The sequence below is a fragment of the Cetorhinus maximus genome, chromosome 4 (assembly GCF_964194155.1).
Source record: "Cetorhinus maximus chromosome 4, sCetMax3.hap1.1, whole genome shotgun sequence".
Classification (NCBI taxonomy): Eukaryota; Metazoa; Chordata; class Chondrichthyes; order Lamniformes; family Cetorhinidae; genus Cetorhinus; species Cetorhinus maximus.
In genome coordinates, this window is record NC_135882.1 from 171,119,522 (window position 1) to 171,407,879 (window position 288,358).

General features: G+C 46.4%; 2 protein-coding genes across 6 annotated transcripts; both read right to left on the bottom strand.

Moving 5' to 3' along the window:
- Window positions 1–36,608: 36,608 nt before the first annotated feature.
- LOC144680035 (desmoglein-2-like) lies at window positions 36,609–114,926 on the bottom strand. Of its 5 annotated transcripts, none has more exons than XM_078541137.1 (17): window positions 114,737–114,926; window positions 98,194–98,299; window positions 95,838–96,043; window positions 94,317–94,448; window positions 79,953–80,114; window positions 73,823–73,967; window positions 71,476–71,627; window positions 67,771–67,905; window positions 61,542–61,727; window positions 60,301–60,569; window positions 60,060–60,205; window positions 55,417–55,629; window positions 53,649–53,879; window positions 48,792–48,922; window positions 46,612–46,730; window positions 46,245–46,521; window positions 36,609–38,613 (listed from the first exon to the last, which is right to left on the bottom strand). In XM_078541137.1, exons 1-17 carry the CDS (start codon window positions 114,794–114,796, stop codon window positions 37,663–37,665), a joined length of 3,621 nt encoding a protein of 1,206 aa, XP_078397263.1. In that variant the 5' UTR covers window positions 114,797–114,926; the 3' UTR covers window positions 36,609–37,662. The 5 variants fall into 5 exon arrangements, with proteins under 5 accessions (XP_078397263.1, XP_078397262.1, XP_078397261.1 ...); XM_078541136.1 differs by having other exon boundaries at window positions 46,245–46,485; window positions 46,576–46,730; XM_078541135.1 differs by having other exon boundaries at window positions 46,576–46,730.
- An 8,585-nt stretch (window positions 114,927–123,511) lies between these two features.
- On the bottom strand, window positions 123,512–184,178 carry LOC144680034 (desmoglein-2-like). The gene is made up of 16 exons (XM_078541131.1): window positions 183,906–184,178; window positions 175,594–175,696; window positions 170,759–170,982; window positions 166,442–166,573; window positions 161,299–161,454; window positions 157,819–157,963; window positions 156,114–156,265; window positions 154,452–154,586; window positions 149,952–150,137; window positions 146,586–146,947; window positions 140,469–140,614; window positions 139,155–139,379; window positions 137,446–137,685; window positions 133,998–134,140; window positions 130,638–130,961; window positions 123,512–127,777 (listed from the first exon to the last, which is right to left on the bottom strand). Exons 1-16 carry the CDS (start codon window positions 183,951–183,953, stop codon window positions 126,695–126,697), a joined length of 3,804 nt encoding a protein of 1,267 aa, XP_078397257.1. The 5' UTR covers window positions 183,954–184,178; the 3' UTR covers window positions 123,512–126,694.
- Window positions 184,179–288,358: the final 104,180 nt, after the last annotated feature.

Genomic DNA, 288,358 nt, shown 5'->3' on the forward strand with positions numbered 1-288,358 from the left:
GCTGGAGTGGAGACAGTGCAATGGTTGGCCCTATTGCCTCTGATGACTTTGGCATTGATCCTCTGGAGAGCCGAGGCCTTGGGGGCACCAACTTGCTTTGGCTGTCCTCCTGTGGGCCAGCTGCTCCCTCTGTGGTGACAGGGGGTGAAGTTGAGGGGGGTCACAGGCAAAGGGGACTTGGAGGGAGTGAACAGCCTCTGAGATTTCTGAGTGAATGACCAAGGGATGTCCAGCTGCTGCTCCTCCTCCCTTCAGGTGCCCGAGGACCCCGGCCTGACTCCTGAAGAGATTGGATAGGCTGGAGTTGTTGTCCTTTGAACAGAGAAAGCTGAGGGGGGATCTGTTGAGGTGTACAAAATTATGAGGGGCATGGATAGGGTGGATAGGAAGAAGCTTTTTCCCTTAGTAGAGGGGTCAATAACCGTGGGGCATAGGTTTAAGGTAAGGGGCAGGAGGTTTAGAACGGATTTGAGGAAAAATATTTTCACCCAGAGAGCTGGGCGACAGTATCTGGAACTCACTGCCTTAAAGGGTGGTAGAGGCGGGAACCCTCACAATATTTAAGAAGCATTTGGATGAACATTTGAAATGCCATTGCATACAGGGCTATGGGGCAAGTGCTGGGAAATGGGATTAGAGTAGATGGGCTGAAGGACCTCTTTCTGTGCTGGAAACTCTATGACTATGACACACCACCATTTCTGCCATTTCTGTCCAACCTTATTAATTTAATTAGTCAATTAGTTAATAACTTACACAGATAAAGGAATAGAAAGTTGCACTCATCTAGCCTGGAGACAAGGAAGGAAACTCACCAACCATTGGAGGCTGAAAAAAAATTGAAACAGGAACACCTCTTTCCCTCTCTGCACCGAATTCTCACCTGAACCAAATTCTCAACCCCTCACTCAATCTATGTCTCACTCAGCTTATTGACAGCTAACCACCACTTCAGTGTTTAACTAGGCATTCAACCAACAATGTTTGAGAGTAGGAACCTAACTCTTAATCAAAATTTTAAGTTAAGAAAAGCTTACCGGAAATTCCCAACTGAACCGAATTCCCAACCCCTCACTCAATCCACCCCTCGCTCAGGCGTCGTCTGGTGTCCGCACCTCCCTTTCTGCAGGGGCATCTTCAAGGAAGAGAAAGACGCAGAGAGATAGAGACGTGTAGGGAGGGAATTCTAGAGTCTGGGGCCCAGGCAGCTGAAGGCTCGGCCACCAATGGTGGAGAGATTAAAATCGGGATGCTCAAGGGGATAGAATTAGAGGAGCGCAGAGATCTCGGAGGGCTGGACGGCTGGAGGAGATTATAAGATAGGGAGGGGCGAAATCCTGGAGGGAGTTGGAAACAGGGATGAAGGTTTTAAAAAGGAGGCGTTGCTTAACTGGGTGCCAGACGGTGATGGGTGAACAGGACTTGGCACAAATTAAGATACGGGCAGCAGACCCCTCTCCATAACACAGGTAACATAGAGCGATTTAGAATCTCATTGCTGTGCTGTAAGTGGGGTCTGATTGCATTCTCTGGCAAAGACAGAAGTGTGTTCCCTAAGATGAGTTTTATTCAAAAAGAACTGTAGTAATTATACCATTTATTATACACAATGCCCAGAGGAGATGAAAGATTTCTACATTATTGCACACTGCTTCTTTCTATTAAAGACAGGTGTATGGAGTGAGGATGCAGACCAGCCACAGTCTCATTGTACGGTGGAACAGGCTTGAGGGCTGTTTGGCCCCCTCTTGTCCCTATACATATTTACTCCTGACCTGTTAGAGATTTTAAAATATTATCAAAAGTTTGTTGTGTTGAAGACCTTTCCGCTTGTGGGGGAGACCAGGATTAGGAGTCATGGTTAACAGATAGTCGCTAATAAATCCCACAGAAAATCCAGGAAAAACTCCTTTACCCAGAGATTGGTGAGAATGTGGAATTTGCCACCACAAGTCAAACTGAGCTCAGCTTAGAATAGCTCTCTCTGGAGAGGCACAATCCTCAGTGACACTGATGGTAAACCGTCTCCGGAGGATAGCGTCTTCAGTGCACTTGAGGCTGGTTGTGTGCCCCTCTGTGCCCTCCTTGTCCATGCCCTCATGCACCTCTGTGTGCTGCAGCCCCACTGACAGTGATTCTCTGATGTTCCTCCTCGCTGGAGGTCCCAAGACCGCAGTGCAGTGCATGAGCCCGTGCTCGATTGCAGCACGAGGCCGCTCAGTCCTCTTACTCTGTATCCATAAGCTACACGTCACAAAGGACACTCAATCTGAATACCTCCAACGTGCTCACCAAGTTAGGCTAACATCCAGATTGCCACAGCAGCTATTTGCTCTCTCTCTGACCCTCCATACAACACAATTCTGCCTATCACAATGGCTGGACTGCAGCCGAAGCAGACGCTCTGCCTCCTTGTAGCAGGTGAGGCTCTGAAACTCCGTTGTTCTTACGCTGTCCCTTGCAGAATTATGATTCCCTCGTAAAATTGCCTGTTTAACAAACTCCGTGCCCGGCGTAAAACGCAGCCTCAACCCGGCCGCCTTTGGAAATATTCGCCAGCAGTGTAAGGTTTCTGTGCTGACACTTTCTCCTGGCGCTTTTGTCACCCCCCAGCCCATAGTCACTGTAGTGACAAAATTATTCCCTGAGTTTCTCATTAGATTCAACAATAATATTGCTGCCAATGCTAATTCTGCGGCAACTCGCTTAACACTTACCTCAAAAAGTCGGTATCAAAACAAAAAAGGTCAAACATCCTGGCCAAACCAATGAATGAATAAAAAAAAACACATTGCAGATTTTTAAAAAAATAATTCCACATTTTCTCTTTTGCTTTGGGAAATTTTTAAGATTTTGAAACTTTATCTTTGTGCTGTTAAAATGCTGACTGTTGGGATTAGACCACAAAACATAGGAGCAGAAATTAGGCCATTCGGCCCATCGAGTCTGCCCCACCATTCAATCATGGCTGATAAGTTTCTCAACCCCATTCTCCCACCTTCTCCCCGTAACCTTTGATCCCCTTACCAATCAAGAATCTATCTATCTCGGTCTTAAATACACTCAATGACCTGGCCTCCACAGCCTTCTGTGGCAATGAATTCCATAGATTCACCGCTCTCTGGCTAAAGAAGTTTCTCCTCATCTCTGTTCTAAAAGGTCTTCCCTTTACTCTGAGGCTGTGCCCTCGGGTCCTAGTCTCTCCTACTAATGGAAACATCTTCCCCACATCCACTCTATCCAGGCCTTTCAGTATTCTGTAAGTTTCAATCAGATCCCCCCTCATCCTTCTAAACTCCATTGAGTATAGACCCAGAGTCCTTAAACATTCCTCATATGTTAAGCCTTTCATTCCTGGGATCATTCTCGTGAACCTCCTCTGGACCCTCTCCAGGGCCAGCACATCCTTCCTGAGATACGGGGCCCAAAATTGCTCACAATATTCTAAATGTGGTCTGACCAGAGCCTTATAAAGCCTCAGCAGCACATCCCTGCTTTTATATTCTAGTCCTGTCAAAATAAATGCCAACATTGCATTTGCCTTCCTAACTACCGACTCAACCTGCAAGTTAACCTTAAGAGAATCCTGGACTAGGACTCCCAAGTCCCTTTGCACTGCAGATTTCTGAATTCTCTCCCCTTTTAGAAAATAGTCTATGCCTCTATTCTTCCTACCAAAGTGCATGACCTCACACATTTGGATTGAATTCCAAATATTAACTATTTTGTTTTAAAAATGAACCAGAGACAAACAGATTGTGTAAGTGAGATGTGGGTTACGAAGGGAATAACCTTGTCCTGACTGATTAAGGTAACCCTGTCCAAAATTGTTGTTTTTTAAAGATCTTGGAATTAAGATAGAGTGATAGATCATTAATGCACACTGGACTCTAACCCAGTCAGGGCCTATCGTACTGGAGAATAATCCAGCAATCAAGCCGGACTGAAAGTCAACCAGTTGAACTGAAGGCATAGGAGGATGAAGCAACTCACCAAGGGTCCTTTGATAGCACTTTCCAAATCTGTGACCTAGAAGGACAAGGGCAGCAGGAGCACAGGAACACAACCACCTGGAAGTTCCCCTCCAAGTCGCTCACCCCCCTGATGTCGAACTTAATCGCGAATCCTTCACTGTCGCTTGGTCAAAATACTAGAACTCCTTCCCTAAAAGCACTGTGGGTGTACCTACACCACATGGACTGCAGCGGTTCAAGAAGGCACCTCACCACCACCTTCTCAAGGACAACTAGGAATGGGCAACAAATCCCAGTGATGCTCACATCCCAGGAATGAATATCAAAAAAAGAGGAGAACCTATCCCGACTTCATCTCGATCTATCTTCAGGAGAGATGGAGAAGTGTGAGAGGTAGGTTCGTGTGGACTATAAATACTAACATGGAACCATTGGGTCCAATGACCTGTATAATACTATATCATTCATAGCTGTAATAAAAGATGTAGGGCTTGATATTAGACCTTGAGGGTTTTAAGATGAGTTTCAAGTGCACTCAGTTTGAGGTCCGAGATAGTTTAACTTAAGGGGATTGTCTATCTACTGCCAATCTCCTGCCAGCACAAAATGTGCCAGCTGGCTAGCTAATGGTAGAGAAAGTTCAGACAGCCAGCCAGCAGCTGCCAACACTAAAGGCAAAGCTCAACAGTAAGTCTTGGAAAGGGTGTTTGGCATGCGAGGGATCAGAGGAAACTAGGAGAACAAGAACACAAAAAAGGAGGAGTAGATACCGCCCCTCGAGCCTGCTCCGCCATTCAATACAATCATGGCTGATTTTGGGCTTCAACTCCACTTATCTGCTTGTTCCCCGTATCCCTTGATTCGTTGAGAGACAAAAAACTTCTCTATCATCCCATTCTTAAATTTTAAAAAATTATTCATTCATAGGATGAGGGCTGGGCCAGCATTTATTGCCCATCCCTAATTGCTGTTGAAAAGGTGGTGGTGAGCTGCCTTCTTGAACCGCTGCAGTCCATGTGGTGTAGGTACACCCACAGTGCTGTTGGGAAGGGAGTTCCAGGATTTTGACCAAGTGACAGTGAAGGAACGGTGATATATTTCCAAAGCAGGATGGTGAGCGACTTGGAGGGGAACTTGCAGGTGGTGGTGTTCCCATGTATCTGCTGACCTTGTCCTTCTAGGTGGTAGTGGTTGAGGGTTTGGATTGTGATGTCGAAGGAACCTTGATGAATTCCTGCAGTTTAACTTGTAGATGGTACACACTGCTGCTGCTGTGCGTCAGTGGTGGAGGGAGTGAATGTTTGTGAATGTTGTGCCAATCAATTGGGCTGCTTTGTCCTGGACAGTGTCCAGCTGCAATAGTGTTGTGGGAGCTGCACTCATCCAGGCAACTGGGAAGTATTCCATCACATTCCTGTCTTGTGCCTTGTACATAGTGGACAGGATTTGGGGAGTCAGGAGGTGAGTTACTCATCACAGGATTCCTAGCCCCTGACCTGCTCTTGTAAATACAGTATTTATATGGCTAGTCCAGTTCAGTTCCTGGTCAATGGTAACTTCCAGGATGTTGATAGTGGGGAATCAGTGGTAGTAATGCCATTGAACATCAAGGCGATGGTTGGATTCTCTCTTGCTGGAGATGGTCATTGTCTGACACTTGTATGGCGCGAATGTTACTTACCACTTGTCAGCCTAAGCCTGGATATTGTCCAGGTCTTGCTGCATTTGGACATGGACTGCTTCAGTACCTGGGGAGTCGTGAATGGTGCTGAACATTGTGCAGTCATCAGTGAACATACCACTTCTGATCTTATGATGGAAGGAAGGTCATTGATGAAGCAACTGAAGTTGGTTGGGCCAAGGTCACTACCCTGAGGAACTCCTGCAGTGATGTCCTGGAGCTGAGATGACTGACCACCAACAACCACAACCATTTTCCTTTGTGCTATTGTGCTAGGTATGACTCTGACCAGCAGAGAGTTTATCCTCCTGATTCCTGTGGACTCCAGTTTTGCTAGGGCTCCTTGATGCCACTCTCAATCAAATGCTGCCTTGATGTCAAGGGCAGTCACTCTCACCTTACCTCAGGAGTTCAGCTCTTTTGTCCATGTTTGAACCAAGGCTGTAATGAGGTCATGAGCTGCGTGACCCTCGTGGAACTCAAACTGGGCACCAGTGCTAAGCAAGTGCCGCTTGATGACCCCTTCCATTACTTTACTGATGATCGAGGGTAGACTGGGTTGGATTTGTCCTGTTTTTTGTGTAAAGGACATACCTGGGCAATTTCCATGTAGCTGGGTAGATGCCAGTGTTGTATCTGTACTGGAACAGCTTGGCTAGGGGCGCAGCAAGATCTGGAGCTCAAGTCTTTAGTACTATTGCTGGAATATTGTCAGGGCCCATAGCCTTTGCAGTATCCAGTGTCTTCAGCCATTTCTTGATATCATGTGGAGTGAATTGAATTTGGGGACCTCTGGAGGAGGCCGAAATGGATCATCCAGTCAGCACTTCTGGCTGAAGATTGTTGCGAGTGCTTCAGCCTTATCTTTACACTGATGAGCTGGGTTCCTCCATCATTAAGGATGGGGATATTTGTGGAGCCTCCTCCTCCAGTGAATTGTTTAATTGTCCACCACTATTCATGACTCGGTGTGGCAGGATTGCAGAGCTTAGATCTGATCCGTTGGTTGCGGGATTGCTTAGCTCTGTCTATCACTTGCTGCTTATGCTGTTTGGTGCGCAAGTAGTCCTGTGTTATAGCTTCACTAGGTTGACACCTCATTTTAAGGTATGCCTGGTGCTGCTCCTGGCATGCCCTCCTGCACTCTTCATTGAACCAGGGTTGATCCCCTGGCTTAATGATAATGGTAGAGTGGGGGATATGCCAGGCCATGAGGTTACAGATTGTATTTGAGTACAGTTCTGCTGCTGCTGATGGCCCACAGCGCCTCATGGATGTCCAGTCTTGAGTTGCTAGATCTGTTAGAAACCTGTCCCATTTGGCACGGTGGTAGTGCCACACAACATGATGGAGGGTATCCTCAATGTGAAGGCGGCACTTTGTCTCCACAATGATTGTGTGTAACTTCTGCCGATACTGCCATGGACAGATGCATCTGTGGCAGGCAGGTTGGTGGGGATGAGATCAAGTACGTGTTTCCTTTTTGTTGGTTCCCTCACCACCTGCCGCAGACCCAGTCTAGCAGCTATATCATTTAGGACTTGACCAGCTTGGTCAGTAGTGATGCTACCAAGCCACTCTTGCTGATGTACATTGAAGTTCCCCATCCAGAGTACCTTCTGCATCTTTTCCACCCTCAGTGCTTCCTCCAAGTAACGTTCAACATGGAGGAGCACTGATTCATTAGCTGAGGGAGGGCGGTACGTGGTAATCAGCTGGAGGTGCCCTTGCCCATGTGTGACCTGATGCCATGAGACTTCATGGGATCCGGAGTTGATGTTGAAGATTCCCAGAGCAACTCCCTCCCGACTGTATACCACTGTGCCGCCACATCTGCTGGGTCTGTCCTGCTGGTGAGACAGGACATAACCAGGGATGGTGATGGTGGTGTCTGGCACATTATCTGTAAGGTATGATTCCGTGAGGATGACTATGCCAGGCTGTTGCTTGACTAGACTTTGAGACAGTTCTCCCAATTTTGGTACCAGCCCCCAGATGTTAGTAAGAAGGACTTTGCAGGGTCGACAGAGTTGAGATTGCCGTTGTCGTTTCCGGTGCCTAGGTTGATGCCGGGTGGTCCGTCCGGTTTCAGTGATGGAGCATCCACATACCCTGGAGCCGAGAATTCCAAAGATTCACAACCCTTTGAGTGAAGAATTCTCTTTTCAACTTTGCACTTACATAATCTATTTGCCTCTAGTTCATTTTTAATGCAAAATAGTTAACATTTGGAAGTCAATCCCAACAGTCAGCATTTTAAAAGCAGAATTTTTTTTTCAAGGAGAGGCCAGGATTTTCCTTGTTGGACCCAGCGAAATGATCTTACTTCCTCTGGCCCCAGGTTCACAATTCCCTGGGAGGTTGGCATTTCCAAGGCCAGGGAATGCAGAGTCAGAATAGGGAAATGAAACCATCTCCTCGAACCCTACAACCCACCAAGATCCCTGCACTCCTCCACTTCTGAAATCTTGCCTATCCCTGCTTTTAATTACAACACTATTGGCAGCCATGTCTTCAGCTGTTTAGACCCTAAGCTCTGGAATGCCCCCTCCCCTAAACCTCTCCAGATGTGGTCTCATCAATGCACTGTACAGCAACATCCCTATTTTTATATTCCATTCTCCTTGCAATAAACTCCACATAACATTTGCCTTCCTAATCACTCATTGTACCTGCAGGCTAACTTCTGTGATTCATGTACCAGGATATCCAGACCCCTCTGTACCTCAGTGTTCCGCAATCTCTCTCCATTTAAATAGTATACTGCTTTTCCATTCTTTCTGGCAAAGTGGACAAGTTCACATTTTCCCACATTATACTCCATCTGCCAACTTTTTGCCCAAAATTTAATCTGTCTATATCCTTTTGTAGCCTCTTCACCTCCTTTTGACAACTTACCTTCCAACCTATCTCAGTGTTATTGGTAAATATAGCTACCATACATTCAGTCCCTTCGTTGAAGTCATTGCTATACATTGTAAAGAGTTGAGGCCCCAGCACTGAACCCTTTGGCACACCACTGCAGTGTGCCAACATGAAAAAGACCCATTTATCCCTACTCCCCACTTCATGTTAGTCAACAAATTCGCTATCCATGGTAGTATGTTACCCTCTACACGATGGTCTCTTATCTTGTGTAGTAACCTTTGATGTGGCACCTTATCAAATGCCTTTTGAAAATCCAAGTACACCACATCTACAGGTTCCCCTATATCCACTTTGCTTATTACTTCGTCAAAATCTCTAATAAATTAGTTAAACATGATTTCCCTTTCATAAAGCCATTGTGGTTTTTTAAATATCCTGCTATAACTTTCTTAATCATGGATTCTAGGAATTTCCCTATAAGAGATGTTAGGCTAACAGGCCCATAGTTTCCCACTTTCTATCTCCCATCTTTCTTGAATAAAGATGTTACATTTGCTATTTTCCATTCTGCTGGGACCCTTCCAGAATCTAAGGATTTTTGGACGATTATAACCAATGCATTTACTATTTCTGCAGCCACTTCTTCTAAGGCCCTCTGGTCCTGAGGAGCCAATTTGCTCGTGGCTCAGGTAATAATACAGAGATTACTACCTTTGAGGTTCTGCTTTTTGGTTTAGACCCTAGCTGCTCATGCTCCTAAGCAGAACTGTACCCTATTCCTATCTATGTCGTAGATACCCATGTGGACCATGACAATTAGATCCTTCCCCTCCCCTTGCAAGCTCCTGTCCAGCCCAGAGCCGTCGTCGTGAACCCAGGCACCAGGCAGGCAACACATCTCCCCTTGACGTTCAGTGGCATTACCATTGCTGAACCCCCAATATCAACATCCTGGGGTTACTATTGACTAGAAACTGAAGTGGACCAGCCATATAAATACTGTGGCTACAAGAGCAGGTCAGGGGTTGGGGATCCTGTGGTGAGTAACTGTAGGCCTGAGGCCTGCAGGCTGGCAGCCACTGACTTTTGCAAATTTTTTTTTGCATTTTTATTTCTGCTTTGCTCTCAATTTTAAACTTAGATTGAATATTTAAATTCGTTTTGTATTAAATCTTACTTGGTAGACATTGATTTTAACCCAGCTTTGATTGTGCTTTGATTAATTAATCAGTAATAATCAGTAGTGGTCCCAGGCCTTTTTCTCATACCGGCCATGCACAGCTGGTATTTAGACCACATCCTTGTTTTCCGTTTTTCAAGATAGAATACTAAAATAAGTTGTCTTTTGTTTATCCTTTTTCTTATTGCACTCAGTGACCTTTGCACTACAGGCCAGGGCGATGGGTAACCTTATGGTGGTCACCTAATGTGGTCATCAGGAGATGACGTTTGATTGATGGGCATAACACTTGATGGATGGCAGATGGGAAGAGACCATCAAAAGATGTGTAAACAACTAGGATACTGCGAATTCTGTCTGGCCTTGCAGTGCCTGTGAGGAGAATTGATAAGAACTGAGACTCCTTTTGGGAAAGGACTGTACCAGGCCTCGGAAGGCTGGAATGGAGCCAGAAATTTGGCTTAAAGGGACACTGCTTCGAGGGTCTGCTGCTGCAGCCTTAGTGGAATAGTCACCACTGAGGATGGGGTGAAGGGCTAGGAATGGAGGGAATGACCCTGGTGTCCACCCATAAGATAATTCAGCGACTCGGTGATGTCTGTACCAAGGAGATGGTAACGTATGTACCGATTTAGGGTGCTGTCGTGGAACAGACTAAGTTGGGATTATTGTTCGTGCTTTAGAAAAATCTCTGTCTTTATTCTTTTCTTCTCATATATATAAAGTGCTTTCACCTTTCAATAAAATTATCTCTCTTTTTACTTAAATTTCTCTCTTTTTATATATATTATCAAATATAATTGTCATGTCATTATTATTGTTATTATTATTATAATCAGAATTAAATATTCAATAAAATTATTGTTTTAACACATTACTTGTCATGCTCATCCCTGTTAGGGCTCCGAAGCTAAGTGAGACTCCGAAAGGGACTCTCAAGCCCGACCCCGTACAGATTATTGGTGAGCTACCAGGAGCCTGAAGATGAACATGGGTGAGGCTATAAAGACGTATTTTAAAGCTGAGTTACCCCTGAAGGAGAGATGGAATCAACTCACTGGGCAGTTGGATGATCAGTCTTTGAGGTGGAATACTGGACGGTGGGAGGGACGGGGGGATCTGTGTGTAAACCAGGGCTATTCAAGGCAATATGTTGTTGGCCCTACGGGAGAAATGCATGAGGTTAGAGAGCCAGATGATGGGAGTAAAAATGAGGTGTAAAACCATCAGGAGCAGGAGCTGGCGGGGGGGGTGGGAGGTGGGGGTGGGGGCATAAAACTAAATTAGCTGATAAAGAAGCTAAAACAAGAAGACGAATTTGTGAACCTTTTCAGAGAAAAGAAAGAGCAGAGTGGAGCTGCACAACATATTGTGGGTCAACTCCCAGAGGAGAGGGAAGGGAGAAAGAAGGACTGGGAAAAATATGCCACAGGAGCTGACTGATGGGCAGGAGGGGTGGAATATATTGAAAGTCATTGAAGCTATGAATAGAGGAGAGCCCATAGATGGACAGTTTTAGGGCAGGGTTGGGGGGGGTATAAAACAGGGGATGTTATTTAATGGTGATTCGTGGATAGTACCAGAGAGATGTCACCAGGAAATGATGGAATTAGTCCACGGAGGTCTGGGAGCAGGCCACCCACTTGGGGTGGGACAGGAACCACTTGGGAAAGGTTATGGTGGGTCGGATGGTGGCCTGAGATGAGAAAGGATGTGGAGGATGTATCAGCGATGTTTGACCTGTGCTGCTTATAAGCCTGATCCACAGAAGAGGAAGGCACCCATGGGATAGATTAGGAGAGTTGAGGGACCGTGGCGAGGGATCCAAATTGATTTTGTAGGACCTTCACCTCGAACAAAGAGGGAGGACAAGTATTGTCTGGTACTGGTGGATAGCTTCACCAAATGGGTAGATGCATTCCATTGTAAATCTGCAATGGCGCTGTGGGCAGCTAAGAGACTGGTACCAGGAGTCTTTTCAAAGTGGGGTTCACCTCCAATTGTGGAATCTGATCGAGGAAGTCAGTTCACCGGGTCACACGCTGCAGCTGCCAGGAATTGAGGGCAAGTGGCACGTGCCTTCCAATCCACAATCATCCAGTAAAGGGGAGCGCATGAATCGCAGGATTAAACCAGCACTAAGGAAAGAGTTAATGGCCCAAGGGGGAAAATGGGATGAAGTTCTAGCACTGGTATTTAGGAAAGTCCAAGGGAACTAGATACTCTCCCCATGAGTTGGTTACAGGAAGACCTATGGGAACCCGTGTACACCTGTGGGTGCCCACTTTAGCTGAGAGACAGGTCAGAGAAGTTACTAAGGAAGGGTTTGTAGCAAACCCACTACTGACCTTGCAGACCTCCACTATGAGGCTGCAGGAAACATAGGGAGTGCTGATCGTGCTAATAAATTGCTTCTGGAACCAGCCAAACCACAGAGTGGGATCTAGGTCCACAGGTCATGGTGTGAAATTATGCAAATTATGTCTGTTTGAACCCCTGTACAAAGGACCATACAGCATGACCGATAAAGCCAGCCCAATGGTGTGTGCTGTCCAACTCCCTAAGCGGGTTAAGTGGTTTCATATTAATCAGATGAAACTATTTAAAGGGGACCATTTGCAGAAAGGGAAAGCAGCCAACATCAGGCCCACGGATCCAATAGTATGGGATCCACCTCCAAGGGGGCGCCAGAGGAGGAGATCAAGCTGGGAGCCAGCCCTGTCCAGGAAGGCAAAACGCTAGCAAAGGTATGCATTATGAAGACAGGGCCTAATGGGAGAGGTCTTGGATGATTCACTCCCATTGCAGAAGTGATAGGGTTAATAAAGGCCACAGAAGAGAGAGGCAATGTTGTTAACACTTAACTACTAGCCTGTGTCTGAAAGGAAAATTCATCCACAGAGCTCGATGTATTTCGTTTTTTTTTTCAGTAAAATCTGGATTGATGACCAGTCAAAGATGTGGGCCTAAACATTAATGACCAGTCACCTGTTTATAGCCATCCATGTTTTGGAAGAGGTGACACCAATGTATTTTGGTCATCCAGATTGGAAAGGCGATCTCTTTGATTGGTCCAACCTTAGTGACCATGATTTCACTTTCTCCGAACCCCAAGTAATTCCTGGGGAGCCTAGGAGGGTAGACAGGTGGGAATACCATGGAGAGATTAAAAGTGACTGGCCAGGCAGTCGCTTTCTTCAAGGGAAACGAGGAGTGTGGTGAATGAGGGGAGGAAAAGGAGTACATTTAATCTGTGAGTTTCGATGGAAGATACTTATGTCCGAGTCGGAAATGACTCTGCCCCTTAGACGTTCCACATTTGTTGCTTTGAGACAAGCTGAGCAGGGTGGCGAATGGAAAAAGGTGAGAGGTTATAACCCTGGAGACAACCCGAGAATAATGACGACGCGCCCACCTGATAATTCTATCCAGTTACGTTGGTCCAAGTGGCCGGGTAAATTCCATTCAGGAAATTATATATTTCTTAGCAAGGGATGATGTTCCAGCAGAGTCAGCAATAAAGGGGACTCCCTGAGGAGAAGTATATGACAGGCCCCGCCATCCCCAAAGAGAGAACAAACCAAGGGAAGGAGACTCCCCATCTCATGGACTCCCATGTGGCCCTGGCGCTGATAGTAATTGTAAACAAGGGGACCCACAGATGATGTTACAGTGGGCAGCTCCACAGTGGGTTTTAAAGAACTATAACACACGTTCCAGTACTCCTTAGGGCAAGTGAACCGGATTGTCCGAGGTACGGGGAGGGACCAGCAAATGGTTTGGTATGGATTCCAATGGGATAGATTCTGTATCATAATGTACATCAAGAGGTGCTGCCTGGGATGCAAAATTTGACAGGAATGACATTACCAAGTTGGTGCAAGACAAAAACACAGACACAGATACATCAAGTCATTGAGTTGGGCATAAAATTAGATGGAGCACCTGATCACTGGGAACAAATTCCAAATGGAAATGCACCCAGAGATGAGAGGGGGGAGGGGCGTAGACACAATGGTGATGGCGTAGTGGTATTGTCGCTGGACTAGTAATCCAGAGACCCAGGGTAATGCTCTGGGGACCCAGGTTCAAATCCCACCACTATGCTAAATGGGATAGATTTCAAACAGATCTAGCAACTCAAGACTGGGCATCCATGAGGCGCTGTGGGCCATCAGCAGCAGAATTGTACTCAAACACAATCTGTAACCTCATGGCCCAGCATATCCCCCACTCTACCATTAAATGGGTATCAAGCCAGGGGATCAACCCTGGTTCAATGAAGAGTGCAGGAGGGCATACCAGGAGCAGCACCAGGCATACCTAAAATGAGATGTAAACCTGGTGAAGCTATAATGCAGGACTACTTGTGTGCCAAACAGCATAAGCAGCAAGTGATAGACAGAGCTAAGTGATCCCACAACCAACTGATCAGATCTAAGCTCTGTAGTCCTGCCACATCCAGTCGTGAATGGTGGCGGACAATTAAACAACTCACTAGAGGAGGAGGCTCCACAAATAACCCCATCCTCAATGATGGAGGAGCCCAGCACAGCAGTGTAAAAGTTAAGGCTGAAGCATTCGCAACAATCTTCAGCCAGATGTGCTGAGTGGATGATCCATCTTGGCCTCCACCAGAGGTCCTCAGCATCACAAATGCCAGTCTTCAGCCAATTCGATTCACTCCATGTGACATCAAGAAACGGTTGAAGGCACTGGTTACTGCAAAGGCGATGGGTCCTGACAATATTCCGGCAATAGTACTGAAGACTTGTGCTCCAGAACTTGCCACGCCCCTAGCCAAGCTGTTCCAGTAAAGATACAACACTGGTGTCTACCCGTCTATGTGAAAAATTGCCCGGGTATGTCCTATACACAAAAAGCAGGGCAAATCCAACCCGGCCAATTACCGCCCCATCAGTCTACTCTCAATCATCAGTAAAGTAATGGAAGGGGTCATCAACAGTGCTATCAAGCAGCATTTGCTTAGCAATAACCTGCTCACTGATGCCCAGTTTGAGTTCCGCCAGGGCCACACAGCTCCTGACCTCATTACAGCTTTGGTTCTAAAATGGACAAAAGAGTTGAACTCCCGAGGTGAGGTGAGACTGACTGCCCTTGACATCAAGGCAGCATTTGACCGAGTGTGGCATCAAGGAGCCCTCGCAAAACTGGGGACAATGGGAATCAGGGGGAAAACTCTCCACTGGTTGGAGTCATACCCAGCACAAAGGAAGATGGTTGTAGTTAGTGGAGGTCAGTCATCTCAGCTCCTGGACATCACTGCAGGAGTTCCTCAGGGTAGTATCCTAGGCCCAATCACCCTCAGCTGCTTCATCAATGACCTTCCTTCCATTATAAAGTCGGAAGTGGGGATGTTCGCTGATGATTGCACAATGTTCAGCATCATTCGTGACTCCTCAGATACTGAAGCAGCCCATGTCCAAATGCAGCAAGACCTGGACAATATCCAGGCTTGGGCTGACATGTGGCAGGTAACACTTGTGCCATATAAGTGTCAGGCAATGACCATCTCCAACAAGACAGAATCCAACTATCGCCCCTTGATGTTTGATGGCATTACTGAATCCCTCACTATCAACATCCTAGTGGTTACCATTGATCAGGAGCTGAACTGGACTAACCATATAAATATTGTGGCTATAAGAGCAGGTCAGAGGCTAGGAATCATGTGACGAGTAGCTCACCTCCTGACTCCCCAAAGCCTGTCCACTATCTAGAAGGCACAAGTCAGGAGTGTGATGGAATATTCCCCACTTGCCTGGATGAGTGCAGCTCCCACAACACTGAGGAAGCTGGACACCGTCCTGGTCCACATCCACAAACATTCACTCCCTCCAACACCGACGCACAGTAGCAGCAGTGTGTACCATCTACAAGATGCACTGCAGGAATTCACCAAGGCCCCTTAGACAGCACCTTCCAAACCCACGACCACTACCACCTAGAAGGACAAGGGCAGCAGATAGATGGGAACACCACTACCTGGAAGTTCCCCTCCAAGTCACTCACCATCCTGACTTGGAAATATATCGCTGTTCCTTCACTGTCACTGTCAAAATCCAGGAACTCCCTTCCTATCAGCACTGTGGGTGTACCTACACCACATGGACTGCAGCAGTTCCAGAAGGCAGCTCACCACCTTCTTAAAGGAAATTAGGGATGGGCAATAAATGCTGGCCCAGCCACATCCCGTGAATGAATAAAAAAAAATTAACCATCTTAAAATACAACTAAAATATATTCTCTGGGAAGGGAACACCAATCAGGATGCTCAATTACGGGAAGATCAGGACATGACAATTCACTTGAAGTGTATAGTGAGTGAATTAGAGAATCATGCAAAAACAATTAATGATTTAATCAGGGAAGACCATGATGCTTCGATAGAAGCAGCCCAAGATGTGTTACGTATAGGTCCTGGCTGGTGGAACAAGCTCGAGAGAATATGAGACAATCCATGAGAGTGAAGTCCCCTCGTGGATCACTAGTGAACGTTTAACTTCCCTGTCAAGGTATAAAAAAAGTACCCCAGCCCGCCAGCTCAGGGGATTTGTCCAGTTTTACCCCGTCCAGGTCAAACGTGAAACTACTAATTGGACCATCATCGGTTTAATTCTGTATCGACCAGTCATAATGGGTGAGACTGGTTCATAGCCAGAATATTGGGTGGAAAACATAGGATTGTTTTGGGGGCGGCAATATCACAATAGCTACCCAAATGCAGTAAATTTGGGAGATTACATATCGGGAACTCAGCTGGAAGGGTGTAACAGACAGAGAGAAGCGATCGTGTGCCTATACGAGATAATGGGCTACTCAGAAGCAACATGTGGGTTTAATCAAACACGAGTAAATTATACACTGGAAGCTGTTAGAGCAGATTTGAAGGTGCCACAAGCTGCCTATGTAGGAGGGGGAGAATATTGTGTTACCGCTATAGAGAAAAAAATATAATTATAATTACAAAAATCCACACCCTGTACCCGAAACAACCTTTTGTTTTACCCCAGAAACACCTGTCAGAATTGGTGATTGAGAATTGATGAATATTTACCATCACAATGTCACAGAAATGAGTGTGAAATATAGGATGATGGGACGATTAAGGAGTTTGTGGGAAGATTTGGCTATGATGTCCCACAGCTGCCAGAACAACTAAACGAATTGAGAGAGAGCATTGCCAAATCCCAGAAAGTGTATTTCTGCTTGTGGCAATGTAATGAGGTGGGTGATGTAGTGGGATTGTCACTGGACCAGTAATCCAGGGACCCAGGGTAATTCTCTGGGGGCCTGGGGTTGAATTCCACCACAGCAGATGGTGAAATTTGAATCTAGAATTAAAGATCTAATGATGACCATAAAGCCACTGTCGATTATCCTAAAAACTCATCTGGTTCACCGGTACCCATTAGGGAAGGAAATCTGCCACCCTTACCTGGCCAATAGGGTGTGCAGAAATACAAAATTGTAAAGGTTAGTGGCCGCCAGCCTGCAGGCATACCTGGCCTGGCCTACGTGTGACTCCAAACCCACAGCAACCTGCAGGCATACCTGGCCTGGCCTACGTGTGACTCCAAACCCACAGCAACCTGCAGGCATACCTGGCCTGGCCTACATGTGACTCCAAACCCACAGCAACCTGCAGGCATACCTGGCCTGGCCTACGTGTGACTCCAAACCCACAGCAACCTGCAGGCATACCTGGCCTGGCCTACGTGTGACTCCAAACCCACAGCAACCTGCAGGCATACCTGGCCTGGCCTACATGTGGCTCCAAACCCACAGCAACGTTGTTTGACTCTTAAACAGCCTCGCAATTCTCAAGGGCAATTAGGAATGGGCAATAAAGGCAGGCCTAGTCAGGGATGCCCATCCCACGAACTAATAACAAAAAAAATTGATGATATCAAAATTACACGTGGTGCGTGTGAAGGTGAATATTTATCCATCAATTACGATTATACCCCATGTATGGGGTCTTTGTTTAATTACTGATCATTCTGTTTCTGCTCATTAACTGCTGTACAGCAGCGTGTAAATCAAATGGCTGCCCTCACACGTATCCTGATCTACGGGATCTACACAAGTTTCGAAACCCCAATGGGATTGAAAAAAAAAAAATTCTAATTGGCTAAATTCCGAAAATTAGCCATTTTGATTGTTAAGTACTTTGTAACTCGTATTTTAAAGGGGGGAGGCTGTAGGCCTGAGGCCTACAAAAAATCTTTGCAATTTAGTATTTTCACATTTTCATTTCTGCTTTGCTCTCGATTTTAAGCCTATAGTGAATATTTAAAGTCATTTTGTGTAAAATCTTACTTGGTAGATATTGACCTTAACCCAACTACGATTGCGCTTTGACTCATTAGTCAATAATAACCTGTTTTCTCAGACCTTTTTTTTTTCATGCTGGCTGTGCACAACTGGTATTTAGACTGCATCTTTGTTTTCTGTTTTTAAAGCGGGAACACTAAAATAAGTTGTCTTTTGTTTATTCCTTCTCTTACTGCATTCAGTGACCCTTGACTACCTTAACATGGGCTGGTCACCGAGTGTGGTCATCAGATGAAGTCTGGTTGATCGACACAAGGCTTGACGGATGGCAGATGGGGAGATAACATCAAAAGACGAGTAAACAACTTGAATACCACGAATTCTGTATTAATCACAGGCCTTGCAGTGCCTGTGAGGGGAATTGATAAGAACCGAGACTTGTTTTGGGGAAGGACTGTACCAGACCGCGGAAGGCTGGAATGGGGTCAGAAATTTGGCTTAAAGGGACACTGCTTCGAGGACACGCTGCTGCAGCCGTAGCAGAATAGTCACCACTGAAGACGGGAGGAAGGACCAGGGACTGGAGTGCCCACCCAGAGGTTACTCAGCAACTTTTGCTTTAAAAAAAGCTGTCTTTCTTTATATAAAGTGCTTTCTCCTTTCAATTAAGTTAGCTTTCCTTTTACTTAATTTTCTCTCTTTTTAAAATATTTTCAACTGCAATTGTCATATCATGATTATTGTTATGATGATTATAATCGTAATTCAATGTTCAATAAAATTGTTGTTTTAACACGTTACTAGTCATAGTCACTCATTCCTGGTGCAACCAGAGTATGGCTCTGAACTTAAGTGAGACTCTGAAAGAGACTCTCACATCCGACTGCCTACAATAACTCAACTCCTGACCCCCCCACCCAGATCTCATCCACCATCCAAAAGTCAGGAGTGTGATGGATGCGGCTCCAACAACACTCAAGAAGCTCAACACTATCCAGGACAAAGCAGCCCTCTTGATTGGCACCCCATCCATCACCATAAACATTCACTCTCTCCACCAATGACGGACAGTGGCAGCAGTGTGCACCATCAAAAAGATGCACTGCAGCAATTCACCAAGGCTCCTTCCACAGTACCTACCATACCTGCGACCTCTAGCACCTGGAAGGACAAAGTCAGCAGATACTTGGGAACACCACCACCTGCAAGTTCCCCTCCAAGTCGCTCACCATCCTGACTTGGAAATATATCGCCGTTCCTTCACTGTCACTGGGTCAAAATCCTGGAACTCCCTCCCTAACAGCACTGTGGGTGTACCTATACCACATGGGCTGCAGCGGTTCAAGAAGGCAGCTCACCACCACCTTCTTAAGGGAAATTAGGGATGGGCAATTAATGTTGGCCCAGCCAGCGATGCTACATCCAGTGAAAGGATAAATTAAAAAAACAGCAGTCTGGAATTATGCTCTTGGTGACAGAGAATTGTATTTATCCCCTGGCTATGTTGTCCCCAGCTACCACTCCATTCCGATTTACCCCTCCCCCCTACTTGAATGGCTTCCTGTACCATGGTGCCATGGTCAGTTCTCTCATCCACCCTGCAGCCCCTGCTTTCATCTCCACTCAGTGCAAAAACCTCGAACCTGTTGGACAATTGGAACAGCTGAGGCTCCTCCACTTCTACCTTCTCTGTCCCCTTGCCTGCCTCACTTGCAGTGACACCTCTTATCCCTGACCATTGACCAAATTAGAAGACACTAACCAGGGGGTGTGACTGCCTTCTGGAACAAAGTGTCCAGGTAACTTTCCCACTCCCTGATGCACCGCAGTGTCTGTAGCTCGTCATTCAGCTCAATGACTCTGAGTTGATGCTCCTCAAGCAGCAGACACTTACTATAGACATGTTTGTCTTCGATCACACCGGCATCCAGGCGTGCCCATATTCTTCAGCCGCAACACTACACCTGTCCTGCCATCTTCATTATGTGTTAATTAATTATTTTTGCCTTAATTTATTTTAATTAATAAACCTCACTCCTAATAAGCTTTACTAATGCTAATAAACCTTACTACCACTAATAAAATCTACAGCTACTACTAAATTACACCTGTTTTTACAGATAAATGAGAAAAAATGCTTACCAACCAATTACCTGTTTCCATAATGTCACACTTGGATTTTTCAGAGAATGTGGCTGGTCTGCTTTGGATCAACGTTTTAAATGCTGCTGCCCCGCTCTCCTCTCGCGCTCTTTTATAGTCTCTGGGTCTGCCTCTCTCCACGCTGCTTTAGATGCTGCTGTTCGCATTAAAACACTCTTTAAAACCTACCTCTTTGACCAAGCTTTTGGTCACCTGTCCCAATACCTCCTGCGTGGTTCATGTCAAATTTTGTTTGATCGCGCTCCTGTGAACTACCTTGTGACATTTTATTGTGATAAAGGAAGCCTCACCCCAGGAACATTAAATTGGCCCTCTGGATTACTAGTCTTGTGAAGCTATCACTACGTCACTGTCTCCTTCCCCCATAGTTAAACAAAAGTATAGAAGTGAGAGTAGGGATGGGTGTCGTATTTGCTGGGATTGCTTTAGCTTCTGCTACCTGAAGGGAAGTATGAAGTAATTTGTTGAAGTGATGAACACCATTCTCCTCAGGTCCAAACACTCATCCAGTAAGACACTTGATTTAGATCTACTTCCATCAGATATATGGCCAGATAATTTTAGGCATTTTGGTGATGGGATAAACATTGGCTAGGACACTGGGGAGAACTCGCCTGTTCTACTTTGAAACAGTGGAAGTGGGATCTTTCATGTCCACTAGCAACAACCTGGGAGTTACCATTGACCAGAGACTGAACTGGACTAGCCATATAAATACTGTGTCTACAAGACATTTGACACAAGGGGCTGAATTTTCACCCAGTCAGGATGACTCAGGAGACCTTTAAAAATGGCTGGTGGGCCCCAATTTGGGATTTACAACCCCATTCCTGGCTGTCCAATTTGCGTGAGTGTTTTATAAGGGTGCGGGTTAGTTCCTCTCAAAAGCCCACAACCTGCACTCCCAACATGGCCAGTTCCATTGCTCCACAATTTTCATGGAGTTGGGCAAGGTTTTTTAATAAGTTGTGAACCATAGTCTGCATGAGGGGACTTTTTAAAGCATAAGTTCAAAAGGTCCTTCTCAAGCCCCCTATGCCAGGTAAGGCCCCCACCCACACCCTGTGGCTCTTCATACTCTTTATGCCAAGCTATATCCTTCTATCTAACCACCCCCATAACCCCTCATGCCCCCAATGCCAAGCTACGGAACTCCACCCACCCACTATGGCCCCTCATGCCCCCTATGCTAGGTGATAGCACTTGAATGCCACAGATCCACTATACACTGTATAGAACCAATGAACCCCATAGTGACAGTAGGATGTGGGAAAAAAAGCTTTAAAAATAATTCATTCATTATTTTCCACTATGTTAAAATAAAGTATTTTCACCACAATAAAAGTGTTAATCATCCAGATCCTTTAAAGTATCAATAAAAGAAACTGCATGTCCTGGAAACCACTTAACCTTGTGCAAATAAATATTGTGAAACTGGCTGCAGAGATCAGAAAGCCTGAGCTGTCAATCAAGCAATGTTTTCCCTGGGGCTCACATGTTTCAACAAGAGTAATGGATGTCTGGGTTCTCAGCCAAACATACAAACTGAGGCTTGGCTGTGAGCCCAGACATCTAATAGTGGGATTTATTTGGTGTGGAAAGTAATAAATGAATGAACTTTTTACAGCTTTTTTTTAACACACTCTACTGTCACTATAGTGTTCATTGATTCTATACATTGTATTGTGGGTCAATGGGCATGAAAATGCCATAGCTTGGCATGGGAGCATCTGGGGCCATAGGGGACTGGGTGGGGGTGTTAAGGTGGAATGGATGGGGCATGAGGAGTGTGTGGGAGGGTGAAGTGGTATGAGGGGTGAGGGCTGGGGGGGCCTTGGTGTTTTTATTTTAACTGGGATGAAGTCCCACCAGCACTGAGGCGAGCCTTTTAAGCAGCCTGTCTTGGCATCCGGCAGCCCTGTGGCTGCCTCCGACCTCATTCCCGGGTCAGCTGGTCCGACTCCAGCCAGAGAGCAGGTTATATTAGACTTGGTGTTGTGTAATGCGACAGGATTAATTATTGACCTCAGAGTGACCTAGGTAGCAGCGACCACAATATGATTGCATTTTACATCCAGTTTGAAAGGGAGAAGAGTGGGTCTAAGACTAGCATTTTAAACTTTAAATAAGGGCAACTATGTGGGGATGAAAGCTGAGCTAGCTGAAGTGAACTGGGAGATTAGGCTAGGGGATAGATCAATAGAGGAGCAATGGCAGACATTTAAGAGGCTATTTCGGAATAAGTATATCCTTACTATAAAGAAAAATTGTAAGGTGAGGACCCACCACCCGTGGCTAACTAAAGAAGTTAAGGAAAGCATCAAACTTAAGGAAAAAGCATATAACTGCGCACTGATGGGTGGCAGATCAGATGATTGGTCAGAATATAAAGAATGGCAGAGAATGACTAAAATGTTAATTAGGAGAAAGAAATTAGGGCATGAGAGGAAGCTAGCTAGAAATGTTAAAATGGATAGAAAGAGGTTCTACAGGTATTTAAAAAGGAAAAGAGTAAGTAAAGCGAGTGTTGGTCCTCTAGAGAGTGACAATGGCGAATTAATAGTAGACAATAAGGAAATGGCTGAAGAAATGGACAAATATTCTGCTTCCGTCTTCACTATAGAGGACAAAATATTCCAGTAATTTCAGCAGATCAGGAGGTGTAAGGGGGAAGGGAACTTGGTGAAATTACAATCACTAGTGAAGCTGTATGGAGCAAACTGATGCAGCTGCAGGCTGACAAGTCTCTGGGTCTTGATGGACTCCATACTCCAGTTTCAAAAGAGGTGGCCAATGAGGTGGTCTAAAATTTTTCCAAAATTCCCTAGATTCTGGAAAGCTTCCATCAACAGGAAGCTATAGGCCAGTTAGCTTGATGTCATTGTGGGTAAGGTGTTAGAATCAATCATTAAGGAGGTTATAGCTGGGCACTTAGAGAAACTTCAAGGTAATCGGGAAGAGTCAGCATGGTTTTGTGAAGGGGAAATCATGTTTAACTAATTTATTGGAGTTCTTTCAAGGAGTAACATGTGCTGTACTTGGATTTCCAGAAGGCACCTGATAAAGTGCCACATCAAAGGTTATTGTGAAAAATAAAACCTCTTGGTGTAGTGGGTAACATATTAGCCTGGGTAGAGGATTGGCTGGCTGGCAGAAAACAGAGAGTATGTATAAATGGGTCTTTTTCGGATTGGCTAGGATGTGACGAATGGAGTCCCGCAGGGGTCAGTGCTGGGCCTCAACTTTTTACAATTTATATCAATGACTTAGATGAGGGGAGTGAAGGCATGGTAGCTAAATCTGTAGATGACGCAAAGATAGGTAGGAAAGTGTGTTGTGAAGAGGACATAAGGAGGTTGCAGATGGATATATAGATAGGTTGATTGAGTGGGTAAAAATCTGGCAGATGGAGTATAAGGTGCGAAAATGTGAAGTTGTTCACTTTGGCAGGAAGAATGAAAAAACAGAGTATTACTTAAACAGAGAACGGCTGCAGAATTCTGAGGTACAGAGGGATCTGAGTGTTCTAGTGCATGTGTCACAAAAAGTTAGTATGGGGGTACAGCAAGTATTTAAGAGGGCTAATGGAATGCTATCATTTATTAGAGAGGAATTGAACAGAAAAGTAAGGATCTAATACTTCAATTATACAGGGCATTGATGAGACCACATCTCGAATACTGTTTGCAGTTTTGGTCTCCTTATTTAAGGGAGGATATAAATGTAAAAGCAAAAAACCGCAGATGCTGGAAATCCAAAACAAAAATAAAAATACCTGGAAAAACTCAGCAGGTCTGGCAGCATCTGCGGAGAGGAACACAGTTAACATTTCGAGTCCGTATGACTCTTCAACAGAACTAAGTAAAAATAGAAAAGAGGTGAAATATAAGCTGGTTTAAGGGGGGGTGGGACAGGTAGAGCTGGATAGAGGGCCAGTGATAGGTGGAGATAACCAAAAGATGTCACAGACAAAAGGACAAAGAGGTGTTGAGGGTGGTGATATTATCTAAAGGAATGTGCTAATTAAGGGTAGAAAGCAGTACGAGCAAGGTACAGATAGCCCTAGTAGGGGTGGGGTGGGGTGAAGGGAAGGGATTGAAATAGGCTAAAAGGTAGAGATAAAACAATAGATGGAAATACGTTTAAAAATAATGGAAATAGGTAGGAAAAAAAAACCTATAAATTATTGAAAAAAAATGGGGATCGGAAAGGGGCTGGGGATGGAGGAGAGAGTTCATGATCTAAAATTGTTGAACTCAATATTAATATAAATATAAAGGATATAAACGTGTTGGAGGTGGTTCAGAGGAGGTTTACTAGATTGATACCTGGAATGAGTGGGTTGTCGTATGGGGAAAGGTTGGACAGACTGGGCTTGTTTCCACTGGAGTTTAAGAGTGAGAGGTGATTTGATTGAAGTATACAAGATCCTGAACGGCCTTGACAAGGTGGACGTGGAAAGGATGTTTCCTCTTGTGGGTGAGTCCAGAACTAGGGGGAGCACGGTTTTAAAATTAGGGGGCACCATTTTAGGGCAGAGATGAGGAGAATTTTTTTCTCTCAGAGGGTTGTGCGACTTTGGAACTCTCTGCTTCAGAAGGTGGTGGAGGTGGGGTCACTGAATATTTTTAAGGCAGGGGTAGATAGGTTCTTCCTAGGCAAGGGAATCAAAGGTTATCGGGGTAGTTGGGAATGTGGAATTCAAAATACAAACAGATCAGCCGTGATCTTATCTAATGGTGGAGCAGGCTCGAGGGGCCGAATGGCCTACTTCTGCTCCCATTTTGTATGTTTGTAAGGTGAGTAATACCTGCATTACTGTGGTGGAAAAGTGAGGCTAACTCCTAATGCGAGAACTCCAGAACTCTGAAGAAGAGTCATATTGGACTTGAAACGTTAACTCTGCTTTTCTCTCCCTCGGGGAGGGTAGTGGTGTCCACCTGTACACTTGCGGCCTTCCACAACTGATGGTTGCCAACTCTGATTGGACATATTCCTGGAGGTTTCACCATGACTTCCTGCCTCCAGGTGCCCTGCCACTTTCTTCCCCCCATCTCCAATATTTTTACAGCTAATGAAGGAAAGGGGCAATTTTTGTTTTAATGCCCCTACGAATTTTTTCCTGGGCGTTGTTCACAGTTGCCATCCAAGAGATAAATCCTGGAGACTCCAGGGCAATCCTGGAGTGTTGGCAACCCCAATGCGAATGCACACTTAAAGCAGTTATATCCTCGTCCCACGATCACAATCAGCTCATGGTCAATCAGTAAGGACAAGAAGTAAACAGCCATCAACTGAGTTCGGGGTCAGACTACAGATGCTACCGTGGTTGACTCAAGAGAGTTACGGACGCTGCCAGCGATGCTAAGTTTTTCCAGCATTTTCCATTTTTATTTACCGTTGCTAGATTGGGAGCGCAGGGGTGGTGGGTGAATGGGGCTCTCTGCGAGTTTGGACAAGGGCAGCAGAGTTTTTGGATGACCTCAAGTTTACAGAGAGTAGACTGTGGGAGAGCAGCCAGGGGTGCGTTAGAATAATCGAGTCCAGAAGTATCAAAGACACCATGGAAACCTATAAAATTACTTTGAAGGCACAGTGCAGAAACAGGGTCATTCAGCCGAACTGGTCCACGCCAGTGTTTATGCTCCACGTGGCTCTCTCGACACCCCTCTTCATTGTCATTAACAGCATCAAAACAAGCCACCAGCCCAAGTGGGTCTATATTTATTCTGGGGCTCTTTGGTCTAGGTAAGAGCAGACTGAGGTGGTGACCTGACAGAGGTCTTCAATATTATGAAAGGGTTCAGTGAGGTGGAAACAAAAAGTGCTGGAAAAACTCAAGCAGGTCCTGGTAGCACCTGGGAGAGAGAAACAGGTCAACGTTTTGAGTCCAATGCCAGGCTTCATCGGAACTCAAGAGACCCTTCTAAAGTAAAGTCATATCGGACTCGGAATGTCAACTCTTGTTTCTCTCTGCACGGATGCTGTCAGACCTGCTGAGCATTTGTTCCAGCCCTTTTCTGTTTTTAGTTCAGATTTCCAGCATCCGCAGTATTTTGCTTTTATTTGATAAAAATAGACAAGGAGTAGGTGTTTCCGCTTGTGGGGGTGACCAGAACTAGGGTAAATCGGTATAATGTAGTCATAGTAATAAATCACTAGAGAATTCAGGGGAAACTTCTAGAGTGGTAATAATGTGGAACTCACCGCCACAGGGAGTGGTCGAAGCGAACACATTTAAGGGGAAACTCAGTGTACACACGAGGGAGAGAGGCACAGAAGGCTATGCTCGTGGGGCGAGACGAAGAGAGATGGGAGGAGGCTCATGTGGAGCACCAGCAGCAGCATGGACCGGTTGAGCTTGCCAAAGCGTTTATATACTTCCTTAAATGGCCTGTTTCTGTGCTGTTAGTTCTACGCAATACCAGAAAGTCAGATGGAGACAAGTCCTTGAATTAGCAATAAAGCAGTTTTTCTCTGCCTTGTCAGGTAAATCAGATAATATTAGGATTATTCTGGCAATCGTTGTTCAGTTAAAGCTCCAGACTAATCTGACCCTGAACACAATGGATGGCTGTTCACTTATTTTCATTACTGATTGACCATAAACTGGTTGTGATTGTGGGGCTAGAATGTAACTGCTTTAAGGTGCGCGTTCACTTTGGGATTGCCAACTCTCTCCGATTGCCCGAGAGTCTCCAGGATTTGATGATTAATCTCCTGGATGCAGGTGCAAACGACACCCAGGAAACCTTTCGTAGAGGCACTAAAACAAAATGAACAGTTTCCTCCATTAGCTGTAAGAACGTTGGAGATGGGAGCAAAATGTCTGTTTGACTGGGGCTGGGTACTTGGAAGCAGGAAGTCATTGTGAAACCTCTAGGAATATGTCCAGAGGTTGGCAGCCGTCAGTCGTGGACTCAAGCATATGGGCGGACACTGCATGGTTCCCGACACAACGGCCACCCACGGACAAGGCCTCAGAAGAGAGGCAGGCAGCCTCCTACCCCACTCAAAGGGTCTGCCCATCACAGCGAAGTTAGGCAGGAGATTGAGGAACCACTGCAATAACTTTGGCTCAGTGCCAGATTGGTGCGGTTCCCGGATCTGACCGTCTAGTCTCGGCAACCGGTCATTTCAGACCTGAATTGGCGGCCTCAGGGGTCAGAGTTGACCCCTGCAATCTAAAGGCTGACGTTGCCAGGAGAGAGTTAATACTCGGGGGCACTCCAGCTGAGGTCGAACCAGAGCCGAGGGGGTGTCTGAAGCACCAACCTGCTGGTTGCGAGTGGGTCAAGTCAGGCACTGGCTTAATCCCGGCCCCCTTTAACCAAGGAAAGGAAACAGGGCAGCGAGTGGAATGCCAAACATGGATCAGGCTGGCATGGGGTTGCCAACTGTTATAGGGGTTGATCTTCAGACAACTTTTCCTAGTGGAAACATTTGGCTTTATTTACAGGTTGGCAGCAGTAACTACACATGTCCAGCGAACTCCACAACCAAGATTGTGCTCTCCTCTGTCAAGGCTCCCCGTGCTGATAACACACTGGTTGACACAGATCATGTGACCCTACAGCACAGGATTATTCTTAAAGCTGCAGTCCAGCATTTTCCAAAACCATAATCGCAACACCAACCCTCCCGGAAAGGCTGGGAATCTCCCGGAATCGGCGTCAATCTCCTGGTGGCTACTGAAAGCAACCGGGGGGGAGATTTTGAAATGTGATGTTAGCAAATAAATTAATGTGCCGCAAACTGCTACTGTCGTTGGCTACACGTGTGTCCCGTACTCATAAACGTTGTTGCCTGTTTTTTTTAAACCGCGGAGAAGGTTAAATGCCAGACTCTCGATGTGAGTTGTGGAGAAGAGCACATGTGAGTAACAGAAAGGTGACAGTGTCGTGTCTCTGGGTACTGGTTTGCACTGTAGGAGGCTCGGAGGCCCACTCAACGGCTGGACCTGGCCGGGTGTGAGTGGGTGGGGGCGGGTGGGTGGGAGTTAGCGATTCTGCAGGGAGCGGGTGTGGCTGTGTTCCTGGGGTGTAGCGCGTGCAGGAGGCTTGCTCCACCCAGGCTCGAGTTCATATTTGCAGGGGGATGTTACAACGCCGGTAACCACTAGGAGGGAGCGGAGAGGGGTGGGGGGGCGGTGCTGGGTCACCACCAGTCGGAGAGCGGTACCCGAGGCAGCTGCCTGTGTGCGCTTGGGTGGGGATGGACCTTCAGGAGCCCCTGGGGGTAGGTGGGGGGGTGTTGGGTGTGGGGGTGTTGGGTGGGGGCAGTGTGGAACAAGGTTCTGAATCATGGAGTTGTGGGGGGGGGGGCGGCGGTGGGGGGGGGGCGGGTATCGAGGATTCAGCAGCTGCTGCTTTTAAAGGGCCCCCCACCTGATTGGGGTTTCAGCAAGCTCCCGGTGTACAGTGCCTGACTAAAATTAAAATTAAAATAAAAACAGCGGGTTCTTTTCAATGCTGCTCATGACCAAGGGAGGAGGTGGAAATTCCGTGTACATATGTCAGTCGGGAAATAGGTTCAACTCGACTATAATGTCACACACGGTCCACACTCATTGCTTAGGTCCACAGGTTAGTGACTGGGCCTTTAATTTGCCCCCCATGGGTGGGCTCACCAACGGGATTCCAGGATGTCACTTCCACCGACGGCTTCCAAAATTCCGGAGTTGGCAAACTTACTTGGGAACCAGCTGGAAAATCCTGTTTGTGGGGGTTGGGGGGGTGGGAGCAGAAAAGAAATCTTCCAAAACTTGGGTTAGAAAGTACAATAGGTGGAACAGGACAACCAGCATCCTAGCGGACTCGAAACGTTAACCCTGTCCTCCTCTCCGCAGATGCTGTCAGACCTGCTGAGCTTTTCCAGCTGTATTCATTTTTGTTTCAGCACAATAGCACAACCTGGTGGCTGTGGAGGAGCTTGCAATTAATTACAATATGATCATCAAATATTGACCGGCTACAGAGAATTAAAAGCACAGAATCAGGCCATTTAGCCCAACTGGTTTATGCTGGGATTTACCATTGACCAGAAACTGAACTGGACTAGCCATATAAATCCTGTGGCTGCAAGAGCAGATCAGAGGCTGCGTTGTGCGTAACTCACCTCCTGACTTCCCAAAGCCTGTCCACCATCTACAAGGCACAAGTCAGGAGTGTGATGAAATACTCCCCACTTGTCTGGATGAGTGCAGCTCCCACAACACTCAAGAAGCTTGACACCGTCCAGGACAAAGCAGCCTGCTTGATTGGCACCCAATTCACCATCATATCTTACAGATAATATCCCAGACACCGACATCACCATCCCTGGTTATGTCCTGTCCCACCCGCAGGACAGACCCAGCAGAGGTGGCAGCACAGTGGTATACAGTCGGGAGGGAGTTGCCCTGGGAGTCCTCAACATCGACTCCGGACCCCACGGCATCAGCTCAAACATGGGCAAGGAAACCTCCTGCTGATTACCAGGTACCACCCACGCTCAGCTGATGAAAGAGTGCTCCTCCATGTTGAACACCATTTGGGGGAAGCACTGAGGGTGGAAAGGGTGCAAAATGTACTCTAGGTGGGGGACTTCAATGTCCATCACCAAGACTGGTGTGGTAGCACCACTACTGACCAAGCTGGCCGAGTCTTAAAGGACATAGCTGCTAGACTGGGTATGTGGCAGGTGCTGAGGGATCCAACAAGAGGGGAAAACACACTTGACCTCATCCTCACCAGCCTGTCTGCGCAGATACATCTGTCCATGACAGTATCGGTAGGAGTGACCACCGCACAGTCATTGTGGAGATGAAGTCCTGTCTTCACATTGAGGATACCCTCCATCATGTGTGGCACTACCACCGTGCTAAATGGGATAGATTTTGAAGAGATCTAGCAACTCAAGGCTGGGCATCCATGAGGTGCTGTGGGCCATCAGCAGCAGCAGAATTGTACTCGAACACAATCTGTAACCTCATGGCCCAGCATATCCCCCACTCTATTATTACCATCAAGCCAGGGGATCAACCCTGGTTCAATGAAGAGTGCAGGAGGACATGCCAGGAGCAGCACCAGGCACACCTAAAAATGAGGTGTCAACCTGGTGAAGCTATAACACAGGACTACTTGTGTGCCAAACAGCATAAGCAGCAAGTGATAGACACAGCAGAGCAATCCCACAACTAATGGCTCAGATCTAAGCTCTGCAGTCCTGCCACATCCAGTCGTGAATGGTGGTGGACAATTAAACAACTCACTGGAGGAGGAGGCTCCACAAAGATCCCCATCCTCAATGATGGAGGAGCCCAGCACATCAGTGCAAAAGATAAGGCTGAAGCATTTGTTACAATCTTCAGCCAGAAGTGCCAAGTGGATGATCCATCTTGGCCTCCTCCGGAGGTCCCCAGCATCACAGATGGCAGTCTTCAGCTAATACAATTCACTCCACGTGATATCAAGAAACAGCTGAAGGCACTGGATACTGCAAAGGCTATAGGCCCTGACAATATTCCAGCAATTGTATTGAAGACTTGTGCACCAGAACTTGCTGCGCCCCTAGCCAAGCTGTTCCAGTACAGCTACAACACTGGCATCTACCCGGCTATGTGGGAAATTTCCCAGGTATGTCCTGTACACAAAAAGCAGGAGAAATCCAACCCAGCCAATTACCGCCCCATCAGTCTACTCTCCATCATCAGTAAAGTAATGGAAGGGGTCATCAACAGTGCTATCAAGCAGCATTTGCTTAGCAATAACCTGCTCACTGAAGCCCAGTTTGGGTTCCGCCAGGGCCACTCAGCTCCTGACCTCATTACAGCCTTGGTTCAAACATGGGCAAAAGAGCTGAACTCCTGAGGTGAGGTGAGAGTGCCTGCCCTTGATATCAAGGCCACATTTGACAGAGTGTGGCATCAAGGAGCCCTAGCAAAACTGGAGTCAATGGGATTCAGGGGGAAAACTCTCCACTGGTTGGAGTCATACCTTGCACAAAGGAAGATGGTTGTGGTTGTTGGAGGTCAGTCATCTCAGTTCCAGGACATCACTGCAGGAGTTCCTCAGGGTAGTGTCCTTGGCCCAACCATCTTCAGCTGTTTCGTCATCATAAGGTCAGAAGTGGGGATGTTCACTGATGATTGCACAATGTTCAGCAATATTCGCGACTCCTCAGATACTGAAGCAGTCCATGTCCAAATGCAGCAAGACCTGGACAATATCCAGGCTTGGGCTGACAAATGGCCAATAACATTTGCACCACATAAGTGCCAGGCAATGACCATCTCCAACAAGAGAGAACCTACCCATTGCTCCTTGGTGTTCAATGGCATTACCATCACTGAATCCCCACTATCAACATTCTGGGGGTTACCATTTAGCAGAAACTGAACTGGACCCACTATATAAATACGGTGGCTACAAGAGCAGGTCAGAGGCTAGGAATCCTGTGCCGTGTAACTCACCTCCTGACTCTCCAAAGCCTGTCCACCATCTACACGACACAAGTCAGGAGTGTGGTGGATGAGTGCAGCTCCCACAACACTCAAGAAGCTTGACACCGTCCAGGACAAAGCAGAACGCTTGGTTGACCCCACATCCACAAACATTCACTCCCTCCACCATCGATGCACAGTAGCAGCAGTGTGTACCATCTACAGGGTGCAGTGCAGGAATTCACCAAGGCTCCTTAGACAGCACCTTCCAAACTCATGACCGCTACCATCTAGAAGGACAAGGGCAGCAGATAGATGGGAACACCACCACCTGGAAGTTCACCTCCAAGTCACTCACCATCCTGCCTTGGAAATATATTGTCCGTTCCTTCACTGTCAGTGGGTCAAAATCCTGGAACTCCCTCACTAACAGCACTGTGGGTGCACCTACACCACATGGACTGCAGCGGTTCAAGAAGACAGCTCACCTGTACCCTCTCAAGGGCAACTAGGGATGGGCAATAAATGCTGGCCCAGCCAGCGACACCCACATCCCGTGAATGAATAATAAAAAAGGTTTGGAACAATATCGCCATTTCTTCACTGCCATTGGATCAAAATTCTGCAACTCCCCACCTAAGTGTGGGTGTACCTAGACCAAATGGACTGCAGTGGTCCTAGCAGATGGCTCAGCACCACCTTCTTAAGGATGGGCAATAAATGCTAGCCTAGCCAGCAGGACCCAACACCCTGTGAAAGAATGAACAAAAATGGTCCACATGATCCTCATCCCACCCCTCTTTATCTCACCCCATCAATATATCCTTATGTTCCTTTTTCCCTCCTTGTGTGTTTATTTAGCTTCCCTTGAAATGCTATTCACATCAAACACCCTTCCCGGGAATGAGTTCCACTTACCACTCTCTGGGTAAAGAAGTTTCTTCTGAATTCCCTGCTGGATTTGTTAGTGATTATCATATATTAAAAGCCTTTAATTTTGGACTTGCCCACAAATAAAAGCATCTCCTGTACACTGACCCTATCAATCTCTCCCTCTCCTCCATCAACCGCCCTATAATTTTGAACACCTCTTCGATCACCCCTCAGCCTTCTCTCTCCTTGAGAAAAGAGCCCCAGCCTGTTCAGACTTCTCTATTATGTTGAACCTCTCAGTTCTCACATTATCCTTACAAACCATTTTTTTTTTTTGCATCTTATCCAGTATTCCTTATATTCTTTCAATGGGCTTCTCATTGTAAACATTTGTCACATTTTGTGAAGGGTTTTTTGCACTATCAAAATTGTACAGCATCTCAAAAGTCTGTATGGTCAATGTGTAAAGGCACTATGTGAGATGATATATTGTATAAATAAATATCTCAAAGCTATTGTAATATAGCTTCAGTTCTGGTGGCTCATAGATGAGGAGGTTTTGTGTGTTAAAGATGAACCCTTTATTGGGAGTCTTTAATTATTTATAGATCTAATTTATTGCCATGCATGGTGCTGCTCACCATGCAGGTGGGCTGCTTCTAGAGAGCGTTCTCTCTTGACAGTTCTCTCTGAGTCCATCACCATGTGACTCCATACATCATACCGCGCGCGGTGCTATTCTCCAGTCCCACGTCAACCCTTGCTCTGCCGAGCACCTTTACCTTACAAAGCTATGCAAACACATACAACATCCTACAACAAAAGCTAGAAACAAAAGGTAGTTTAAGAAATCATACTTATGATTAGTTTTGGACATTGCATGAACTAAAAATAACAGGGGCTTTCAGGAAACATTACTTTATTTTTTACTGTGACAGTGAAATAAATTCACCTAAAAACAATAAGAGGACAAAACTTGCAGACTGAATTTGTTTTCACATGCATATATAAACTTTATTTTAATCCAAGCAATGCAACCTTTTTAAAAGCATTGTAGAGAACATTACCACCTTCAGATTATTCAGTTGTGTTTTATTTACAGAATACAATCAACTGCATTTACTTTTCATATTAAAAGCATATAAAACCCTTAATTGGGTTTACCCAAATCGATATAAATCAACGTGCAAACTGATTGGATCAAAGCTATACAGAGAGAAATTAATGTATACCTTCCGTGAAGAAAGTTAATAAAATTCTAGAGCGGTTTTGTTTGTTTACTCACATAGTATAGAATTGCAATAGAAAAGGGTATTTATAATATTTGGTACAACCACACAGAAAGTCCACTTTATGTGTTTCCAACATACACTGTTCCGTAAAAAATAATTTAAATAAATTCTTTATAGATCACGTACACAGATTTTTGCAAAGTGATATTACCAAGAGTACACTACTTTCAACCCTAACACCACAAGATTAAAGTGCCTTGGGATGTGTTACTGGAAAGAAGGTCTCATCTTTCACCACCACAGGGCACCCCGAGCCGCTTTATAGCCAACCGTATATATTTTTTTTGAAGCATAGCGTCAATTTGCGCACAGCAAGATCCCAGAAACAGTAATCACAGAATGTGATTATGACCAGAGGAATTGGTTTTGGCGATGTTGGTTGAGGGATAAATATTGGCCCCAGGGACAACTCCCCCTGCTCTCCCTCGAAATAGTGACACGTGATTTTGGTTTTTTTTTTACACATCCACCCGAAAGGGCCGACGGTTTAACGTCTCCCCCGATTTAACAACCCCGACAGTGCAGCACTCCCTCAGTACCGCACAGGGGCGTCAGCCTTCATTTATTGTGCTGAAGCCTCTGGAGTGGAAGTGCCTTTGACCCCGAGTGCTATGGCTAGTATGACAGGCGTTTGGTTAAAACTGCAAGTTGTTCCTGTGGGTTAAACTCCTTACTAACTCTTTTTTAAAAAAAATGATTAACCAGGTTGCACTTAGTCAGGCATCAGTAACACTTCATTGTTTGGAAATACCTTTCAGCCATAGTTCCATCTTTATTCTGTTCTCCGGCCCTATCCCCTCAACATATCCAAAAATCTATCACTCTCAGTCTGGAATAGGCCCTCTGGGGCAGAGAATTCCAAAGGTTCACAACCCTCTGAGTGAAGAAATTCCTCCTCATCTCAGTTTTAAACAGCCATCTCCTCATTCCAAGTTGACAAGTCCTAGACGCTCCATACAGCCTCTCAGCATCGACCCTGTTAAGCCCTCAAAACGTTAAACAACAGCAGAAAGTGCTGGAAATACTCAGCGGGTTTGGCAGCGCCTGTGGAGAGGGAGAAAGAAGAGCTAATGCTTCATCACGATCAGGAAAAGAAGAGCAAGTGGGTCAAATGGGGAAGGGGTGGGTGAAGAGCAAAAGGGAAGGTCTGTGAAAGGATGGTAGACAGGGGAGATTAAATGACAAAAGAGTTGGTGAGGCAGAGCCAAAGGAGTTATGAGAAAAACAGTAGGATGGGAGGGGTGACCTTATTGAAATATATAAGGTTCTTAGGGGGCTTGACAGGGTAGATGCTGAGAGGATGGTTCCCCTTGTGGGGGAACCTAGACCAAAATAAGGGAACTCCCATTTTTGACAGAGATGGAGGAAGAATTTCCTCTCTCAGAGGGTGGTTAGTCCATGGAATTCTCTTTGGCAAAGAGCAGTGGAGGCTGGGTCATTGAGTATATCCAAGAAGAGTTAGACAGATTCTTGATCTGCAAAGGAGTCAAGAGCTATGGGGGGTACAGGCAGGAAAGTGGAGTTAAGGCGACAGTCAGATCAGCCATGATCTTATTGAATGGTGGAGCAGGCTCCGGGAGCAGAATAGCCTACTCTTGCTTCTAATTCTTACGAAAAGATGCACCCAGAGAAGGTGCGAATGGCAGAAAAGTGATCAGCTGTCATCCAAAAGCAAAAAAAGTTCCTGAAAACCTTACACACGTCAACAAAATCACCTCATTCTTCCAAATTCCAGAGAGTATAGGCCCATCCTACACAACGTCTCTCATCCCAGGAATCAATCTAACCTTGCTTCATATCCTTCCTTAATTGTACATCCTCCAGTTGTAGCAGGCAGCTTCAACACTGCGCCATCCTTTTTGGTTTGATTTGATAATAATCGGCAAGATTCAATAAAAACGCGGAAAATGTGGAGGCTCAGTTAAAAAAACACAATGAGCCGAAAATACAAACCACATCTTGCATTTATATAGCACCTTTAACTTGGAAGTGGCATTGCTGGGCGCTTGAACATGAGGACCGCTAAATTTGGCCATGCAGCACCTGTTTTTCAGGGCACTGACCAGTCTACAAAGTCCCCAATATGGCAGAGACAATATGGCCTCCATGGGGCGCTACAGTGATGTGTTGGAGAGGCTTGTGCGCTCCGACAATCCCTCCAGCAATGCTGTCGGGAACTGCTTGATCCTGGTAGGGCCACTCATGGCAGCGAGATCAGGGGGCGGGGGAGGGTGGGGGGGGGGGGTGGGTGGTGGTGATGGTGGGGGTGTGGCGGCGGTGGGGTGCCAGTCAAAGTGCGGTCCAAATAGTTCTCAAAGGCAGAACAGGCGAAGGTAGACTGTGCACCTCACTTGCTGCCGGGGCGGAGGAAGGCTGCAGAAAGGTGGTCCCAGTTATCGCGGCTCAACAGGTCACATAAATCTGACCGCCGACCCGTCAAGATCGCGTGGACAACGATGACGCTCCAAGGTCCCCACATTAAACAAAGTTATGCACAGGCTTCTACCCAGCGGTTAATGGCGGCAGACAGGAAGGTGTGTACATTTTCCTTAGAGTTTTCATGAGAAAAAGAAATCAAAGTCAATGTGTATCACCCATGTCGGAAACGGCCATTAGGTCCATGAAGTATGGAAATAAAAGGAACCAATGCTTGCTTGAGGCCCTCAATTTTTGACTGGAAAGCCTTAAACCATAAGACCATAAGACATAGGAGCAGAAATTAGGCCATTCGGCCCATCAAGTCTGCTTGATTCAATCATGGCTGATAAGTTTCTCAACCCCATTCTCCCGCCTTCTCAACGTAACCTTTGATCCCCTTACCAATCAAGAACCTATCTATCTCGGTCTTAAATACACTCAATGACCTGGCCTCCACAGCCTTCTGTGGCAATGAATTCCATAGATTCACCACTCTCTGGCTCAAGAAGTTTCTCCTCATCTCTGTTCTAAAAGGTCTTCCCTTTACTCTGAGGCTATGCCCTCGGGTCCTAGTCTCTCCTACTAATGGAAACATCTTCCCCACGTCCACTCTATCCAGGCCTTTCAGTATTCTATAAGTTTCAATCAGATCCCCCCTCATCCTTCTAAACTCCATCGAGTATAGACCCAGAGTCTTCAAACGTTCCTCATATGTTCCTCATATGCCTTGATTAGACCACGCCCGCTGTATGAGGGGTAAAAGGTAGCCTAGTGTTTATGCTACTGGACTAGTATTCCCAATACTGGAGTTCAACTCCCATCATGACAGCTGGGGAACATAAACTTTATTAATTAAATAAATCTGGAATAAAAAGCAAGTATTGACTAAGACTGACCATGAAACTACTGGAAGGTTATTTTGAAAAAATCCCATCTAGTTCACTAATGCCCTTTAGGGAAGGAAATCTCCCACCCTGACCTGGTCTGGCTTACGTGTGACTTCAGGCTTACAGCTCAGTTGTTAGCTAGGCCATTTCAGAAGGCAAATATAATGACAATGGTTCCACTATTCTTGCCAAAAAAAAGTCCTTTTGTTGGATTTGGAGACGGAAACGTCAAATCCAAAAAGTAGATAGAATAATTTATTTCATCTCTGATAAATACAATTTACATTTTTTTAAAAAAAATCTCCATGTCTTGATCAATTTGACCAATTCCAGATAGATAAGCAACCACCAGCCTAGCAAACAACTGACTATTGACCTAATGCAACATATATGGATCCCTAGATGCACTGCGGAAATTGTGTGCTTAATTTTTGGAAAGTTGAATCAAAAAGCATACGCGCCAGATCCCTGAAAAGTATACAACCCCTCCAAACAACTGTCCACCTTTAAAATGACCAATATTGTGCTTATTTTTAGGTTTAACGTCTCCCCTCCAGTGATATTGCAAGCCAAATTAACTTGGCTTTCTTCGATTGAAGAAGATGTCTATTCCTGAACTAACTGTACAGTTTTGGTTACTTTTTTTACTGATCTGTACGTCCCACCTCCGGACGCTCCCGTGACCAGATTTGCCACAATTGCCGGTTCAGTGGTAAAGCTGGAACCTTGCACACCTCCTGCTCCTGAATTAACTGACCGACCCACTACGATGTTCTTCTGGATTACAGGTACCTGCCCAACCATGCCTTGCATCTCTCCTGCATCGGAATTAACTGATCTGGTCACGGTCACGTTCTTCTGGACTAGAGGCATGGGTGGAAACGATGGGCCAGTAACCATGCCTGGAACTTCTCCCGCGCCTGAATGGACTGACCTCGTCACTACAACGTTCTTTTGGACGGCAGGAATTGGGGAGCACGTTGGGATTGTGCCTTCCGCCTGTCTGGAATTAAGTCCGGATGCTGCTGCCGTTTTCTGAGCCAGCGCTGGGTCACTGTTCGAGGACATGACCCGCAACTCCTCAATGCCTGACCTGGTGCTTGCCATTGCACTTCTCTGGACTAACATCGGATCAGTCCTGCCTGGCAGCTCCTCCCTACTGGGGTTAATGGTTGTGGTCACGACTACGTGTTTCTGGAAATGCGCTGGTGCTCTCTCAGCCGTACTCTGTAGCTTCACAGCCTCGGATGAAAAGGATTCCTCCCTCGCCTCGTAGGCCCGTCGGACCAGGCGACCGGCTGCCGCCGCCGGTTCTGGGGTCTCGGGTTGTTCGCCGAGCGCAGAGCACTGACCCTCAGCTTGGCCCCTGCAGATTTCAGCCAGGGTCTTGAACTTCGGGCCCAGGTCGTTGAGGAAGGAGTCATCGTCGCCGAGGCCCTCGATGGAGCTGCAGCTGCCGAGGGAGCCAACGGGCGAATTCATCCCTTCGTTGTTGAAAATCAGCAGAACGTCTGGTGCAGGGTGAGGCTCACCGCCCTCAGCGGACGCAGTCAACTTCTGAAACACAACATAGACGGGATGTCAGAACATCAAGAGTGCCTTGGGTTAAACACTTCTCCAGCAATTCTAGTCCGCAGCTGCAAGGAGTTGCATGTGAGTAAAACCAGCTTACAACCTTCCTCTGGAACAAGCCCTTGGCGCGCCATAACACTCAAGGCCATGGGCCAAGTGCCGGTAAACGGGATTAGGTGGGTAGGTCAGGTGTCTCTCACATGTCAGTGCGGACTCGATGGGCCGAAGGGCCTCTCCTGCACTCTGTGATTCTGATTCTGTGAAGGCGGCATTGCTTAACGTTGCTGGTTATAACATGCTAAAGGGGAAAACAAGAAAGGGAAGACCTGCATTTATATAGCGCTTTTCACGACCAGCGGATGTCCCAAAGTGCTTTATGGTCAATAAGTTACTTTTTGAAATGTAGCCACTGCTGTAACGTAGGAAACGTGGCAGCCCCACTTAGGCACAGCAAGATCCCACAAACAGCAAAGTAATAATGATATTTGTTGTGATGTTGATTGAGGGGCAAACATTGGCCAGGACACCGGGGGGGATAACTCCCTTGCTCTTCTTCAAAATAGGGCCACCTGAGCAGGCAAGCTGGGCCTTAGAGTAATGTCTCATCTGGCACCTCCAACAGTGCAGCACTCCCTCGGCACTGCAGTAGAGCGTCAGTCTTGAGTTTATGCTCAAAAGGTCTGGAGTGGGATTAGAACCCTGAACCTTGTGACTTAGGCAAGAGAGCTGCTAACTGAGCTGGAGAAGGTGAAAGGTAGCAGTAGAATTGGAACATTGTGTTTGGTTGTAAGGATTGCAATGGGGCCTGTAGTAAGGCACAGCACATACAGGAAACTCTTTCGAGTTATCAACAGTCACAGATTGCAACTCTTTCGAGTACAATCACAGTTCTTGGTTTCCGGGAGTGGGACATGAACCCACAACGAGCGTTAGAGACTAATCAGTGGAGATCAGATAGGGAGAGACAATTGATCGGTTACTCAGAAACACAAGAACAACTGAAAGGCCAGGAGAAGATGGAGAGAATGTTTCTTTTTACTCAGCAAGTTGCTAGGATCTGAAATGCACTGTCTGAAAGTGTTTTGGACGATAACTCACGAAAGGGAATTGGATAAATTCACAAAGGGGAGACACGGGGAAAGAGCAGGGGAGTGGGGCTGATTGGCGGCTCATTCAGAGAGCTAGCACAGGCAAGATGGGCCGAATGTCCCCCACCCCCACCCCCGGCTGTCACCGGACATCATTACTGTCCGATTTACTGACCCTCTTGTTTTCACGTGGCACAAGGTGTTCAGAGCTTGCTACTTTGCAATAGTAATTTGGTAACTTGTTACAATGGAACTATGCCTGCATACCTCATTAATGTGTTGTTAAAATGGGACTGTGGTGGCATAGTGGCATTGTCACTTGACCAGTAATGCTCTGGGGACCCAGGTTCGAATCCCAGCTAGTTCATGACTGCCCTTTAGGGAAGGAATCTGCTGTTCTCGCCTGGATGTAACAACTCTTAAATGCCCAGAAATGGCCTAGCAAGCCACTCAGTTGTATCAAACTGCCAAAAAAATCTAAAAAGGAATGAAATTGGACAGGCCACCCAGCATTGACCTAGGCATTGGAAACGACAACACCCCTGTTGACCCTGCAAAGTCCTCCTTACTAATATCTGGGGGCTAGTGCCAAAATTGGGAAAGCTGTCTCACAGACTAGTCAAGCAACAGGATCATACTTTACAGATCATGTCCCAGACACCACCATCACCATCCCTGGGAATGCCCTGTCCCACTGACAGGACAGATCCAGCAGAGGTGGCAGCACAGTGGTATACAAGTTGGGAGGGAGTTGCCCTGGGAGTCCTCAACATTGACTCGGGACCCCATGAAATCTCATGGCATTAGGTCAAACTCATAACGTCTACAGCACAGAAGGAGGCCATTTGGTTCATCGTGTCCATGCTGGTCAACAAAGATCTGACTACACTAATCCCATTTTCCAGCGCTTGGCCCAAAGCCCTGGAGGCTGTGGCAATGCAAGTGAATATCTAAATATTTCTTAAATGTTACAAGAGTTTTTGATTCAACCACCCTTTCAGGCAGTGAGTTCCAGGTGGGAGCACCACTTGCTGGGTGAAAAAAATTCTCTTCCATTCCCCTCTTAGCCTTCTACCTCTTACCTTAAATCTATGCCCCCTGGTTATTGACCCCTCTACTAATGGAAAAAGTGCCTTCCTATCCACCCTATCTATGCCCCTCATAATCTTATACACCTCTATCAGGTCCCCTCTCAACCTTCACTGTTCCAAGGAAAGTAATCCCAGCCTATCCAATCTTTTCTCATAGCTCAAACCCTCCAACCCAGGCAACATCCTGGTAAATCTCCTCTGCACCCTCTCCAATGCAATCACATCCTTCCTATAATGTGGTGACCAGAACTGCACGCAGTACTCCAGTTGTGGCCTAACCAGCGTTTTATACAGTTCCAGCATAACCTCCCTGCTCTTGTATTCTATGCCTCAACTAATAAAGGCAAGTATCCCATATGCTTTCTTAACCTCTTTATCTACCTGTCCTGCTACCTTCAGGGATCTATGGATATGCACATCATGGCCCCTATGATCTTCAGTACTTTCCAGGGTCCTACCATTCATAGTGTAACCCCTTGCCTTGTTAGCTCTCCCCAAGTGCATTACCTCACACTTTTCCGGGTTTAATTCCATTTGCCACTGCTCTGCTCACCCGACCAGTCCATTGATATTCTCCTTACGTTTATGCCTATCCTCCTCACTATTTACCACCCTATCAATTTTCTTGTCATCCGTGAACTTCTTGAACATACCCCCTACATTTAAGTCCAAATCATTTATGTACACCACAAACAGCAAGGGCCCCAGCACTGAGCCCTGTGGAACCCCACTGGAAACAGACTTTCAGTCACAGAAACATCCCTCTACCATCACCCTCTGCTTCCTGCCTCTCAGCTAATTTTGGATCCCATGTGTCACTTTGCCTTGGATCCCAAGGGCTCTTACTTTCTTGACCAGTCTGCCATGAGGAATCTTATCAAAAGCCTTGCTAAACTCCATGTAGACCACAGCAAATGTATTGCCCTCATCAACACTCCTGGTTACCTCCTCAAAAAATTCAATCAAATTTGTCAAACATGACCTTTCCTTATCAAATCCATGCTGACTATCCCTGATTAATCTGTGTCTCTCCAAGTGCAGATATATCCTGTCCTCAGAATTCTTTCTAGCAACTTCCCACCACTGAGGTTAGACTGACAGGCCTGTAATTTCCTGGTCTTTCCCTTCCTCCCTTTTTTAATAATGGGACAACGTTAGCAGCCCTCCAGTCCTCTGGCACCTCACCTGTGGCCAGAGAGGATTTGAAAATTACTGTCAGTGCCCCTGATATCTCTTCCCTTGCCTCACTCAACAACCTGGGATACATCTCATCCGGGCCTAAAGATCTATCCACTTTTAAGGCCGCTAAACCCGCTAGTACCTCCTCTCTCTCTTTCTGTTAATTTCCTCTAATATTTCACAGTCCTCCACCCTGATGTCTATACCTACATTGTCCTTTTCCATTGTGAAGACTGACACAAAGTATTCATTGAGGACTGTACCCACGTCTCACGGGTCCACACACCGGTTACCTCTATGGTCCCTAATTGGCCCTACTCTTTCTCTAGTTATTCCCTTGCTCTTTGTATATTTAAAAACTATCTTTGGGTTTTCCTTTATTCTACCCACCAATGTTTTCTCATGCACTCTCTTAGCCTTCCTAATTTCATTTTTAAGTTCCCCTCTGCACTTTTTATACTCCTCCAGGGACTCTGCCATATTGAGCCCTCAGTATCTGCTATAAGCTTCTCTTTTTTTCTTAATCCTAACCTTTAAGTCTCTTGACATCCAAGGTTCTCCAGACTTGGTCCCTCCCTTTGTCTTTACGGGAACATTTTTGCCCTGCACTTGCGCTATTTTCTCCTTGAATGCCTCCCATTGCTCTGACACAGTTTTATCTGCAAGTAGCTGCTCCTGGTCCACTTGAGCCAAATTGTATCTCATTTTAGCAAAATTAGACTTTCCCCAGTTTAGAACTTTTATCCCCGGCCCAACCTTATCCTTTTCCATAACTATCCTAAATCTGAGTTATGGTCACTATCTCCAAAATGCTCCCCTACTGATACGCCTGCCACCTGCCCGGGCTTGTTCCCGAATATTAGGTCTATAACCGCCCCCTCCCTTGTTGGGCTTTCTAAACACTGCCTAAAAACGTTCTCCTGGATGCAACTTAAGAATTTTGCTCCCTCTCTACCTTGCACACTAAAACTATCACAGTTAATATTTGGTATTGCTATTGCTGCCCTATTATTCTTACACTTCTCTGAAATTTGATTACATATTTGATCCTCTATCTCTCCCTGACTATTTGGGGGCCTATAGTGCACACCCAGCAGCATGTTTGCCCCTTTGATGTTTTTTACTTCTGCACATATGGCTTCATCTGATAATCCTTCCAAGATATCTTCCCTCCTCACTACTATAATTGATTCCTTGATCAATATTGCAACCCCCCTTCCTCTTCTATCCTCCTCTCTATCTTGTCTGAATACCCTATAACCAGGAATGTTGAGCTGCCAATCCTGCCCTTTTTTTATCCCAGTCTCGGCCATAGCTATCTACTCTCACGTGCCTATCTATGCCCTCAGCCTGTCTGTCTTATTCCTCAGGCTCCTTACATTAAAATATATCCCATTTAGCCTTGCTAAACTCACTTCTTTCTTATCTAGCCTACGTCTCCTCTGCCCTCCAGACTCACTTACCAGTGTTTTAACTTCTAATTCCATCTCAGCTTCTCTCCCCTCTGACCTACTTATCAGGATCCCATCCCCCTGCCAATTTAGTTTAAATCCACCCCAACAGCATTAGCAAACCTCCCCGCGAGGATGTTGGTCCCGTTCCTATTCAGATGTAACCCGCCCAACCTGTACAGGTCCCACCTCCCCGAGAAATGGCCCCAGTGTCCCAGGAACCTAAAGCCCTCTGAACTGCACCATCTGCTCTATCGTTCTGTTCCTATACTCACTACTGCATGGCACCGGGAATAATCCGGAGGTTATTACCTTTGAAGTCCTGCTTTTTAATTTCCTACCTAACTCCCTAAAGTCTGCTTGCAGGACCTCATTTCTCTTTCTTCCTATGTCATTGGTCCCAACATGGACCACGGCCTCTGGCTGTTCACCCTCCCCCTTTAGAATGACCTGCAGCCCTTCCGTAGCATCCTTGACCCATAACAACATGGACAAGGAAACCTCCTGCTGATGACCACGTACCGGTTCCCCTCAGCTGATGAATCAGTGCTCCTCCATGTTGAACACCACTTGGAGGAAGCACTGAGGGTGGCAAGGGTGCAGAATGTACTCTGGGTGGGGGACTTCAATGTCCAACACCAAGAGTGGCTCGGTAGCACCACAACTGACTGAGCTGGCCGAGTCCTAAAGGACATAGCTGCTAAACTGGGTCTGTGGCAGGTGGTAAGAGAACCAATGGGAGGAGAAAATGTACTTGACCACATCCTCACAATCTGCCTGCCACAGATGCATCTGGCCATGACAGTGTTGGTGGGAGTGACCACTGCACAGTTGCTGTGGAGATGAAGTTCTACCTTCACATTGAGGATAACCTCCATCACTGTGTGTGACACTACTACATGCTAAATGGGATAGATTCCGAATAGATCTGGGACTCAAGACTGGGCACCCATGAGGTGCTGTGGACCATCAGCAGCAGAATTGTACTCAAACACAACCTGCAACCTCATGGCCCAGCATATCCCCCACTCTACCATTACCACCAAGCCAGGGGATCAACCCTGGTTCAATGAAGAGTGCGGAAGGGCATGGCAGGAGCAGCACCAGGCACACCTGAAAATGGGGTGTCAACCTGGTGAAGCTAAAAACACAGGAATTGTTGTGTGCCAATGATAGACAGAGCTAAGCAATCCCACAACCAATGAATCAGATCTAAGCTCTGCAGTCCTGCCACATCTAGTCATGAATGGTGGCGGACAATTAAACAACTCACTGGAGTTGCGCTCAATGATGGGGCAGCCCAGCACATCAGTGCAAAAGCCCTAGCCAAGCTGTTCCAGCACAACTACAACACTGGCATCTACCCGGCTATGTGGAAAATTGCCCAGGTATGTTCTGCATACAAAAAGCAGGACAAATCCAACCCGGCCAATTACCGCACCATCAGTCTACTCTCCATCATCAGTAATGGAAGGGGTCATCAACAGTGCTATCAAGCAGCACTTGCTTAGCAATAACCTGCTCACTGACGCCCAGTTTGGGTTCCGCCAGGGCCACTCAGCTCCTGACCTCATTACAGCCTTGGTTCAAACATGGACTGCAGAGCTGAACTCCCGGGGTGAGGTGAAAAGTGACTGCCCTTGACATCAAGGCTGCATTTGACAGAATGTGGCATCAAGGAGCAAAACAGGAGTCAATGGGAATCATGGGGAAAACTCTTGGTTGGTTGGACCGAGAGTCCTAGCGCAAAGGATGATGGTTGTGGTTGTTGGAGGTCAGTCATCTCAGCTCCAGGGCATCACTGCAGGAGTTCCTCAGGGTAGTGTCCTCAGCCCAACCATCTTCAGCTGCTTCATCAATGACCTTCCTTCCAACATAAGATCAGAAGTGGGGGTGTTCTCTGATGATTGCACAATGTTCAGCACCATTTGCGATTCCTCAGATACTGAAGCAGCCCATGTCCAAATGCAGCAAGACTTGGACAATACCCAGGCTCGGGCTGACAAGTGGCAAGTAACATTCACACTACACAAGTGCCAGGCAATGACCATCTCCAACAAGAGAGAGTCCAACCATCCCTTGATATTCAATGGCATTACCATCACGGAATACCCCACTATCAACATCCTGGGGATTACCATTGACCAGAAACTGAAATGGATTAGCCTTATAAATACTGTGGCTACAAGAGCAGGTCAGAGGCTAGGAATCCTGTGGTGAGCAACTCACCTCCTGACTCCCCAAAGCCTGTCCACCATCTACAAGTCACAAGCCAGGAGTGTGATGGTGTACTCCCCACTTGTCTGGATGAGTGCAGCTCCCACTACACTCAAGAAACTTGACACCATCCAGGACAAAGCAGCCCGCTTGATTGGCACCCCATTCGCAAACATTCACTCCCTCCACCACCGATGTACAGTAGCAGCAGTGTGTACCATCTACAGGATGCACTGCAGGAACTCACCAAGCCTCCTTAGGCAGCACCATCCAAACCCATGACCACTAACATCTAGAAGGACAAGGACAGCTGATACATGGGAACACCACCACCTGGAAATTCCCCTCCAAGTCACTCACCATCCTGACCTGGAAATATATCGCTGTTCTTTCACTGTCACTGGGTCCAAATCCTGGAACTCCCTCCCTAACAGCACTGTGGGTGTACCTGCACCACATGGACTGCAGCGGTTCAAGAAGGCAGCTCACCACCACCTTCTCAAGGGCAACTAGGGAGGTGCAATAAATGCTGGCCCAGCCAGCGAAACCCACATCCCACGAATGAATAAAAAAAAATTATGCCTGCTTACCTGATTCAGGTATTGTTTCACATAGGCCGCACAAGAGCCTTCCAACATTCTTGACCATGATCCTCTGAAAGTGGAATTCCCATGGCGCTTGAAGTAAACATTTCCATTATCCAAAGGAATCAATCGGCTCAAATCTGCTTCAGAAGATCCATAATTAGATTCCAACCAAATTGCCCGTTGCTCAGACCTCCCATCTGTTTGGGATAGCTTCCCCCCGTAGGATCCCACGATTGCACCGGAACTGACCATTCCACCGGAACTGACCATTCCGCCGGAACTGACCATTTTGCTGGACACGACCATTCCGCCAGAACTGACCATTTTGCTGGACCCGACCATTCCGCCAGAACTGACCATTTTGCCGGACCCGACCACTCCGCCAGAACTGACCATTCCGCCAGACCCGACCATTCCACTTCCTCCAGCAATTCCCTTCGCTTGTGCATGCATTCCCAACTGATCCACAGGAGAAATCAATGGCACCATCTGTATTTGACAAAAAATGAATTCAGTCATTACTTACAATAGGAAGAAGTGATCTAAGCGCCAATACTCAAAAGCATGCCGAGGTATAAAACCGCACTGAAGAACTCAGCGAATCCTGGTTCCTGGGATGGTGGGGTGGGGGTTTGTCCTATGATGAGAGGCTGAGTAAAGTGGACTTATATTCTCTAGAGTTTAAAAGAATGAGAGGTGACCTCATCGAAACAAATAAGATCCTGAAGAGTAGACACTGAAGTATTGTTTCCCCTGGTCAGGGAATCTAGAACACGGGGGGCACAGTTTCAGGATAAGGGGGCCGATCATTTAGGACTGAGATGAGGAGAAATTCCTTCACTCGGCGGGTGGTGAATCTTTGGAAATCTCTGTATCGTTGAATATATCTAAGGCTGGGATAGACAGATTTTTGGTCTCTCAGGGGATTAAGGGATATGAAGAGTGGGCGGGAAAATGGAGTTGAAGCCCAAGATCAGCTATGATCGTACTGAATGGGGGAGCAGGCCTGAGGGGCCCTATGGTCTATACCTGCTCCCATTTCTTACGTCCTTAAACTCAGTAAAAGAAAAGTTGCGCCACAAAGTTGAGCTTTCAAAAGGAAATTTATAATCATTGTTTAGCAAATATACCCTATATACACACACTGTACATTACGGGCACAAACCTATTATTAATAGTTACTAAAGAACTTAAGGTGAAATTACATTAACTCATCGGTGCAATGATTTACAATCAGGCATGAAACTGTTCTTTGTATCTGGTTAAAATCGATGGCATTTTTGGTACAAAGTTGTATTCCTGAAATATTCATGTGACGTGAGAAAAAAAGCTTTTTCACACAACGAGTGGTTGGGGTCTGGAATTCACTGCCTGGAAGTGTGGTGGAGGCGGGTTCAATGGAGGCATTCAAGAGGGCAATTAGGTGATTATTTGAATAGAAACAATGTGCAGGGGTAAAGGCAGGGCAATGGCACTAATTTATAATGCTCATTTGGTGAGCCTGTGCAGACTCGATGGGCCAAATGGCCTCTTCTGTGTCGTTAAAACTCTGATTCATATTGTTGACTCTCTGCAAAAACACAAAAGTGTTACATTAGAGCGAACATGTGAAAACAACAAGCTGTATTTATACAGTGTCCTTCATGTAATGAAACACCCCAAGGCTTTTCACAGGAGCATTAGAAAGCAAAATTTGACCTTGAGCCAAAAGGGCAGGTGACCAAAAGTTTGCTCAAACTGGTTGGTTTTTAAAGAGTATCTGAAGGGGGGAAGAGAGGAGAGAAGTGGAGAGGTTTAAGGAGGAAATTCCAAAGCTTAGGGCCCAGGCAGCTGAAGGCACAGCCACCGATTAAAATGATTACAACGCTTAAAACAGGCCAGAATTAGAGGAGCTCAGGTATCTCGGAGAGCTATGGAGCTGGAAGGAATTACAGAGATATGGGGGGGTTGGTGGGCAAGGTCATAGGGGGATTTGAAGACAAGGAGACATGGCTTGAGCGTTTCCAATGTGAGCACAGGGTGAGAAGGGGGTGGTGGTGGTAGGGGAGGGTTGACTGGGACTTGGTGCAAATTAGGAGACGGCAGGCAGAGATTTGGATGGCCTCAAGCTCACGTGGGTAGAATGTGGGAGGCCAGCCAGGAGTGCGAATAAAACCTGGAGGCAACAAAGGCACAACCGAGGGTTTCAGCAGCAGACGAACTGAGACAGGGCGGAGTCAGGTGATGTTACGGGGTTGGGGGTGTGGGAGGGGGTGGGGTGGCGGAAATAGGTGGACCCGGGAATGACGGGATATGTGGTCGGAATCTCACCTGTGGGTCAAACTAACACCAGGGGTTACAAGCGGCCCGGTTTAGTCTCAGGGAATTGCAGGGAGACGGATGGCGTCAATGGCTCGGGAGTGAAGATTGTTTTGGGGATCAAAGGCAACAGCTTCAGCCTTACCGATATTTAATTGGAGGAAAAATACAGTCCTGGGTGAGGCTTTATAAGATATGACTGACTAAAGCACAAAGTCAAGGATGAGAGTTAAAGTAACTGAGACTACAAACCGTGTCAACCTGTCCTCCACCTTCAATGCTGCTCTTTCCTAGGGTTCCTTCAGCTTCATCAGGTACCATCAAAAAACCTTTACCACCAATTTGGCCACCGCATTGGCAAAGCAGCAGCAGCAAAGGAACAACTGTAAAATCACAATGTAAATAGTGAGACAAAAATAACATTTCCATCAAATTAAACTACAAAAAAAAACAACCACAAATAAATGGCTGGCTGATCGAAACAGCAGGTTCCTTCAGTTGTTTGAAACAGGCAGAGTACAGGCCGTATTCAACCAGCCTGCACTCGCAAAACACAAAACAAAATGTCTGCTGTTAATTGTGATTCTGCAATAGGCCAGCACTTGGTGAACAATCCCGAGTGTGCTAACAACCAATTTAAGATAAACAGTTGAGCTTGTAAACATGGCTCATTTACGCTCGTTAGAAGCGACATGCATTCATATGCAAGGGGCCATTCTCTGAAAACAAGAGGAACATGTTCAAGCCTCACGCCCTTTTTTTGCGGTACAGCAAGTAATGAAGGCAGCTAACGGAATGCTATCCTTCATTAGGAGAGAAATTAAACATAAAAGTAAGGATGTCATGCTTCAGTTATACAGGGCATGGGGGAGACCACATCTCGAATAGTGTGTGTGTAGTTTTGGTCTCCTTATTTAAGAAAGGATGTAAATGCATTGGAAGTGGTTCAGAGGAGGTTTGCTAGATTGATACCTGGAATGAGGAAAGGTTAGACAGGCTAGGCTTGTTTCCACTGGAGTTTAGAAGAGTGAGGGGTGACTTCAATGAAGGATACAAGATCCTGAACAGTCTTGACAAGGTGGACGTGGAAAGGATGTTTCCTCTTGTGGGGGAGTCCAGAACTAGGGGGGCACTGTTTTAAAATTAGGGGTCGCCCTTTGAGGATAGAGAGGAGGAAAAAAAAAATTTTCTTGAGGGCTGCGCGACTTTGGAACTCTCTGCCTCAGAAGGTGGTGGAGGCGGGGTCGTTGACTATTTTTAAGGCGGAGGTAGATGGATTCTTATTAGGCAAGGAAATCAAAGGTTATTGGGGGTAGATGGGAATGTGGAATTCAAAACTCAAGCGGTTCATCCATGATCGTAATGAATGAAGGAGCAGGTTTGAGGGGCCGAATGGCCTACTCCTGCTCCTATTTTTTTATTTTATACGAATTATTTTATACGAATTACCTGGGGGCTTAGGGAGCCTAGAGTTCCCCATTGTTTTCTCCATGGCAACACCTCAGCCAATTAGAATTGACTTGTCAACTAATCAGCACTCTTTCCCCTGTAGTATAAATTGTGATCATTTGAAATTTGGCATTAGAAACATAGAAATATAGAAAATAGGAGCAGCAGTGGGTTATTCGGCCCTTCGAGCCTGCTCTGCCATTTGATATGATCATGGCTGATCCTCTATCGCAACTCCATACTCCCACACTCTCCCCATAACCCCTGACGCCTTTAGAGTCCAGAAACCTATTTCCTTCTTAAATATATTCAGTGACTTGGCCTCCAGAGCCTTCTGTGGTAGAGAATTTCACAGGTTCACCACCCTCTGAGTGAAGAAGTTTCTTCTCATCTCAGTCTTAAATGGCCTACCCTGCATCCTGAGATTGCAGACCCTTGTTCCAGACCACCCCACCCCAGCCCCCAGCCAGAGGAAACATCCTCCCTGCATCCAGTCTGTCCAGCCCTGTCAGAATTTTATATGTTTCAATGAGATCCCCTCTCATTCTTCCGAACTCCAGTGAATACAGGCATGGTCGGCTCAATCTCTCCTCATACGACAATCCTGCCATCCCAGGAATCAGTCTGGTGAACCTGCAAGTATATCCTTTCTTAGGTAAGGAGACTAAAACTGCACACAATACTCCAGATGTAGTCTCACCAAGGCCCTGTACAGCTGCAATAAGACATCCTTGCTCCTGTACTCAAGTCCTCTCGCAATGAAGGCCAACATATCATTTGCCTTCTTAACTGCTTGCTGCACCTGCATGCTTGCTTTCAGTGATTGGTGTACAAGGACACCCAGGTCCCTTTGTACATCAACATTTCCCAATCTATCACCATTTAAATAATACTCTGCCATTCTGTTTTTCCTACCAAAGTGGATAACTTCACACTTATCCATGTTATATTGCATCTGCCATCTATTTGCTCACTCACTTAACCTATCTAAATTGCCTTGAAACTTCTTAACACCTTCCTCATTGCTCACATTCCCACCAAGTTTCATGTCGTCAGCAAACTTGGAAATACTACGTTGGGTTCCCTCATCCAAATCATTGATATATATAGTGAATAGCTGGGCCCAAGCATTGACCCCTGCGGTATCCCACTAGTCACTGCCTGCCATTCCAAAAAAGACCCATTCATTCCTACTTTCTGTTTCCTGTCTGCTAACCAATTCTTGATCCATGCCAATATATTACCCCCAATCCCGCTTGCTTTAATTTTGCACACTAACCTCTCATGTGGGACTTTATCAAAAGCTTTCTGAAAATCCAAATACACCACATCCACTGGTTCTCCCTTATCTATCCTGCTAATTACGTCCTCAAAAAAACTCCAGTAGGTTTGTCAAACACCTTTCATAAATCCATGTTGACTTTGTCTAATCCCGTTGATATTTTCTAAGTGCCCTGTTATCACATCCTTTACAATAGACGCTAGCATTTTCCCTACCACTGCATTTGTCCTGATGAGTGCAAAATGGCAAGCTTCAGCAACATGTCTCCCTTTTCAGCAACATTCAAGCTCTGTAATACCAAGCGAGTGTTATTAAAAAAGGTCTTCAACAACAGCTTGTGTTTTTATGGAGCCCTTCACGCAAAGCAACGTCACAGGTTCATGATCAGACAATAAATAATGACAAAGGAGGAGATATTAGGAGGGGGTGACTAAAAGCTTGGTTAGAGAAATAGGTTTTAAGAAGGAGGGAGCGGTGGTAAGGTTTATGATGGGAATTCAAAGCCTAGGGCCTAGACAGTGCCAATGGAGGAAGGTGCAAGGGGCCAGAATTCAAGGGGGGTCGTGGGGGTGGCGGGTGCAGGGGTCTCAGAAGGTTGCAGGGCTGCAGAAGGTTACACAGATAGGGATGGATGAGACCACAAGGGGGTTTGAAGCACTGCTGTTCTGGGAGCCAATGTGGATCAGTCACTAAGGTTGCTTCCTTGCATCTATGTAACATCCCTCTTTTTGAAAACACTATTGGCCACGAGTCCTAATGTTCCCTCCTTGGGCTCGGGGTCAATGCTTGTCTGTCCGTGGTCCTGGGACTTTTTACTACATTAAAAGGGGCGAGGTAAACGCAAGGTGTTGCTGAATTCCAAGCACAGGGTCAAATAGGGCATCAAGACTGGGAACAGTTTGACTCAATCCGAGACTGGGGGTTGGCGGGGGAGGGGATAGAATCGGTGACGAGGGTAGAGAGAGAGTTTTGCGGCTGGGATTGATGGTTGGTTTCCCAATGTTTAACCAGAGGAAGTTGCGGCTTATCTGGGGCAAGGGGGCTGATATCAGTCGGGGCAGTGGAGGGGCTATGTTGATGGGGCAGAGTTCTGTGGTCACCACGTGGAACCTGTTGCCATACTGTCGGATGATGTTGCCAGTCGTGTTTTTTTTAATAATGATACAAAGGCACCAATCACTTGTGAGGGATTGTCTAAAGATGTTTTCGTTTACTTAGACTAGGCAAGTAAGAATGAAGGCATCAGCAGTGGAGCTGTGTGTGCTGTGTTCTGCTCACAGGCCAAAGTGAAACTGAGATTGGATCACATGACACACTTCCCTTCTAGTGATTTTTAAACATTCTTTCATGGGCCAGCATTTGTTGCCCATCTCTAATTGACCTTGAACTGACCTTGCGAGGTCACTTCAGAGGGTAGTTAAGAGTCAACCACATTGCTGTGGGTCTGGAGTCACATGTAGGCCAGACCAGGCAAGGATGGCAGATTTCCTTCCCTAAAGGACGTTAGTGAACCAGATGGGTTTTTGCGACAATCGGCAATAGTTTCCTGGTCACCATTACCGAGACTAGCTTTATATTCCCGATCTTATTAACTGAATTTAAATTCCACCAGCTGCTGTGGTGGGATTTGAACCCATGTCATCAGAACATTAGCCTAGACCTCTGGATTACTAGTCCAGTGACATTACCACTTTGCCACCATTTACACCGCTGCATGCTGCTTAAAGGCATTTTATAACAGCACCAAGGGACAGCATGTAGATGAGGATGAGGAGTGGGAGTGAGGATGAGGAGTGGGAGTGAGGATTGATCTTTGGAAAATTGCAGAGGTTACAGTGCAGAGGGTGTGAAGAGAATCCATTGCTGGAAATCGCTTTGGCTATAATTGGTTAGGTATGAACAAGGGCTCAACAATGGAGCAGAGATGACACAGATTGAAGGTAGCTGGGGGGCATAAAAGAGGGGAGATGAGAATCTGTTCAACACATTGAGTTGCAACAGTCTGGATGGGTGGGGGAATCAGATTCAATCGTATACTTCAAGGAGGTGAATGGTTAAATACTTGAAACAGAGAAAAAAAACTTGCAGGGCTCTGGGAAAAGAACAGGGGGAAGTGGGACTAATTGGAAAGATGTTTCAAAGAGCCGGCACAGTTGTGGTGGGCCGAATGGCCTCCTTCCAAGCTGTGTGATTCTACACACCAGGCAAGGCAGCAGTTTTGAAACTCCTGTGCAAGAGGGGACAAATGAACCTCATCTTACTCGCCATCAGGTAGCAATCACAAGCCGAATAACATTGAATGACACCTTTTGAAATCTTGAGCCTTGGTGTTAGGGCTGTTGACTGTAAAGCAATGGTGTCAGCCATTTTAAACTTACGTAATAGCAGCAGCAACGCCAGAATCATGAGACCAATCGCAGCACCACCGAGGAACGCGTTTGTTGACTGAAATAATTTCTCTGCAGAACACATGGTGCTATCATGGCAATCAGTGACTCGAATGTTAAGGTTGACAAGGTGTCCATTGCCACCGTTGTCTCTGACAGTTATTGGTACAGTAAACATTCCGGGCCATAAATCAATTAATGGAATCAGCTCCGTGCTAGTTGCTTTAAAAAAAAGGATTGAAAGTGTTAATCATTGTATTCCTCGTAAGAGCCTCTAATAAACACGACCACTTTTGCTAGGATTGAAAGCTGCCATCATCAAACTTCATTTCCAAATTCATGGTTAGTGAGCAACTTGGGAGGGTGGGTGTTAGGTGTGAAATATAACCATGCTTATAGACAAGAAAGGTTTAAAAATTAACTTTAATCCTTATCTACATGGATGTCAAACTTGTGCCAGGGATATTAACTTGAGTCAATCCCTTCTACTTAACTGATGAAGTCATTTAAAAAAAAAATCATTCATTGGATGTGGGCTTCGCTGGCTGGGCCAGCATTTATTGCCCATCCCTAGTTGCCCATTCCCTGGAGAAGGTGGTGGTGAGCTGCCTTCTCGAACCGCTGCAGTCCATGTGGTGTAGGTACACCCACAGTGCTGTTAGGGAGGGAGTTCCAGGATTTTGACCCAGCGACGGTGAAGGAACGGCCGATATATTTCCATGTCAGGATGGCGAGTGGCTTGGAGGGGAACTTCCAATTGGTGGTGTTCCCATCTATCTGCTGACTTTGTCCTTCTAGATGGTAGTGGCCCTTGCAGTCATTAATAGTGCCTAAAGTAAAGGTGTTATGCCCAAGGTTGGAACTGAATGGACACCAATTCAACTTACACCAAAAAAAATAGCCAATTTCCTGTCATTCAAATCATGTTTTTTTTTCTATTCATCGTTAAAACTAACTTGAACGAATTTGAAGTGATTGACACGAAAAGACTGGAATACCTGGGCAATTTTAATTTAATTGCTTGGGAATTAAAGATTTTCATTTCTGAAGCACCTTTCACAAGTACCTTACAGCAACTGTTAATACTTTCGAAGTGTAGTCATTCTTTTAATGTGGGAAACGCAGCGACTTGTGCACAGCAAGCTCCCACAAACCTTGACGTGATAATAACGAGATGATCTGTTTTATTGATTGCTGGCTGAGGGATAAATATTGGCTAGGGCATGGGGGGAAAAGAGCTCGCCTGCTCTTTTTTGAAATAGTGTCAGGAGGTCCACCCGAGAGCACAGGCTGGACCTCGCTTTAATGACTCGTCGGAGAGACGGCATCTCTGGCAGTGCAGCGCTCCCTCAGCGTTACACTGAAGTGTCAGCCGAGATTTTGAGCTCAAGTCCCGCAGTGGGACTTTGATAGTTATCTGAAGTCGAAAAATTTGCAGAGCTACGAGGAAAAGGCAGTGGAGTGAGACTAGGTGAGTAGCTCTTGCAGATCTCCGGTCTCAACACGATGGGCTGATTGGCCTTCTTCTGTGCTGTTACCACCCAATGAGCCTCACGAGCCTTCTCCCACCCTATCGACATATCCATCCTTCCTCATGCACATGAATGATGCAGTCACAATCCCAAAGTTAAACTGTGTACATTCACCTAATTTTTTTTTTGAAACAGGAAGTACACCAAATTACGAGCAAGATTCGAAAGAGTTTTCTAATTAAAAAAGATCATTCTCCATAAACTAAGATCACTACCCCAGGTCTTACCATCAGTACGTCCTAATTTCCACTTCTTATTTGAGTTTATATTAAAACTGAAAGGGGCTCCATAAGGATGCCCGTCTGGATCAGAAGCAGTCAGGTTCAAGGATTTTGTGTTGCTGCACATACATGGGTGTAAATTTTCAAAGTTTGGCAAATTATCATTGGCATCTTCTACTCTAATCACAATGGTTCCAGTGGAGGTTGAGGTGTGGCCATCTGCAACAGGGAAGGCAAAGAGGAGAAAACTATGTTCAGGTTGAGAATACAGTAATAGATGCAGTTCATCAATTAAATACTGATCATGAAACACTCGCCAAGAACAAGACCTATAGAATAATTTCTTAAAGAAATGAAAACGTGATGGCCAAAATATAGACTCAGTTTGGTTCTTAAAAACAATGTGAACATTGAATAACTTACAACACAAAATATGGACAAAAGGCTTCAAGGCAACTCTCACATGTAACTTGCCATGTTGGGGATTTCATCTCATTTCTTTAATCATGTAAGAAAGAGAATTAGCCCCGAATGCCTGAATGGCGACTGCACTGTTGGTTTCTACTCAATTCCGAAACAGAATTCATCACCTTTATTCTTTCACGGGATGTGGGCGTCGCTGGGCAAGGCCAGCATATGTTGCCCATCCCTAATTGCCCTTGAACTGAGTGGCTTTGCTCGGCCGTTTCAGGGGTCATTTAAGAGTCAACCACATCGCTGTGGGTCTGGAGTCACGTGTAGGTCAGACCAGGTAAGGACGGCAGGTTTCCCTCCCTAAAGGGCAATAGTGAACCAGATGGGTTTTTATGACAATCGGTGATAGTTGTCATGGTCACCATCACTGAGACTGGCTTTACATTCCAGATTTATTAATTGAATTTAAATTCCACCAGCTGCCAGAGCATTAGCCTGGGCCTCTGCGTTACTAGTCCAGTGACATGACCACTCTGCCACCATCATCCCAATTTGCAAGGAGAATTGAGCAATTTGTTTGCAACTGAACAACAACTTGCATTTATATATAGCACCTTTAACATAGTAAAACCTCCAAAAGCATTCACAGGAGTGTCACCATATAAGACCTGACAGCGGGCCACATTAGGAGATGTTAGCTTAATTACAGAGAAGCTTCTTAAAAAGGAGGAGAGTTGGGTTTATGGAGGTAATTCAAGAGATTAGAGCCTCGGTGGGTGAAGGCACAGCCGCCAAATCATGGATGCACAACTGGCCAGAACTGAAGGAGCGTGGTGATGGCAGGGGGCTGTAGAACTGGAGGAGGTTAGGGACTGGCGAGACCGTGGAAGGATCTGAAAACAAAGTTGAGAATTTTAAAATAGAAGCAATGCTGGACTGGGAGCCAACGGAGGTGAGTGGATACAGGGAGGGTGGGTGAACGGAACCTGATATGAGTTAGGAAAGGTGATGGTTGGGGGAGGAACCGTGAGGACATGGGTGGCAGAGTTTTAGATGAACTCCTGTAACGACCATATGGAGTGTGCAAACTGGGAGGGCAGCTAAGTGTGTCTCAAGTCTAGAGGTTACAAAGGCATGGATTGCTGAATAGGTGATATTCATTTTACTGAAATCAGGCAGTGGAAGACATTCTGTGAATCACAACTATTCTACTGTTGAATAGTTCAGTGCAAATACCACTTTCCACTCTTCCCTTCTGGACCCTCTCCCTGTCCAGAAGCCAACTCCCTACAGGGGAAACTCTTTCGAGTTATCAACAGTCACAGATTGCAACTCTTTCAAGTACAATCACAGTTCTTGGTTTCTGGGAGTGGGACATGAACCCACAACCCTCTGATTCAAAGGCGAGGGTGCTATGAACTGAGCCACAGCTGACACCTCTCCCTACAGGGGAAAAGCTTGCTCTTAAGTGCAGGCCTCAATGAGCATCATCTGCTCTCAATTCACTCTAAAGCTTATCCTGGTTTACTCTTAAAGGGACCTGCATTTCCAACATTGTCACGAATTAGGGTCAAAGTTGCAGGTGAGCTGAAGCAGATGTGGAGATGGGGCAAGTGGCTAATGAAATTGCACTAGTGCCCAAATATTTTTGAGATGTCACAATTATCGTTTAAGGTTAACTCACGTCGCTAAAGACTTGCTTACTTTTCTGAAAGCTGTTCATCATCCACAAGTAAAATATGGCTATTCTCCCTGTCGAAGGCAATGTACCTTAAAACATCTCTATCTCAAACAGTCAGATTACTTTCGCTTAACCTAGTGTTGGAAAATCTTATTGGAGTCCGTGTCGCCGCTTGTTGACCTTGTATGAAGAAACTGACCATTGAATAAATGAGAAGAGGCATCCTAATGTTTGTTTAGCCTCAAGAACACAAGGAATAGGAGAAGTGGACCACATGGCTCAGTGAGCCTGCACTACCACTCAATACGATCATGGCTGATCTTGGTCTTCAACTCCATTTTCCCACCTGCTATCCATAAACCTTAATTTCCCGAGAGAATAAAAATCTGTCTATCCCAGATTGAAATGTACTCAATGACGGAGCATCCACAACCCTCTGCGGTAGAGAATTACAAAGATTCACAACTCTCTGAGTGAAGAAATTTCTCCTCATCTCAGTCCTAAATGGATGGCCCCTTATCCTGGAGCTGTGCCCCCGTGTTTCAGATTCCCTGACCGGCAGAAACGATCCCTCAGCCTCTACCCTATAGTCATGCAAACAGGAGCACATCAATGCAGGGCAGAGGTTGGCTGTGTAACTCTATGGACTAGCACCCGCTTGCTGGCCTGGAAAATCCCACTGCCAAAGTGCTTCTCATCCTGAACCATGAGGTCAGGGCTTTAATGCTTTCTAAAGAAATGTGAGGAGTAATTCTGGGCCCCTGCGCATCCCCTGCTCCCTTTGCCTCATCAATTGCGGCTGGGCCTTCAGCTGCCTAAGCCCTAAGTTCAGGAACTCACTCCCTTAACCTCTTCACTTTGAGATCTTCCTTTAAGATGCTCCTTAAAACTTAACCCCTTTGGCCGAGCTTTTAGTCGCCTGCCCGAGCACATCCTCCTTCGTCAGTCCTGTGACGCGCTTTGGGATATTTTTCTACATTGAAGGTGCTACGTAAATGCAAGTTGTTATTGCTGTGAAAGTCTAGTCATACACATTTACTTCTAATCACAGAAAGATAAAGTATTTTAGTGAGCGGGGGGGGGCGGGGGGTGGTTTGAGAAGGTTTGTAAACGTTTCAAAAAGTCAATCAGGGCACAAGTTACACAGCGGATACGCTTCTGTAACCTGGTTTGAAAAAACAACTCGATAGAATAGGATGGCAGATAATCTTTCCTCAAATCACTGAAGCGATTATTTACATATAGCAAACCCATCCTATGAGGCTTTGGAATGCAAACTGCCTACTTAACATATAAAGTGACTGTCAGATTAAGGACACAAACAGGAGGAGGCCATTCAGCCCCTTCAGCCTGTTCCACCACTCAATGAGATCATGGACAACCTGATCTCCATTCACCCCCGCCCCCCAGCCCTTTCGATCCATAACCCTTAATACCCTTGCCTCATGAAAATCTATTTTCAATTGACATCCTCCCCTGCACCCTTCCCCCCCATCCTCCCCCACCTCCCCACAGCCTCGGTAAGGAGGGAGCTCTAGATTTCCACTAGCTGTGTGTGAAGAAGAGCTTCCTGACATCACCCCTGAGTGACCTGGCTCTAACTTTAGGCCACATCCCCTTGTTTTGGGCTTCCCGGGCAGAGGGAAAAACTTCCTTTCATCAATTCCATCAAATACTTTAATCATCTTAAGCAGCTCAATTACATCACACTTATTCCTCTATATTTTAGGGTTTAAAAGCCTAGTCTAGGCAAACCCGCCCTCATAATTTAACCCTTTTAGCTCCAGTTTCATTCTGGTGTATCTGGCCTACACCCACCCTCCAAGCCAGTGTATCTTTCCTGAGGTCCAGTGTACAGAGTTGAATGCAATGGTCCATATCCAGTCTAACTAGGGTTTTGCGTGGCGAACCCCGTGTCGAGGTTTCCCCAGCACCATCACCGTGATTTTGATGGAAACCCGCCCTCTCGCCTTCACGGTATAAACGGTGCTCCTGCCGAACTTACACCAAAGTTGCACCAGTGCAGTGGGAGGGGTCCTGAGCAGATTGCCATCGGAAAGACTTTCCTGATCGTTGAAGATACGATCCTGGCTCCCGATTTGCCCAGGTGGCCATAATCTAGTGGAGAGCTTTGCTGGCAAACGTTGACAGGTCATCCAACTGCGCTGAGCATTACAGCTGAATAACTCCCTGTCCAAAAGCAAACACTTGGAATAAGAACAGGGACTTCCCTGATGCAAGTTCTCCATCAAATCACACACCGTCCTGACTTGTGAATATATCTCCGTTCCTTCACTGTCGCTGGGTCAAAATCCTGGAACTCCCTCCCTAACAGTACTGTGGGTGTAGCTACACCACATGGACTGCAGCGGCTCAAGAAGGTGGCTCACCATCACCTTCTCAAGAGTAACAAATGCTCGCCTAGCCACTAATGCCCACGTCCCATGAAAAAAAAATGAAGGAAAAAATCTATTTTAACCAACAATACAGTCTGAGCAGAATGTGTTATTTTATTTGTACTTGAGTTCAAGTTCATGTTGCTTCATCTACTTACGTTCATTATTAATGGCCAATATAGTTGCAGTGTATGTCCCATTAATCACATATTTAGATTCTCGATCAGCAACACCAACAAGAGTAACCTCCCCAGTTTCAGAATTTATAACTAACCAGTTGGCTTCATCAAAATTCTTTGCATACCTGTTGTGAATGTTGGAAAATATGGATGAGCGTTTGGCTGGATGCATTTTAATAAAAACTTATTTAAAAAAGCAACAACAGGGTCATGTTCTTACCTGGTCATCTTACTCTGTTCCTCAGTGTCGGCACTAACTGCAGGATATTTTCCAAGCACTTGACGTACCTTCTTGCCAGTAATACTTTCCTTAACCATTACATTCCATATTGAGGGCCTAAATTTGAAACCTTCTTTCATGTTTTTCACTAGGATTTTTATTTTAATAGACTTTAGATTGTTGGTGTTTGGCACAGAGCTGTGGAACGGTGCCTTATTAGTGACGTGCACAACCAAATTCACCATTTCCATTTCTTCATAGTCCAATTCCTGGATGAAGGGAAGGCAATATAATTGTAACCAGTGAAAGTAAATGGAAATTCAAAATCAGACTAAATCTGAAGAACGAATAAAAAAACTAAATCGACAGCGTATTAATTTATTCAGTTTCTGTTACAAACAGAGGAAGAGGCCATTCAGCCCCTCCAGGCAGTTCCACCATTCAGTTAGATCAGGGCTAGTCTGTATCTTAACTCCATCTACCCACCTTAGTTCTGTAACACTTAACACCCTTGCTTGACAAAAATCTATCAATCTTAAGTTTTGACATTTTCCATTGACCTCAAGCCTCAACAGCTTTATTGGCAGGAGAGAGTTCCGGGTTTCCACTACCCTGTGTGTGAAGAAATGCTTCCTGACATCACCCCTGAAGGTCCTAGCTCGAATTTTAAGATTAAACTCCCCCTGTTCTGGACTCCCCCAGCAGGGGAAATAGTTTCTCCTTATCAATCCTTCAATCATCTTAAACATCGCGATTCAAACAACTCTTAGCCTTGGATGTCCAAGGGTGCACAAGCCGACTGTAGGCAAAAGTTCAATTTAATCCTTAGCTACGTTACTCTGGTGAAACTCCATTTTTCTTCCTCCAAGACCGACATCATTGCTGAAGGGGGTGACCAGAATTGAAAGGGTTTAACAAGAGCTCCATATAACTGTAACATAACTGCCATCCTTTTGTATTCTAGACCCTTCAGATAGAGGTCAGCATTCCGTTAGCCTTTTTCATTATTTTTTTGTTCTTGTCCACTAGTCATCAGTGATTGGAAGCCCTAATGTGCTCTGCTCCTCCGCCATCCCTGACTCCTCACCGTTTAGATAAATGCTTGAACTAGTCTTCCTTGATTCCAAAGTGAACGATTTACCCGCATTCAATTCCTTCTGCCCCAGTGTGGGATTGAAGCACTCCCATGCCTTTCTGATGATTGGCTTGCATTCATTGTTTTACTTGGTTTACAACTTTACCTTCTGAACAATCAAAATTCCTTCGTTTGTTCGGTTATCCACTTCGAACCTGAAGTGTTGGTCCTCGTTGCCGTCAATAATAAAAAATTGCGCCAACCAGTTATCACTGAACTCCAGATCCTCATCCGTCACCTTCACACGTAGAATTTCAACATTTTTTGTGTTTTCGCTCACATTTGTTAGGTACTGAAAAGGAAAACAATGATTGTTTGTTTGACTGTCTGTAAATCTTTTTCTAGACAGACTATCCGGTGATTCTCACACTACTTTGGGACCTTGCTGTGCAAAATTTGGCTACTGCGTTTCCTACATTACGCCAGTGACTACACTTCAAAAGTATTTAATTGGCTGTAAAGCACTTGGCAGTATCTTGAGGTTGTGAAAGGTGCTATAGAAATGCAAAGTCTTTTTTTCTTTATCTCTTTCAAAGAAAAGGGTTCAGCGTGATCAGGAAACACATCAGTCATTAAATGCAAATCATGGAGGATTAGCTCTGGATTTCCTCTTTGAAAGAGAATAAGACCATAAGACAAAGGAGCACAAATAGGCCATTCGGCCCATCGAGTCTGCTCCGCTATTCAATGAGATCATGGCTGATCGGCTAATCCTCAACTTCACTTTCCTGCCTTTTCCCCATAACCCTTGATGATTAAAAATCTATCAGCCTTAAATATACTTAACAGCCCAGCCTCTACAGCCCCCTGCGGTAAAGAATTCCACAGGTTAACAACCCTCTGAGAGAAGAAATTCCTCCTCACCTCTGTTTTAAATAGGTGACCCCTTACTCTGGGATTATACCCTCTGGTCCTAGGCTCTCCCTCAAGGGGAAACAACCTCTCAATGTCTCGCCTGTCAAGCCCCCTAAGAATCTTATATGTTTCAATAAGGTCACCCCCCATTCTTCTAAATTCCAATGAGTACAGGCCCAACCTACTCAACCTCTCCTCTTAAGAAAATCCCTCCAATCCTGGGATCAGCCTAGTGAACCTTCTCTGGACAGCCTTCAATGCCAGTACATCTTTCCTTAGATAAGGGGACCAAAACTGTTCACAGTATTCTAGATGTGATCTAACTGGTGCTTTGTATAGTTTTAGCAAGACTTCCCTATTTTTATACTCCATTCCCTTTGAAATAAAGGCCAACATTCCATTTGCCTCCCCTATTACCTGCTGAACTTGTATGCTAGTTTTTTGGGATTCATGCACGAGGACCCCCAAATCCCTCTGTGCTGCAGCTTTCTTCAGTCTTTCTCTATTTAAGTAAAATTCAGCTCCTCTATTCTTCCTGCCAAAGTGCATAACTTCAAATATTCCCACATTATATTCCATCTGCCAAGTTTTTGCCCACTTACTTAACCTGTCTATATCCCTCTGTAGACCCATTGTGTCATCCTCACCACTTGCCTTCCCACCTATTTTTGTGTCAAACACAAACTTGACGATAGTACATTCACTTCCCTCATTCAAGTCATTAATATATATTGTAAATAATTGTGGCCCCAGCACTGATCCCTGTGGCACTCCACTAGTTACAGGCTGCCATCCTGAAAATTCCCCCCTTATCCCAACTCTCTGTCGTCTATTAGTCAGCCAATCCTCTATCCATACTAATATATTACCCCCAACACCATGGGCTCTTCTCTTATTAAGTAGCCTTATGTGTGGTACATTATTGAACGCCTTTTGGAAATCCAAATATATTACACCTACTGGTTCCCCTTTATCTATCCTGCTTGTTACCTCCTCAAAGAATTCTAATAAGTTTGTCAGACATGATTTCCCCTTCATGAAGCCATGCTGACTCTGCTTGATTAGATTATGTATTTCTAAATGCTCTGCTATTATATCCTTTATAATAGACTCTAACATTTTCCCAATGACAAATGTTAAGTTAACTAGCCTATAGTTACCTGTTTTATGTCACCCTCCTGTTTTGAATAAGGGTGTTACATTGGCAGTTTTCCAATCCTCTGGGACTTTTCCAGAATCTAAGGATTCTTGGAAGATTACTACCAGTGCATCCACTATCTCTGCAGCTACTTCCTTTAATATCCTAGGATGCAACCCATCAGGTCCAGGGGAGTTATTGGCCTTTAGCCCCATTAGTTTCCCTAGTACTTTTTCTCTAATGATAGTTATTGTATTTATTTCCTCCCCCTCATTTTGCCACATGATTATTTAGTATTTTTGGTATGCTGTTAGTATCTTCTACCGTGAAGACTGATGCAAAGTATTTATTCAACTCCTCTGCCATTTCCTGGTTCCCCATTATTATTTCCTCAGCCTCATTCCCTAAGGGGCCTATGTTCACTTTGGCCTCTCTTTTCCTTTTTATGTATTTAAAGAAGCTTTTATTGTCCATTTTTATATAACTTGCTAGTTTACCCTCAAAGTTTATTTTCTCCCTCTTTATTTTTTTTTGGTCATCTTCTGTTGGTTTTTAAAACTTTCCCAATCCTCTGGCTTACCACTAATCTTTGCGACATTGTAAGTTTTTTCTTTCACTTTGACACTATCCTTAACTCCCTCGGTTAACCATGGTTGGTTTATCCACTTCCTACAATCTTCCTTCCGCACTGGGATATATCTTTGTTGTGAGTCATGAACTATTTTCTTAAATGTCTGCCATTGTTCATCTTCTCTGCTAAACTCCTTTCCCAGTCCACTCCAGCCAACTCTGCCCTCATTCCTTTGTAATTACCCTTATTTATGTTCAGCTTAGTTGTTTCCGAACTAAGTTTCTCACTTTCAAACTGAATGCTAAATTCTACCATGTTATAGTCACTGCTTCCAAGGGGATCCTTTACTCTGAGATCATTTATTAAACGTTACCAGACAACATAGCCTGATCACTGGTTGGATCCACAACATATTATTCTAGAAACTGCCCCGAATACACTCTATGAATTATTCCTCATGGCTATCTCTGCCAATTTGATTTTCCCAATCTACATGAAGATTAAAGTGACCCATGATTAATGTACTGTCTTTTTTACATGCCCTCATTATCTCCTGATTTATTCTCTGTCCTACAGCATAGCTACTCTTAGGGGGCCTATAGACTACTCCCACAAGTATCTTCTTCCCTTTGTTATTAGTTACCTCCACCTATAAGGATTCCACATCTTCCAGTCTAAGATCATTTCTCACTATCGTACTAATTCCATCTCGTACTAACAAAGCTACCCCACCACCCTTTCCTTCTTGCCTCTCCTATTGAAAAGTCGCATACCCCTTGTAACCACGACTCCGTAATGGCTATAAAATTATACCCATTAACCTCTATTTGTGCCATTAATTCATTTATTTTGTTCCGAATACTATGTGCATTTAAGAGCCATTAATTTTGCCTTTTTACCATTTCCGCTCCCCCCTTTGGCCCTATTTGCTGCTGTTTTTTTAAAGTTTGCAGTCTGTCCCTTCCTGTCACACTCTGGGTATCATTACCTGAGTAGCTTCCCTGCAAAGCCTACATATCCCCTTTCCAGAACCCTCCCCACCTCTATTTAGTTTAAAGCCCTCTCTACAGCCCTAGTTATTCGATTTGTCAGGACACTGGTCCCAACACAGTTCAAGAGAAGCCTGTCCCACCAGAACAGCTCCCTTCTACCCCAGTACTGGTGCCAGTGCCCCATGAACTGAAACCCATTCCTCCCACACCGATCTCTGAGCCACGCATTTAACTCCTTGACTTAATTTACCCTATGCCAGTTTGATCATGACTCAGGTAGTTATCCTGAGATTATTACCTTGGAGGTTCTGCTCCTAACTGTTCGAATTCTTTCTGCAGAACCTCCTTTCTAGTCCTATCAATGTCGTCGGTACCAACATGGATGACGACAACTGGATCCCTCCCCTCCCACTCCAAGTTCCTCTCCAACCCTGAGGAGATGTCCTTAACCCTGGCATCAGGCAGGCAACACAGCCTTCAGGACTCACGCTCACGGCTGTAGAGAACAGTATCTATCCCCCTAATTATACTATGCCCTACAACTATTACATTCCTATTTCCTCCCCCCACTTGAACAGCTCCCTATACCACGGTGATGTGGTCAGTTCACTCATCCTCCCTGCAGTTCCCCACTCTCGTCCACACAGCTTGTAAGAACCTCATACCTGTTGGACAGGTGCAGGGGCTGTGGCTCCTTGACCGCTACCCCCTGGGTCCCCCATACCTGCCTCACCTGCAGTCACACCCTCCTGTCCCCGATCACAGGCCAAGTTTGAATGACCTAATCTGAGGGGTGTGACCGCCTCCTGGAGCAAAGTGTCCAGGTAATATTCCCCCTCCCTGATGTGGTGCAACATCTGCAGCTCAGACTCCAGCTCCTTAACTCGGATCCTAAGTTCCTCGAGCCACAAACACTTATGACAGACGTATTCGCTCCGGATCACCTTGGTGTCCAGGAGCTCCCACATGCTGCAGCAGCAACACATCACCTGTCCTGCCATCGCTATAGTATTTTATGTAATTAATCAATTACTCTAGTATCCCTGCTCTTTACACTTGAAGGATGTCTTCTTCCTAATATATTGTCGAATGCTAGAATGGTGGTACACAGAGAATGTGGCAGAATTAGGAGTATTTTTTTACCATAAAGGTATTGGCAAAATATGCAATTAGGGAATGCAGCAACAGGAGGAGGCTATTCAGCCCCTCAAGTCTGTTCCCCCCATTCACTTAAGATCATGCCTGATCTGCACCTTAACTCCATTTACCTGCCTTTGTTCTGAAACCCTTGATACTCGATAAATCTTCATACATGTTGAATTAAAAATTAACATAATTAACAAAAAAATGTTTGTTAAAATTTGAGGGCACTGAAATTTTACATCAAGCGGAGAATAAATGTTACACCCTTGAAGGATATTGAAATGACCCTGATTAAATGGAATGTCAGGCTGATGCAAGGGCATCACCTTTATCGGGCCAAGGGGAATCATGGAACTTGTCTGAAAAATTATAACGTGATATTCTTAAAGGATTCACGGAGCTGTGAATACTCCTTTCGGCTGCCCAGCTCACTCCAGTGGTTTGTGGATGATAAAACAATGAAAAAGAACAACAAGACACCTGAGTGGTGTCCTTAAGGTTGTCGAACAACTTATATTTATCCCTTTTAAGACTTGAGATCAGGAGAGATTTTTTTTTTTCTTTCAGATGGTCTGTGGAATTCTCTTCACCAGACAGCAGTGAAGGTTGGGTCATTGAACGTTTTTAAAGGCCGAGTTGGATAGATTCTTGATCGACAGGGGAGTCCAAAGGGTAAAGGGGTAAATGGGCCATTCGGCCCCTCAAGCCTGCTCCACCATTTTATAAGATCGTGGTTGATCTGATTGTGGCCCCAACTCTACATTCCTGTCATTTAAAAAAAGAAACTGGAATTGAAAAAGTGAGTCTCAGTATTGGCGACCATCGTAAAAACCCATCTGGTTCGCTAATGTCCTTTAGGGAAGGAAAGCTGCCATCCTTACCTGGCCTGGACTACATGTGACTTCAAAACCACAGCAATGCGATTGACTCTTAGCTGCCCTCTAGAATGGCCTAGCAAGCCACTCAATTCAAGGGCAATTAGGGATGGGCCACAAATTGCTGGCCTTGCCAGTGACGCCCACATCCCATGAAAAGAATAACTAAAATTAAGACTGGAAAGCAGGGTTCAGGCCACAATCAGATTAGCCATGATCCTATCAAATGGTGGAGCAGGCTCGAGGGGCCAAGTGGCCTGTTCCTGCTCCTAATCTGTATGTTCATATTTATATCGTGCCTTTGAAGTAGCAAAACATCCCAGGGCATAGGGAAGATGTTCCCACTTGCAGGCGAGAGCAGGGCGAGGAGGTATCAACGTAAGACAGTCGCTAATACATCCGATGGAGAACTCAACAGGCACTCCTTTACCCAGAGAGTGACGAGAATGCGGAACTCACTGTCACAGGGAGTGGTTGAAATGAATGGTATCGATACATTTAAGGGGAAGCTAGATAAGCACATGAAAGAGAAAGGAACAGAGGTTAATGAAGCTTTATGTTGATGGTGTGGGAGGAGGCTTGTGGGGAGCATAAGCACCAGCAAGGACCAGTTGGGCCGAATGGCCTTTTCTTGTGCTTGGAGGTTCTATTTAAACCACTAATTTTCCTAAAAAGCTCCTGCACGGTTCAAAGTGACCACCCAGTTATCATTTTTATTAGCTGCCTTTTTAAAAACCAAACTGTATCCGGCTTAATCTTACCACCAATTGCTGAACACTGGGGATGTGATCATTGACGTCTAAAATCCTGATCTCAGCTGTTGCTGTCGTACTTAATCCTTGAATATTTCCTCCCCGGTCCCGGGCTTCAACGAGGAAGCGATAGAAATCCTGGGTCTTAATAAGAAACAGCATGAAAAATCTTTAGGGATATACTTTTGGCAAATGTAATTTTAGATAGGACTTTATCCACTTACAACTCAACTGAAAAATATCATCCTCAAACTAAATGTGCACTTGTACTGCATTCTTTGCACAAAAGATGTTTTTACATAAGCTCTACATCAATGTGATACCATTTGCTTGTTGGTAATTTCAAGCCACATTTAGATCATGACATTATACGGTTTGGTAGGTGGGAGATGTTGAGAAACTGGTCAATGAAGCATATGGGATTCTGCACTTTCTAAAACAGGGGCAAAGAGTGCAAAGGCAAGGAGGTTAAACCAACGTACAACACTGGCTTAGCCTCAACTGGAGTACTCAGCCCAGTTCTGGGCATCACACTTTAGGAAGTACTATGATGCCAGTGAGGCACCCATGAGCCAAAATAACCAAATTTACCAAACGACTCTCAAAGGACAACTCACCAACGAGATTTTGCTTTTTAATCCAAATCAGAATCAAAGTAAATTAAACATGAATTAACAGGAAATTGATACTTCAAATTAAAAAGGTAAATTTTACTTTAAATAGTTGATGCAACGAAAATATGTCTTATGCAACCACACACTGCATCACTCCCTGCATAAGCGTGGCACGTTGTAGCTACACAGTTCCACAATATGTCCTTTACTCACGCAGGGTAGGTCAGGAGTGCTATCCAACAGCAGCTTTCACCACCATGTGACTTTGATCAGCCACTTCTGCAAACCCTCTCTCCCTCGGGTCACAGCAGTCCTGATGGTGTAGCTTCCCAGAGTTCCCTTTCAACCAGCCAGCCTATAACACCCCAGTTCACTGCTGGGCCACTTCTGGGACAATGCCCAGCTCTTTAGCGTCGCTGGGCTATTCACACAGCTTCCCATGTTTTAGACCTTTTTAGCCAGCTTGCACACTCCTGTCTCCCTTTCTGCCAAACAGGAAAGCTGACCCCTTCCTGAGAGTGATTTGCTTCTCTGGACAAGAATTCTGTGTGACCCTCTTTCCATCCGCCTAATTTCTTTTTGTGTCTGTAGCTGTGCGCTGATTACCTTCACTCTTCAGCTCTCCTGCTTATAGCTCTCACTTGTGTCTAGCCACAGGGTTTCTATATCTTAACTTCCTTCCTGTTTATACTGCTTCCAGGTAAAGGGTCACCAGGTCACAAGGACCAGTATTTCTTATTATTCAAGAAAATTATAATTGATTCCTTTACAATTTGATGCAAGATCTTAAAAGTCCTTTTCAAACATTTTTAACAACATTACAGATTCCCGAGACATTTTAAACAAATTACACCTTTTATTTATTGCTGCAGGGTCAAAGTTCATCACAGAAGGAAGTGAAGAAATTAGAGATGGTGCAGCAAAGATTCACGAGAATAGTTGCAGGGACGAAGAACTTCAGCTATGGGAATAGTTCGGAGAAATTGGGACTGGTTTCCTTGGAGAACAGAAGGTCATGAGGAGATTTTATAGAGGGATGATTCATAGAGGGAAGCAGACACATGGGAACTTCTGCCTGGAAGTTCCCCTCCAAGCCACTCACCATCCTGACTTGGAAATATATCGCCGTTCCTTCACTGTCGCTGGGTCAAAATCCTGGAACTCCCTCCCTAACAGCACTGTGGGTGTACCTATACCGCACGGACTGCAGCGGTTCAAGAAGGCAGCTCACCACCACCTTCTCAAGTGCAACGAGGGATGGGCAATAAATGCTGGCCCAGCCAGCGATGCTGGCATCTCATGAACAAATAATAAAAAGTAGATGGAGAGAGACTGTTCCCATTAGCAGAAGGATCAAGAACCAGAGAGCATTGATTTAAGGTGATTAGCAAAAGAAGCAATGGCAACATGAGGAAACATATTCTCACACAGCGAGTGGTTAGGATCTGGAATGCACTGCATGAGAGTGTAGTGAAGGCAGGTTCAATCGAGGCCTTTAAAGGGGATTGGATAATTATCCAATTGCAGGGCTATGAGGAAAAGACGGGAAAGTGGGATGAGGTGAATTGCTTTTGCTGAGAGCTGGCACAGATATGACAAGTCAGGTGGCCTCCATCTGCACTGTCACCATTCTCTGATTCTACAATAGTGTAGTGGTTATCTTCATGGTCTTAATAATCACAGAATCACAGTGCAGAAGAGGCCCTTCAGCCCATCGAGTCTGCGCCAACACGTGAGAAAAACCTGACCTACCCACTTACCAGCACTTAGCCCATAGCCTTGAATGTTATGACGTGCCAAGTGCTCATCCAGGTACTTTTTAAAGGATGTGAGGCAACCCGCCTCCTCCACCCTCCCAGGCAGTGCATTCCAGACCATCACCACCCTCTGGGTAAAAAATATTTTTCTCACATCCCCCCCTAAACCTCCTGCCCCTCCCCTTGAACTTATGCCCCCTCGTAACTGACCCTTCAACTAAGGGGAACAGCTTCTCCCTATCCACCCTTTCCATGCCCCTCATAATCTTGTACACCTCGATCAGGTCGCCCCTCAGTCTCCTCTGCTCCAACGAAAACAACCCAAGTCTATCCAACCTCTCTTCATAACTTAAATGTTTCATCCCAGGAAACATTCCTGGTGAATCTCCTCTGCACCCCCTCCAGTGCAATCACATCCTTCCTATAATGTGGTGACCAGAACTGCACACAGTACAGAGGTTCAAGTCCCATCTTAGCAGCTGGGGGAATTTAAATTCAGTTAATTAAATACCTTTTTTCTAATCGTTCATGGGATTTGGGCTGGGTCAGCATTTATTGCCCATCCCTAATTGCCCTTGAGAAAAGCAAAAATAAAATCTAGCATCAGCAACGGTGATCAGTGTAATTACTGAATTGTTGCTTGTGTTAGATGTACTACCGAAAATAATTTCCATGTTTGTTTGTGTAGGATCAAGGGCACTCATGGTGGATGCTGAAATGATGTTTCCCCTCATGGGGCAATCTAGAACTAGGGGGGCAGGATCACAGATGACTTTAAGAACACTAATGAGTCTCCATTTGACAAAAAAAAAGGAGTGGCTGGATAACATTCTACTGAAAAATGCAAGAAATTCAACCTTACACACACTCATTTTAACCTGGTCATAAGGTCACAAGAAATAGGAGCAGGGGTTGGCCAATTAGCCTATCAATCCTGGTCAGCCATTCAATAAACTCATGGCTGATCTGATTGTCACCTTGATTCCACTTTCCTGCCTGTCCCCCACAACCCTGGACTCACTTGTCAATCAAAAGTCTGTCAAACTCAGCCTTGAATGTATCAATGTCCCAGCCTCCACTGTTCTCTGGGGAAGAGAATTCCGGACACTAATGACCCTCAGAGAGGAAATTCCTCCTCATCTCGGTCTTAAGTGGGAGACGCCTTATTTTTAAACTGTGCCCCCCTAGTTCTAGGTTCCCCCACGAGGGGAAACAACCTCTCAGCATCTACAAGGGTACCATTGCAAATGATACCAACAGTTTGATGGCAAAATCCAATATGTTACTCCCTGTGACTCTGATATATAATGGTAACTCACCCATGCAAACTATTTTTCACTCACCTCCCGGTCAAGATTAGGATTCAGGACTTTGATTTCTCCATTTCCTGTTGCAACAAATGTACGCCTAATATCTGCTGTTATGATTCTGTAATAAATCTGAGCATTCGTTCCTGTGTCTGCATCTGTTGCAGTTAGCTGTAATGTAAAAGTGCCTAGAAGGAAGGTAACAATGGAGATTTTTAAACAGGGAATGCATTAGTCCAAGTAAAACTCTGCAGATAGAGAAATGTTTTCCCCCCCGCATTCAGTTCTGGGCACTGCACCGCTGGAAGGATATGCTGGTCTTGGAAAGAGTTCAAGCAGAGATTCTTTTTTTTAATTCATTCACGGGATGTGGGCATCGCTGGCTGGGCCAGCATTTATTGCCCATCCCTAGTTGCCCTTGAGAAGGTGGTGGTGAGCTGCCTTCTTGAACCGCTGCAGTCCATGTGGTGTAGGTACACCCACAGTGCTGTTAGGGAGGAAATTCCAGGATTTTGACCCGGCGACAGTGAAGGAACGGCGATATATTTCCAAGTCAGGATGGTGAGTGACTTGGAGGGGAACTTCCAGGTGGTGGTGTTCCCATCTATCTGCTCCCCTTGTCCTTCTAGATGGTAGTGGTCGTGGGTTTGGAAGGGGCTATCGAAGGAGCCTTGATGAATTCCTGCAGTGCGTCTTGTAGATGGTACATACATCTGCATACCATTGTAAGCCCAGCTCACTGGAATGATCCCCCTGCTCTGGATCATCCGAGCACTTTGGCGTGATTGCACGTTGATGTGTATCACAACTGCACATAAGCGACGTGCACCTGGTGAGCTGCACTTCACTCAGGACTTCGAGGTTTGTTTACCTACCTTGCTTCGGGCAGCACTCGCAGTCATCAGCGCCAGGCTTCACAGGCAGCACCACATCACTTATAGGGGGGCTCGTGGGCAGGTCTCTACCTACCAGACCAGAAGTAAGGTGCGGGTGGCTTTTCAATGGCTGCAGGGCCAGGGCTTGCCTAGGGAAGGGGGGTAAGTGGCCTCAGGCAAGGGAAGAGGCTGCAAGGACGAGGGCTGTACTGGGGAAGGGGAGTATACCAGGGTGTGTGTGTGTGTGTGGGGACCCCCAAATTGATCCATGGAACTGGCCTTAAGATGGTGGGGGCGGAGGAGGCAGACTCCAGAGGAGATGAGGCCAGATGGAGATGTGAGGGTGTGTGTGTGTGAGAGAGTGGGTGGTGATGTCCCTTGAGCTGGCAGTGAGTGAGATGCCAGTGAATGTGTGATGGGCTTGTGAGTGCGTGAGTTTAAAGTGATGAGATGGTTGCCTTACCCTGGCTGCAGGGATGAGATCATTCATCCTCTATCTCCATTGGATGGCCGACCTCATTTGTGCAGCATTGGCACTGATCACCACAGCCATCGCCTACCAAACCTGAGCGGTAATGCTGCTGCCCCTCCTGCGGCCAGAGAAGGGATAGAGGACATCATGGTAGGCCTCCATGGCGTCCAAAGGGCCCTCGAGGGACGCGTCACTAAACTGGGAGGCTGCAGTCTTGCCTTTCGGGGCTGTGTCTTCTTTGCCCCCCTGGGCTGGAAGCACTGAGAGATGTGCAGCCGCACTTTAAATATGGCACCTGGCATGAAGAAGCGGTGAGGTGATGGCGTGGCGGGCGAATTGGAGCCCGCCTGCCAACGAAATGACGTGTTCCCAGGAATGCATCATTAATGAAGCGGGATTGGGATGATATGGGAGAAAAGCCGCCAATGTGGCCGGCGGGGTCAAACGTTCTTTTCCTTGCCCACTACCGCACTTAGAGCAAATTTGGGATGATTCAGCCTAGAGGTAGTATTTTGAGTCAATAACCTTTCATTAAAAACCCATTAGGGCATTTATAATTACTTTAAAACGTTTGGTGAACCTAATTGTTCCTAAAAATGTTTGAAAAGGGCTTTTAAGTGTTTGTATCACTTACAAAGGGATTAATTATAATTTTTAGGTAATAAGAAATATTGGTCCATGAGACCTGGCAACCCTTGACCTGGAAGCAATACCTACAGGAAGGAAGTTAAAGTACAGAAGCCATGTGGCCAGACACAAAGAAGACAACAGGAGGGCTGGAGGTGGAAGGTGATCAATAGGCGGAATCAGATAACTGGAATTCTGAGCGGTCGGAAAGCAAGTTTAGGAATGTTGCCGCTGTTTCTTTCACTTGACTGACTGAATGCCCAGAAACAGCCACACCATGTGAAGGTACATGCAATTATGGTGGGTCAATGCTGCCACAATGGATGGGATCTGAGAGGGGAGTGGACTACTCCTGCTCCTTGTTTGTATGTATGTTTGTATGTAAAAAGGGAAGTATCAAAAAACTTACCAAGTGGACTCAGCTCTTCAACACTCGAGGTAAAGATTGATTTTGTGAAAACTGGACGATTATCATTTATATCTAGAACACGAACTATGAGCTCTATTGGATTTTCCATTTTTAATCCATGCTGGTCATAGGCTTGACCTATAAGCTGAAAACATTGAAATAAATTCACTAAGGCAAATCATTGTAGAAACTTATAAGAAATCATAGGCATATTATTTCATATCAGCATGTTGACAAATATCAGGAAAGTTGGTTGTAATCTCCTGCAATGGTTTCCCTTCCCCTTCTACACAGTCACCTCAAGCCTGCCCCAAGATTTTTACCTTTCTGTCTTCTCTCTTCTCTTACTCTTTGGTGACATGATTCATGAGCGTGCTGATGACACTAAGATCTACCCCTCTACCATCAGCCTCCTTGGCTGCCCCACATCAAGCCAGGGGCAACCGATGAACTTTCTGAAGCTTGACAAGATGAAAGCCACCCTGTACATCTCCTGCTATCATTGCCCCCTATCCCAATTCTGACCCCTTTCTGAGTTTTGTTTCTTTATTCTTTCTTGGGATGTGGGCATCGCTGGCAAGGCCAGCAATTTGTTGCCCATCCCTAATTGCCCTTGAAGTGAGTGGCTTGTGAGGCCACTTCAGGGGACGGTTAAGGGTCATCCACGCTGCTGTGGGTCTGGAGTCACATGTAGGCCAGACCAGGTAAAGACAGCAGATTTCCTTCACATTAGTGAACCAGATGGGTTTTTACAATAATTGATGATAGTTTCGTCGTCAACATTGAGACTAATTTTTATTTGCTTTCAGATTTGATTAGTTAATTGAATTTAAATTTCATTAGCTGCTGTGGTGGGATGAGAACCTATGCCCCCAGAGCATTGACTTGGACCTCTCCTTTATTAGTCCAGTGACATTACCACTACGCAGCCATCTTCCCCACCACTCAGGTGGAGTGCAGCCAGTTTGACTCAAACTTTGCACCTTGACCATCACCAAGGCGGCCTATTTCCATCCCTGCAACATCATCTACCTCCAACCCTTCATTCACAGTGGGTGGCACTCCAGCCTCCTGAGTCAGAAGGTTGTGGGTTCAAATCCTACTTCAGAGACTTGAGTAAAAGTTGACAATCCAGTGCAGTGCTGAGGGGGTGCTGCTTTTCAGAGGAGATGTTAAAGCGAGGCCCCGTCTCCCCTCTCAGGTGATTGCAAAAGGTTCCATCACTGTTTCGAATAATAGCAGGGGAGTTATCTCTGGCGACCTGGACAACATCTATCCCTCAATCAACATCACAAAAACAGATCATCCGATCATCTGAGGCAGACAGTGGCATAGTGGTAATGTCCCTGGGCTAATCATCCAGATACAGGCTCTGGGGACATGGGTTCAAATGCCACCACTGTAGCTGTTGTTTCAAAACCCATCGGGTTCACGAACGTCCTTTAGGGAGGGAAATCTGTCATCCTTACCTGGTCTGGCCTACATGTGACTCCAGTCCCACATCTTAACTACCCTCTGAAATGACCTAGGAAGCTACTCAGTTCAAGGGTAATTAGGGATGGGCAACAAATGCTGGCCTTTCCGGTGACACCCACATCCCATGAAAGAATTTTTTAAAAATCACATTACTGTTTGTAGGAGCTGGTTGTGTGTAAATTGGCTGCCACATTTCCTACAGAGACTATGCTTCAGAAGTACTTCATTGCCTGTAAAACACTTTGGGATGCCCCAAGGTTGTGAAAGGCACTATATAAATGCAAGTCCTTCTTTCTTTTGCTCCTGGTGCCACTGAATGACTCAGTGTCAGACTTGACTATTTCAGATCCCTGCTTGACATTGTAGGTAGCACTCTCATCTGAGTCACGAGATCAAGGGTTTAAGGCTCACTACAGGGTTTATGCATGGAATTATAAGTTAACACTCCAGTGTAGTACAAAGGGGGTACCCTCTTAGCCCCCTTAGTGCTGCATTGGGGGAAGTGTCAACATTCAGATGTGTCATTAAACTGAAACCCCAACCGACATTTCAGGTGGGTCTAAGATACTCTTTTGAAGATGGAGGTCTCCCTGAACCAGCACAAGCAAAGCAATTGTTATTCACCTCACTTCACCATTTGCTGTTTGAGAACTGGTCACACCCACCAAAAGATTTTTTATTGGTTACAAAATATTCTGGGTTATCCCAAGGCCACACTAAGGCACAATATTATAGGTTAACAAATTTCTTTCCATCTTCTTCCTGGGCTTGCAACTTTCCTTGGGTTAGAAACCATATAACATACTTAAAACTCCAGTAGCTGCATTGCTCCCATAGTGGCCCATCCTCTCAGTGCCCTCATTCTCGTCAACTCCTGTTGGCTTTTCATTCACCATCGTACCGCCATACAGTCTTAACCTCTTGCAGCAACCTGTGGTAATGTACACTCATTGCTTTCCCACCACCCCCACTCCCCATTTCACTTTTTGTTCTATCACAGCTCCCCACTCCATCATGGTATCATGGAATGGTACAGCAGAGAAGGAGGCCATTCAGCCCGTTGGGCCTGATCCAGCTCTTGTGAAGAGCAATGCAGCTAGTCCCACTTGCCTGCTCTTTTCCCATAATCTTGCAATATTTTCTCCTTTAAAGTATTCATCCAATTCCCTTTTGAAGTCTACCATATAGTCAAAAGATCATAAGAAATATGAGCAGGAGTAGGCCATGCGGCCCCTCAAACCTGCTCCGGCAGTCAATGAGGTCGTGGCTGATCAGATTAACTTGACATTCCTGTTTGCCCCCCATAACCCACGACTCCCTCGAAGATCAAAAATCTGTCTAACTCAGCATTGAAGATGTTCATTGACCCAACCTCCAGTGCTCGCTGTGGAAGAGAATTCCAAACACTAACATCCTCAGTGAAAGAAGTTTTCTTCATCTCTGTCTTAAATGGGAGACCCCTTATTTTGAAACTGTGCCTCCTAATTCTAGATTTGCCCCATGAGGGGAAACAACCTTTCAGCATCCCCCTGGCAAGCCCCCTCAGAACCTTGCATGTTTCAATAAGATCACCTCTCATTCTTCTAATCTCCAATGAGTGTAGGCCCGACCTACTCAACCTTTCCTCATAAGACAACCCCTTCATCCCAGGAATCAACCTCGTGAACCTTCTGTGAACTGCTTCCAATGCGAGGATATCCCTCCTTAAGTTAGAAGACTAAAACTGTACACAGTACTCTAGGTGTGGTCTCACCAACACCCTGTACAGTTGTAGCAAGACTTCCCTACTTTTATACTCCCTTTTACATTAAAGGCCAACATTCCATTTGTCTTCCTAATTACTTGCTGTATCTAAATGCTAACTTTGGCGATTCATGAACAAGGACACCCAGGTCTCTTTGCACTGCAGCATTGTGCTGTCTCTCTCCATTTAAATAATATTCTGCTTTTCTGTTCTTGCTGCCAAAGTGGACAATCTCACATTTTCCAACACTATATTCTATATGATCATGGCTGATCCTCTATCTCAACACCATCTCCTGCGCTCTCCCCATACCCTTTGGCGCCTTTGGAGACCAGAAATCTATCTATTTCCTTCTTAAATATATCCAGTGACTTGGCCTCCACAACCCTCAATGGCAGAGAATTGCCACAGGTTCACCACCCTCTGAGTGAAGGAGTTTCTCCTCATCTCAGTCCTAAATGGCCTCCCCCATTTCCTGAGACTGTGACCCCTTATTCTAGACCCCCACCCCGCCCAGCCAGAGGAATCATCATCCCTGCATCCAATCTGTCCACCCCATCAGAATTTTATACGTTTCAATGAGATCTCCTCTCATTCTTCGAAATTCCAATGAATACAGGCCTAGTCAGCCCCATCTCTCCTCATACGACAGTCCTGCCATCCCAGGAATCAGCCTGGTGCAACTTTGTACCATCGGCAAAGTTGGTTACAATACAGTTGGTCCCTTCTTCCAAATCATTAGTGCAGGTTGTAATCAGTTGAGGCCCCAGCACTGATCCCTGTGGCAATCCATTCGTTACAGTTTGCCAACCTGAAAATGATCCACTTATCCTGTCTCCCTGTCCCTGTTAGTTAGCCAATCCTCTATCCATGCTAATATATCATAGATATATCGAATGCTGTTTGGAAATCCAAACACGCTACATCTTTCCTCGATCAGGCAGCACATTCTAAATCCCAACCACTAGTTGTGTAAAAATGTTCTCTCTCATTTTGTCCATCTATACAGTCCGGTTATTGGCTCTTCAGCCATCGGAACAGTTTCTTTTTGTCTACCCTACGTAAACCCTTCATGAATTTGAACACCTTTATCAGATATCCTCTTAGCTCGAAGGAGAATAACCCCTGCTTCTCGGGTCTATCCACGTAACTGTAATCCCTCGTTCTTGGAACTATTCTAATAAATCTCGTCAGGATCTTTCTCCAAGCTTTCACACTCTTCCTAAACGTGTTGCTTAGGTGCATAGCCCTTCTCCTTTAAGAGACTCTAAAAAAAAAAAATGACCTCTTTGAATATCCTTTTTGATATTTCGTCAATCCCTCCTCAATAGCTGGTTATTGCCTCTGTTAAGGGCTTTGGGACATCCACTGTATTAGGGCACTACTGCTATGGTTTTAGAATCACTATACAGAGCCAGAAGTCACAAAAGGGCTGAAATTTATGTTACCCGCCGACGGGTTTGCAGGCTGTGAAGTTCCTCAGGTGGATCTTCCCCATTTCCTGAGACTGTGACCCCTTATTTTAGACCCCCACCCCGCCCAGCCAGAGGAAACATCATCCCTGTATCCAATCTGTCCACCCCTGTCAGAATTTTATACGCTTCAATGAGATCCCCTTTCATTCTTCGAAACTCCAGTGAATACAGACCTAGTCAGCCCCATCTCTCCTCATACGACAGTGCTGCCATCCCAGGAATCAGAGGGTTCTCACCCCCCCATGACCTATCCACAATTTTACGGTGGGATGGGCTAGGTCTAAGCTAGTCCCCTGCCCTTGCCTTGGTTGTGACCAATTAATGACCACTTAAGGGCTGTTCCCCATCCACCCTCAATTTGAGGTGTCAGCTGTGGCTCAGTTCATAGCACCCTCGCCTTTGAATCAGAGGGTTGTGGGTTCATGTCCCACTCCCGGAAAACCAAGAACTGTGATTGTACTTGAAAGAATTGCAATCTGTGACTGTTGATAACTCGAAAGAGGATCCACCCTCAATTTTCAGGCTGGCAGGAGGACTTCAGGAGTAAGGAGGGGATGTCCAAAAAAATAACCTTGCTCAGGCCTCGAGCTGGAGGAGAGGGGCGGGGGGCTCCTCCATCACAGCCTCCTTTCGACATCGGGTGACACACCCCCACCCACACAAGGTGTGGCCCCTGCGGGTGCTTCCTGGCCCCTCCACCAGCCCCCTCTGCCCAACCGCACCCGCTCCCCCCCAGGTTTCATCTTCCCCTCCCCGCCCTGAGACCGCCACACTTACCTGGTCCTGGACTCCTCCCAGGACTGAGATTCTGGGGGCCTGCTTGCAGTTCCAGCCCTGCCCACTGCCAGTTACTGGCGCTGCTGGGACCAGAGAGCTGCCAGCCAATCAGATTGGCCGGCAGCTTTCAGAGGCAGGACTTCCTCCCAAGTGAGGGGTGAGAGTTCCAGCCCCAGTCAATTAACTCTCTTTGGAGCATTAAATGGCTGCGGGGCAGCCAATATAGGCGGGGGTGCCTTCACCGCCGGCTCCTCAGATGGTGGGAAGGGAAAACCCACCATCCTAAAAATCCAGGCCAATATCTGTAGATAAATCACCCGTGTTACTCACTGCAGATTGTAGAATGCAATCTGAGGAACAAATATAATCCAATTACTAATAAAACTCAAGATCCTGCAAACAATTCACACACGACAGGATAAGAATATGAGTGTTACCAACCCATAATTGGGAAGCGTTTATGAATTTAAAATTAAATTAATTATTCCATTATGATTAAACAGCCCGAGCAACTAGAACTGCAAAAGCACGTGGAATGACTGATGAGTGACTAAACTTGATTCACAGAACGTGCATCAGAACCTCAAAGGGTCTGGAGAGTGTGGAACCAGGGCCGTGTTTTAATTTCTTCCGAAATTGAGAATTCGTTGCGACTTACTTTGAACACTGGATTTTTTTCGCGATCCACCACTCCTGTAATGTTTAATTCACCAGTCTTTGGATCGATTACAAACAGACCAATAGGTGGCTCATTAGCCCCTTTTCCAGTAATGGTGTAGGTTATCTCAAAACCAGGTTTGTCTTCTGCATCTGATCTAATCTAAGGGGGAAAGGAAACAGCAGAGGATAATTAACTTATAACTTAAACACATCAAAACGTACTCTACATGTCCTGTAATAGGTGCATTGTGGAATCCTACAATTGGAGCGCTGCCTCCAACCACAAATGGAAAAGATCTCACTCTGACTATCAGGGTGATAGTCCAGTGAACCTTTTGACTCCGTGTTTCAACCTCCTGTGCAATATGGAATTCTTTTTGCCATGGCAGTGCAGGATCTGAGTATCGTTGAAAAAAAAAAGAGGCATTCTGTCGAAACTTTTCATCTTGTACTCATCAGGACAAATGCAAGAATACCAAATTTCAAAGGGAGAAACAATTTATACTGCATGGGAAATTCAAAAGCATGTCTCTTTTGTCAGCAGCACTCAAATTCTTTTTCCCATATTTTGCCCAAAATGTTGCATGGGCTTGTATTTTATTGATTGAAATGCAGATATATCATATCTTTTCAGCTTTGTCGTTCAATTTGCACAGCAGAGATGAGAAGGTGTTTCATATATTTCAATATCTTTGACAGGAATATTTTGGTGTGAACGTGAATCTAGAAAACCATCAACGCCTGGGAAGGAGATGCCCGATGGCAACCAAAATGGTGATCCATCATCAAAAATGGTGCCAAGACCTTCCGGTCAACAAGAGCAGCCACTGAGAGAGAACAGAGGGAGAGGGCAGCTGCTCGAGCCAACTATTCATGACCACCTCTATCGGCTGACAACCAATTTCCTCACCGTGGGAAAGCCTGTAGACTAAGATGGGGCTCATAAACCATCTGGGAATCCACAGCCCACACTGATATCTCACTTAAATCCAGCCATCCGCAAGGAAGAGTCATCCTTGACACGAGGGACTGCCGAAGAAGAGCATTCTGAGTATCAAGAAAAATCAGCCAAATTGCATTCACACTGTATTTTTAGCCTAATTCCTGGGATGATAGGGTTATCCTGTGAAGAGCGATTGAGTAGAATGAGCCAACATGGCTGTAGGTGCTCAGTTGTTGAGTATATTCAAGAATGAGATCAATAGACATTTGGCTGTTTTCCTTGGCTGGGGAATCGAGAATTAGAGGTCATCGTCTCAGAATAAGCGTAGGTCCAATCCCTCTCAGCTGATGAATCCCTACTCCTCCATGTTCAACATCACTTGGAGGAAGCCCCGAGGGTGGCAAAGGTGTAGAATGTACTCTGGGTGGGGGGGGCTTCAATGCCCATCACCAAGAGTGGCTCAGTAGGATGACTAATTGACCGAGCTGGCTGAGTCCTAAAGGGCATGGCTGCTAGGCTGGGTCTGCGGCAGGTAGTGAGGGAACAAACAAGAGGGGAAAAACATACTTGACCTCATCCTCACCAACCGGCCTATTGCAGATGCATCTGTCTATGACAGTATCGGTAGCAGTGACCACTGCACAGTACTTGTGGAGACGAAGTCCCGTCTTCACATTGAGGATACTCTCCACCTTGTCTTGTGGCACAACCAGTGCATTAAATGGGTTAGATTATGAACAGATCTAGCAACTCAAGACTGGACAACCATGTGACGCTGTGGGCCATCAGCAGCAGCAGAATTGTACTCGAACACAATCTGTAACCTCATGGCCTGGCATATCCCTCACTCACCATTACCACCAAGCCAGGGGATCAACCCTGGTTCAATGAAGAGTGCAGGAGGGCATGCCAGGAGCAACACCAGGCCTACCTAAAAATGAGGTGACAGCCTGGTGAAGCTATAACACAGGACTACTTGCATGTCAAGCAGCATAAACAGCAAGTGATAGACAGAGCTAAGCGATCCCACAACCAACAGATCAGATCTAAGCTCTGTGGTCCTGCCACATCCAGTCATGCACAGTGGTGGACAATAATACAACTCACTCAAATAGGCAACTCCACAAATATCCCTATCTTCAGTGATGGAGGAGCCCAGCACATCAGTGCAAAGATAAGGCTGAAGCATTTGCAATAATTTTCAGCCAGAAGTGCCGAGTGGATGATCCATCTTGGCCTCCTCCAGATGTCCCCAGCATCGCAGGACAGAAAATTCTGGAAAATCTCAGCTGGTCTGGCAGCATTTGTGGAGAGAGAAACTGAGTGAATGCTTCAAGTCTGTGTCACTTCTTCAGAGTCCTTCAGAGCTCTTACGGACTCGAAACGTTAACTCTGTTTCTCTCGCCACAGATGCTGCCAGACTTGCTGAGATTTTCCAAAATTTTCTGTTTTTACTTCAGATTTCCAGCATCCACAGTATTTTGCTTTTCTCACCAGTCTTCAGCTAATTCGATTCACTCCATGTGACATCAAGAAATGGCTGACGCACTGGGCCCTGACAATATTCCTGCAATAGTACTGAAGACTTGTGCTCCTGTACTTGCTGCATCCCTAGGCATCTTCAGCTGCTTCATCAATGACCTTCCTTCCATCATAAGGTCAGAAGTGGGGATGTTCGCTGATGATTGCACAATGTTCAGCACCATTCGCGACTCCTCAGATACTGAAGCAGTCCATGTCCAAATGGAGCAAGACCTGGACAATATCCAGGCTTGGGCTGACAAGTGGCAAGTAAAATGCACACCACACAAGTGCCAGGCAATGAGAGAATCTAACCATCGCCCCTTGACATTCAATGGCATTGAATCCCCCACTATCAATATCCTGAGCTTACCATTGACCAGAAACTGAACCGGACTAGCCATATAAATACTATGGCTACAAGCGCAGGTCAGCGACTAGGAACCCTGCAGCGAGGGTAACCTTGGTAACCTCTGACTCCCCAAAGCCTGTCCACCATCTACAAGGCACAAGTCAGGAGTGTGATGGAATACTCCCCACTTGCCTGGATGAGTTCTGCTCCAACAACATTCGAGAAGCTTGACACCATCCAGGACAAAGCAGCCCACTTGATTGGCACCACATCCACGAACATTCACCCCCACATCTCTTTATAAGACAATCCCGCCATCCCAGGGATAAATCTGGTGAACCTCTATTGCACTCCCTCAATGGCAAGTATATCCTTCCTTAGATAAGAGGACCAAAACTGTACACACAACCCCAGGTGAGGTCCCTCCAAGGGTCTATATAACTGCAGCAAGAAAGCTTTACTTATGTACTCAAATCCCCTCTCGATGAAGGCCAACATGCCATTTGCCTTCCTAAGTGCTTGCTGCACCTGCTAACCTTTAGTGACTCACGGACACCCAGGTCCTTTTGGACACCCGCACTTCCCAACCTCTCACCATTTAACACATACTCTGCCTTTCTGTTTTTTTTCTACCAAAGTGATAACTTCACCCTTAGTCACATTATATTCCATCTGCCATGTTCTAGCCCATTCACTTGGCCTGTCCAAATCCTCTTGAAGTGTCCTTGCATCCTCCTCACAACTTGCATTCCCACCCAGTTTGCTGTCATTAGCAAATTTAGAAATATTGCATTTGGTTCCCGCATCCAAATCATTTAAATAGATTGTAAGCAGCTGTGGACTTAGTACTGATCCTTGCAGTACCCCACTTGTAATGGCCTGATATCCTGAGAATGATCCGTTTATTCCTACTTTCTGCTTTCTGTCTGTTAACCAATTCTCAATCCATACTTGTATATATTCCCCAATCCCACGCGCTCTAATTTCATTTACTAACCTCCTGTGTGGGACCTTATCAAACGCCTTCTGAAAATCCACATACACCACATCCACTGGTTCTCCTTTATCAATGCTACAAGTAATATTCTCAAAAAACTCCAACAAGCTTCTCAAGCATGATTCCCCTTTCATAAATCCATGTTGACTCTGCCCAATTTTACCATTCTTTTCTAAATGTCCAGTTATCCAGTTAAATGTCCTTTATAATAGATTCTAACATTTTCCCGACTACTGATATCAAACCAACAGGCCTATACTTCTCCATTCTCCCTCTCTTCTTAAATAGTGGGGTACACTTTCCAGTCTGCAGGCTTTCCAGTCTGCAGGAACCTTTCCAGAATCCATAGAATTTTGAAAGATAACCACCAATGCATCTATTATCTCTCCAGCCACCTCTTTTAACACTCTGGGATGTAGCTCATCTGGTCAAGGGGACTTATCAACCTTCAATCCAGTTAACTTTTTAAGTGCTACCTCTTCACTAATACTAACTTCTTTCAGTTCCTCAGTTTCACAAGTTCCTTGGTTGCCTAGTGTTTCTGGGAGATTTTCTGTATCTTCTTCTGTGAAGACAGATACAAAGTAGCTGTTTAGTTTGTCCACCATTTCCCTGTTCTCCACTATAAATTCTCCTGTCCCCACCTGTGATGGACCCACAGTTGTCCTAACTAAACTTTTCTTTTTCACATATCTAAAGAAGCTTTTACATTCTGCCTTTATGTCCCTTGCTAGTTTGCAAATGGATGGTTTTAAAAATATTTTTGGGAAATATTGTGTTACTGTGGAAAAGACTGTGTGTGCATGTCTGATTTAACTAAGCTGGACAGAGATTAATAGGAGGCAAGTTGTCTTCGGAGGTTAAACCATGAAAAGGATAGAGGTGTTAAGTTGAGGTACAAGCAAATAGGTTAGGTCTAACATTTGCATTTTTAGGTAAATTGAGTTTGTTTGAATATCAAAGGAGAGTCAGAGGTTACTAGAAACATTGATTGCATCTTGCAGGAGTTCCATAGGTAAACAAGTAGTGGAGGTATTATATTTTATTGACCAGAAAGCAAATACAAGATAGCGATATGAAAGGTTTTATATTTGGAAGGATTTGAGTTTCAAAGAGGTGTGAGAACAATGGAACCTGAGATAACGGGGGGGAAAAAGGTATTTTAGAGTTATTGTGGAGAGCTTAGGTTAGCTGCAGCTGGAGCTGTTTAAGCTGTTGAGCTGGGAGGAGATGCAGTTTGAAGCAACCATCCAGTCAAGCCAGAGAAGTATTGGGCTGCAATAATCAGTCTTGTTCTAAGGTCTTGATTTTCTATGGCAGAGTGGAAGAGAGTTAGAAGTTAATTGGTATGCCTTTATTAAAGCCACAGCAGTTTGCCTTGGGTAATATTACTGGATTTCATAGTTAAGCATCTATAAGGGAGTGCTGCCTGGAAGGTGTTTCCTTGTGGGTTTGACCAAGTAGAGTTCTTTTGGGGGTGGGGGGAATGTTTTGTCAGACTAACCTTAATTGTGTAACTGGAATTTTGTGTGCTTAAGTTTTCTTTTATTCGTGTTAATAAAACTTTTACTTTTAATTTTTAAAATTCCCAAAAGTGTTACTGGACTTCTTGCTGCTGAGATCAGCACGGTTTCTTTTTGTTTTCAGGATACTGAAAAAAAGGGTATGGCCAAAAGGGGCCAAGTTTCCCTCTGAGATTTGGTTTGCACAGCAATTAACACTGGCTGTGGTCATAACAATTCATATTCTCTTTTCCCTTAATCAGTTTCTTGGTCCTCCTTTACCGGGTTCTAAATTGCTCCTAATCCTCAAGCTTATCATTTTTTCTGGTATCCTTATAAGCCACTTTGTTTGACCTAATGCAATCTTTAACTTCTTTCGTTAACCATGGTTGATTTACCTTCCCCTTTGCATGTTTGTGCCTTAGGGGAATGTATCTCTGTTGTAGACAGTGTAGTATTTCTTTAAATACTAGCCATTGCCCATCTGCCTTCAAATCTTTTAGTGTACTTTCCCAATCCACTGAAAGGGTTAAATGATTTTAGTTAGAAGTGTCTTTTAGTAAAAATGAGAAGAAAGCAGGACTGGAGAGTGGCAGGTGTGCTTCAGGCAGGATAAGGAATGAGACAAACAAGCTAGTAGAATGAAGGACAAGGCCTGGGAGAGGGTGTTGAAATCAAGGAGGCCCAGGCTCCTTCACAATCAGCAAGATATGGTGGTCTTGCATGGGTGAGAGCGATGCTTGATGTTTGTACACACAGGAAACGAGTAACTGAGACCAGAGAAGCATGTGATTGTAAGTTGACATTATATGATTATATAAGATTATAAGTACGTGACCAAAGGTGTATATAAAGAGTGAACACTTGTAACCTTTTAGAGTTTGGTCTTGGATTGCCCGAGGCTCTCTCTTCCTACGCAAGCTTGAATAATAAACAACTGAAACCTGTACCTGAGTCTCCTGGTGGTTTGTCGAATGAACTACAACACCACCATAGCCAACTTGCCCCTCGTACTTTCATAATTTCCTTTCTTCAGATTTAAGACCCTAGTTTCAGAACGAACTATATTGCATTCAAACTTAATGTGAAATTCTATCATGTTATGGTCACTGTTTCCCAAAGGCTCCTTTACAGCAAGGTTATTAAATAGCCCTTTCTCATTACACAGCAATAGATATCACCGTTCCTTCACTGTCACTGGGTCAAAATCCTGGAACGCCCTCCCTGACAGCACTGTGGGTATACCTACTGCACATGGACTGCAGCAGTTCAAGAAGGCAGCTCACCACCACTTTCTCAAGGGCAATTAGAGATGGGCGATAAGTGCTGGCCTAGCCAGCGATGCCCACATCCCATGAATGAGTAATCATTAAAAAATCCAAAAAGCCCGATCCCTCCTCAACGTACTGCTCCAGAAACCCATCTCATACACGCTCCAAGAATTCCTTCTCCAGAGCATTATTGCTGATTTGGCTAATGGCAGTCTATATGTAGACTGAAGTAGCCCATTATTTCTGTATTACCCATGTTACAACAATATCAACTTTAGAGCCAAGATGACAGGTCGAATGCTCAGGATCTAAATGGTAAAGGAGCTCAGGAATCATTCAGGTCACATGGATAAGACAAGCTTATTCGGTCCATCGTATCTGTGCCAGCTCTGAGAAAAAAACTACCTAATTAGTCCCACTCGCCCTGCTTTTGCCCCAAAGCCCTTGAAAAAGTTTCCATTTTGTTGTGACTTGTCAGTCATGCTTGCAATCTTGTTGCAAGGTGACCGAGTTGGTACTTTAGATAGAGTAGTTCTGCACACACGTATTAGGTGCAACACGTTGTTTATTTACATGGTACTCAGCAGTTACACATGTGTGTTTCTACACCAAACTCTATCTACATACTCCTGCTGTTCACTTGCAGACTACTGATTTCCAGCTATTAACTAACTAGAGTTAGCCTGTACTACTCTACTATTGGTTATACAAGATCATGTGATCTTCCTTTTTAACATCCTTCTTAAAGGATACTACACACTAGATAAAACCATAGTTACTACATCCCTCCCCCTTTACTCAGAAACATATTTTTACATTTACAATTACAACCTTTTCAAAATAGTGAATTATTTACACTGATAAGTCATTTATAAAATCAGTCTTTCTGGGGGTTTCCTTATGCGTGTAGAATGTCTCAGCTCTACAACCTCAGACGCTTTGTTAGGATCCTCATTTTCAGGAGTTGTCTGAACATCAGGTTCTTTGGCGGCCACCTGCAGATCTGTTTCCTCAACTCCTGTAGGTATAACAGGCATTTCAGATATGTCTGTACTAGGTTGCGTTCTCTCAACAGGAAACGTTGACTTGGTTGTGATTCCTTGATGATTTGTCTCTCTCTCTTCTTCAAATGATCCACATCTCTCCGTATGACTCAGCCTTCTACCTTCACGTGGTAAGCTAGAAGTCCAGTCACTGCATTTATTTCACCCGGTAAGCACTTTGGTCCTTCTCCAAAGTTCTTCACATATACCGTCTCTCCCAGGGTAAATTTCCTCTCGTGACTATGCCAGCCGTGTCCAGTTTTCTGACATCCTTGACTCCTTTCCACCTCCCCCCCCGCTAAGTTCAGCATCATTAAGTTCAATCTCATCCTGAGACGGCGTTTCATCAACAACTCCGCAGCTGTGACACCTGTTGTTGTATGAAGGGTGGTCCTATAATGAAAACGAAAGCGTGCTAGCTTGGTTGCTAGGGAATCTCCAGTTAACCTTTTTCACACTTGACTTGTATGTTTGAACTGTTCTTTCAGCCAGTCTGTTTGAGGAAGGGTGGGAAGGCGAAGTTTTCACACGAGTGGTACCATTGAGGCTAATAAGCCGTTGAAACTCAGCACTGGTAAATGCCGTGCCATTATCAGATACGACTACTTCTGGTCGCCCGTTGATGGCAAAACTTTGACGTAGCTTCTCAATTGTAGCAGAAGACGTTGGTGACTTCACCTCATGTACGTCCATCCATTTTGAGTGCGCATCTACCATGAGCAGAAACTCTGTTCCCATGAAAGATCCCACATAGTTAATGTGTAATCATATCCATCCTGGTCACTTCCAAGCGTGTAATGGAGCTATTGAAGGTGACTTTTGCAATTGCTGACATTGCACACAATTCTTCACTAAGCTTTTTATTTCTCCATCCATCCCAGGCCACCATATATAACTGCGTGCTATGGTCTTCATATGGGAAACTCCTGGGTGTGCACTGTGTAGTTCAATTAACAATGGCTCCCTTTCCTTTGGGTGAACTATCACACGTGCTCCCCACAATAAGATACCATCCTGGCTGGTTATTTCATGTCTTCTGTTAAAGTACGGCTTCATTTAATCAGATACGGGCTATTGTGACCGACCCTGTAGCACTTGTTCTTGTACTTGAGATAGGACTGGGTCCCTGCTTGTCCAGTCTCTGATCCGTCTAGTACATACCAGCGATGGATCTAAGAAATTTAACAATAACATGAGTTCTTGTGGAACTGGGACACATTCATCATTTTCTTGTAAAGGCAAATGACTAAGTGCATCAGCGTTTGCAATTTGATTTCCAGACTCACAGGCTGTCTTTTTCTATCTGTGAGTATCCCTTTTCTGCTGTGGTGAGCGTCCTTGACACATGTCCTATAGGCCGTTCTGTTACCATCGTCTATCTGATGGGAGAGCACTGCTCCCAATCTGCAGGGGGATGTGTCACATGTCAACACCAATTCATTCCTCTGGTCAAAATGTACTAACAGGTTGGACGAGTACAACAATTGTTTCGCCTTAGTGAAATCTTCTTTCTGGGGCGCCTCCCAAGACCAACGTTGGTTCTTCTTGAGTAGAGAATGCAGGGGGGCCAGCACTGTTGACAAATTGGGTAAGAACTACCCATAATAATTGATCATTCCTAGGAATGATTTGAGCTCAAGAGGAGTTCTTTGGCGCAGGTGCCTCTCTTATGGCTCTGACTTTCTCCTCAACGGGGTGGAGGCCCTGTGAAGCTACTCGGTGACCCAGATAGATAACCCCCCTCGCTTGGAACATGCACTATTTTTTTTTTAAACGTACTCCGCCTTGCAAGAAACGTTTTAAGACTTCTTCTAAGTTGGCCAAATGCTCCTTTTCAGTGAATCCCGTCACCAGAACATCACTTAAATAAACTACAACGTGGGGCAGTCCCTGCAGTAACCTTTCCATTGTTCTCTGGAAGATGGCACAAGCTGAGGAGACACAAAGGTAATCAAGTATGTTGGTACAACCCTTTGTAGGTGTTAGCCGTGACAAATTCCCAGGAAGCCTTCTCTAACTCTAATTGCTGATAAGCGTGACTCAAATCAAGCTTCGGGTAGGCTGCCCCACCTGCCAACTTGGCATACAGGTCTTCGATTTTTGGTATGGGGGGGGTCTGTCCAGTTTAGCCACATTGTTAACTGTCAATCTGTAATCTCCACAAATTTGGATACTTTGGTCAGGTTTAGGTACGGGGGGCTATAGGCGCTGCCCACTCTGAGGACCGCACAGGTTGTATAATGCCCAGTTTTTCTTGTAAGGAACATATCTTTTTATTTCCTGTTGGACTGTGGATTAGAATTACAATGGCTGCAAGTTGAAAGACATGTCCATTGGAACAGGATGAGAGATATATACAATGTTGCAGTCCTGGAACAGTGTGCTATGAAAGACAGGATGGTGCCGGAAAGGGCTCCTGGACCAAGGGAGCTGCTTGGCAATGTTTTAATTGGCTCCTGATCAGGTTGTGTGTGAGAAGCAGTTGAGCAGAATAGCTCCAAGCCTGAAAGCCTGTGTGTGGAAGATTCCAGTTACTCCACAATAATAGCTAGCTGTTTTTTTTTTCTTCTTCTCATATCTCTACAACCTGCTCTCTCTCTGAAAACCCCTGTCAAGAGGCAAAGGGGAAAATCACTGCTAGAGACATTGAAAGGCAAGTGCTCATCCAGTGAACTAAATACTGAAAGAGCTGGAAGACCATCTCGTGTCATCAACAAAGAACTGAAAGGCATTTGGAAAACCTGGATCAAAATTAACCCATCGAATCCTGTACTCCAGAATTGGTGCTGTTTTATCCCACCCTTAAGATCCATGTTTTTATGTGTCTTGTATGTGTGTGTGCGTTTCGGGATTTAAGAAGGGGCTAGAGTTTAAGTTATAGTGCTAGAAATTAGCTGTTCATATTTCTTTCTTTTGCCACTGGTTAATGACAGTTTGTTCAATACACCGTTGTTTACTTGTTAAGTTTACAAACCTGGTGCTCGTATTCTGTTAACCTAAATTAAACAGTTGGGGCAATCCGATGGTTTGATCAAACTTTTTCACATTTGTCATGGCTGGGGGCACAGCGGGTCCTGATATTACAGTGCACTATCGCCAGTGAGCTGTGACACTCCAATCTGTCCAGTTCGGTTTCGACCCTTTCCCGCAGCGCATAAGATACTGGTCTTGCCTTCACGAGTTGCGGGGTTACCTCTGGATGCACATGAACCTTTGCCTGCAGCCCCTGGATCTTCCCAAGTTCAGCCTTGAAGACTGAGGCATATTGTTGTATAGCTCTGGTATTCCACTTGCTCTTAGCAGGAAGATTTCAGCCCATTCTAACTTAATCTCCTTTAGCCAGTTTCGCCCCAGGAGGCTTGGCCCTTCACCTGCTACCACCATCAAGGGCAACTTCGTTGATTCGCTTCCGTAATGGACAGTGTCGCGGAAAACGGAGTGAACACTCAGACCCAGGTGGTTTGTCTCGGAAGCCTTTATTGAATCGTGATATCACGGAGAGCCCAGCAGCATACAACAGAGCTAGCCGGCACTCTGAGGAAGCATCAGAGTACACACATAGTTATAGTAAAAGCGTGCGTAACAGAGGTCATACAAATTACAAAGTTGCTTGACCCTTAGTAATTAATGACATTGAAATTTTATCTTTGGCATGCATACAATTGTTCTATCTTAGCTTATAATTACTCAGAACCTTGAGTAGTTATGCAAAACCTTGAGTCTGGCGACTAGTCATCTGGACAGACAACAGATAGCGTGACTAGGCCCTGTCTCATGTGCTGATAACAGACATCCTAACTTTGTTTCAAGGACTCTTGGTAGCTTGTTCATGATACTTGTTTTTCTTCCTTCACAATAGCTGACAGCGCAGGTTTGTCTGCTACTGGTGCAAGGAGACTTCGTTGTAGTATTCCACTATGGTTTTAACCACTTAACCCTTAGTTACCTGTAGATGTATTTTATTCTCCCACAGACAGTAACTCTACTTATGCCTTTGGCTTGGATGTCTTCGCCCTCTTATTCACTTTTACTGTTACATAAATTGGTTCTGTTTTCCCTACCTTCAAATTAAATAATGGACAGAATTCTCCGGTTGGCGAGCGGGGGGGCGGGGCCCGCACGCCGACACGTAAAATGCCTCGCAGTGACATCAGGCGTGCGTCCCGACATCACTGCGCATCATTTAGATTGTTAGTTCGGCGGGGGAGGATGAGGTTTCATAAAGTGTTTTAAAACGTAATAAAAATTTTGACATTAATTCTTGGACAATTCCCAGCTCATGTGACAGTGTCACATGAGGGGAACATGCTTCAAAAGTTTATTCCTTCCTTTATTTGAACTTACACACGTCAAACAGATCTTCCTGAGGCAACCTCCGTGCCTCGGGGAGATCTCTGCGCTCTTTTGCGTGCGTGCGCGAAAGAGCGTAGGGAAACACTCGGGGAAATCCCCGCCCGCCAAGGGAGCAGGCAGTGCTTCTGGGGCGCGCGTCATGGTGGGCGCCCATGTAAAATGGCAGCGCATCCCCCGATCTGGGGCGCCAATCGGGTTTGCGCCAGCCTCCGCCCGCCATCCTGCAGAACATGCAGAAAATTTTCCCCAATGAATAAATATCAGAATTTGTTGCTTCGGGCTCTTCGTTGCTGTAAATCTTAGGGGGTTTTTCTCTTTTGTTTGAAAGTCTGCCTGATTCTTTCCTTACACTGTCTCATTATGTGCCCATTTCGATGACAATAAAAACATTTGACGTTTTTAAACTGACAGCCATTACTAGTCTGCTTATTTTCCACCTCTGTTGTAATTATTCCTCATTTTCGCTCCGGAGTCAATTCTTTTTATTTTTCTGCTAGTGGTGGCTGTTTCCTGCTTCGTGCCCTTTTCAGCTTGAGCTTCCCACCCAGAGTGGAGGATGGCGCCATTTACCCCCGTATGGCTTTTGAATCCCTTACTGCGCTCTCCGTGGCCAGTGCTATCGCTAGGGTCTTTCACAAAATCCAAATTTGTTTCAGTCAGTAATCTCTTCTGAATCGTGCCCTCATTCACACCGCACACTGAATGATCTCTGAGCATGTCACGTAAAGATGTACCAAACTTGCAATGTTCTGTCAACTGTTTCAAACCTGCCACATAACGAGCAACTGTCTCCCCCCGGGGCTCTATTCCTTAAATTAAACTTGAAACATTGCATCATTACCGAGGGTTTTGGCTGGTAATGACCCTTCACCAGTCCACCAATTCATCAAAACGTTTGGAATCTGGGGCACTGGGTGCCATCAAACTTCGAATTAAGCTGTAGGCTTATTCCCACTTGTAGATAAGTGAATTGCTCGCCTCTTCTCTTCCCCTGTAATGTCGTTCACTTGGAAATAGAACACGAGGCATTTGATATAACAAGACCAATCGTCTGTGGCTAGATCGAAAGGATCAATTCTTCCAAATTGCAGCATTCTGTGAGGCGATTACTTTGATGATTTGGAAATTCTACTTACAATTACCGTGTGAGGTATAGCACAATTTTGCTTCTTTTGGTTCCCTCCATAATTTTACTCTTGATGCTTGTTCGTTGTATCTTTTTCTATCCTTGCTTTTTCCTTCTTTCTACTTGTCGCCAGTTTGTTGTGTCCTTGTCACAAGTTTGTTGGGTCTCCACTCCACCCTTGATTTATCCTCGCTGCCAATTTGTTGTGACTTACGAGTCACGATTTTTGCAAGGTGACCGAATTGGTACTTTAGATAGAGTAGTTCTACAGACATTTCTTAGGTGCAACACATTCTGTTTATTTACAAGGTACTCAGCAGCTTCACATGTGTGTTTCTACACCAAACTCTATCTACATACTCCTGCTGCTCACTTGCAGACTACTGACATCCAACTAACTACTAAGTAACTACAGTTAGCCTGCCCTACTCTACTATTGGTTACACAAGATCATGTGATCTTCTTTTATAACATTCTTCTTAAAGGTATACAACACATTCAATAAAAACATAGTTACCACACATTTCAAATATTTATCCAATTCCCTTTTGAAAGATACTGCTGCCACTCTGTAGGGAAGTATATTCCAGACCACAACAACTTGTTAAATTAATACATCAATGCATCATAATCTTACATAGTGACATGCTGTGTAGATGCAAATCTACGACTCAATGAAATCATTGTCAGAACATGCAATAAAACCAAGGTGTGTCAACCTGTTCCTTCAAAGATTTATATGTATAACCTCCCAGGTCTCCTGGTTGGTACAACCCCTGTTGTTATGGAATGTGAGCATCACCTGCTAGGTCAGCATTTATTGCCCATCCCAAACTTCCCTTGAAAAGGTGGTGGTGAGCTGCCTTCTTGAAACACTGCAATCCATGCTCTGTACCATCTACAAGATGCACTGCAGCAACTTGCTAAGCCTCTTTCGACAGCACCTTCCAAATCAGTAGCTTCTCCCACCTAGAAGGAGAAGGGCAGCAGATACATGGGAACACCACCACCAGCAAGTTCCTCTCCAAGCCACTCATTATCCTGACTTGGAAATATATTGGCCGTTCCTTCATTGTCACTGGGTCAAAATCCTGGAACTCCCTTCCTAACAGCACTGTGGGTGTACCTAGACCACAGGGACTGCAGTGGTTCAAGAAGGAGGCTCACCACCACCTTTCTCAAGGGCAACTAGGGATGGGCAATAGCCAGCGAAGCCCACTTCCCGTAAATGAATCAAAAAAAAAGCTTACTTACAACAGCAATCGGATTGTGGGTTGGTTGCTCATGTTCAACAATGTCAAGTGGTGGAATGACCCACTCTCTCTTCTGCCGCCTGGAGCTATGTTTTGCTGGGAAACGAATAACTTGAAGGCTCCTCTTAACAAGCTGCAACAACAAATTGGAAACCGCCTCGGCTTTAGAAAGCCCTTCAAGTTTGCTAAAGAAACATCACAGGAATGGATTCAGAGGCTCAATTATTTTTATCTCCAGAGGGTCAAGTTGCTTCGCGAACAAAAGACTATTTCTTGACACTGGATCGAATTCTTTTCATTCCAATAAGCATATTTTAGCCTCCCTACAAAAACAATGATACCAAGTGAGGCCAACAAGTATCCAAGGGATAATTGGGAGGGGGTGTAGACCTCCCCGGACATGAAGGGAAGGGGCAAAAGGAGCATATGGAAAGCTTGTCCCATCATGGATAGGCCTAATTTATCTGTGAGGGATCGGTTCTGGAGTGACGGGCGGGTAATTATAATGTTTAAGTAAGCTGCATGCCCTGGATTTCAATTTCAATTTGGATTTAATGGCCGCTGGCCAGATTTCCTAGTATCAGCAAAGCTGGTAACTGAAGAGAGGGGGCGGCTGCTGGATCCAGTGGGTCAATATCTTTCCAGCACTGCTTGTGGGCCAGGGGGGAGCAGGAATACTTCCCAATGCCACCACCCCCTCCCCTCCCTCTCCACGGCAACCCCACCAAGCTAACCTGGCACGATCTGTTTCCCACCACATCACCAAACCCGTAACCTGAGCCCACCCTCACTCAATCCCTATTCTCCCGTGATGTCTCATTCAATGCCAGCCTCACACCGATCCTCTTCAACCCCAGCAACCTCCCTCTCCACCGCCATCTTCCCTCCCCACTCCTCGCGGCACCTGGCAATTTCTCTTCGCATCTCGTCCCGTGACCTCCCTTCCCTACCCCTGACCTCAGCAATTTCCCTTCGCACCCCACCCCACCACCGCCTCCCAACGATTTTCTCTCCCTCATCGGCGATCTCCTTTTCCACCCCACCGCCCACCGGTGCTTTCTCTCCCCCACCCCATCACCGCAATCTCCCTTTCAACTTGGCACTCCCCCTTCCACCAGCATCCCTCACTCACCAAACTGTCTACACCCGCTCCCCTCCCCCCACGGTCCCCAGAGAGTGATCACCTGGACCAAACTCCCCCAAGTCATCATCTCCCTCTCCTTACCACACCATCCTCCCCCACAGCATTCTCCCTTCCACAACCACACTCCCCACCTCCTCCATTCCTCACCAATCCCTGATCTCAAATGTCATAGACCATGACCATTCCTAGCATCTCCCGGCTATTGCCATGTGGTTCAATCGGCAGCCAGCCTCGCTATCTGGCGGGAACCGGAAGAAACAAATTCAAACGAGAACTAGGATGTCTGCGTCTCTCATATTTCTTGGCTGGTGACAGTCTCCCCTCCCCCCGCTGCCTCCTCGCCTCTCTGCAAATCTTGGGAGCCCAGCAAATTCTCACCTCGGTCTTTCTCGGAGCGATTAACTGGACATCCACTGCCCACGTTTCGTGAGTTTCCGAGTCTTCCGCCGACACTTTGAACTTGTGCTTTGGACCAACGGTCTGGGGCTGAGTCACACGTACAACTCCAGCGGGATCCACTTCAAAGCTGTTATCGCTCGTTCTCAATCGAATGTTCCTCCCCAAGGCACAGTCTTGAAATTGCACTAGAAAATTGGATCCAGGATTAGATTCTAGTACAAAAACAAAATGCTGCAGGTGCTAGAAATCTGAAATAAAAACTGAACACGCTGCAAATACTCAGCGGGTCGAGCAGCGTCTGTGGAGAAAGAGAAACAGAGTTAACGTTTCAGATCAGTGACCATTCATCAGAACTGGGAAAAGTTGGAGCTTAATAGGTTTTAAGCAAGTGATGGTGGGTGGAGGGCAGTGGGGGCAGGAGAACAAAATACTTACTGTGGAAGGCAGGGGAGATTAAATGGGAAAAGAGCTGGGGGTGCAAGGCCAAAGCGGGTTGGTAATGGGACAAGTAAGGAAACTAAAGAAGTGACTAGAGTAGGTGCGAATAGCAGGATAATGAACAGCTGCCCTCCAAAGGGCTGAATGGCCTCCTCCTGCTCCTACATCCCTAAAAGCAAAAGGAAAACAGGAGAAAAATCCAAAGGAATAGGGAACGATACAGGGGCAGAGATTATGGTCAAAAATGACTGAACTCAATATTGAGTCCAAAAGGTTGTAAAGTGTTTAATCAAAGGAGCCTTCATATTTCAGATCCGCCCATGGTTATTGATATCTCCACTGAAGTGTGCCTTGAGCCCCTGTCCTTCCCGAGATCCACACTCAATGCCACGTTTTTTTGGGCACTAGGGAATCCAAAAGATATGGGGACAGGGCGAAAGAGAGAGAGAGCGATCTTGATGTAGCAGGTCAGCCATGGTCTTGTTCAATGGTGGAGCGAGCTCAAAGAGGCACACGGCCAACTCCAGCTCCCATTTCTAATGTTTCTTAATCCGGCATGCAACCATGAGGAGGATTACTGGCTGCACCTTTTCTCATTTGGTTTAAACAAAAACCCTCTTTTTTTCAAGCTTGTCCTGTAGTGGGAGCATCGACACTGGAGCCCTTGCTGATTATTCTCACTTCTAACCAATAGAAACCTGCTCTACCAACTCAGCGGACCCAGTAAATACCCCAGGGTTCAATCCTGAGATATATCAGATGTGTCCAGGGCCTTGTATGCGGCCCATCCAGAATATTTACATCCAATACAAGGGGATGGCTTCATCATTACTTCTATAAAAATAGCTGTTTCCTATGAGCTCATTGTACAAGGACCAGAGGGCACAGGTTTAAGGTTTTATGCGAGAGATGCAGGATGTGATGTGAGGGGAAACTGTTTTTTTTTTAACGCAGTGGGTGGTTCTGGCCTAGAACTCACTGCCGATCAGGGTGGCGAAGGGGGAGGTGATCAATGATTTCAAAAGGAAATCGGAGAAAAACAAACTTGCAGGGCTACAGGGATAGAACGGGACTGACTGGATTGCTCTACAGAGAGAGCTGCATGGACTTGATGGGCCAAATGGCCTCCTGTACTGTAAAGACTCAGTGATCGTTCAGCAAGTAAAATGGAGAAATTGTACAACTATCCATCCTGCCAGGATGCGCAATAACATTGAGGGAGACAAACTTACGGTCACCTTATGTATATAGTGTAGTCAATTTGTCTACCTTAATGAACCATGGAGATGTTACAGCACAGAAAGAGGCCATTCAGCCCATCCTGTCTGTGCCAGCTAAACAAAAGCTAGCTGCTCATTCCTTGGCCTTGCGGGTTACAGCACTTCAGGTGCAGATCCAGGTACCTTTTAAGTGAGTTGAGGGTTTCAGCCTCAACCATCAATCCAGGCAGTGAATTCCAGACGCCCAATACCCTCTGGGTGAAAAAGATTTTCTTTATGTCCCCTCTAATCCTTTAACCAATCACTTTAAATCTGTACCCCCTGGCAACCCTCTCCGCTAGGGGAAACAAGTCTTCCCTGTCTACCCTATCTAGGTCCCTCGTAATTTCGTACACCTCAATCAAGTCACCCCTTAGACTCCTCCGTTCGAAGGAAAACAACATTAGCTTACCAAATCTTTCCTCATAGCTGCAATTTTCCAGCCCTGGCAACATTCCTGTAAATCTCCTCTGTACCATCTCCGAAGCAATAACGTCCTTCCTGTAATGTGGTGTTTTATCACTCTCGCCATGAAAACCTTCGAATAACTTTTAACATTGCTACCATTTTGGAGGGAGGGAATGGTAATGTGTATGGAAAACCAAATACATCATGTTTGCATCTCAACTGGGACTCACCTGTAAGAACAATTTCCCCTTTGGAAACACGTGGAGCAATCTCTGCCTCAACTCTACGTCTGGCAAATCCTCTTTCGCAAGAACATTGTGCGACCTCATAGTAAGTCTGGAAGAAGATTACACACGTGCATAAAAAAACGTTTACACATTTAGAAGATGATAGATTTCACATCCGCCAATCCCCCTCGTTCAATCTTTGAATGTTACTCTCACCTTCCACCTGTAGGTAACCTTGTTTCAAACAGAGAGCAGTGGACATTTAATCCTCTGACGTCATTTTATTGCTACGCAGCCTTCACCAAATGCTGCTGTACGCAAAAAGAAGATTCCAAGATACAAATATGAGGAGGCTTCAAGTTACATCTTCAAATGACCTTCCTTCCATCATAAGGTCAGAAGTGGGGATGCTATCTGACAATTGCACAATGCTCAGCACCATTCGCGACTCCTCAGATACTGAAGCAGTCCATGTCCAAATGCAGTAAGTCCTGGACAATATCCAGGCTTGGGCTGACAAGTGGCAAGTAACATTCCCACCACACAAGTGCCAGGCAATGACCATCTCCGACAAGAGAGAACCTAACCGTCGCCCTTTGACATTCAATGGTATTACTATTGCTGAATCCCTCACCGTCAATATCCTGGGAATTACCATTGACCAGAACCTAAACTGGACTAGCCATATAAATATTAAGAGCAGGTCAGAGGCTGGGAATTCTGTGACGAGTAACTCCTGACTCCCCAAAGCCTGTCCACTATCCACAAGGCACAAGTCAGGAGAGTGACAGAATACTCTCCATTTGCCTGGATGAGAACAGATTGAACAACACAAGAAGCTGGACACCATCCAGAACAAAGCAGCCCACTTGATTGACACCCCAGTCACCACCTTAAACATACACTCCCTCCACCACCAACGCATAGTAGCAGCAGTGCATACTATCTACAAGATGCACTGCAGGAATTCATCAAGGCTCCTTAGACAGCACCTTCCAAACCCATGACCACTATCATCTAGAAGGACAAGGGCATCAGGTGCACGGCAACACCACCACCTGCAAGTTCCCCTCTAAGCCACTCACCATCCTGACTTGGAAATATATCACCGTTCCTTCACTGTCACTGGGTCAAAATCCTGGAACTTCCTCCCTAACAGCACTGTGGGTGTACCTACACTACATGGACTGCAGCAGTTCAAGAAGGCAGCTCATCAGCGCCTTCTCAAGGGCAACTAGGGATGGGCAATAAATGCTGGCCCAGCCAGTGATGCCCGTGAAAGAATAAATAAAAAAGATCAGAAAGAAAACCAAAGGTGAGAGCAATATTTGAGGAATAAGAAAGACTGTATAACTGTATAAGGGTGGTGGAATTCATTGACTTTCTTCATGAGGATCAGCTATGGCTCAGTGACAACTTCCAGATTCAGGTGAATAGACTGAGTTCAAATCCCACTCCAGAAACATGAGCACAAAATCTAGACTTGGTTGAACTCAAAGAAGGCTCCTCTGATGGTGCAGCCCACCCTCAGTACTTCATTGGGAGTGTCAGTCTGGATCTGGATTTTGTGCTCAAGTGTCTGGAGTGGGACTTGAACCTACGGTCTTTTTGTTCATGGGATGTGAGCGTCACTGGCTAGGCCAGCATTTATTGCCCTTGTTCAAGGGTCAACCACATTGTTGTGGGTTTGGAGTCACATGCAGTCCAGACCAGGTAAAGACAGAATATTAAAAACAAAAAGCTAAAAGCTACTGCGGATGCTGGAAATCCAAAACAAAATAAAAACAGAATTACCTGGAAAAACTCAGCAAGTCTGGCAGCATCGGCGGAGAAGAAATCAGTCAACGTTTCGAGCCCTCATGGCTCTTCGGCAGAACTGAAGCATAGTTTCTTCCTTGAACAGAGGCCCCAACAATCCCCATCCACCACTACTCTCCTCCGTCTGGCTGAACTTGTTCTCACACTGAACAATTTCTCCTTTAACTCCTCTCACTTCCTCCAAATAAAAGGTGTGGCTATGGGTACCCGCATGGGCCCCAGCTATGCCTGTCTCTTTACGGGGTATGTGGAACATTCCTTGTTCCAGTCCTACTCCGGCCCCCTCCCACAGCTCTTTCTCCGGTACATCGATGATTACTTCGGTGCTGCTTCATGCTCTCGTCGGGACCTGGAAAAATTTATTAATTTTGCTTCCAATCTCCACCCCTCCATCATCTTCACATGGTCCATCTCTGACACTTCTCTTCCCTTCCTTGACCTCTCTGTCTCAATTTCTGATGATAGACTGTCCACCAATATCCATTACAAGCCTACCGACTCCCACAGCTACCTCGACTACAGCTCCTCACACCCCGCTTCCTGTAAAGACTCCATCCCATTCTCTCAGTTCCTTCGCCTCCGTCGCATCTGTTCTGATGACGCTACCTTCAAAAACAGCTCCTCTGACATGTCCTCCTTCTTCCTTAACCGAGGTTTTCCATCCACGGTCGTTGACAGGGCCCTCAACCGTGTCCGGCCCATATCCCGCGCATCCTCCCTCACGCCTTCTCCTCCTTCCCAGAAACATGATAGGGTCCCCCTTGTCCTCACTTATCACCCCACCAGCCTCCGCATTCAAAGGATCATCCTCCGCCATTTCCGCCAACTCCAGCATGATGCCACCACCAAACACATCTTCCCTTCACCCCCCTTGACGGCATTCCGTAGGGATCGTTCCCTCCGGGACACCCTGGTCCACTCCTCCATCACCCCCTACTCCTCAACCCCCACTTATGGCACCTCCCCATGCCCACGCAGAAGATGCAACACCTGCCCCTTCACTTCCTCTCTCCTCACCGTCCAAGGGCCCAAACACTCCTTTCAAGTGAAGCAGCATTTCACTTGCATTTCCCCTAACTTAGTCTACTGCATTCGTTGCTCCCAATGCGGTCTCCTCTACATTGGAGAGACCAAACGCAAACTGGGCGACCGTTTTGCGGAACACCTGCGGTCTGTCCGCAAGAAAGACCCAAACCTCCCTGTCGCTTGCCATTTTAACACTCCACCCTGTTCTCTTGCCCACATGTCTGTCCTTGGCTTGCTGCATTGTTCCAGTGAAGCCCAACGCAAACTGGAGGAACAGCACCTCATCTTCCGACTAGGCACTTTACAGCCTTCTGGGCTGAATATTGAATTCAACAACTTTAGATCTTAAACTCCCCCTCCCCCCATCCCCACCCCGTTTCTTTCCCCCCCCACCCGCCTTTTTTTTTAATAATTTATATAGATTCTTCTTTCCCCACCTATTTCCATTATTTTTAAATCTAAAACTAAAACCTTTAGTCTTTCCACCCCACCCCCACTAGAGCTGTACTTTGAATATCCTGTTTTCCATTCTTAATTAGCACTTTTCTCAGACAAAGACCACCACCTTCAACACCTCTTTGACCCTTTTGTCTCTGACATCTTTTGATTATCTGCTCACACCACACCCTCAATGTGTCTCTTCCCCCCCACCCACCTTAAACCAATTTATATTTCTCCCTTGTTGAAACTATGCTTCAGTTCTGCCGAAGAGCCATGAGGGCTCGAAACGTTGACTGATTTCTTCTCCGCCGATGCTGCCAGACTTGCTGAGTTTTTCCAGGTAATTCTGTTTTTATTTTGTTAAAGACAGAATATTTCTTTCCCTAGAGAGGATTAGGGAAGTGGATGGGTTTTTACAACAAGCAGCAGCAATGGTTTCATGGTCATCATTAGACTTTTAATTTATTGCATTCAACTTTAACCATGGTGGGATTTGAACTCACGCCCCCAGAAAATTACACTGGGTCTCTAGAATACTAGTCAGTGACAATACCATTGTGCCACTGCCTCTCTCTAAAAGGGTGCTACTCACTGAGGATTGCTCAGTATGGATACTTAATGGGGATTGAAGAATTATTGGCAAACTAATGTAACAAAGCAGTTTTTAACATTCTTGAGGATTAAATTTTTAAAAATTGAAACCATTTCTTATACAAGCAAGTACATGGAGTTGAGTAACATTTTTAGAATTATCCCCTGAGTTTGTAAATATGATAGCTACACATCAGATTCTTGTTTAATCTATAAACATGATGCATGCCAACACAGTGCTTACATCAGCCTCTTCACTGGAGGATAGAATAAAATCACAGGTTATGCAGCTTCTCCCACAATCCAATCATATACAATCAAACTGGAGGCCGCTCAGCCCTTCAAGTCCGTGCAGGCTCTTTGAGAGTGCTATTATCTCATTGAAGCATGCAAATTTTTTTTTACAGAGCTCGAAAGGGCAGATGCAGGAAGGGCGTCTCCCCTGGCTGAGTGAGGCAGGGTGGGGGAAGGGGAGGGTGTCTAGAACACAGGGATACAGTCTCAGGATGAGGGATCAGCCATTTAGGACTGAGACAAGGAGGAATTTCCTCACTCAGAGTGGCGAATCTTTGGAATTCTCTATCCCTGTGGAGGCTCAGTCACTGAGCATGGCTCAATACAAAAATCAATAAATTTCCAGATTTTCAAGATGTCAGGGGATGTGGAGATAGTGCATGAAAATGACATGTAGACATTATTTGTAGTATCTCAGGAAGTGGAATATTTAAGTTAAAAAAAAAGCCAGAGATGAGCCAGATTTTTCAACTTCTCTCTCTCATCCCTCTCAAGGTGCGTTGAGCTTAACCTGCCAGTGTACAATATGCAGTCTTTCAAACCCAAAGCTTTTCCTTTATTCTTTCATGGGTTCTGGGTGTCGCCAACAGGGGCAGCATTTGTTGCCCCTCCCTAATTGCCCTTGAATATACTTAAAGGCCCAGTTTCTATAGCCCTCTGCGGTAAAGAATTCCACAGACTACCGTCTGAGAGAAGAAATTCCTCCTCATCTCGGTTTTAAATGGGCGACCCCTTACTCTGAGATTATGCCCTCTGGTCCTAGACTCTCCCTCAAGGGGAAACAACGTCTCAGCACCTGCCCTGACAAGCCCCCTAAGAATCTTATATGTTTCAATAAGGTCACCCCTCATTCTTCTAAACTCCAATGAGAACAGGACCAACCTACTCAACATCTCCTCGTAAGAAAATCCCTCCCTACCCGGAATCAACCTAGTGAACCTTCTGTGGACTGCCTCCAATGCCATTATATCTTTCCTTAGATAAGGGGACCAAAACTGTTCACAGTGTGTTAGGTATGGTCTAACTAGTGCCTTGTATAGTTTTAGCAAGACTTCCCTATTTTTATACTCCATTCCATTTGTAATAAAGGCCAACATTCCGTTTGCCTTCCCTATTACCTGCTGAACTTGTATGCTAACGTTTTGGGATTCATGCATGAGGACCCCCAAATCCCTCTGTGCTGCAGCTTTCTTCAGTCTTTCTCTATTTAAGTAATATTCAGCTCCTCTATTCTTCCTGCCAAAGTGCATAACCTCATATTTTTCCACATTATATTCCATCTGCCAAGTTTTTTCCCCACTCACTTAACCTGTCTATATCCCTCTGGTAGACTCTTTGTGTCATCCTCACCACTTGCCTTCCCACCTATTTTTGTATCATCTGCAAACTTGGCGATAGTACATTCATTTCCCTCATCTAAGTCATTAATATATATTGTAAATAATTGAGGCTCCAGCACTGATCCCTGTGGCACTCCACTAGTTACAGGCTGCCATCCTGAAAATGCCCCCCTTATCCCAACTCTCTGGCTTCTATTAGTTAGCCAATCCTTTATCCATGCTAATATACTACCCCCAACACCATGGGCTCTTATCTTATTAAGTAGCCTTAGGTGCGGTACCTTTTTGAAAGCCTTTTGGAAATCTAAATATATTAGAACCATAGAACACTGCAGCACAGAAAAACAGGCCACTCGGCCCTTCTAGTCTGTGCCGAAATATTATTCCACTAGTCCCATTGACCTGCACCTCGTCCATAACCCTCCAGACCTCTCCCATCCATGTATCTATCTAATTTATTCTTAAAACTTAAGAGTGAGCCCACATTTACCACGTCAGATGGTAGCTCGTTCCACACTCCCAACACTCTCTGAGTGAAGAAGTTCCCCCTAATGTTCCCCCTAAACCTTTCCCCTTTCACCCTAAAGCCATGTCCTCTCGTGTTTATCTCTCCTAATCTAAGTGGAAAGAGCCTACTCGCATTTACTCTGTCTATACCCCTCATAATTTTGTAAACTTCTATCACATCTCCCCTCTTTCTTCTACGCTCCAAGGAATAAAGTCCCAACCTGTTTAATTTTTCCCTGTAACTCAACTCCTGAAGACCTGGCAACATCCTAATAAATCTTCTCTGCACTCTTTCAATCTTACTGATATCCTTCCTGTAGTTAGGCAACCAGAACTGCACAGAATACTCCAAAGTTGGCCTCACCAATGTCTTATACAACCTCACCATAACATCCCAACTCCTATACTCAATACTTTGATTTATGAAGGCCAGTATTACATCTACTGGTTCCCCTTTATCTATCCTGCTAGTTACCTCCTCAAAGAATTCTAATAAATTTGTCAGGCATGATTTCCCCTTCATGAAGCCATGCTGACTCTGCTTGATTATACTATGAAACTCTAAATGCTCTGCTATTACATCCTTTATAATAAACTCCAACACTTCCCCAATGACAGATGTTAAGCTAACTGGCCTATAGTTACCTGTTCGTTGTCTCCTTCCCTTTTTGAATAAAGGTATTACATTGGCAGTTTTCCGATCCTCTGCGACTTTTCCAGAATCTAAGAATTCTTGGAAGATTACTACCAGCGCATCTGCTATCTCTGTAGATACTTCCTTTAATATCCTAGGATGCAACCCATCAGGTCCAGGGGATTTATTGGCCTTTAGACCCATTAGTTTCCCTAGTACTTCTTCTCTAGTGATAGTTATTGTACTTATTTCCTCCCCCTCTTTTGCACTTTAATTATTTAGTATTGGAATGCTATTAGTGTCTTCTACCACGAAGACTGATGCAAAGTATTTATTCAACTCCTCTGCCATTTCCTGGTACCCGATTATTATTTCCCCAGCCTCATTCGGTAAAGGGCCTATGTTCACTTTGGTCTTTCTTCATTTTTATATATTTAAAGAAGCTCTTACTGTCTGTTTTTATACTACTTACTAGTTTACCCTCAAAGTTTATTTTCTCCCTCTTTATTATTGTTTTGATCATCTTCTGTTGGTTTTTAAAACTTTCCCAATCCTCTGGCTTAGCACTAATCTTTGCCACATTGTAAGTTTTTTCTTTTAATTTGATACTATCCTTAGCTTCCTTGGTTAACCATGGTTGGTTTATCGCCTTCCTTGAATCGTTCTTTCTCACTAGGATATATCTTTGTCCTGAGTCATGAACTATTTTCTTAAATGCCTGCCATTGTTCAACAACCATCTTTTCTGCTAAACTCCTTTCCCATTCCACTCCAGCCAACTCTGCCCTCATTCCTTTGTATTTACCCTTATTTAAGTTTCTGACCCAAGTTTCTTGCTCTCAGACTGAATGCTAAATTCTACCATGTTATGGTAGTTAAGTGACATTACCACAATGTCACCATTTCCCTCTAAATGGCCCCCTCCTGTTTGTATTTAATCTTTCAAAACCCTTTATAACTTTGACCATGTGTATTAATTTTCCCCTTAACCTCTACTCTCATGGCTAACAAGCCTGTTTCTCTATTCCGAATTCTGTTCTCCCCATAATTCCAGTTATATTGTACAGTGGACACTATTTGGGGCTGCAAGGACTTAAATGGAAAATATTACCTGACGATGAGTTAATACAGCACAGAGAACGTAAGAATTGAACGCAATGTAATCTTATGTCATGACTCATTGTTTAAAGGCAATATGCAAATCTACTGCATATGAGAAAGCATTGAGAGGACATGCAGCAAGAACAAGATGTGACAATCTGACCCAGGCAGCAGACAGAAGCTGTTACTTGACTCCACGTGCTCTCGGACATGAGTCTATTGCTTCACAGCTTCGGAGGTCCTTTTAAAATCAAATTATTTATTATGTCTACTGCATTCACGGTCCTGTTAATCTTTCAAAGGATTCAATTAGGTTGGTCAAGCATAACCCTTCCTCTTTCAAAATAGGTGTTGACTACTCTATTATCATTTCCATTTCTAGTTGTTGTTCTATGAGGTAATGATTCATTATCTTCCCTCCCACTGACCTTAAACGCAATTGGTCTATCGTGTCCTGGACTTGTTCAAACTCCCTTTTCAAAGATGTGCCATATGGCATTTTTTATATCCACCCGTGAGGGCAAACGGAGCCTCGATTTAATGTCTCATCTGAAAGATGGCATCTCCGACAGTGCAGCACCGCCTCAGTATTGCAGTGTCAGCCTAGATTACATGTTTAATTAACTGGAGTGGGACTTGTACCCACAGCTGATGCCTGTGGTGGTGCGCTGCCCTGTTTCATCTCCGGACAGACATTTGTCAAATTGCTTAGCAAAGAGGCTCCAAGGTTTAGGCCAACAGTCATCGGGAAATGTTACCCAGAGCCAGGTTTGCAAAGCTGCTGAAGTTTCCAGGGTCCAACTGAAGTTGAACACCATACCTGCTCTAAGCAGCACCCTATAACTGAATCTTCTTGGTTCTATTTTCTTGTGATAACCAGCATAGCATCAGCCTTTTAAATTGTTTTCTTCTTGCATAGAATCAGAGAAATCAGCAGCGCAGAAAGAGGCCATTCAGGCCATCATGGCTGTACTGGCTCTTTGCAAGAGTAGTCGCGCTTAGCCCCACATCCCACTTTTTGTTTGTAACCCCATATGTTCCTCATCTTCGTGTAGCTGTCTAACTCACTTTTAAAGTTATTTATGGAATCACCTTCCATCAGCTTTGCAGGGCGAATTCCAGATCCAACAGCTCTCTGAATAAATTTCTCCTCATCTCCGCTCTCAGACTTTTACTAAGGATTTTAAATCTATGATCTGTGGATATATTGAATATTCCCGACTTACCAGAGGGAATATTTTTTCTCTACCTACCCTACCCAACCTCTCATCATCTTGGAAACCTCCATTAGGTCCTATTGGGTTCTCAATTAAAACCTCGGAACCTACTCTGATTCAAAGAGAACAATCCCACCTTTTCCAACCTCTCCTGATAACTGGAGTCCCTCATCCCTGGTTAGTTCCTGGTAAACCTCCTGTGTCCCCTTTCTAAGGCCTTTACATCTTTCCTGAAGTTGGTGCCTGGAATTTTCAACATTATTCCAGCTGAGGCCTCACCGGTGGTTTATAAGATTCTGGCATCCTTCCATCTATGAGAGGTGATGAACACTCAGCAAACAATGCATTTAGGTGAGATGTCTTCATGTGGCGCACCTTTGCTGAGGGCTGTGAGGGATAATCCTTGAGAGTCAGGTTCTACCACAAGTGAGACACATGAAGTGACATTGTGGGCTGTTGTTCTTGGCATTGGTGCCTATTGCCAAACCGCTGTAGTCACTGGTCGTGGTGTTGGTGCATGCCAGCCCACAGGAGGTGTTGCCATTTGCCTCTGTCACCAGCTAGTGACTCCCAGGTGCGATAGTTGATGTTCAGAGCCTTTGTGTCACGACGCTTGCGAGCAGAGCGTGGGACGCGCCACGGATAGTCTCGCTCCAGCTAACCTCGCGACACAGAAAGTCCTTGGGTATGCGACCGTCCATCCTGAGAATGTACCCAATCCACTGAAGCTGCCTCTGTTTGAATAGTGCCTACACACCTGGGAGCTCTACCTTTGAGAGGACCGCCACATTCGTGGCTTTGCCCTGCCAGGGTACACCCATAAGTGCCGCAGACAGTTCGAGCACTATAGATTTATATTTAACTCGTGATGTTAGCTAGCTTTTAATAAATTGCATCTCAGTACCTCCAAGTTCCTCTGGTCAGGTAATCCCCCAGTGTTTCCCCATTTAAGTTATAGGATTGAAAAGCTAAGAAGTCATCTTAGGCATATATAGAAACTTGGTTGGACTACACTTGGAGTGCTGTGAACATTTCTGGTCTCTATTACTAAAATTATATAGAGGCACTGGAGATGGTGCAAAAAAGATTGACTAGAATGATACCAAAACTGAACGAGAAAATCCATCACGAAAGATTGAATCTATCCAGGAATGGGAAGATTGAAGGAGTGACCTGATAGAGGTCCTGAAAGGGTTTGACAGTATAGATGTGGAGAAAATTGTTCTACTCGTGGGAGAGACCAATACAAGGGACCACCAATATAAGATAGTCATTAATACGGGAAATAATGAATTCAAGAGAAGCTTCTTTAGTCAGAGTGGTTGGAATATGGAACCCCCTACAACAGGGAGTGGTTGAGGGCAACTTCAACAGCACCTTCCAAACCCGCGACCTCTACCACCTAAAAGGACAAGGGCCGCAGATACATAGGAACACCACCACCTGCATTTTTTCCTGCCTGTCACACACCATCCTGACCTGGAAATATATTGATTGTCCCTTCGCTGTCGCTGGGTGAAAATCCTGGAACTCCCACCCTAACAGCACTGTGGGTGTACCCACACCACATGGACTGCGGCAGTTCAAGAAGGCAGCTCACCACTACCTTCTCAAGGGGCAACTAGGGATGGGCAATAAATCCTGACCTAGCCAGCGACGCCCACATCCTACGAAAGAATTCAAAAAGCTGGATTAACTCATGAAGTAGAAAGGAACAGAAGGATATGTTGATGGGGTGAAATGAAGTGGGGTGGGTGGGGCCTCATGTGGAGTTTTAACGCCAGTATTGACCAGGGGGAGGCGGTGGCGTGGTGGTATTGCCACTGGACTAATCCAGAGACCCAGGTAATTCTCATGGAAACAAAAACAGAAAATGCTGGAAAAACTCAGCAGGTCTGACAGCATCTGTGGAGAGAAAGGCAGAGTTAATGTTTCGATGTCCTTATGACTCTTCTTCAGAGGGTCTCTGGGGACCTGGGTTCGAATCCCGCTATGGCAGATGGTGGAATTTGAATTCAATAAAAATCTGGAATTAAAAGTCTAAAGATGACCATGAAACCATTGCCGATTGTCATAAAACCCAACTGGTTCACTAATGGAAATCTGCTGTCCTTACCCGGTCTGGCCTACATGTGACTCCAGACCCACAGCAACGCGGTTGACTCTTAAATGCCCTCCGAACAAGGGCAATTAGGGATGGGCAATAAATGTTGGCCCAGCCAGCGAGGCGCACATCCCATGAATGAATAAAAAAAGAAAGCTGGGCTGCACGGCTAGTTTCTGTGCTGGTAACAGTTTTGTTTTATTTGTTCATGGGATGTGGGCGTTGCTGGCAAGGCCAGCATTTGTTGCCCATCCGTAACTGCCCTTGAACTGAGTGGTTTGCTCGGCCATTTCAGAGGGGCAGTGAAGAGTCAACCACATTGCTGTGGGTCTGGACTCACATGTAGGCCAGACCAGGTAAGGACGGCAGATTTCCTTCCCTAAACGACACTGGTGAACCAGATGGGTTTTTACAACAATTGACAATGGTTTCACGGTCACCAGAGATTAGCATTTAATTCCAGATTTTATAAACTGAATTGAAATTCTACCAGTCGCTGTGGCGGGCTTTAAACCTGTGTCGCCAGAGCATTAGCCTCTGGATTGCTAGTCCAGGGACATTATGAATGCACCACCCTTTGCCCTGCTTTGTAACCATGGAAAATGAGACCAACACAGTAACTTGCCTGTTCTGTAGTGTTAGCTATAAGGTAGTATTGTCCACTTAAAAAAAAGGAACTCACAAAAACTTGTGAACAGCTTCGGGAGAAGCTTCAGTTGTGAAAATGCTGAAAGGATAAGTCATAAAATGTAGCCGTAGAGACTGGAAAATTGCAGCTATGAGGAGAGATTGGATAGGCTCGAGTTGTTTTCCTTAGAACAGGGGAAGCTGAGGGGTGTGCTAATTGAGGTGTACAAAGTTATGAGGGACCTAGATAGGGTAGACAGGAAAGACTTGTTTCCCCTCGCTGAGGGCTCAATTAACAGAGAGCATAGATTTAAGGTGATTGGTAGAAGGATTAGAGGGGACATGAGGAAAACCTTTTTCACCCAGAGGGTGGTGGGTGTCTGGAATTCACAGCCTAAGTTGGTGGTGGAGGCAGAAACCCTCAACTCATTTAAAAAGTACCTGGATCTGCACCTGAAGTGCTGTAACCTGCAAGGCTACAGACCAGGCGCTGGAAAGTGGGATTAAAAATGAGCGGCTAGCTTTTTTTTCCGGCCAATGTAGACACGATGGGCTGAATGGCCTCTTTTTGAGCCATAACTTTTCTATGGCTCGTTGGTTCTAGACACACCACATGGAAAAATCAAACTTCAAAGTGGCTGTTGAAAGTGTCCTCTGATATCAGATAGCAACTCGTTCCGAAATAACACTTGAATAAAGTTACTGAAAGGAAAACAGTCCAAGTGATCTATTCACATAGAAAAAGCTTGTGTAGAGTTAACAGCACAGAAACAGACCCAACTATTCTGTGCTGGTGTTTTTACCCTACGCCACTCTCCTCCCATTTCACTTCCTGAATCTCACCCTCTCACCACAACATTGAAAGTTCATAAATCATTTACAAAGCAGTTCGGCAACCTGGCTGTTCCACCCTTTGATGCCAAATCAACATTCTACAATAAAACCAGCTCAGATAGCTTACTCACAACTTAATATTCTAGCTGGTTAATCAACGTTCTTCTCAGGGACAAACCCTGCTGTGCCTCCCTTCTCGAATATTCGGTAAAATAATTAAATTAAGCGGCAGCGCCCATTGTCCCTCACGTCCGCTCCATTCTGCGCCCTTTTTGGAGAAGATCCTTCTCAATGCCAGTCACTGAATTATCTAAATCTTCTGCTTCCCGAGTACCTTGGAAAATTAGCTTGGATGCAGTTTGGACATTGATTTTTATTTCCCCCCAGCAATCACTGGACGTATAAAACGCTGGTGGCTGATATGTGGGCATTATTTGCTGTACCTCAATGAATGGGATTTTTAAAATAAAAAAGCCACACAACTCAGTTTTCAACTTCTCTCTCATGTCCCTCTCAAGGTGCATTGAAACTAACCTGCCCAGGGTACAACATGCAGTCTGTGGTTTACAGTTAGTGGGGCCCTCTACACCTATCGATCAATGCTTCTTCATCTGTAAAAACATGCCTGTATGAAAGATTGCCTGGTTGAAATCCAAGTTTACCTGTTGTCTGAATGATGGGTGAAGATGGTTAAATATTGCGACGCAGGGTGGGCAAATATGGAACTTGCTGATGAGAAAAGTCAAAAACCAAGGACGAATTATACATAGAGAGCGGGAGGGAGAGAGAAGGATGTCTGCAGGTAGGAGAGGGAAGCTGACGAGATGTCCACTCGAACATCACCATGTCAGTGAGGGAGGCGATGGTGTAGTGGTATTGTCACTGACCAGAGACCCAGGCTAAGGCTCTGGGGACCTGGGTTCAAATCCTGCCAGGCCAGATGGTGAAATTTGTAGTTCAATAAACAAAAAAAAATCTGGAATTAAAAGTTTGATGATGACCATGAAACCATTGTAGCAAAATGCCCTTAGGGATTCCATCCCTAAAGGGAGGGAATCTGCCATCCTTACCTGGTCTGGCCTACATGTGAGTCCAGGCCTACAGCAATGTGGTTGAATCTTAAATGTCCCCTGAACAATGGTAATTAGGGATGGGCAATAAATGCTGGCCTAGCCAGAGATGACCACATCCCTTAATGAATAAATAATTTTAAAAAAAAAATCTGTTGGTATAATTTTGTTCAGAGGCGGAGACATCAGATTGGAACCCTGCTCCGGTGCCAAGAGTTTACTGAGGCCAAACAGCACTGACAGCACCTCTGTTACCTAGGAGACCCAAGAAACATTGCACTTTACTGAGATCTCATCGCTCACTGGAAAATCTTGTAACAATGTCGCTCAGTGGAAGAGCGTGAGCTGCTGTTGTGGTTTCAGGCTGGGCCTGTGTTACAATCATTTAAATTAAAATCAAATTAAAGTTTGGCCCGAGGTCCATGCTTCAACCTCTGGCCAAACTGGCCGAGGTTTTGCTGAAACTCCTCTTCCCATCCAAGCTTGCTGATCATTAACATCCCTGCACGGTCCGTTTTCCAATCCAGTCCTTGGCGTCTCTGCGCTGGACACCATTTCTGCAGTGAGAGCCAAGGAATGATTCTGAAGATGTGATAAATGAAACCATCCTATTGCATGTAGCTCAGGCTAATCTGTCTCTATTTATTTCCTGTCATTGAGTCTAACTTGGCATTATTGAGGTAAGGAGCTGGCCGTAAGCATGTGTGTGTGTATGTGTGTGGACTACAATTCCTCCTGTCCCAGCATGGTGGGCTGGTATTTTTAAAACTACCTCATAGCCATAACCAAAATTTAAAGACTTGCAATGATATAGCGCCTCTCATGGTCACCAGAAGTCCCAAAGCTGTACCAGCCAATGAAGTACTTTGGAAGTGGGAATGTGGGAACCGTCACAGCCAGTTTGCACCCAGTAAGCTCCCACAAACAACGTGATGGTGACCAGAATCAGTTTTGTGTGATGTTGATGCAGCTTCAGCTCACGCATCCAGTTTGTATGGCTTGAAACTCCTTCACTTTGGCCCCCATCGTTTGGTGGCCCCGTGCCAGGACACAGTGTGTGTCATTGTAAACCCACTCCTTGGATGACGGGAATTCATTGGGATTTGTTGCCCATCCCTAATTCCCTAGAACCGAGCGGCTTGCTGGGCTATGAGTCAGCCGCATTGCTGTGGGTCTGGAGTCACACGTAGGCCAGACCAGGTAAGGACTGCAGGTTTCCTTCCCTAAAGGACGTTAGTGAATCAGATGGGTTTTTTAAAAAAAAAATTGGTTATTATTACTGAGACTAGCTTCATATTCCAGGTTTATTAATTGAATCAATTATTAATTTCAGCTGCAGTGATGGGATTTGAACCCATGTGCCCAGAGCATTAGCCTGGGCCTCTGGGTTATTAGGCCATTGATATTACCACTACGCCACCATGGTTTAATCGATAATAGCTCCTAATTTACCTAGGAGTAGATTTGTTTATTTGTCTCCACCACCTCAGCCGCAATATGGCTGAGCAAGGTTCCCGACTGCTTGGGAACCACCTGATTCTCATTTCAAATGAAGAAAACGGATCTCAAATTGCCCTAATACGAAAGCTCAACAATTTCAGATATTAAAAAAAAAAAATTGGATAATTATCCGAAGTTGTCCTTTCCCCTTACCCCTCTCCCCGCCTCTGCACTGGCTTAAACCCCTGTTACATCTCCAACCTTCCCCAGTTTTGATGAAAGGGGGTCAGACCTCCCCCTCCCCCCCCCGCCTTCCAGCATCTGCAGCATTTTCCTTTCATTTTTATTTCTGACGAAAGGCCATCGACCTGAAACATTAAGCCCTGTTTCTCTCGCCCGCAGATGCAGTCTTGTCCTGTGGAGTGTTTCCAGCACTCCTTACACTGTTGCTTCAATGCGTATTGAAACCATGACTCAATGAAGTCTCCTATTTCAACTTATTATTTCGCCGTTTCTGGAGACTGGACTCTGTGATGACTGCAGAGCTCACACGCCCTTCCTTTTGTGGTGCAGTCAGCAAAGCATAGAATTGCCGAATCAACAATCCCACTTTATCTTGCCCAGTGAGCAGGCCGCCAACTTTGTCTGGACATATTCCTGATCAACCCCACCCCCCCTCCGATATTTTTTTATAACTACAGGGATCCCATATCCAGGAAGCTTGGGACCGGACGTGTATCGGAGATGGGGATTTTCTGGATTTTGGGTCCTGGGACAGGTGGGTGGGGGGGTGGGATGGAGGGGGCGGGAGGATAAGATAATTTAAAGTAGGGCCGATTTCTCCACGGGGCTGGACCTAGCGGGATGGGAAAAGGAAGGGATGAGGAGTGATCCAGGTTGGCTCCCGCTTTTAATCCTGGACCCAAAGAGCAGGGAATCTTCTTTACCTCCTTTGAGCTAGCTGTTTAAAAGCCCAACTTCTTTGGCACATTTTTTTGGGTCACCCATCCTAAACACTGGGGTTCAGTGTCAATTTTTTTAAAAAAAAACCTGATGATGCTACTTTGGTGCTACATGAATGCACGTTGCTGAATTCCCTAAAAAAAACAATCGTTGAATTCAGGCTAAGATTTTATTTTAGAAAGCAAACACTTGTGATGAAAGTGGATGGGATGGGCCTGGAATCGACACCTTGTGACAAAGCACCATCAACCCCTGACCAGGATATCGGCAGAGATAAAAAAGCAAAACAACAAAAAAAACTGTGGAGGCTGGAAATCCCAAAACAAAAACAAAAACATCTGGAAAAACTCAGCAGGTCTGGCAGAATCGGTGGAGAGGAGAAGAGTTGACGTTTCGAGTCCTCCACAAAGGGGGTTGGGGGGGGGGAATAAGAGCTGAAGATTTCAACAATGCATCTGATCACATTAAAACTCCAAAACTATTTTTCTCATTGTCAAAGTGAATCTCTCTGAAACAGCCATTCGGGAAAGTTGTGCTTACCAGCAGGAGGAGGGACATTAAAATCAGTCCAGCTCCCGAGGTCCCAGTCCGGCTCGGCATCTTCTTTCCTCCGCTGATCCTGTGATAATCCACCTCTGGCCGGGCAGCTGGGTCCCGCTCCCCTCGGATCCCGGTGTGGAGTCCAGTCCGGGCGCACTCGAAACTCACCTGGAGCAGCCGGACGGTGACGTCAGAAAGGCAGGTAACTGATCAACTCCGCCCACCCTCCCCGGTCTGGGGAGGGAGAAAGGGGAGGGATAGGGAGGGAGAAAGGGGAGGGATAGGGAGGGAGAAAGGGGAGGGAGGGAGGGATCAGGGGAGGGAGGGATCGAGAGGGGGGTGGGGGCGGATAGAGGGACTGAAAGGGAGGGATCGAGGGAGAGTTGGAGGGACCGAAAGAGGAATCAAGGGAAGGGAAGGGGAGATCGAGAGAGGGAGGGATCGAGAGAGGAATCGAGTGAAGGGAGGGAAGAGAGAGAGAGATCGAGGGAGGGGAGGGAGAGATGGAGGGAGGGGAGGGGGACATCGAGAGAGGGAGGGATCGATGGAGAGATAGAGGGATCGAGAGAGGAATCAAGGGAGAGATCGAGAGAGGGAGGGATCAAGGGATCGAGAGAGGAATCGAGGGAAGGGAGGGGAGCGAGAGGGAGAGATCGAAGGAGAAGAGGGAGAGATGGAGGGAGGTAGGGGAGGGGGAGATCGAGAGAGGGAGGGATCGCGGAAGATCGAGAGGGGGAAGAATCGAGGGAGGGATCAAGGGATGGGAGAGGGATGAGGAGGAAGAATCGAGGGAGGGATGGGAGAGGGATAGAGGAATGGAGAGAAGGAGGCAGAGGTCGAGAGAGGGAGTGAGGGATAGGAGAAGGGAGGGATAGGAGGGCGGGAGTGATCGATGGAGGAATCAAGGGACATGAGGGAAGGAGAGATGGAGGGACAAAGAGATCGAGGGAGTGATGGAGGGATAGAGGGATTGAGGGAGGGATCAAGGGGAGGAGGGAGGGATCGAGGAAGACAGGGAGGGATTGAGGGATCAAGGGAGGGAGGGATCGAAGGACAGAAGGAGGGATTGTGGGAGTCATAGAGGTCTACAGCACAGAAAAAGGCCCTTCGGCCCATCGGGTCTGCGCCGGTCAAACAAGTACCTAACTATTCTAATCCCATTTTCCAGCACTAGGCCCATAGCCTTGTATGCCATGGCAGCGCAAGTGCACATCCAAATACTTCTTAAATGTTGTGAGGGTATCTGCCTCTACCACCCTTTCAGGCAGTGAGTTCCAGATTCCCACCACCCTCTGGGTGAAAAAATTCTTCCTCACATCCCCTCTAAACCTCCTGCCCTTTACTTTAAATCTATGCCCCTTGGTTATTGATCCCTCCACCAAGGGGAAAAGTTCCTTCCTGTCTACCCTATCTATGCCCCTCATAATTTTATACACCTCAATCATGTACCCCCTCATTCTCCTCTGCTCCAGGGAAAATAGTCCCAGTCTATCCAATCTCTCCTCATAACTGAAACTCTCCAGCCCAGGCAACATCCTGGTAAATCTCCTCTGCACTCTCTTCAGTGCAATCACATCCTTCCTATAATGCGGATTCCAGAACTGCACGCAATACTCTAGCTGTGGCCTAACCAGCGTTTTATACAGTTGCAGCCCATATACCTTCTCAACCACCTTATTTACCTATCCCCTACCTTAAGGGACCGGTGGACATGCACACCAAGGTCCCGCTGATCCTCGGTACTTCCCCCACTATTACTACTCTATTATTTTTACCCTTCTCTGAAATTTGCCTACATAGCTGCTCTCCTATTTCTCTCTGACTGTTTGGGGGCCTATAGTGCACTCCCAGCAATGTGATTGCTCCTTTTCAGTTCTACCCATATGGCTTCATTTGAGGAGCCTTCTAAGATGTCATCCCTTCTTACTGCTGTAATTGATTCCTTGATCAATATTGCAATACCCCCTCCTCTTTTACCTCCTTCCCATCGTTTATTCCCGTGCCATGTTTGTCCTGCCCAAGTACATCACCTCACACTTATCCAAATTAAATTCCATTTGCCACTGATCAGCCCATCTGATCAGCCCGTCTATATCCTTCTGTAATCTAAGACTATCCTCCTCACTATTTACCACCCCACCAATTTTCATGTCAATCCGCGAATTTACAGATCAACCCTCCTACATTCAAGTCTAAATCCTTTATATATACCACAAACAGCAAGGAACCCAACACCGATCCCTATGGAACCCCACTGTACACAGGTATCTAGTCACAAAAACACACCTCGACCATCACCCTCTGCTTCCTGCCACTCAGCCAATTCTGGATTCAATTTGCTGAATTGCCTTGGATCTCATGGGCTCTTACCTTCATTATTAATCTCCCATGTGGGACCTTATCAAAAGCCTTGCTGAAGTCCAAGTAGACTACGTCAAATGCATTGCTTTCATCTACACACCTGGTCACCTTTTTGAAAAATTCAATCACATTCTGTACTCCTCTAGGGCTTCGGCTGTTTTGAACCCTCGGTATCTGCCATAAGCCTCCCTTTTTCTCTTTATCCATTCCTGTATACCCCTTGACTTGTTGGGATTTGTTGGTCCCACCCTTTATTTTTACTGGAATATGCTGGCCCTGTACTCTCCCTATTTCCTTCTTGAATGAGTCCCACTGCTCTGACACAGATTTACCTAAAAGTAGCTGCTCCCAGATCACTCTGGTCAAATCATATCTAATCTTATTAAAATCGACCTTCCCCCAATTTAGAACTCTGATTTCTGGCCCATCCTTGTCCTTTTCCATAACAACCTTGAATCTAACGGAGTTATGATCACTATCTGCAAAATGCTCCCCCGCTGATACCTCTATCACTTGCCTGGCTTCATTCCCTAAAATTAAGTCTAGGACCTTCTACATACTGACTTTAAATGCATCCAGGAGAGATTGTTAAGAATTCTGCTCCCTCTAAACCTATCACACTATGACTAACCCAGTTAATGTTGGGGAAGTTGAAATCCCCCACTATTACTACTCTATTATTTTTACGCTTCTCTAAAATGTGCCTACATATCTGCTCTTCTATTTCTCTCTGACTGTTTGGGGGCCTATAGTACACTCCCAGCAATGTGATTGCTCCTTTTCAGTTCTACCCATATGGCTTCATTTGAGGAGCCTTCTAAGGTGTCATCCCTCCTTACTGCTGTAATTGATTCCTTGATCAATATTGCAATACCCCCTCCTCTTTTACCTCCTTCCCAGACTCACCTGAAGATCCTGGAATATTGAGCTGCCAATCCTGCCCCTCTCTCAACCATGTCTCTGTGACAGCAATGACATCATACTTCCATGTGTTAATTTGTGCCCTCAACTCATCTGCCTTATTCGTCAGATTCCTTGCATTAAAATAAATACCATCCAACCTTGTCAAACTCCCTTGTGCCTTAACTGGCCTATAATTTCTATGCCTTCCAGACTCATTTGCTCTCTCTTCTAATTTTGGCTGTGCATCTCCCCCTGCTGAACCTCCTCTCAGGATCCCAACCCCCTGCCAAGTTAGTTTAAACCTTCCCCAACAGCACTAGCAAACCTCCCCGCAAGGATGTTGGTCCCATTCTGGTTCAGATGCAACCCGATCGCCTTGTACAGGTCCCATAGCCCCCAGAAACGGTCCCAATGTCCCAGAAATCTAAAGCCCTCCCTCCTGCACCATCTCTCCAGCCACACATTCATCTGGACTAACCTCCTATTTCTATACTCACTAGCGCGTGGCACCGGAAGTAATCCAGAGATTACCATCTTTGAGGTCCTGTTTTTTAATCTGCTTCCCAGCTCCCTAAATTCTGCTTGCAGGACCTCATCCCTCTTTCTACCTATGTCGTTGGTACCAATATGTACCACAATCTCTGTCTGTTTGCCCTCCCTCTTTAGAATGCCCTGCAGCCGTTCAGTGACATCCTTGACCCTGGCACCAGGGAGGCAACATACCATCCTGGACTCACGTCTACGGCCGCAAAAACGCCTGTCTGTTCCCCTTACTATCGAGTTTCCTAACACTATTGCTCTTCCCCTCTTTTTCCCTCCCCCCCACTTTGCAACTGAGCCACTCGCAGTGCCATGAGCGTGGCTGCACTCCCCAGAGGAACCATCACTCTCACCGTTTTCCAACACAGAAAAATGGTTCTTGAGTGAGATGCACCCTGGGGGTTTCCTGACTACCTGCCTGACACCTTTCTTCTGACTGATGGTCACCCATTCCCTCTCTGTCTGCACTTCTGTAAGCTGTGGGGTGATCATGTCTAAAAACGTGCTAACCACGAAACTCTCAGCCTCGCAGATGCACCTCAGTGCCTCCAGCTGCCACTCAAGCCCCGAAACTCGGAGCTGAAGTAACTGCAGCTGGTGGCACTTCCTGCACACGTGGTCGGTCAGAGCGCAAGGAGTGCCTAGGACTTCCCACATGTTGCAGGCGGTACATTACACGGGACTGAGCTGCCCTGACATGCCTCCAGTTGAAAAGAAACCCTTACTTTAAGTTAAATACAGTAAAAAGGCGTTAAATTATTTATGTACTTTAAATAAAAACTAGAACTCTTACCTTCGCTTAATCTATTTTAAACTAGAGAAAAACTGTCGAAAAAACCGGAGAAAAACACTTACCTGCTACTCACAATCAGCTGACACCTTTGTGCTGACGTCACTTTTTGAAGCTTCCCTGCACTCGCGTTGGTTCTGATCTCTCCGCCGCTCTCTCGCGCTGTCTTGAGATGTCACTCTTGTTATTTTCAACAAGAACTGACTGCAGGACACTCTTCCCAGACTGCTTCACTGCAATGCTGATGACAGGACACTCTTCCCAGACTGCTTCACTGCGGTGCTGACTGCAGGACACTCTTCCCAGGGATCAAGGGAAGGATCAGGGAAGGATAGGAGGGAGGGAGTGATTGAGAGGGGAATCAATGAGGGGAGGGATATAGGGAGGGATAGGAGGAGGGAGGGATCAAGGGAGGAATCAAGGGAGTGGAGGGATAGAGGGATCAAGGGAGGGATCAAGGGAGGGGAGTGGTAGGAGGAGGGAGGGAGGGATTGAGGGACGAATCAAGGGAAGGGAGTGATAGGAGTAGGGAGGGAGGTATTAAGGGAGGAATCAAGGGGGAAGGGATCGAGGTAGGGAGGGAAAGATGGAGAGATAGAGGGATCAAGGGAGGGATTGAGGGAGGGATCAGTGAAGGATAGGAGGGATAGGTTGATTGAGGGAGGAATCAAGGGAGGGGAGGGATCCAGGGAAGAATAGAGGGAGCGATAGAGGGATCGAGGAAGGGGAGTGGGAAGGGGGAAGAGGTGTACGAGTGGGGGGAGGGAGAGGAGGAAGGGTGAGAGGGAGGAAAGGTAGGGAGGGAGGAAGGGGAAGGGAGAAGGGGGAAGGAGGGAGAAGGGTGGAGGGAGGGAGCAGGAATGGAAGGTGCGGAAGGTAGGGAGGGGAGAGGGAGGAAGGGGGATGTGGGGGAGTGAGGAAGGGGGATGTGGGGGAGAGGGGGAAGGGAGAGGGACAGAGGGAGGGAGGGAGATCAGAGAGTGGGAGGGGGAATGAGAGCGGGAGGGGTGAGTGAGAGTGGAAGGAGAAAAGAGGATGGTGTGGATCAAGGGAAGGGAGGGGAGGAGGCAGAGAAAGAGAGGGGAGCAGAGAAAGGGAGGGAGGGGAGGAGGGTTGGTGGAGAAGGGGATGGAGAATGGGAGCGGGCGGAGAAGGGGAGGGGAGTGGGGGGGGCTCAGAAGCAGCAGAAAGGGTGGGGGGCTGAGAAGGGGCGGGGAGGGGAGTGTGCGAGAAGGGGAGGAGGCTGTGGAGGGGAGAGGAGGGGCCCAAGAAGGGGAAGGGGGGAATGGTGAGTTGGCTAGAGGGTTAGGGGATGATGGACAGGGGCAGAGGCGGGTGGACAGGTGGGTGGGGGATGGAGAGGGAGGAGAGGATGGAAGGGGGAGTGGGGTGGAGAGGAGGGAGAGGGATGGGGAGGGGGGAGTTGGATGGGGAGTGGGATGGAGAGGGGTGGGGTGGAGAGGGGGTGTGGGCTGGAGAGGGGGGGAATGGGTTGGAGAGGGAGAAGTGGGATAGAGAGGTTTGGGAGAGTGGGGAGTGGGAACTAGAGGGTGGAGAGGGATGGAGAAGGTGAAGTGGGGTGGAGAGGGGTTAGGGGGCTGGATAGGGAGTCGGGGGATGGAAAGGAGTTGAGGGGAATGAAGATGGGGGAGGATCCAACCAGGGATCAGGCTATTTTGGATCTGGTAATGTGTAATGAGGCAGGTTTAATAAATGATCTCAGAGTAAAGGTTCCCCTAGGAAACAGTGACCATAACATGGTGGAATTTAGCAATTGAGAGTGAGAAATTTAGTTCAGAAACAACTGTGCTAAACTTAAATAAGGGTAATTACACAGGAATGAGGGCAGAGTTGGTTGGAGTGGACTGGGAAAGGAGTTTAGCAGAAAAGATGGTTGATGAACAATGGCAGATGTTTATGAAAATAGTTCATGCCTTGCAACAAAGATATATCCCAGTTGGAAATGAATAAACCAACCATGGTGAACCAAGGGAGTTAAGGATATTGTCAAAGTGAAAGAAAAAACTTACAATGTGGCAAAGATTAGTGGTAAGCCAGAGGATTGGGAAAGTTTTAAAAACCAACAGAAGATGACCAAAAAAATAATAAAGAGGGAGAAAATAAACTTTGAGGTTAAACTAGCAAGTTATATAAAAATGGAAAGTAAGAGCTTTTTTAACATATAAAAAGGAAGAGAGAGGCCAAAGTCAATATAGGCCCCTTAGAGAATGAGGCTGGGGACCAGGAAATGGCAGAGGAGTTGAATAAATACTTTGCATCAGTCTTCACGGTAGAAGACACTAATAGTTTTACAAATATACTAAATAATCATGTAGCAAAAGGGGGAGAGGAGATAAATACAATAACTATCACTAGAGAAAAAGTACAGGGAAACTAATGGGGCTAAAAGCCGATAAGTCCCCTGGACCTGATGGGTTGCATCCTAGGATATTAAAGGAAATAGCTGCAGAGATAGTGAATGCACTGGTAGTAATCTTCCAAGAATCCTTAGATTCTGGAAAAGTCCCAGAGGATTGGAAAATTGCCAATGTAGCACCCTTATTCAAAAAGGGAGACAAAAAACAGGTAACTATGGGCCAGTTAGCTTAACATCTGTCATTGGGAAAATGTTAGAGTCTATTATAAAGGATGTAATAGCAGAGCATTTTAGAAATACATAATCTAATCAAGCAGAGTCAGCATGGCTTCATGAAGGGGAAATCATGCCTGACAAATTTATTAGAATTCTTTGAGGAGGTAACAAGCAGGATAGCTAAAGGGGAACCAGTAGATGTAATATATTTGTATTTCCAAGAGGCATTCGATAAGGTATCACACATAAGGCTACTTAATAAGATAACAGCCCGTGGTTTTGGGGGTAGTATATTAGCATGGATAGAGGATTGGCTAATAAAAGACAGAGAGTTGGGATAAGGGTGGTGGGGGGGGGGGATATTTTCAGGATGGCAACCTGTAACTAGTGGAGTGCCAGAGGGATCAGTGCTGGGGCCTCAATTATTTACAATATATATAAATGACATTGATGAGGGAAGTGAATGTACTATCGCCAAGTTTGCAGATGGCACAAAAATAGGTGGGAAGGCAAGTGGTGAGGATGACAGAGTCCACAGAGGGATATAGACAGGTTAAGTGAGTGGGCAAAAACTTGGCAGATGGAATATAATGTGGGAAAGTGTGAGGTTATGCACTTTGGCAGGAAGAATAGAGGAGCTGAATATTATTTAAATGGAGAAAGACTGCAGAAAGCTGCAGCACAGAGGGATTTTTGGTCCTCGTGCATGAATCACAAAAAGCTAGCATACGAGTTCAGCAGGTAATAGGGAAGGCAAAATAGGGAAGTCTTGCTAATATCTTACAAGGCACCAGTCAGACCACACCTAGATGAGGAGAAATTTCATCTCTCAGAGGGTAGTCAATGTGTGGAATTCTTTACCGCAGAGGGCTGTAGAGGCTGGGTCATTAAGTATATTCAAGGCTGAGATAGACACATTTTTACTCAGTAAGGGAATCAAGGGGTATGGGGAAAAGGCAGGAAAGTAAAGTTGAGGATGATCAGATCAGCCATGATGTCATTGAATGGCAGAGCAGACTCGATGGGCTGAATGGCCTACTTCTGTTCCTACATCTTGTGGTCTTTTGGGACTTAGAGGGGGGCATGGAGAGGAGAGATGGAGAGGGGGTGGAGGGGATGGAGAGGGGGTGGGGGGGTGGAGAGGGGGTGGGGGGGGTGGAGAGTTGTGTGATGGGGGGATGCAGAGGGGGGAGGGGGATGCAAAGCGGGGAGGGGGAAAGCTGAAGAGGCAGTGAGGAAGGGGGATGGACTGGGACATGTGGGGAAGGAGATAGTTGGGGGGAGGTAGGAGGGGATGATGGAGGGGGATGGGGCAGGGCAATAGGGAAGGGGGTTGAGGGAATGCGATGGGGAGAAGGGGTTGGGGGAAGGAGATGGAGACAGGCAGGGGTTGGAGAGGGGGGTACACGGAGAGGAGGAGCAGAATGGACAGAGAGGGGGAGGGGGAGGGGACGGAGAGGAGGAGCGGAGGGGACGGTGACACAGATTCTGACATTCACAAACCCCTCCATATTTTGACCTTTTGAAACTGCAATCATTTTATGACACTTGCTGTTTTTTGTGTCGAAGATAATCACGGAATATGGTATTGACTTTTTAAAAAAAGTTTATTTTGATGCGTAGCTGAAAATGTAAATATCTACAGAAAATTCAGTCAACAATTCAGGCTGAAACCATTCTATTACATCAATATCTGTACAATGTAAACCTGTCCCACAATACAGTCTCACTCGAACCACTGGATCAATATAAAGATTGATGACCATCTTCCTATGGACAACAGTAAAAAAAAATCCTTACAACTTTGCAACGTTTATATATGTAAAGCTCAGCCTGTTATTAACCGGAACAGTATTATCAGTATCCACCCCTTTGTAAACGAACGTAATTAAAGATAGGTTGAGGATATATAACAGTGTTAAGTACACTTATATGAATGTATAGGTTACGCGAGCTTCTCACAAGGTTTTGTTGTTACCGCAGGTTATATATACACACATTATTTTCTGCCAATCATGGCTTTTTTTCAAACCGAATCTTCAAACAGCGGAAGGCTTAACCGGTTGTCCTCTAATTATTTTATTTCTTAATTGTTCACTGCTATTCAGTTTAAGAAAATAAGTGCAGGTTTATGCTACAGTGAACCACGCATGATACAGCTCAGGAGAAGGCCATCTGTGCCAGCTCTTTAATAAAGCCACCCAATTAATCCCCAGTCCCCTGTTGTTCCCCCATATCCCTGTACATTCTTCCCCTTCGAGTGTTTATCCCCTCATGGATCAAAGGACAATGTTCGCTAACTGAAGATGGATACTTTGTGAGAGAATCGTTGCTTCAATTGATGGGGCTCTGATCAGGTGTTAGTTACAGTTCTCAGTTCTTAGCGCATGAGTCATAAAAGGCTTGTATGCAGGTACAGCGATTAGGAAAGCTAATTGAATATTCATTGCGAGGGGAATTGAATACAAAAGTAGGGAGGTTATGCTTCAGTTGTACAGAGCATTGGTGAGATCACATCTGGAGTATTGTTTACACTATTGGTCACTTTATTTAAATAAAGAGGTAAATGCGTTGGAAGCAGTTCAGAGAAGGTTTATCAGACTAATACCCGGAATGGGCGGGTTGTCTTATGAGGAAAGGTTGGACAGACTAGGCTTGTATCCGCTGGAATTTAGAAGAGTAAGAGGCAACTTGATTGAAACATATAAGATCCTGAGGGGATGTGGAGAGGATGTTTCCTTTTGTGGGAGAATCTAGAACGAGGGGTCACTGTGTAAAAATAACCGGTCGCTCATATAAAACAGAGATGAGGTGAAATTCTTTCCCCTCAGAGTCGTGGAATCTTCGGAACTCTCTTCCTGAAATGGTGGTGGAAGCAGAGTCTTTGAATATATTTAAGACAGAGGTGGATAGATTCTTGGTAAGCAAGGGGGTGATAGGTTATTGGGGGCAGGCGGGATGAAGATTTGAGGTTACTATCAGATCAGCCATGATCTTATTGAATGGCAAAGAAAGCTCGAGGGGCTGAATGGCCTACCCCTGCTCCTTGTTCCTATGTCCGTACAGTTAACTTTAAATACTATCTAGTGGTAACTTAAAAGTTTGACCCCGATAATATCATTTAATTTAGAAGGGATAGTTATACTGTAGCTATCTGGAAAATTGGTTTAAAATATATTAAAAGTGACTATTCCTTTTAATTCCATTACTTTCCAAACAGTGAAAAGAATACCTAGGTACGGGAAAGTAAAGCAATGGTGTGAATAAGGGTACCATTTGTGCACTGATCTCTTTTATTCCTTGCTTTGTGGAGTATTGCTATGAGAGGACAAAGAAGGAACATTTTTTTTTTAAATCCTCTTTGGGAATGGCAGTGGTAAAACATCAACCAGAAAACAACATGACGCATCTTAAACACAAACAGAAAATGCCGAAAATGCACAGAATGTGAATCAGATCGAGGCGTATAATGTTTTACGAGTTTTAGGCAATGATTCCTCTCAAATTTCATGACCTGTTTGCTTTAATGCAGGGTACCGCTATTTTGCGCGGCAGCATGAGCAGTTTGTTAAAGGGGACAACTTGTGGATGTCATGCGCGGTACCTTCATGACTGCTGCGTGTTGCACGCACACATGCACACGTACGTAGCTTAGGGGAAACATTAATTTTGGGTGAATTTTAAGGGCTGGATTTTATGCTCTTTTGCTGGTGGGTTTAAATGCAGGGGTCACGTAAAACCAAGCGGGTGGCCTATCTGCTGCCTATCCGCCCGCTAGTGCCCCCACTGCAATTATACTAGTGGTGGGGGTGGTGTCGGGTGGTGCCCACCAATGGGTTAATTGAGATTCTTAAGTGGGCAATGCCCACTGAAGGGCCCCATCCTGCCACTGTCGCTGGGATATAATGGGCAGTGGGAGAAGCCCACGCCAAGTGGCCAGCCTGACATGTTTCTCTGCACAGGACATTGCTTCCCCTCCTCCCCCGCCCGACCCCCCAACGACCTCTCAAACCTCAGCCCGCTCATCAGGGCCTAGCAAGACCCCAAACACTTACAGTCACGATCCAGCACAGCCAGCCTCCTCAAGCCCGAGTGCAGTACCGGCAGTGGCCACCGCTCCAGGTGATGCTGCTGGTACTTGATAGCTGCTGGCCTGTGATTGGCCGGCACTTCTCCGAGGCAGGACTTCCTGTCCTTGAGAGGCTGAAGTACCACCTCAAATTAATTAACGTCCAACAAATGGCTCCAGGGCAGCCATTCTTCTGCTGGACGGGCATCCCCCCCCCCCCACCACCAAACTCGTTAGCTGGGGAGCCCTGACACCCTGCAAAATCCAGCCCCAAGCTCTTTAACAAGGTCCCACTTTAAATGTTAATCATCTTTAATGACCTGATTATGATTTCTGTTCTTTTTTGTTATTTTAGATTAATAGAATCCATAATTCATTTTTACCTCCACCACCTTGTTTCATCGGTAGCTTCTCAAAAAAGATAATCAACTACAAGCCAATGGGATATTTGGTTTACATGTTAAGTGTTAAAAATCTGAACATATCAGGACCTTAGAATATATTTTTTTGCATATTCAACTCAAGACAACATAATGCACTTCTGGTCACTGTAAAATGCTACTGGTTTTAGAATTGTACACAAAACATAACAACCATATGTTCACATCTTGAAAAAAATGTACTTATTTTAAAACATAGATGTTTCTTTGTACTTGAATTTGATCACATGGCCACAGATATGTACAGATGTAAAAGAGCTGTCTATTCTTGCATTACCTGCGTAACTTTAGTTACTTTTGTTACTGTTTTATGCACATCATTGGTGGATGTGACAGATTTGCGAGTAGAGTTGCTCCTCTGGACCTGTGGTATAGCGGCAGCATGGGCTGGCCTGGTGAGAGTGACATTCTTGTGGATGACAGGTATCTGGTCAAGCGGTGAATCAACGATCATGTTTTGCATCTCTCCTGTGCCAGAATGAACTGACCTGTTTAGTGTGACGTTCTTGTGGACAATAGGCAACTGGGGAAGTGATGAATCAACGATCAGGCCTTGCGTTCCTCCCGAGCTGACGTTGACCGACTTGGTCATCACAACATTTTGGTGGGTGAATGATGGATCTGCCATCATGTTGATGCCTTGCATCGCACTAGCATCATGAACTTGCTTGGTCATCATAACATTTTGGTGGGCGACTGACGGATCAATGATCATTGTTGGCATCCCTCCTGCGCTGGCATTAACTTGCTTGGTCAATATAACATTTTGGTGGGCGACTGACGGATCAATGATCATTGTTGGCATCCCTCCTGCGCTGGCATTAACTTGCTTGGTCAATATAACATTTTGGTGGGCGACTGACGGATCAATGATCATTGTTGGCATTCCTCCTGCACTGGCATTAACTTGCTTGGTCATTATAACATTTTGGTGGGCGACTGATGGATCTGCAATGTCGGCCAACACCTCTGTCACAGGATTTATTGTTGTGGTCACGACGTAATTCTTATGCATCAGCGATGGGTCAGCCATTATGCCCAAGCCTTGAAGTCCTCCTGTACTGGATGAAATGGATCTCTCTGTCCTGGTAAAGTCTTGCTGGACTGGAAGATCGACATTGATTGTTGAGGTTTCACTCTCATATTTGCCGACGCAGATATCTGCCAATGTCTTGAATTTTGGGCCTAAATCATCCAAGTCGGAATCTTTAAATTGGAGTTCATCCCCGATAAAGCTGCAACTGCCAAGGGAGCCAACAGGTGAGCCCTCGCCCTCATGATTATAGATCAGGAGACAGTCACGGGCAGGACAAGCCTGATCTTCTGCAGAGCAGTCAAACAATTTCTAAAAAAGCAAAATACAATTACAATTGGAATATTCCACAACAGAGGAGCTCTTAGTTTCCGATTCTCAGCAGGGTATGCAAAATATAAAAACTGGATCTGCCCAAAATTGGCTGCCATGTTTCCTACATTACAAGAGTAACAGCACTTCAAAAGGTACTGTCAGATGGAGTAGAGTGCAGGGAAAAATGAGGTTGTCCACTTTGGTAGGAAGAACAGAAAAGCAGAATGTTATTCAAATAGAGAGAGACTGCAGAACGCTGCAGTACAGAGGGATCTGGGTGTCCTTGTACATGAATCACAAAAAGTCAGCATTTAGGTTGTAAGATCGGGGGTACTCTTCAACTTAATTATAAGACTTAAGTCAATTACAATTGTTAGATTGAGTTAGAAGAGCTGATCAAACAGGGACTTGCAGTTTTGACTAGCTACAGACCACACTGGGTATGGATATATTGTCATAGGCTTCACAGAATTTGTTAAGTTAATTACAGTAAGTACAAAAATGCAAAACTTAATAAGGCAGTGGAAACAGTCAGTACAGCAAGTAATTAGGAAGGCAAATTAACTGTTGGCCTTTATGGCAAGGAAGATGGATTACAAAAGTAGGGAAGTCTTGCTACAGCTGTACAGGATGTTGGTGAGACCACACCTAGAGTACTGTGTACAGTTTTGGTCTCCTTATTTAAAGAGGGATATACTTGCGTTGCAGGCAGTTCAGAGAAGGGGTTGTCTTATGAGGAAAGGTTGAGCAGGTTGGGCCTACACTCATTGGAGGTTAGAAGAATGAGAGGTGATCTTATTGAAACATGCAAGGTTCTGAGGGGGCTTGACAGGGGGGGTGGTGGGGGGGGGGGGGGGGGGGGCGGATGCTGAGAGGGTGATGTTTCTTCCTGTGGGGGAGACTAGAACTAGGGGGAACCATTTCAGAATAAGGGGTCTCCCATTTAAGATGGAGATAAGGAGGAATTTCTGCTCTCAGAGGGTCGTTAATCTTTGGAATCCTCTTCCTCAGTGAGCAGTGAAGGCTGACGTCATTAAATATATTCAAGGCTGAGTTAGACAGATTTTTGATTTACAAGGGAGTTGAGGGTTCTGGGGGAGGTGGGCGGTTAAACAGGAAAGGGGACACTCATTTAAAACTGAGATGCGAAGGAATTTCTTCTCTCAGGGGGTAGTGAATGTTTGGAATTCTCTCCCCCAGAGAGTTGTGGAGGCTAGATCACTGAAAGTATTTAAAGAGGAGGTAGATAGGTTTTTGAAATATCGGGCAGTTGAGGGTTATGAGGAGCTGGCACGAAAGAGGAGTTGAGGCCTGGGGGAAAACAGCCATGTTCTTATTGAATGGCAGGGCAGACCTGAGGGGCCGAATGGCCAAATCTGCTCCTATTTCTTATGTTCACTGACTGTAAAGCACGTATGTAAGAAAATGATCTGTTTTTGTGCTGTTGACTGTGGGATAAATATTGGCCAGTATACCATGGAGAACTTTGCTACTCCTCTTACAAATAGTGCCATGGGATTTTTTTTATGCTCACTTTTTAAAATTCATTCATGGGGCGTGGGCTTCGCTGGCTGGGTCAGCATTTATTGCCCATCCCTAGTTGCTCTTGAGAAGGTGGTGGTGAGCTGCCTTCTTGAATCACTGCAATCCATGTGGTGTAGGTACACCCACAGTGCTGTTAGGAAGGGAGTTCCAGGATTTTGTCCCAGCGACAGTGGAGGAACAACGATATATTTCCAAGTCAGGATAGTGTGTGACTTGGAGCAGAACTTGCAGATGGTGGTGTTTCCATCTATCTTCTGCCCTTGTCCTTCTAGATGGTAGTGGTCATGGGTTTGGAAGGTGCTGTCTAAGGAGCCTTGGTGAACTCCTGCAGTGCATCTTGTAGATGCTACACACTGCTGCTACTGTGCGTCGGTGGTGGAGGGATTGAATGTTTGTGAATATGGTGCCAATCAAGTGGACTACCCTGAATAGAGTCCAGCTTCTTGAGTGTTTTGGGAGCTGCACTCATTCAGGCAAGCAGAGATTATTCCATCACACTCCTCATTTGAGCCTTAAAGACGATAATCTGGTTTTGAGGAGTCAGGAGGTGAGTTATTCGTTGCAGGATTCCTAGCCTCCGACCTGCTCTTGTAGCCACAGTATTTATATGGCTAGTCCAGTTCACTTTCTGGTCAATGGTAACCCCCAGGATGTTGATAGTCGGGGATTCAGTGACGGTAATGCCATTGAACGTCAAGGGATGATGGTTAGATTTTTTCTTATTTGGAGATGGTCATTGCCTGGCACTTGTGTGGCACGAACATTACTTGCCACTTGTCGGGCCAAGCCTGGATATTGTCCAGACCGTGCTGCATTTGGACATGGACTGCTTCAGTATCTTGATGGGGCAAATGGGGCCTTGGCTTAACATCTCACCCAAAAGGCGGCACCTCCAACAGTGAGGCGTTCCCTCAGTAGAGTGTCAGTCTGGATTATGTGTTCAAGTCCCTGGAGTGGAATTTGAACCTATGACTTTCTGACTGAGAGATAAGGCGGCTACTACACATCTAACAGAGAATTGCCCAATTTTCTGGCATGTATATCTGAAAGCAATCATTCCTCTATTAGCTGCTATGAAGGGAAATTATGTTATGAAGGTACTTGAAAAACAAATCAGTTTATCCTAGTCTGTAGCATGTCCACCCTCAGCGCATGTATATTAACAGTATTACAGCTCATTTTAATAATTCCGGTCAACCTTACCTTAAATGCTCAGAAAGTGTGGTTTTAAAAAGGGCATGTTGCTACATAATGCAAATACGACTCACTGTTCTAATTAGTTATCAGTAATAAATTGTCAAATTAAAAGTACCTCATTCATGTACGTTTCCATGTAACCTTTAAAGCTGCTCCCGGACAATGTTCGCTTGGCGGCTGTTTTATAGGAATTCTCTGCCACAGCACCTTTCATAGACATGTTGCCATTGAAAACATGCTTAGACGACATGTCCCTCATACAAGACGTATAGCCAGACATTGAATTTATTGTCTTATGGGCAAAACTTCCTCCAGAATGGATGTTCTCTGCTCCTCCTGAAAGGTTTACTTGTGAAGATTTACCCCTAAAACCATCAACTTCACCAGAAATGGATTTCACTGCTGCTCCAGATGCATCAGCTGTAAGTAAGGGGAGACTCTATTTGGGGGGGAAGAATAGCATAGGTCAGTAATGAACAATTGTAATTCAAATACTTTAACTTCGAACACTGTAAGGCTGCGGATGTTACATTTGGAATGCATGAAACAGGAGCAGGAATAGATCATAAGACGCAATATAGCAGAAGTAGGCCATTTGGCCCATCGAGTCTGCTCCACCATTCAATGAGATCATGGCTGGTCTGATAATCCTCAACTCCACTTTCCCGCCTTTTCCCAATAATCTTTGATTCCCTTACTGATTAAAAATCTGTCTATCTCAGCCTTGAATATACTTAACCACTCAGCCTCTACAGCCCTCTGTGGTAAAGAGTTCCACAGATTCACTACCCACTGAGAGAAGAAATTCCTCCTCATCTCTGTTTTGAGTGGGTGACCCCTTACTCTGAGATTATGCCCTCTGGTGCTAGACTCTCCCACAAGGGGAAACAACCTCTCAGCATCTACCCTGTCAAACCCCCTAAGAATCTTATATGTTTCAATAAGGTCGCCTCTCATTCTTCTCAACTCCAACGAGTACAGGCCCAAACTACTCAACCTCTCCTCATAAGAAAATCCCTGCATACCCGGGATCAACCTAGTGAATTTATATGGGCCTTACGGCCCCTCAAGCCTGCTCCACCATTCAAAACGATCATGGCCGATCTTCTGCCTCAACTCCACTTTCCGGCCCTCTCCCCATCCCTTGATTCTCCGAATCCATCAAAAAATCCATCTATCCCAGCCTTAATTAGACTCAACGACAGGGCATCTGCAATCCTCTGGGCAGATAACTCCAAAGTTTCGCAGCCGTCTGACTGAAGAAATTTCTCCTTATCTCAGTCCTAACTGATTGGCCCCTTATCCTGAGAATTGTTTCTTTTACGAAGTGTAATAAAGCCTATTCTGACAGATTGGATAGAGCAACAACTCGCAGTTAAAGGCAACATTAGGTTTTACACCAGCATGGACTGGTTGGGCTGAATGGCCTGCTTCTGTGCTATATATCCGATGTAATCTTAATGCCGTCAAACAGCCCAAGGGACTCCCAAAGGAGGAAGCATCAAACAAAATTCAACATCAAAGGAAATTGTAGGACAGCCTTCATCAAAGAGGTAGGTTCTAAGGAGTATCTTGGGAGAGAGAGGCAGAGAGATGGAGATGGTTTGGGGAGGGTATTCGGGAGCTGAAAGCATGTCCACCAATGGTGGAGTAACATGTAAAAGGCCAGAATTGGAGTGTGGAGATATTGAAGTGTTGTACAGCTGGAGGAGATCACAGAGACAGGGAGGGTTGAGACCATGGAGAGGTTTGAAAACTAGGGTATGCATTTTAAAGTTGAGGTGTTACCAAGCCAGCAGTCAGTGTAGGCACGCGAGCACAGAAATGATATACTTAGCCATAAAGTTAATAGTTGCTTTGAGAAAAATCATCAGTATTCATTCCAATTGAGAATCCAACATACAAGATCACATTGTGTGTGTTTTGGTTAGCAAACTGTTTACCATACCAATAAATTTTAGCGAAACACCTGGCTCTCCCATTGCAGTGCCTGTGTTGGGCAAGCTGATGTGCCAGCGGAAGAGGGATCAAGGTAGATGTTAGGACAGTGGGAGAGTAGGTTGACTTCTAAAAGGAAGATGAATGAGGAAGAAGGTGCTGCATAGAATCTTGGATGCAATGGAACTTGTCTATTATTTACTGATCTTCCTCCTCTTCTAGCGAGCATGTTTCTAGATTTCAGTTACATGCAAAGATTGGTAAAACTGGGGCTGTTCTCCTTTGGGGAAGAGAAGATTGAGAGGAGTTTTGATCGAGGTGTTCATAATCATGAGGGGTCTAGGCAGAGTAGATAGTGAGTAACTGTACCCTGTGGCACAAGGATCTAGAGCCCAGAGGGCACAAATTTAAGGTGGGGAGATGGTGGCATGGTGTTAATGTCACTGGACTGGTATTCCAGAGGGCCAGGCTAATGCTCTAGGGACATGGATTCAAATCCCACCACAGCAGCTGGTGCAGTGTAAATCCAATTAATAAAAAATCTGGAATTGTAAGCTAGCATCATTGATGGTGACCATGACAACTATCGTCAATTGTCGTTAAAAACCCTTCTGGTTCACTAACCTTGTTTAAGGAAGGAAATCTGCCGTCCTTACCTGGTCTGGCCTACATGTGACTCCAGACCCACAGCAATGTGGCTGAGTCTTAACTGCCCTCTGAAATGACTTAGCAAGCCACTCAGTTCAAGGGCAATTAGGGATGGGCAACACATGCCAGTGGCACCCACACCTCATGAAAGAATAAGCTAAACTTAAGGTGATTGGGAAAAGAACCAGAGGCAATATGAGGAAATAGTTTGTTTATGAGTTAACAGATTCGCTGGCAAGACCAACATTGCCTAATTACCCTTGGTTGTGGTGAGCTGCCTTCTTGATAAATGGCTTACTAGGCCATTTCAGAGGGCATTTAAGAGTCAACCACATTGCTGTGGGTCCGGAGTGACATCTAGGCCAGACCAGGTAAGCAGGGCAGATTTCCTTCCCTCAAGGGCATGAGTGAACCAGATGGATTTTTATGACAAATCCAGGAGTTTTATGGTCACCATTATACTGAGATCAGCTTTTTGTCCCAGATTTATTTAATTATTTGAATTTAAATCCCACCATCCCACCCCACCCCCAGCTGCCGTGGTGGGATTTGAACCCATCTCTGGATTACTAGTCTAATAATATAACCAATATGCTCCTGTACTTTTTCAGATTCAGATCCATCAAGGTCAATGTTAGTGAATATGGAGCTGGTCCTACAATGAAGCCTCTCATTTTGTGCTGCCGCTTGATAAATTCCTAACCCCTAGTATTTTATGGAAACCTTCACAAAATTACTTGCCCTTCTCTTCACCCTTTCATCGTTCTTTGAACAATGTTTTATGTAGTAAAGTTTTATTAAAGGGAACACCGGTCAGACTAAGAAGCCTGAGCCCTCAGAACACTGAGTGCAGGACAGGAAGATAAAACATGTTTTTTTGAATACAGACCGTGTCTGCCTCGCCGCCGCCTTCAATGTTGTTATTTTCCAGGCATCCCAGAGGTTCAATGGGGATCTGTTTAAAGTGTCCAGGCAGTCCACGACCTCCTCCAGCAAGACCACAATTGCAGAACAGCAACAGGAGAGGAGCCACTGCAGATGAACAATTCGACAAGGTTAAAAATGTAATTTATTAAAGCTACTGTCAAGCTCTGGTTCCTTGTGAGGACAAAAAAATAACATATTGAGCACTGCCCCTTATTTCCCCCTCTGCAATGTTGGTTGCTGTAATATCCACATAATTGCGTGGTCATACTTGCCATAGAGGGAGGGCAACAAAGGTTCACCTGACTGATTCCTGGGAAGGCAGAATTGTCCTATGAGGAGACTGGACCTGTATCCTCTGGAGTTTAGAAGAATGAGGGGTGATCTCATTGAGACATACGAGATTCTTTCAGGGCTTGACAGGGTAGGTGCAGGGGTGTCTAGAACCAAGGGACATAGTCTCAGAATAAGGAGCAGACCACTTAGGACTGATATGAGGAGGAATTTCTTCCCTCAGAGGGTGGTGAATCTTTGGAATTTTCTTCCCCTGGGGGCTGTGGAGGCTTAGTCATTATGTTTGAGATTGAGATTGATAGATTTCTAATTATTGAAGATATCTGGGGCTTTGAGATGGTGTGGGAAAATGACATTGAGGTTGAAGATCAGCCATGATCTAACTGAATGGCAGAGCAGGCTCAAGAGGCCGAATGGCCTACTCCTGCTCATATTTCCTATGTTCCTAGGTTAGAGTGGAAATGTGTGGTGGCAACACTCTACCCACAATGTGCATGGAATGGTGTAGAAGGTAACCATTTAACCCACTGAGTTTGTGCCACTTAGCCATAATCCCCTCCGCGGTTTCCTCAGCCTTCCAAATCTCTCCTCCATCTATCTGATCTTTCTATCTCCTGTCTCTGACCGAGCTTGGCTGGAGTTCACCAGAGAAGGTGAAAGGTCAAAGGTGCAAAGGGTGATGGGTTAATTTAAAGTCACCCCCAAATCTCTTATAAAAGCTGCTGACATTGACAAAAGAACAAGAGGTGAGATAAACAGGAATTATTTTGCATAGTAGCTTATTACAATCTTAAATACACTGGATGTGGGAAGCAGGTTAAATAGTTACTTTCAATAGGGAATTGGATAAATACTTAAAGGGAGAAACAATGTTTCAGGTCTCTGTGGGAATAGCAACGTATTGGGTCCAATTGGGTAGCTTTTTCAAAGAGCCAGTATCGACTCAATGGGCTGAAAGGACTTACTCTATGCTACATGAGTCTATGTTCCATGGGAGAGGGTACAGAAAGGATTCATGAGCATGGCTCCAGGGATTGGGAACTTCAGTTATGAGGATAATTGGAGAAAGTGGGGCTGTTCTCCTGAAGGGAAGGTTTGAAAGAGTGTTCAAAATCGTGAAGGGTGTGAGCAAGGTAGATTGAGAGAATGGGAAGGATCGAGAAGCAGAGGGCACCAATTTGTGGTGACTGGCAAAAGAAGCAATGGCAAACAAGGAAAAATGTTTTTACGCAGCGAGTGGTTGGGATCTTGAACATGCTGCCTGAGATTGTGGTGGAGGCAGGTTCAGTCGATGCTTTCGAGGTGGAAGTGGATAGTTTTCCAAAGAGAAAAACATTTCAGATCCACGGGGAAAAGGAGGGGGAGTGGGACTAGGCGAACTGATCTTGCAGAGAGCCAGCACTATTACAACGGGCCAAATGGCCTCCTTCTGTGCTGTAACCATCCTATGGTTCTACGTATACCAGCAATCTTCCATGGTGATGCCTATAAAGAGACAGGAAATCTGCTCTTGTGCTGCGCACTTCACCATGTAAATTGGGTCCTGTGGTGGGCAACCAGATTGATAGGAATGGTAGGTTAAAAAAGTTAAAATAATCTTCAATATATAAGAAATAGCCCACATCCATATGCAGCAAGATATGGACAATATCTAGGCTGGCACTGACAAGTGGCAAGTAACATTCACTAGACAATGCCATTGAATGTCAAAGGGCGATGGATGAGTGCAAGTGCAACACTCAACAAGCTGTTTCAAACTTACAGAATACTGAAAGGCCTGGATAGAGTGGACTAGGACCCGAGGGCACTGCCTCAGAGTAAAGGGAAGACCTTTTAGAACAGAGATGAGGAGAAACTTCTTTAGCCAGAGAGTGGTGAATCTACGGAATTCATTGCCTCGGAAGGCTGTGGAGGCCAGGTCATTGAGTGTATTTAAGATCGAGATAAATAGGTTCTTGATTGGTAAGGGGATCAAAGGTTATGGGGAGAAGGTGGGAGAATGGGGTTGAGAAACTTATCAACCAACATTGAATGGCAGAGCAGACTCGATGGGCCGAATGGCCTAATTTCTGCTCCTATGTCTTATGGTCTTACAAAGGCCAGGCAATCACCACCTCCTACAAGAGAGAATCTAACCATCGCCCTTTGACATTCAATGGCATTACCATCGCTGAATCCCCAACTATTAACATCCTAGGGGTTACCATTGGCCAGAAACTGAACTGGACCATCCATATAAATATTGTGGCTACAAGAGCAGGTTGGAGGCTAGGAATTCTGTGGTGAGTAACTCACCTCCTGACTCCCCAGAGCCTGTCCACCATCTACAATGCACAAGTCAGGAGTGAGATGGAATACTCCCCACTTGCCTGGATGAGTGCAAGTGCAACACTCAAGAAGATGCAAGATGCATTGCAGCAGCACACCAAGGCTTTTTCGAAAGGACCTTCCAAACCCATGACCACTACAATTTAGAAGGACAAGGGCAGCAGACACATGGGAACACCAGCCCCTGGAAGTTCCCCTCCAAGTCACTCACCATCCTGACTTGGAAATATATCGGCCGTTCCTTTACTGTTGCTGGGTCAAAATCCTGGAACTCTCTCCCTAACAGCACTGTGGTTGTACTTACACCACATGGACTGCAGCGGTTCAAGAAGGCAGCTCACCACCACCTTCTCAAGGGCAACTAGGGATGGGCAATAAATGCTGGCCTAGCCAGCGATGCCCATATCCCGTGAAAGAATATAATAAAGAGGACACAGTGAACAACATCGGCTTTGGTTTATTTATGTAGTGTCTTTAACTTAGTAAAATGACCCATGGTGCTTCATGGAAAACTTAGCAAAAGAAATTTGATGTTGAGTAGCAAAGAGGTGTTAGGTCAGGTGGCCAAAAGCTTGGTTAAGGAGTTTTTAAAGAGGATCTTAAAGGCGGAAGGAGTGGTTGAGGTGACTAGTATGAATGCATTTCAGGTGAAGCTAGATCAGCACGAGGGAGGAAGGAATAAAATGATATGCTGATAGGGGTAAGATGAATAGTGGTGGGAGGAGGCTCTAATGGAGTTTAAAAACTGGCATGGATGAGTTTCGGTGGAGACCGTGCAGCTCTTTACTTACAAAGTAGTAACAAAGCCCCAAGAACCATGAAGCCGATGGCAGAAGCACTGAGGCTGGCATTTTTTGAGCTCGTCTGCCGTTCTTTGACTGGATTGCAGCTCAGATCATTGTCAGTGCACTCGATCACATTCACATCCACGTTTTGTACTTTGCCAGACCCCTGCTTATCTTCCACCTTTATTGGAACTTTGAAAGTATGTGGCCACAGGTCAATCAGCGGCTGAAGCTCCGCACTCGTATCTTTTGAGAAGAGAAAGGGACAGATGTTAAAAGGTATTAGCATAACGAGTAAACAACACATTGTTAACAAAAGCCTGTTCCGACAAAAAGGCTCTTGAGTATTGCTGAAAAGAGGGACACGCTGCTGAAACTTCTTTCCTTTCGCTCATCAAGACCTACCCAAGAATGCCAAATTTCAAGCAATCACAGCAATTCATACTACAGGAGAAAAGGGCTGGCAAGTGGACTGAGCCATTGTCATGGAGAAAGCAAGGAGTGAACTATAGGCTCTCCAAGCTCCAAGGTAATTCACAAAAGGTGCAAGGCTTGAACATATTCATTCTGTTTGCAGAGAATGGGTCCCTGCGTACGAAGGTCTGTCGCTTCTAGCAAGCGTAAATGAGCCACACTATGAGCTCGACTCATTATCTCAAATTAGTTGTTAGTGTAGCTATTAGCGCACTCAGGATTGTTTAGCAGGTGCTGCCCAACCACAGAATCACTTTTAACAGCAGCTGTTTTGTTTTGGGTTTTGCAAGTATGGGCTGGTTGAACACAGCCCGTTAGTTTCATCGTTAGCTGACGTAGTTGAACTGAGGTCTTTAAAACTACAAAAAGGATTTTATAGGCTAGACGTGGAGAAGGACATGCAGCCTTTGTAGCACACATAACCACTCAAGTACCCCACTTGAAAGGGGTACTACTACTTCACTGTAACAAAAATGAACAGAAACTTTGTAGGAAATTTAATAGCTTAAATTAAGATGACATTACCCCGAGTTGATAATGCACTCCAGCCCCGCGCCCTCTACCTCCCAGTTCAAACTGAACTGAACCCCATGGAAGGCCTCAAACGCACCAGTAGACACCATGTGCTCCTTCCCCAGGGATGTAGCTATGGAAGACGGTCATGGAGTCAGGCTGAATGACCCCCCCCTCGACCGCCTGCAGGCTGGGCCTGTTAATGGCCACCTTGGCCTGGCTCATGAGCAGTCCCTTGCGGAGAGGCACTGGAGAAAGCCCAATAAAGATTTACAAAGACGATACCAGAACTGAGAGCGCCCAACTGCCTGTAGAGACTGAACAGGCCTCTGGGAAAGTTGGGGGGGTGGGGGGGGGGGGGGGCAGCTGACGGAGATCTTTCAAGTTATGATGGGGTCTTGATAGGGTAAATGTAGAGATGTTCCCGCTTGTGCAGGAGTCCAGAAACTAGTGGCTATAAATGTAGTCAACAACAAAACCAATCAGGTAAATATTCTTTACACAGAGGACGGTGAGAGTGGGGAACTTGTTACCACAAAGGTTAGTAGAAGTGGATAGTATTGAAGGGGAAAGTGGACAAAGGTGAGCACAAGAGGAGGTTCATGTGGAGCACAGACGTCAGCATAGGCCAGTTGCTCTGAATGGCCGGTTTCTGTGCTGCAAATTCAAAGTATTTCTACGTGAATCAGATTCACTCTTCGAAACGTTCCCACGCCACCCGCCCTTACCATTTCTACGTAAAATCTTCCATTTGTTGGTGACGTCTGGCTCATCCACGAGTTTGAAATTATAAGGGGCTGCGTTTGGATAGGAATCTGCATCGAAGGCCGCGATGGTCAAGGACCTTGCATTCTCACACATGCAGGGCTGCAGGTTGCTAATGATGGGAATATTATCGTTCTCGTCGTCCACATCAAAAACAATGGTACCCGTGGCTGTTTTGGGAACAGGACCTGTGAGACAGAGAAAGGGAAAGGTTTATTTTGCAGAAAAACAAAAGCCAAAAGTAAAAAAAACACTGAGGAAATCTGAAATAATAATTTAAAAAAACAATACACACAATCAGGAAACACTGGTAAGAGGGGGGACATTTGAAATAAACCACAGAAAGGATTGACGGCTGAGAAGATAAACAATTCTCGACACAGAGGGGGCAATCGAGATGTGGAATCAATTCCTCTAAAATGGACTGAAATGGTTGCTTAAGAAAGGGAATGATTAAAAGCGTTGGGGGAAAACTATCAGGAAAGTGGGATAGTATGAGTTAACTCATGGAAGAAAAGTATTGTAATGGGCTGAATGGCCTGTTCCTTTTCTGGGCATACCATGTACTCGCCAACCCCCTGTATGGTGGTTAACTTTGGAACCTGAAAACTTGCTAAGAAAGGAAACTGGATGCCTTTGATATCGGACGTCTTTGGAGGATTCTAGGCACAAACCGGGAGATTTGATACCCAACACTGAAGAAAGAAAATGCCCAGAACAGCCCCCAGTTTCATCAATCCTCTGGTCAAAAAGGTGGCTTGGTCATGTCACCCGACTTCCGTCGTCGTGGCCGGCCTATCAGGTCACGCTGTGGGCTCCTACTGAGCGCAGAAGCGGAGGGCAACCCAAGATGAACTGGCGCCAGACTGTCAGTAGGTGACCTCCAGAGACTGGAGTGATACAAGAGCACTACAAGGCTGTGGACTGGAGATAATGGAGTGCCTTGTCTGCCCCTGGATGTGAGTCTCTGGATGCGGGAGCCACTGAGTCTAAGTCGTACTATGAAAATCCGGGTGAATGGACCAATAAGTGGCCTGAAAATGGTTTCCTCATCTTATCCGGCAATTTACACTTCAATATACATTTGCAAGCTAGCAACCCTGAGTGGCCATTCTATATAGATGTGGAAAGCACTGTGTGTCAAGCTAGAAGTGGGGAACACATCAATATGATGAGGCATATTAGAGACAAAAAAAGCATTCCTCTACATCTTTTCAGAGCTTTTATGAATCAGCCTACAAAGCTGGACACTCTATTCAAAGTAGTCCCTGGCTTACCATCATTATCTATGGCCAATATAGTCGTCGTGTATTTTCCATCAACAATGTACTCGGACTCTCGGTCAGGCAGTTTGTTAAGGGTAATCTCCCCGGTTTCAGGGTTAATCTTGAAGTAGTTTGCTGGATCTGAATTCTTTGCATATCTGTTTGAAAAAAAATTTGAAGTTTGCGTTTGTTTTTGTGAACACGTATGCCCACACACCTAACACACAAACACGACAAACGTGCGCCCACGTATACACACACACACACACACCTGACACAGACGCTGACACACACGTGCATGCAGACAGCTGGATCTTATACTCCCCCGCAGTAGTAATTATAGTTTAGAGGATATAGTTTTAAGAATAATCCTGTGTTGCAAGGTCACATGATCTGTATAAACCAATCAGTTTGCACTGCGGGGAACCTCTAGGAGGGGAGTTCTTCTTTAGTGATAGAGTTTGATGCACACATGTAGCTGCTGGTGCTGCCTTGTAAATAAAGTTCAATGTTTGCACCAAGTTGGAAAATCAACTCTGTAACAGCCGCCTGCGGGTTTGAAGGCGGGGGGTTGGGGTGTGGGGGGTACATAAAATCTAATGGATGGACTTCCTGTCACCCGCCCACCCGGACCTGTCTGAACCTTTACAGACACGGGAAGGTGCAACATGCCCACCGTAGGCCTGAGGCCTGCAGCCACTAATTTTTGCAATTTCATACTTTTGCATTTTAATTTGGCCTTGCTCTTAATCTTAAGCCTATCTTGAATTTTTAAAGTTATTTTCTAGACCCTGATTTAAAACCAAGTGTGATTGGGCTTTGACTAAGCCGAATAATTAAGCAATAGTAATCAATTATTAACTGTAGACATATTTTCCACAACCTTGTTTTTCATATTGGTCATTCACAGCTGGTGTTTCCTCTACATCTTTGTTTCCCCTTTTTAAGCAGGACTTAAACAAAAGACAACTTTTATTTTTGTATTAGCAGTCCTTTTTCTTAGTGTATTCGATGACCCTTGAACTACATGCCAGGATAATGAATGACCTTGCGCGTGGGGTGGTCAACTACGGTACGAAGGGGAAAAGGTGGAGTTTGATTGATGGACACACAACCTGACTGATGGCAGACGGGAGACGCCATCAAACGACGCGTAAACAACTTGAACATTGAAAAGTCTGCAAAGCCTTGCAGTGCCTGTGAGGAGAAATAGATAAGGACTCATGTTTGGAGAAAGTCTGCGCAGAAGCCTCGAGAGGCTGGAACGCAGACGGAAATCGGACTTAAAAAGGAGCAGAGCGTCCGACATTCAGAGCTGCAGCCGAAGTGGATTAGCCAGCCCTTCGAGACGATGGTCCCGTCAACAGAGCGACTGACTGGAGGGTCCACCCCCTTTGTAAGGTTATTCAGAAACTTGGGGACTGGAGTGTCCACCCACTTTGTAAGGTTATTCAGAGACGTGGGGACTGAAGTGTCCACCCCCTTTGTAAGGTTATTCAGAAACTTGGGGACTGGAGGGTCCACCCTCTTTGTAAGGTTATTCAGAGGCTTGGGGACTGGAGGGTCCACCCCCTTTGTAAGAGACTCGGGGCAGAGTTTCTCGCTCGGCGTCTGGGTGCGTGCCCAGCCCGCTCGAGCACGACAGAGCGCGCGATGACCTCGGGCGAGCGTACCGAGGTCACCGCGCACTCGTGCGATATTTGGCCTGTCGTGATAATACGTGACAATTAAAGGGGCTTATTAAGGCCGTGAACGTGGTAGTCAACAGTTATGGTTGGCCGACGGGTGACTGGGTCAGGCGGCCTTTGCCTTTCCGAGGAAATCTCATCCGAGAGTGGGGATGAGGGTGCCGATATTAACTGAAAAAAAAAAGAAAAAGATAAAAATGTTTGGACAGAATTTACACCAGCCCCATATGCTCAGGTCCTGACTTCAGCGCTCACCCACCTCCCGCACCCACACCCCCCCACCCCCACCCCAGCAGCACTGAGCATTTCAGCGCGCCTTACACGCTGGCTTGGCTGTTAAACCGGCCAGCCGGTGTGAAATCGCGGCCGGTGGGGGGGGGCGATCGCGGACAGCGGCGGCCAGTTTCCAGGCCGCTCCCGGGCCCGCTGACCGGTGCCAAACTCAAAATCCTGCCCTTGGTGATGTCTGAACCAAGGGGAATTTCACCATTTTAGGGAGCTGTCGTGAACAGGCCAATTTGGGGTTAACATTGTAACACAGTGTGTATAGTGTGTATGTAAAATTGTCTTTCTTCCATTCTTTCTTTCATTTTCTCTCAAGAATTATTAATTATTTAGAAGCTGTCCAATAAAGATTGTTGTTTTCGCACATCGCCTGGTATTGAGTTGGTCATTTTGTTCATCCAGAGTATGGCTCCAAACCTATGTGAGACTCCATTAGGGACTCTCAGCCCCTTACACCACTTTTGGACTCACTGAGGTCCTTAAGTGGCCAATTAAAGGACTGATCTTGCCCTCCCTGGTATTTTACCCATTCAGCAAGGCAGGAGGAACCTCCTTTGCAGGCCCCCTGGGTCCACTGCCCTACTCCCCAACTGTGCTGGGGCCAGTGTCCTGGTGAATCAAATAACTAAGGCTGTAGAGAGGGCTTTAAACTAAATAGTTGGGGGGTGGGGGAGAGTTCTGGAGAGGGGATATGTAGGCTTCCAAAGCAAAAGGATATGGCATCATCGTAGGGCAGCTATTTAGGTAATGATACCCAGAGTGTGACAGGGAGGGACAGAGTGTACAGGCATATAAAAAAAAAAGCAGCAAATAGGGTCAAAGGGGGAAAAAATGGTAAAAAGGCAAAATTAATGGCTCTTTACTTAAATGCACATAGTATTCAGAGCAAAATAAATGAATTAATGGCACAAATAGAGGTTAATGGGTCTGATCTTATAGTCATTACAGAGACATGGTTACAAGGAGATCAAAGCCGTGAACTAAATATTCAGGGGTATGTGACTTTTCGAAATGAAAAGGCAGGAAGGAAAGGGTGGTGGGGTAGCTTTGTTAATTCGAGATGGAATAAGTACGATAGCAAGAAATGATCTTGGATCGGAAGATATATAATCCATATGGGTGGAGGTAAGAAATAACAAGGTTAAGGAGACAGTGGTGAGAGTAGTCTATAGGCCCCTTAACAGTAGCTATACTGTAGGACAGAGAATAAATCAGGAGGTAATGAAGGCATGTGAAAAAGGCATTTAAATTACTCATGCGTGGCTTTAATCGTCATGTAGATTGGGAAAATCAAATTGGCAGAAATATCAATGAGCAAGAATTCATAGAGTGTATTCAGCACAGTTTCCTAGAACAATATGTTGTGGATCCAACCAGGAATCAGGTTATTTGGGATCTGGTAATGTGTAATGAGGCAGGTTTAATAAATGATCTGAGAGTGAAAGACCCCCTAGGAAATAGTGACCATAACGTGGTCGAATTTAGCATTCAATTTGAGAGTGAGAAACTTGGGTCGGAAACAGCTGTGCTAAATTTAAGTAAGGGTAATTACAAAGGAATGAGGGCAGGATTGGCTGGAGTGGACTGGGAAAGGAGTTTAGCAGAAAAGAAGGTTGATGAACAATGGCAGATGTTTAAGAAAACAGTTCATGATTCACAACAAATATATATCCCAGTGAGAAAGACGGATTCTAGTAAGGGGATAAAGCAACCATGGTTAACCAAGGAAGTTAAGGATAGTATCAAATTGAAAGAAAAAATATACAGTGTGGCAAAGATTAGCCAGAGGATTGGGAAAGTTTTAAAAACCAACAAAAGATGACCAAAAAAGGGGGAGAAAATAGAATTTGCAGGTAAACTAGCAAGTAATATAAAAACGGACAGTAAGAGCTTATTTAATTATATAAAAAGGAAGAGAGAAGCCAACGTGAATGTAGGCCCCTTAGAGACTGAGACTGGGGAAATAGTAATGGGGGACCGGGAATTGGCAGGGAAGTTGAATGAATACCTTGCATCGTTCTTCATGGTAGAAGACACTAATAGCATTCCAAAAATAGGAATTAATCAAGGGGCAAAAGCGGGGGAGGAAATAAATACAATATCTATCACTAGAGAAAAAGTAACAGGGAAACTAATGGGGCTAAAGCTGATACGTCCCCTGGACCTGATGGGTTGCATCCTAGGATATTAAAGGAAGTAGCTACAGAGATAGTGGATGCGTTGGTAATAATCTTCCAAGAATCCTTAGATTCTGGAAAAGTCCCAGAGGATTGGAAAACTGCCAATGTAGCATCCTTATTCAAAAAGGGAGGGAGACAAGAAACAGGTAACTATAGGCCAGTTAGCTTAACATCCTTCATTGGGAAAATGTTGCAGTCTATTATAAAGGATGTAATAGCAGAGCATGTAGAAATGCATAATCTAATCAAGCAGAGTCAGCATGGCTTCATGAAGGGGAAATCATGCCTGACAAATTTATTAGAATTCTTTGAGGAGTTAACAAGCAGGATAGATAAAGGGGAACCAGTAGATGTAATATATTTGGATTGTCAAAAGGCATTTGATAAGGTACCGCACATAAGGCTACTTAATAAGAGAAGAGCCCATGGTGTTGGGGGTGGTATATTAGCATGGATAGAGGATTGGCTAACTAATAGAAGAGAGTTGGGATCAGGGGGCATTTTCAAGATGGCAACCTGTGACTAATGGAGTACCACAGGGGTCAGTCTGGGGCCACAATTATTTACAATATATATTAATGACTTGGATGAGAGAAGTGAATGCACTATCGCCAAGTTTGCAGATGACACAAGAATAGGTGGGAAGGCAAGAGGTAAGGATGACACAGAGAGTCTACAGAGGGATATAGACAAGTTAATGAGTGGATAAAAACTTGGCAGATGGAATGTAATGTGGGAAAATGTGAGGTTATGCACTTTGGCAGGAAGAATAGAGGAGCTGAATATTATTTAAATGGAGAAAGGCTGCAGAAAGCTGCAGCACAGAGGGATTTGGGGGTCCTCGTGCATGAATCCCAAAAAGCTAGCATACAAGTTCAGCAGGTAATAGGGAAGGCAAATGGAATGTTGGCCTTTATTTCAAAATGAATGGAGTATAAAAATAGGGAAGTCTTGCTAAAACTATACAAGGCACTAGTTAGACCACACCTAGAATACTGTGGACAGTTCTGGTCCCCTTATTGAAGGAAAGATATACTGGCATTGGAGGCAGTCCAGAGAAGGTTCACTAGGTTGATCCCGGGTATGGAGGGATTTTCTTATGAGGAGAGGGTGAATAGGTTGGGCCTGTGCTCATTGGAGTTTAGAAGAATGAGATGCAACCTTATTGAATCATATAAGATTCTTCGGGGGCTTGACAGGGTAGATGCTGAGAGGTTGTTTCCCCTTGTGGGAGAGTCTAGGACCAGAGGGCATAATCTCAATGTAAGGGGTCACCCATTTAAAACAGAGATGAGGAGGAATTTCTTCTCTCAGAGGGTAGTGAATCTGTGGAATTCTTTACCGCAGAGGGCTGTAGAAGCTGGGTTGTTAAGTATATTCAAGGCTGAGAGAGGCAGATTTTTTATCAGTAAGGGAATCAAGGGTGAAGGGGATAAGCAGGAAAGTGGGGTTGAGGGTGATCAGATCAGCCGTGATTTCATTAAATGGTGGAGCAGGCACGATGGGCCGAATGGCCTACTTCTGCTCCTATGTCTTATGGTCTTAAGGTCATTCTTCCCCAGTCTCTTGAACCTGGCCCCCACACGCCTGTCATGCTGAGACCCTGATCCCTGGACTTGCCTGCGCTCCTCGGTGTGGTGGGGCTGCCTATAGTACCTGCCGTCACCATCGTTCCTGGCTGGTGCTGCTGGGACTACAGAGTTGCTCTCTAAGGCGTGACTTCCTACTGAGATAGGGCTGGAAAGGAATTATTGCTGCTTCTAGCGTTAAGCTGCTGCAGGACATTGCGTTGGGACTGTGGGCTTGATCCCCACCTTTTTAGCTTCGTGGGGTGGCTGTGTCCCGTAAAATCCAGACCACACAAACTAGACATACAAAGGCAGATAACACACAGGCGCACCCACGGCACAGGCGCACCCACGGCACAGGCGCACCCACGGCACAGGCGCACCCACGGCACAGGCGCACCCCTTTACCTGGTTCTTTCACTTTCTTTCCCAGTATCAGCACTGATAGCTGGATATTTTCCAAATGATTTGCCAATTTTGATTTTTGTTCTATCCTCAGTAATACTCATTCGCTTTGTTGTTGGTTTAAATGAAAATCCTTCTTTCTTATCTTTTACATTGACTTTTATCTTGATTGGTTTGCTGATTCCACCTCCGCCTCCACCTCCACCTCCGCCTCCGCCTCCGCCTCCTCCTCCGCCTCCTCCTCCGCCTCCTCCTCCGCCTCCGCCTCCGCCTCCGCCTCCGGTGATAACCGATGAGTGATATTGTGCTTTATTGGAGATTCGAAGGACCAGATTGCAGACTTGGGATTCTTCATAATCCAGCTCCTGCAAGGGATGGGAAAACCAAGTGTCAAATGTTGACAGATACGGGGAGACACAGTAAACCATATCCAAGCAAATTCATTTTTAAGTCAAAATCCCAAGTCAAACAAAAGATATTATAAGTTGCTGAAGGGAAATACGTTCAAGTTGAGAATCGTAAAAATAGACGAATTTAATTTAAAAAAGTCATAGATTCAATTATTAGGAGATTTCAGATAAAACAGACGTAGGAAAATAGGAACAGGAGGAGTCATTTAGCCCCTTGAACCTGTTCTGCCATTCAATTAAATCATGGCAGGTCTGTCACTAAACTCCATATAAGGCCATAAGCATTCGGTCCATCGAGTCTGCTCCGCCATTCCATGAGATCATGGCTGATCTGATAATCCTCAACTCCACTTCCCTGCCTTTTCCCCATAACCCTTGATTTCCCTGACTGATTAAAAATCTGTCTATCTCAGGCCTTGAATATGCTTAGTGACCCAGCCTCTACAGCCCCCTGCGGTAAAGAGTTCCACAGATTCACTACCTTACCCGCCTTTTTCTCACATGCCTTAATACCTTTGGCTAGCAAAAGTCTACCAATCTCAGGTTTAAAATGAACAATTATCAATTGCCATTTGCAGCAGAGGGTTCCAAGCATATTTCACCTTTTGTGTCCAGGTAGCTTTCCTATTTTCACTCATAGGAATCAGCCCTGCAGGTTCCAGCACTTGAGGTGCACTTCCAGACATCTTTTAAATGAGTTGAGTGTTTCTGCCTCTACTACCCTTTCAGGCAGTGGGTTCCAGACCCCCTACTACACCCGTGTGAAAAAATGTTTCCTCTAATCTTTCTACCAATCACTTTAAATCTATGCCCCCAAGTCACGGACCTCACTGCTAAAGTAAACAGGCTCTTCCCATCCACTCTATCCAGGCTCCTCAGAGAGTTTTGTACATCCCAATCAAATCTCCCCTCAGCCTCCTCTGCTCCAAGAAGAACAATCCCAGCCTATTCAATCTTTCCTCATAGCTGCAGTTTTCCAGTCCTGGGCAACAGCCTCGTAAATCTCCTCTGTACGCTCTCTAATGCAATTATATCCTTTCGGTAATGAGGTGACCAGGACTGCACACAGTACTCAAGTTGTGGCCTAACGAGGGATTTATATGATTTATTCCTGAAGGGTCTGGGTCTAATTTTTAGACTATACCCTCTTGTCCAAGACTATCCAACCAATGGAAAGAGTTTCCCTCTATCTACCCTATCTGTTTCCCTTAATATCTTAAAAACATTGATCAAACCATCCCTTTAACTATTTAAATTTCAAGGAATAGTGTGTGCAATCTCTCCTTGAAGTTTATGCCCTGAAGTCCCAATATAATTCTAGTACATCTACAGTGCACTCCCTCCGAGGCCAATCTTTCCCATGGTGGGATATCCAGACAGCGGAATTCTCTAGAATTTGCAATTTCAGGAAGATTTTGGCAAAGCTTCAAATTAAAAACTGTTGTTTCTGGTTCCTGGAGTTTACTGGAGCTCGAAAGCAATGGGAAGTTAGGCCAGGACATTTGCGAATGATATTAAATTTGAGAATTAGTACAACTGGGAAAGGCTTTCAAAACATCAAATGAATGAAATATTGTTCACTGTGCATTACAAATATGCGCAATAAATGGGACTGCATTACAACAACTGCTAAAATAAAGAAATTAACATCGTCTTCAATATATATATATAAAGTAAAAAAAAATCACTTCACAATAAAAACTTGCATTTATCTAGCACCTTTAACATGGCAAAACACCCCAAGGTAATTCACGAGAATGATTATCAAAGAGAATCTGACACCAAACCACAAAAGGCGGTATTAAGGTCAAAGCTTAGTCGAAGAGGTGAGGTTCGAAGGAACGTCTTAAGACAGAGAGGTGGAGAGGCTTATGGGGGGATTTGCAGAGCTGAGGGCTGAAGGCACAGCTGCTGATCATGGATCAATTTCATACAAACCTACGAATTAGGAGGAGTAGGCCACTCGGCCCCTTGAGTCTGTTCCACTATTCAAGAAGATCATGGCCGACCTGACTGTAACCTCAACTCCACATTCCCACCTTCCTGAACTGGAAACGGAACTGGACTAGCCATATAAATACTGTGGCTACAAGAGCAGGTCGGAGGCTAGGAATCCTGTGGCGAGTAACTCACTTCCTGACTCCCCAAAGCCTGTCCACCATCTACAAGGCACAAGTCAGGAGTGCGATGGGATACTCCCCACTTGCCTGGATGAGTGCAGCTCAGACAACACTCAAGAAGCTTGACACCATCCAGGACAAAGCAGCCCCGCTTGATTGACACCACATCCACAAACATTCACTCCCCCCACCACCGACGCACAGTAGCTGCAGTGTGTACCATCTACAAGATGCACTGCAGGAATTCACCAAGGGCTCCTTCGGCAGCACCTTCCAAACCCACGACCACTGCCGTCTAGAAGATGAAGGGCAGCAGATAGATGGGAAACATCACCACCTGGAGGTTCCCCTCCAAGTCACTCAGCATCCTGACTTGAAAATATATCGCCATTCCTTCACTGTCGCTGGGACTGCAGCGGTTCAAGAAGGCAGCTCACCACCACCTTCTCAAGGGGAAATTAGGGATGGGCAGTAAATTCTGGCCCAGCCAGCAACACCCACACCCCGTGAATGAATATTACTAGAAGGCCGAGAGCAAGCTGCCTTTTCCTTGACGGTAATAGCAGAGCAACAAAAATCGTCCAGGAACTTGCAACGATTTTCAATTCACGGGGTTCCTCTTCCTCCTCACAAGCTCCTGCAATAGTTTACTAACAGCAAGCGCCATTAAATTTGCTGTGCTTTTCCCCGCAAAACTCCTTCGGGTTTGCCTTATCATGGGGATTGCTTGCTCGCTGCTCCTCTGACCACATGCTAACGCAGGCTTGCATTAGCTGTAGTTTTTCCAGCATTTTCTGTTCGTACATCTAACCCAGGCTTCATCCGATTTTCAACGTTACCTTTTGAAGTACCAAAATTCCTTCATTTGTTTGCTCGTCCACTTCGAACCTAAAGTGTCCCGCCTCGTTTCCTTCAATAATATCAAAGTGCGCCAGCCAGTTATCGGTGAATTCTTCATCTTTGTCAAATACTTTGATGCGGGTGACCTCATCATTCAGTGAATTTTCTTCCACAGAGACTGCATACTGAGGACAAGAGCAGAAGCAGATATTTTATTCCAACATAATTGCAGTTATTATTAGCTAATGGGGGCAGGGGGCGGGGGGGGCACAGATATAAGGTTGTGGGAGAGAGACGCAGGGGGAATGTAAGGAAGAACATTGGACTGGAACGCCTGATGGAGCGGCCATTGAGTCGGATTGCCACTCTGCTCGAGATTACTTGTCTGAAAATCCAGGCGATGCCATCTCGGCCGACCTTCCGGCTTGGGTCGGGCGAGGTGTGTGCAGTGCAGCACACTCGTCCTAGGGCCTGCCGTCGTGGGCTGCAGGGTCACCAGTAAACCGCGCCCTCTTTTTTACAGCACTGGCTGCAGTAAACCAAGTAAATTTAAAGGTCCGGCCAAGCTTTAAGGTCTTTGACAAGCCAGGAAGAAGGTAAGTATACAATGTAGGTGGGGTAGGATTTGGGGAGGGGGAGGTCTAGAGTTGGGCTAGTGGAAGGGGGGTGGAGGGTTGTGAGATGGATCTGGTGAGGGGAGGGAAGGGGGGAGGTCAGGAGTTGGGCCTGGGGGTGGTGGTGGTGGGGGGCAGCTTGGAGAGACGGGAATTGGGCCTGGGGAGGTTGGCAGTTGGGGGGGATGTGAGGAGTCCCGTGGGGTGGGTGGTAGTAGAGGGGTGGGGTGAGTCCCGCTTTCAGTCAGGTGGGCTGAGGGTAGTCCTGTAGGAGGTCAAGGGGGTGGTGTATGTCCTGTGGTGGGGGTTGGGGGAGGTCAGTACAATAGTTACCTCGAAGTTAGAAGTGGTTTTAATTATTCTAAGTTTTTCTGGCTAACTACTGGTGTAAACCAAATCGGAACCATCCAAAGTTGTGATTAAAAATCACATTTTCCGATGGTTCTCAGTGCAGGGCAATTGCCCATTGGAAGTTTGAGCCTCCTGGGCAATTGCTGTGCAATTCTTACCACAGAACTTCCGCGGGAGGGGGTTCTCCAGTGCATCTTTGGGGTGCCCCTCAGATATACTGACATGGAGCTTGGAAGTTACAGCCCATTGTTATTTTGTTTACGCAGCAAGTGGTAATGAACTGGAACTCGCTGCCTACAAGGGTGGGATCGGGGACTGTGAATGATTGCAAGTGGGAATTGGTAAAGTAGACCCTCGAGGGAAATAAACCAGGAGCATTCTAGGGGTAGAGCAGAGGGAATGGGATTGATTGGGTTGGTTCTACAGAGAGTTGGCATAGACTCGATGGGTCTGGTGGCCACATTCAATGCCATAATGACTGTATGACTCTATGACTTATCCAGCGTAAATCCTTCTCGCTTTCAAAACACAAACACACACACACTTCCTCTGCAAGCGACAGAAATCAATGAACAAGACTTCAATTCTGAACAATGCAAAAACGAGAGAACCGTGAACAAGTACTTGAAAGATGATGCTTCAATCATCTTGAGTTTCTGACACATGGTATACAACTATTCTAACATCTCATGTGCAACACTATGTAAAATACTAGGGAACTCTACTGCAATCCTCTGCTACAGGGAACAGTGACTGCAGGCAAATGTATTGTGAGCTCCTGTAAAATAAAATGCATTGATAAAATAGAAATATAATCAGTTATAATGCTGAAGGTGGAGCACATATAGACAAGACATATTCAGGTTTGCACTTTTCAGGTCCAACCACAGAAAGTTAGAAAGTACCAGCGTGAGCTAGGTTTCATTATGATCTTTTGGATCTGGTTTAAAACCCGCCAGTGACTTTATTTCATTTACGAGTGTGAATATGTAACAAGAACGGGCCCATTGTTAACGAATTACCATAGAACTATACAGCTCCATTGACTATCCAATAGTCCCAATCTTTTCCCATAGCCCCACAATTTTTTTCCCTCTTAAGTAGTTATTCAATCCCCTTTTGGAAGATCCTATTGAATCTGTTTCCACTGTTCTTTCAGGCAGCGCACTCCAGATCACAACAACTAGCCGAGGTTCTTTTTCAGATTAGCTTAAGTCTGTGTCCTCTGGTTACCAACCCTGCTGCCAGTGGAAATCGTTTCTGCTTATTTACTCTATCGAAACCACTTATGATTTTGGATACTTCTATTAAATCTCCCCTTAACCTTCCCCGCACTAAAGGATTATAAAACCAGATTTTGCAGTCTCTCTACATAATAGACGCCCTGCAGCAGTGACACGGTGGTGCGGTGGCAATATTGCTGGACTCATAACCCAGAGGCCCAGGCCAATGCCCTGGGGATTCAAGTCACACCACAGAAGTGGTGGAATTTAAGTTCAGTTAACTACTCGAAAGCTAGGATTAGCATGGTGCCACGGACCAATTTCCTAAAAACACATCTGGCTCACTAGGAAATCTGCTGACTTTACCTGGTCTGGCCTACATGTGATTTCAGGCCCACAGCAATGTGGTTGACTCTCAACTGTTGTCTAACATGGCCTAGCAAGCCACTCAGTTCAAGGGTAATTAGGGGTGGGCAACAAATGCTGCCCTTGCCAGTAATGCCCACATCCCATGAAAACATTAAAAGAACCCTGGTATCATGCTTGTAAACCTCACTTGCACTCTCTAAGTGTCTTGACATGCTTTCTGAAGTGTGGAGCCTGGAATTGGACGCTACTCCAGCTGGGGCCTAACCTGCGTTTTTATAAAGATTCATCATAACGTCCACACTTTTGTACTCTGTGTCTTTGTTTTTTTAAAGCCAAGGGTCCTTTATATTTTTTTAAAAAACCCTTCGCAATTTATTCTGCCACCTTTGAAGATTTGTGTATGTAAATCCACAGGTGTCTCTGTTCCTGCACCCCTTTAAAGCTGGATCATTTAAGTTTATACAGGTTGAGTATCCTTTATCTGTAAAAGCACACTTTTCTTGAACCTCGTCGACCTTTAGTGTGGGAAGTCTGTTGTTGTCTGCCCTGTTTACCTTGTGGTTTTTGTGGTAAACATGTCAAAAAGAAAAACTTATTACAAGTATTCTGTATTTATTATTTAGTGATACATCTTATGTTTCTCTCCATTTTATTTACTTTAGGCTATAGCTACCTAGGGTTAGGCTACTGTAATGTAAGTTCATGTGTGATATCCGAAAACTGAAATGATCCGGAATCCAAATGCAATTGGCCGCGAGGGCTTTCGAGTAAAGGATTCTTGACCGGTATTGCCTCCCCTCAATCTTTCCACCAAAATGTATCATTTCACTCTTAAACTGCCTTTGCCTCATCTACATCAAAAAGAGCAGTGGTCCTAACACTGTCCGTCACACCCCCCCACCAACCACCAACCCCCACCTCCTCCAGTCTGAAGTGCCACTTCCCTCCACTTTCAATTCTTTAGGCAATTTCATATCCACACTGCCGCTCTGACGCTCTTCCCGTGGGCTTTCGGCTTCGCAAAGAAGCAAACGGCAAGATGAAAGTCCACATACTCAAAACACCAAATGCGCTACCACCATCATCCCTCCCCATTACTTCAGCAAATAACACAATCAAGTTGGTCAACCGCGATTTGCCTTCAACAAATCTACGCTGGCTCTCCTGTATTAAGCCAAGCTTTTCCAAATGCCAGTTAATTTTGTCCCCAGGCTCTTGTCTCGGGTAGCTTTCTAGCCACTGGCATGAGCTGACAGCCCTGTAGTCACGCAATTTAACCCTCTCTCCTTTTTTAGCGTAAAATTTGTAGTCCTCCATTGCTTTGGCTGATATGCTAGACCAAGAAACCTACACTGCATTTTTAAAAAAAAATTATTCTTTCATGGGATGTGGGCATCACTGGCAAGGCCCAGCATTTGTTGCCCATCCCTATTTGCCCTTGAACTGAGTGGCTTGCCAGGGCATTTAAGAGTCAGCCACATTTCTATGGGTCTGGAATCACATGCAGGCCAGGGAAGGATGGTAGATTTTAATGAACCAAATGGGTTTTTAACAACAATCAGCGATAGCTTCATGATCACCAATTACTGAAACTAGCTTCCAATGTCAAGTTTCAATAACACTTTTTTTTTTACAAATTCCATGGTGGGATTTGAACCCTTGTCCCCAGAACTTCAACCCGGACCTCCGAATTACCAGTCGAGTAACATTACCACTATAGCACCATCACCCTCTAATAATATAGGAACTCATTATCTTAAAGCTTCTGGGAAGCCAGGCATAAAAAAAACCAAAATAGTAACAGAGAGACTAAAATGCATTGTTAGCGTTAGAGTTCTCTAGTACTTCAGTCTCCCCTTAGAACAAGGCCCACAACAGCAGCGATGGTATGAAGATGATTGTACAGAATGCAAAGTTATATATTTTATCAGAATTCGTATACCTCCATTTTTTCAGCTATGGGAATGTTGTCATTAACATCCAAGATCCTGATCTGCGCTTTTGCAGTGGAAGATTTCCCATCTCTGTTTCCATTTAAATCACGACCTTCTACAGTTAAGGTATACAGATCCTGGGTCTGAAGCGAGATAAAAAAAAAGAAAAATGTACCACGTTCTTTTCTCGTATTTCAAAATCATTCTCTGTATAACGATGCAGCGCAGCATATCAAGGTTAACTTTCCCCTTCACTGAACCCTGGGCAATCAGAGTCTCTCCAGCTCAGCAAAGAGGGAGAACTGAAGGCCAGTGACTTAGACTATGTCCATGACTGTTTCCTTTCAATGCCCTGTCTGAATGTTCCTACTCCTCTCCCGCTTAATGCCAATGGACCTGTGTCTGTAGTTGTCCCAATGTGGCCATTTTAGTGAGGAGGATGGGACAACGTTAGTGTTGCCAACCCTCCAGGTTTAGCCTGGAGTGTCCTGGAATTTAAGCTTCATCTCTAACACAGGAGAAACAGACTGGGCGTATTTTTCCAAAAGCTCTTTGAACACTTTTGATTAATTATGAACATAATTGGACATGGTGGGGAATGAGGGCTGTTTGACTGACTGTCATTGTGTCATCCAGTTGGGTGTCTGTTCGCATTCTGATTGGCTGTGGGGAAGGCAGGGCGCCATGAGGATGGATTTGTCGGTCAGCCAATGGCAGGAGGGTAGGGGCAGGATGGTTAGTGGCCGATAGTCATGTGATGAAAGCTCCAGGAATATGTCTAAGGGGAGCTGGCAACTACCAGTGGGAGGTGATTCATTCGCAGCCTCTTCTCGTTTTCTTCAGTTCATTTGTGAGTCGGACAACATTTATGTGCCTCACAACATGTGGCGCAAGGCTGTGTCCCGTGAGCAGGCCATGGGTATTTGTAGAAGGCTAGGGACTTACTAATTTTTCTTTATTCATTCATGGAAGGTGCTGTCGAAGGAGCCATGGTGAGTTGCTGCAATGCATCTTGCAGATGGTACACACTGCTGCCCCTGTGCGTCAGTGTTAGAAGAAGTGAATGTTGAAGGTGTTGGATTGGGTGCCAATCAAGAGGGCTGCTTCATCCTGGCCAGTCTTAAACTTCTTGAGTGCTGTTGGAGCTTTTTTTTTTACTCATTTATGGCACGTGGGCTTCGCTGGCTGGGCCAGCATTTATTGCCCATCCCGAGTTGCCATTGAGAAAGGTGTTGGTGAGCTGCCTTCTTGAACCGCTGCAGTCCATGTGGCGTAGGTACACCCACAGTGCTGTTAGGGAGGGAGTTCTAGGATTTTGACCCAGCCACAGTGAAGGAACGGCCGATATATTTCCAAATCAGGATGGTGGGTGGCTTGGAGGGGGATTTCCCGGTGCCCTTGTCCTTCTATATATTACTGGGTGCCACTCATGCGGGCAAGTGGGGAGTATTCCATCACACTCCTGACTTGTGACTTGAAGAGGGTGGACAGGCTTTGGGGGGGTTAGGGGGAGAGGTTACTCGCCGCAGGATTCTGTGAGTCCGTAATGGTGATGGATTTGCCCGCTGTCAGTGTCAACTGAAAAATTTGGCACACCATTCACCATCCACTAACAGTTGCCAAGTGGCAGCATACTAAAGGAAATCGCTGGTATTAAGATTGGCACAAACCTCTCTGTCTAAGTTTGTTCCCATTGTCCTGATTTCGCCATTAGACCTTGCAGAAAACATGTTGATGGATTCCTCCGATACAATTCTGTAGGCAATTTCCGCATTTTCACCTATATCTGCATCTGTCGCATTTAGTTGTAACACAAAGGTATCTAGAATAAACATAATGAAAATTGTAGTTGCTCTTCAGGTTGAAAGGCAAAATAAAAGCAGTTTGTTCCTCGTTTATGATTAAAATGCCTCCATAGTATTTTGGCAAGTGGAAAAACAACAACATGCATTAATATAGTTCCTTTAAAGTAGTAAAACATTCCCATTCCAAGCACCTCCAAGGAGCGTTGCCAGCAAAAAATGACACTGAGCTTAGACAGAGGTAGGTTTTAAGATGCATCTTAGAGATAGATGGAGATGGAGAGAGGGAGGGGGAGAAAGAGAGATAGAGAGAGAGAGAGAGAGAGAGAGGGAGGGAGGGAGGGGGAGAGAGAGAGAGGGAGGGAGGGGGAGAGAGAGAGAGAGAGAGAGAGAGGGAGGGAGGGGGAGAGAGAGAGAGAGAGAGAGAGAGAATTAGGGAGGGGGAGAGAGAGAGGGAGGGAGGGGGAGAGAGAGTGAGAGAGAGAGAGAGGGGGGGAGAGAGAGAGAGAGAGAGAGGGGAGGGGGAGAGAGAGAGGGAGAGGGAGGGAGGGGGAGAGGGAGAGGGAGGGAGGGGGAGGGAGAGAGAGAGAGAGAGGGGGAGGGAGAGAGAGAGAGAGAGGGGGAGGGAGAGAGAGAGAGAGAGAGAGAGAGAGAGGGGGAGGGAGAGAGAGAGAGAGAGAGAGAGAGGTGGAGGGAGAGAGAGAGAGAGAGAGAGGGGGAGGGAGAGATGGAGGTCGAGAGAGATAGAGGTCGAGCTCAAGAGAGATAGAGAGGGAGGTGGAAAGAGAGAGAGAGAGACTCAGAGGTTTCCGGAGGGAACTCCTGATCACGTGGAACTAAAAGCTCGGCCGCCAACTGTGGAGCAATTAAAATCAGGGACGTGCCAGAATCCAAAATTAGAAGATGGGGATGAAATGCTGGCCTTGCCAGCGACACTCACATCCCAAGAAAGAACACAAACAAAAGAGCGCTGAGACCTGAGAGGGTTACAGGACTGGAGGACTATCAAAGGAAGGGATACTAATGCTTTCATTAATCAGTGCAGTGAAAGGAAAGAGAGGCAGCGGCGAGGAGAGGTTTAGAGAGGGAATCCCTTCACAAAATAAGAAAGGAACTGAGCAGTGTTTGTGGTCAACAATTCCAGCAGCTCTGTCAAAACACTGGAACTGCATCAAAGATGAAACAACCAGCAAAAAAAATGAAGAATCGAATGAGACAAGAATGTAGCCGAGCATTTAAGGGTGGGGGGGTGGATTTTAATGCTCCCCGATTGGTGGGAAAGGAATGGATAGAAGCAGTTAGTGCTGCTAGTGCCCTGTTCTTCATTTTACCGCCTGCTGAGTTAGATCTCACTGACAAATACAGCCAGGGTCTCATAACGCATGTGAAACTCCCATGGAATTTCAACCCACTTCCGGAGCAGGACATCCCATCCCACGGCCACCCCTCCTGGTGAAACGAATGGGGAGGCAGCAAAGTCCACTGAGGTGCGGTTAAAAAAAAATAAACTCTTTACAGGATTGGCGAATTTACTCTATAGTTATGAACTTCAAGGAAGACACTCTGTCCTTACCAAATGGAGACAGTTCCTCGACAGCCCCTTGAAATACTTGTTGTGTGAAGACTGGAGCGTTATCATTCTCATCCTCAACCATAATGCGAAGTGTTAGGCTTTTCTCAATTTCTTGATTCCGAGTATTCATAGCTTTACCTATTAGCTGAAATCAACGTGAAAAGGATCAGTGACATCATTTAAGAGAGGAGATTAATATATAGATACGTAAATATTTAACCCTCAAGGGAAGCAATAGCTGGTATTTGTTATATTTCTCTTTGTGGGAACTTGCTATGTGCCAATTGACTGTAATGTTTCCTTGTAGTACAAAAAATACTCATTGGCACGAAAGCACTTTGGGACATCCATGTTATGAAAAGTGCTAGAAATGCAAGTCTGTATTCTTTACTTTTTTTCTACGAACATACCAAATAGGAGCAGAAGTAGGCCATTCGGCCCCTCAAGCCTGCTCTGCCGTTCAATAAGGTCATGGCTGATCTTCTTGTGTTTCAAATTCCACATCCCCATCTAACCCTGATAACCATTGATTCCCTTGCCTAACAAGAATCTATCTACCTCCGCCTTAAAAATATTCAATGACTCTGCCTCCACCACCTCCTGTGGCAGTGTTCCAAAGTTGTACAACCCTCAGAGAATAATTTCTCCTCACCTTTGTCCTAAAAGGGTGACCACTAATTTTAAAACAGTGACCCCCTAATTCTGGACTCACCCACAAGAGGAAACATCCTTTCCACATCCACCTTGTCAATGCTGTGCAGGATCTTGTATACTTTGTCATTCCTCAGCCATTGCCTACCTCTCTACCGCTCCCTCTCTTTCACCTCTCCCACTCTCTCTCTCTCCCCCTTGCTCCCTCCCCTCTCTCACCCCCTCCTCCCTCCCCTCTCTTGCCCTCTACCTCCCTCCCCTCCCCCTCACCCCCTTCCTCCCTCCCTCCCTCCTTCCTCCTTCCCCCCCACCCCTCTCTCTCTCACCTCCTTCCTCCCTCCCCTCTCAAGCCCCCTTCCTCCCTCCATCCCCTCCCCCTCCCCTCCCCTCCCTCTCCATCTCTCTCTCTCTCTCTCTTTCCCATCTCTCAATTTTGTTCCACGCTCCTGGAACACACATAGAATGTGTTTCTTGTAAGATTGAGGACTAGGCTGTGACTTGCATTCGTTTTAATCACTGGGAGCGTCTGCAGGGATGAAGGGCTTAGTTTTATACCGGCCGCTGCTCACCTCCTCATAGGCAGAGCCAGTCTCACCGTGGAAGTGTGTCTTTATCAAAACTCCTTACAGAAGGAGCTGAGGAAGCAGCTGGGACCAAGAAATCTTGGTCTTTGACGCTAATATATCATGAATGTGAACACGCGTGGGCTGTCCTTCACACAAGTCTTGTAGAAATCGAGATCTCTCTCTCTCTCCCCCAAAAAAGGTCAATTGAAAATGTCACAACAGAGATTGGTACATTTGGTGTTGGGCAAGAATATTAATGGTTACGGAATCAAGTTGGGTGGATGAAGTTACAATCCAGATCAGCTATGATCAAGCTGAATAGCACAACATGCTTGAGGGGCTGAACGGCCTCCCATTGTTCCAATGTCCATTTTTATATGACATTTCAGTTTCTATATCTTCAACAATAAGCAGCAACTCATATTTATATGGCACCTTTAACGTAATGAAACATCTCAATTTGCTTCAAACATACGAATTAGGAGCAGGAGTAGGCCACTCGGCCCTTCAAGCCTGCTCCGCCATTCAATAAGATCATGGTTGATCTGCTTGTACCCCCGATAACCTTTCACCCACCCCCCCACCCCCTCCACCTTGTTTATAAAGAAATCATCTGCCTCTCCCTTAAAAATACGCAAAGATTCTGCTTTCACTATCTTTTGAGGATGGGTGTTAGAATTATAGAAAAGTTACAGCACAGAAGGAGGCCATTCGGCCCATCTTGTCCATGCCAGCCCGAGGACACCCAGGTGCCCTTTCTAATCCCACCTTCCTGCACCCGGCCCATAGCCCTGCAGCTTACAGCACTTTAGGTGCAGATCCAGGTACTTTTTAGAAGAGTTTAAAGTTTCTGCCTCTACCACTAACTTGGGCAGTGAATTCCAGACACCCACTACCCTCTGCATAAAAAAAGTTCTTCCTCATGTTCCCCCTACACCTTCTGCCACTTATCTTGAATCTATGTCCCCTGGTTCTAGAATTCTCCATCAAGGGAAACAATTTTATCCTGTCCACTCTATCTATTCCCCTCATAATTTTGTACACCTCAATCAAGTCACCTCTCAGCCTTCTTTGTTCCAAGGAAAATAACCCCAACCTATCCAATCTCTCCTCGTAGCTACACTTTTCTAACCCTAGCAACATTCTTGTAAACCTCCTCTGCACTCTCTCCAGAGCTATTATGTCCATCCTGTAATGTGGTGACCAGAACTGCACACAATACTCCAGTTGTGGCCTCACCAGTGTTTTATACAATTCCAACATTATATCCTTACTTTTATATTCTATACCTCAGTCAATGAAGGAGAGCATTCCATATGCCTTCTTTACAACCTTGTCTACTTGAACTGCTGCCTTCAGGGACCTGTGTGCTTGTACACCAAGATCTCTCACTTCATCTACCCCTCTTAGTATAGTCCAAAGACTCAAAAAAAATTTCTCCTCATCTCTGTCCTAAATGGACGACCCCTTATTTTGAAACAGTGACCCCTAGTTCTAGATTCTTCCACAAGGGGAAACATCCTCTCCACATTCACTCTGTCAAGACCCCTCATGATCTTAAAAGGTTTCAGTCAAGCCTCCTCTTACTCCTCTAAACTCCAGTGGATACAAACCTAACCTGTCCAACCTTTCCTCATAAGAAAACCTGTTCATTCCTGGCATTAGTCTGGCGAACCTTCTCTGAACAGTTTCCTCATAGGAGCATTATAGAACAAAGTGTGACACGGTCCACATGAGGAGATATTAGGCCAGGTAACAAAAACTTGCTCAAAGAAATGGGTTTCAAGGAGTGTCTGAAAGGACAAATGTAGAGAAAGAAGGAGGTAGAGAGGCGCAAAGAGGTGCGAAGAGGGAAATCCCGAGACTGGGGCTTTTGAAGGCATGGCCACCAATGGTGGAGCGATTATGAGTGGGAATGCACAAGAGGCCAGAATTAGAGGAGTGCAGATATCGTGGAGGGTTGGTGGGGTTGGCGGAGATTATAGAGATAACACAGTAAGTTCTCCCAATGCTCTTCAGAAGAGGGGTAGCAAATTAAAATTCTGCTTTTGTATGTTCATGCGCCCATGAATCAAAGTAATGTTTTGACGCCGGAGTGCAGATTCTGAGACATGCCTACGGTTCAAGTGAGACTGGTGTTTTTATCCTTTAACATCCTCCTGGTGCACAATGTCCGGGGAAGGTTTTACAGAAGGAATGTGTTTAAACAGGAACCAAACTGTCACGGTAATCCTGCAACATTTGACAATGAACGATGACTTACTTCAAAATAGGGATTTCTCTCACGGTCCACCATTCTTGTAATATTTAGTTCACCGGTTCTATGATCAATTACAAATAAATTGGCTGGCATGTTGCCTGTGCTTGACCCTTCAATGCTGTAGAATATGTTCCCATCGGTTTCTTTATCTGACCTGATCTAAGGGAAGAAATAGCAAAGGATATTTCACATTCTCAAAGCACTGTAAATGATTGTATTTATTCTCTAATAGAGGAACCGTATTAACCATTTATTTACAACATGCAATTCTGCAAGTATCTGCAGTACCTTGAATTTTACAGGACATGAGCAGACCATTTGGCCCATCATATCTGTGCTGGTTCTTTGAAAAACCTATCCACTTAGTCCCACACTCCCAAATGCTCTCTTTCCATAGCCCTTTTAAAAGTTCCCATTGAATCTGCTTCCACCACCCTTTCAGACAGCACATTCCAGATCATAAGAACCCACCACGAAAAGTACTGTCCTCATCTCGCCTCTGGTTCTTTTGCCAATTATCTTAAATCTGTGCCCTCTGGTTACCAACTTCCCTGCCAGTGGAAACAGTCTCTGTCCACTCCATCAAAACTCTTCATGATTTTGAACCTGTAAAATCTCCCCTTTACCTTCTCTAAGGAGAACAATTCCAGCTCCTCCAGTCTCTCCATAGAATTGGAGGCCATTTTCCCTGATGAGTAAATCTCTACTTCTCGGCCTTGTGCGTGTGCTACAGTTCACTCAGGGAGTCGTGTTGCTGCGACAACATGCACTCTTACATACATGTTGTAGTCTGGAGCTATGGACAGTGATGGTTGAGGCTCCAACTTACTTTCCATCCCGTGGCTGACCAGGAATCTCTCCCGCTCTTACCACCTGCCAGCGGCCTGTGTTGGAAAGATTTATAGGTTGATCCTCAACCTGTTTGGCCACATTGTGAACACACCTTCCTTGGCCAACAAGTCCTGGGGTGAGACTCGAACCCTTAGCTTCTGGCCCAGAGACAGGGATGATACCCATTGCACCGCAAGACTTCCTCCCAAGGCCTCGGTGTCCTCCCTCAAGTAGTGTGCCCAGATTTGGGACACAAAAGTCTTCACATTAGCCAACAACTCCCATGATGGTTGAGAGAGGCTTGTTGGGAAGGGTTAGAATTAAATACAAGGAAGACATTTCCAACATGCTCACGTGTCCGGAGCTGTTTTTATGCTCGTGGATATTGAGCTGTGGAGAGGCAAGACACTGGATTACAGTGTTTAAATCAGGCCCCTGATGTTGAAACATAGGCAGAAGAGCTGAACTCCAGAGGCAAGGTGAGAGTGACTGCCCTTGACATCAAAGCCGCATTTGACCTGATTGTGGCATCAAGGAGCCCTAGCAAAACTGCAATGGGAATCAGGGGAAAGCTCTCCACTGGTTGGAGTCATGCCTAGCACAAAGGAAGGTGGTTGTGGTTGTTGGAGGTCAGTCATCACAGCTCCAGGACATCACTGCAGGAGTTCCTCAGGGTAGTGTCCTCAGCCCAACCATCTTCAGCTGCTTCATCAGTGACCTTACTTCCATCTTAAGGTCAGAAGTGGGGATGTTCGCTGATGAATGCACAATGTTCAGCACCACTCATGACTCCTCAGATACTGAAGGAGTCCATGTCCAAATACAGCAAGATCTGGACAATATCCAGGCTTGGGCTGACAAGTGGCAAGTAACATTCATGCCACACAAGTGCCAGGCAAGGAACATCTCCAAAAAAAGAGAACCTAACCATCACCCCTTGACATTCAATGGCATTACCATCACTGAATCTCCACTATCAAGATTCTGGGGGTTACCATTGACCAGAAACTGAACTGGACTAGCCATATAAATACTGTGGCTACAAGAACAGGTCACAGGCTAGGAATCCTGCGATGAGTAACTCACCTCCTGACTCCCCAAAGCCCTATCCACCCATCTACAAGGCACAAGTCAGGAGTGTGATGGAATACTCTTCACTTGCCTGGATGAGTGCAGCCACAACAACACCCAAGAAGCTCAACACCATCCAGGACAAGGCAGCCCACTTGATTGACACCCCATCCACAAACATTCAGTCCCTCCACCACCAACGCACAGTGGCAGCAGTGTGTACCATCTACAAGATGCACTGCAGGAACTTACCAAGGCTCCTTAGGCAGCACCTTCCAAACCCATGACTACTACTATCTAGAAATACAAGGGCAGCAGATAGATGGGAACACCACCCCCTGGAAGTTCCTCTCCAAGTCATTCACCATCCTGACTTGGAAATATATCGCCGTTCCTTCACTGTCGCTGGGTCAAAATCCAAAATCCTCCCTAACAGCACTGTGGGTGTACCTACACCACATGGACTGCAGCGGTTCGAGAAGGCAGCTCATCGCCACCTTCTTAAGGGCAAATAGGGATGGGCAATAAACGCTGGTCTAGCCAGCAAAGGCCACATCCCATGAATAAATAAACAGAAGGTCTGCCCATGGTGGATTCTGGGGTGAGTGGCTATGGAGGCGGCATGAGTGGGCATGGGGACATGGGTTTGGCATGCATGACCTGACATGAAGGAGCCATGACGGTGGTGTGTTGGGTGTGTGAGAGGTGGAGCTTGAGAGCCTCACAGCTTCTAAAAAACAGAAATGAAGTCCCGGAGGACTGAGGCAGGACCTCTAACCAGTTCACCTTGGCACCGGCCAGCCCCCATGGCTGCCTACGATCTGTTTCCAGGGGCAACTCCATTCCGCCGCTTGCCTCCCCCGATATTATGTCTAACGGGGCTCTTTAAACTGAGGGGGCGGGGTCTACCAAGTCGGGCAATTTCCTGGTGACTCCAGCCACCCAGCTCGCTCGTGATAACCCAGTGCCTGATGTCACATTTAGCAGAACCTTCGAGCACCTGGCCTTGCTGCTTTCCCCCATTCTCAAAGCCTTCTGGTAAATACTGGTGCACACGCTCCAGCTGGAGCCAACCAGCTTGCTTTAAAATGAAGGTTTTAACATAGCTTCCTTCTTCTTGTGCTTTACATTAAGCTGTAACTCCCGAGGCTCCCCAGCATCTTATTGTAGGGGTGGGGGCAGTACCCCAAGACGCGCTGGGGAATCCCCTTCGGAAGTTCCCAGGTAAGGTTTGCATGGCAATTGCCCAGAGGTGCAAACTTCCCCTGGGCAATTGCCCTGCACTGGGAACCATCCAGAAATCCGAGTTAAATCCCAAACTTTTTCCTTCAACATTTTACTTGAAGTCTAAGGCACTTCACGATTTCACCCAAACACAGCTCTAAAACGTTTTGAACGGTTCCCAAGAGACGCCAATCAATTATTTTTGGGAATATTTGAACCGATTTTAACTGTGGGGAACAACAAGGTACCCGCATGGGCCCCAGCTATGCCTGTCTCTTTATGGGGTATGTGGAACATTCCTTGTTCCAGTCCTACTCCGGCCCCCACCCACAACTCTTTCTCCGGTACATCGATGATTACTTCGGTGCTGCTTCATTCTCTTGTCTGGACCTGGAAAAATTTATTAATTTTGCTTCCAATCTCCACCCCTCCATCATTTTCACATGGTCCATCTCTGACACTTCCCTTCCCTTCCTTGACCTCTCTGTCTCAATTTCTGGTGATAGACTGTCCACCAATATCCATTACAAGCCTACCGACTCCCTTAGTTACCTCGACTACAGCTCCTCACACCCCGCTTCGTGTAAGGACTCCATCACATTCTCTCAGTTCCTTCACCTCCGTCGCATCTGTTCTGATGATACCACTTTCAAAAACAGTTCCTCTGACATGTCTTCCTTCTTCCTTAACCGAGGTTTTCCACCCATGGTGGTTGACAGGGCCCTCAACCGTGTCCGGCCCATCTCCCGCACATCCGCCCTCACACCTTCCTCTCCCTCCCAGAAACATGATAGGGTCCCCCTTGTCCTCACTTATCACCCCACCAGCCTCCGCATTCAAAGGATCATCCTCCACCATTTCCACCAACTCCAGCATGATGCCACCATCTTCCCTTCACCCCCCCGGCGGCATTCCGCAGGGATCGTTCCCTCCGGGACACCCTGGTCCACTCCTCCATCACCCTCTACACCTCAACCCCTTCCCACGGCACCTTCCCATGCAACCTCAGAAGGTGCAACACCTGCCCCTTCACTTCCCCTCTCCTCACCTCCAAGGGCCCAAACACTCCTTTCAAGTGAAGCAGCATTTCACTTGCACTTCCCTCAATTTAGTCTACTGCATTCATTGCTCCCAATGTGGTTTCCTCTACATTGGAGAGACCAAATGCAGACGGGTTACCGCTTTGCAGAACACCTTCGGTCTGTCTGCAAGCATGATCCAGACCTCCCTGTCGCTTGCCATTTCAACACTCCACCCTGCTCTCATGCCCACATGTCCGTCCTTGGCCTGCTGCATTGTTCCAGTGAAACTCAACGCAAACTGGAGGAACAGCACCTCATCTTCCGACTAGGCACTTTACAGCCTTCCGGACTGAATATTGAGTTCAACAATTTTAGATCATGAACACTCTCCTCAATCCCCACCCCTTTTCCGATCCCCCTTTTTTTTCCAATAATTTATATAGATTTTTCTTTTCCCACCTATTTCCATTATTTTTAAATGTATTTCCATCCATTGTTTTATCTCTACCTTTTAGCCTTTTTTGATTCCTTCACCCCACCCCAGCCCCACTAGGACTATCTGTACCTTGCTCGTCCTGCTTTCTACCCTTAATTAGCACATTCCTTAGATAATATCACCACCTTCAACACCTCTTTGTCCTTTTGTCTATGACATCTTTTGGTTATCTCCACCTATCACTGGCCCTCTATCCAGCTCTACCTGTCCCACCCCCCCTTAAACCAGCTTATATTTCACCTCTTTTCTATTTTTACTTAGTTCTGTTGAAGAGTCATACTGACTCGAAACGTTAACTGTGTTCCTCTCCGCAGATGCTGTCAGGCCTGCTGAGTTTTTCCAGGTATTTTTATTTTTGTTTTGGATTTCCAGCATCCGCAGTTTTTTTGCTTTTAACATTGGGGAAAGTGGGTGGGTTTTGAAGGGGTTAAAATTGGGCCCAGTGTCTCACATGTGGTTCATATTTTAATATTGTGAGGCAAAATGTTTCTACGTCACTTACAACAGCGATTGGATTGTTGATGGGCCACTGATTTTCTCTGATGGCAAAAGGTGGGTTGATCCACTCTCTCTTCTGGCGCCTCGACTTGTGAGTTTTTGGAAAATAGACAATGGGACATTTCCTCTTGATAGCCTGCAAAAGAATTGGAAGAAATGTCACAGAATGGTAAGAGTTCACAGCACAGGAGGAGGCCCGTTCCCGCCAGTGTTGGCTCTTCGAAGGCAAGCCTTGCAAATGCCGACGTTTTCTCAGTTCAAAGGCCAGTTCCCGGCAGCACTGGGGTCGCTGAGGAACCCTGAGCGATCCAGGCCCAGCCTGGAGGAACAGCACCTCATCTTCCCACTAGGCACTTTACAGCCTTCCGGACTGAATATTGAGTTCAACAACTTTGGATCTTGAACTCCCTCCTCCATCCCCACCCCCTTTCCGTTTCTTTCCCCCTCCCTTTTATTTTTTCCAATAATTTATATAGATTTTTCTTTTCCCACCTATTTCCATTATTTTTAAAGCTATACCTTTTATGCCCTTTTAGTCTTATTTCACCCCACCCCCACTAGAGCTATCTGTACCTTGCGTGTCCTGCTATCCATTCTTAATTAGCACATTCTTTTAGATAATATCACCACCTTCAACACCTCTTTGTTCTTTTGTCCGTGACATCTTTTGGTTATCTGCTCCTATCACTGCTTGCTTGTCCCTACAACCACCCTCCCCCCCACTTCTCTCCCCCCACCTTAAACCAGCTTATATTTCACCCCTCTCCTATTTTTACTAAGTTCTGCTGAAGGGTCATGAGGACTCGAAACGTTAACTTTGTTCTTCTCCGCCGATGCTGCCAGACCTGCTGAGTTTTTTCCAGGTATTTCTGTTTTTGTTTTGCTCATTGTTAGGCCCATTTTACAGTGGGGTCCCTCCCTTAGGTGTGAAGCCCCCAATTATTGTATTTCAGCTGGCCTCCTGAATTGCCCGAATAAATTGTCCCAGGCAATTTAGCAGTGACCCAGGCTGCCTCACAGAATGGGCTTGGGGCCAAATCTGTTGGCGTTGGCCCACTGTTGGCTTGGAAAATGGGAGTAATGCATATCAAATTCTACCACGTTTCTAATGCTACCTGCCTAGGTAGCATGTCACACAGTAATCATGCCTGCCTCTGGTGGTGGTGGTGTTGTCGTAGTTTAGTTTTGCTCATTCCTGTTCCTCACGTGGTATAGTACTGCAAATAAAAAAGCCTTACAGTCCAAAAAGCTCTACTTCTGCACTTCCCATTCATGAAACGGCAGCAAATCACAACAGACCAGGCAGGGCAGCTACCAGTGACCAGGCATTAATCATTCCTTTTTTTAAAAAAAAAACGCAAGTTGAAAGTTTTTGATTCAATTGACTGGGTAGGCCAAGTTATACCAATTATGCCTTGTGGCATCATTGGAACAGGCCGCCCTAAACACAGCTCCACCTTAATTGCAGAATAACACATTGGCTGGAATTTTCCAGCACCCTTGCCCCCCCACCGACTCCCTCCCCCTCCCCCTCCCCCTCCTCCCCCTCCCCCTCCTCCCCCTCCTCCTGCTCCTCCCCCTCCTCCCCCTCCCCCTCCTCCCCCTCCTCCTGCTCCTCCTCCCCTCCCCCTCCTCCTCCTCGCCCTCCTTCTCCTCGCCCTCCTGCTCCTCGCCCTCCTGCTCCTCCTCCTCCCCCTCCCCCCTCCTCCTCCTCCCCCTCCCCCTCCCCCCCCTCCTCCCCCCTCCTCCTCCTCCCCCTCCCCCCTCCTCCTCCCTCCCCCTCTTCCTCCCCCTCCCCCTCCCCCTCCCCCTCCCTCCTCCCCCTCCTTCTCCTCCTCCCCCTTCTCCTCCTCCCCCTCCCTCCCCCTCCCCCTCCTCCTCCCTCCCCTTCTCCCTCCTCCTCCTCCCTCCCCTTCTCCCTCCTCCTCCCCCTTTCCCCTCCCTCCTCCTCCCCCTTCCCCCTCCCTCCTCCTCCTCCCACTCCTCCTCCTCCTCCTCCCCCTCCCCCTCCCCCTCCTCCCTCCCCCTCCTCCTCCTCCTCCTCCTCCTCCGCCCCCCCCCCCCCTCCCCCTCCCCCCCTCCAGAAACCACCGCAGCAGTGCCGGCAAGCCATTGAAATCTCCGTTCACATCACAATCGGAAGATCTCACCGACGTGAGGGGCTGGAAAATTCCGGGCATTGTGTGTCCCATCTTAAAAGAACCTCAGCCACAAGAATGGTTCCAGGGATGAGGAACCTCATTACATAGATAGATCGGAGTAGTCGGGACTTTTCTCCTTGCGGGGAGAGAAGGCCGAGGGGAGGTTTGATAAAGGAATTCAAAATCATGAGGGGTCTAGCCAGAGTAGATAAGGAGAACTGCTCCCATTGGTAGAAGGATCGAGAACGAGAGGGCAAAGATTTAAGGTAACTGGCAAAAGAAACGGTGGAGACACGAGTAGAAACTTTTTCACGCAGCGAGTGGTTAGGATCTGGAATGCGCTGCCCGAGAGTATGGTGGAGGCAGGGTCAATCGAGGTATTCAAGGGGGAATTGGATTATTTTTTTAAAGGAAGAATGTGCAGGGTTACGGGGAGATGGCAGGAGAATGGCACTAGGTAAACTGCTCATTCAGAGAGCGTGTGTAGACATGAGGGGCAGAATGGTCTCTTTCTGTGCTGTAGCTGTGATTCTGTGATTCTCATATGGGCTCAATGACTTTGGTGAGCAGTATAGACTTAGAGGTAACCAGATAGAGGTCCATTACACAATGAGAGATCTAGAGAGGTCTATTGATTGATAATTCCAGATTGACAGACTGGGAGGGGTCCAAGGCCCATTCGCAATGTTAGAGTAGAAACAGAGCGGGGCCCCAACTTTTTACAATTTATGTAAATGACTTGGATGAAGGGACAGATGGTATGGTTGCTAAATTTGCTGATGACGCAATACATACAGAATTGATCCCTTTATTTAAGGAAAGATGTGAATGCGCTAGAAGCAGTTGAGAGATGGTTTACTAGGCTAATACCAGGAATGGGCAGGTTGTCTTATGAGGAAAGGTTGGACAAGTTAGGCTTGTATTCACTGGAGTTTAGAAGGGTAAGAGGCGACTTGTTCGAAACCTTCAAGATCCTGAGGGGGTCTTGACAGGGTGGATGTGGAGAGGATGTTTCCTCTTGTGGGAGAATCTAGAACTAGGGGTCATAGTTTAAAAATAAGGGGTCGCTCATTGAAGACAGAGATGAGGAGATAACGTTTTCCCTCAGAGGGTTGAAAGTCTTTGGAACTCTCTTCCTCAAAAAGGTGGTGGAAGCAGAGTCTTTGAAAATTTTTTAAGTCAAGAGCTAAATTCTTGATAAACAAGGGAGTGAAAGGTTATCAAGGGGTAGGCGGGAGGTTAGAATCAGATCTTACGAATGGCGGAGCAGGCTTGAAGGGCTGAGTGGTCTACTCCTGCTCCTAGTTCGTTTGTACATTTGGTGAATGTTGGGTGGTTCTTATTTTCCCAGAGACTAGTGAACCTCTGGAAAGGTAACATTCTCAAGGGATTTGACAGGGTAGATGCTGCAAGGATGTTTCCCCTGGTTGGGGAATCCAGAACTAGGGATGGCCATTTAGGCCTGAGATGAGGTGATATTTCTCCACTTCAGAGAGAACTTGGGATGGCCGTTTAGGCCTGAGATGAGGTGACATTTCTCCACTCCACAGGGTTGTGAATCTTTGAAATTCTCTACCCCAGAGAGCTGTGGATGCTCCGTCATTGAGAATATTCACAACAGAGGTCCATAGATTTCTGGGCACTCAGTGAATTAAGGGATATAGTGCAGGAAAGTAGAGTTGCGGCATGAGATCAGCCATGACCTTATTGAATGGTGGAAGCATTAAATGGCCGACTCCAGTTCCTATTTCTTGCTTTCTCTCACATATCAGAAGCAATGCCACAAAAACGTCCGCTTCAATTTTATTTTTTTTAAAAACCGACATTTTTAAACATGGCAGAACTTCTGTAAAAAAAAAAATTAAAAGCTACCAAATTCAGTCTAAAGAACTGAAAGCTAAGTGAGTACAAGCCAAGTCTTCTTTCCTGTCTGCTGCTGGACATAGCAGAATAAGAATTGACGTGACCATCCATATATTGGTCTTACAGGCCAGTGCAAAGGGGAACAACCAGTGTGAGAGGAAGTGAGGCTGAAAAACAATGAAATGCTATTCCTGTTTGCGATCACGAGAGCGTTTCGAATTCTATCTGGGGTTGAACATTCTCAGCTATAAAAGTGATTAAACCGATATTCTACCATCAAACTCACAAGTTCGTTTTTTTGAACAGTTATTTCTTACCTCATTTCCTTTGTTTGTTAAGTCTTTTGCTGCAGGGTTCAAGTGGACAGTCGCTTTCCAACTCTCATGTGTTTTTAGATCCTTTGCAATCACTTTGAGGTGATATGTTGTATCAATGCTTAGAGTGCGGACTGCGTATAATGAGCCATTGGAATGGATTTTAAAATTTGCGTCATTGGTGCTCAACTTAATGCGTTTTCCCAAATGGCAGTCATGAAATTTCACTGGAATTAAAAATATATGTAAATGAAGGACATAAGATAGAGGAGCTGGAATAGGCCATAGTGCCCCCTCAAACCTGCTATGACATTCGAGAACATCTTCTACACCAACTCTACTTTCGCATTCTATTCCTGTATCCCTCAATTCCCAAAAATCTATCAATCTCTGTCTCAAATATACTCAACAGCTAAGCATCCACAGCCCTCTGGGGTAGAGAATTCCAAAGATTCACCACCCTCTGAGTGAAGAAATTTCTCCTCATCTCAGCCCTAAATGGCTGACCCCTGGTCCTGAGACTTTGGCACCCCACCCCTCACCCCCCACTCCCCCACCCCGAGCTCCAAACCCTCCTGCCTGGCTAAACAATCTCTAAGCTCCGATCCTGTCAATCCGCTTAAAATTTTTACATGTTTCAATGAGATCGCCTTTCATTCTTCCATCATAGGTGCATTAGGCTTTCTACCAAATCTGTGTCAATTACATAACACATACTTCCAATAGATACATTGCCTGTTAAAATTCACAGGCAATGATCCCATTTTTGAAATTACTTGGGCTGCTGGCAACACAGGCAAAAGCCAGTTTTATTGCCCATCTCTAGTTGCACTGAAGTAATTGAGAATGGGTTGGCATGGAGGGTATGAGCGACCATTGGGGGGGGCAGGAGGAGGGGCATGAGTTGGCACAGAGGGTATGAGGGGCCATTGGGGGTGGGTAGAGAGCGCACGGGTGAGCATGGGTTTGCATGAATGGGGCATGGAACGCAAGGCAGTACAAGTGGTGAGGACTCAAGTGCCTAATATTTAACAACACAACCGGGACAAAGCCATTTAACCAGCCCGCCTCAGCGCTCGGCAGCCCCTGTAGCTGCTTCTGATCTGTGTCCAGGGGTTGGGGGCTCCAGACTCCAGCACACACACACCCATCCCCGAAAATTGCACCGCCTGAGGCACTTTCTCACATGGTAGGGGGGGTGCTGAACCAGGAAATTTCCTGACTCCCGCTACCTGCCTTCAAGACAGAAAACCTAGCCCATAGTCTTTGTTCAACCCTTAACGTTGAACATGAATTCCACTGCCTTGCAACCTTCTGTGTAAAACCAATTGAAAACTGGCCAAGGTAGGACTTGAACCAACCTCTGTCTTAAAAGTCCACTAACAATAGCCACTAGGCTAGGATTGTGCCCTGCAGCACTGATCTTCCCGGGTTCCAAGGTCACCAGGAGGACAAGGGGAGGCGGTGGTCTAGTGGTATTGTCACTGACTAGTATTCCAGAGACCCAGGGTAATGCTCTGGGTTAAATGGCAGATGGTGAAATTTGAATTCAATAAAAATCTGGAATTGACCATTGAACCATTGTTGTCAAAACCCATCTGGCTCACTAATGCCCTTTAGAGTGACTCCAGACCCACAATAACGTGGTTGACTCTTAAAATGCCCTCTTAGGGATGAGCAATAAATGCTGGCCCCATCCCACATCCATGAATGGATAAATTTTTTAAAAAACACTCATCTATGTGGGCTCAGCAACAATGATGATAACTTGCACTTACCTATCACCTTTAATGTCGCTTCATAAGTGCATTGTTAATTGAAGTTTGACACCGAGCCACAAAAGGGCTATTATAGGTGAGGGGACCTTGACCCAAGTAGCAGTTTTTAAAGGAGGAGGGGTGGCGGGGCTGAGATGTTGGGGGTGGGGGGTGGAATTCCAGAGCCTAGGGCCCAGCCAGCAGAGGACACAACCACCAATGGTGGAGAGATTCAAGTCAGAGAATACAAGAGCCAGAATTGGAGGAACGCAGATCTCGGAGGGTTGTGCAGCTGGAGGAGGTTACAGCGATAGGGAGGGCCGATCTGATGGAGGGATTTGCAAACTATGGTCTAGTTTACATTTAATTTAATGTTGCTAATATAGGTCAGTGAGCACAGGGGACTGATAGGTGAACAGGGCTTTGTGTAAATTAAGCGCAGCAGAGTTTTGGGTGTGTTCAAGTTTATGTCAGGTGGAAGATGGGAGGCCCACGAACAGAGTAGTTAAACCTCGAGGTACCAAAGGCATGCTTGACAGCTTAGATGAGAACTTTTGACAGTTCAGATGAGCTGATGCAGGGGGCAGGATTGAGCAATGTTATGGAGTTGGAAATCAGTGGTCATGGCGCTGGTGGATATGTGGTTAGAAACTCATCTCAGGGTCGATTGGGACACCAAGGTTGCGTGGAGTCTGGTCCAACCTCAGGCAGTCGCCAGGGAGAAGGATAGAATCAGAAGGGGGCACTCTTACTTGCGGATGGCTGGGGGCCGGTAGGGTGTGTGTGGTGGAGGGGGCAGGAGTGGTCTGGTTAGTGCACGGGAAACCCAGAATTCCCCACATACTTCAGAGGTCAAAGCTCACAATGTGACCTCTGACCACTGCAGGCTCCCCTCCCAGAGTTTGGCCTGATTGACAGGCTTGGCTTCCCGTTGGGTGGGCAGCGCTCCGGAGGAGGCTAATAGAATTCCTGAACCCCGGATGAAGTCTGATGCCAGGTGTGCCCTATCCCTGGCCAGAAGTGGAATTGTGGGTGGGGGGGCTTTGAATGGGGGTTGATGGGAATCTGGTGGCAGAAGTAGTTGGGGGCGTCAGGTGGAAGCACTTCTCTTCCTAGCTCCCAAGAAGTGCTGTGAAGGTTCATGCCATCTCCCCTTCTCCTCTCCTCAGTGTAGCTCCCGGGAATGTTTATCCATTTAATCCAGTCCTCTCCTGCACCCACTGCCGCTCATTCCCCCATGTTGACATTGCCCACAGATAGTCAATCTAGACACTCTGGTCCAGTCACATCAAACATGGATTTTAGTCTCTGTTATGTCATAACGGCACAGATGGAGGCCATTAGGCCCAACGAGTCCATGCTGGCTTTCTGTAGAGCAATCCAGTCAGTCCCATTCCCCCGCTCAATCCCTGTGTCCCTGCAAGTTTATTTCCCTCAAGTGACCATCCAGTTTGCTTCGGAAATCATTCATTGTCTCTGCTTGCATCACCCTCGTAGGCAGTGAGTTCCAGGTCATCACCAATCACTGTGTATAAAAGGGTCTTCCTCCTGCATCTCTTGCCCAAAACCTTAAAGCTACGGGTCCCCTAGTCTTTGAACCATCAGCTAATGGGAACAGCTTTTCTTTTCCTGCCTTAGTTAAACCTGTCATAATCTTGTGCACCTCTATCTCCCTCAATCGTCTTTCTTCCAAGGAGAAGAACCCCAGCTCCTCCAAGCTAACCTCACAGCTAAAATACCCCATCCCTGGAACCATTCTGCCAAACCTCCTTTGCCCATCTCAAGGACCCTCACATCCATCTTAAAATGTGGTGACCAGAACCCGACAGCAATGCTAGAAAGAAATACACCTATCAACATCCTGGATGTTACCATTGACCAGAAACTGAACTGGACTAGCCATATAAATACTGTGGCTCCCAGAGCAGGTCAGAGGCTAGGAATCCTGCAATAAGTAACTCACCTCCTGACTCCCCAAGGCTTGTACACCATTGACAAGGCACAAGTCAGGAGTGGGATGGAATACTCTCCACTCGCCTGGATGAACGCAGCTCCCCCAACACTCAAGAAGCTTGACACCATCCAGGACAAAACAGTCCACTTGATTGGTACCACATCCACAAACATTCACTCCCTTCACCACCGATGAACAGTAGCAGCAGTGTGTGCCATCTACAAGATGCACTGCAGGAACTAACCAAATCGCCTTAGACAGCACCTTACAAACCCACGATCACTACCATCTAGAAGGACAAGGGCAGCAGATAGATGGGAACACCACCACCTGCAAATTCCCCTCCAAGTCACTCACCATCCTGACTTGGAAATATATCGCCGTTCCTTCACTGTCGCTGGGTCAAAATCCTGGAACTCCCTCCCTAACAGCACTGTGGGTGTACTTACACCACATGGACTGCAGCGGTTCAAGAAGGCAGCTCACCACCACCTTCTCAAGGGCTATTGGAGATAGGCAATAAATGCTGGCCTAGCCAGCAACAGCCCTATACCATGAAGGAATAAAAAGAGAGTGAGCAGTTCCAATACACACCAATAAACCTCCAGGTCTGATTCTATTATTCTTAAACTAAAGGGATTGCTGCATGTGTCAGCCATGGCTCAGCTGGTAGCTCCCTTTCCTCTGCGTCAGAAGGTTGTGGGTTCAAACCCCACTGCGGCAACTTGAACTCAAAGCTCAAGATTAACGCTGCAGTGCAGTACTGAGGGAGGGCTGCGCTGTCAGGGGAGCTGCCTTTGGGTGAGACGCTAAATTGAGCGGCACGTTATCAGATCCCCTGGCACTATTTCAAAGAAGGGCCGGGGAGTTTTCGCTGGTGTCCTGGTCAATATTTAATCCTCAATTAATATGACTCCAAAAAGATTTATCTGGTCTTTGTCACATTTTACTGTTTGTGAGAGCTTCCTGTGCAGAAATTGGCTGCTAAAGTTTCCACATTATTTTCGCTTCAAAAAAATGTAGTTCATTGGCTCTGAAGTGCTTTGAGGCATCCAGTGGTCATGAGAGGTGCTATATAAATGCAAATCTTCATTAATTACCGTATTGCTATCACAGCCATGCCTTACCTGTAAGAACAGCTTCCCCTTCAGAGACCTGTGGTGGAATCACTGCATCAAACCTGTCCTTTGAAAATCTTTTCTCGCAGCATCGCCCGGTCTGAGAATAGAGCTGGAATCGGACACGAGATATATATTTTTGATAAATAAATTACAGTCCAAAGCTTTGATTCCAAAACATGTAATGACTCTGCGTTAGTCGCAAAGACACCACCTTGCTGCACATCTGGCAGTCTGATTAATCCAGTTGCAGAACACAGCAGGGGAGGGGGAGGAAATGCGAAAAGAGGCTTATTAACAAGCGAAGGCAAACTTTGTTATTTAATATCAATTCCTAGGCCTGAACCTACTGGTCGGCGTCCAGGGGTGGGGGGGTTGGTGGTGGTGTGGACCCCGCTCGCCGACGTGTAAAATGGCACGCGGTGATGTTGGGCACGCGTCCTGACGTCACCGCGCGTCATTCAGATCTTCAGCCAGTGGGTGCGCACCAGAATTGGCTGCGTGTCCGCCGAGCTGTCAAAGGCCTTATTAAGGCCGTCAATAATCTAATTAAGCTGGTTGGCTGGGGTGGGGGGATCAGGCGAAGAGCCCAGGCGTTTATCATGAAACCTCATCGACGGGCGGGATGAGGTTTCATGAAGTGTTTATAAATTGAATAAAAATTTTTAATTAAAATTCATCGACGTGTCCCAGCTCATGTGACACTGCCGCATGAATTATATTTTTTTAATTTAAATTTTTCGTCATCAAACTAATCTCTCTGGGGCAGCTCTGCGCCTCAGGGATGATTTCTGCGCTCTTTCGTGCGCATATGCGAAATAGAGCAGGCCCCCGACTCAGCCCACTCCCCCTCCCACCACCACCCCGCCCGCACAGGGATCGCTCAGCGCCTCCCGGTGTGCGTCACTCCGGGCAGGCCTTAATTGGCAGGCCCTCCTAAAATGGCGGCGCGCAATCAGCTGCGAGCCCGCTCAGCCCCACATCGCGGGGAGAAAATTCTCTCCCTAATTTCAATAACTCCATTACTGGCCGCCACGCCTTCAGCTGCCTAGGCCCCAAGCTCTGGAACTTACTCCCTAATCCTCTCTGCCTCTCCACCTAACATTAACTCTCTCCCTCCCTCTCTCCCCTACCCCCAGAGATTTCCAGCATTTTATATTTTTGTTCAAATTTTCCAGCGTCCACAGTATTTTGCTTCTGTAACTTCAAGTTGGTATGTTTAAAACAGAAAGCAAATGGTCTCCCCAAAGCATATTTAAAATGCTAAAAAGAACATGAGACCAGCACAATATGCTATAGCCATCGGTTACATTCCTGCTAACCACATTATTCAAAGCTATTAAACATGTTACGACAGATTGTGGGGAGGTAGGAGAGTTTTTATTATTTTTTACTCAGCATGTGATGTAGAACTTGCTGCCTGACAGGGCAGCGAAAGCAGAGCTCAGGACAGGGGTGGGTAAGGGGGGGAACCGTTCCCACTCGTGGAAGGGTTGAGAACGGCAAGGCAATGGGCTTCAAGGCGAAAGAAGCAAAACAACGAGGAAAATCTTTCTCACGCAGCGAGTGGTTAAGGTCTGGATTTCGCTGGCCTTGACAGTTGTGGGGGAGGCAGGTTCAAATGGAAGCATTCGAAAAGGAAATCAAGCCTGTTGTCTGAAAAGGAGTAACGTGTAGAGTTAATGGGGAGAAGGTGGGGCAATGGCACTAAAGCGAACACTCTCGTTCGAAGAGCCGCTGCGGAGACCATGAGCTGAATGGCGTCCTTCGGCGCTGCAACTGTCCTGTGACTAGCTTTCAAAAGGGAATCAGGTCTCTCCTTAAAAATGGAAGGGCTACGGAGGGAAAGGGCAGGAGGAGTGGGACGAACTGGGTGGGTCTTTTAAAGAGCCAGCACAGGAACAATGAGACAAATGGCCTCCTATGACACACAAACACTGCACGTTCAGGAACCTGCAATCGTCTTTTTATTGCATACAGAGTGTGGGGGTCCCGCCCATTAAAATAATTGCCTTAGTAATAAAGGGTGCGCAAATGCTACCAAGATTAAGCTTGTTGATGCCTGAGTTTGCCTGAAGCTCGCTACATGGCAATTATAATGAAGTAGTCAAGGCGACAGAAACTGTAACTAAAGACATGATGTGTTGACGATATTACTGGATGAATGTCTAAAACGTTTATATAGCATTTCTCAGGTTAATATTATAGGCGTACATGCGAACGTTTGAATTGGGAGCAGGAGTAGGCCATTTGGCTCCTCACGTCTGCTCTGCCATTCAACCACCCCCTCCCCTCACCACATGGCTGATTTGACAGCGACCTCAATTCCACATTCCGCCTACCCCTGACTCCCTTGTTCATTAAGAATCTATCTACCTCTGCTTTGAAAATATTCAATGGCCCCGCCTCCACTGCTCTCTGGGGAAGAGAGTTCCAAAGAGCTCTCCAAGGGGAAAAAATACTCTTCATTTCCGTCTTAAGTGGGAGACTCTTTATTTTCTAGTTTTATAGTTTTAGCATCTCCTGCAGGGGAAACGCCCCTTCAGCACCCATCTGTAAAGTTCCCTCAGGACCTTATATGTTTCAATAAGATCACCTCTCATTCTTCTAAACTCCAATGGATACAGGCCCAAACTGTCCAAACTTTCCTCGTAAAATAATCCCCACCCCCCACACCCACCCCCACCCACCCTACCATCCCAGGCATCAGTCAAGTGAACCTTATCCGAACTGCTTCTAATGCATTTATATCCTTTCTTAAATAAGACGACCAAGATCCCAGTATTCCAGATGTGGTCTCATCAACACCCTGTACAGCTGTAGCAAAAATCCCTACTTTTATATTCCATTCCCCCTGCAATAAATGACAACATTCCATCGGCCTTCCCAATCACTTGCTGCACCTGCATACTAACTTTATGAGATTCATGTCTCAGGACACCCAGATCCCTCTCTGCCACAGGATTCTGCAGTGTCTCTCCATTTAAATAATGTGCTGCTTTTCTATTCTTGTGGCCAAAGTGGACAAGTTCCCATTTTTCCACATTATACTCCATCTGCCAAATTTTTGCCCTCTCACTTAACCTATCTATATCTTTTTGTAGACTCATGTCCTCTTCACAACTTACTTTCCTACTTATCTTTGTGTCATCAGCAAATTTAGCAACCGTACATTGGGTCTAAGTCATTGATGTCGATTGTAATGAGTTGAGGCCCCAGCACTGATCCCTGTGGCACACCACTCGTCACATCTTGCCAAGTCAAAAATGACCCATTTACCCCTACTCTCTGTTTCCTGTTAGCTAACCAATCCTCTATCCACGCTATTATGTTACCCCCTATACCAAAAGCTCTTAATATCTCTCTAAAATACTTGGGTCAATGCCAACGTCCCCTTCCAATTTATTTCGTGCGTGGTCAGTTCATTTGAATGCATGGTGCCTTCAAATTCTTTTTATACAGCTATATACACACGGTATCTTAAAGGGGACAGCATGTGAGTAGCCTGCATGCTATCTCCCAGGTTGCTGCACAGTCTGGTGCATGCGCAGCTTACAAAGAACGTTGGCCAATATCTCTGTAAAAATACATGAAACAGGAATGTCGCATCAATGATAACATAGGAACAGGGGGAGGCCATTCAGCCCCTCCAGCCAAAGGTGCTTCACAAAGAAGGACACGGAACCCATGCCTGTAAGGGTGAAGGTGGAGCGAGAGAACCGGAGAGGGGTTTAAGGCGACAGATCCAGTGGGTAGGAGCAAGGGGGAATGAAAGCTCGGCACTGGGAAGACAAGCCTTGGAAAAGCAAAACAGCTGGATAAGTAGATCAAGCGGAGGAGCCGACAGACAAGGATTGGAGCAAAACCATTGGGTGACTTGCTGATGAAGATTCAAAATGAATGCACTCAGGGGTGAGGAAGCTAAGGTCAGAGGGGTTACCAGTTTAGTGTGGGACACAATCTGTGTGGCAGTGTCTTGGAATGTGGAGGTGAATGGTTAAGAGACCAGCCTTGAGGTGATAAAGGGGTGCATGGAGGATAAATCAGTGGAATGAGATAGGGGAGGAGGATGACAATGTTGAGGAGGTGGAAGCATGCCAGACTTGGGGATGGGTGAGGTGTAGAGCTTAAAGTATAATTTAGGGTCGAATAAGATCACAAACAGACTTGTTCAGCCTGAGAAAGTGGCTTAAAAATGGAGATGGAGTCAACAGCAAGGAAGTGGGATTGGACCAAAGATGAGAGCTTTGGTGTCCCTAATGTTCAGCTGGAGGACATTGTGACTCACTCAATACTCTATATCGGGTCAGCAGTCTGACAGCACTGAGGCAGTTCAGGGCAACGCTGGGAAGATTGTACTGGGTATTTCCAGCATAAAGGTGAAAGGTCACCTCTGTGCCAGTGGCTAATGTTGCTAAAGAGTTGAACATTGGTAAGAAAGGTGGGAGTGCCAAAAATAGATCCTTGGGGGAGAATTGGAAGGCGACAGTGTTGAGGAGGGAGTAGCAGCCATCGTTGGAGGTGAACCTGATGTATTTGGATCAGCAGGAACGGAATCATACAAGAACAGATAGGGAACTGGATGATAGAAGAGAGGTATTGGAGAAGGCCAGGTCAAGGAGGAGGGTGGCTAATGTAGTATAATCACAGCTCTGTAACTCTTTCGAGTTATCAACAGTCACAGATTGTAACTCTTTCGAGTACATTCACAGTTCTTGGTTTCCGGGAGTGGGACATGAACCCACAACCTTCTGATTCAAAGGCGAGGGTGCTATGAACTGAGCCACAGCTGACACCTCAATCACAGCTCTGTATACTAACTAATTACCTAGCACATTTAACAAGAAACATATTCATTTTAGGAACTCCGATCACTCTCTCATCCCAGTTCTCTATCCATGAGGAATTCTGTCCTCACTCGAGAGCAAGGCAAATGTACTTTCCAGAGTGATCAGGAGTAGGAAGCCTGGCTGATTTCCCTCCACAATCCATCCAGGAATACTGACCAGAAGAGATAATTTAGCCAAAAGTCAAAATTAAAAGCTTCCAAGCTATTGGAAACAAACTGAACAATAAGTGCAAGCAGAGCACTTACATTAGTCATTGCATTGGTTGGATAAATTCTTGTCAGCTAGCAGAAGTGGAATAAATAATTTATTCCTACATGTGTGAAGTAATGTTAAACAAGGGCACATCGATGGATTTAGAAAGGTGGGCTACTTCACATTTTGCAAGAGTGCCCCAAAAGTCGAAATGTCTTACAATTCCCAAAATGTTAAACTCGCAATAGCGTATTAGGACGAAAGCAGAATCGTATCTGACAGCAATAGCGACATCTTGCACATACGCCCATACGCTTAACTCTTTTTAAGACACCAAAATAAGTAGAACTGGAACATCAACATGCAACACAAGGTGATTTGGGAATGTATATAAATTGTTGAATTCCAAATTCCCCCTTGCTTCATAGACAAAGGTCGAGCGGAGAGAGCAACTAGATAGCTCTTCTGTTCACGTCCATGAAATTGGTGTCGGGTGATCCTTAAAACGAGCTACCGATTTACCATTTTTGGTCTCAAATTGGCGCATTACTCAAGAATAAAAAGTGATAGATCCATGACTGGCCACAATTAAAATACAATTAATATACCTGAACACAGATGAACAAAATGATCATTTAAAAATAAGCCAATGTCTTTCAAACAGTAAATTAAAAATTTTTTTTAGTCAACCTATGTAAAAGTTTTGTATCTATTTTCTATAATAAAATTATCTTTAGCTCCTTCAACACCAATATTGCTCTTACCCATCATAAAAGGCATCTTTCTTCTCAATTTTCTCTGTATTTCTCTCCCATCTCTTCTTGAAGGAAATAATCTTCCTTTCTGTATAATAGCTACACATTAACCCGTCTTCCTCACATCTCTTACCCAAGTGGGGTCATGTCTTAATGGGCGAGTTGTAACAGTGGAAGTCCGCAAACTATCATCACTTGCAACTAACACTGAGTATCTTACTATACATGTTTCACCCAAACCCTTACCGGCTGATTGAGGCTTGACTCAGACCCGTAAGTTCTTTTGGTCGCAGGGTGATGGATCACGGGTGGTTTTGGCTTTGCTCTAACTACGTGTGGTAATTTAAAAAGGTACTCACGGGGTGGCTCGGCCAACACTCATCCATTCTTTGCCGACTCACTTAACCCTAACTCTATCTGTTTGTAGCCTCCTGATGTCCTCTTCACAACTTACTTTTTCCTACCTATCTGTATCCACTGAGCTGTCAGCTGCAAGCTAAGAATGTTAACCTCAAGTTCAGGTGGTCACACAATGTCCTAGGGTTCAAATAGCAGGAACGCTTTGAAGCCACCACTATAAATTTACACAAAACTATTACATGACAAAAAAAAAATGTGAATTGTGCAGAATTTCCTAACTTCACTCCTGAAAAGACTGGCCCTAAACTTTAGACTCACTCACTCACTTTTCCAGAACGGCCTTATCCAATTGGGAATAGGATGGGAATAGAGGGATACTGACCCCAGAAACGCAAAATGTTTTAGTTGACGGGCAATATGATCAGCGCAGGCTTGGAGGGCCGAAGGGCCTGTTCCTGTGCTGTACTTTTCTTTGTTCTTTGTTCCTTGTTCAATTCAGGATCGTGGGGAGTCGGAGCCTATCCCGCTAGGACTCCTAATTTTAACACTTTAATTCATCAAGCATTGACTGCCATTTGTGGAAGAGGCTTCCAAACTTCTATCACCCTTTGTATAATGTTTCTTATATGTCACTTCTGAAAAGTCTGGCTCTAAGCTTTAGGGTGGGTCCCCGAGTCCTAGAATTGCCAACGAGCGTAAATAGTTTCTCTTTGCGCTGTTTCCCTTAATGATAACTTTGATCAAATCACCCCTTAACCTTCAAAATTCCAGGGAATACAACCCTAGTTTTTTGCAATCTTTCAATTGGATGTGGGGGGGGGGGGGTGGGGGGGGGGGGGTGCTGGTGGGGGTTGGTTCTGCTGTCACCCACCATCTACATAAATAAACTTCCAGCATTGGTCACTGAATAATGTCTTGTCATGGAAACGTAGTCCAATTTGTCAATGGTTGCAACTACTGCTTTGGCTAAAATTGACTAACAGCGCAGATTTGGAATTGATCCTGGGACCATGGTTAATTACCTTTTGGGTCATCGTGACATCAGCTGAACAATAAGTAAACTTATATTGTGGATGAAAACGCCCCAAGGCACATCATGGGAGCGTTTATCAAACAAAGCTTGACACTGAACCACACAAACATATGTTAGGACAGGTGACCAAAAGCCTGGTCAAAGAGGTAGGCTTTAGGAATACAGAGAGGCAGGAAGATTTAGGGAGGGAATTCCAGATTTGGGACCAGGTAGCTGAAGGTTCGGCCGCCAATGGCGGAGCGATTAAAACCTAATGCTCTTTTAAATCACGAAAAAAAAATAAGTTCTTACTAAGCCCTTGGGCAGGGTAAGGGCAGAGAAGGAAGCAGAAGACACAATCTCAACGCCCTCAAAATACAAGTATCATTGAAATGGGTACGAATTACAATTTGCTGTTAGTCCGGAGTGCAGATAATGCCAATTTCATATCGTACCTTTAATGTTGCTCAGAAAAATTATTATTCACATACATTCAGCCAATTCGATTCTGCTTAAATCCAGAACTGACAAAGATTGTTCAGCGAATGGACCCAGGTTCCAGTGCATGTGTCCAACAATATGATTGCCTCCAATTACAGGAGCGCTCAAGTCCAGAAACCTTTTTCGGATTTTATTGAGCACAGAATCCAGGAAATATTTGGGGCAAAGGAACAGAGTCCCAAAAAGGAATCCCTGACAAAACCTCTTCTACTTCAGCTCTGCTCCAACCCCAGAGCCCAAAGTAGGGATAAAAAAAACCCCCAGAAAATGCTGGAAAAACTCAACCGGTCTGACAGCATCTGTAATGAGCATTTTCTATTCTTATTTCAGATTTCCATCCTCCTCAGTATTTTGCTTTTAGCCCAAGGTAGGGACATTGGAAACAGCAGTTTAAACAAAAAATAAGGACCACAGATGAGAGGACAATGTTGAACAATAGAAAGTTTGATTGTCAAAAGTTTGTAAAAGTGGCTAAATGCACAGTGGCTTTTGCTATTGAGAAAGGCGCAATAACATTATATAAAAAAATACATTTGCAAGTAAAATTTAAAAATCGAAAGGACCAATTTAAAAGTTTGCAAACTGCAAAAGCCCTCTTTCTGTTTAAAAATCCCCAACTACGACCAAATTTGCAGTGATTAAAATCCTCACCATAAAGAGTAGGAAGCAGAGGACACTTCTTGGTGTAATCCAAGGCATGCTTGTAGTCTCTCTCCTTTTTCTCCCTTTTATCCACCGCCCAGGATCTCAATTACAGCAGCAGGGCGCTAGTGAGGAAGCCGAACGCTACCTTCACCTGTTGAGAGCAAGCACAAGAGTGAGTGCAGGAAAGGGACTGGCTGGCAGGTTTAGGAAGGTACAGGAGACCGCGCCCTACCCGAGGGGGAGAAGTGTTTGCGCTGCTGGGTTCTGCCCCGGCGAGAATGATACAGTGAAACCTCAGGTACATAAGTGAGAGAAACCGCCCTTACGTGTCCCTCTGGTCCGGGCGTCGACACTCTCTCCACCCTTAGAAACTGTAAAGAACCCCTTAGCAACAAAGAGCCTCTGGCCAAACTTTACCAAAGCTACTACTTAAATGACAGCAGCCAAAGAAAGGCTCCGATGAACAATTGCTTCATTGTTGGAGCAGTTTTTTTTTGTGGTTGTTGTTGAACAATCACCTTTCAGCACAGGAACATAACATTCACCTCTTCAACTCTGTCCTGAATTTTCTAAAATTGAAAGATTAAATCTCCTGATCACCAGCTGAAAAGAAACGTGCATGAGTCATTGAAAAACAAATGTTGTGTTTTCATAAGAGTTTTATTAGTTACAGAAATATTGGAGATGTGGGGTGGGGAGGGGTGAAAAAGGCGAAACTCTCTGGCATGCACCCAGACCAGAATTGGCAACCCTGGTTCTGCATCCCCCAAGGTTAGCCAGCGCTTTCCCTTTCTAGATATGGCAGGAAATGGTTGTGTATTTTCAGCATATTCTTCATTGTGCAATTTTCAGTGGGGGTTTTCCTCCACTCAGACCTCATTCCATTCTCTTAGAGACACAGAGAGAGACTCAGGATATCCCAAAGCCACTTACAGCTCATTTTTTTTAACTGTTGTCACTGTTCTTATTCTTTCATGGGATGTGAGTGTCACTGGCGAGGCCAACACTTGTCGTCGTCTGTCTGCCTTTGAGCTAAGCGGCTTGCGAGGCCATTTCGGAGGGCGGTGAAGAGTCAATCACATTGCTGTGGGTCTGGAGTCACAAGGAAAGCAGATTTCCTTCCCTAAAGGATATTTACCACGATTGATGGTAGTTACCACCGCTACTGAGACTAGGTTTTATAACTCCAGATTAATTACTTGAATTTAAATTCCGCCAGCCACTGTGGTGGGATTTGAACTCATATCCTGGGCCGACGGATTTACTTAGTCCAGCGACATCACCACTACACCAATCATCTTCCAACATAGGAATTGCAGCAGTCAATTTGTGCACAGCAAGCCCCCCCCCACCCCCCCCACTCCCACACAGCACTGACCAGATAATCTGTGTTTTTTTTTAAAGCAATGTTGATTGAGGGACGGTTTTAGAAATTAATAACACTCGAAATAAAAATGGGAACTTTAACACCCGCGGCTTCTTTCGGGCTCTGGTGATGATGATTTCGGGGGAGACGATGGCGTAGTGGTAATGTTGCTGAACTAATAATTCAGCTAATGCTCTGGTTCAAATCCCACCACCGCAGCTGGTGGAATTTGAATTCAGTTAATAAAATCCGGAATATAAGGCTGGGTCTCGGTAACGGTGACCATGGCAACCATTATCGATTGCCGACTGATGTCCTTTGGGGAAGGAAATCTCCCATCCTTACCTGGTCTGGCCTACACATGACTCCTGACATGCAGCAATGTGGTTGATTCTTAACTGCCCTCTGGAATGGCCTAGCAAGCTGCTCAGTTCAAGGGCAATTAGGGATGGGTAACAAATGCTGGCCTTGCCCAGCGACACCCACATCCCGTGAAAGAATTAAAAAAAAACATTTGTAAGAAGAGCACGGGAGCTTTCCCCCAGTGTCCTGGCCAATATTTATACCTCAACTAATATCGCTAAAGCAGATAATCTGGTCATTTTTTCAATGCGCTTGCTGTATGTGTATTGGCTGTTGTGTTGCCTACATTATGATGGTGACTACACTTCAAAAAAAGGAAGCAAAGTGCTTTGGGATGTCCTGAGATTGTGAAAAGCATTACGAAAATCCCTCTTCGGATTATGATCTGAATCTGTTCTTTGAATTTGATGTTGAGTCCAGAAGTTGTTAAAGTGCCGAAGTGAAAGATGAGGTGACATTCCCCGATCTCCCTGGGAAGTTTGTCGGAGGTGGAGGACAGAGAGGTCAAGAGTGGGAGTGGGAGGAGAAAATCAAAACACCAAAGCTTGGAGTCACGCTCGTGGACTAAAGAGAGAGCTGTTTTGCAAAGTGATCACCCACCCAATCTACCGATGGAGAGAACAGCTAGATAGCCTCAAATGCAATTTTGCCTAAACCGAAGTTCCTGAGAACAGTCACTGTAAATCTCCGTTGCTGCTTCCAGGACCTTCCATAGGGTGCCATGATAATGCCTTGACCTTTTGTCATTTCATCAGTTAGAGGGACCTGTGGCCTTCCGGCAAATTCTCGACCCCGTTGGACAAGGGCCTCTTGAATGACCTGAAGCCCATTGATGACAATGTCAGAGGATTGTCATGAGTGCAATGTTCTGGCCAGATCACACCTTCAGTACTCGATGCAGTTCTTGTTGCTGAGACAAATGGTAGAGACTCAGTGGGGGGAGTGCAGAAGGGAACCATGAGGCTGGCCTCTAGTTTCAGCAGTTCAAGATATCAGGAAAGGCTGGATAGTCTTGGCCTGTTCCACTTGGGAAAGGAATGTCTGAGCGATGATCTTATTGAGGCATGTTAGGTATTAAATTGGATGAAAAAAGGTCAGTCCAGATTGCCTAGGGTCAGATTTTCTCAAAGTCAGGAGGACTCAGGGCACCTTTTAAAAATGGCGGGTAGGACCTGGCTGGAGAAGTCCTGCCCCCATTTCTGATATATCCCATTTTTGCCGGCAGGGCGAAGGGGAAGGGGTGTGATTCACACAGGAGTGAAACCTGAACTCAGCAGGGACCATTTGAACTTAGTGCTGAGTTCAAACAGACCCCAGTTTGGCCGGCTGAAGTGCCTAACCTGCGGTGTAGGTGTCAGGAATCGATGGAGTGGATGTAAACACTCTTGAAGGATGGATAAGGCCTGTTTAAGTGTCATAATTAGAAGTCTTTTACATTTAGATATGCTCGTTAAACTTGGGAAAAGAACAGGCTTAAACTGCCAGTGAGAGTTTAAAGAAATTCTGCCGGATTGCTCTGATTGACAGACCACCTGGTGCAGGTTAGAAAAAAACATTACCATTGGTTTGTACAGTTGCAATAAAGGTCTTCGTTGATGTTTCCCAAGGGCTGTTATCATGATATTATGAATGTTTGACTGAGTTCTATAAACCACAATTATCTCAACAGGGGGGTTCTGAGTTCACTGGTTGATTGACAGTTTAAAGAGGCTACCAAAGGATTATCTGTCTTTGATGTGGGTTCTGAATAGAAGTTTGTTTATTTTAATAAGAGATAAACCACTTGAGGGGATTTAAAAACTAGGAATGAAAGTTTTTCACCATCAAGTATGTATAAGTGAGAGCTGTTTTAGATTGTTAGAAGTTTCTTTTCATCTCCACATGACTCCTGAGATCTGCCCTTTCTGGATACTGGATGAGAGGCCATGGATGTTGCATGGTAGGTATGAAGGGGCATGAGGGTGGGTGGGTGGCATAAGCTGCCATTGAGGGGGTATGGGGGGGTCAGTGGGTGGGTGAGGGAGTGTAAGGAGTGAGGGTTAGAGGGCTTAACAGTTTCTAAAACAAGTATGACAAAGGCCCAGAGAACCAAGGCAGGCCTTCTAACCAGCCATGTTGGCCTTCGCCCAACACCCTGTAGCTGCCTAGTATCTGCTTCCGGGGTTGGCAGGCCAGACTTTATCCCACCCCTGTCTCCCTGGGATGAAAATTGGGTGTAATGGGGCCCTTTAAATTGAGGCGGGAGCTAGAAAATTTGTGAAAATCCGGCCCCTACTGCTTGCATCACACAACTCGTGGGACTAATTGTCTTTGCAGGTTAGGGGTGTTCTTAAGTTGTTGAATGTTGAGGGATTGTGCCCATTTTTAAGATGCTAGCCAACTTTTCGATCTTCTCTAGGTTGGGTATGAGAAAGAGCATCAGACTGAAAATACATTCTGATTTTCAATTTTGTAATGAGTACTTTATTGTTTCCTGGTCTGGTTAACACTTGCTTATGTGTGTATTTTTGAGTCATTTTGGTGTATTTTTGTTGTTACGTTATTCATAGCTTTTGGTTCGGCCAATAGTTTCACGAACTTTGAACTTGTATCTCCTCTGTTTTTACTATCTCGCTTTGCTGCAATTTACAATTTCCGTTGGAGCAACCAAATTTTTTTTTTTATTCATTCATGGGATGTGGACGTTGTTGGTAAGGCCAGCATTTGTTGTCTATCCCTAATTTCCCTTGCTGGGCCATTTCGGAGGGGAGTTAAGAGTCAACCCCATTGCTGTGGGCCTGGAGTCACATGTAGGCCAGACTAGGTAAGGACAGCAGATTTCCTTCCCTAAAGGACATCAGTGAACCAGATGGATTTTTATGACAATCAATTATGGTTTCATGGTCACCATTACTGAGACTAGCTTTCGATTAATGTATTAGAACTGACTGCACATGTCTGGCCATTAGACTCAGCTTGTTCATGCCAGTGTTTGTGCACCACATGAATCTCCTCCCACCACTCTTCGTCTCACCCCATCTCCATATCCTTCTATTCCTTTCTCCCTCACTTGCTGGTCCTCTTAAACATATCTACGCCATTCACCTCAACCACTCCCTGTGGTAGCCAGTTTCACATTCTCACCGCTCTCTGGGTAAAGAAATTACTTCTGAATTTCCGATTGGAATGACTATTTATGGCCCCCTAGTTCTGGTCTCCTCCACAAGTGGAAAGATCTTCACTACATCTACCCTATCAAAGCCTTTCACAATATTAAAGACCTCTGTCAGGTGACCTAGAGAAAAGAGCCTCAGCCTGTTCAATCTTTCCTGACAGGTATAACCCCTTAGCTCTGGCATCATCCTTGTAAATCTTTTTTGTACCTTCCTCACTGCCTACGCATTAATGTTTTGCAATTTGGAGACCGAGGACATTCCATACCTTTACCACCCTCTGTGCTGACTAAACTTAAACTATATTGGTGTTTACCTTGTCTTATCTGTTTGAGTTCTTGAATGCACCCTCCGAACTTCTCATTCTCCAGTGTAAACATTCTTAAATTTTTGTAGACTTGTAAAGCAGGCGCCTAATCCTTGCTATCAGTTTAATAGTCCTTTACATCAGCCCCCCCACCTCCCCTCTTCCCACCCCCCTCCAGTGTCTGGCTGTCTCTCCCTGTTGTGGTTATGTAAAGGATTCCATTTCAAGCACTGAGTTCAGTTCTGGGCACTGCACCTCAGGAAGGATATGTTGCCCTTGGAAAAGATGTGGCCTAGATTCACCAAAATGATACTGGGGCTTAAAGGGTTAAGTCATGAGGACAGGTTTCATAGGCTAGGCTTGCATTGCCTCCAGTATTGAAGAGTAAGGGGTGGTCCAGTTGAGGTGTTTAAGGATTTAATATGGTAGAGAGAGAGAGAGAGAGAGGTGCCATTCCATTTGGAGTCCAAAACAAGGAGGCAGAACCTTAAAAATTCAAGCCAAGCCATTTGGGGCTCATGTCAGGAAGCACCTTCTTCACACAGGATAATAGAAACCTGGAACTCTCATCTCCCTAAAAAAACTAATGAGGTTGAGAGGTCAATTGAAAATTTCAAAACTCGAGATTGCTAGTTTCTTGTTGGGTAAGGGTATTAAGGGTTATGGGAGGCAGTGGCAAAGTGGTATGCTGATAATGTGAGATATAGGGTGGGAGAAGGCAACTCACCCCATACTCACTCCTCAGGTAGAGGTTGCAAGACAGATTGTAGTCCCAATGATGAACAAGTCCTCCCACTCGAGATGATTAATAAGCACAAAATTGAGCTATATAGTGAAAACCTAGTGCGTGAACCTGAAGAAGCTATGCGTGAAATATGCAATGTTCTATGGTGACCGCTCTCCAAATCCAAATACCAACCTTTGGTATGTCGAATCTCTTGTATGCTATTGCACACAAGCTGTTTGTTGAAGGAGTGAAAACCTAGTGTGTATCTTTCATCAGGCAGACATAACAAATATTCAAAGTCTGAAAGGTCCCAGAGTATTGAGGGCAAGGTAGATATTGGCTCTGCCACTAGCGTGGAGGAGGTTTCCCACAGCAGAACAGAATAGGAAGAGGGGTGTTGTATCAAGTTCTATTGAGTCTACAGCGCAGAAACAGGCCATTTGACCCAATGCCGATCTTAGTGCTCCTCATGAGCCTTCTCCCACCTCTCTTCATCTCATCCTATCAGTAAATCCTTCAATTCCTTTCTCCCTCATGTGATTCCTCTTAAATTCATCCTATCTAATATACGTCTATACTATTCACTGCAACCACTCCCTGTCATAGCGGATTCCACATTCTCACCATTCTTTGAGTAAAGAAGTTTCTCCTGAATTCTGTCTGACCCCTGCTCCTACGCTAATGAATTCCCTATCGGATTTATTAGTGACTGGCTTACTTTTACCGTCCCTCGTTTTGGTCTCCCCCCCCCTCGAGTGGAAACGTTTTCTCCATGTCTACCCTATCAAACCCTTTCATAATCTTAAAGATCTCTAGCAGGTCACCTCTTCAGTCTTCTCTTTAATTTAGCGGCACAGTGCACAGGGTGGTGCATCATGAAAAAGTGTCCCCCGGAGGACTCCTCAGCCACGCTAGGGCTCAGTGGGAGCCTCAGATCTTCTGTCCTGTGTACCAGCCTACCTTTGACGCCAGTGCCTTGACCTCCTTCTCCCCCACCTTCAATCATTTATAAAACAGCTGATAAACTTTGAGCGTTACTCACTCAAACAGTACCTCCAACAGGGATCCTAAGTAAAGTGCAGACGTTTGCTCCTGTCTGGCTATCTGGTTTGGCTGTACAATTCAGGCTCATGAAGCCTTATCAACCCACTGAGTTTCTCATTACACAGCTGCACCTCTAACAACATAACCTTTGGCCCCGTAACCATAGCTGCGCAGGTCATTAAACAGATGCAAATATTGTCTTGAACTTTACCCTAGAATCTGCATACCAACCATCCCTCAGCCAAGCTGAACCTTGTTGCTAAGTAAAGGAATGCTTATGTTCCAATTTTGCGGAACTGATTAATCCCAGAAAAGAGGTGCAGGAATTGCAATGTGTGATTAACGTGCGCCCACTGATTGCAATGCACTCTGACTTGGTGCTGCCAATGATAGCAGTGTCCAGCGACTAATCTCGCCGCTGCATCAGCAAGAGGCCAATTATCATGAGTGGCTAGCACCACTTAAAGCTAGCCTGCACAGCTTAAAGGGGAAATACACTGCGGCTGGTAATCGTGCAGGAACCAAATTTGACCTGGAAAACAACGGACATGGGAGAGAGGGGGGCTTCCAAGGCTTTCAGATGCACCGGAGGCCTTGATGAATGAGGTGGAAAGGGGGAGAGATATCCTGTATCTGCATGGGGGTGGGGGGGAGGTGAGGGTGACAGGAGGCTGCACGCTCAGAGGACAGTGGGAGCAGATAGCTGTGGAGAGCAATGCCAGCGGTCTAGCCCCCAGGACCTGCGTGCAGTGCCACAAGAAAAGGCCGATGACCTCACACAAGTTGCTAAGGTCGGTGAATGCATCTTCAAATGTCATATTTTACCAATTGCACCGTTAGACTCAGACACTAGTCAATGTACTTCACTTACCTACCAACAATCTCTATCAGTCTGGACTCATACCAAACATTCATATGCTTCACCTGAGGCTCATGTGCTAAGCATTGTTATAAGTGTCACACCCACGTCGCACAGCTTGCACACACTGCCAGCTATTTAAGCATGGCAGTCACATCACCCAACCAGATCGCTTGACATTTACAGACACACTTCACCCCCTCTCTTGCAAGACAAGGTGGCAGTAGAAGCTAACTAGAGGGGCACAGGCCCCACTTGTTAATCCTAACGCCAACGGAGGAGAAGGGCACCGGCCATCATCAAGATGTCCATTGCTGAGGCTGTAGCCAGCGGCAGCTCTGAAACCTGTGAAGACAAGAGTATCTTCATCCTCCTCCTCAAATCCCACTCCTCCCTCATCCCAAAACGTCTTCCAATTTAGAAGCTGCAGTGGTTTCACCATGCATCCCTAACCCCCTCCTCCCCCCCACCCAGCAACCCCCCCCCCCATTCCCCCAGTAACACCCTCACCCCCTCCCCCAACTCCCCTCATCACAACCTTACCCTTGTGCCTTCTTCTTTCAGAAGTGTAACCTGATCGGGCAGTGGAGGAACACTAAGGGGAGACTGACGATGAATACACACCATTTCACACTCATAGTAACCAGCTCAGGTACTGACAGCAGGTGTAGTTTAGAGGATGGCACAGAGGCTGGATCTGTACGTGGTGATCAGCGCCAGCAGTGCCAAGACATTGGGCGCCATTGGCCTGCAGGAGAATTGTTTGAATAAAGAGTAACCTCTCCAGCCTGTGCATTACACAAGTGCTTCGTGGTAAATGTTGCTAGCTGCAGCAAGTTAACAGTGATTGAGGGGACAATGTTAAGGAAGAAACAAATCATGAACTTGGCAATTTATGTGCTGATGTAGTTTAACTTTCCAGAAGGTTTGACTTGCTTTGCACATGGAGATATTCTATCTTTGGAAGGGACATCACCATTTACTCCATTAGCTTTATCATCCCTTTCTTATTTAGCTGCTTTGCTCTTTGTTTTGATAGGTTTCTTTTTCATAGCGAGGTCAGTGGGCAAGGATAGCACAGGTGCCAGCTGACTGGAGGGCTTGCACCCAAGTTCGGCTGCATGGGACTCGCTCCAATGCTACAGACGAAAGCTAATGGGTTTGCATAACAAAATGCTGAGCGCATTGAGAAGCCTGACAGAAAGATGACAGTCGATGTCAAAGAGCTTGGAGGGGGGTCAAACACCAACTGGACACAAGGAAGCGGTGGCCAACTCCATGAGCACGCTTGCGCACCCAACTGCGATGCAGGGTCCGATGCTCAATATCGTATCTTGCTTGGTAGCACAAGATGCGGCTGAATGCTGCGGTGGAAGATCAGGCTGAGGTCATGCAAGGTCCACTTGCTGCCCTCCAAGCTCAGACCGCTGCCATCATGGCTGTGGATGACAATGTTCAAAGGGGCTTGCAGGGTATCACAGTCCAGGAACTTGCCCTTCAGCAGATTGCTATAGGGTTACTGAGGAGCCACCCCCGGGGAGGAATGGCAGTAGCTCCGTGGAGCACTAACCCCTCTCACAGAAGACAGTGCGTTTGTTTTCCCAACACCGTCACTCAGCCAGTTCCCGATGAGCTAGCCCGCTCGGACTGCTGCTGCTGCCCTTGCTGAGATGGCGCAGTCCAAAGTCGGGCCTTCTAGGCTAGATCTGCTCAAGGTTGCCCACCGAGGCCGTCTGCAGTCTCCTCCCCTGAGAGTCAGCAGTCTTCCATCGCCATGCTGCAGCCAATAGAGTGGAACTGTGCGGGAGTACTCGGACAGATAGGCAAAGGCACATGGAAGAGAGACATTGAGGGAATGCACAAGGGCAGTTAGTTTACATTTGTATGCAATATGGAACAGACAAGCTGGGAAGGAAGGAGCTGTGTGTGGGTGGCCCAGGCAATGCGAAGTGTTATTCTGGTATTTCAATGATTTACCTCATCACATTTCATGTAGCAGCATGGCTCACATTGAATGCATGTGTCTCGCACTGGCGTCATCAGCTATTTTTTTTATTCTTTCATGGTATGTGGGCCAGCATTTGTTGTCCATCCCCTAATTGCTGTTGAACTGAGTGGCTTGTTAGGCTAGTTCAGAGGGCACTGAAGAGTGAGCTACTTTGCAGTGGGTCTGGAGTCACATGTAGGGGCAAGATGGCCTTCCTAAAGTTTTTACAACAATCAATGATAATTTCATGGTCACTATTACTGATAACCAGCTGCTATAGTGGGATTTGAACCCATGTCCCCAGAGCATTAGCCTGGGCCTCTGGATTACTAACCCAGTGTCATTACCAGTACACCACCATCTCCCTCAATTGTCAGCATGTAGCCCTTATCACCCAGTAGATACCCTTTGCATTCGATCCACCATGACAAGCCAGCTGGCACAATGGACTGCTGCAGGATGAGGCCATCGTGACTGCGCTGCCAGCATACCAGGCATTAACCTGTGTGATTCTCTGCCTACGGACACACACCCAGCTGGACATTGAGGGAGTGGAATTTCTTTGGGGTTGGTGTGGCACACCGTTGACATGCGGTGCCCTCAAAGCAACGCGAGTGTAGTCAGTTGCACCCTGCACCATGGATGAGCCTGCAACCCTAGCAAAGCTGTATGCTCCCTCTGTCTGCTGCACTCTGGCAAAAGAGGATGAAATGGAGTGAGCTGCCATGGAATGGAGAGACTTAGTGAATTCCTTTGTGCAGCATCGGATAGCAAACTGCAAGATGTTGGAAGTGTGTCCGGCCTGGAGGGAGCCAGATGCATAACAATCATCTCTAGGGTCACCTTCGCAGCCACTGGCAGTGCCATCTTCGTCCTGCTCTGAGGTCGCAGTTGTTGCTGCTGCAGATGGCAGGTTTTATTGAGCACGTCTTTGGTGAAGTGCAGACATATCTCACACACTGTTTGCTGAGGTTCAGGTAAGAGAATTGCCCCCTGTACGCTCTGGGTGATGTTACGGACAGGAGGGGGATTAATTTAAACAGCCCTGATTTCCCATCTCACTACCCGTCCGTAAACAGGTCTTTTGACTTCTGATTTTCCTCTTTATAAATGGTGGCGTATTTTCGCCAACCTTTCAGTTTGGAGTGATCCAATCCTCTATTAATAACCCCACAGCAAACGCACGATAAGATAAAACAAGAGGGGTTGTTTATTTTACACACACAAAATCATCCACCCCTTTTAGCACTCACACAATGAAAGAGGAATAAGGGAAGGAAAGGGATACAGGGTAAGACCCACGATAAAAATAAGGATTATGGTTTCACGTGAGTCCAGAGTCTAGAATCAAAAGTCCAGCAGCGTATTCCTTCAGAGGGTAGCAGGCTGAAACTGTTACAGGGTGATCTGTCTTTCCAGAAGCAAGGATTTCCACGATGGGAGAAGGCACCTAGAGATGAGTGAATCTTATAGGCACCGAGACAGGAGTTCTGATGTTCCAGCAGCAGCACAGTGTAGATGAGGGCCAGGCAATGTAATTGGACTGAACTCTTTCTGCTGCTACATGTTAGGTGGTAAAATGGTAGACTGCCTGAGTTCAGTTCCACACGGTAACGTTACAGCTTCTGGCAACTTGGGGGTGAGGTGGGGGGGGGGGGGGTCATGTGACATACCTCCCACTTCTTCTCTTGGGTGTGGGACACAGGATGTATTTTCCCAGGCCTGGAATCTTGAGAGATTTAATCGAGAAATCAGGGTCCCTATTTGTCCTTGCAGATATAGCATCTCCATTGGCCAGTGCCCTGCCTTAGAAATGCAAAGGGTGTTGGTGCATTTCTTTGGAATTTGATTTTCTGCAGTCACAGAGGGAATTAGTGCCTCTTTAAAGGTAAAAAGGTCCCTGCTGGTTCTGAAGGTTAGAAATTCCTCTGGCATGAGTCATGGCTAGTCAGGCATGTCAGGATAAAGCCTTTTTCCATTTTAAAAATAAAATTATTTCATAAAATAGATAGGTTGATGTAGATATATATCTGTCGGAACAGTGGATATGGCTCACTACTGAGAGTCCCTCCCCTCCTGCTCCTCCCTCTTCCAGCATCTCCTGCTCTCTGTGACCTCATGCTGTATTCCATGGGAATGTGTACTAATGTACATCGTGGCTGGGAGCACCTGGTTTGTGTCTCCACCATCTTAAACGTTCACTTTGTTCACCACCAATGCACAGTAGCAGCAGTGTATGTGCCATCTACAAGATGCACTGCAGCAATTCACCAAGGCTCCTTTGACAGCACCTTCCAAACCCTTGACTTCTATCACCTGGAAGGACAAGGGCAGCGGATGCATGGGAACACACCCTCCTGCAATTATCCCCCCAAGCCTCACATCACCCCGACTTGGAAATAATCTCTGTTCCTTCACTGTCGCTGGGTCAGAATCCTGGAACTCCTTTTCTAACAGCACTGTGGGAGTACCAACACTACAGGGACTGCAGTGATTCAAGAAGGCAGCTCACCACCACCCTCTCAAGGGCAATTAGACAGTGATGCCCACATCCTGCGAAAGGATGAAAAGGAAACAACACTTTCTGGTGAATTTTGCAGCATAAACCAACCTAATAGAGAGCCACCTAATACTTGTTGAATCAAAGCAACAGCCAGAAGAAATCACCCAACAACTAACCTGGAAAGAGAGGACGTCGTTGGAGTTTTGAGCTCCAAAATGATACCACTGGCACCAAATCAGTATTCCCTGCTGCTTGACATCATGATCTCCCTGTTCTGCATATTCCATTGATCGTTCACTGCACGTGCACTAACACCTTCACCAATATGTCGCCCGGTAAGATGCACCTCAGAGGTGTGTGCACGCGCCACAGGTGCCATTTTGGAGGCCCGAGAGCATTCACAGTGTCCGAAGCCGGCACAAACAATCCCAATTTTCCGCCCACCGTAAATGTTTCAAATATATTTTGCTAACTTCACCTGCGACATACCAGAACAATACTGATTTTGGTAGAGCTTAGACATAATAGATAGTGACTTAACATACAGTGGTCAGGCATTGCATGATGTTATCCTTTGGCTCTGCCCATCTACATAATGATTTACTGCAGTGATTGGATAAAGAGAAAAAGGGAGGCTTGTGGTAGATACCGAGGGCTCAAAACAGCGGAAGCCCTAGAGGAGTATAGAATGTGTAGGGGGGAACTTAAAAAGGAAATTAGGAGAGCAAAAAGGGGGCATGAAAAACCATCGGCAGATAAACTAAAAGAAAATCCAAAGTTATTTTACAAGTACATTAAGAGTAAGAGGGTAACTAGGGAAAGAGTAGGGCCCATTAAGGACCATAGTGGTAATGTGTGTGTGGAGTCGGAAGACGTAGGTGAGGTTCTAAATGAATGCTTTGTGTCGGTATTTCGCAAGTGAGATGGACGTTGTGGGTATGGAAGTCAGGCAGAAGGACTGTGATATAATTATAGAAATTAGCATAGAAAGGGAGGAGACTCTAAGTTGTCTGGCAGGTTTAAAAGTAGATAAATCTCCAGGCCCGGATGAAATGTATCCCAGGCTGTTGAGTGAGGCAAGGGAGGAGATAGCAGGGGTGTTGGCAATAATTTTCAATACCTCTCTGGCCACAGGAGAGGTGCTAGAGGACTGGAGGACAGCCAATGTGGTGCTGTTATTCAAGAAGGGAGGAAGGGATAAACCAGGGAACTACAGGCCAGTCAGTCTAACCTCAGTGGCGGGGAAACTATTGGAAGCAATTTTGAAGGACAGGATTAATCTACACATGGAGAGGCAGGGATTAATCAAGGACAGTCAGCATGGTTTTGTTAAGGGGAGGTTACGTCTGACCAATTTGATTGAATTTTTCGAAGAGGTGACCAGGTGTGTAGATGAGGGCAATGCATTTGATGTAGTCTACTTGGACTTCAGCAAGGCTTTTGATAAGGTCCCGCATGGGGGAATGGTAATGAAGGTAAGAGCCCATGGGATCCAAGGCAATTTGGCAAATTGGATCCAGAATTGGCCAAGTGGCAGGAAGCAGAGGGTGATGGTCGAGGGGTGTTTTTGTGATTGGATGCCTGTGTCCAGTGGGGTTCCACAGGGATCGGTGTTGGGTCCCTTGCTGTTTATGGTATATATAAACGATTTAGACTTGAATGTAGGAGGGTTGATCAGTAAGTTCGTGGATGACATGAAAATTGGTGGGGTGGTAAATAGTGAAGAGGATAGCCTTAGATTACAGGAGGATATAGATGGGCTGATCAGTGGCAAATGGAATTTAATCCGGATAAGTGTGAGGTGATGCACTTGGGCAGGACAAACAAGGCACGGGAATACACAATGAATGGTAGGACCCTAGGAAGTACCGAGGATCAGAGGGACCTTGGTGTGCATGTCCATCGGTGCCTTAAGGTAGCTGGGCAGGTTGATAAGGTGGTTAAGAAGGCATATGGGATACTTGCCTTTATTAGCCAAGGCATAGAATATAAAAGCAGGGAGGTTATGCTGGAACTGTATAAAACGCTGGTTAGGCCACAGCTAGAGAATTGCGTGCAGTTCTGGAATCCGCATTATAGGAAGGAAGTGATTGCACTAGAGAGAGTGCAGAGGAGATTTACTAGGATGTTACCTCGGCTGGAGAGCTTTAATGATGAGGAGAGATTGGATAGACTGGGACTATTTTCCCTGGAGCAGAGGAGATTGAGGGGAAACATGATTGAGGTGTTTAAAATTATGAGGGGCATAGATAGGATAGACAGGAAGGAACTTTTCCCCTTGGCGTAGGGATCAATAACCAGGGGGCATGGATTTAAGGTAAGGGGCAGGAGGTTTAGAGGGGATGTGAGGAAGAATTTTTTCACCCAGAGGCTGGTGGGAATCTGGAGCTCACTGCCTGAAAGGGTGGTAGAGGCAGAAACCCTGATAACATTCAAGAAGTATTTGGATGTGCACTTGCGCTGCCATGGCATACAAGGCTATGGGGCCTAGTGCTGGGGAATGGGATTACAATAGTTAGGTACTTGTTTGACTGGCGCAGACTCGATGGGCCGAAGGGCCTTTTTCTGTGCTGTGGACCTGTTTGACTCTATGATTGTGACTATGACAATCCAATTCTATAATGCAGTTTAAACCTTCGTTAAACATGAGCGGTCTTTAAAAAATAGAAACTTTTAAGATTATTGTCAAACTCCCTCACTAAGTAGTTATGGATCTTACCCATTTTGCATAGTAGACCATCACTCTTCGACACAGAGATGAGCTGGAGACATATAGTTTGAACTCTGGACTCAGATTTCCTGTTAATCTTTTTGTGCCTCTAACATTTGACCTTTTCTAAGGCTCCATTGCACAATTTCAGCTGACAAATACCATTCCACCTTGGCATTGGTAGTGGACAAAAAGAATGCAACATTGCAACTGTTTGGTTCCTATAGCAACCGTCGACCATTATATCAAACTTACCTTCATATCGTGTGTCAAAAATGCACACCCACAGTGGCAAATCCAAAGAATTCAATCCGTGAATATTGACAGTCTATTTGCAGTGCAAAACTAATCTCAAATCTGTCTTTGCTGTACAAAACACCAAATAGCATGAATCAAGAGAAGTTTAACTGAGGTTGGTTTGATATCTCTTCTGCTTACAAGTGCATTCATGTTGCTAAATATTAACCGTTTGTCATGCCATCACTAGTCATAAGCTAAAATCACCACTTTTTCATTTTTTGCTTTCCTGAATGTTTCTCGTGTGGCTTCATGGACACTGCTAAGACCTTCTTAAGTGACTGTTATTTGGGGTATTTGACCAGAAAGACTGGGGTCAGCTGCGATGTCCAAATACCCACATAATAATCGGCATCAACTTTTCATCCTTGGGCACCATCATCTTTTTAAGTCCAATGAATTCCACCTCCTTAACCTCCTCTATACCTGACATCTTGGGATATCTTTTACGCGTGCCGCTAATGGCAGAGCTTGTCAAAAAGCCTGTGCTGTAATCGAGGCTTGCTCGAAACGCGTAGCAAATGAGGGAGAAGCAACGTACCTTACCTGCCCTGGTCAGGTCGTCGAACTCCTGGCGGCACTGCTCATCAGCAAGTGGCACCGCGGAAGTGATGTGTCAGGACGACAGCTGTATCCTTTCGTGCCACAGGCTGTCCTTGCAGGGAGTGTCCTTGGCCTCCCCGGCAGTCCCCCTTGGAGCCGTTTGACCTCGGAGAGGAGTGACCACTGGGCCTTCTTCCCGGACGTTCAGAAGCCTTTCCTCGATTTTTACCATCCTCAGAAATGAGGGTATCCAAGCGATGAAATAAAAAAGTGTCATGAGAAATCAGAACTAGACTTCCGTGAATTTACTGAACTCGTGGATTTATTAACAGCTTTAATGTACTGAAGTGTCCGAAAGCACTTCATCAGAGTGGTTACCAAATAAACATTTGACACCGAGCCAGATAAAGAGGTCTCAATGTTGGTGACCAAAAGCTTGGTCAAGAAGTAGATTGTAAGATTGCCTTAAAAGAGGAGAGAGGGAGGTATGAGCTGGAGATGTGTCAGGAGGGAATTACAGATACTGAAAATTATTCCTCATGTTTTATAGCAATTTTAAGTAAAGCAAAGTGTGTTGAGTAATCTTAGACCAGGCAGATAAAGAGCATTCTTTAAATTTTGTGCTCGAGTGGCTGGAGTGGGACTTTTATTTTATTATTTCGTGGGATGTGGGTGTCGCTGGCTGGGCCAGCATTTATTGCCCATCCCTAATTGCCCTCGAGAAGGTGGTGGTGAGCTGCCTTCTTGAGCCGCTGCAGTCCCTGTGGTGTAGGTACACCCACAGTGCTGTTAGGGAGGGAGTTCCAGGATTTTGACCCAGCGACAGTGAAGGAACGTAGATATATTTCCAAGTCAAGATGGTGAGTGGCTTAGAGGGGAACTTGCAGGTGGTGGTGTTCCCATGTGTCTGCTGCCCTTGACCCCACAATCTTCTGATTCAGAAGCGAGAAATGCTACTTAATGAGTAACAAATGGTATTCCTTTTTAACTGGCATCTGCACCAGCATAGTCTATTCTTCCAAGGTAGTAAACCAATGAAAGGTGATTTTCAGGCCTCCAAACTGCCGTGGATGTCTAATAAGAAAGGATGTCTTGGAAGAAATGGTAGGTGGTTGGTTGGTTGTTTCAAGTTGGGCACAGATCAGTATGATGTTCCTGCATAAGAGGAAGATCCAGGATGAGTTTTACATTCAATCTTTTGCACCACATTCTTCATGTTAATCATAAACCGGAATGGCAGCTAGGTTTCTGACAAAGGCTTTGGGTCAAAGCTGGTACTTAAGACAAATTAACCGTTACATTTTAAATGTCAACACTCGGTGGATGACATGATTACTGCTGATCCTATTAATACAGTTTGAACAATGGCCGAAACACTGCATTTCCAGCTCTGATAGCAAGACATCTTCAAACGGCAATCCGTTCAAAGTTATTTTTGCCTTTTGCCTCTGGTTCACATTCGTTGTCCTGGGTGCAAAGTTCAAGTAAAAACGGTTCAAGCCATTCCGGAAACTCTGGTGTGTGGCCAGGCCAACACGATGTATCTTGGGCTGGAACTGGTGAGGCCACTTCATGGCCTTTTGAGGTTACAAGCCGATGGCAGCCACCAAAGCTTGAAAAGTTTCCGGCAGTCAGTGCCCCTGGCTAAAGTGCCAATTTTCACCCTGCCACTGTTCCACCTCCGGGCCAAAGCGTAGCCCAGTACAGCCCCGTGTCTCCGCTTCCCACCACTCAACTACAGCAAATGCTGGAGACACTCAGCAGGCCAGGAGGGAGGGAAACAGGGCCCACGTCCCAGGTCGAGATGACCTTGCATCAGAAATGGTTCATCGGTTCTCACGAAAGGTGGTCGGCCGGAGACCTTGGCCAGAATCTTGCGCTTTTGCTGGTGGCGAGCTTGGAGGTGGGAAGGGGATGTACCTAGGCAGGATGGTGTTGTACCGCAACCCCGCCGTCTTCCCCCTCCACCCAAGTCGGCCTTTCCGCCCCACCACCCGTTTCGGTCCGTAAGTGGCCACTTAATGGACCACTTAAGAGCCTCTTCCTGTCACCACAGGTATTAACCCAGCTGCAGGCGGGCCTGTTACCATGTGGTGTGCATGACAGGCCACTTGTCACCTCTGCGGGTGAGGGGGCGCTTGGTCAAAGGCACTCCTGACCGTGCCTGACCGAAGGATTCGACATTGGGAAAGGTTGGGGGGGGATTGCCGCTGAGAGCCACCTTTGCTGCTGGCCACCTACGCCCTTCTCCCCACAACTCCCACCCCCATGAAACCCCCTTCCCCATATTTACTTATCTGTGGCGTGGGTCATTCCATGATCCTGGGACTCCCCGGTCCCTGTCCTTCCAGCAGCAGCCATGGCCTCCCCAGTGGCGCTGCTGAGCACCGATCGGCCAGCCGCTCTCAGTAGGCGGGAATCCCTCCCCCACCCCAATGGGGTCTTGATTCCAGGCGAAGGACCACCCCCGGCCTCGCTACTGCCTGATTGCCTTGTGGTTTTGGCGGGCTGTCTGGAAAAGAGGCAGTCCGGGCTTCTGGCTGGTTCTCCTGGCCAATTAGCTGGCATCCAGTGTGAAATGCACGCTGGCAAAGCCCAGCCCTGCTGCTGGGGGTGGGGTGGGGTTGGGGGGGAGGGGCAGGAAGTGGGCGGGCGCTGAGAAAAGTTGAGGGTGCGGTTGGGCGCTCCCTGGAGGCTGACAGCTGCTGTGGGTGATACCCAGCATCCTTAAATGTACTCTACCCCCTAAATCCATTAAGTCGGAGCCCTTTCTGTTCCACCATTCAAGTTAGATGCTAAACTAATAGGCCTATCTATAATTTCCTGATTTCTGTCCCTCTCCTACACTAACATCATCTTAAGAATAATAGAAAATCAAGGGGCAAGAGGGAGGGAGGAACTTAAACCAATCATTATCACTAGAGAATAAAAGTACTCAGGAAAACTAATGGGACTAGAGGTTGACAAGTGCTCTGGACCTGATGGCCAGCAACCTAAGGTCTTAAAGGAAGTGAGTGCAGAGATAGTGGATAGTTGTAACCTTCCAAAACTTCCTGGGTTCTGGCAAGGCCCCAGCAGATTGGAAAACTGCAAATTTAACATTTCTATTCAAGAAAGGAGGAAGATAGGAAGCAGGAAACTGTAGGCCAGTTAGCCTATCAACAGCCATTGGGAAACACTGGAAACTATTTTTAAGGCAGTAGTAGCAGGATATTTAGAAAATCAGAACATAATCAGGCAGAGTCAACATGGTTTTGTGAAAGGGAAATAATGTTTAACAAACTTATTAGAGCTTGTTAAACACAAAGTGGATAAAGGGGAACCTGTAGATGTGGTATACTTGGATTTCCAAAAGGCATTTGATAAGGTGTCACATCAAAGGTGACTTTACAAGGTAAGGGCACACGATGTAAGGGGTAACATATTAGCAAGGATAAAGGATTGGTTAGCTAACAAGAAACAGAGGGTAGGGACAAATGGATCATTTTAAAAGTTGGCAAACTGTAACTAGTAGAGTTCTGCAGGGATCAGTGCTAAGGCTTCAGCTACTTATGACCTATATTAATGACTTGGATGAAGGAACCGACTATTGTGGCCAAATTTGCGAATGATACAAATATGGATAGGAAAGTTGTGAGGAGGACACAAAGAGTTTGCAAAAGGATATAGGTGGGTTAAATAGTTTGGCAAAAATTTGGCAGATGTGGGAAAATTTGTTTTGGCCATGTTACTGCAAGGGAGATGGAGTATAAAATTAGGGAAGTCTTATTACAACTGCACAGGGCACTAGTGAGACCACACCCATGTACAGTTTTGGTCTCCTTATTTAAGGAGGGAACATTGGGAACAGTTCAGAGAAGTTTCACTAGGTTGATTCCTGGGATGAAGGGGTTGTCTTATGAGGAAAGGTTGAGCTGGTTGGGCCTCTACTCATTGTAGTTTAGAAGAATGAGAGGCGATCTTAATGAAACATATAAGACTCTGAGGGGGCTTGAGAGGATTCATGCTGAGAGGATGTTTCCCCTCATGGAGGAATCTAGAACTATGGGGCACAGATTCAAAATTAGGGATCTGCCATTTAAGACAGCGAAGAGGAGGATTTCCCTGTCTCAGAAGTTTTTCAGCCTGTGGAATTCTCTTCCCCAGAGAGCAGTGGAGGCTGGGTCATTGAATATATTCAAGGTTGAGTTAGAGAGATTTTTGATCAACAAGGGGGTCAAGGGTTATGGGGGACAGGCAGGAAAGTGGAGTTAAGGCCACAATCAGATCAGCCACGATCTTACTGAATGGCGGAGCAGGCTTGAGGGGCCAAATGACCTTCTCCCGCTCCAATTTCTTATGTTCTTATGAACAGCTTAGCTCTATTTTTTAAGGTTCTGCCCCCTTGTTCTGGACTTCCCCCCCCTCCACCACCCCCCACCAGAGTAAATAGTTTCTCACTGTCAACTCCTTCGATCATCTTAAACACCTCAATTAAATCACCCATTAATCTTCTATACTCAGGCCTAGGCAAATCTGTCCTCACAATTGAATCTGTTTAGCTCCAATATCATTCTGAATGTGTCGTAAAATGTGTGAAGAGAAAGGTTCACGGAAGGCACTGATAACTATGCAACTTATAACATGTTAAATGACAGTATATTGAAACAGTGACAGTGGTCATACATGCCCTTTCTGTGACCAGTTTTATTAAGAGTCCTTCATATTTAGCTGGGGCTCCTAAGCAGAGGAGGTCTTGTGGCGCAGTGGGTGGTGTCCATGCCCCTGGGAGAACAGTTCCAGGTTCGAGTCCCAGTTGATGGCTGGGGAAGGTGCGTTCATTACTTGGCCAAACAGGTTAAGTATCAACTTGTAAATCCTCCAACACACGCCAATGGCAGGTGGTTAGAGTGGGAGAGATCCCTGGTTAGCCGTGTGATGGAAAGACGTTGGATTCTCTACCGTCACTGTTCCTAGCTCTGGACGACAAGATGCATGTCAAGGTGCGTGTTGCCAGAGCCACTTGGGCTCCCTGAGTGAACTGTACCACCAGCACCTAAGCATAGGTGCTCAAGGCCCCTGTGTTAATCTGCCCTGGGAACCTATTTAATGACAGTGACCTCCCACTGTCCCCGTAGATAATACCAGGGAAAGGTGGGGGTCCAAAGTGAGCACGTCCCAACATTGAAACTGAGTTAACAGGTCAACGGGTTTTCAAACCCGCAGAGTTACAGGAAGAAAGACCTTTCACCTCTCTGGAGTGTTTCAAGATGGGCTGAAGCACTTTACAGCTAATGAAATATGTTTTGAAGTATAGTAACTAGCTGGACAAGCATTTATTGGAGTGTCAGCCTCGATTTTTGTGGACAAGCTGCTGGAGTGGGACATGAACCCATAACGTTCTGACTCAGGTAAGAGTACCACCCGCTGAGTCACAGCTTTTAGCATGCGCACTATCTGTGTGAAAAGCTTGATTTCCTATCGACATGCCTGAGTTATTTGTAGTTTTTGTGTACCTGTATTAATTTGTGCTGTCACTGTCCACAGCCCCACCATGCTGTTATTGAGCCAAACATTAAAACAAACGTATTCTCACTCTCATTAGTCAGCAACATGAAAGTATCGGTTGAGTCACCTATTTTTTTATATTCTTTCATGGGATGTGGGTGTCGCTGGCTGGGTCAGCATTTATTGCCCATCCCTAATTGCCCTTGAGAAGGTGGGGGTGAGCTGCTCTCTTGAACCGCTGCAGCCCCTGTGGTGTAGGCACACCCACAGCGCTGTTAGGGAGGGAGTTCCAGGATTTTGACCCAGCGACAGTGAAGGAACGTAGATATATTTCCAAGTCAGGATGGTGAGTGGCTTGGAGGAGAACTTGCAGGTGGTGGTGTTCCCCTGTATCTACTGCCTTTGTCCTTCTAGGTGGTAGAGGTTGTGGTTTTGGGAGGTGCTGTCTAAGGAACCAAGGTGAATTGCTGCAGTGCATCTTGCAGATGGTGCACACTGTTGCTACTGTGTGTCTGTGGCAGAGGGAATGAATGTTAGTAGATGGGGTGTCAATCAAGCGGGCTGCTTTGTCCTGGATGGTGTCAAGCTTCTTGACTGTTGTGGGAGCTGCACTCATCCAGTCAAGTGGAGAGTATTCATCATACTCCTGACTTGTTGCTTGTAGATGGTGGACAGGCTTTGGGGAGTCAGGAGGTGAGTTACTTGTTGCAGGATTCACAGCCTCTGACCTGCTCTTGTAGCCACAGTATTTATATGGCTAATCCAGTTCAGTTTCTGGACAATAGTAATTGCCAGGATGTTGATAGTGGGTGATTCAGCGATGGCAATGCTATTGAGATGGTTTGATTCCCTCTTACACAAGAACATAAGAAATAGAAGCTGGAGTAGACCTCATAGCCCCTCTAGCCTGCTCCGCCATTCATTTTGCTCATGGCTGACCTTGGGCTTCACCTCCATTTTCCTGCCCACTACTCACATCCCTCTATTACCTGAGAGACCAAAAATCTGTCTATCCCAGCCTTAAATGCATTCAATGATAGAACATCCACATCCCTCTGGGGTAGAGAATTCCAAAGGTTTGCAACCCTTTGAGCGAAGTAATTTCTCCACATCTCAGTCCTAAAAGATTGGTCCCTTATCTTGAGACTTTGCCCCCGTGTTTTCCATTCCCTGACCAGTGTAAACAATCTCTCAGCATCCACCCTGTCAATGCAGAGTCAGCATGGCTTCATGAAGGGGAAATCATGCTTGACAAATTTATTAGAATTCTTTGAGGATGTAATCAGCAGGAAAGATAAAGGGGAACCAGTAGATGTAATATACTTGGATTTCCAAAAGGCATTCGATAAGGTACTGCACATAACGCTACTTAATAAGATGAGAGCCCATGGTGTTGGGGGTAGTATATTAGCATGGATAGAGGATTGGTTAACTAATAGAAGACAGAGAGTTTGGATAAGAGGGACATTTTCAAGATGGCAACCTGTAACTAATGGAATACCACAGGGATCAGTGCTGGGGCCATGATATTTACAATATATATTAATGACTTGGATGAGGGAAGTGAATGCACTATTGTCAAGTTTGTGGATGACACAAAAATAGATGGGAAGGCAAGTGGTGAGGATGACACAAAGAGTCTACAGAGGGATATAGACAGGTTAAGTGAGTGGGCAAAAACTTGGCAGATGGAATATAATGTGGGAAAATGTGAGGTTATGCACTTTGGCAGGAAGAATAGAGGAGCTGCTCTTGTAGCCACAGTATTTATATGGCTAGTCTGGTTCAGTTTCTGGTCAATGGTAACCCCTAGGATGTTGATAATGGGGGATTCAGTGATGGTAATGCCATTGAACATCAAAAGGTGATGGTTGGTTTCTCTCTTGTTGGAGATGGTCATTCCCTGACAGTTGTGTGGCGCAAATGTTACTTGCCACCGGTCAGCCCAAGCCTGGATATTGTCCAGGTCTTGCTGCATTTGGACATGGACTCCTTCAGCATCTGAGGAGTCGTGAATGGTGCTGAACATTGTGGAATCATCAGTGAACATCCCCACTTCTGACCTTATGATGGAAGGAAGGTCATTGATGAAGTAGGTGAAGATGGTTGTGTGCTTTCTTCCACTTTCTTCACATACTTTTGCTCAGTAATTATAAAAATATTGGAGATGGGGAAAGAAAGAAATCTTTGACTGGGAAGGGACAGTTGGTGGAGGGAGATCTCTTTGTTCCTCCAATTCTGACATAATCACTCCTATTGCGACCCTTTCACTATTTTTATGCCGTGAGAAGACTTTTGGATTCCCTTTTATTTTAGCTGGTGGCCTCTTCTCAGACCCTGTTTGCTGCTCATTTTTCATTCGCTTCCCCTCTGCATTTTCCAAATCCAACCTGGTTCACATTTGTATTATCAACCTGACCTCTGTCGTAGTCGCCCTTTTTCTGCTCCATCTTACTCCGTGGCCGGGATATTCTGTGCCCGCCGATGTCGGGGGCCTGTTCGGTGGTGTGAGAGGGCAACATGGCGCGATCGGTTTCACGACGGCGTGAAACCAGTCTGTGTTCGTCCGCTCAGCCCACCGATGGTGGGCCGCGTCTCCCGCCATCGGATGTCGGGAACCTCATTGCCATACGTCGGCATAGGGCCAGCCCCATCGGAACCGTTCCCACCCTGCCCCTGCTAGATCGTCCATCCACGTCGGTGGGAAAGCAAGTCATCGTGTTTCACAACAGCACATAAAAGGCGTGCACTTGGCGGCCTGCACATTGAGGGGAGCCCGAAGGTCAGTGCACAGCAACATTGTGCAGCGCTCCCCAGGGTCACCTGTTGGACTTCAAGTTTGAGGCACGATTGGATGGGGGGTGGTGGTGGTTACGTTTGAGGCGACTAGTGCAGGGGGCAGGGGCAGCCCTGCCATTGAGGCGACCTGTAGGGGGGGCAGGGGAGGGGTGCAAGGGGTTGAAGTGACTTGATCGGGAGTGTGGGGCAAGGGCTGCCTTGCGGTTGAATATAACGAACGAGTATTTGGGGTGGGGGTGGGGTGGGCGAGGGAAGTGGCCACGCATTCGGGAAACCTGTAGAAAGTGACCATTCCTCTGCAGCTGAGACAGTTCAGGTGCAGCCACGTTGATAAGATTGGAGTCGGGTCTCTAGCTTATCTGTCCACTCAAGCAATGCAGAGGCTTCAAACTTCCACCAAGTGCTCCAGAGCTTTTCACCCCTCGGCCACAGGCTGCAAAGTCATGAGCGTTTTAATGGGCTGCAGATCAGTTGCACGACAGGACGTGTTGTACAGTCTCCTTGCTAAAGCTGACCATGGCGCAGTCACTGGTGGAGATGCTCACAGCCCCTGGCAATATCATCATCCTGGTTTGGACCAGTCTCCCCCATGGTTCAAACTAACAGCGCAGCCTTGCAGTGTGGGTTAGGAGAATGTCTGTGCCTGAGCGGAGAGCACAGCGTGCAGTCCAGTGGGTGAAGCTGCCGCCAATCGGTCAGGTGGAGTGGGGCGGAGGTGGATGGAGGCAGCCATGCAGTGCAATAATCTTTGGCCGTCCAAGTGGTGGTCAGCACTCTCCGGAATGCATTAACGGGCCTTCACACTTAACCAGGACGGGTTCTTAGTAAGGGTCATGAGGACTTGAAACGTCAACTCTTTTCTTCTCCGCCGATGCTGCCAGACCTGCTGAGTTTTTCCAGGTAATTCTGTTTTTGTTTTGGGTTCTTAGTACACTGATGCTAACCAACGCGTCTCTCTCTTTCATCCTGCAGGAGGGGTACATCGGGAGCATGGAGCCTGGTGAATTCGCTGTATGCCTGATGGCCCACAGAGAGCAAAGATGATGGAAGAGAGAGTGACTGAGGCGTCTGGCTGTGCAGAGGGAGGGGCAGCACCCTCTGGAAGAAGGGGTGGCTGGGGCTGCCGCACATGCTGTCGAAGAGCCACAGTGAGCATCGCTGATCAGTACCAAGGGTCCATAGAGGCTGCCTTTCATTCCTACAGATGACTGAGAACCAGTGTCGCCCATGTCTGGGGAACTGGTCGGTCACATCTGCCAGCTACTGCAGGATTTAGTGCCATGGGGACATGGAGGGCATCCACTGCCCATGGCCGTGAAAGTGACCATGGTGCTCAATTTCAAGTGGCTCCTTTCAGGACTCCACAGGTGACCTTTGTGGGATCTCACAAGCCACCACCCACAAATGCATCCATGAGGTCCCTCTTTTCGAGGGCACACAGCTGTGCGCATTTCGCCAGGGACCAGGAGAAGCAGGGTGCAAGAGCGACTGGATTTTCCCAGTTGTCAGGTTTCCCACGGGTGCAGGGTGCGATCAACTGCCCTCATGTGGTGCTCAGGTCTCCATCTCAACACACGGTCAACTACATCAACCTCAAGGGGTTCCATTTGCTGAAAGTGCAGCTGTTGTGCAACCACCAGAAATGCATCCTGCAGGTCTGTGCATGGTTTCCAGGGGGTCTGTACAACTCCTACATTCTCAGTCAGCCACAGATCCCTGAAGTCTTCCAGGCACCACAGAAGCTGCAGGGATGGCTCTTCAGGGACAAGGGCTATCCACAGAGGCCGTGGCTGATGACACCCATGCAGTGGCCTCAGACTGCAGCAGAGCGACGCTATAATGAGAGTTATGCTGCAACCCACAACTTGGTGGAGCAGACCATTGGGATGCTGAAGATGTGGTTCCGGGGCCTGGACCAGTCTGGTGGAGCCCTGCAATACAGTCCACACAGAGTGTCATGCATCATCGTCGTCTGCTGCACACTATACAACCCGGCGCTATAACAGGGAGAGGAGCTGACTGAGGAGGAGATGGAGGAGCTGGAGGCCTCCTCCGATGAGGAGGATGCCGACAGGGATGAGGGTGAGGAGATCCTCAAAGGCAATGATGACGGAGATGAAGCCATCCCACTGGCCAGAGGAGGCAGACACACTTGGGAAACCCACATAGCTGCTCGATTTGTGGAAGATGATGACGACATGCAGTGAGGAGACACCATAGATCCTCACATCGCATCTGTGAACGTTTGACTCCAGCCTGGCTTGTGGCAGTGCCAATACCCTCTGTGATAATGCTCCTGTCATGGAGACGCAGTGGAGGCCCTGATAGTCGCTCGATTGCAGGAGGATGATGACGACATGCAGTGAAGACACTCTATGACTCTTCACATGGCCTCTGTGAATGTCTGACTCCTGTCTGGCTGAGGGCAGCTCGCTTGTGCTCTATGATCAGGATCAGCCATGAAACTTTAGAAGCATCTGATCCTTTGTCCACCTTCAGCACCTGACCCCTTCAGGAGCACAGCATCACCAGACACAGATGCTGAAGAGATGGGGGGTCAGTCTCACCTTAAAGGTGCTGAGACACACAGAGATAATGAGGGAACTCTGTGACACCTGCCCACAACATTCTGGCAGCAATGACCAGCACCATCGAGGTGCAGGCATCAGTAGTGTGTCTGGGGAGTGTGAGGCTGGACCATCACTGTGGTCTGAAGGCTGCACAGAGCACAGGGAAGAGGCCCTGGACTAAGACACCTGCCTTTCATCTTGTGCAGAAAGGTTTCACATCTGAGTGACAAGAACACTGCTCATCAGAACAAGGGGCCATAGGCAGGGAGACATTCTTGGGAGTTTATTGACAATAGTGAACATTATGTACAAGTGTTCTGCCAATTTTCCTTTTTGCGGAAGGGGGTCGGGAAGGAGGAGGACCTCCTCGTGAACCTGCTCCTGGGCCTGGCCAGGTTGGCCATTAACAGGTCCAGGCAGCGGGCGATCGAGGGGGGAGTCCCGCCCGATTGTTTGTCCCTCTTCCAGGGCTACGTTCGCGGCCGGGTGTCCCTGGAGAGGGAGCACGCGGTGTCTGCCGGCACTCTCGAGGCCTTCCGTGCCCAGTGGGCACCGCGGGGACTGGGGTGGTTGTTGACCCCTTTAATCACATTTTGGTTTAATGTTTGTAAGTTTCCTTTAAAGTTTTTCCTTGATTTTACAGCTGACCTGACTTAGGGGCTGTGCTTGATTTATCCCTTGTTTTTGTTAATTTAGTTAATTGTTTTAACTCTACAAGAGTTACATCTTCTTTCTCTTCCCTGATTTTGTTAATTTAGTTAATTGTTTTAACTCAAAAGAGTTACATCTCCTTCCGCTTCCGCAGCTACGTTCGCGGCCGGGTGTCCCTGGAGAGGGAGCACGCGGTGTTCATTGGCACTGTCCAGGCTTTCCATGCCCAGTGGGCACCGCGGGGACTGGGGTGTTTTATTGACCCCTTTAATCATGTTCTGGTTTGATGTTTGTAAGTTTCCTTTGCATTTTGTCTTTTGTTTTTGCAGTTTCCCTTTAAGGGACTGTCTTTTACTTTGTCCCGGAGTTTGTTAATTTAGTTTATTTGGTTTGTCACAAAAGAGTTACATCTTCTTAACCTTCCTAACCCTACCGCTACGTCCTGCTGCTCCCCGGACATCCACAGCGGAGGTGGAGGCAGCCTGCTGACTGCTACACCCTGTCAGTGATGTACTTGGCGGGCATTCTCTGGAGAGCCAAGACTTGGAGGGCCCCGGCCTGCTTTCGGGGTCCTGCTGTGTGTCAGTGGCACCCTCCTCGGTCTGTGGAGCTGGAGCTGCTGAGGTCACAGGAAGAAGGGATTCGGATGGGTCGGTCACTCCCGGAGTCACCTGGATGGATGGGCCCGGGGGGGGGACACCTGCTGATCCTCCTCCCTATGGGTGCCCAAGGGTCGCAGGCTCACTCCTTGAAGAGAAAGGGTAGCTGGAGTAAGACTGAGCTGCCCGTCACCCCTCTCACGTACACACTGTTGGAGGCCAACTATGGCATCAGCGATGGAGTTAAATCCGGGCAGCAGTGCAGGAGTAACGTCCTGGACCAAGGTCTCCATGGCAGCCGCCATCCTGCCAGTGTTGACCTCAGTGCGTTGCAATGCCGGCGCTATCACTGCAGCCTGAAGACGGACGGACTCCTCCATCGTGTCTTGCAATCTGAGGAGTGCAGCGGACATCCCTTCCTGATGTTCCCGAGCTTACCTTTGCAGCTCCAGCGACTGTGACATGACTGAGTCCAGAGGCTCATTGTCTGACTCAGACTCAGCAATGTTCTGGCCTCCAGCAGTCCTCTGAGTGTCGGACACCTGGGAAGTCCCTGCCGCCGCTTGCTGTGGATCAGAAAATGTGATGTGCTCACCAGTATGTGATCCCGAGGCTACTCTAGAGCTAGGACCCACCGAGGTGTGTGTCTCTGCGCTGGTGGAGGGTGTGGGTGAGCGCTGTGATGGGACTTCAGGGAGGGTGCCTCTGGATTCCTCTTCAGAGGTTTCTTCGGGACTTGATTGGAGTCCCCGGGTCATGGAGTTCGTCGGCTGTTTGGCAGATGTGCCTGTGGAAGTAAGGAGATATAATTAGTACATGGCAGTGGCCTGTCAAACAGGACACATCACTCACAGCATGGTTGTCTGATGGATGTTGCACTGCTGGATCCTCACTTAGTAGAACAGCGCCGACCTCACCTTCAACACAGGACCTGTCCAGATCATCACCGGCCAGCTGGATGGCTCCGTTTTCAAAGCCCAAGAGGACCCTGATGTCGGGCATTCCTCCGCCTGTCTGTGACCTCTCCCTGTTGTTGTGTGTCAGCTTGTCCTGCATAGATAGGGATGGGGAGAGTGTATCAGGACGCCTGCCAGGCCAGATGATAAGTATGCCTGATCTGTGTGGGTGGTGAGTGGTCCCATGGATGGGATGAGGACAATGAAGGTGTGTGTGAAAGAGTGAATGGTGATGTCTCATGAACTGGCAGTGAGTGAGATCCCTGTGGATGTGTGATGGGCCTGAGAGTTGAGAGTGACGAGAGGAGTGACTTACCCTGGGGAAACGGAGGAGATCATTCATCCTCTTGCAGCACTGGGTGGCTGTCCTCTTTTGAAGGGCATTGGCGCTGACCACCACTGCCATCGCCTGCCAAGCCTGGTTGGTCACACTGCTGCCCATCCTGCGGCCAGTGTGAGGGTAGAGGACATTGCCGCCAGCCTCCACAGCATCCAAAAGGCTTTCCAGTGACGCGTTGCCAAACCTGGGGGCTGCAGTCTCCTTGCCTTTCATGGACGTCCTTTCCTACAGTAGTCGTGGGCTGGAAGCACTGAGAGGTGTGCGTGTGGCTGCACTTTAAACATGGCGCCCAGCGTGATGAAGCGGCGAGGTGATGGCGGGCGGGCGAATAAGATCCCGTCGCCATGGAAACGGTGTGTTTCTCAGGAATGCATAAATAATGTGGCAGGATTGGGATGATAGAGCGTGAAAACCCACCATCACGGCTGGTGGGTACAATGTTGTTTTACCCTCCCGCTACTGCCCTCAGTGCAAACCTGGGACGATTTCGCCCTCTATCGCTCCTGTCATCCGGGGCGCTCTGCCTTGGTTTATCCTCCCTCCCTCCCTTGTGGAAATGTGCGTCAAGCCCTACACCCTTCCAAAGTTTCTGCGGCCCTCTAATTTTGGCCTCTTGAGCATCCCTGATTTTAATCACTCAACCCTTTGCTTTCAGCTGCCTGGGCCTAAGAATTCTCTCCCTGAACCTCTCTACCACTCTCTCCTCCTTTAAGACAGCTCTTAAAACCAACCCCTTGGACCAAGCTATTGGTTACCTGTCTGCCCTCTCAGATCTTTTTTCTTTATTCTTTCATGGGATGCAGGTGTCGCTGGCAAGGCCAGCATTTGTTGCCCATCCCTAATTGCCCTTGAACTGAATGGCTGGTTAGGCCATTTCAGAGGGGCAGTTAACAGTCAATGGCATTTCTCTGGGACTGGAGTCGCATGTAGGCCAGGCTGGGTAAGGACGGCAGATTTCCTTCCCTAAAGGGGCATTCATGAACCCAATGGGTTTTTACGACAATCAATGATCGTTTCTTGGTCACCATCACTGAGACTAGCTTTCAATTCCAGATTCGTAACTGAATTTAAATTACACCAGCTGCCATTCTGGGATTTGAACCCATTGTCTCCAGAGTATTAGCCTAGGCCTCTGGATTACTCGTCCAGTGACATTACCTTCACTCCCCACCCTCCCCCCCGAACTCCCCCAATGTGGATGTAAAATATCCCGTGACTCTATTGTAAAGAGTCAAGGAGTTTTCTCTGTGTCTTGACCAATATTTAACTCTCAACTAAAATCACTTAAAGCAGGTAATCGGATCCTTAATCTCCTAGCTGTTTGTGGGATCTTGCTGTGTGCAAATTGGCTGACGTGTTTCCGACAACAGCGACTGCGCTCCATAAGTCATGTAAGGTGTTCTGGGAAGCCCTGAGGTCCTGAAAGGTTCTATATAAATGCAAACGCTTCTTTTTTGGGTTACATTTTACATTGATCAACAACAGTTTGCATTTATATAGCACCTTTGCTTTAGGGGCGGCGATGGACTAGCAATACAGAGATCCAGGATAATGATCTGGGGACCAGGGTTTGAATCTTGCCACGGCAGATGGTGGAATTTAAATTCAATAAATATCTGGAATTAAAAGTCTGTTGATGACCATGAAATCATTGCCGATTGTTGTAAAAACCCATCTGGTTCACTAATGTTCTTTAGGGAAGGAAATCTGCTGTCCTTACCTGGCCTGGCCTACATGTGACTCCAGATTCACAGTAAATGTGGTTGACTCTTAAATGCCCTCTGAACAAGGGCAATTAGGGATGGGCAATCAATGCTGGCCTAGCCAGCGACATGCTAAACCCATGAAGAATAAAAACAAACCTTTGAAATAACGAAACAGCTCAGGGCAATTCACAGCAGAAATTATCAAGCAGATTTTGACACTGAGCCACCTAAGGAGATATTAGCATATGTGACAAAAAACTGGGTCAAAGAGGAGAGGCTTGAAGAAGGAAAGTGAGATGGAGATGGGCATGGGAATACACGATGAATGGTAGGACCCTGGGAAGTACTGAGGATCAGAGGGACCTTGGTGTGCATGTCCACCGGTTCCTTAAGGTAGCGGGACAGGTAGATAAGGTGGTTAAGAAGGCATATGGAATACTTGCCTTTATTAGCCGAGGCATATATGAGCAGGAACTGTATAAAACGCTGGTTAGGCCACACTAGAGTATTGTTCTGGAATCCGCATTATAGGAAGGATGTGATTGCACTAGAGAGAGTGCAGAGGAGATTTACCAGGATGTTGCCTGGGTTGGAGAGTTTTAATTATGAGGAGGGATTGGATAGACTGCGGTTATTTTCCCTGGAGCAGAGGAGATTGAGGGGGGGCATGATTGAGGTGTATAAAATTATGAGGGGCATAGATAGGGTAGACAGGAAGGAACTTTTCCCCTTGGTGGAGGGATCAATAACCAGGGGACATAGATTTAAGGTAAGGGGCAGGAGGTTTAGAGGGGATGTAAGGAAGGATTTTTTCACCCAGAGGATGGTGGGAATTTGGAAGTCACTGCCTGAAAGGGTGGTAGAGGCAGAAACCCTGATAACATTTAAGTAGTATTTGGATGTGCACTTGTGATGCCATGGCATACAAGGCTATGGGCCTAGTGTTGGAAAATGGGATTAGAATAGTTAGGTACCTGTTTGACTGGTGTAGACTCGATGGGCCGAAGGGCCTTTTTCTGTGCTGTAAACCTCTGTGACTCTATGACTCTATGAGACACAGAGAGGATTAGGGAGTGAACTCCAGAGTTTATAGGACTTCAGCAGCTGAAGGCACAGCCAGCAATGGTGCGGTGATTAAAATCAGGGATGCTCAAGAGGCCAGAATTGGAGGAGGTGTCAGAGGATAGTAAGGCTGGAGGGGATTACAGGGATAGGGAGGTGCGATGCCATGGAGGGATATAAAAACAAGGAAAAGAATTTTAAAATGGAGGCATTTCCATACTGTGAGCCAATGTAGATCAGTTAGCACAAGGCGTAATGGGTGAGCGGGACTTGGTGTGAGCCAGGAGCATTCAACGAGCTCAAGATTCTGCTAATCGTGTGCAGCCAGGAGAGATAGAACAATGGCTTTCTGCAGTGCAAAATTCGGCCACTGTAGGGGCACTCTAGGGGCGCACGCCCGACCCTCTCGAGCATAAAATAGCGCGTGATGCCGTCAGGTGAGCATCCCAACCTCAACGCGCACTCGCACGATAATTCAGTCGGCGGGCACACACGGGAGCTGGAGCCACGCCCGCAATCCATTACAAGGCCAGTTAAGGCCGTTAAAAAAGCAATTGAGCTAGATTTTACATTGCCCGTGTGATTTTGCTCTTGTCGCATGGGCAAAACAGGCAGGCGGGCAGCTGACAATTTGCTAAACCTCATCCAAGGGCAGGATAAAAAGGGTCAGCAGCATTGCCAGTGTGAGTAGTGAGGAGTTTTGGAGATAGTTTGCTGCTGGTTGCTTATTGGTACTAGGCAGCTTCATCTCTGTTCGGGGCTTCATTGTTAGCATTTCCAGGCTTCATTTCAGGACTTCTTGGTGTCTCCAAGGCCCCCGGAGGATTCAGACCGTGTGGACCTTTCCAGGTATCAAGACAGTCTTCTGTTACCCTGGTAATGGGGATTGTTTCCTCTGGAGGCCCCTAAACTGAGGACAAAGAGGGGCAGAAGGGAAAGGAAGCCGGGTGTCCCAGTGCAGCTTCCAGGGGAGGGACCTGTGGGAGGAGAGGTGCAGGCACAAGGGGTGCAGGGCCAACAGGTAGTCCAAGGCGGAAGGGGCCACAGAAGACGCTGCTATCCTGCTGCCAGGGTTTACAGGTGGCGATACAGCTACCTCAATATGTCTGAGGTGCAATGCCGAAGGAGGCTCTGCCTCTCGAGGGAGAGCATGACCTCCATTTGTCTGAGATCAGCTCCGACTGTGTGGGTGGACACCCCGTGCCAGTGACTTTGAAGGTCACAGTGGCTCTTAACTTCTATACCTCCAGCTCTTTTCAGGGCTCAGTGGGGGATCTGTGTGGAGTCTCCCAATCAGCTGTCCACAGTTGTGTCAAGCTGGTGACAGAAGCTCTGTTCAGGTGGGCACTGACCTTTATTCTTTACCTGATGGATGAGGCCAGCCAGGCAGAGCGAGTCAGAGGGTTTGCAGCGATTGCTGGCTTCCCCCGCGTCCAGGGTACAATCGACAGCACACATGTGGCCATCGAGGGAGCACTACACTACCCCCCAGAGTGGGTGTCACTGATAGTGGTTGCATGCTGCGCTCTCCACAATCTGGCACTGACAAGGGGGGACCCACTGGAGGAATAGGATCTTGAGCCAGCACCAGAGGCCACAGAGGATGTATCGAGTAGTGAGTCAGAAGAGGAGCATGGTGAGGAGAACGCTGAGGGTGTGGAGGCAGACCTCGGTAACCTCCTGGGAGGCAGGGACACCTTGATACAACACTCCTTCAGCGAGGCTGCTGAAGATCTGCTTCCACCTCACACCAGGGCTGCTGCCTCCATCCTGGGTGTCTGAAATGACCCTTTCATATGAACCCAAAGTCCACTCAGTGCCTGTGCAATAAGGTATTGAGCCACTTACGTCCAGCATTACATACTGGCCTACCCTGAACCAGCAAAAAAAAGGTGAGGCACACTCAGGCCATCAGAGCATAAGCAAATGTAATGTTATTGTCACATTAAAGCATAATGACATTACTGTTACTGGTGTTGATGTCCACACCAGCAGACATATAAACCAAACATAAATGAACAGAAAATCACCCATTAACTGTCCATTTGGTGCTCATAGTGCCTTTACCTTAGGTTCACGATGATACGTCTCACTGGCAACAGCATCTGAGACAGCCTGCTGACTCTGCTGTCCAGTTGGCCTTGATGACCTTGGCGGTTGTCCTCTGGCCCGTGGAGCCTGTGCTGGCCCCGCCTGGGAGGGAGTGGTCAGTGGCCTGGTTGGCGTCTCCCCAGTCATCACAGCCTCATCAGAGACCCTGGTCACTGGCAGAGGGGCGGAGGAGCTGCTGCCCTTATCCGAAGCGCCCTGAGAGGAGCCCGCAGAGACCACAGGCGTGAGGTTATTTTGGACCTCCCTGCTCACCATAGATGGATGGGCACCTAGCTGGGATACAGGATGCCCAATCCATCTCCCACACTGGTACTGACCACCTGAGGTCAGTGCCGGTATGAGGACTGCAGGTCCGAGCGCAGCCCCAGGAACCCCTCATTCTGCTCCTGGAGCTGCCTCTCCATGAGAGTCACCACTTTCTCAATGGAGGAGGCAGTGCGCTCGGCCATGAGGGTCAACGCTGTGCTCATGCTCCACATGGATTCCTCCACAACGGAGACCATGGCACACAGACCCTCATGGATCTCCACCAGATCCTACCGCACACCCACACATCTGCCGCCTATTGGATAACTCCAGAGGCTCATCATCAACCTTCAACTGAGCATTGTTCTGGCCTCCAGCAGTCCTCCGACTGCAGGCGCCCTGGGCTCTCTCTGCCTCCGCCTGCACCTCAAGCGGGTGTGGAGTGCCCTCACCGCTGTGCCCCGACGTTCTAGTAGCCGATCTACTGCCCACTGAGGTGCTAGTATCTGTGCTGGTGCCTGGTTCAGACAGCAGGTGTGATGCAGGTGCAAATGAAGCCTGGTGGTCCTCTGGTGTCACGGGTGGCCCTTCAGGGCCTAGAGAGCGACTGTGTGCTGGTGAATCTAAGGGACAACAAGGACATGTCATTAGTTAAAAGCCATCACACTGTCACTGTGCATGCCAGGCATCTTGGTGAGACAATAGAGATCTGCATCATGGTGCCCTCGTCTTTCAATGATCAATGGGGACTCCAAGTTTGAGGCTCCCATCAATGAAGGGACTACACTAGAATGGTTGCACAATCCGAATCTCTCACCTCTGTGCACTGCACTCATACCTTTGTCAAACACCCCCGTATCTCCAAGCCTGGTTGCTCGGGGAGTGTGCCGGCTCTCTATCTCTAGGACGTCCCGCTCGAATCTGCTGGGCAGCAGCAGGTAGGGTGGGTGCCTCCACCTGTCTGTGACCTCTCTGACTGGTTATGGATCATCTTCTCCTGAAAGGACAGAGGAGCATTGATTAGTCCACTCTCTACCTGCAGCACCATTGCCGCCTGGCCAACCCCAGCTGAGGGACACCTGGCAGGGCACATCTGAGTCGTGGCCCTCAAGCCGCAAAGCACTCAGTCCAAGCAGCCAGGGCTCACCCCCTTGGCCAGCTCCAGCGTCATTGACAGTTGGCACTCAGGCTGTAACACCCCTGAGGTCCAGGGGGGGGGACAGCCACACCTTAACACTTCACCACACTGATCCATGCCAACATGGTACTCACCCTTCCTGAGCGCAGCAGGTTATTGAACCTCTTCTGGCACTGCCCTCATGTGCGCCGCAACACGTTATGGCCGCTAACGTGTGCTGCAACCTCCTCCCATGCCCTCTTTGTGATGTGTGGTGGCCGCCTCCTCCTCCCATTACTGGCAGCCACCCCCTCCAGGAGGACCGCGAGGCACCCATGTGAAAACCGGGGCCGAGTGCCCACTCGACCTGCCCTCCCGCCTGCCGTCTCCAGCCGCACTCGACTCCATCGCGTGAGGTAACGAGAGACAGAAGAGACGTTCTTCCGTTGCAGCCTTCAAGGGGGCTGCCTGTGCCCGTTCTTAAATTGGCCGCCGGGTCGCCATTGGACTGCCTGCCCCTTCCCGACCAATGGGGAGCCGCGTTTCACGTTGGATGGGCCTTAACTGGTCCGCCAAGTGCGAAATCACAGTCGGGGGTGGATCATGGGCGGCGGCCTGTTCCCAGGCTGATCCCAGGCCCGCTGACCACACCCGCCCGCCAAACTGCCCCAGGTGTCTAACAACAAGAGAGCTATTTTTTAGTGGAATGACTGCACTGCCTGGCTTTTCTCACAGTCAACTTAGATAAGATAACATGAGAGAGGGGAAAAAAAACCCAGAAAAATATCTTCAACTGAAGCCTCTTTTGTTCAGTGTAATCACATTTGACCATGAATCCTCCAGTGACAGATGAGAATGAGTGATAAGCGCTTGCTGCATGAGATCACTGACAGTGTGAGGCGCAGGGAGAGGTCACCGGTGAAGGACAGTGTTTGTTTCGGAAACAGGAATTGATCATAGGACTTAAAGAGAATGAAAACTCTAACAAGGGGAAAACATCCTTATATTGCTTGCGATGTATTAGTTTTCTTTGCCAAATAGGTGGCTCATTATTGTGTTGATGATTCATCTAACAGAAAGAAACACCAAATCTTATTAAATATTTTGTTCATGGATAATAATTGCGTAATCCTTGAATTCACTCCTGAAACCTCTACCTCCCTTTCCTGTTTTTTTATTCTTTGATAGGAAGTGAACATCAGTGGTTAGGCCAGCACTTATTGCCCATCCCTAATTGCCCTTGAGAAGGTGGTGGTGAGCTGCCTTCTTGAACTGCTGCAGTCCATGTGGTGTAGGTACACCCACAGTGCTGTTAGGAAGGGAGTTCCAAGATTTTGACCCAGCGACAGTGAAGGAACGGCCGATATATTTCCAAGTCAGGATGGCGAGTGGCTTGAAGGGGAACTTCCAGGGGGTGGTGTTCCCATGTGTCTGCTGCCCTTGTCCTTCTAGATGGTAGCGGTCATAGGTTTGTAAGGCGCTGCCTAAGGAGACTTGGTGAATTCCTGCAGTGCATCTTGTAGATGGTACACACTGCTGCTACTGTGCGTTGGTGATGGAGCGAGTGAATGTTTGTGGATGGGGTGCCAATCAAGCAGGGCTGCTTTGTCCTGGCTGGCGTTGAGCTTCTTGAGTGTTGTTGGAGCTGCACTGGGGTTGAAAACGGAGGGGGAGGTGAGTAAGAGGCTGGAATTGCAGACCGCAGGAATGTCAGAGCGCCGCAGGAACAGCAGAAGTCAAAAAATGACCTATCAGCCATGATCTAATTGAATGGTGGGCTAGACTCGAATGACTGAATGTGCACGGAGGAATCCTTTGTCAATTGTAAAAAAAAAAATTCATTTGATTGTGGGCCTGGGGTAGGGGATCCTGTAATGTCCCAGGAATGCATTCCCCATTAGCGCGATTCCAATTCCTTGAATGACCCTCATAAATGTTCCAGTGCAGAGCTACCTACAAGTACCAACAACAATTTACATTAATTTGCCACCTGCCATGTAGCAAAATGTCCCAAGGCTCTTCACAGGAGCAGTGTTATCGAACAAACTGACACGGAGCCACATAAGGCGATATTAGGGCAGGTGACCAATGAGGCAGGTTTTAAGAATTGCAATAATGGCTTGGCTGATAAGTGGCGAGTAACATTCACACCACACAAGTGCCAGACAAGGACCATCTACAACAAGAGAGAATCTAACCATCTCTCTTTGGCATTACTATCACTGATCAACATCCTGGGGGTTACCATTGACCAGAAACTGAACTGGACTAGCCATACAAATACTGTGGCTACAAGAGCAGGTCAGAGGCTGGGAATCATGTGACTAGTAACTCACCTGCTGACTCCCTGAAGCCTGCCCACCACCTACAATGTATGAGTGATGGAATACTCTTCACCTGCTTGGAGGGGTGCAGCTGCAGCAACACTCAAGAAATTTGAAACCATCCAGAACTAAACAACCCACTTGATTGGCACCCTGTCTACCACTGTAAACATTCACTCCCTCCACCACCGATGAACAATGGCAGCATTGTGTACCATCTACAAGATGCACTGCATTAACTCATCAAAACCTCTTTGACAGCACCTTCCAAACTCGTGACCACTACCACCTAGCAGGACAAGGGCAGCAGACGCATGGAAACACCACCACCTGCAAGTTCCCCTCCAAACCACTCACCATTCTGACTTGGAAACAAAGCATCGACCCTGGCTCAAAACCCTGGAACACCCTCCCTAACAGCACTGTGGGTGTACCTGCACCACATGGACTGCAGCGGTTCTAGAAGGCGGCTCACCACCGCCTTCTGAAGGGGCAATTAGGGATGGGCAATAAATGCTGGCCTTGCCAGCGGCGCCCACATCCCGTGAAAGAATAAATTTTAAAAAGCATTTAATGGTCCATTGTCTGGACCCTAAGCTGTAGTATTCCCTCCCTAAACCTTGCCCTTTGTCTCCTCCTTTTAAAACATTTTGTTTTTGTCACAAGTCCGAATATCTTCTGTGTGTTTTTGTTGATAACAATCCTTTAAAGCCTGTTGGGATGTTTTATTCTCTCACTTGTGACACAGTGAGTAGCGCTCTCACCTCTGAGAAGCATTACTGAATGACTCAACTGGAAAGCAGCCTCCCTGACAGTGCAACACTCCCTCGCTACTGCACTGAAGCGTTGGCCTAGGTTACGTGATCAAGGGTGGGATTTTCCGGTCCAGACCGCGGCGGGTGTGCTGACGGGTGGGACAGGAATATTTGGGGAGTGCCCAGAAGACTGCTTCCCGCCGGCATAACAATGGTTTGCAATTCTCAGCTCCTGACCTTCACGGTGGGTTGGCGCTCTGTGCCATGTTGGGATCTGTATTTGGATGTATTTGAATCCCATGGATGCTCGTTAAAATCCCAGCTCGCTGGAACCACATCCCCGCTCCAGGTCAAAGGTCCGCACCGGACGCTAATTAGGGCGGGATTTCCTGGCCCCCCCCCCAGCACCAGTGGGCATCGTCGTGGGCGGGGGCAGGAAAATTTGGAGAGCCGTTAATTTCCTGTCCTGCCCACGACGATGCCCGTCGGAATAGGGCCGGGAAAATCCCGCCCTTAGACTCTGAGCCGAAAATCCTGCCCAGATCTCTGCGGGACTTTGGACTGGCGGGGGTAGAATGTGAACAAACCAGGCTATCTTTGACATAAAGCTACTCACTCACACCGAGGTGGTAGTGGAAACTAATCCCGGGACTGCCAGTTGTTTTTCTGGATCTGTAAGATCATCCTCCAGCAGACACTTTGCTTTACTGCTTTGCAAACGTCCGGAGGCTGGTTTGATGCGTCTCTGCGCGACTAACCATGACTGATTTGTCTGTCATTTTGCAAGCACACACACACAGTCAGCAAGAGCCCAAGATCAAATTGGCACTGTGGTATTTAATTTAAGCAGCCTTGGCCTGCTGGAGGTACTGAGAAACAATCAGAAGAGTAGATATCAGTTTCAGGGACATGCCTGCTCTTGCTCACTCACCCACACTCGGCCAGTGATGTCGAGTAGACCGACGTGCAGCGGGGATTAACTTAGCTCTGTGGATTTGGGGGAAACAGTGAATTGCCGGGGGGGAGTAGAGCAGTGAATTGTGGGGTTGGGGGGGGGTGGGGGAGAGAGAGCAGTGAATGGGGGCGGAGGGGGGAGAGAGAGCAGTGAATGGGGTGGGGAGAGAGAGAGCAGTGAATGGCGGGGGGGGGAGCAGTGAATGGGGAGTGGGGGGAGCAGTGAATGGGGGGGGGAGAGCAGTGAATTGGGGGTAAGCAGTGATTGCGGGGGGGAGAGCAGTGAATGGGGAGGGAGAGCAGTGAATGGAGGAGGGGGAGCAGTGAATGGAAGGGGGGAAGCAGTGAATGGGGGGGGAGGAGTGAATGGGGGGGAGCAGTGAATCTGGGGGGGAGCAGTGAATCTGGGGGGAAGAGTGAATGTGGGGGAAGCAGTGAATGTGGGGGGGGTCAGTGAATGTGGGGGGGTCAGTGAATGTGGGGGTGGGGTCAGTGAATGTGGGAGGGTCAGTGAATGTGGGGGGGTCAGTGACTGTCAGGGTGATAGTGAATATGATGGGTCAGTGAATATGGGGGAGTCAGTGAATGTGGGGGGGTCAGTGAATGTGGGGGGGGGTCAGTGAATGTGGGGGGGTCAGTGAATGTGGGGGGAGCAGTAAATGGAGGGGGAATCAGTGAATGGGGTGGGTGGATGAACAAGATCAAAACTCCAGGGAAAGCCATCTTTCAGGTTGTGAATTCAACTCTCACTGCTGCGAATGGAATACACAATGAAGGTTGCCTCTCCAGTGCAGTACAGAGGGAGTGCTGCACTCTCAGCTGACAGGTTAAACCCTGGCCCCATATGTCCTTACAGGTGGATGTAGGCGATCCTATGGCCATTATTTCAAAGAGGGGCAGGAGGGGGTCATTGACCTGAGTGTCCTGTCTAATATTTATGTTTCAACCAACATCTACGGAGAGGAATACAGTTAACGTTTCGAGTCCGGCTGACCAGTTAATCTGGCCCATTGTATCTTCCACCACTTGCATCCACTGTATTCATTTCACCCATTAACAGAACTAATGGAATACAAAAATAAAAATAGCTGGAAAAACTCAGCAGGTCTGACAGCATCTGCGGAGAGGAACACAGCTAACATTTCGAGTCCATGTGACTGTTCATCAGAACTAAGGAAAAATGGAAAAGAGGTGAAATATAAGCTGGTTGAGGGGGGGTGGGGTGGGACAGGTAGAGCTGGATAGAGGGCCAGTGATAGGTGGAGGCAAAGAAGATATTGCCAAAGATGTCATAGACAAAAGAACAAAAAGGTGTTGACGGCGATGATATTAGCTAAGAAATGTGCTAATGGTGACATTAAGGGTAGAAAGCAGGACGAGCAAGGTACAGATAGCCCTAGTGGGGCTGGGGTGGGGGGAAGGGATCAAAATAGGCTAAAAGGTGGAGATGAAACAATGGATGGAAATACATTTAAAAATAATGAAATAGGTGGGAAAAGAAAAATCTATATAAATTATTGGAAAAAGGGGGATTGGAAAGGGGGTGTGGATGGAGGAGAGAGTTTATGATCTAAAGTTGTTGAACCAATATTAAGTCTGGAAGGCTGTAAAGTGCCTAGTCGGAAGATGAGGTGCTGTTCCTCCAGTTTGCGTTGAGCTTCACTGGAACATTGCAGCAGGCCAAGGACAGACATGTGGGCATGAGAGCAGGGTGGAGTGTTAAAATGGCAAGCGCCAGGGAGGTCTGGGTAATGCTTGCAGACAGACCGAAGGTGCTCTGCAAAGCAGTCACCCAGTCTGTGTTTGGTCTCTCCAATGTAGAAGAGACCGCATTGGGAGCAACGAATGCAGTAGACTAAATTGAGAGAAGTGCAAGTGAAATGCTGCTTCACTTGAAAGGAGTGTTTGGACCTTTGGACGGTGAGGAGGGGGGAAGTGAAGGGGCAGGTGTTGCACCTTCTGCGGTTGCATGGGAAGGTGCCATGGGAGGGGGTTGAGGGGTAGGGGGTGATGCAGGAGTGGACCAGTGCATTGGCTGTTGCTTTTTCTACACTATATTGGCTGTAAAGTGCTTTGGGACATTTTGAAAGGCTTTATATAAACACAATTCCTTCTTTCTTTCTTGATGTGATATTTTACAAATCTTTTTCTTCATGACAGGAAAACAAAAAGTGCTGGAAAAACTCAGCAGGTCTGACAACATCTGTGGAGTGAGAAAAACAGAGTTAACGTTTCAAGTCCGTATGACCCTTCTTCAGTGGGGTCTGTAAAGAAGGGTCATATGGGCTCAAAATCTTAAACTCAGTTTCTCTCTCCACAGTTGCTGAGTTTTTCCAGCATTTTCTGTTTTGGTTTCAGATTTCCAGCATCCACTTTTATTTTGCTTTTATTTTAATGACTGTCAGCATATTGTTCAGTTTTTGAAAAGGATGTGGTTTCTGACTAATGAACCAGTCTGACTAGTTTTTTTTTTAAACAGAGATTAAGGATCTTACTTTCCATCCAAGGTAAAACAACTGCAAAAAGACTTAAGCATTAGGGTATAGTCAAAAGACAGAGCGAGACAAATATGCACCATGTCACTGAATCCTGTAATGAGATGCTGCACTTTGCTTCACAGTCATATCTAGCACAAAGGAAGATGGTTGTGGTTGTTGGAGGTCAGTCATCTCAGTTCCAGGACATCACTGCAGGAGTTCCTCAGGGTAGTGTCCTTGGCTGAACCATCAATGACGTCCTTCGATCATAAGGTCAGAAGTGGGGTTGTTCGCTGGTGATTGCACAATGTTCAGCACCATTCATGACTCTTCAGATACTGAAGCTGTCCATGTCTAAATGCAGCAAGACCTGGACAATATCCAGGCTTGGGCTGACCAAGTGGCAAGTAACATTCCGGCCACACAAGTGTCAGGTAATGTCCAACAAGACAGAATGTAACCATTGCCCCTTGACATTCAATGGCATTACCATCACTGAATTCCCCCACTATCAATATCCTGGGGGTTGCCATTGACCAGAAACTGAACTGGACTAGCCATATAAATACTGTGGCTACAAGAGCAGGTCAGAGGCTGGGAATCCTGTGACGAGTAACTCACCTCCTGACTCCCCAAAACCTGTCCACCATCTACAAGGCACAAGTCAGAAGTGTGTTGGAATACTCCCCACTTGCCTGGATGAGCGTAGCTCCAACAATACTCAAGAAGCTTGACATCGTTCAAGACAAAGCAGCCCACTTGATTGGCACAACATCCAGAAACATTCACTGCCTCCATCACCGATGCACAGTGGTAGCAGTGTGTACCATCTACAAGATGCACAGCAGAAACTCACCAAGGCTCCTTCGGCAGCACCTTCCAAACTCACGACCGCTACCATCTAGAAGGACAAGGGCAGCAGACACATGGGAACACCACCACCTGAAAGTTCTCCTCCAAGTCACTCACCATCCTGACTTGGAAATATATCGCCGTTCCTTCACTGTCGCTGGGTCAAAATCCTGGAACTCCCTTCCTAACAGCACTGTGGGTGTACCTACACCACATGGACTGCAGCGGTTCAGGAAAGCAGATCACCACCACCTTCTCAAGGGCAATTAGGGATGGGCAATAAATGCTGGCCTAGCCAGTGATGCCCCAGATCCTGTAAATGAGTAAAAAAAAAATGAATTAAATCAGGGCACTGTAAAGAACTTTAAGCTGGATTGATTTTCTCAAATGCTTTTCCTGTTTCAGAATTACCAACAACGAGAATCGCATTCTGACCATTTTGAGAATTTAATGAACACAACCTGACAACGTGTGATCGATGGACCTCAATACAAAATGAAGACCGTTCGTTTTTATTCTGTAAATTAAGGGGACCTGCATTTTGCAACTTATGGTTATTTGTACACTGAAATGATCAGAATCGTGAAACCCTTTGATTATTTTGTCCTTTATTTTTATTTTAATGATTAATCCATAACTATATTATGAATTATGATTACTTGTTTTATTTGTATTATCTTCAATATAGGACTTAGGAGAAGGAGTAGGCCTATTCGACTCCACAAACCTGCTTCACCATTCAATAAAATCATGGCTGATCTGGGTGTGTCTCAACTCCACTTTGCCACCTGCCCCTCCCATAACCCTTGACTCCCTTGTCTATCTGAAATCTGTCTAACTCTGATTTAAAGTTAATCCAGTTAAATTAAATTTAATTTAATCTAGCCATGATGATTTTTCAATAAACCAATTAACCTCTTTTACAGGTTTGTGGTTGGAATTAGTTGGTTTTAATACGGATAAAGTAAATGGAAACCTTTTAAAAGTTAGAAGGAACTATCATCGAGTTTCGGCGTCCTTCCATTTTCTGTGCATCCAGTTTGTTTTCTACTATTGCACCTGTCACTAGGATAGTTTGTTCATCTCCATCTGACCTCTGTGCACCCCGACCACTCCACCTCTGTCACTGACTTGCATATCCTCCTGGTCGGTCAGACTCTGCATTTTAAAAAATTCTCATCCCTGCTTTCAAACCTCTGCATGACCTCCCCTCTTCCTAACAAAAACAGAAAATGCTGGATAAACTCAGCGGATCTAATGGCACCTCTGGAGAGAGAAAAAAAACAGAGTTAACGTTTTGAGTCCGTATAACTCCTCTTCAAAGCTCCCCTCTTCTTATCTCTGTAAGCCCCAGGATCTCCGCATTCCTCCAATTCTGGCCCCTTGTACCTCCCCAGGTTCCATTGCCCCACTGTTGGTGGCCTAGCCTCCCATTGCCTAGGCCCTCAGATCTCGAAAACCATTCTAAACCTCTCCACCTCTCTTTCCACCTTTAAGATGCTCCTTTTTATGATCAAGCTTTAAGTCACCTGCCCTAGTATCTCCTTTTGAGACTTGATGTCAGATTTTGTTTGAGCATGCCCTTCTGAAACAGCTTGGGTTGTTTTACTATGCTAAAGGCACAATATAAATGCACGTTGTTATCGTTGGGTTGGCAGTTGGGGGCCATCCTAGGGATGTAGGGAGTCCTGTGATCAGGAGGGGTGGTGAGACTGTGATTATGTAAGTACTGCGGCTACAAGAGCAGGGCAGAGGCTAGGAATCCTGCAGTGACTCTCCCCAAAACCTCTCCACCATCTACAAGGCACAAGTCAGGAGTGTGATGGAATTCTCCCCACTTGCCTGGTTGAGCGCAGCTCCCACAACGCTCAAGAAGCTCGACACCACCCAGCACAAAGCAGCCCCGCTTGATTGGCACCCCAGCTGCCACGATAAACATTCACTCCCTACCAGCTTTGGCTCAGTGGGTTAGCACTGTTGCCTTAGGGACTGAAGTCGGTGGGTTAAAATCCTATTGCGGAGACTGAAATATCTCAGTGGTGCTGTCCTTTGGATGAGACATTAAAGGGCGACCCCATCTGCCCTCTCAGCTTGACATAAAAGGTCTTGTGTTGGTATTTTTGAAGAAGAGCTCTCGCTGGTGTCCTGGCTAATACTGTGCCCCTCAGCCACCCGCCACTAAAATGGATTATCTGGTCATGACCGCATTGCTATTTGTGGACACTTGCTGTGCACAAATGGGCCACGTGGTTTCCTTCATTACAACGGCGACTGTGTTTCATCTGCTGTAAATCTCCTTGGGACATCCTGAGCTTGTAGAAGATGCCCTGGGATTCTAAAATCTAGGGTTAGGATTTGGAAAGCGGCATGGAGACGCTGGCAAGATCACGAGGAGTAACATCGGATTGGTCCGCCGATGTCCTGCTGTCAGGGCACATTTCCATAATTGAAGCCCTAATTAAACAATTAGGGACCGTTTAATGGGGGCCGTTGGCATTTTGCCAACAACAGGGCTAGCCCTGGCCATGTTGGTAGGCCGCTAATGAAAAGGAGATTGTCTCCCAGCAGCGGCCTGTGCTGAGGAATGGGGGTGGGGGTGGGGGTGGGAGTGGGGTTTGTGGGGGAGGGGGTGGGGGTGGGAGTGGGGCGTGAGAGTCTTTTATTGACCAAAGCAGGGGGTCCCGTGATTTTTAATTTATTTTCCCAGCAGACCCAGGTCTTCTGCATCCCACAGAAGCGATCCCTCTGATTGGCTGAGCAGCATCAGGAGTCCACCCACTGTCCTTAATTGGGTGGTGGGCCAATGAGGGGGCTGCCTCTGGTAAAGCCACTGGGCAATCCCGTTGCCAGCAAGCATGGGCTAGGGTCCTGCCTTTTACCCCCAACATTGGTGTCACGACTACCCCTGTAAAACTCATCCCTGTATGTTTAATCCTTATAGTCAGATATATAATTGTTGGCTAATGGAGTTATTTTGTACATCATGTTGTCACAGCCGATAGACTGGTACAACGCAGTATCTGGGAAAGAAGAAACAAATCCTGACAAGTTGCTGAAACTGATGTTTGTGCAGGACTCAATCTCTGTTTCCCTGCAGCAACAATGTGGACCTACCGGACTGCTGACAGCTACAGGTTAATACGTGATGAATATCGCCACGTTGTCTGTTTCCTTTTGATGTGCTGACATGCAACTTTAAATAGTAAAGTGGGTAATTGCAATATTCGGCAATTTTCCCAGTTTTCATCAATTATCGCTGTGACAATATACCATAAAAATATGCCTTGTTTTTAACTAGTTGCTCCTCCCATCGGTTAACCTCATCCCACCTTGCTCTCCCTGTAAAATCCGAAATTTTGTTGTCCGATTCCTAATCCACGACAATTCCCGTTCACCCATAGCCCGTGTGCTTGCTGACTTACCTCGGCCCCCTGGTTTAAGCAACGTCTTTTTAAACATCAGGAATCGAAAGCTAGTCTCAGTAACGGTGACCATGAAACCATTGTCACAAAACAAAAACAGAATTACCTGGAAAAACTCAGCAGGTCTGGCAGCATCGGCGGAGAAGAAACCAGTTTCTTCTCCGCCGATGCTGCCAGACCTGCTGAGTTTTTCCAGGTAATTCTGTTTTTGTTTTGGATTTCCAGCATCCACAGTAGCTTTTAGCTTTTTGTTTTTATCTTTGTATGAAACCATTGTCGATTGTTGTGAAAGCCCATCTGGTTCACTAATGTCCTTTAGGGAAGGAAATCTGCTGCCCTTACCCGGGCTAGCCTACATGTGACTCCAGACCCCATGGAAAATTGCGGTCATGTCCATTGCTTCGATCACCTCACACGCAAGGGAATTCAACCAAGTTTATGCAGCTTCACCATTTAACCCTCTTGGCCCTGGTGCTGTTCTGCACTCCACCCTCTCCTCCGGTACCCTTCCTGAGCTCTGGTGCTCAGAGCTGAAGACAGTAACCTAGCTGGGGGGCCTAACCAGAGAGCTCTGCTCCGATCTTTTTTCTCACTTTTGTATTCCCAGCTCATACCTGCCACAGTTTTCCCGCTCACTTAGTCTGTTTCTGCCCCTCGGTTACTTCCTGCACCTTCCACACAACCCAATCCACCCCCTAACCCAGCACTGAAGATCAGCCTCCTGTGATAACACGATCTCAGGGTTCAAGAAAGGATGTCGACGTCCAAGAAAGCGTGGTCACCTGCAACAACAACCTGGCACTTATGTAACGCCTGCAGTGTGGTAAACTTTCCAAGCCGCTTCATAGCAGCATTGTCGAACAATACTCAATGCTGAGTCGCACATTAGGATGGCTGCATGACCAAAGCGATTGACCTTAAGGAGTGGCTTAAAGGAGGAGAGTGAGGCAGAGCGGAGGAGTGATAGATAGAGAGAGAGAGAGAGAGAGAGGCCAAGGGATGGAGAGGGAGGGAGAGCTGGAGAGAGGGAAAGAGAGGAGGGATGAAAGTGAAGTAACCCTATCAATGCTTTCCTAAATGAATGTCGTACTTCTAATTTGAGACAAGACTAAGATGACTCATTCCTAGATTCAGACAGTTCAAACAAAAACAGCTCACAACCCACCCAGAATTGTTAGAACCTGCACAAAATTAGTTAATTCTATTTAAACAGAGTTACATGAACAACACCGAAACATGGAATACAAAACTCTTTCAGTGCCACAAATCATGCTCTGAATGGGTGGCATTTCTGTCGACCACACTCTTTTCATTCCCTGAAGGGTTTTGTATGAATTATTGTTTCTTCACCAATTGTGAAATTAATACTGACACTCAAACACCTTTCTGACTCCTGAATGCACAGACCGGTTAAAACTAGTATGCAAGGCACGAAAGCTCTTAGTTAGTCAAACCTAAAGCTTGGTAAGTAAAGGATAAGAATTTAGGTGCTACCAGTCTCTCTCTTAGAAGGGTCATGTGGACTCGAAACGTCGACTCTTTTCTTCTCCACCGATGCTGCCAGACCTGCTGAGTTTTTCCAGGTAATTCTGTTTTTGTTCTCTCTTTTTCTCTATCAAGATTGACAGGCCTTTCCAAAAGGCTTTATCTTTGTCTGCTGTCTTCCTTTTGCTCTGGTCTCCACAGTTACCTGCTATTCAGTTGTCATCCCATTCCAGAGACTTGACAGCTAAAAACTGGGCTGATACTCCCAGTGCTGTACTGAAGAAGTGTTGAATGGTTGGACTTTCAGATGAAATGATCATCTGGGACCCCCTTCTGACCTCAGAATCACAAAATCGTTACGGTGCAGAAGGAGGCTATTTGGCCCATCCTGCCCGCACTGGCTCTCCAAATGAGCATTATGAATTAGAATCACTGCCCTGCCTTTTCCCTGCACCCCTACACATTGTTTCTATTCAAATGATCACCTAATGCCCTCTTGAATCCCTCGGTTGAACCTGCCTCCACCACACTTTCAGGCAGTGCATTCCAGACCCGAACCACTTGTTGCGAAAAGTTTTTTTTCGCATCGCATTTGCTTCTTTTGCAAATCACTTTAAATCTGTGTCTTCTTGTTCTCGATCCTTTTACGAACGGGAACAGTTTCTCCCTATCCACTCTGTCCAGCCCCCTCATGATTTTGAACACCTCGATCAAATCTCCTCTTAGCCGCCTTCTCTCCAAGGAGAACAGTCCCAACCTCTCTTCGTAACTGAAGTTACCCATCCATTCTTGTAAACCTCTTCTGCACTCTCCCCAAAGCCTTCACATCCTCCCTGAAGTGCAGCGTCCAGAACGGTACACAACTCTCAGGTGGACAGAAAAGATCCAGTGGCAGCATTCTGAAGAAGGGCAAGAGAGTTCTCCTCGATGAACAGAATCAATATTTATCCCTCAGCCAACATAACGAAAATACACATTATCAGGTCATTTTCACATTCTTGCTTGTGGTGCCTTGATGTGTACGAATTGGCTGCTGTCTTTCTGACAAAATCTAGGCTGATACTCCAGTGTGGTACTGAGGGGGCACTGAACATGAGAACTAGGAGCAGGATTAGGCCATTCGGTCCCTCGAGCCTGATCCACCATTTGATAAGATCATGCCTGATCTGATCTCTACATCTACTTTCCTGCCTACCCCTGATACCCTTTGACACTCTCGTCAGTAAAGAATCTATCCACTCAGCCTTAAAGATATCCAATGACCCTGCCTGGACTGCTCTCTGGAGAAGAGAATTCCCAGACTAATGATCCTCTGAGAGAAAGGAATTCTTCTTACCTCAGTCTTAAATAGGAGACCCTTTATTTTTAAACTGTGTCCCCTAGTTCTAGTCTCTCCCACAAGGGGAAACATCCTTTTAGCATCCATCCTGTCAGGTCCCCTCAGAATTTTATATGTTTCAATAGATTAGCTCTCATTCTTCTAAACTCCAATGAATACAGGCCCAACTTGTCCAAACTTCCCTCATAAGACAACGCCTCAACCCAGGATTAGTCGAGTGAACTTTCTCTGGACTGCTTCCAATGTAATAATATCCTTTCTTAAATAAGGAGACCAAAATTGTATAGAATGTTCTAGATGTGTTCTCACCTATGCCCTGTACAACTGTGGCAAAATTTCCCTACTTGCAGTAAATGGTAACATTCCATTTTCATTCCTAACCAATTTCTGTACCTGCATAGTAACTTTTTGTGATTCATGTACCAGGACACCAAGTCCCTCTGTACCACCGAGTTCTGCAACCTCTCTCCATTTAAACAATATGTTGCTTTTCTATTCTTCCTGCCAAAATGGACAAGTTCACATTTCCCCACATTGTACTCCATTTGCCAGATCTTTGCCCACTCGCTTGACCTGTCTATATCCCTTTGCAGACTCCTCAAGTCCTCTTCACAACTTACTCTCCTACCTATCTTTGTGTCATCAACAAATTTAGCAACCATACTATTGATGTTGATTGTAATTTAGTGAGGCCCCAGCACTCATCCCTGTGGCACTCAACTTGTTACATCTGGCAAACCCGAAAATGACCAATTTACCCCTACTCTCTGTTTCCTGTTAGCCAACCAATCCCCTATCCATGCTATTATGTTACCTCCTACACCACGAGCTCTTATTTTGTGTAATAACGTTTAATGTGGTACCTTGCCAAATGCCTTCTGGAAATTCAAGTACACCACATATACAGGCTCCCCTTTACCTATGTTGCTTGTTATTTTCTCAAAGAATTCGAATGACTTATTGCTGAAAAAAGAGATATGCTATTGAAGATTTTCGTCTTGCCTTCAACAGGACAGCCACGCAAGATGAACCAATAGAAAAGGGAACAGCTGTTCCCTGCTGCATTCTTCATGGCAATGCCCCAACCAATCAGAGTGTACTTGCCAACTAATCAGCACTCTCTTCTCATGGAGTATAAATTGTTGCTCCCTTTACTGTTGGTTATTCTTGTGTAGCTGTCCTGATGAGTGGAAGATGAAAAGCTTTGATAGTGTGTCTCTTTTTTCAGCAATACTCAGGTTCTGTACTATCAAATGACTATTTAATACATTAATCAAAAAAGATTTCCATTTCACAAACCCATGTTGACTCTGCCTGATGCATTTTGATTTTCTAAGTGTCCTATTATAACCTGCTTAATAATAGATTCCAGCGTTTTCCCTACGACAGGTTAGACTAACTGGACTGTATGTAGTTCCCTGCTTTCTGCCTCCCTCCTATCTTGAATAGAGGAGTTACATTCGCTATTTTCCAGTCTGATGGGAGATTTCCAGAATCTAGGGAATTTTGGAAAATTAAAAGCAATGCATCTACTATCTCAGCAGTCACTTCTTTTAAGACCCTAGGATGAAGTCCATCAGGACCTGGGGACTTGTCAGCTTTTAGTTCTAATAATTTTCTCAGTGTTCTTTCGCTGGTAATTGCAATTGTTTTAAGTTCCTCTCTCCCTTTCATCCCTTGATTTACAACTGTTCCTGGGATGTTATTTGTTTTCTACAGTGAACTGTCGGTCTTGCAGGTGAGACGTTAAACATAGGCCTTTGCCAGTATTGTCACTATATTCCGAAGAAGAGCAAGGGAGTATTCTGTGGTGTCCAGGCCAATATTTATCCCTCAACCAAAAGCTAAAGCAGAATTATGTAACCATTTGTGGGAGCTTGCTGTGTGCGCAAACTGTATGCTCCATTTCCCACATCACAATAATCACTGTACCTCAAAACTGCTTTGTTGCTTCAACATGCTTTGAGATGTCCTGAGGTTGTGAAAGGTGATAATATAAACACAAGTCTATCTGTCATCCTTTCTTTCTCAGTTAGTTGATAGTTGAATTCTTGACAAAATTGCACCTCGTGATCACAGTGGCAGAACATTGGGGGTGGAGGGGTGGGGTGGGGGGGGTGGTATTGCATGGAGATATGTCTATTGAGAAGGCCAGACAGAGGCCAAATGGGTGAAATACATAAAACAGAGCGTGTGAAGAAAGGATTGGAACAGTGCACGAGATATGCTGGAAAGAAAAAGAAAGACTTGCATTTATATAGTGCCTTTCATGACCATCAGACATCTGACACCGCTTTACAGCCAATCAATTATCTTTGAAGTGTAGTCACTGTTGTAATGTAGGAAATGCGGCAGCCAATTTGCGCACAGCAAGCTCCCACAAACAGCAATGTTACATTGACTGGATCATCTATTTTTTTGTGATGTTGTTTGAGGGATGAATATTGGGGGATGAATATTGAGGGATAAATATTGGTCAGGACAGGTCAGGCCCTGCTCTCCTTCAAGATGATACCAAAATACATCCACCCGAGCAGGCAGATGGGGACTCAGTTTAATGTCTCACCTGAGAGATGGCACCTCTGACAGTGCAGCACTCCCTCACACATGTTTAAGGTTTTGTACAAGAGATGCAGGGGAGGGGCGGGGGGAGGGAATGTGAGGAAAAGCTATTTTATGCAGCAAGTGGCAATGACCTGGAATTCGCTGCCTGGGAGCGAAGGCAATCAACGATTTCAAAAGGATATTGGATGGACAATTGAGGGAAATTAACTTGCAGGTCTATGGGGATAGAACAGGGGAATGGGGCTGACTGGGTTGTTCTACAGAGAGCCCTGTTGAACTAAATGGCCTCCTTCTGTGCTGTAATGACCCTCCGGGTGGAATTTTCCACTCCTGTTGGCGGTGGGCGTGTTTAGTGGCGCGAGCGGACAATTTGGTGGGAAGGCCAAAAATCGGTTTTGTGCTGTCGTGAAACCCGTTTGCGATCGTCAATGGCGGGGCCACATTTCCCGCTGCTGCAAGTCAGGAACCTAATTTCAATACTTTAGCATCTCATTATAGGCCCTGCTCGCCGGAATCATCCCTCCCCCTCCAACGCTGGATCATCCGAGCATGTTGGCGTGATTGCACGCTGACCTGTTTCACAGTTGTCCATTGTTCGATTGTTGTAAAAACCCCATCTGGTTCACTAATGTCCTTTAGGGAAGGAAACCTGTTGTCCTTACCTGGTCTGGCCTACATGTGACTCCAGACCCACAGCAATGTGGTTGACTCTTCAATGCTCTCTGAACAAGGGCAATTAGGGATGGGCAATAAATGCTGGCCTAGCCAGCGACGCCCACATCCCATGGGTGAGTGAAATAAAATGCGATATGCACCTGGTGAGCTGCACTTCGCTTGGGAGTTCGAGGTTTGTTTACCTACCTTACTTCGGGCAGCACTCACAGTCATCAGCATCAGGCTTCACAGGCAGCACCACATCACTTTTAGGGGGGCTCATGGGCTGGTCTTTACCTGCCAGACTAGCCGTAAGGCGGGGACAGCTTTTCAATGGCTGTGGGGCAGGGGGTTGCTTAGGGAAGGGGGGTAAGTGGCCTCAGGCAAGGTAAGAGGCTGCAGGGCGAGGGCTGTACTGGGGAAGGGGGGTATCCCAGGGTGTGTGTGGGGACACATGTTGATCTGTGCAAGTGGCCTCAAGACGGTGGAGGCTGAGGAGACAGTCTCCAGAGGAGATGAAGCCAAATGGAGATGTGAGGGTGTGTGTGAGAGAGTGAGTGGTGATGTCCGATGAACTGGCCGTGAGTGAGATGCCAGTGAATGTGTGATGGGCTTGTGAGTGTGTGAGTTTAGAGTGATGAGATGGCTGCCTTACCCTGGCTGCACGAATGAGATCATTCATCCTCTTTCTGCACTGGATGGCCGACCTCTTCTGTGCAGCGTTGGCACTGACCACAACTACCACAGCCTCCCAAGCCGGAGTGGTGAGGTTGCTGGACCTCCTGCGGCCAGAGCGGGGGTGGAAGACATCAGGCCGGGTCACCAAAAGGCATCCCAGTGACGGGTCACTGAACTCTTCTTGGCTTTCAGGGCCATGGTGCAGTTCTGGGCTACAAGCATTGAGAACTGTGCGCGTGGCTGCAGTTTAGATATGGCACGTGGAGTGAGGAAACGGTGAGGTAATGGCATGGCGGGTGAACCAGAGGCTGCCCGCCAGCGAGATGGCGTGTTTCTCATGGCTACATAATTAAAGAGGCGGGAAGTGTATGATACGGCACGAGACCCCACCATTGCGGCCAACAGGTAAAATGTTTTTCACGCCCGTTATCGCACTTAAGTGCAGATCTGGGCCGATTCTAGCCTTTGACACTATAACTCTCCCACCCCGTTTTCTTTCTGTCTGTCCTTACCAGGATCACAAGATACTGGAATTAACTTGGTAGCAGAGGATGAACATTGAGCTCTGAGTGATTGGTCGTTGAATGAGAAATGTTTTTGTCTCTGTCCTCTTGAAAAAAAAAAATCAGACTACTTCTGGCAACCTCACGTACAAAATGGCGGAAGGTAGAGGCAAAATCTCAAGCTTTGATTATCCACTGTTCTTTTTCAGAGTTTGAACCATATCAGCAATGGAAAAATAAGGTGGAAATGTGGACATGGGTTACCTATTTATCCCGGAGGAAGCGAGGTATGGTTTTGGCTTTAATCGTTGCCAGAAAAAAGTATGGTTAGCGGTAAAGCGTTTTTGGAAATAGGTGTGGCTGACCTGGTTACCAAAGAGTCTTTAACTCTCCTATCACAAGTTTTGGTTAAGTTTCACAAAAAGGATGGGCTGTTGGAAGCATAAGAAGCACAGTCAACGTTTGATAAATTTAAGAAGACAATTAGTCCCTGGAAGAGTACGTTATGGACTTTGACAGGTGGTATAAGAGATTGAAAAAGTTTAACCTTGAAATCCCAGAGCCTGTACTTGCATTCAAGCTACTAGTTTGTGCACAGATTTCACATATAGATAGTCTTTTGGTATTGACGGGGGTTCAGTTTCATGGGAAAAGGTTCACTCTTAGATCAAATAGCTGCTGCCCTGGAAAGATTTTTGGGAAAGTAGCCATTTCCAGCTACTCTACCATCAAATACAGGCCACTCTGTAGTGATGTGAAGAATGGGGGAGTCCATGGTTGCTGAGTTTCGAGATCACCAAAATATTAGACGTAGGCGTCAGTGCAAGGACGGGGTTGCTGATAGGCGGCCTGGAGATGGTCGCACTTTTAGCCCATTTGAGAATCAAGACACAAAGCAGGTCTGGACTCACCCACAACAGGGAAGATAATTCTGAATTTTACTTTGGCCCTTTGGGAGCTGTTTTCATGGGAATGTAAGTCGATAGATATCAAAGCTGCATTTCTGCGGGGTGGGTGGGTCACCTCCAGAAGGAAGTGCCTCTCAAACAGACCTAAGGGGGTGCCAGAGGTAGAGGGAAAGCTTTGGAAGTTGAAGAAATGCGTATATGGCTTAAACGATGCTTCCAGAGCGCGGTATTTTTCAATTTGATTGGGGGTTGTTAAAGTTAGGCTGTCTCTAACTGTAGGCGGATCCTGCCATGTCTTGTTAGTACCATAGTGGGAAACTTGCAGGCATCTTTATGATGCATGTTGACAACTTCCTTTGGGGTGGCACTAGTGAGTTTCAACAGAAAGTTCTTCTTCTTAGTCTGCCCACGGGGTCGATGATGACTTGCTTCCACACTAAAAATAAGTTTCCAGGTGACTGAAGAGTCAAATGCGCGACCTACAGTCTCTGTCGCAAGTGAGGCAGATGGTGGTAGGGGGAACAGGTGGGTAGGGTTCCCGGGTTGCCACGTGCTCCTTTTGTTGTCGACGCTTGGCTTCAGCTAGCCCACGGCAAGGAGACTCGAGATCAGACCCTTCCCCGATGCTTTCCCTCCACTTCGGGCAGTCTTGGGCCAGGGATTCCCAGATGTCGTTGGGACGTTGCACTTTTTCAAGGAGGTTTTGAGGGTGTCTTTGAAGCATTTTTTCTGCCCTTGCGGAATTTCGCTCATTGTGTTGGAGCTCCGAGTAGAGCGCTTGTTCCGGGAGTCTCGTGTCAGGCAATGCCCACCCGACGGAGCTGATGGAGTGTGGGCACTGCTTCGATGCTGGGATATTGGCCTGAGTGAGAACACGGACATTGGTGAGCCTATCCTGCCAACGGATTTGCAGGGTCTTGCGGAGGCAGCGCTGGTGGTACTTCTCCAGAGTTTTGAGGTGCCTGATGTACATAGTCCACATCTCTGAACCATACAGGAGGGCAGGTATCACTGCTGCTCTGTGGGTCATGGGCTTGTTGACAGGTTTATGATCCTAGTCTTCAAACACTCTCTCCCTCAGGCGGCCGAAGGCTGTGCTGACGCACTGAAGGCCGTGTTGAAGCTTGTCATCGATATCTGCCCTTGTTGACATTAGGCTTCCAAGGTATGGAAAATGGCCAACGTTGTCCAAGGCTTCGTCGTGGATCTTGATAACCTGGGTGGTGGGGGGCGGGGGTGCAGGTTAGTAGAGGACCTTTGTCTTACCAATGTTTAGTGTAAGGCCCATGATCTCGTACGCCTCGGTGAAGGTGTTGACGATGGCCTGGAGCTCGGCCTCCGAGTGTGCGCAGACACAAGCATCGTTGCATTGCTGTGCTTCAATGACAGAGGACGGGGAGACCTTGGATCTGGCCTGCAGGCGGCAGAGGTTGAACAGATTCCCGCTTGTCCTGTAGTTTATCTCCACTCTAGCCGGCAGCTTGCTGAGGGTGAGATGGAGCATTGAGGCAAGGAAGATTGAGAAGAGCGTCAGTGCGATGACACAGCCTTGCTTGACCCCAGTCCAAAGGTGGATTGGGTCTGTGGTGGATCCGTTGGTCAGGATCATGCCTTGCGTGTCATCGTGGAGTAGGCGGAGGATGGTGTCAAACTTCTGGGGGTAGCTGAAACGGAGAAGGATGATCCATAATCTTTTGCGGTTGACAGTGCCGAAGGCATTTGTGAGGTCAAAGAAGGCCATGAACAAGGGTTGGTGCTGTTTCCTGCATTTCCCTTGCAGCTGCTTGTTTTAACTGCTCCATCATTGACAACCAAGGCCCGAATTCCCTTCCTACACCTCTCCATCTCTCTTTCCTCCTTTAAGGTGCTCTTGTAGCCTCCCTCTCTTTCCCTTGTGCTAATGTCTCCTCACCTGGCCAATTTTTGTCTGATAACACTCCTGTGAAGTGCCTTGGGATGCTTTATTAGGTTAAAGGCGCTACAGAAATTCAGACTGCGTGACCGCTTTGTAGAACACCTTCGATCTGCCCACAAGCATGACCCAGACCTCCCTGTCGCTTGCCACATCAACACTCCACCCTGCTCTCATGCCCACATGTCCGTCCTTGGCCTGCTGCAATGTTCCAGTGAAGCTCAACACAAACTGGAGGAACAGAACCTCATCTTCCGACTAGACACATTACAGCCTTCCGGATTGTATATTGAGTTCAACAATTTCAGATCATGAACTCTCTCCTCCATCCCCACCCCCTTTCCGATCCCCCTTTTCCCAATAATTTATAGTTTTTGTTTTACAACTATATATTTTTTTTCTTTTCCCTCCTATTTTTAAATTTATTTCGATCTATTGTTTCATCTCCACCTTTTAGCCCATTTCGAGCCCTTCCCCCCACCCCACCCACATTAGGGCCATCTGCCACTAGCTTGCTTCCCTTAATGTCCCCATTAGCACATCCTTTAGATTATATCACCACCATCAACGCCCCTTTGTCCTTTTGTCTATGACATCTTTGTCAGTCTCTTCTTGGCCTCCACCTATCACTGGCCCCCTATCGAGCTATCCTGTCCCACCCCACCTCTACCAGCTTATATTTCATCTCATTTCTATATGTCTTAGTTCTGATGAAGGGTCGTACGGACTCGAAACATCAACTGTGTCCCTCTCCGCAGATGCTGTCAGACCTGCTGAGTTTTTCCAGGTATTTTTGTTTTTGTTTCGGGTGAACAATGTTCTTCAGGCACTACATCACCAGCCACGCCTATGGACTCTGCTTTTCGGTATCTCAAGGACCTCTCCTCCCCAGTGTCCTCGGTGCAATGAGATGCTGGCTCCATTGTGTTGAATAAATATTCATGAAACCTTTTACTGCTTTAGGCTAAAATTTATACGGCACCATCAGAATTTAATGATACAAGGTGACACATTTCAAACACGGGGAACATTTCCTTTGGAAATCAGATACTTACTGGACTCGTTTTATAATTAGAAAGTTATAACAATGCAGTACACATAATTCTGTGGCACATTAAAAGTTGATGGATACACCAGGGGCAGGATTTATTGTATGGTGGGCAGGCTTGGCGGGAGCGGGCAGTGGGTGGGCGTGGAGCTGATTGCTGCCCGCGATCAGCTCCGTGCCGCCATTTTACACGGGTGGGCCAATTAAGGCCCGTCCAGCGTAAATGGCGGCTCCCGAGATCAGCGGGAAGGGGCGGGCAGTCAATGTCCGCCGGGTCCTATGGCGACCGGGGGTGGGGGGCGGGGGAGTTATTCAAAAAGGGCGCAGCACGGATTTCGGTCAGGAGCACAATGTAGAATGTCCAGGCGGGAGGGCAGCTGGCCCCGAGGTTCTCTCCGACGAGTGCCTCGCTGCCCTCCTTGAGGAGGGGGGGCAGCACGCCACGAGGTCCTGGTACCAAGGGACGGGAGGAGGAGGCCAACCCCCACCCCCCCACAACCTAACAAAGCAGTGCCTGAAAGGAGGTGGCAGTGCGGGTCAGCTCCCACAGTGTGGTGAGACGCACCTGGGTGCAGTGCCGCAAGCGGTTTAATGACCTCTTGCGATCGGGAAGGGTGAGCACCGTGTTGGCACGGGTCACTTAGCACAGCTGTTAGGTTGCCCCCCACCCCTTCTCCACCGCCCCCCACCACCCACCACCTCAGGATTTTGCTTTTGTATTCATTCATTCAGGGGATGTGGGATTCACTGGCTGGGCCAGCATTTATTGCCCATCCCTAATTGCCCTTGAGAAGGTGGTGGTGAGCTGCCTTCTTGATCCGCTGCAGCCCATGTGGTGTAGGTACACCCACAGTGCTGTTAGGGAGGGAGTTCCAGGATTTTGACCCAGTGACAGTGAAGGAACGGCCGATATATTTCCAAGTCAGGATGGTGAGTGGCTTGGAGGGGAATTTCCAGGTGATGATGTTCCTGTGTATCCGCTGCCCTTGTCCTTCTAGGTGGTAGTGGTCGAGGGTTTGGAAGTAGAGTGTGGGTGGCAAATGTGATGGAGGCAGCATCTGGGCAAGGGGGCAGCCCTGGCCACTTGGAGTGAGTGTTTGGCGGCTCCAGGGTCATGAATCAAGTGAGCCCTGTGAGGTGTTCCTCAGGTGGGGTTGGCCAGGCTGCAATGGCGCTGCAGGTACAGGGTGGACTAGTCAATGCTCCTCTCTCCTTTCAGGAGAGGACAGCCCACAATAATGCTGAGTGGCCGCGGACTGGCAGAGGGCAGCCCCACCTACTCATACTCACCAGATACAAGCAGGAGGCACTGGAGCTGGGGAGGCGCCATGTGCCCAGGTCAAGCGGCCGCGGTGAGGTTAGGTGCCACTGGGAGGTAAGAGTGCCGCGCCCTGAGGTCACAATGTCCGTCAGTGCAAACGTTCCACTGTCTTGACTGTTTATTGATTTCAGCCTCCAACCTGGGACCCCCATTGATACTGGAAGGAGGAGCGCGTCCTGACCCGGGGGCCGGGCAATGCACATTAACAGTGTAACTACTTCTACTAATCAAATGTCCTTGTTCTTCCTTTCAGCCTGTCTGGAGCACGGCCACACTCAGGAGGCAGAGGGACCGCCGCTGACCCCTGAGGGCCCAGAAGATATAAATGCACCAGCGTCACACCCTCTCAGCCAGGCAGGCACCGGTGCATATACCAGCACCTCAGTGGGAATAAAATCATCAACTAGTATCTCGATGCACAGCGGTGAGGGCACTTCATGCACGTTTGAGGTGCAGGCGGAGGCAGAGAGTTCCCAGGGCGCCGGCAGTCGGAGGGCTGCTGGGGTCCAGAAACATGCTCAGTCGGTGGCTGATGATGAGCCTCTGGAGTCCAGCAGATGCTGGAAGTCCAGCAGGATGTGTGGGAGGATCTGGCGGAGATACAGGAGGGAATGAGTGCCATGGCCTCCATGATGGAGGAGTCCATACAGAGCATGAGCAATGCATTGACCCTCATGGCCGAGTGCAATGCCTCCTCCATGGGGAGCGGTGACTCTGATGGAGTGGATCCTCCAGGAGAACAATCAGAGCTTCCTGGGGATGCGCTCGGACCTGCAGCCCTCACAACGGCAAAGACCTCAGGTGGTCACCGTCAGTGTGGGAGATGGATTGGGCACCCAGTACCCCAGCTCAGTGCCCATCCATCAATGGTGAGCAGGGAGGCCCAAAGCGACCTAACGTTGGCGCACGAGCTGCTTATTGTCCCTGTGGGCTCCTCTCAGGGCGCTCTGGATGACAGCAGCAGCTCCTCCGCCCCTCTGCCAGGGATCGTGGCATCCGATGAGGCTGCAGTGACTGGGGAGATGCCAGCCGTACCACTGGTAACTCCCTCCCAGGCAGGGCCAACACAGGCTCCACGGGCCAGAGGACGTCCGATGAGGTCATCAAGGCCAGCAGGACAGCAGAGTGAGCAGGCTGGCTCCGATACTGGTGCCAGCGAGGGGGGAGCACCTAGATGTAGTACCCAAAAACGTAAACGTAAAGCACCGGCTTATTACTAGAGGCTTCCTTTTGCCCCACCTTTAAGTTACTTTAAGTTGGTGTGCTGTTCAACACCTTTTAATGGACTTTGATTTCTGTATGCCAAGTTGCCAATCATTAAACATTTTTGTTCACCAAGCCTCTGGTGCTTCATTAGTTCTGCAGGTGAAGGGGAACCCAGGATGTTGTGAGTGACTTGTCTGTCATTGAGCTTTATTAAAATGGCACATAGTTCATGTTGCTGACCAAGCAAATGTTGCTCTCAGGTATCAAGTATGGAGCCTGCAGCCCTGGCATGCGGTGGTGGTTCATCTTTGGTAGGATAGCTGAAGGAGCATTGGATCAAAGCCTCCTGAGTGTCCCTGCCTCCCTGGAGGTTGCGCCCCTTGAGCGGTCCAGGCATCCGAAGCGCATCTTGAGAAGACCGATGGTTCTCTCCACCACAGCCCTTGTGGTGCCGTGGCTCCTATTGTACCACTGCTCAGCTTCTGTTCTTGGATGACGGAGAGGCGTCATGAGCCACCTACTGAGGGGATAGTCCTTGTCACCCAGCAGCCATCCATCCAGCCGGGCTGGAGCACTGAAGAGCCCCGGCACCCGGGAGTGTCTGAGGGTGTAGGCATCATGGGAGCTGCCTGGGTACCTTGCACAGACTTGTAGAATCATCATCCTGAGATCACACACTATCTGCACGTTCATGGAGTGGAAGCCCTTCCTGTTGACGAAGGCACCGGGCTCACCCGCTGGCGCCTTGATGGCCACATGTGTACAGTCTATAGCACCCTGGACACGGGGGAAGCCAGCAATGGCCGCGAAGCCTCTGGCTCGCTCTGTCTGGCTGATCTCATCTGAATGGTAGTGGATGTCAATGCACGCCTGAACAGAGTGTCTGTCACCAACTTGACACAAATGTGGACAGCTGATTGGGAGACACCGCAAAGGTCACCCAGTGACCCCTGGAAAGAGCCGGAGGCATAGACGTTGAGGGCAGCCATGACCTTCAGCGCCATTAACATAGGGTGTCCACCCACACAGTCGGAGCTGATCTCAGGGCTAATCATCTGACAGATGGAGGTCACTGTCTCCCTTGAGAGATGGAGCCTCCTTCGGCACTGCACCTCAGACACATTGAGGTAGCTGCTTCGCTGCCTGTATACCCTGGCAGCAGGATAGTGGCGTCTTCTGCGGCCCCTTCCGCCTTGGACTTCCTGTTGGCACTGCGCCCCTAGTGCCTGTGCCTCTCCTCCAACAGGTGGCCCCTCTGGCAGCTAAATATGGACTTCTGGCCTCCTCCCCCTTCTGGCCCTCTCTTCCTCCTCAAAGGAGTTGCCTCCAGCAGAGACCACAATCCCCGTTACCAGGGTAAAGGGATGCTGTCTGATACCTGGAAGGCCCGAGAGTCCTGAACTGAACCCTGTTATTTCTGAAGCGAAATAAAGTCTTCCTGTTCACACAAGCAAGTAGCAGTAAGTAATAAACTGAAGTTCTAACGACTCGCATTAGCGAGTCCACTCACCCCTCTTAACCTGCCCGTGGATAAGGTTTTAAAAAATGTGGCCTACCCGCCTGCCCGTTGCGCCCGTGTGACACACTGAAAATCGCACGGGCTGTGAAAAATCGTCTTCAATCGCTGCCTCAAAGGCCTCAACTGGCCCGTTAATTATTGGGGAGGCCTGCCTCAGAACTCTCACAGCGTGCCTGCCTTCCGAAATATCGTGATGGCGCAGGGTGATGTCGGGACACACGCCCGACATCATCGGGCATCACTTTACGCGTCGGCCCGGCCCTACACGCCGACTGATAAATCCTGCCCCAGCTGTACCAAACGAAAGTTAATTAAAAAGCGATGATAGGAATTCGTTAATAGGGCTTAACCATGAGTAAAATGTGACAGAGGAGCATCTTGATAAAAATAAAATGGTGGGAAAATGTAAAGGGAGGAACAAAAATATTCAGCCATGACAATCCATGCTTCTCAGATAAATAAACTTGCAAGGCTAATTTCCTTGAATTTAGCCTGATAGGTCCCTCAATGATTCAATCCCTCAGTATCGACAAGGCACAGGTCAGGAGTGAGATGGAATAGCCCCCACTTGCCTGGATGAGTGCAGCTCCCATAACACTCAAGAAGCTCGACACCATCCAGGACAAAGCAGCCCACTTGATTGGCTTCCCACACTCCCCACTATTTTTTACTCCCTCCACCACCATCACACAGTGGCAGCAAATGTGTACCATCTACAAGATGCACTGCAGCAACTCTCAGAGGCTTCTTCGACAGCACCTCCCAAACTCATGATCTCCACCACCCACATGGACAAGGGCAGGAATCATGTGGGATCACCGCCTGCAAGTCCCCCTCCAAGCCACACACCATCCTGACTTGGAACTATAATCGCTGTTCCTTCACTGTCGCTCGGTCAAAATCCTGCAACTCCCACCCTACACCACAGGGACTGCAGCGGTTCGAGAAGGCAACTCACAGCCACCACCTTCTCAAGGGCAATTAGGGATGGGCAACAAATGCCAGTGATGCTCACATCCAAGGAATAAATTTTTAAAAACTCTCTATCCAGTGACCAGCCCCCACATTGGTTCATTATTAACTATTCAATGATCCAGCCCCTCGTTAGCTCAATAGCTTTATCCAGCGACCTGTAGAGCTATAAAATTCCAGGATCAAACCCTGATTGTGTCTGGTTAGTGAAACTCAGTCAAGGGAATGGTTGAAGGGAGGTTTGTCGGAAGGAGATTCTGTATTTAGAGGAAGAGAGAAGGAAAGGAATTGGCTAGAGCGACTATTCCTGTGAGTGAGCATTATGGGAAGCTCATTCAGGCAAGTAGAGGATTAGAACAAAAACAGAGATTAGATTGCTGGAAACATTCTCTAGGCCAGCAACTGCTGTGCAGAGAACAGAAATGAAAGACTTAAACTTAGATAGCCCCTTTCACAGCTTCAGGACATGCTTAACAGCCAATGAAGTACTTTTTGGGGTAAGTGTCACTTCTGTAATGTAGAAAAAGCAGCAACCAAGTTGGGCATAGTCAGATCCCACAAACAGCCAATGAACTAATGACCAGATCACCTGTTTTAGCCATATCGATTGAGGAATAAATATTGACCAGGATACAAGGGAGAACTCCTCTGCAAAACAGTGAAACAGGATCTTTTACATTCTCCAGAGAGAGCAGACAGGGCAGCAGTTTAACATTTCACCCGAAAGATGGCACCTCTGACACTGCAGCACTCCCTCAGACAACATTAACCCCCAAAACATTAACTCGTCTTTTGCTGTCCCGGTGCTGCCCGATTGGATGAATGCACCCAGCATTGTCGGGACCTGCAGTTCCAATTTTGCGCCCTGTTTGAGGATCGGATAGGCTTTAGCTACAATGCCTTCGCCAGTCAAAGGTGACGCCCAACTTGCCTCACCCCAATATGGCCGCTTGTGTGAGGCACGAAAGGATCAAAATGTCACTGAAAGTTCACGTCAATGAGGAGCCAAAACCCAGGGGAGGATTAGAAGGAAGAAAATTGACTGAGAAAAATGGCCCATCGATGGTAAGAGAGGATATCTAGCCTGATGCCATAAGAGAAAATAAGGAACAACTATTTCGAGTGACAGGGAGGGTCAGTAACCAGAGGACAATGATTTACGATGATTGGAAAAAGAAGCAAAAAGTTGAGAAGAATTTTAATATACTCAGAATGTTTTTATGGTCCAGAACACATGGCCTGAAAGGACAATGGAAACAGATTAACTTCAAAAGGGAATGGGCTAAATACTTGGAGAAAAAGTTTCAGGGGTACTGGGAGAGAGCGGGGGTTTTAGGAAGGGTGCGTCCAAGTGCGTCTAGGAGTTTAGACTATGGATCGAGTACAAACATCAAAAACAGCGGGAGTTGGAAAGGACACACTAGAACAAACTGGAGGGGAAGATTGAAGTGGACGGTGTCATACTGGAACAAATAGACAAGTTTGTCTATTTAGGACAAAGGATAACGGAAGATGGCAGATGTGATGCCAAAGTCAGAAGAAGGATAGAGACAGCCAGGAGTAATTTTGTGAAGATGAAGGATGCGTTAACAGCGCGACAACTAGAAAAACTCATAAGATGCTGCAGTCGCTCCCCTCTCCTGTCTGCCTCAGAAACCTGGGCAATAAGTAAAGGTCTGTGGAAGAAAATGGAGGCCTTTGAAATACGGATGCTTGAAATTGAAAAAGAACTCAAAACGACATCCAAAGAAAACGTCAGCGTTTCAGCCATTCGATCCGAGGTGAAAAGCTGCAAAGATCTCTGCTAGAGGGCAAAGTGGAGGGCAGCAGGAAGAGGGGTCGCCCAAGGGGTAATTGGATGATGGGCACCACTCAGCAGTTGCAGACGAGCTACATTGGACGTGTGAGGGTGGACGAGGGTGACACACCGTGACAGCAAATCTCCTGGTAGGAGTAGCTGTCAGCAGCAGTGTCTAAGTGGACAGGGTTTTTTCAGTGAGGGACAGTGGGTGGGATCCTCCTCCCTGTATGGCTCGATGAGACTGTGCATGTAAATCAGAGAGGTTACTGTACCTAAGAGTCTGCTGCATGTATCGATCCGGGTCCTCAGCTGTGAAGACTGTGAGGAGCTTGCCTGCAGGAAGACCCTCTTCCTGCCTAATCAGTCTAGGATTTGGAACAAAATGTGGACTCTCATTCACATCAGTAACGGTGATGGAGACAGTGGCGGTTGATTGAGGAGGAAGCTGAATGCCTTTTGTCAGAGGCACCTGATTTACAGCGATGACTGTCAGTACAAAGGCTCTGTTGGTTTCATAATCAATAGGCTGTGAGAGAGGGAACAATAAAAAAAAGAGTCTTAAAAAGATGCAAAAATAAGTCTCCATGAAAATAGTGCATGTCACTGCTAAACTGCTTTTATCTTACCGTGTTTTTAATTCCTTATGACAGTGAAATGATACAAAAAAACATTTCCAGGACATAATTAACTTCTCAGAATGTTGACATCACAATATCAACAAATTAAGTAACACATCAAATATTTAGCGGGTCATCTTAAATAGCTGACCTTTATCAACACTGCAACTCTAATCCAACATGATCCCTGCGAGTAATGTGCTTTGCACAGTTATTTTAAAATATGCATGATTGCTACTATACGAGAGCTGCAGAAATAACCAGTTAATTCCCAGTATCAAGATGGAAAAGTCTACAGGAAATCCTCTCTCATTCACAAAAAAAATCTTCATTTATATAGCGCCTTTCACAAACACAGGACATCCCAAAGCGCTTTACAGCCAATGATTTACTTATTGAAGGGCTGTAATGCAGGAAATGCAGCAGCCAATTTGTGCACAGCAAGATACCATGAGGTCGTCTTGTGGCACAATGGGTAGCGCGCCTACCCCTGAGCTAGAAGCTCTGGGTTCAAGTCCCATTCTGGGACATGATGGCCAAGGAAAGTGTGTAATGCGGCCAAACAGGCCGATTGTCAGCCTGTAAATCCTTCCAACAGACATAAGCAAGCAGTAAGAGAGGGAGCACCTCCTGGTCAGGCATGTTTGAAGCGGAATATACAGCCCCTCCAGCTATAGCCTCTGGTTTCAGGTTAGCGACTTGTTCCAGGAACTGCAAGCTAAGGATAACAGACGGAAGCCTGTGCCTTATCTGCCTTGTGCGTCTCTAGATGCAGGAAGCCTTCTAAGACTAAGGCCCCAAGAGAACTAATGGGATAGTGACCAAGTTATTAGCATCAGTTATAGCTCAGTTGGTAGCACTATTGTCAGTGTGTCAGAAGGTTGTGGGCTCAAGACCCACCCCCAAAAGAGTTGAGCACAGATAATGTATGCTAAAGGGAGTGCTGCACTGTCAGAGGTGCCGTCCTTCAGAAGAAATGTTAAACCAAATGCCTGCTCTCTCAGGTGAACGTTACAGATCCCAAACTACTACTTCCATGATGGGCAGGGGAGTTAATTTTTAATTCATTCATGGGATGTGGGGCTTCGCTGGCTGGGCCAGCATTTATTGCCCATCCCTAGTTACCCTTGAGAAGGTGGTGGTGAGCTGCCTTCTTGAACCGCTGCAGTCCATGTGGTGTAGGTACACCCACAGTGCTGTTAGGGAGGGAGTTCCAGGATTTTGACCCAGCGACAGTGAAGGAACGGCGATATATTTCCAAGTCAGGATGGTGAGTGACTTGGAGGGGAACCTCCAGGTGGTGGTGTTCCCATCTATCTGCTGCCCTTGTTCTTCTAGATGGTGGTTGTCATGGGTTTGGAAGGTGCTGTCTAAGGAGCCTTAGTGAATTCCTGCAGTGCATCTTGTAGATGGTACACACTGCTGCTACTGTGCGTCGATGGTGGAGGGAGTGAATGTTTGTGGATGTGGTGCCAATCAAGCGGGCTGCTTTGTCCTGGATGGTGTCAAGCTTCTTGAGTGTTGTTGGAGCTGCACTCATCCAGGCAAGTGGGGAGTATTCCATCACACTCCTGACTTGTGCCTTGTAGATGGTGGGCAGGCTTTGAGGAGTCAGGAGGTGAGTTACTCGTCACACGATTCCTAGCCTCTGACCTGCTCTTGTAGCCACAGTATTTATATGGCTAGTCCAGTTCAGTTTCTGGTCAATGGTAACTCCCAGGATGTTGATTGTGGGGGATTCAGTGATGCTAATGCCATTGAATATCTAGGGTTGATGGTTGGAGATGGTCATTACCTGACACTTGTGTGGCCGGAATGTTACTTGCCGCTTGTCAGCCCAAACCTGAATGTTGTCCAGGTCTTGCTGCATTTGGACATGGACTGATTCAGTGTCTGAGGAGCCGTGAATGGTGCTGAACATTGTGCAATCATCAGCGAACATTCCCAATTCTGATGCTATGATGGAAGGAAGGTTATTTTGATGAAGCTGCTGAAGACGGTTGGGCCGAGGACACAACCCTGAGGAACTCCTGCAGTGATGTCCTGGAGCTGAGATGCCTGACTTCCAACAACCACAAACATCTTCCTTTGTGCTGGGTATGACTCCAACCAGTGGAGAATTTTCCCTCCGATTTCCATTGACTCCAGTTTTGCTCGGGCTCCTTGATGCCACACTCAGTCAAATGCTGCCTTGATGTCAAAGGCAGTCACTCTCACCTCACCTTGGGAGTTCCGCTCTTTTGTCCATGTTTGAACCAAGGCTGTAATGAGGTCAGGAGCTGAGTAGCCCTGGCAGAACCCAAACTGGGCGTCAGTGAGAAGGTTATTGCTAAACAAGTGCCGCTTGATAGCACTGTTGATGGCCCCTTCCATTACTTTACAGATGACCGAGGGTAGTCTGATGGGGCGGTAATTGGCCGGGCTGGATTTGTCCTGCTTTTTGTGTACAGGACATACCTGGGCTATTTTTCACATAGCTGGATAGATGCCAGTGTTGTATCTGTACTGGAACAGCTTGGCTAGGGGCACGGCAAGTTCTGGAGCACACGACTTCAGTACTGTTGCTGGAATATTATCAGGGCCCATAGCCTTTGCAGTATCCAGTGCCTTCAGCCGTATCTTGATATCACGTGGAGTGATTCGAATTTGTTGAAGACTGGCATCTGTGATGCTGGGGACCCCTGGAGGAGGCCGAAATGGACCATCTGCTCAGCACTTCTGTCTGAAGATTGTTGCGAGTGCTTCAGCCTTGTCTTTTGCGCTGATGTGCTGGGCTCCTCCATCATTGAGCATAAGACCATAAGACATAGGAGCAGAAATTAGGCCATTCGGCCCATCGAGTCTGCTCCGCCATTCAATTATGGCTTTCTCAAGTTTCTCAACCCCATTCTCCCACCTTCTCCCCGTAACCTTTGATCCCCTTACCAATCAAGAACCTATCTATCGCGGTCTTAAATACACTCAATGACCTGGCCTCCACAGCCTTCTGTGGCAATGAATTCCATAGATTCACCACTCTCTGGCTAAAGAAGTTTCTCCTCATCTCTGTTCTCCTTTACTCTGAGGCTGTGCCCTTGGGTCCTAGTCTCTCCTACTAATGGAAACATCTTCCCCATATCCACTCTATCCAGGCCTTTCAGTACTCTGTAAGTTTCAATCAGATCCCCCCTCATCCTTCTAAACTCCATCGAGAATAGACCCAGAGTCCTCAAATATTCCTCATATGTTAAGCCTTTCATTCCTGGGATCGTTCTCGTGAACCTCCTCTGGACCCTCTCCAGGGCCAAAACATCCTTCCTGAGATACGGGGCCCAAAATTGCTCACAATATTCTAAATGTGGTCTGACCAGAGCCTTATAAAGCCTCAGCAGCACATCCCTGCTTTTATATTTTAGTCCTCTCGAAATAAATGCCAACAATGTATTTGCCTTCCTAACTACCGACTCAACTTGCAAGTTAATCTTAAGAGAATCCTGGACTAGGACTCCCAAGTCCCTTTGCACTCCAGATTTCTGAATTCTCTCCCCATTTAGAAAATAGTCTATGCCTCTATTCTTCCTACCAAAGTGCATGACCTCACATTTCCCCACGTTGTATTCCATCTGCCACTTCTTTGCCCATTCTCCTAACCTGTCCAAATCCTTCTGCAGCCTCCCCGCCTCCTCAATACTACCTGTCCCTCCACCTATCTTTGTATCATCTGCAAACTTAGCCAAGACGCCCTCAGTTCCTTCATCTAGATCATTAATGTATAAAGTGAAAAGTTGTGGTCCCAACACTGACCCCTGCGGAACTCCACTAGTCACCGGCTGCCATCCTGAGAAGCACCCCCTTATCCCCACTCTCTGCCTCCTGCCAGACAGCCAATCTTCTATCCATGCTAGTACCTTGCCTCTAACACCATGGACTCTTACCTTACTGAGCAGCCTCCTGTGCGGCACCTTGTCAAAGGCCTTCTGGAAGTCCAAGTAGATAACATCCATTGGCTCTCCTTTGTCTAACCTACTCTTTACCTCCTCAAAGAATTCTAACAGATTTGTCAGGCATGACCTCCCCTTGATGAAACCATGCTGACTTTGCCCGATTTTACCATGCACTTCCAAGTATTCTGAAATCTCATCCTTAATAATGGATTCTAAAATCTTACCAATGACCGAGGTCAGGCTAATCGGCCTGTAATTTCCTGTCTTTTGCCTCACTCCCTTCTTAAACAGGGGGGTTACATTAGTGATTTCCCAGTCCTCTGGGACCCTTTCTGACTCCAGTGATTCCTGAAAGATCACCACTAACGCCTCCACTATCTCTTCAGCTATCTCCTTCAGAACTCTGGGGTGTAATCCATCTGGTCCAGGTGATTTATCCACCTTCAGACCTTTCAGTTTTCCTAGCACCTTCTCCTTGGTAATGGCCACCATACTCACCTCTGCCCCCCGACTCTCTTGAACTTTGGGGATGTCACTCGTGTCTTCCACTGTGAAGACTGACGCAAAGTACCTATTCAGTTCCTCCGCCATTTCTTTGTTCCCCACTACTACTTCTCCAGCGTCATTTTCCAACGGCCCAATGTCCACTTTTGCCTCTCTCTTACCCTTTATATATCTAAAAAAGCTCTTGCAATCTTCTTTTATATCACTGGCTAGTTTACCCTCATATTTAATCTTCTCCCTCCTTATTTCCTTTTTAGTTGTCCTCTGTTGGTCTTTGTAGGCTTCCCCATCCCCTGGTTTCCCACTGCTCTTCGCCGCATTGTATGCTTTCTCTTTAGCTTTTATGCTGTCCCTGACTTCCCTTGTCAGCCATGGTTGCCTCATCCTCCCTTTAGTATGCTTCTTCTTCCTAGGGTTGAATTTTTGCTGTGTCTCCCAAATTACTCCCAGAAACTCCTGCCATTGCTGTTCCACTGTCTTTCCTGCTAGGTTCATCTCCCAGTCAATTCTGGCCAGCTCCTCCCTCATGCCTCTGTAGTTGCCTTTATTCAACTGTAATACCGTTACATCTGATTCCAGCTTTTTCCTCTCAAATTGGAGGGTAACTTCTATCATATTATGGTCACTTCCTCCTAAGGGTTCCTTCACCTTAAGCTCCCTTATCAAATCTGCCTCATTACACATCACTAAATCTAGAATTGCCTGTTCCCTAGTGGGCTCCACCACAAGCTGCTCCAAAAAGTCATCTCGTAGACATTCCACAAATTTCTTTTTCTTGGGATCCACTACCAACCTGATTTTCCCAGTCTACCTGCATATTGAAATCCCCCATGATCACTGTAACCTTGCCTTTCTTACACACCTTTTCTATCTCCTGGTGTATCTTGTGCCCCACATCCTGACTACTGTTTGGAGGCCTGTACATAACTCCCTTTATGGTTTTTTTACCTTTGCGGTTCCCCAACTCTACCCACAGAGATTCTACATCATCTGACCCTACGTCATTCCTTGCTATCGATTTAATTTCATTTCTTACTAACAAAGGAACCCCACCCCCTCTGCCAACCTGCCTATCTTTTCGATAGGATGTATATCCTTGGATATTTAGCTTCCACTCCTGATCCCCTTGCAGCCATGTCTCCGTGATGCCCACCACATCATACCTGCCAGTTTCAATCTGCGCCATAAGCTCATTTACCTTATTTCGTATGCTGCGTGCATTCAGATACAACACCTTCAGTCCTGTATTTCCCGCCCCCTTTCTCATTGTCGTCCCTTTATCTGATGTGCTTGAAGTTAGATTCCTAGCCCTTTCCAAACACTCTGTCCTATTTTGTGTTCTGGAGAATTTAATAGCCTCTCCTGGGCTCTCCTTTCTTTTCAGTTTCTTCATAATTTTCCATGAAGTTGAATCCACCCTCCCACACGCTAACCTGCTGCTTTGTTTCCCATTAGTCATACTTCTTGGAGTTTTACCCTTCCCTCTCCCCCCCCCTCCCTCCCCATTTTCTACTTCAAAGTCCTGTTGACCACCCTATTTACCCTTTTCGCTAGAACATTGGTCCCAGATCGGTTCAGGTGGAGACCGTCCCAACGGTACAGATCCCTCCTGTTCCAATACTGATGCCAGTGCCCCACGAAATGGAACCCCTCTTTCCCGCACCACTCCTTTAGCCATGTGTTTACTTCCCTTATTCTCGCGTCCCTATGCCAATTTTCACGTGGCTTGGGTAGTAATCCGGAGATTATAACCCTTGAGGACCTGTTCTTTAATTTAGTTCCTAGTTCCTGATAATCCCCAAACAGGTCCTCTTTCCTAGTCTTACCTATGTTATTTGTCCCGACATGGACCACAACAACTGGATCCTCCCCCTCCCTCTCCAATATCCTTTCAAACCGGTCAGAGATGTCCCTCACCCTGGCACCGGGCAGATAACATACCATGCGGGACTCTCAATCCTGCTTACAAAGGATGCTATCAATTCCCATAAGTATAGAATCCCCTACAACTACCACTTGTCTTTTTGCTCCCTCCTCTTGAATGGCCTCCTGTGCCACGGTGCCGTGGTCAGCTGGCTCATCCTCCCTACAGCCCTGTTCCTCATCCACACAGGGAGCAAGTATCTCGTACCTGTTGGACAAGGTCAAGAGCTGAGGCTCCTCTGTTCCTGAACACAGGATCCCTCTACCTGCCTCACTTGCAGTCACACCCTGCTGACCCTGACCACTGACCACTGACCGGACTTGAGGTACTTAATCTACCGCGTGTGACCGCCTCCTGAAACAAAGCGTCCAGGTAACTCTCCCCCTCCCGGATGCGCCGCAACATCCGGAGCTCGGACTCCAGCTCATCAATTCTGAGCCGGAGTTCCTCCAGCAACCAACACTTGCTGCAGATGTGGTCACTGCAGCTCGCAACGGGATCTGCCAGCTCCCACATCATAAAGCTACAGTACATCACCTGCCCAGGCATCTCGATTTAGATAATTAATTTATTAATTAGCTTTGCAGTGTTTTTTTTTTTCAAATTTGGTGCAGGTTTCCTACCAACCAATCAGGTCACAGCTTTCCTGTGATGTCACTTTTTCAGTTTTGGCTTCAGTTACTCTGTGCCCCGAGGTCACCGCTCCAGTTCTCCTCCCTCCGAGTCTGCTCCCTGGAGACAAGGCTGCGAATCCCTGAGGTAATCTAGATTTATACTCACCGCTCCGGTGCTCCTCCCTCCGAGTCTGCTCCCAGGATTTACTCACCAATCAGCTGCTTTTCCTTTAAAATCCACTCTCAGAAGAGTGTCCCTCGCAGGTCTGGTGCACTCCTGAAGGCATTGCCTCTTCCTCTTTCTTTTTTTTAGGTTTGAGGAGGAGGGAGGGATGGAAACACTACAGCAATGTAATGTTTGGGGCTATTCCGTTCTTTGACAAGTGGGTCCTCCTCGATTCCCTCCTGAGTTGCAGTGGCTGCGGTGACTTCTCCCGGAATGCTTCAGTCACTTCTCACCAGCGCCCTCTGTTGGATGGGGATATTTGTGGAGCCTCCTCCTCAAGTGAGTTATTTAATTGTCCACCACCATTCACGAATGGATGTGGCAGGACTGCAGACCTTTTGTCTGATCCATTGGTTGTGGGGTCACTTAGCTCTGTCTATCACTTGCTGCTTATGCTGTTTGGCATGCAAGTAGTCCCTGTGTTACAACTTCACCAGGCTGACACCTCATTTTTAGGTATGCCTGGTGCTGATCCTGGCATGCCCTCCTATAATCTTCATTGAACCAGGGCTGATCCCCTAGCTTGCTGGTAACGGTAGAGTGGGGGATATGCTGGACCATGAGGTTACAGATTGTGGTTGAAAAGAATTCTGCTGCTGCTGATGGCCCACAGCGCCTCATGGATGCCCAGTCTTGAGTTGCTAGATCTGTTTGAAATCTATCCCATTTAGCACGGTGGTATTGCCACACAGCACAATCGAGAGTGTCCTCAATGTGAAGCTGGGACTTCGTCTCCACAATGTGCGGTGGTCACTCCTACCGATACTGTCATGGACAGATGCATCAGTGGCAGGTAGGTTGGTGAGGGTGAGGTCAAGTGTGTTTTTCCCTCACCACCTACCGCAGACCCAGTCTAGCAGCTATGTCATTTTGGACTCTGCAAGCTCGGTTAGTTGTGGTGCTACAGAGCCACTCTTGGTGATGGACATTGAAGTCCCCCACCCAGAGTACATTCTGCACCTTTGCCACCCTTAGTGCTTCCTCAAAGTGATGTTCAACATGGAGTAGCACTGATTCGTCAGCCGAGGGAGGGCGGTACCTGGTAATCAGCGGGAGGTTTCCTTGCCCATGTTTGACCTGATGCCATGAGACTTCATGGGATCTGGAGTCGATGTTGAGGACTCCCAGGGCAACTGCCTCCCGACTGTATACTACTGTGCCGCCACCTCTGCTGGGCCTGTCCTGCTGGTGGGACAGGGTTGCTGCTTAACTAGTCTTTGAGACAGCTCTCCGAATTTTGGCAACAGCCCCCAAATGTTAGTAAGGAGGACTTTGCAGGGTTGACAGAGCTGAGATTGCCATTGTTATTTCCAGTGCCTAGGTCGATGCCGGGTGGTCCGCCTGGTTTCATTCCTTTTTTGAGTCTTTATAGTAGTTTGTTATAACTGAGTGGTTTACTAGGCCATTTCAGAGGGCAGTTAAGAGTCAAACACATTGCTGCGGGTCTGGAGTCAGATGTAGGCCAGACCAGGTAAGGTAGAGGGTATTAGTGAACCAGATGGGGTTTTTGAAAAAAAAATAGTTTAATAGACTTTTAATTCCAGATTTTTATTGAATTCAAATTCCAAATTCTGCAGCACTCAAACCCCAGCCCCCAGAGCATAACCCTGGGTCTCTGGGTTACTAGTCCAGCAACAATACCACAACACCACCACCTCATCCTGACATCCTGGCCAATGTTTATCCCTCAATCAACATCCAAAAACAGATTATCAAAACACATTGCTGTTTGTGGGAGCTTGCTGTGCACAAAATGGCTGCCGCGTTTCCTACGTTACAATGGTGACCACACTTCAAAAAGTACTTCATTAGTTGTAAAATGCTTTGGAAAGTCCCGGAGGTGGTGAGTTACAGAATATTAATGCAAATCTTTGTTTTGGGTAAATCAGTTTTTATGATGTTGGTTAAGAGATAAACCTTGGCCCTGGACACCTGAGAGAACGTTCTGGTTCTTCTTTGAAATAATGCCATGGGATCTTTCATTGCCACACGTTGATGTCTGATCTGAAAGAGGGCAACACTCCTGCAGTCCTGCATGGATTAGTGCTGGAGTGGGGCTTGAACTCTTAACCTTCTGTCTCTGAGGTGAGACTGTTACCCACCGAGCCACAGCTGACAAACCCATGACCTTCGTAACTAACTCAGCACCTGGCACCGTCATCGAATGGGTACATTGGTGCGAGTGGCTGGGTTACTGGGCTGTCAGTGACGGTAAACAAAGGGTTCAATTCAATTCTTACAATGGAGGCCTGAGAATCTGAATTCCGTTTCTTAAAGATGATGTGAAAATTACTTATCAGTTAAAGTGACCAATGAAAGCTTTCAGATTGTCTGAAATCACAACTAGTTCACTAATGCCCTTTAGGGAAGGAAATCTGCCATCCTTACCTGGTCTGGCCTGGCCTACATGTGACTCCAGACCCACAGCAACGTGGTTGACCCTTAAATGCCCTTTGGAATGGCCGAGCAACCCTCTTAGGTGCTGGAAACAGCTACTCAGGGCACCTAGGGGATGGTCAATAAACTTTGGCCTCGTCAGCAATGGCCACAACAGAGAGGCAAACAATCCTAACAGAGTCAAATATCTTTAACTTTACACCCTTTGGTTTATCTTTGGGGAAGATAGTGGAATATAGCTTATTAGGACATCACACTGTTCACCTTTAAACAAAGTGAACTTGTATTGTGTTTAGAAACATGGCAGTACAGACCCCCCTTTCAGGAAGAGGAATAAAATGTGTCTGTGATCGAGGGTTTATGAGTACACATCAGACAGACTCTACTGGGCTTGTATTCCATAGGGTTTACAACATTAAGGACAATGAGCGAATGGGCAGGTTGCCTTATGAGGAAAGGTTGGACAGGTTAGGTTTGTATCCTCTGGAGTTTAGAGGAGTAAGAGGCGACTTGATTGGAAGTTTTAAGATCCTGAGGGGTCTTGACAGGGTGGATGTGGAGAGGATGTTTCCTCTTGTGGGAGAATCTAGAACTAGGGATCACTGCTTAAAAATAAGGGGTCACCCATTTAAGTCAGAGATGAGGAGAAATGTTTTTTCTCTCAGAGGGTCATAAGTCTTTGGAACTCTTCCTCAAAAGGCAGGGGAAGCAGAGTCTTTGAATATTTTTAAGGCAGAGGTGGATAGATTCTTGATTAACAAGGGGGTGAAAGGTTATCGGGGGTAGTCAGGGAGATTACAATCAGATCAGCCATGATCTTATTGAATGGCAGAGCAGGCTTGAGGGGCCGAGTGGCCTACTCCTGCTCCTAATTTGTATGTTGGTCTAATTGAGGTGTTTCAATGATTAAAAGGAATCCAATGGGGCAGAGAGAGAGAAACTATTTCCTCTTTGAGGGGGGTCAGAACAAGGGGATTTTTGTTTGGGAAGGATAATAGAGGATTACAGAATCCTAGAGGCTGATGTGTGGAGTTAAGATATAGATCAGCCATAACCTAACAATTGAGGTTCGAGGGGCTGAACGGCCTCTTCCTGTCCCTAGTTAAAATTTAGTGAGCACGGCTAGGGGGTTGGATGGCGCACTTTAAAATGGTTCTTTTATTGTAAGGGCTGCGAGCCATTTACAGGACCCTTTGGGAAAAACGAAACTTGGCTGTGTTTTCACTGGAAATTTGTACTGACAAGACATCACTTAAAATTTCAGAACACTTCCGTTTATGCCATGTGACTTCCAACATACAGGGAGTCTCACTTCCTGCCTGGAATGTTCTTCAACATTCCGGAATATAGTACTTGAACATCATTAATCCGTTTCTAAACCATCTCCCCGAATGCTCTAAATTCTGAAGCAAACAAGTGATTCAATAATGTCACACACACACAAACAGGAACATTTGGATAAGTTAACAAGTACAAGCTCATTATTTTGCAGCTTAATAGGCAAGAATCCCTTTTCACAAAGGGGCTCGAGCTAATGTACCAGATTGGATCCAGGGATGTGGGACTTAACTGGGTGGGTAGATTGGAGAAGCTGCAGTCGTTCTGTTTAAAGAGAAGGTGGAGAGGAGATTTTGAAGTGTTCAAAATGGTGAGGGGTTTGGACAGAGCAGATAGGGAGAAACTGCTCCCTTTGGCGAGAGAGCTGAAAACATTTGGACGCTGATTTGAACTGATTTACAAAAGTGCCGGAGGTGACATGAGGAAAAAAACCTCTTTTACGCAGAGAGTGTTTAGGATCTGGAATGCACTGCCCGAGTGTGCAGCGGAGGTAGATTCAACCGTGGCTTTCAAAAGAGGATTGGAGAATTATTTGAAGAGCAAAACAAATTGCAGGGCTATGGGGAAAAGTGTGGGTGAGTGGGACTAGACGAGTTCCTCTTTCAGAGGGGCAACATGGACACAATGGGCTGAATGACCTTCTGTGCTGTAAATTGAACCCAGCTCACTTTACCACATGACAAATTTAGTATCATATAGCTTTGATGAGCTCTGCAATTGGCAAATGTGTTTTTGCAATAGCTGGTGAAATTTTAATTAACTCTTTTAAAAGAACTACAGAAATGACGAGGCCCAATGTCCCGTGCTCTACGATGCACCATAACTTCACAAATCCTAAAAAAGGGTTACGATCCATTGAACTACTTCTGAAATATGTTCTGCCTGTAAACGTGGGCAGCTAATCTGCTGCACAGCAGGGCTCCACAGACAGAAAATTAGACAACTGACCAGTTAATCTGGCACACTGTATCTTCCAACACTTGCATCCACTGTATTCATTTCACCCATTAACAGAACTAATTGAATACTTTGGAAAAGATTCCCGGTTTTACAGCTTACATTTAATCGTTCATAATAAATTACACAGCTCCATTTAGAATTAGCACTGTTACAGATGATTTAAAAAAAAAACACAATTATTCCAAAATCTGACAAAAGACAAAATCCTGGAAAAAATGAGGATCCACCTTGATAAAGGCCTCCAACCAGAAATGTAACCTATTTTTCACCTGCAGATACTCAGGGACATAAGCAAGAAGAGCAGGAGTAGGCCATTCAGCCCATTGAGCCTGCTTCGCCATTCGATAAGATCATGGACTGCGTTCTCAATTCTACTTTCTTCCCTGGCCCCCGTGACCCTCGATCAAAAATCTGTCTAACTCGGCCTTGAGTCCATTCAATGACCCAGCCCCCATTGCTCACCAGGGAAGAGAATTCCGCAGGCCAACAGCCCTCAGAAAAATTTTCACTCAAAAAAATGGGCCTTAAATGGGAGACCCCTGGGGAGAATTTTCTCCCCATCGGGCGAGAGCAGGCGTGGGTGGGCGCGCAGCTGCCATTTTACGCCAATTGAGGCCCATCCCAGCCTGACGCCCACCCGGAAGCGCTCAGCGCTACTTGTGCAGGCGGGAGGAGGAGGGAGAGTCGGGGCCTGCGCTCTTTGGCGGAAAGAACGCAGGAATCTCCCTGAGGCACGGAGCTAAAAGCTGGGAAGACATGCTGCAGCTGTATAGAACCTTGGTTAGGCCATACTTGGAATATTGCGTGCAATTCTGGTCGCCACATTACCAGAAGGATATGGAGGCATTGGAGTGGGTGCAGAGGAGGTTTACCAGGATGCTGCCTGGTCTGGAGGTTATTAGCTATGAGGGGAGGTTGGAGAAACTCGGATTGTTCTCACTAGAGCGACGGAAATTGAGGGGCGACTTGATAGAAGTTTACAAAATTATGAGTGGCATGGACAGAGTAGATAGTCAGAAGCTTTTTCCCAGGGGGGAAGAGTCAATTACTAGGGTTCATAGATTTAAGGTGGGAGGATAAAACTATAGAGGAGATGTGCGGGGCAAGTTTTTTACGCAGAGGGTAGTGAGTGTCTGGAATTCGCTGCCAGAGGAGGTGGTGGAAGCAGGTACGATAGTGGCGTTTAAGAGGCAGCTTGACAAATACATGAATAGGATGGGAATAGAGAGATACGGATCCCGGAAGTGCAAAATGTTTTAGTTTGACAGGCAATATGATCGGCGCAGGCTTGGAGGGCCGAAGGACCTGTTCCTGTGCTGTACTTTTCTTTGTTCTTTGATATAAAATTGATTGTGTTCAGCGACACCTCTCCGGCAAGCCTTGTTGATGGGTTTTCAAGTGCAGTGGATTTTATAATATTTCTTGTGGGTGGAAATGGGAAGTGTTGCCCCTGGGCTTGGGAAGCCAGGGCAATTAGGCAGATAGTAAAGAGCACTCTGGCTGCACAGACACTCGCACCAGTAAAGGTGGCTGACATGGCATTCATTTTATCCAAAATGTCAGGGGAAATGCTAAATGGGGGAAACGAGGAAGGAAACGTCCCAGTAGAGTGTTATATTGACAATCGATCCCTTTGGGATAACATACACTCCACAAAGCGGGTGAGTCAAAAAAGATTACGAGTTGATATCGCGAGTCTAAAGCAAGTGGTGGAGATAAAGGAAACCTCGAAGTTCCAGTGGGTTTGTACAAGCTTTGTTGGGTTTCACCGAAAGGAATGCTTGTAGTGAACAATTATTAGGGGTATTAGAAGAGGGATGACTCAATATGTGAGCATTGAAAATGTGTGATTTATTTCTCTGTCTTCAGTTTTTTAAATTATTTTTGTCTGCACTTGTTTTTATTTCTTATAAAAATGAAGGGAATCTGTTAATGTTGAAACTGTGCTGCAATACATGTTTTAATTTGGTAATTAAGAGTCATAGAGTCATAGAGGTCCACAGCACAGAAAAAGGCCCTTCGGCCCATCGAGCCTGCGCCAGCCAAATAAGTACCTAACTATTCTAATCCCATTTTCCAGCACTAGGCCCATAGCCTTGTATGCCATGGCAACGCAGGTGCACATCCAAATACTTCTCAAATGTTATGAGGGTTTCTGCCTCTATCACCCTTTCAGGCAGTGAGTTCCAGATTCCCACCACCCTCTGGGTGAAAAAATTCTTCCTCGCGTCCCCTCTAAACCTCCTGCCCCTTACCTTAAATCTATGCCCCCTGGTTATTGATCCCTCCACCAAGGGGAGAAATTCCTTCCTGTCTACAATTGGGGAAGGATTAGGGATTCATTGGCAGAGTATAAAAAACCAGTTCGCACTGGGTGTTGGGGCAACTGGAGGAACCTGTGTCCTTACTCTGCAGTCTTGGAACTAAACCTGTCTTAAGGTGAAGACTGACTTTAGATCAGTCTTGCTTGGTGGAATTACCAACATGAACTGCAGTGGGTTCAAGAAGGTGGCTCACCACCCCCTTCTCAAGGGCAATTAGGGGTGGGCAATAAATAAATGCTTTATAAAGAGGATCTTTATAAGGTGCTCTCTCCTTCTGAAGAAGAAGATTGGGGAAGTGCTCCCTGGTGTCCTTGTCAATATCTACCCCTTAGTCAAAACCTAAATTGGAATATTTGGCTTTTTTAGCTCTGTTGATTGTGGGAACTTGCTGTGCTTTCTACATTAAGTGACTGCACTTCGATAATTTTTCATTGGCTGTAAAGCGCTTTGGGACATCCTGAGGTTGAGAAAGGTGCTATATAAATATAATTTTTTTTTTAAATGAACTGTTCAAAGACAATCATAGTATTTTTATTCGGGCTTTGTAATTCACTCTGGTGAATCACAGATGGTAAAAGAATTACAGTAACATGGGAAAACATCAAGTACTGAGCTGCACGGAGTCGTTTATTTGCAATACCCAGAGGCGTTAAGAAAGCTAACAAATTACTTTGATATTCATGAGGTGAAAAGCACAGCCACCTCTGTCAAGATAATACTGATTCTCAGACCAGCCTTCTTCGGTATGTGCTTTCTGTCTGAGTTCACAACAGAATCAAGTCACTGAACTCTCACGCACTACCCTTTGTCATTCACAAGCAAAGACCCCCATCTACATCAATATAAAAGATAAAAGCAAAATACTGCGGATGCTGGAAATCTTAAACAAAAACAAAAATACCTGGAAAAACTCAGCAGGTCTGACAGCATCTGCGGAGAGGGATGCAGTTGATGTTTCGAGTCCATATGACCCTTCATCAGAACTAAGAAATATAGAAATGAGATGAAATATAAACTGGTAGAGGGGGGTGGGACAGGTAGAGCTCGATAGGGAGCCAGTGATATGTGGAGGCCAAGAAGAGACTGCCAAAGATGTCAGAGACAAAAGGACAAAGGGGTGTTGACGGTTGTGATATTATCTAAAGGGTGTGCTAATGGGCACATTAAGGGTAGCAAGCAGGACAAGCTAGTGGCAGATGGCCCTAGTGGGGGTGGGGTGGGAGGAAGGGATCGAAATGGGCTAAAAGGTGGAGATAAAACAATAGATCGAAATAAATTTAAAAATAGGTGGGAAAAGAAAATATATTTGTAAAAAATTATAAATTATTGGAAAAGGGGGATCGGAAAGGGGGTGGGGATGGAGGACAGAGTTCATGATCTGAAATTGTTGAACTCAATATTAAGTCCGGAAGACTTCCTTCCAGTTCTCTCAGGTCAAACACTGACTTTGTCATCAAGCCCGTTGACAAGGGTGGTGCTGTTGTTGTCTGACGCACTGACCTCTACCTTGCAGAGGCTGAGCATCAACTTGCAGACACTTCCTCCTACCTCCCCTTGGACCATGACCTCGCCACTGAACATCAAGCCATTGTTTCCAAGATTGTCACTGACCTCATCTCCTCTGGAGATCTTCCCTCCACAGCATCCAACCTCATAGTCTCCCAACCTCGGACAACCCGCTTCTACCTCCTACCAAAATCCATAAACAGGACTGTTCCGGCAGACCGATTGTGTCACCCTGTTTCTGCCCCACAGAACTCATTTTTTGCTATCTTGACTCCATTCTCTCTCCCCTTATCCAGTCTCTTCCCACCTACATCCGTGATTCCTTTCACACCCTACATCATATCAACAAGTTCCAGTTCCCTGGCCCCAACCGCCTCCTCTTCACCATGGACGTCCAATCCCTCTACACCTCCATCCCCCACCAGGATGGTCTGAGGGCTCTCCGCTTCTTCCTCGAACAGAGGTCCAAACAATCCCCATCCACCACTACTCTCCTCCGTCTGGCTGAACTTGTTCTCTCACTGAACAATTTCTCCTTAAACTCCTCTCACTTCCTCCAAATAAAAGGTGTGGCTATGGGTACCTGCATGGGCCCCAGTTATGCCTGTCTCTTTATGGGGTATGTGGAACAGTCCTTGTTCCAGTCCTACTCCGGCCCTCTCCCACAACTCTTTCTCCGGTACATCGATGATTGCTTCGGTGCTGCTTCACGCTCTCGTCTGGACCTGGAAAAATTTATTAATTTTGCTTCCAACCTCCACCCCTCCATCATTTTCACATGGTCCATCACTGACACTTCCCTTCCCTTCCTTGATCTCTCTGTCTCAATTTCTGATGATAGACTGTCCACCAATATCCATTACAAGCCTACCGACTCCCACAGCTACCTCGACTACAGCTCTTCACACCCCGCTTCTTGTAAAGACTCCATCCCATTCTCTCAGTTCCTTCGCCTCCGTCGCATCTGTTCTGATGATGCCACTTTCCAAAACAATTCCTCTGACATGACCTCCTTCTTCCTTAACCGAGGTTTTCCACCCGGGGTGGTTGACAGGACCCTCAACCGTGTCCGGCCCATCTCCCGCGCATCCACCCTCACACCTTCCTCTCCCTCCCAGAACCATGATAGGGTCTCCCTTGTCCTCACTTATCACCCCACCAGCCTCTGCATTCAAAGGATCATCCTCCGCCATTTCCGCCAACTCCAGCATGATGCCACCACCAAACACATCTTCCCTTCACCTCCCCCCGATGGCATTCCACAGGGATCGTTCCCTCCGTGACACCCTGGTCTACTCCTCCATCACCCCCTACACTTCAACCCCCTCCCATGGCACCTTCCCATGCAACTGCAGAAGATGCAACACCTGCCCCTTTACTTCCCCCCTCCTCGCCGTCCAAGGGCCCAAACATTCCTTTCAAGTGAAGCAGCATTTCACTTGCACTTCCCTCAACTTAGTCTACTGCATTCGCTGCTCCCAATGCGGTTTCCTCTACACTGGAGAGACCAAACACAGACTGGGTGACCGCTTTGCAGAATACCTTCGGTCTCTCCGCAAGCATTACCCAGACCTCCCTGTCGCTTGCCATTTTAACACTCCACCCTGCTCTCATGCCCACATGTCCGTCCTTGGCTTGCTGCATTGTTCCAGTGAATCTCAACGCAAATTGGAGGAACAGCACCTCATCTTCCGACTAGGCACTTTACAGCCTTCCGGACTGAATATTGAGTTCAACAATTTTAGATCATGAACGATCCCTGTGGAATGCCACCAGGGGGAGGTGAAGGGAAGATGTGTTTGGTGGTGGCATCATGCTGGATTTGGCGGAAATGATGGAGGATGATCCTTTGAATGCAGAGGCTGGTGGGGTGATGAGTGTGGACAAGGGGGACCCTATCATGTTTCTGGGAGGGAGGAGAAGGCGTGAGGGCGGATGCGCGGGAGATGGGCCGGACACGGTTGAGGGCCCTGTCAACCACCGTGGGTGGAAAACCTCGGTTAAGGAAGAAGGGAGACATGTCAGAGGAACTGTTTTGGAAAGTGGCATCATCAGAACAGATGCGACGGAGGCGAGGGAACTGAGAGAATGGGATGGAGTCCTTACAGGAAGCGGGTGTGAGGAGCTGTAGTCGAGGTAGCTGTGGGAGTCGGTGACAAGGGTGGTGCTGTTGTTGTCCGGCGCACTGACCTTTACCTCACAGAGGCTGAGCGTCAACTCGCAGACACTTTCTCCTACCTTCTCCTGAACCATGACCCCACCACTGAACATCAAGCCATTGTTCCCAGGACAGTCACTGATCTCATCTCCTCTGGAGGTCTTCCTTCCACAGCTTCCAACCTGATAGTCTCCCAACCTCGGACAGCCTGCTTCTACCTCCCACCCAAAATCCACGAACAGGACTGTCCCGGCAGACCGATCGTGTCAGCCTGTTCCTGCCCCATGGAACTCATTTCTTGCTATCTTGACTCCCTTCTCTCTCCCCTTGTCCAATCCCTTCCCACCTACATCCGTGATTCCTCTGACACCTTACGTCACATCAACAATTTCCAGTTCCCTGGCCCCAACCGCCTCCTCTTCACCATGGTTGTCCAATCCCTCTACACCTCCATCCCCCACCGGGATGGTCTGATGGCCCTTAGCTTCTTCCTTGAACAGAGGCCCGAACAATCCCCATCCACCACTACTCTCCTCCGTCTGGCTGAACTTGTTCTCACACTGAACAATTTCTCCTTAAGCTCCTCTCACTTCCTCCAAATAAAAGGTGTGGCTATGGGTACTCGCATGGGCCCCAGCTATGCCTGTCTCTTTATGGGGTATGTGGAACATTCCTTGTTCCAGTCCTACTCCGGCCCTCTCCCACAACTCTTTCTCCGGTACATCGATGATTACTTCAGTGCTGCTTCATGCTCTCGTCTGAACCTGGAAAAATTTATTAATTTTGCTTCCAATTTCCACCCCTCCATCATTTTCACATGGTCCATCTCTGACACTTCCCTTCCCTTCCTTGACCTCTTTGTCTCAATTTCTGGTGATAGACTGTCCACCAATATCCATTACAAGCCTACCGATTCCCACAGCTACTTCGACTACAGCTCCTCACACCCCGCTTCCTGTAAGGACTCCATCCCATTCTCTCAGTTCCTTCGCCTCCATCGCATCTGTTCTGATGATGCCACTTTCAAAAACAGTTCCTCTGACATGTCTTCCTCCTTTCTTAACCGAGGTTTTCTACCCACGGTGGTTGACAGGGCCCTCAACCGTGTCCAGCCCATCTCACGCGCATCTGCCCTCACACCTTCCTCTCCCTCCCAGAACCATGATAGGGTCTCCCTTGTCCTCACTTATCACCCCACCAGCCTCTGCATTCAAAGGATCATCCTCCGCCATTTCCGCCAACTCCAGCATGATGCCACCACCAAGCACATCTTCCCTTCACCCCCCGCTGGTGGCATTCCGTAGGGATCGTTCCCTCCGTGACACCCTGGTCCACTCCTCCATCACCCCCTACACCACAACCCCCTCCCACGGCACCTTCCATGTAATCGCAGAAGGAGCAACACCTGCCCCTTTACTTCCCCTCTCCTCACTGTCCAAGGGCCCAAACACTCCTTTCAAGTGAAGCAGCATTTCACTTGCACTTCCCTCAATTTAGTCTACTGCATTCGTTGCTCCCAATGCAGTTTCCTCTACATTGGAGAGACCAAACGCAGACTGGGTGACCGCTTTGCAGAACACCTTCAGTCTGTCTGCAAGCATTACCCAGACCTCCCTGTCGCTTGCCATTTCAACACTCCACCATGCTCTCATGTCCACATGTCCGTCCTTGGCCTGCTGCATTGATCCAGTGAAGCTCAACGCAAATTGGAGGAACAGCACCTCATCTTCCGACTAGGCACCTTACAGCCTTCCGGACTGAATATTGAGTTCAACAATTTTAGATCATGAACTCTCTCCTCCATCCCCACCCCCTTTCCGATCCCCCCTTTTTTTTCCAATAATTTATATAGATTTTTCTTTCCCGGCCTATTTCCATTATTTTTAAATGTATTTCCATCCATTGTTTTATCTCTACCTTTTAGCCTTTTTCGATTCCTTCACCCCACCCCCACTAGGACTATCTGTACCTTGCTCGTCCTGCTTTCTACCCTTAATTAGCACATTCCTTAGATAATATCACCACTGTCAACACCTCTTTGTCCTTTCGTCTGTGACATATTTTGGTTATCTCCACCTATCACTGGCCCTCTATCCAGCTCTACTTGTCCCACACCCCCTTAAACCAGCTTATATTTTACCTCTCTTCTATTTTTACTTAGTTCTGTTGAAGGGTCATTCGGACTCGAAACATTAACTGTGCTCCTCTCCGAGATGCTGCCAGACTTGCTGAGTTTTTCCAGGTATTTTTGTTTTGGATTTCCAGCATCCGAAGTTTATGCTTTTGTCTTAATGAAAAATGCAAAGTTGGTTAATGCAGATGACCAGTGTTTCTTTCAAAACATTACCATTTTAACTACATTGGCTAATATGAACTGATAGATCATTCACCTTTTTCATGTAAAGGAAACAAACTTAAATTATCAGGCTAACCAATTATGTTTATTTAAAGAAAAAAAAATTCTTGAAGCACAAATGCTTTGAACCCAAAGTTCAAGTATATGGCCACTGGAGCCAGGTCAGTCACAGTTATATAGACAAACCACAAGAACATATCAAAAACAGAATTACCTGGAAAAACTCAGCAGGTCTGGCAGCATCGGTGGAGAAGAAATCAGTCAACGTTTCGAGTCTTCACGACCCTTCGGCAGAACTGAGTATAGGTAGGAGAAAGGTGAAATATAAGCTGGTTTAAGGTGGGGGGGCGGGGGGAGAGGGAAGTTGAGGGTGTGGTGATTGTGGAGATAAGCAAGCAGTGATAGGAGCAGATAATCAAAAGATGTCACAGACAAAAGGATCAAAGAGGTGTTGAAGGTGGTGATATTTGTCTAAGAAAAGTGCTAATAAAGAATGGAAGACAGGACACTCAAGGTACAGCTCTAGTGGGAGTGGGGTGGAAAGACTAACAAAGCTTTAGTTTTAGATTTAAAAATAATGGAAATAGGTGGGAAAAGAAGAATCTATATAAATTATTGAAAAAAAGGGAGGGGGGAGAAACGGGGTGGGGATGGGGGGAGGGGGAGTTTAAGATCTAAAGTTGTTGAATTCAATATTCAGCCCAGAAGGCTGTAAAGTGCCTAGTCGGAAGATGAGGTGCTGTTCCTCCAGTTTGCGTTGGGCTTCACTGGAACAATGCAGCAAGCCAAGGACAGACATGTGGGCAAGAGAACAGGGTGGTGTGTTAAAATGGCAAGCGACAGGGAGGTTTGGGTCTTTCTTGCGGACAGACCGCAGGTGTTCTGCAAAGCGGTCGCCCAGTTTGCGTTTGGTCTCTCCAATGTAGAGGAGACCGCATTGGGAGCAACGAATGCAGTAGACTAAGTTAGGGGAAATGCAAGTGAAATGCTGCTTCACTTGAAAGGAGTGTTTGGGCCCTTGGACGGTGAGGAGAGAGGAAGTGAAGGGGCAGGTGTTGCATCTTCTGCATGGGCATGGGGAGGTGCCATAGGTGGGGGTTGAGGAGTATGGGGTGATGGAGGAGTGGACCAGGGTGTCCCGGAGGGAACGATCCCTACGGAATGCCGTCAGGGGGGGTGAAGGGAAGATGTGTTTGGTGGTGGCATCATGCTGGAGTTGGCGGAAATGGCGGAGGATGATCCTTTGAACGCGGAGGCTGGTGGGGTGATAAGTGAGGACAAGGGGGACCCTATCATGTTTCTGGGAAGGAGGAGAAGGCGTGAGGGAGGATGCGCGGGATATGGGCCGGACACGGTTGAGGGCCCTGTCAACGACCGTGGGTGGAAAACCTCGGTTAAGGAAGAAGGAGGACATGTCAGAGGAGCTGTTTTTGAAGGTAGCGTCATCAGAACAGATGCGACGGAGGCGAAGGAACTGAGAGAATGGGATGGAGTCCTTACAGGAAGCGGGGTGTGAGGAGCTGTAGTCGAGGTAGCTGTGGGAGTCGGTAGGCTTGTAATGGATATTGGCGGACAGTCTATCATCAGAAATTGAGACAGAGAGATCAAGGAAGGGAAGAGAAGTGTCAGAGATGGACCATGTGAAAATGATGGAGGGGTGGAGATTGGAAGCAAAATTAATAAATTTTTCCAGGTCCCGACGAGAGCATGAAGCAGCACCGATGTAATCATCGATGTACCGGAGAAAGAGTTGTGGGAGAGGGCCGGAGTAGGACTGGAACAAGGAATGTTCCACATACCCCATAAAGAGACAGGCATAGCTGGGGCCCATGCGGGATCATGAACTCCCCCTCCCCCCAACCCCACCCCGTTTCTCCCCACTCCCTTTTTTTTCAATAATTTATATAGATTCTTCTTTTCCCACCTATTTCCATTATTTTTAAATCTAAAACTAAAACTTTGTTAGTCTTTCCACCCCACCCCCACTAGAGCTGTACCTTGAGTGTCCTGTCTTCCATTCTTAATTAGCACTTTTCTTAGACAAATATCACCACCTTCAACACCTCTTTGATCCTTTTGTCTGTGACATCTTTTGATTACCTGCTCCTATCACTGCTTGCTTAACTCCACAATCACCACACCCTCAACTTCTCTCTCCCCCCGCCCCCGACCTTAAACCAGCTTATATTTCACCTTTCTCCTAACTATGCTTCAGTTCTGCCGAAGGGTCGTGAAGACTCGAAACGTTGACTGATTTCTTCTCCACCGATGCTGCCAGACCTGCTGAGTTTTTCCAGGTAATTCTGTTTTTGTTTTGGATTTCCAGCATCCGCAGTAGCTTTTAGCTTTTTGTTTTTATCACAAGAACATATTGATCATAATGCCGAGAGGGTTACCTGTCTGCCCACATTTCCAAGTAAGGTTTAGACAGCGCTTAATTAAACCTGCTATGAAGGAACACCAAAAAATGAGGTGCTAATTATTCTGAAGAATTGTTTTGTGGAACTTCTGGAGTGCTAGCTGGAAAATTCTTGAAGGTGCATAAATCAGCAGCAACAATAGCAATGCCTCCTCTGATTGTCCTGCTGTTTCTTGCCAACCTTGGGATTTAAGAACAAAAGCAAACTCACATTTATAAAGCATCTTATGTGATCTTGGGACAGCCCAAAGTGTTCGAACAGCCAATGAAGTGTCCTCACTAATGTAATGTCGGAAACACATCAGCCAAGGGCAAGACTGGATCTCAAATATTCCTGGATACAAAGTGTTCAGGAAAGACGGGAATGGAAGGAAAGAGGGAGGGGTGGCCGTATTGATTAAGGAGAGCATTGCAGTGCTCAAGAGAGGGATAAAGGACAGAACCAATTCGGCTTGAGGTCAGGAACAAAAAAGGTGCAATAACATTGCTTGGTGTAGACTTTAGGCCACATATACCTCCAATGGGAAAGACATAGAGGAACAAATTTGCAGCAAGAATGATAGAATAGGGGACTTTAATTATCTGAATATAGACTGGGATAGTAGTAGCATAAAGGACAGCGAGAATGTGTTCAGGAGAATTTAATACAGCAGCCTGTTTCCATTCCAATGAGAAAGGAGGTACTGCTCGACATGGTTCTTGAATATGAGGTGGGCCAAGTGGATCAAATAACTGTAGGGGAACATTTAGAGGTCAGTGATCATAGTATCATAAGGTTTAGGTTGTCTATTGAAAAGGACAAGGAGCAATCCAGAGTAAGGATCATTAACTAGAGGAAAGACAACATCATGGGGCTTAGAACGGGACTGGCCCTGATAAATTGGAATCAATGGTTGGCAGGCAAAACTGTAACTGAACAATGGGCTGCCTTTCGAAAAGAGATAGTTCAAGTACAGTCAAGGTATATTCCAGAAGGGGAAAGGCAGGGCAAATACATTTAGAGCACCTGGGATGATGAAAGAGATAGAAATTAAGATGAAGCAGAAAAAGGGTGCTTATATGACAGACGTCAGGTAGCTGGTACAACTGAGAATCAAGTCAAATAGAATAAGTTCAGAGGGAAATCTTTGAAAAGAGAATCAAAGGGAGAGTATGAGAAAAGACTGGCATTTAACAATAATAGTCTTCTATCAGCACACAAAGAGTAAAAGGGTGGTAAAAGGAGGAGTAGGGGCCATGGCTGGGGTATTAAAGGAATACTTTGTACCTGTCTTTACCAAGGAAGAAGATGTTGCCCAGCACCTGATGAAACAGGAGGTAGTTCAAACACTTGGAATGTTTAAAACTGATAAGGAAGGAGTTTGGAAAGGCACCTACACTTAAAGTTGATGAAGCACCTGGACCAAATGAGGTGCATCTAAGGATATTGAGGGAAGTGGGAGTGAAAATTGAGGAGGCACTTCCATAATTTTCCAATCTTCCTTAGACTCAGGGGTGGTGCTGGGAATTATAAATGTTACACCCTATATGTAAGCCTAGCAACTACAGGTCAGTTAGTTTTCACAATTCCAGGTCATTACTACTTGCTGCATAAAAAAAATCATTTTTCATATTTCCCCTGTATCTCCTGAGCAAAACTATAAATGTGTGCCCCCCATTAGATAATGGGTAGAGTTTTTCTTTGTCTACCTTATCTAAACCTGTCATAATCTTGTACACTTTTTTCAAATCTCTCCTCAATCTCCTTTCTCCAAGGAGAATGACTCCAGCTTCTCTAGCCTAACCTTGTAGCTAACCCCCACCCCCATCCCTGGAACCATTCTGTCAAACTTCCTCTGTACCCTCTCAAAGACCCTCACATCCTGCCTAAAGTGTGGTGACCAGAACTGGTTGCTATACTCCAGTTGGAACCTTATCAAAGTTTTATCAATGTCCAAAATAATTCTTTACTTTTGTCCTCAATGCCTCTGTATGAAGCCCAAGATGCTTTGCTAACCATTCTCTCAATATGTTGTGCCACCATTAATCTCAGATGCTAATCTCAGCCAAAAGTTGATAATCAGCAAACCAGGTGATTGCCGAATTCCTGTGATTCAAATGAATTACCTCTCGATATCAGATGTCATTCATTTTGTTAGTTAAACTAATCTATTAATACTTTGCACGCTGTTGTAAGAGCTACTAATTAGAATTCTGTAGTTAATGAACACCGTTAGTGCACGAATTGGGTCCAAATCCCATTCCAGAACCTGAGCATAAAAATCATGGTTCAGTACGGAGGAATGGGGAGTTAAATTGTGGTAACATGTGTGCGCGCAGGTGGATGTAAAGATCCCATGGCACTATCTGGAAGACGAGCAGGGGAGTTCTCCCTGGTGTCCTGGCCAATATTTATCTCTCAATCAACATCACGAAGATCAAATTATCTGGTCATTATCACATTGCTGTTTGTGGGGGTTTTGCTGAATGCAAATCACTGCTGCGATTTCTACAGTGACTACACTTCAAAAGTACTGGCTGTAAAGGGTTTTGAGGGGCTGGTGGTCGTGAAAAGTGCTAGATGATTGCAAGTTTTTTTTTCTTTCCTTCCCTTCTTATTATTATCTGAATGGCTATAAATTGAGAGAGGGGAATGTGCAACGAGACCTGGGTGCCCTTGTACACCAGGCGCTGAAGGTAAGCATGCAGGTGCAGCAGGCGGTAAAGAAGGCAAATGGTATGTTGGCCTTCATAGCCAGAGGATTCGAGTACAGGAACAGGGATGTCTTGCTGCAATTGTACAGGGCCTTGGTGGAATATTGTGTGCAGTTTTGGTCTCCTTATCTGAGGAAGGATGTTCTTGCTATAGAGGGAGTGCAGCGAAGGTTTACCAGACTGATTCCTGGGATGTCAGGACTGACATATGAGGAAAGATTGAGTCGATTAGGATTATATTCGCTGGAGTTCAGAAGGATGAGAGGGGATCTCATAGAAACCTATAAAATTCTAACAGGACTAGACAGGGTAGATGCAGGAAGGATGTTCCCAATGGTGGGAGAGTCCAGAACCAGGGGTCACAGTCTGAGGATATGGGTTAGACCATTTAGGACTGAGATGAGGAGAAATTTCTTCACCCAGAGAGTGGTGAGCCTGCAGAATTCGTTACCACAGAAAGTAGTTGAGGCCGAAACACTGTATGTTTTCAAGAAGGAGTTAGATATAGCTCTTGGAGCGAAAGGGATCAAAGGGTATGGGGAGAAAGCGGGAGCAGGCTATTGAGTTGGATGATCAGCCATGATCATAATGAATGGCGGAGCAGGCTCGAAGGGCCGAATGGCCTACTCCTGCCCCTAGTTTCTATGTTTCTATGTTTTTCCTTTTCTTCCTTCTTTTCTTTCAATAAAGAATTCATTCTCTCAGCAGCTTGGGTGTGTCCTAGTTGGACGTTGCTAGGGTGAGGGTGAATATAATCTAACTTTGGCTTGATATAAAAGAGTACGATTAGTTAAAACTAGACACTCTTAGGTGTTGACTGATTAACCATCCCATAAGGTGAAATGGTTAATGAGTCATCATTTCTAAATACTTTTTGGGGTACTGATTGGAGTGTAATGAACCCACCTTTCTTCACACTTCCAGGGTGGCTACAACATGGGCATCTAATCCATAAAATCTCTACAGGTATGTTCAGCTCATGTCACCTGGAGAAGACCAGCCCTGTCAGATTCCTCTCAATCAACTGTAAAATGATCAAAGGAGTCTTCAACAGTGTCATCCCAGCCCTTCCGAAGCTCCAAATTAGTGCGTATTTTACCATCACATCAGTGATTGGCTGACTCATTATATGTTGTAAACGTTAATACTCAGCAATACTATGTAGCGTTACAGAGAATGTGCAGTGCAAAAAAAAGGCTATTTGGCCCAGCTGGGCCATGCCCCACAGGAGCCTCCTCCCACCCTACTTTTAACTTTCTCCCTCATGTTCTTATCTAGCTTCCCCCAAATACACCTATACTGTCCACCTCAACTGCTCCCTGTAGTAGGGAGTTCCACATTCTCACCACTCTCTGGGTAAAGAAGTTTCTTTTGAATTCCCTTTTGGATTTATTAGTGACTACTTATATTTATGGTCCTTCAGAAATGGAAACATCTTCTCTACGTCTACCCTTATGTAATATTAATCACCTCTATCTGCTCACCCCTCAGCCTTCTCTTTCCATGTTGACCTATGTCCGTGAGAGCAGGTTTTATGAGCCGAAGCTTTAGAGATTTGTTCATGTTTTGCACACCAGAAAATTGCTGGCATAGTTGCCACAATTTTCCTCACGCGAACACGGTACAGCTGCTTGACAAACATTCTTTATAGAGCCGGGCAAGAGATGAACATACGAACAATGAGTGACGAGGAGAGACCCTGTGGCCCCATTCTCAATCATGATAACTTGTGAGTATAGGCACCACATCTCACATGAGACCCATGTGCTGGGAGCGGTGAGGACCCAAGTAGGTAACCCAGGCCAATTCAAGAGGTGCGGGTGGGGCTGGAAACATTTGCGAAATTCCTCTCTGGTGCTTTGAACTGTTGAAACTATCCCTGATAATTAGCTACAGCATCTTTGTGCAGAGTGATTGCTGCCCCAGAAGGAAACAGGTCCAATCTCCACCTTGAAGGGCTTGAGCACATTTGCGTCACCACAGGAGGTGACAGCCTATCCCAGAGGCCCATGGTTCCCTGGGAAAAGAACCACCTCCTGACACCCAACTTAGATCTAGCCAAGTGTAACTTAAAATTGTGAGTCCTCTGGCCCTCAGTAATGTACTTCATTCAAATGCGATGGGCAGATATGGGGCGCCACTGGTATACTACCAAGCTGCCAGGGCAGAGTAATACTTACCTGGATAGGAACTGTGAGTTAAGATGCAGAGGCAGCATAGACTATTGGAGCTCTGAAGTCATAGGGGTACACAAGAACAGCAACTTACATTTATATAGCGCCTTTAACATAATGAAACATCGCAAGGAGCATTATACAACAATGTTTGACACTCAGCCAGATAAGGAGACATTAGGTCAGATGACCAAAATCTTGGTCAAAGAGGAGTGTCTTAAAGGAAGGAAGCGAGGTGGAGAGGTATAAGAAGGGCATTCCTGAGCTTGGGGCCTGGGCAACTGAAGGCACAGCCACCAACAGTGGAGCAATACTAATTGAGAATGCATAAGAGACCAGAATTAGAGGAATGCAGATACATTGAGGGCTGTGGGGAAGGAGGAGATTACAGAGATAGGGAGGGTAGAGGCCATGAAGAGATTTGTAGACAAAGTGGAGAATTTTAAAGTTAAGACGTTACTTGACCAGGAGCCAATGTAACTTATAGAACAAAGGGACAATAGGGGGGGCAAGATTTGCTGTGAGTTGGGACACAGGCTGGGTTTTATAGAACCTTAAGTTTACAGAGGGTAGAATGTGACAGACCAACCAGGAGAACATTGGAATAGTCAAGTCTAGTAGTAATGAAGGCTTGAATGAGGGTTTCAGAGGCTGATGAGCTGAGACAGGGGGTGAAATACGGCCATGTTCCAGAGGTGGAAACAGGCGGTCTTAGTGGTGGGATGAATATGAGGTCGAAAGCTCATCTTTTCGGGATTAAATATGATGCCAAGCCTGCGAACAGACTGGCTTAATGTCAGACTGTTGTCAGGGAGCAGGATGGGGTTGAGAACTAAGGAACAGAGTTTGGAGTGGGGACCAAAAACAATGTCTTCCCAATACTAATTGGAGGAAATTTCTGCTCACCCAGTATTGGATGTCGGATAAGCAGCCTGATAATTTAGCGCTCCTCCAATTCTGGCCTTTTGACCAACCTAGACTTTCGTCGTTCCACCATTGGCAGACAGGCCTTCGGCTGCCTGTGCCCCGAGGTCCAGAATTCTCCCCTTAAACCCCTCCATCTGTCTGCTTCACTCTCTTCCTTTAAGATGCTTCTTAAAACCTCCCTCTCTGACAAGGCTTTTGGCACCTGTCCTAGTATTGCCTTATGTGGTTCAATGTCAAATTTATATTGCTAATGCTCCTGTGAAATGCCCTGAGATTTTTTAATATGTTAAAGGCGCTATATAAATGCAAGTTGTTGTTTTATAGCATCATCCTGAGCTCAGAAGTTGGAGTCTCTACAGTTCCAGCACCACCCTCTCCCTTTTTGTTTTATTCATTCACGGAATGTGGGCTTTGCTGGCTGGGCCAGCATTATTTGCCCATCCCTAGTTGCCCTTGAGAAGGTGGTGGTGAGCTGCTTCCTTGAACTGTTGCAGTCCCTGTGGTGTAGGTACACCCACAGTGCTGTTAGGAAGGGAGATCCAGGGTTTTGACCCAGCGACAGTGAAGGTACGGAGATATATTTCCAAGTCAGGGTAGTGAGTGACTTGGAGGAGAGCTTCCAGGTGGTGGTGTTCCCATCTATCTGCTGCCTTTTTGCTTCTAGACGGTAGTGGTCTCGGGTTTGGAAGGTTGAATTCCTGCAGTGCATCTTGTAGATGGTACACACTGCTGCTACTGTGCGTCAGTAGTGGAGGGAGTGAATGTTTATGCATGTGGTGCCAATCAAGCGGGCTGCTTTGTCCTGGATGTTGTCAAGCTTCCTGAGTGTTGTGGGAGCTGCACTCATCCAGGCAAGTGGGGAATATTCCATCGCACTCCTGATGGAAGTGTTTTTCTTTGTCTACCTTATCTAAACCTGTCATAATCTTGTACACTTTTTTCAAATCTCCCCTCAATCTCCTTTCTCCAAGGAGAAGGACCCCAGCTTCTCTAGCCTAACCTTGTAGCTAACCCCCACCCCCATCCCTGGAACCATTCTGTCAAACTTCCTCTGTACCCTCTCAAAGACCCTCACATCCTGCCTAAAGTGTGGTGACCAGAACTGGTTGCTATACTCCAGTTGGAACCTTATCAAAGTTTTATCAATGTCCAAAATAATTCTTTACTTTTGTCCTCAATGCCTTTATATGAAGCCCAAGATGCTTTGCTAACCATTCTCTCAATATGTTGTGCCACCATTAATCTCAGATGCTAATCTCAGCCAAAAGTTGATAATCAGCAAACCAGGTGATTGCCGAATTCCTGTGATTCAAATGAATTACCTCTCGATATCAGATGTCATTCATTTTGTTAGTTAAACTAATCTGTTAATACTTTGCACGCTGTTGTAAGAGCTACTAATTAGAATTCTGTAGTTACTGAACACCGTTAGTGCACGAATTGGGTCCAAATCCCATTCCAGAACCTGAGCATAAAAATCATGGTTCAGTACCGAGGAATGGGGAGTTAAATTGTGGTAACATGTGTGCGCGCAGGTGGATGTAAAGATCCCATGGCACTATCCGGAAGACGAGTAGGGGAGTTCTCTCTGGTGTCCTGGCCAATATTTGTCTCTCAATCACCATCACGAAGATCAGATTATCTGGTCATTATCACATTGCTGTTTGTGGGGGTTTTGCTGAATGCAAATTGGCTGCTGCGATTTCTACAGTGACTACACTTCAAAAGTACTGGCTGTAAAGGACTTTGAGAGGCTGGTGGTCGTGAAAAGTGCTAGATGATTGCAAGTTTTTTTTTCTTTCCTTCCCTTCTTATTATTATCTGAATGGCTATAAATTGAGAGAGGGGAATGTGCAACGAGACCTGGGTGCCCTTGTACACCAGGCGCTGAAGGTAAGCATGCAGGTGCAGCAGGCGGTAAAGAAGGCAAATGGTATGTTGGCCTTCATAGCCAGAGGATTCGAGTACAGGAACAGGGATGTCTTGCTGCAATTGTACAGGGCCTTGGTGGAATATTGTGTGCAGTTTTGGTCTCCTTATCTGAGGAAGGATGTTCTTGCTATAGAGGGAGTGCAGCGAAGGTTTACCAGACTGATTCCTGGGATGGCAGGACTGACATATGAGGAAAGATTGAGTCGATTAGGATTATATTCGCTGGAGTTCAGAAGGATGAGAGGGGATCTCATAGAAACCTATAAAATTCTAACAGGACTAGACAGGGTAGATGCAGGAAGGATGTTCCCAATGGTGGGGGAGTCCAGAACCAGGGGTCACAGTCTGAGGATATGGGTTAGACCATTTAGGACTGAGATGAGGAGAAATTTCTTCACCCAGAGAGTGGTGAGCCTGTGGAATTCGTTACCACAGAAAGCAGTTGAGGCCAAAACACTGTATGTTTTCAAGAAGCAGTTAGATATAGCTCTTGGAGCGAAAGGGATCAAAGGGTATGGGGAGAAAGCGGGAGCAGGCTATTGAGTTGAATGATCAGCCATGATCATAATGAATGGCGGAGCAGGCTCGAAGGGCCGAATGGCCTACTCCTGCTCCTAGTTTCTATGTTTCTATGTTTTTCCTTTTCTTCCTTCTTTTCTTTCAATAAAGAATTCATTCTCTCAGCAGTTTGGGTGTGTCCTAGTTGGACGTTGCTAGGGTGAGGGTGAATATAATCTCATTTTGGCTTGATATAAAAGAGTACGATCAGTTAAAACTAGACATTGTTCACTCTTAGGTGTTGACTGATTAACCATCCCATAAGGTGAAGTGGTTAATGAGTCATCATTTCTAAATACTTTTTGGGGTACTGATAGGAGTGTAATGAACCCACCTTTCTTCACACTTCCAGGGTGGCTACAACATGGGCATCTAATCCATAAAATCTCTACAGGTATGTTCAGCTCATGTCACCTGGAGAAGACCAGCCCTGTCAGATTCCTCTCAATCAATTGTAAAATGATCAAAGGAGTCATCAACAGTGTCATCCCAGCCCTTCCGAAGCTCCAAATTAGTGCATATTGTACCATCACATCAGTGATTGGCTGACTCATTATATGTTGTAAACGTTAATACTCAGCAATACTATGTAGCGTTACAGAGAATGTGCAGTGCCAAAAAAAGGCTATTTGGCCCAGCTGGGCCATGCCCCAAAGGAGCCTCCTCCCACCCTACTTTTAACTTTCTCCCTCATGTTCTTATCTAGCTTCCCCCAAATACACCTATACTGTCCACCTCAACTGCTCCCTGTAGTAGGGAGTTCCACATTCTCACCACTCTCTGGGTAAAGAAGTTTCTTTTGAATTCCCTTTTGGATTTATTAGTGACGACTTATATTTATGGTCCTTCAGAAATGGAAACATCTTCTCTACGTCTACCCTTATGTAATATTAATCACCTCTATCTGCTCACCCCTCAGCCTTCTCTTTCCATGTTGACCTATGTCCATGAGAGCAGGTTTTATGAGCCGAAGCTTTGGAGATTTGTTCATGTTTTGCACACCAGAAAATTGCTGGCATAGTTGCCACAATTTTCCTCACGCGAACACGGTACAGCTGCTTGACAAACATTCTTTATAGAGCCGGGCAAGAGATGAACATACGAACAATGAGTGACGGGGAGAGACCCTGTGGCCCCATTCGCAATCATGATAACTTGTGAGTATAGGCACCACATCTCACTTGAGACCCATGTGCTGGGAGCGGTGAGGACCCAAGTAGGTAACCCAGGCCAATTCGAGAGGTGCGGGTGGGGCTGGAAACATTTGCGAAATTCCTCTCTGGTGCTTTGAACAGTTGAAACTAGCCCTGATAATTAGCTACAGCATCTATACTTTGTGCAAAGTGATTGCTGCCCCAGAAGGAAACAGGTCCAATCTCCACCTTGAAGGGCTTGAGCACATTTGCGTCACCACAGGAGATGGCAGCCTATCCCAGAGGCCCATGGTTCCCTGGGAAAAGAACCACCTCCTGACACCCAACTTAGATCTAGCCAAGTGTAACTTAAAATTGTGAGTCCTCTGGCCCTCAGTAATGTACTTCATTCAAATGCGATGGGCAGATATGGGGCGCCACTGGTATACCACCAAGCTGCCAGGGCAGAGTAATACTTACCTGGATAGGAACTGTGAGTTAAGATGCAGAGGCAGCATAGACTATTGGAGCTCTGAAGTCGTAGGGGTACACAAGAACAGCAACTTACATTTATATAGCGCCTTTAACATAATGAAACATCGCAAGGAGCATTATAAAACAATGTTTGACACTGAGCCACATAAGGAGACATTAGGTCAGATGACCAAAATCTTGGTCAAAGAGGAGTGTCTTAAAGGAAGGAAGTGAGGTGGAGAGGTATAAGAAGGGCATTCCTGAGCTTGGGGCCTGGGCAACTGAAGGCACAGCCACCAACAGTGGAGCAATGCTAATTGAGAATGCATAAGAGACCAGAATTAGAGGAATGCAGATACATTGAGGGCTGTGGGGCAGGAAGAGATTACAAAGATAGGGACGGGCGAGGCCATGAAGAGATTTGTAGACAAGGTGGTGAATTTTAAAGTTAAGGCGTTACTTGACCAAGAGCCAATGTAGGTTAGAAAGCAGAGGGACAATAGGGGGGGTAAGATTTGTTGTGAGTTAGGACACAGGCTGGGTTTTAGATAACCTTAAGTTTACAGAGGGTAGAATGTGACAGACCAACCAGGAGAACATTGGAATAGTCAAGTCTAGTAGTAATGAAGGCATGAATGAGGGTTTCAGAGGCTGATGAGCTGAGACATGGGGTGAAATACGGCCATGTTCCAGAGGTGGAAACAGGCAGAGTAAGTGGTGGGATGAATATGAGGTCGAAAGCTCATATTTTCGGGATTAAATATGATGCCAAGTCTGCGAACAGACTGGCTTAATGTCAGACTGTTGTCAGGGAGCAGGATGGGGTTGAGAACTAAGGAACGGAGTTTGGAGTGGGGACCAAAAACAATGTCTTCCCAATACTAATTGGAGGAAATTTCTGCTCACCCAGTATTGGATGTCGGATAAGCAGCCTGATAATTTAGCGCTCCTCCAATTCTGGCCTTTTGACCAACCGAGACGTTCATCGTTCCACCATTGGCAGACAGGCCTTCAGCTGCCTGTGCCCCAAGGTCCGGAATTCTCCCCTTAAACCTCTCCATCTGTCTACTTCACTCTCTTCCTTTAAGATGCTTCTTAAAACCGACCTCTCTGACGAGGCTTTTGGCACCTGTCCTAGCATTGCCTTATGTGGTTCAATGTCAAATTTAGATTGCTAATGCTCCTGTGAAATGCCCTGAGATGTTTTAATATGTTAAAGGCGCTATATAAATGCAAGTTGTTGTTTTAAAGCATCATCCTGAGCTCAGAAGTTGGAGTTTCTACAGTTCCAGCACCACCCTCTCCCTTTTTGTTTTATTCATTCACGGGATGTGGGCTTTGCTGGCTGGGCCAGCATTATTTGCCCATCCCTAGTTGCCCTTGAGAAGGTGGTGGTGAGCTGCCGCTTTGAACCGCTGCAGTCCATGTGTTGTAGGTACACCCACAGTGCTGTTAGGAAGGGAGTTCCAGGATTTTGACCCAGCGACAGTGAAGGAACGGCGATATATTTCCAAGTCAGGATGGTGAGTGACTTGGAGGAGAGTTTCCAGGTGGTGGTTTTCCCATCTATATGCTGCCTTTTTCCTTCTAGACAGTAGTGGTCTCGGGTTTGGAAGGTTGATGGAGCCTTGGTGAATTCCTGCAGTGCATCTTGTCGATGGTACACACTGCTGCTACTGTGCGTCAGTAGTGGAGGGAGTGAATGTTTGTGGATGTGGTGCCAATCAAGCGGGCTGCTTTGTCCTGGATGGTGTCAAGCTGCTTGAGTGTTGTGGGAGCTGCATTCATCTAGGCAAGTGGGGAATATTCCATAACACACCTGACTTGTGCCTTGTAGATGGTAATCAGGAGGTGAGTTACTCTCTGCAGAATTCCCAGCCTCTGACCTGCTCTTGTAGCCACCGTATTCGTATGACTAGTCCAGTTCAGTTCTGGTCAATGGTAACACCCAGGATGTTGATAGTGGGGGATTCAGTCATGCATAATGCCGTCGCCAAGGAGCGATGGTTAGATTCTGTCTTGTTGGAGATGGTCATTGCCTGGCACTTGTGTGGCGCGAATATTATTTGCCACTTGTCAGCCCAAGCCTGGATATTGTCCAGGTCTTGCTGCATTCGTGGTTTTGAGCCTGAGCCCTTGGCTGAAGACAGTGGTTTGGACTAATTCAGTTGTACTGAGTGCTCTGTACCCAAAATATTAATTTGGCTTCTCATATTACCGATTGTGTAGTTCCACCTATTTCTGTTTTCAGACTTGTCTATAAGCGCTGTCTAGAAATTTGTAAAAGGTAAACCAGATACAAAATGTTTTACTGCTAGTCTTTGTGTGAAATGAAGTCTAAAAAAAATAAAACATAATGAATAGGAGCTGGAGTAGGTCATTTGGCCCTCATGCATTCTCCGCCATTGATTGCAATGATGGCAGATCTCCTACCTCATGCCTGCTCTTTAGTTCATAACATCTTTCATCATTTTCTCTGGTAGCAAAATAACTATTGTGCATTTGCCCCTTCTTTGATTTTGATAAATTGGGATAATTTTAACATAATCGATAGTTGAGAGACTGTTGCAGTTGGGTGTAACACTTGGTCCGATTTTATTCCCAATGGAAAATTGTCATTGCATGGGTTATAAACCCGGCTTTCTGTCTAATCCTGTGGAATTCCCGCTTGTGATTCAGGTTAAAATGACTCCTGTTGTGATTGATTTAATTCAATTGCCTTGGCAATAGATGGTTTAAATATTCAGGGCAAATTTTAACTCCGCTAAATGGCAGGAAGAAGGGTGTTGGTGGGATTCAGAAACATACCTGGTAGTATTTGAAAAATACTCAATGGGGCCTCAATACACTGCTAAGATGCCATTGGGTCTTTAGATCCTGATTAACATCTGCTATTAAGTGGCGGGTCTTTGTTGCAGGCAGCTCCCTGCAGTGCCTCCTCCGGCCACTGCAGCGCTGTGCCTGGAGTGACCGGAGAGCTGCCAGCCAATCTGATTGGCCAGCAGCTCTCCAAGGTGGTACTTCCTCCCGAATGAGGGCGAAAGTCCCGCTTTATGTCAATCAACGCTTTGTTAGAGCGTAAACTGGCCAAGCTCCCGCCATCCTGAAAATTCAGGCCCCTGATTTCTGCAGCAAAAATGCAGTGAGTGGAGGATAGTGAGTCAATGCAAATTATGGGCATGAAATCAATTCCAGTCATTTTTTGGTCTCCAGGTATGACTGAAGGAGGAGTCACCCACTCATCTGCATTCAGTCGTGAATAGTAGTGTCACAATGTGAGCTGTACCTCCTCCTGGTTTCTTCAATTGCTCCCTTTATTGTTCCTTTCCATTGAGACTAAATTGAGCCATAGAAACCAACTTGGGCAGTTTCTTAAAAACTGTGCATTAATCCTGAATGACAATCCAGATGACAATTTGTTTCACTCATGGGAGTGAAATTAAGAAGCCACACCTCAAGACAACATTGTATTGCTCTCTAAATACTTCCATCATGGAATATATTTGGGGCCTTTTGAGGCAGAGGTAGATGGAATCTTGAATAACAAGGGAGTCAAAGGGTATGGGAGGTAGGCAGAAAAGTGGCATTGAGGCTACAGTCAAATCAGCCATGATCTTACTGAATAGTGGAGCAGGCTGGATGTGCCAAAACGGCCATTCCTGCTTCTAATTCATATGTTCATAGGTTTATATGTTATTAATTTAGTGAAGTCTGTAATAGATGCTTAGAACTTTATTTTATTTTATCCTGAGGTCTGCCCATGGTGGATACTGGGTGAGTTGGCATGGAGAGTGTAAGGGCAAAGGGTGGTGGGTCGGTTGCATGTGTTAGCATGAATTGGCACTACATTAACATAGGAGTTATTAGGGGCCTTGGTGTTGAGGGAAGGGGTCATGTGTTGGCATGAGTTGGCATAGGGGCTATTGGGGCCATGGGGTTGTGTGGAGGGATATATGTTGGTATGGAGGGTATAAGGGGCCATGGGTGATGGGTATAAGGTTGGCATGGTTAGGGCATGGGAAGTATATCGGTGGGTGAAAGGATGTAAGAGCTGAAGGCTACTGGGCCTAATATTAAATAAAAAAGCTGGGACCAGGTCCCAGAGCACCAATGTGATGCTTTTAACCAGCCCGCCTCTTAACTGTTTCTGGTGGTGGGCGGTCCCGACTCCATTAGGCATGCCCTCAGCGCTGGAATGAAAATCCCACCCTTTTCCTGAGGCCGGGTGTGCCAAGCTGGGAAATTTCCCAACCCTGATACCTGCCTTAATGCTGAAAATCCAGCCTTAATGTTTCCCCTTGTGGGGAAATTCACTTTCACAACGAATCCCAGGCCGGGTTCACTGTTGCAGAATTGTCTTGCTTTCTCTCACTGAAGAATAGAGTACAAGCTCTGAGGATTAGAATGATACAGTGCAGAAGGGGGCCATTCAGCCCATTGTGGCTGTGCCAGCTCTTTGAAAGAAATATCCAGTGTAGTTAAGTGTGAGGTATTACACTTGCTAAGGAAGGTAAGGAGGTCACCTGGAAAGCGAGAATCTGAATGGAGAGGAGCAAAAGGGGTTGGGGAATACAAATACATGTTATAGAGGCCATATAAAAACAAGCCAAGCACTGAGATTTATTCCTATAGAGAGGGAGAATTAAAATGTAGAGAGGTTATGATAAACTTGCATAGATCCTTGCGATTAGATCAATAGAGTATTGTGCACAGTTCTGGACACTTGAATGTTGTTGAAAAGAGGGACATGTTGCTGAAGCTTTTCGTCTTGCACTCATCAGGACGAATGCGAGAATACCAAATTTCAAACAACAATTTATACTGCAGGAGAAAATGGTGCTGATTATTTGGTAAGTCGACTGTGACTGGCTGAGCCATTGCCAAGCAGAAAGCAATGAGGACTGTAGGCTTCCCAAGATGCCGGGCAATTCAAAAAAGATGGAAGGCTTGAACATATTCCATTTGTTTGCAGGAGAGTGTGTATGAATGTTCTGGACACCATAGTTTAAAAGGATGTAGATGTGTTGGGGAGGGGCACAAAAAAGATTTCCAAGGATGGTGTCAGAAATGCAGAATTATAGCTACCAGAGTAGGATGAATAAACTGGATGAATAAACCAGCGCAGACGCAATGGGCTGAATGGCCTCTTCTGCACCATAACAATTCTGTGGTTCGCCCTCATGCGCTTATCTGGCTTCCACTTAAACATCACTAAACAACTTAACTCAGTCATTCCCTGTGGTAACGAGCTCCACGTCCTAATCTCTCCCTATCCCTCGCTGGATAGATTTTTAGTGACCATCTTGTATTTATGGCGTCTTTATGGTGTCTCGTTCTGATCTCCCCGCAAAGTGCCCTATCTTCAAAAAATAATGAGCTTTAAATGAGTAATTAAATAAACACTGACATGATAGGCTAAATAAAGTAAACAGAGCATTAGAAGTGAAATTAAATTCAGTACAATTTAGGATTAAAGTGAAACAGATAGCACTAGAAAAAGATGCTTCACAATAAAAGTGACTACGTGAAATAGATACTTAAAAAAAAATGCATGAAGTAGATAAATAGGCAATTGGGACTGCAGGTGGTTGAAAATAAAACAGTCCCATAAGATTTTACCTGGGAGAAATGTTTCTGCCTTAAGGGGTTCACTAGGGCGGATGTAGAGAGGATGCTCCCACTCTGCGGGGAGATCAGAACTAGACACCATAAAGACACCAAAAATACAAGATGGTCACTAAAAATCTATCCAGCGAGGGATAGAGAGAGATTAGGACGTGGAGCTCGTTACCACAGGGAATGGCTGAGTTAAGTCGTTTAGTGATGTTTAAATGGAAGCTGGATGAGCGTATGAGGGCGAATCACAGAATTGTTATGGTGCAGAAGAGGCCACTCGGCCCATTGTGTCTGCTCTCCAAATGAGCACCGTGACTCAGTGCCATTCTCCTGCTTCTTCTCCCTAACCCTGTACGTTGTCCCTGTTTAAATAATCACCTAATGCTCTCTTGAATGCCTCAATTGAAAGGGGCTAGACGGTTATGTGAATGGGAGTAGACAAGATAGGAGGAGGCTCATGTGGACTGTAAACACTGACATGGACCAGCTGTGCTGGATTACCTGTTTCTGCACCGTAGACTTGATAGAATGAGTCACTCTGACTCAGAGGTATTAAACTGGCGTGTGAGATACTGATAGTATGGCACTTAAGGGAGGAGGTGAAATATTTGGCTAGTTTACTCCGAAACACAGTCACAGCACAGAGTGAAAAACAGACACAGGAACAGGAATGCATGGATAACAGTTAGCAGGTTAGGGGAACTTAGTTGACTCAGAGAAGGTAACCAACAGAAAATGATCCCATCCGACAGCTGTGCTGTTGGTATATGTGATTATGTCGAGGATGTTCGTGGGGACGTTGGCCAGAATGTTAACTAAGATACTGTGCAACAAGAAGTAATTACAGGGGGGTGGGTTGGGATATTTAGCCTGCAGATTAAAAAGGTTGTTATCAATGAAGATTGAATTATTTGAAGGCTTGAGGGGGTCCTTTGTGGCTGCGATGAGACGAGGAAGACTTTCATTTATATAGCGCCTTTCACAACCTCAGGACGTTCCAAATGTTTTCCAGCCAGTGAAGTGCTTTTGAAATGTAGTCACTGGTGTAATGTTGGAAATGCCGCAGCTCACTTGCGCACAGCAAGCTCCCACAAACAGCAATGTGATAACGTCCAGATAATCTGTTTTATTTATGATGTTGATTTTTAAAAAAAATTCTTTTATGGAGCGTAGGTGTCACCAGCAAGGCCAACATTTGTTGCCCATCCCTAATTGCCCTTGAACTGAGCGACTTGCTCAGCCATTCCAGGGGGCAGTTAACAGTCAACCGCATTGCTGTGGGTCTGGAGTCACATGGAAGCCAGACCAGGTAAGGACGGCAGATTTCCTTCCCTAAAGGACATTAGTGAACCTACGCTTTTATGACAATCGACAATGGTTTCATGGTCATCCAACTTTCAATTCCAGAATATTAATTGAATTTAAATTCCATCAGCTGTAGTGGTGGGATTCGAACCCTTTGTGCTCAAAACATTAGCCTGGGCCTC

Bases quoted from the DNA above. Each gene is read 5' to 3' on its own strand.
- LOC144680035 (XM_078541133.1), bottom strand. From the start codon at position 114,796: ATGCCGAGCCGGACTGGGACCTCGGGAGCTGGACTGATTTTAATGTCC. The intron at 96,044-98,193 runs GTGAGTCCCAGT...CCAATTTTCTAG, and splicing joins AGGGGAAATTGTTCTTACAG to TGCAATTTCAAGACTGTGCC. The intron at 55,630-60,059 runs GTAAGTAGATGA...TCCCTGTTGCAG, and splicing joins ATTGGCCATTAATAATGAAC to ATGGCCACACCTCAACCTCC.
- LOC144680034 (XM_078541131.1), bottom strand. From the start codon at position 183,953: ATGCCTTGGATTACACCAAGAAGTGTCCTCTGCTTCCTACTCTTTATG. The intron at 139,380-140,468 runs GTAAGCCAGGGA...TCTGTCTCACAG, and splicing joins ATTGGCCATAGATAATGATG to GTCCTGTTCCCAAAACAGCC. The intron at 134,141-137,445 runs GTAAGTAAAGAG...GTTCATCTGCAG, and splicing joins TGGGGCTTTGTTACTACTTT to TGGCTCCTCTCCTGTTGCTG.